A 288,358-nucleotide genomic window follows, 5' to 3' on the forward strand; every position below is an offset into this window, starting at 1 on the left:
ATTTTAATTTTTTAACTTATTTTTAATTTATATTCCTAATAAATATTTTTATTTTTAAATATACTATTTGACTAAGATACACACAAGGACAAAGAGTGCTTAAAGGGACAGTCTACTCCAGAATTGTTGTTGTTTAAAAAAAATAGATAATCCCTTTATTACCTATTACCCAGGTTTGCATAACCAACACTGTTATATTAATACACGTTTTTCCTCTGTGATTACCTTGTATGTAAGCCTATGCAGACTGCCCTCTTATTTCAGTTCTTTTGACAGACATGCATTTTAGCCAATCAATGCTCATTCCCGTTGAGTTATTTATCTATACGACACACATTAACTAGCAGTCTCTGTCAAAATACACTGAGATAAGAGGCAGTTAAACGGTATAGAAATTAGCATATGAGCCTACCTAAGTTTAGGATTTGCACAAAGAATACAAAGAGACCAAAGCAAATTTGATGATAAAAGTAAATTGGAAAGTTGTGTAAAATTGCATGCCCTATCTGAATCATGAAAGTTTAATTTTAACTAGACTGTCCCTTTAACAAGGGTATCCTGCTCCAGTTTCTCTAACTGGAAATTGTATATAGTTTGGCTGTTTTGATACTCAGCACCTATTTTCTCTCATAATATTAACAATAATATATAGTGGTAGTTTTGGAAATTACTACCCAAAATGACATAGAGCTGGTCCTTTTTTGGATAATTAAAGTAGTACCTGTGATCCCTTTTGGAGTACAGAAAAATAGAGATGCATCATTCATCACTAGGATAAAAGAAGAAACAGAGGCACCAATGTGGCCTAGTAAAGGCTGCACAATTGAAGAACAATGATGTGATATAAATACTCACAAAGGTGGGGCACCCAAAGGTGCAAATAGCACAGGCTGGATCAATTAGCAGTGGTCCAGCTCACTGTGTGCCCACAGCGGAGACACTGAAACGATAATCAGCAGACATCAACCAGGTTCCTATTCCTGCTGATAACATAAAACGAAGTCCTTAGCCCAGTACAGTTTTGATACAGGAAATGGGTAATTACTGGTCAAACTTACACAAAGCATCGCTCCTCCAGGTGCAGTCAAAGCAGGCTGGGACCCCTCAGTCACCCAACAGACCGTACTGGATATAGACAATAACCGCTCACCGGCCAAACGGTATATGTCCAAGAGGAGAGAATTAGGAATAGTCCAAAATAAAAGCAGCAAGTGTATTAAAAAGCTTAAATTTGATGAAAACAGAGCGGCGCATTTCTCAGCCTCCAAAAGGGCTGTTTCCTCAGGCTATACCCTTATTCATCACTAAAGTGCTACAAGAAAAAAATGTCAACTTTAGATGGAGCTTTCCATTTAGGTTGCTTGTCTCTCATGAAGGATCTACTTGCATGTATAAAGGTCTTCAAGAGTTACACTCCATGGCTAAAAACCTAAATATCACTTTCAAAGCACCTAATAACTCTGCCGTAGGTTACAATCAGCTTGCAATAATACCTTTGCAGTCACCGAGAGAACAAAGGTAGAGATGGCACAAAGTTCCATCTAGAAAACAGAAAAGCTCATCTGACCGCTACTCCAGAAGGACTGTCTTGAATCATCTGGCTGAATATGCAAATAGGTGAGACCTGACCTATGTACTTAGCCAAACGGTTGTGTTTTTCCTTACTCTGCATTAGTCTGTAGAGACGCATTGAAAAGCAAAAACAGCAAATTATATGTCTCTCCAAAAGAAGAATATAACAGATCTATCCTCATGAAGATCTAAAAATGTTTTATGGCTCAATAGAATCTCCACCTTTTAAATGAATGCTCTCCGAAGAATGGGTTACCTTCTACAGGCATTGGCAATTCCATTACCTTCTACATTTTTGTTGAATTTAAAAAATCAGTTATTTGAGGGGGGTTTTGGGACAGATGTCAGGCCAGAATTAAAAAAAAAAAAAAAAAAAAAAAAAAACTTGTGTATACCATTCAAATCGAGAGGCCTGGGTGTCCCTAATTTGTTAAAATATAGGCAGGCTATGTTTATACAGAGGGTGTATAAGGCCATAAAGTATGGGGCAAACTAAGTGAGGCCACACATATGGGTGCATGTTGTTGACAAGCGCCTAATAAGATCTTGCACTTCCATATTTCTAATGCTATTATAGAGGAAACTTATGCAGTATGGGAAAAGGTCCTGGTAGTGTATCCACACGTCTACTCTATGTTTTCTACTTTTACTCCATTAACAAATAATTGGGAGTTTGTACCAGGTTTGGGACATATTGGAAGAATTATTAAAAAGGAATAATAGAATTCTGATGATATATCAGTTGGAAAATGAAAATAAATGTTTTCCCCTGAGAAATTCGAAAGATAGAGGTCTAGACATATTCAAACAATGGTTTATTCTGTATCAATGTTATTCGTACATAAGGAGACACCCAGAAAATAGGAAAATCTTTTGGGTATTAAAAACTTAGGAGAAGTTATGCAGCTCTCCGACTCTTATAAGACATTCCCTCTCCTTAATATATTCAATATTACCCACAGGTGGAGTGTGGAGCTTGATATATTGATAACTCCAGCAGATGCCAACCACATATTTTCTAATATTTTTAGGTTCTTTGTATCTAGTCAACTTTTGGAATTAAACTCGAAGGTCCTGATCACATATGCGGCGTCCGGCGCAAAATCCAGCATCGGCAATTATTAGTCGAATCGAGCAATCACATATATGGCGTAGCATACATGTTCCGCGCATATATTTTACTCCCATAAACTAACATAGAACTGACGTCACAAGTCAGTATCACATATTCAGCGCAAGGACTTGCGCGCAGAATTGAGAAATTTTACTTCAATTCCACCTCGCCACATATAGGCAGGCGCAACAAGCCTTGTGCTGACTATGAAAGTACCGTAACCCCTGGAAGCCGTAACAAACACCTAACGCATGCTTGAGCTCAACCTCTAAACCGCCATCCCCCCACATCGCAATAACTAATAAAAGTATTAACCCCTAAACCGCCAACGCTCCACAATGTAAAGTACCTAATAAACATATTAACCCCTAATCTGACTTCCCCCCACAGCATAAACTACCTAATAAATGTATTAACCCCTAATCTGCCATCCCCACACATCGCATAGTACCTAATTTACCTATTAACCCCTAAACCACCAACCACCATAAAGTATGTAATAAAACTATTAACCCCTAAACCGCCAACCCCCCAGATCGCAAAGTATTAACCTAATAACTAAGCCCCCTAACCTAACACCCCCTAACTTAACCCCAATTAAAATACACTAACATAAAAAAACAAAATACCTTAAAAATTAATTTGAAATTATCAAAAATAAAAAACATAAATTACTTAAAAAATACCTAACATTAACCAAAATAAAAAAACTAACATTACATTTAAATAAAAAAAAGCTAAAATTACAAAAATAAAAAAGCTAAGATCACAGAAAATAATCAACTAAATTATCAAAAATAAAAAGTTATTCCTAATCTAATACCCCCTTAAAAACAAAAAAAGCCACCCCAAAATAAAAAACTCTAATCTAACAATAAACTACCAATAGCCCTTAAAATGGCCTTTTGTAGGGCATTGCTCTAAATTTAACAGCTCTTTCTTTCATGTAATTGGCAAGAGTCCATGAACTAGTGACGTATGAGATATACAATCCTAGGAGGGGCAAAGTTTCCCAAACCTCAAAATGCCTATAAATACACCCCTCACCACACCCACAATTCAGTTTTACAAACGTTGCCTCCTATGGAGGTGGTGAAGTAAGTTTGTGCTAAGATTTCTACGTTGATATGCGCTTCTCAGCATTTTGAAGCCCGATTCCTATTGAATGCAATGTTTTTCCTCGCTGGAAATCTATTTCATAGGTTCTCTGTTATCGGTCGTAGAGATTCATCTCCTACCTCCCTTTTCAGATCGACGATATACTCTCATATTCCATTACCTCTACTGATAACTGTTTCAGTACTGGTTTGGCTATATGTGGATGGGTGTCTTTCGGTAAGTATGTTTTTCATTACTTAAGACACTCTCAGCTATGGTCTGGCACTTTATGTATTAATATTAGACATGTGCATGGCGAAAAAATTTGGTTCGGTTCGGATCGATTCGGAATTTTTCGAAGTTCGGTTCGGATCGATTCGAATTCGGAAAATTCTGAATCGATTCGTTTCGGATTCATTTCGGATTCATTCGGATTCGAAGAAATTCGGTTCGATTCGGTTCGATTCGGTTCGTAAATTCGGCATTTCGGTAAGTGTTAGGTGGGATTAGACTAGTATTATACTGTATATTAGGTGTTAACCTAACATACTGTACAATACTAGTGTAATCCCAATGGCCATCCGAATTTACGAATCGATTTTAATTTGGAAATTCGGTTTGATCCGAATCGCCGAATTTGCCGAATTTTCCAAATTTCCGAATCGAAACGAAACGAATCGCACATGTCTAATTAATATAAAGTTCTAAATATATGTATTGTACTTATATTTGCCATGAGTCAGGTTTATGTATATTTCCTTTTGCAGACTGTCAGTTTCAGTTTGGTAAGTTATTTGTCTTACCTAGGGTATAGTCCTTTTTTCAAATTGACTGTTTTTTCTTTTAATTTTGCGGGCAGAATTAGGCTTGCGAGGGCGCAAAATACAGTTATTTATTGCTTCATTCTTGGCGCGAGAATTTTTTTGGCGCAAAGGTACTTCTTTGATGACGCAAGTTTGTAATTTCCGGCATCTTAGTTGACACCAGGATTTCTTGAACAAGGTTGCGTCTGTTATGACGCTTGTTGCATCATTTCCGGATGCTGTTGGCGCCAAAAAAAATTAAACTTCCTTTTGCATCATGCGTCATACTTGGCGCCAAAAAATGTAGTTTATTTTTCACCCCACTTCCTATATGCCTCTTGCCTTCTATATGCTCAGAAGGCTATGCTGTTTGCATTTTTTCCCATGCCTGAAACTCCCATATAAGGAAATTGTAAATTTTGCTTTAATGTTGTTTTTTTGCAAGATGTCTCAATTTCATCCTGTTTCAGAAGCAACTGTTGGAACCTTGCTGCCTGATCACAATTCTACCAAAGCTAAGTGTATCTGTTGTAAGTTAGCTGAGATTATATCTCCAGCTGTAGTATGCAACAGTTGTCATGATAAGCTTTTGCACGCAGAAAATGTTTCCATCAGTACTAGTACAGTTTCTGTTGTTCCTTCAACATCTAATGTACATGATATCCCTGTTGATATGAAAAATTATATTTCTGATGCAATACAGAAGGCTTTGTCTGCTATCCCGCCTTCTAATAAACGTAAAAGGTCTTTTAAAACTTCTCATAAAATTGATGAAATTTCTAATGACCAACAACATACTGAAATATCCTCCTCTGATGAGGATCTCTCTGATTCAGAAGATCCTACCTCAGACATTGACACTGACAAATCTACTTATCTTTTCAAGATTGAGTATATTAATTTCTTGTTGAAAGAAGTGTTGCTTACTTTGGATATTGAGGAGTTTAGTCTTCTTGATATCAAAACTAGTAAACGTTTAAATTCTGTATAAACCTTCTGGGGTTATGCCTGAGGTTTTTCCAGTTCCTGATGCTATTTCTGATGTGATTGCTAAGGAATGGATGAAACCTGGTGGTACTTTCATTCCTTCTTCTAGGTTTAAAAGGTTGTACTGTAAGAAAATACACTTAAACAAAGAAGGATCTTATGTTAAAAGTTATTCACTTTGCAAAATGAATATATATATATATATATATATATATATATATATATATATATATATATATCAAAAATGGGCCCTGTGCAAACAAATCTATATATAATCTCCTGTATATCTATCATGACCCTCCAGGAACAGACAACAATACTTCCTTCATAATAATTAATCACACATTTATTAAAGAAAGATAAATAACAAGATTACTTGTTATTGTTAACAAGGTTAAAACACTGAAAAACAATTTAACAGTGAAATAGTAAATAAAATGATATTACCCCGTTTGCTTCAACTGTGGGAGGCCTTAAATCATGGAGTGTAACTTGATGTTTTCCCTTCAGAGAGGCACTCTAGCTACTGTCATCTCTTATGCCTCTTAAATACCCTTTAAGATCGCTGACAATATACTTTTGGCCATGTTCCAAATAAGGTAGTCTGAACTATAGTAGGCTATTGCAACTCTCATCATTCCTTTCTATCCATATATGATCTCATCCCTTAGCATGTATAACTGACCACCTCAGCATTACATCATGCCTAATGTTAAAATAGTCAGAAGAATACACAACCTCTCTGTAACAATAAGGACACAATTTTTATACTCATTAAAATCTTACAGTCCACCCCTTTGCTAGGCCTTATAGTGTAATGGCAAGGTTTAGCACATTACTTTATAAACTATTCTCTTAATACAAAAATTAACATAAACAGAACAATTATACATTTAAAAACAATTAACATATTAAAAGTAAAATCGTACAATCCGATAGTGTAAAGTTCATTTGTTCCCAAAATAATGTCATTGTCCTTGACTTTCATATTTTGCAAAAACAAACTTAATAATAGATGTTTCTTCGTCACATTTAACCCATTTTGTATAACTTTGTAACATTAGACTGGCCTTTGTCTAATGCCATGTTAATACGTGCAGGATCATAATATTTATTTCGATGTTGTTGATTGTCCTCATCATTTTCCAAAATATAGTTCAGTTACATACATTGACTTTGATACCACAATCATCTTTAAGTTGTCTTAGTCAAACCCAAAGTACCCATGCGGTCCTCTGAAAATGCAAAAATAATTTCGTCCAGCAAAACCCTCCATAATCAGTCATAACAACAATAGGATATGGATTTTCCCAACTTGAAGATAGGTTGTCGTCTTTCTGGTATTTCTTCAGATTCTTTCTAAGAAAAATCAAATGCACTATCTGTTAATTCACATATTTTTAAAATCATTTAATATAATACCATTTAAATAGTTTTTGTTTTCTTATTCGTTATTTCAAACAAATAAAACAACAAGATTATCTTTATCCATAATACAAAAAGAACAAGCCATTTTAGGAACAAATGAGCGACTTTTTTAGACATAAAATCTCTTTATCATTACTAAAACTATTACATTCAAAAGGTCTAACATTTTGTCAAAATATGTTTTTATTTGAGCTTTACTCCTTACAATATTTTGAGCTACCAACATATTTACATTAATAGGCTGTGATACTCGTTTTCTTCACAAATGGAAAGAAAGTGATCAGATAGGCATAATTTATGTTTTTATCCAAATTTCTTTTATTGCCCCTTGTAAATTTGGAGTATCAATTGGAAGTAAAGTCCTTCCAGGTCTTCTCATTAGTCTACCAGTCATTACTTTATATGGCGTGACACCTCCTTTCTACTGCTCCTGATGATTGCGGTCTATAAACAATATCACCTAGATTTACAGTTTTGCGTTAGAAGGGGTGCGTTAGCTACGCGTGTTTTATTCCCCCCGCACCTTTTAAACAACGCTGGTATTTAGAGTTCTCTGAAGGGCTTATATATCCGCTCTCCTCTTTCTGCGCCTCTAGTCTGGAGTCTGACTGGCCCGCCCTTGCCCCCTGGGAATCATCTTGATGAGTGAAGTGTGAGTATGTATATATATATATATATATATATATATATGTACTGTATATATATTCACAGATGATAGATCACAGTGACACAGACAGACAGTTTAACACTTATGCCACCCGCTGAGCCTGACAGTCAGAGGGGAATATTCAGAGACAGTGTTTCACACTTATCCTGCTGAGACTGACAGAGGGGGAAGGCAGACAGGAGCGGCAGTCAGCAGAGGTAAAATAATAATAATAATAGTCACTGACTGAACTGCCGCCCCCTGTCAAGTGCCGCCTGGGTCCGTGGGACCCTGTTGGTCCCATTGATAAGCCGGCCCTGCGCATAGATCAAGGTAAGTTTTCAGTTTCTTGCTTAAAGGGACACTGAACCCAATTTTTTATATTGTGATTCAGATAAGGCATGCAATTTTAAGCAACTTTCTAATTTACTCCTATTAGCAAATGTTCTTTATTCTCCTGGTATCTTTATTTGAAAATCAAAAATGTAAGTTTAAATGCTGGCCCATTTTTGTGAACAACCTGGGTTGTTCTTGCTGATTGGTGGATAAATTCATCCACCAATAAACAAGTGCTGTCCAAGGTCTGGACTTTCTTTTTCAAATAAAGATAGCAAGAGAAAGAAGTAAATTAGATAATAGGAGTAAATTAGAAAGTTGCTTATAATTTCATGCTCTATCTGAATCACGAAAGAAAAAATTTGGGTTCAGTGTCCCTTTAAGTGAAGTGTTCCCAAGTATGGCCGCCAGTTATCAATCAATCACCAGTCTAAGCAAGTCACACAAAAACTGTCCCTTGTTTGCATTTAGCCATTCCTTATATCTAATCATTGATGATTAGATATAATTGTCCCTTCCCATTGGATACTTTGGGGAACGCTCCCCCATTGGCTTTGTATGTATTGTCACTATGGAAACGCATCTTTTAACAGTTACATTTTTTTTTGACTGTTATACTGGATTCTGGCCATCGGGGGGCAGCGGACAAACACACAGATTCATTTAACCATTTCTAACATTTATCCCATACAATGATTATTTTAAATAAACTCTAATTTGTTGCATTAATAAATTACAATATCAATTATAGATGGGGTAGTATCATATCATTTTCTGATTATTTTGATATGAAACATCATATGTCTTTAACATTATATTATATTAAAGTAATTTATATTGCTAACTATTCAAAATTAATAGCATTTAAAATCCTGATATATTTATTCATACAAATACAGCATGTTTCACATTCAGTGCACTTCTTCCTGAATATACAAATTGATGCCCATGATCAATTGTTGTCTGCAACACAAATAAATAATTGTTAGAAATGTTTAAGCATTCATATGTCTATTTGCAATATTATCAATGTAGTTATTATTCAATACAGCAATTATTTATTTAATATAATATGTCCCAGCTCAATGTATATATACATATATGGGTTATTTGAATTATTTCCAACACACATGAAAAACTGGCATCATTCCTTTTGCAAGATGTATTTATTTTTATGTTGTCTTTTAACAATGGTTCTAAGAGTACAATTTAAAACATGTGTCTCTGCCAGTCAATTTTTTACTGCCTCAATATACAAGCAGAAACTAATTAACAAGTCTATGCTAATCACTATGTAGTCATAATTTAACTTGTTTATCTGGTTTTAGGCCAAGAATGTTGTCTCCATGCAGAGCAGTTACATAGTAGGGGTCATTTTACAAGCCTGTGCTAATTACCAGTTCCTTGGGATTTTAAATTCACACCTCAGTGGGACATCTTTTGGAAACAGTCCTTTGTTTTCAGATGTGGAATACATAGAATATACAGATGATTTATAGTGAAATAGCATTGTTGTAAATAGCCTCATATATAATTAATTCTGTATATATATATATATATATATATATATATATATATATATATATATATATATATATATATATATATATATATATATAATTTTCATTTATAATATTCATATACCCTGACAACGGCAATTTACATTTATTTAGCACATTCCAAATATACTTCAACAGATTTGTATGTACCAATGGTTTTCCATCACATGACTTAAAACCATTATAAACATACAAAGGAAGCATTGTAAGTATGTTAACCACCTATGTACTATCACTATAAATGTTAATAGCCATATCTGCTTAGTGTTCCAATGTACAACAAACAGCAGCCAATTCAGCATATTGAGAAGAATGTATCTCACATGAATGCATATCTATTTTATCAGGTAAAATTATTGAAAAACCTGTATACACTTTACCATCATCATGATAAAATGAACCATCACAGTAAACATCTGCACTTTGCACCAAAACATTTAAACTTGGATTGAGAGGAAAAGGAGAACACAAAGAAGTGACTATTTATGTGGTTCACCTTCATATAGCAAACATGCTGGCAACAAAGTTGTTTCCTTTAAATATAATGTCGACATTTCTTTACATCAACATCAGCACCCATGTTGATAATCTTCTAGATAAAATAATATTGTTTCCTGGTTTCACAAGTAAGTTCAAAGGAGAATGGGAACTGTGCAATAACACCTTTTGAAACCATGCTATGTAAATGTTGTTATGTCCAGAATACTGACAACAGATGCTTCTCACACATGGAATACTTTTCTTCAGATATTTCCAAAGGTCGTGATGCATAGGTCACTGGTCTCAGTTTTCCAAACTTCTCTTGAAACAGCACTGCAGATAATGTTTTTTCTGTAGCAACAACTTACAAGTGAAATAATTTTCCAGGGTCTGGTGGAAGTAACACTGTAGTATTAATTACAGCCTTTTATAAGTTCTCAAAAGTTTTTGTATGACACTCTGTTCATTGTGTTTTTATATTATCTTCTGGAACTTCTTTCTTTTCTTTCTCTTTTTTATTGAAGAATTTCCCAAATTATCTTAAAACAGTCTTTGACACAGGTATACTCAGTCTTTTTATGACATCCACTTTTGTTGACCTGGAGTCCTTCTTTCAGATGATATTGTCACTTCCAGAAAGTTCACTGTTGTCTGTAAAAACTGGCATTTCTTTGGATTCACTTTTAGTCCAGCATTTGCCAATCGGTTCAACAATTCTGTAAACAATTGCAAATGTTCTTCTGTTTCTGTAGCAAGTAACAAATCATCAACATATTGCGGAAGTGCTAATAGTCTTGAAAATCTTGATAGAATAGCAGTCATCCTTTCATGGAAAATTGTTGCTGAATTGTTCAGGACCATAGGAAGACAGATAAACAGATTTGTACTGTGACTTTGGGTGCAGAGGTACAAACCAATAACTGTTTGCTATATCAAGGCTTAAATAAAACTTTGCATTGGGAGGGATAAAAGAAATAACTGTAGGAAACCTCTCTGACAATTGGTGCATAGGCAGGTGTTACTGGATGTAATTTACCTTAATCAGTTAAACGCCAATTTCCATCAGGTTTCTGTACAAACTAAATAGTAAAATTAGTAACAGATTTACATTTTCTTAATACACCTTGTTCAAGTAAACAATATATTGTTTGCTGTACATATGGCTCATAATAATAATACAGCAGTACCACAATAACGAAAAATAAGCAATCATAGACCGAGCTAAATCGATGCTGTGTATTTATTGTCACATCAAAAAAAACAAAGGAAAACACCACTCCACACACACCAGCTACATCCAACGCATTTCCTGCTGCTAAACAGCACTTCGTCAGGGATACTCACAGCTGTCAAATTACCCCTTTTATTAGACTCACTACTCGCACCCAGATTTAAAGGTATAATACCACATACAAGTTTCATGGTATATTACCAACATTTAAGCCGTTCCATATAAAAGGAGCATAAATATCACATTCCATTTTGTAAAATAACAATTATAGATTTGCAGATTTGAGTACATTATGCACAAAAGTATAAATAATAACTCGCTATAGTGGGAATTACAAATTATACTAAGAGAATAAGATAGATTTTATGTTACAGAGGAATGGTTAGAGTACAGATAATATTAGTATATTGATGTTTACATTTCTAACTTACAGCGCTACACTTTGCTCAACAGTTAGACTTTAAAAACATTGATACAATATATATAACTTAATGTACTCTAACAATTCAGAACTCAATATTATATATAACCAATGTACAATACAATATTTAATAAGGGGTTACAATTCATAAGTTAAACATATTTCATACCACTTTTTCCCATTGATATTCATAGTGTCATCCTAATAAGGAAGTTAAAGATAAATTACAACTATTCTACTAGTTACATATTAGTTACCTATATATAACTTAACATCTGAATTTTCATTTATACCCTGTGGACCCCCTGTTTTCAGGGTATAGATTCAATAGACTTCTCTCCTATTTAGTGTCTGTGATCTATTACCACCTGTATTTAACTTGGGTATATGATCAATGCCTTGAAATGAAAATAAAGTGTTGATATATTTCAATTCACATTTATCAAAATTGGCACTTCTTCTATGCTGAGCAAAGTGTTTTGCTACTGGTGTCCTAGGTATATCACTTTCAAGAGACAGTAAGTGTTCTCTCACTCTGTCTTTGAGCATACGTGTTGTTCTACCAGTATACTGAAAAAAACATAATTTGCAAGTGATGAGATACACTATATACAGTATTTAGAATTACAGTTCAGGTGTACTAAAATCTGCAAATCTATAATTGTTATTTTACAAAATGGAATGTGATATTTATGCTCCTTTTATATGGAACGGCTTAAATGTTGGTAATATACCGTGAAACTTGTATGTGGTAATTTACCTTTAAATCTGGGTGTGAGTAGTGAGCCTAATAAAAGGGGTAATTTGACAGCTGTGAGTATCCCTGACGAAGTGCTGTTTAGCAGCAGGAAACGCGTTGAATATAGCTGGTGTGTGTGGAGTGGTGTTTTCTTTTTTTTTTTTTTTTTTTTTATGTGACAATAAATACACAGCATCGATTTAGCTCGGTCTATGATTGCTTATTTTTCGCCATTGTTGTACTGCTGGATTCTTTTTTGGTGTGTGAGATACACCGCAGAGATTTCTAAGCTAACAGGTTCTGTACTGAACAGACGCTATCTGGTGAGGAGGAGGAGGAGTGTCAAGAGACTTTCTATTATCCCGCAGAATGGGGCCGGATAACTGTGAGTAACCTGGGTTGTTTTTGTTCTAACACACAGAGTTAGCTCGACACCATTAATATTTCTTCAAGTTGATTACTTGCAATACATTATATTATACTGAGGTACCGGAGGATTATGGTATCTATGTGAGCATATAACCTACATGGGAGAAATACACAATACTGCAGTGTGTCTAAGAAATTCACCCGGCTGAATAATTATACATTTAACACTACATGTATACTTGGAAACATGAGTGTTATCAGTAAGAACTTTACAACAATTTGAATTCCTGCAATATACCTGTTTGTGGTAACAATATACGAGAGACTATAAGCTCATTTAATATAAGCAAGTTTGCTTTTTTGTTACACACAGCCAAAAGGTAAAGGTTGATACATTTTTTTATGGCTTATATACACAGTTTTGCAACAGTGTGTCTTTATTAATAATAATAATACTAATATGGATATTGCTTTTTAGCTAAATGTACATTTCCTGTGATAAACTCTTCCCTTTGCAATTTTCCACAGTCATGTTTATGTTTACCAAATGCATGTCCAAACTGCTGCAAAATTTTTGCAACCTTACCATTTTATTTATCATCTGTATTAAACTATATTTTCTCATTAATCATAATCAAGTGCAACATATTTTGTGAGAAAATTATAACCCAAATTGACATTTCATGAGGCAAATTCACTAAATATTCTTCTAATTCAAAATACCATTATCAAATAAAAGTATACTCTTTTTAGCTTTATAACATCAGTATATGAGCCTTGAAAAACCTACAAAACAATTTGTTTTCTCTATGGACAATCGATTAGATTGAGGCTTTGTGAGGTATAAATAATGAATACAGGCACACCAGTATTTATTAAAAATACATTCTATCGTGAGCCCCCATTCACGACTTCTTTTCAAACTGGGCAACTATATACTGTACTTTACGTCTGAACCTCACTCCAGACAAGATTGTAGGCGATGATCTCTTTTTACCTATTTTCAGAACTGGTAATTTTATTTGTAATTTGAATCAATTTAACTCTTTCCAGTTCCTTTTTTAGATTTTCCAATGTGTATCTAGTTTCAAATTGTTCAACAGATGTTGCTACAACAGTATTGTGTCTTTGTACAAATTGGGCATTAATAAATCTCCATTTTTTACAAAGATAATACTTAATCAATTTTACAAATCTTTTCTTGTTAGACATGGTATTCGTACATTGTCTATCTGGGAATGGCTCTTCAACTGCAGACATTGGCCTCTATTTATCAAGCCGTCAACTTACTTGCATTCAACGGCACCAATACGCTCGCCTAAGATCGCCTAACTTCGCTGCCGCAGACCTGAATACGTTCTCCAAAGTTATCAAAAAAGCTGTCAAAAAGCCACGCACCAAGTACAGTGCGATGAGCAGCGGACTGTTGTTAACTAACAGTCATCGATCTCGCTGCTCTTTGGCTTTTTTTACAGCTTTCTTGGTACCCTGTCACTAAACACCCACAATATACTATACTGTTTACCCCCTAAACCACCGCTCCCATCCCCGCCCCACATAAATAAAGTTATTCACCCCTAAACCGCCATTCCCGGAGCCCACCGCCACCTACATTATATTTATTAACCCCTAATCTGCCCCCCCACACACACCGCTGCCACCTACATTATATTTATTAACCCCTAATCTGCCCCCCCCACACCGCCGCCACTATATTAAATGTATTAACCCCTAAACCTAAGTCTAACCCTAACACCCCCTAACTTAAATATAATTTAAATAAATCGAAATAAATTATTCCTAGAATGCGAGCTCAATCCTATTGGCTGATTGGATCAGCCAATAGGATTGAACTTCAATCCTATTGGCTGATTGCATCAACCAATAGGATTTTTCCTACCTTAATTCCGATTGACTGATAGAATTCTATCAGCCAATCAGAATTGAAGGGACGCCATCTTGGATGACGTCATTTAAAGGAACCTTCATTCTTCAGTTGGACGTTGATGGAAGAGGATGCTCCGCGTCGGATGTCTTGAAGATGGAGCCGCTCTGCGCTGGATGGATGAAGATAGAAGATGCCGCCTGGATGAAGACTTCTGCCCATCTGGAGGACCTCTTCGGCCCGGCTTGGATGAAGACTTCTGCCCGTCTGGAGGACCACTTCTGCCCGGCTTCATTGAGGACTTCGGCCCGGTTGGGTGAAGATGTCTCAAGGTAGGGTGATCTTCAAGGGGTTAGTGTTAGTTTTTTTTAAGGAGGGATTGGTGGGTTTTAGAGTAGGGTTGGGTGTGTGGGTGGTGGGTTTTAATGTTGGGGGGGTATTGTACTTTTTTTCAGGTAAAAGAGCTGATTACTTTGGGGCAATGCCCCGCAAAAAGCCCTTTTAAGGGCTATTTGTAATTTAGTGTAGGGTAGGGCTTTTTTATTTTGGGGTGCTTTTTTATTTTGTTAGGGGGATTAGATTAGGTGTAATTAGTTTAAAAATATTGTAATTATTTTATTATTTTCTGTAATTTAGTGTTTGTTTTTGTACTTTAGATAATTTTATTTAATTTTATTTAATTGTAGTTAATTGTAGTTAATGTAGGTAATTAATATAATTATAGTGTAGTGTTAGGTGTAATTGTAACTTAGGTTAGGTTTTATTTTACAGGTATATTTGTATTTATTTTAACTAGGTAGTTATTAAATAGTTAATAACTATGTAATAACTATTCTACCTAGTTAAAATAAATACAAAGTTGCCTGTAAAATAAAAATAAATCCTAAGCTAGATACAATGTAACTATTAGTTATATTGTAGCTATCTTAGGGTTTATTTTATAGGTAAGTATTTAGTTTTAAATAAGAATAATTTATTTCGATTTATTTAAATTATATTTAAGTTAGGGGGTGTTAGGGTTAGGGTTAAACTTAGGTTTAGGGGTTAATACATTTAATATAGTGGCAGTGGTGTAGGGGGGGCAGATTTGGGGTTAATAAATATATTGTAAGTGGCGGCGGTGTAGGGGGGGCAGATAAGGGGTTAATAAATATAATGTAGGTGGCGGTGGGCTCCGGGAGCGGCAGTTTAGGGGTTAAACACTTTATTTAGTTGCGGTGGGCTCCGGGAGCAGCGGTTTAGGGGTTAATAAGTATAAAGTAGGTGGCGGCAGTGTAGGGGGGGCAGATTAAGGTTGTTTAGTCTCTGGGTACATGTTAGGGTGTTAGGTGTAGACATTCCCATAGGAATCACTGGGATATCGTGCAGCAGCGAACATAAGCTCTCGCTGCTTTCCGACTCCCATTGATTCCTATGGCATCCGCCACCTCCAGGGCGGCGGATTGAAAACCAGGTACGCTGGGCCGGAGAAGTGCCGAGCGTACCTGCTAGTTATTTGATAACTAGCAAAAGTAGTCAGATTGTGCCGAACTTGAGTTCGGAACATCTGGAGTGATGTAAGCATCGATCTGTGTCGGACTGAGTCCGGCGGATCGTATGTTACATTACTAAATTCTACTTTTGCCAGTCTGTAAGGTTTAATAACTAAGGCGAATCAGGCTCGCCACAAATACGCTGCGGAATTCCAGCGTATTTGTGGTTGACGGCTTGATAAATAGATGCCATTCTCTGTTTTACTCCCCTGCTAGTTTCATTACACAACTCTGCTCTTTTTAGACATTATCAATTATTTTGGAAAACACAGTCAAACCAATCAATTTTCTAATTTCTGGATTACTGCAGTTTATTATCTCATTCTTATATATTTTATTCTTATGATCCACTTCAGTATTTTCAGGCAAAGTTAATTTATACATTTCAAATAGTTTATCAGCAAACCCTTGCACTGATTCATTCTTTTCCTGCATGCAATTCCCATATGATGAATGAACATCCATTTCATCAATACCCAATGTTTTTAGTAACTCATGCACTAATTGTTTAACTCTTGGGCTAAGAATTGCATCTGAAGGCATGCTTGTTTTTAATCCATCATACATGTGTACTACAATTATGTCAACTAATTTACTTAACATAGTAATTTCCATGCTAGACAAAAGCTGGTTAAATTTAGTATGAAATCAACACTCCTGCTTTATCCAATGCTTCTTCTAAAACCAAAATGCAATCTTTATAATTTCCATATTCATGTCAAATATATTTTCAACACACTGGTATTCTACATGGTATTCTACATGTGGCGATTCATGCATTAACCTCTCCCAGTTTTATTTGCAATTCATTCATATTTTGACACAAAATTATCCTCAGAGACACATATTTGTCCTGACTTTAAACTCTGATTGCATGACAAGCAGTCAGTCAGTCACTTTTTGTAAAGACACACTCGCCACATTTTTTCAACAAAACATCGCTCGTTTCATTGACTTGACAGAAGCATCTGTTGCATTTGTTAGACTCAAAAGAAATTCAACAGCTCTATTGCATATGTTCTCTAATTCTCCAATTACCTTAGTAATATATATTTCTATGTTATATGCACTAAAACATTAATGCTTTATTTATTTTTTCTTCAGATTGAGAAAATATCTTAAATAGATTTATTAACATAATCTTGTACACTAAACTATGGATTATAAACATCCTTTATGTAATTTAAATTTTCAGTTTGTTTTCAACTTAAACGATCTTTCCTAAAAACAGCTCCATATTCTTTTAACCTTTTGAATGTTATAAACAACTACTCATCTAAAGAATGCTAGCTAATTCTTTAGCATAAGTAATCTATCTCTCTTTAACAAAATCTATAAATAAAGCTATCTGTTGTGAACACAAATTCTTGATAAAGGTCTAATACGGGCCGAAACGCGTTGAACGGAGTAGTGGTAAGCCTACTTTAATTTTACTTTACATGTGAAAACGATCTACACTATTATCCATTTCTTTTACAGGAGGATTCATTTGGAAATACTCTATATCATCAGCAGTAGCCTTAAAGCTTTAAAGGACACTTGAAAACTACATGTGAACACACATCATTTTTCCTATTAGGATATCCACTAACCCCACATAAGGAGAAGATCTAAGGAGTACATTATTGAACATTCTGAATTAGATTTTAAAATTATATTCCACTGTTTTTAATTTTTTTTTGCATCAATCACTTTTTTACTTTTACTTTTTTTCACAATTTTCTGCATCCATGACTTTTATAATCACTGATTGGAACTTGAAGTTTGTTTTTTGGAGTTTAAAGTACGCATACTGTATTTTTTTTTTTTAACCATCACTGGTTTTCCAAGGATTATAGAGGATCTTTATTGTTGAAATTCTACATCAGCATACACATATCTGTCACCACCGAGGGATCTTTACACTATATTGGATATATTATTTGGAAGCATTGGTCTAACTTCACTCAAATATGAACTCATATCTCATCAAGTGAAGAATCATAAGTTGAAACTTTTTTATTGAATATCATTTTTGATATTTTCTATTGCATATTTATATAGAATATTGTTTTTAAGTATTTTATTTTGGATTTAGTAGATCATTGAATCATTGTTTGTTTTTATTCTAATTTATCCACTGTAACCAGTGTTTAATTTATAATACATGGATCCATGAATGTTATTGTATATGTACTGAATAAATTTATAAGGGATTTTAGAATTTTCGAGTACCCTAGCCTCCATCAGGTCAGGCGCTTTGGTAATATACATCATTTATCTTCCACATTTTTTGACAGCTAGGTGTCATTATATCAAAGCCACGAGGTACATCTAACAGGCGCTATAGCAATTACCTCTTTCTGTGACACAAATTCTAACATTCTCCTACCTGCCATCGCCAAAATATGTAAGAAATTACACTTAAACAAAGAAAGATCTTATGTTAAAAGCTATTCATATCGCAAAATTAATATATACATATATCAACAATGGGCCCTGTGCAAACAAATCTATATACAATCTCCTGTATATCTATCATGACCCTCCAGGAATAGACAACAATACTTCCTTCATAATAATCACACATTTATTAAAGAAAGATAAATAACAAGATTACTTGTTATTGTTTACAAGGTTAAAACACAGAAAAACAATTTAACAGCGAAATAGTAAATATGATATTACCCCGTTTGCTTCAACTGTGGGAGGCCTTAAATCATGGAGTGTAACTTGATGTTTTCCCTTTAGAGAGGCACTCTGACTACTGTTATCTTTTATGCCTCTTAAATACCCTTTAAGATCGCTGACAATATACTTTTGGCCATGTTCCAAATAAGGTAGTTTGAACTATAGTAAGCTTTTGCAACTCTCATCATCCCTTTCTATCCAGATATGATCTCAGCCCTTAGCATGCATAACTGACCACCTCAGCATTACATCATGCCTAATGTTAAAATAGTCAGAAGAATACACTAACCTCTCCGTAACAATAAGGACACAATTTTTACTTATTAAAATCTTAAAGTACCCTTTGCCAGCGGCTAGATGATTAGAGTTTTGGGAAAAAGTCTCCAAAGTTGATGGGGCTATTTCTATCTTGCCAAACGTACTACTATTCCTATGGAAGACAGTACTTCTTTTAAAGATCCTTTAGATAGGAAACTTGAATCTTATCTATGGAAAGCTTATTTATATTCTGGCTATCTTCTCAGGCCTGCTATTGCTATGGCTGATGTTGCGGCAGCATCAACCTTATTTTAGTTGGATAACTAAGCGCAACAGGAAAGAGATCCTGATGTGTCTAGCATTGTTCGTTTGCTTCAACATGCTAATCATTTTATCTGTGATGCTATTTTTTATATCATCAAAATTGATGTTAAATCTATGTCTAGCTATTTTAGCTAGAAGAGCTTTATGTCTCAAATCTTGGAATGCCGACATGGTATCTAAATCTAGATCACTATTTATTTGGTTCTCAGTTTGATTCAATTATTTAATCTATCACTGGAGGGAAGGGAGTTTTTTTGCCTCAGGATAAAAGATCTAAGGGTAAATCTAAAGCTTCTAATCGTTTTTGTTCTTTTCGACAGAACAAGGAACAGAAAACCAATCCTTTACCTAAAGACTCTGGTTCCAATTGGAAACCTTCCTCAAGCTGGAATAAATCCAAGCCTTTTAAGAAACCAAAGCCAGCACCCAAGTCTGCATGAAGGTGTGGCCCTTGATCCAATTCAGCTGGTGGGGGGCAGATTGAAATTATTCCAAGACATTTGGGAAGATTCTGTTCAAAATCAGTGGATTCAGAGTATTGTCTCTCAAGGGTATCGAATAGGATTCAGAGTAAGACCTCCTGTCAGAAGATTCTTTCTCTCTCACGTTCCAGCAAATCCAGTGAAGGCTCAGATTTTTCTGAAGTGTGTTTCAGATCTAGAGTTTTCAGGGGTAATAATACCAGTTCTGTTTCAGGAACATGGTCTGGGGTTTTATTCAAATCTATTCATTGTCCCAAAGAAAGAAAATTCATTCAGGCCAGTTCTGGATCTGAAGTTTTTGAATAGTTTTATAGTCAAGATGGTGACTATAAGGACTATTTTGCCTTTTGTTCAGCAAGGTCATTATATGTCCACGATAGACTTACAGGATGCATATCTTCACATTCTGATTCATCCAGACCACTATCGGTTTCTGAGATTCTCTTTTCTAGACAAGCATTACCAATTTGTCGCTCTTCCATTTGGCCTAGCAACAGCTCCAAGGATCTTTTTGAAGGTTCTCTGTGCCCTTCTATCTGTAATCAGAGAACAGGGTATGTTGTGTTTCCTTATTTGGATGATATCTTGGTTTTAGCTCAGTCTTTACATTTAGTGTTGTTTCTTCAAAGACATGGTTGGAGGATCAATTTACGAAAGTTTCTTGATTCCTCAGACAAGGGTCACCTTTTTAGGTTTCCAGATAGATTCAGTGTCCATGACTCTGTCCTTAACAGACAAGAGACAAATGAAATTGGTTTCAGCTTGTCATAACCTTCAGTCTCAATCATTCCCTTTAGTGGCTATGTGCATGGAAGTTTTAGCTTTGTATGCTGAATCAATGGTGCATGGATTATACTCAGCTATCACTATTGATATACTTAAATCCCAACATTCAACTCTCTCTGACTTGGTGGTTAGACCATCATCGTTTAATTCAGGGGGCCTCTTTTGTTTGTCCTACCTGGACTGTGATCACAACAGTCTTTCAGGTTGGGGAGCTTTCTGGGGATCTCTGACAGCACAAGGGGTTTGGAAACCTCAAGAGGCGAGGTTACCAATCAATATTTTAGAACTCTGTGCTATTTTCAGGGCTCTTCAGGTTTGGCCTCTGTTAAAGAGAGAACCATTCATTTGTTTTCAGACAGACAATATCACAACCGTGGCATATGTCAATCATCAGAGTGGGACTCGCAGTCCCCTAGCTATGAAAGAAGTATCTCAGATACTTTCTTGGGCAGAATCTAGCTCTTAGCTAATTTCTTAGAATTAGAATTATCTCAGATGTCAGACCTTACATCCGGGGGAGGGGTCTCTCCATCCAGATGCATTTTGTCAGATTGTACAGATCTGGGGTCTTCCAGAAATAGATCGGATGGCTTCTCATCTAAACAAGAAACTTCCCTGGTACCTGTCCAGGTCCAGGGATCCTGAGGCGGAGATGGTGGATGCTTTAGCAGTTCCTTGGTTTTACCAACCTTATATCTTTCCGCCTCTAATTCTTCTTCCAAGATTGATCTCCAAGATCATTATGGAACAATCGTATGTGTTTCTGATAGCACCAGTGTGGCCTCACATGTTTTGGTATGCGGATCTTGTTCGGATGTCCAGTTTCCAGTCTTGGCCACTTCCTCTAAGACCAGACCTTCTGTCTCAAGGGCCGTTTTTTCCATCAGGATCTCAAATCTTTAAATTTGAAGGTATGGAAATTGAACACTTAGTGCTTAGTCATAGCGGTTTCTCTGACTCAGTGATTAATACTATGCTACGATGATTTTTCATCAGGATAAGGCTGTCTTGCGGACTTTGTTTAAATTTCTTCCTAAGGTTGTGAATTCTAACAACATTAGTAAGGAAATTGTTGTTCCTTCCTTGTGTCCTAATCCCAAGAATGCTCTTGAAAGATCTTTGCATTCTTTGGATGTTGTAAGAGCTTTGATATATATATATATATATATATATATATATATATATATATATATATATATATATTGAAGCTACTAAAGAATTCAGGAAGCCTTCTAATCTATTTGTTGTCTTCTCTGATTCTAGGAAAGTTCAGAAAGCTTCTGCCTTTTCTTTGGCATCTTGGTTAAAGCCTTTGATTCATAAAGATTATTTGGACGCAAGACAGTCCCCACCTCAGAGAATCACAGCTCATTCTACTAGATCAGTCTCCTCTTGTTGGGCTTTTAAGAATGAAGCTTCAGTTGATCAGATTTGCAAAGCAGCAACTTGGTCTTCTTTGCATACATTTACTAAATTTTTGCTTCTTCTGAAGCAGTCTTTGGTAAAAAAAAGTTCTTCAGGCAGCTGTTTCTGTTTGATTCTTCTGCTAATGTTTTAAGTTTTTTTCTTTCAATTTATGAGAAAAACTTATTTTTGTAGATTTAATTTTTTCAGCGGAAAATGGCTGTCTTTATTTTATCCCTCCCTTTCTAGTGACTCTTCTGTGGACTTCCACATCTTGGGTATTTCTATCCCATATGTCACTAGCTCATGGACTCTTGCCAATTACATGGAAAAAAATATAATTTATGTAAGAACTTACCTGATAAATTAATTTCTTTCATATTGGCAAGAGTCCATGAGACCCACCCTTTTTCTGGTGGTTATGATTTTTTGTATAAAAGCACAATTATATTTCCAGTTCCTCAGTTTTGTATGCTTTTTTTATTCTTTTTTCTATCACCCCACTACTTGGCTATTCATTAAACTGAATTGTTGGTGTGGTGAGGGGTGTGTTTATAGGCATTTTGAGGTTTGGGAAAAGTTGCCCCTCCTGGTAGGATTGTATATCCCATACGTCACTAGCTCATGGACTCTTGCCAATATGAAAGAAATTAATTTTCAGGTAAGTTCTTACATAAATTATGTTTTTACTTACAAAAATACAAAGTACCCTCTAAAAATACAACCCCGAAACCCCCATAAATAAAAAACACCTAACTAAAAAAAAATCCTAATCTATCCATTGCCCCTAAAGGGGCATTTGTATGGGCAATCAGCTATTTTACTGCCCAAAAAAATAAAAAAGAGTTAATTAAAAAAAAAACAACCCTGAAATAGGTACTCACAATTTTCCGGAGATCCATTTTCTTTCCACCGGCGAAAGTTCTTCTTCCACACTGCTCCATCTTCACCTATCACGGGCCTATCTTCTTTCTTCTTTTCGGAGATGCAGAGCGATCATCTGCAGTGACAGTCCTCAGTAACGTGGAGATCCTCTTTATGTGAGCGTCCGCCACACACTGAAGATTAAATGCAAGGTACCCCTTTTATAAAAAAATTAGCCAATAGGATGAGAGCTGCTTACATCCTATTGGCTGATTTGCACAGATGTATTTATTCTTGTTTTTAAACCCTACTGTCTCATTTTTAGAGTTATTTTGGTAGGGTATTAGTCCTTTTAAAAATGTTTTTTCTGTGTATATTTAATTCTAATTATTATTAGGAATTATCAAAAAATCAGAAAGGCTAGAAGTCACTACAGTAATGTACAATTAGTATTTTTTATTTATAAGATCTGCAAATAAAGTCCATGGTAGTGTGCAAATTGATGTTTGTCACCCCAGCAGCCAAAACCACAAAATACTTAGCAGAGCTTTTAGAGCCACATCTTTGTTCAGCCCTGAGCATCCATTAGGAGCACAGACAAGTGACCGATCTAAGCCATAATTTTAGGTTCTCTGTAATTAGGATGACAGTAGCTCTCTTATGCTCCTAAGGAATATATAGTGTGCTGCTTAACAAACAGCTGATTGGCTGATGCTTGTCTGTTCTGTGTTTCCTTTTCTGCAGCTGTCTATGGCCTTGTGTTCATGGTCCTCAACCATTAAGCATCCTGTATCCTGGTCCCATCAGCAAAAGCCTATGCCATCTAGGTAGTGGTGGATTGTTAGAAGAATTCAAATCTATTTTTACTTTTAGGGAGCTACGCTGTTAGAAGTGGAGTATTAACTGCTGAATAAATTAGGATTATAACTTTCACTTTCTTGATTTATATCCCCCTAAGCAACTCCAGGGGGATTACTTTCTGATGCTCATTTATTAAATGCTCCCACCACACATAAATTAATCTTTTCCTTCAGTAACTTAATTTCTGAGGGTTGGATGTTGATGTTGAGCTCTTCAAAGTCTCCCTGTTTACCATTAATTCGCATAGCAGCTGCTGGGCCAATAACAGTATGGCTATTTGTTTAACAGCATACAAGCTAAAGGGCGCATCATATTATTATTATTTTTCCTGGTTGGCCAGAAAACTACCAGATGTTTGCCAGCTCCTGTTCTACATAATTAGTCATTGGCATTGCCTCCTGGGGAGCTTCTTCTTTGTCAGACCTTTCCTGTTGAGTCATCTCTGTGATGAGAAGTAAGAACGCATTTGTTACATGCTGAGTTTTACAAATAGATATCACATGTTGCCTGTCTAGTCCCAGCTTCTGTAAACCATTTCACTTTTTAGTGTCCTTTCAGTGTCCTACTCCTGCCCTGTGCACACACAGCATTCTTCATCTTATTCCATTATTGTAATCTTACCTGTGGAGATATAATGTCATCCTCCAGCTCATCTACCCTCTTGGCATAAGCTTTAATTCAGGGCTTTTTCACCTTCAAAGAACTTTCCTGTACTGTTCCAAAATTTCTGAATATTTGGACACTGCCAAAAACAGTGGATTATATTAGCTTTAGGTAAGATGCATTTTTTAAAAGACAGTCTACACCAGAATATTTATTATTTTAAAATATAGATAATCCCTTTATTACCCATTCCCTAGTTTTGCATAACCAACACAGTTATATAAATATACTTTTTACCTCTGTGATTACCTTGTATCTAAGCCTCTGAAAACTGCCCCTTATTTCAGTTCTTTTGACAGACTTGCATTTTAGCCAATCAGCGCTGGCTCCTAGGAACTCCACGTGCGTGAGCATAGTGTTATCTATATGAAACACATGAACTAACACCCTCTAGTGGTGAAAAACTGTCAAAATGCCCTGAGATGAGAGGTGGCCTTCAAGGGCTTAGAAATTAGCATATGAACCTCCTAGGTTTAGCTTTCAACTAAGAATACCAAGGGAATAAAGCAAAATTGGTGATGTAAAAACTGATCATAGGAGTAAATTAGAGCATGCAATGTTAAGCAACTCTATCTGAATCATGAAAGAAAACATTTGGGTTTAATATCCCTTTAATTATGCATAATAAAATATGTGCAATATACTAAATTCTGTGCTGTTTTATTCATATGTATTTTACTGTATTTAGTTATTTAAATGTAATCTAGGTAAGAAATGTTTAATGTGAAATATTACTTTTGAAAGTAGAAACTAACTCCACGTACATGTATTCATTTTTATGACAGTTATCGTATTTGCAAATATACATAAACATGTTTGTTATTGTGAATGTTTTAACAGTCTCCTTTTCTTTAGCAATCAGCTATTAACTTCTCAGATTGTGAAATCCAGATTGCTACTGATAGAAAGGGATATACAGAAAATATTTTTCGTTAAAAAAAAAAAAAGATCACAAATTTTATGCCATGCTATAATTGGATCTTTTAATCACGATAGAATCAAATCTACTGCAACCTTCCCTAATATTATAAAATTTACAATTCATGGTTATGTAACACTTATCTTAAATTCCTTCTGGACATACTAATATTTCCTAAAGGACAATGAAACACTTTTATGCCATTGTAAAATTAAAAATGTGCACGACAATAGGAAACATAAAACACTAAATACATTTTCTAAGCATAGTATTGACTATTTTCCCTCTAGTTATGGGCGCCGCAATGTTGAAATTTAACTTCCATATCATTCAAGTTCTGATGTGTTTGCACATGCGCAGCAACTCTCCAGATACCTGCAGTGAAATCTAAGTTCTAAAATGGTGGCACCTATAATTTGAGGTAGGTGCATGAAAAGTAATTAGTGTTTAGTGTCCCTTTAATAGTTAAAAGGGAACGGCGCAGCAGTGTCTTGAGTGAAGCTAAGATAAACAATCTAATATTCATTTGTAGATGGCAGTAAGTTAAAATCGAGTGCTACTATTGCATGTTTGCGATAATGCTTGAATCTCACTATGTAAGAATTGTTTCATTGTTTTTACTTTTGTTAATCTATAATATTTCTATTGCATTGCATCAAATACACACATCTAGGAAACAATATATTTGTAAAAATTACTATGCCAACAAGAGATATTGGTAAAGTGTTCTTTATTTTTTTATTCTACCAGTCTGTCAGGATAATGAGATTTCTATACCTAAATGAATCATTAAAGGGATATGAAACCCAAAATTTGTCTTTCATGATTCAGATAGAGAATACAATTTTAAACAACTTTCTAATTTACTTCTATGTTCACTAATTTATTCTCTGTATATCTCTTCTCTTTAACTCTCATTCTTGCAATAAAACTTGAAACTTCTTTTAATGCTTTCTGAGCAATGAATTTCCCTGAATGGCAAAACTATAGAAATTGCTATTTTTCTCCATATTTGTTTGTATCTCTAAATGCATTAAAATTTATTTAGTACATTTTTTTGACTCCACCATTTTATTATTTGTTTTTTAAATATATTATTTTGTTTATTTATTAGCTGGTAACTGGACTTTACAAGCTATTACTTTTCTTAACTCCCCATATATAAAATATATTATTATGAGCATATTCATTCAATTCTCTGTAACAAAATGTAAAGATTTCAGATTATTAATTAAATATCTTTAGAAGAAAAAAATATTTAGCTGTAAGTGTCCAGTTTGGGATTTCAGTTATATCTGTACCTCCAATCCTAAAGTTAGGAACAGCTTGTAAAGTCCAATTAACCAGCTAATAAATAAACATAATAATATATTAAAAAAACAAGTAATTTTGAAAACTAAATTAAAAATCCCGCAAATAATTATATCCCTCTGAAAATCTATTAACTTGTTCTGTAGCTGATTTAAAAGGTCAAACCAAGAATTATTATATACAGACTATATAAAATAGAATTTTGAGATTGAAACAGAGTATATCTTTTTAACCCCTTAATGACCACAGCACTTTTCCATTTTTTGTCCGTTTCGGACCAAGGCTATTTTTACATTTCTGCTGTGTTTGTGTTTAGCTGTAATTTTCCTCTTACTCATTTACTGTACCCACACATATTATATACCGTTTTTCTCGCCATTAAATGGACTTTCTAAAAATACCATTATTTTCATCATATCTTATAATTTACTATAAAAAAATTATAAAATATGAGGAAAAAATGGAAAAAAAACACACTTTTTCTAACTTTGACCCCCAAAATCTGTTACACATCTACAACCAAAAAACACCCATGCTAAATAGTTTCTACATTTTGTCCTGAGTTTAGACATACCCAATGTTTACATGTTCTTTGCTTTTTTTGTAAGTTATAGGGCCATAAATACAAGTAGCACTTTGCTATTTCTAAACCATTATTTTTCAAAATTAGCGCTAGTTACATTAGAACACTAATATATTTCAGGAATCTCTGAATATCCATTGACATGTATATATATTTTTTTAGTAGACATCCCAAAGTATTGATCTAGGCCCATTTTGGTACATTTCATGGCACCATTTCACCGCCAAATGCGATTAAATACAAAAAATTGTTCACTTTTTCACTAATTTTTTCACAAACTTTTGGTTTCTCACTGAAATTATTTACAAACAGCTTGTGCAATTATGTCTTAAATTATTGTAAATTCTTCTCTGGGATCCCCTTTGTTCAGAAATAGCAGACAAATATGGCTTTGGCGTTGCTTTTTGGCAATTAGAAGGCTGCTAACTGCCACTGCGCACTACACGTGTATTATGCCCAGCAGTGAAGGGGTTAATTAGGGAGCATGTAGGGAGCTTTTAGGGGTAATTTTAGCTTTAGTGTAGTAGACAACCCCAAGTATTGATCTAAGCCAATTTTGGTATATTTCATGCCACCATTTCACTGCCAAATGCGATCAAATTAAAAAAAAACGTTAAATTTTTCATAATTTTAGGTTTCTCACTGAAATCATTTACAAACAGCTTGTGCAATTATGGCACAAATGGTTGTAAATGCTTCTCTGGGATCCCCTTTGTTCAGAAATAGCAGACATATATGGCTTTGGCGTTGCTTTGTGGTAATTAGAAGGCCGCCAAATGCTGCTGCGCATCACACGTGTATTATGGCTAGCAGTGATGCGGTTAATCATGTAGCTTGTAGGGAGCTTGCAGGGTTAATTTTAGCTTTAGTGTAGAGCTCAGCCTCCCACCTAAAACATCAGAACCCCTTATCCCTCCCAAACAGCTCTCTTCCCTCCCCCACCCCACAATTGTCCCCACCATCTTAAGTACTGGCAGAAACTCTGCCAGTACTAAAATAAAAGCTATATTTGGGCTTTTTTTGTTTTTTTTGGGCATATTTACATATGCTGCTGTGTAGGATCCCTCCTTAGCCCCCAACCTCACTGATCCCCCACCAAACAGCTTTCTAATCCTCCCCCTCTGCCTTAATGGGCGCAGCTGCCAGTACCCAGTTTGGTAACCAAAATTATGTCTTTTGGTTTTTTTATTGCTCATTTCTGTAGTGTAGCTTCCCCCCCCCCCCAAGACCAACCCCCCACCCCTTCCAGAACCCTTAGATGATCATTTATTTTGTTAAATATTTTTTTTTTTTAACGTTTCTTAACTTTTTTTCTGCAGTGTAGCGTTTCCCTCCCGCCCCCGCCCCGTGCACGCGCCCGCCTGCCGCCCCCCGTGCACGTGCGCGCTCCCGTGCGCACCCCGTCTGTCCCGCCCCCGATCCCGCCCCACTCCACTCGGCACATCGATGGCCGCCCACCCGCCTCCCAGACTTGCTCCCACCCACCAACGATACCGGCCACCGATGTCCGGTGCAGAGAGGGCCACAGAGTGGCTCTCTCTGCATCGGATGGCCAAGGGGGGTTATTGCAGGATGCCTCGATATCGAGGCATCACTGCAATAACCGGAAAGCAGCTGGAAGCGAGCAGGATCACTTCCAGCTGCTTTCCAGACCAAGGACGTACGCCACACGTCCTCGGTCATTAACTGTACTTTTTTGAGGACGTGTGGCGTACGTCCTTGGTCGTTAAGGGGTTAAACAAGTTTCCAATTTGCATCTATTATCAAATTTGCTTTGTTCTCATGGTATTCTTTGTTAAAGAAATACGTAGGTAGTTGTCTGAAGCACTACATGGCAGGAAATAGTGCTGCATCTAGCAAATGGAGAACACTCTTGCAAAACTGCTACAGACACGTGCACGCTTCTAAACTTTTTAACAAAAGACACCAAGGGAATAAATAAAATGTAATAATAGAAGTAAATTAGAAAGTTGTTAAAAATTGCCATTTCTGTCTGAATCATGAAACTTTTTTTGGGGTATCATGTCCCTTTAATATATTTAAAATAAACAGACCTTCTGCATCCACACTCAAATATGATAGATATCTGGTAAATGCTCAGCATTTTAAAAAAAAATAGTAAAGAAAATAAATTCAGAGCAAAATAATAATATAGTATATGCCTAATTTACCTATAAGGGAGAGAATGTACTTATATATATATATATATATATATATATATATATATATATATATATATATATATAAATATTAGATTTAGTATTGAAAGGGACAGTATACTATAAAATAGTTTTTCCCTTAATGTGTTTCCAATTACATTTTTTACCAGCTGCAGAGTATAAAATGTATGAGATTTGCTTTTTAAGGCTTATTTGTGTATATGAATTAGCTGATTTTGTGTTTTAAAGCCACAACCTAATAAAATGGGTTGAGCTTGTAGGTGTAATCAGATCTCATTACTTTATCACATTGTGTACATATACCTTCTTCTTTATCTTATATCTGTCCATAAAACAATCATTAATACTTGGAGAGAACAATGGAAAATTAACATTTTATTACCTTATCTCTTCTATAACCCACAGGGAGTGTAATTTCTTCTACTGGCCGTGTTAACACAGCTTGGCCTCGAGGCCAAAAACTTTCAGGATGGGTGGGGATACCATAGGCTAAATAAACTATTTCAAATGCCAATATAAGGGTAATGGAAATAAAGGTGGCCCTCGTTTTACAACGGTTCAATTTACACCGTTTCAGAATAACAACCTTTTTTTCCAGTCATGTGACTGCTATTGAAAAGCATTGAGAACCAGTGGATTTATTAAAATAGCCAGTAGGTGGAGCTGTCTGCTTATGTTGTGGCAAAGCCAAGCAAGCTGAAATTAATCAGTTTAACCAGACCTGAGCTATAGAGCAGATTTCAAAGGAACAAGAGCTTCCTGTCTATAAATCAGTCCAGATTGGAATGCATAGAAAGAACTGTTTGCAGAAAAATGCAAGTGAAGTCTGTGTTGTGTGATTATTTTATTAGGTTTATAATGCTGTTTAGCAAATGTTTTTGTTCATTTAACTTAGTTTAATTATTTATTCTGTGTTGTGTGATTATTTTATTAGGTTTATAATGCTGTTTAGCATTTAAAGTCTTCCTTTCAAAGTTTTAAAAATAATGAATTAGGTGTTACAATTTTGAGAGGGGCCTGGAACCTAACTCCCTCACTTCCCATTGACTTACATTATAAAATGGGTTTCAATTTACAATGGTTTCGATTTACAACCATTCCTTCTGGAACCTAACCCCGGCGTAAACTGAGGGCTACCTGTACTTCTAAACAATTAAATACACTCCAGCAGGTAAAGTGGATCATTAGGAACAAAGTAAAGGGGATACATTTTTTTAGTAAACTGTCCCTTGAAGTTTGAGTCACCTTTCTCAGAAAGTTAGGACATTTTATCATGTAGAACCAATCCTGACATGCAATTTGATTGTTTATAGGGCAAAGGATATAAAATTGCCTTATTTATCTATTTCTTCTTTTTTTTTTCTTTTTTTCTTTTTTTTTAATAGTCACAAGTACTAATCTCTGGTCATACAGTTAAAACAGTGTTCAGTATAACAAAAAGATCTTTTCACCAATTAAATGAATGTGATTTCTTAAATAAAGCTCATATTTTGCACAGCCTGAAGAAGCCAAACTCCCATTGTGACTGTGTCACACTAACACAATGTAGCCATAATTCCAAAGACGTTTTCTCACTACAAGTTGAGGGAGAAAGACTTTTGTGAGTGAGGGGTCACATTTCAGTGGTTTGGGTTGCTTGTTTGTTTGTTTGTTTGTTTGTTTTTTATTTTGTTTGGTTTTTAAACTTCCATCATAGTATTTCAAATATGTGATACAGTTGATAATTTAAATGTTCTTTTATCAAATCTATTATTTACACTGTGCAATCCGTGTTATTAAAACAGTTCTAGTACATTTTTGTTTCTTTGTTAATGGTCTGAATTTAGTAATTGAAAACAGAGTTTGTGATGTAAGCAGGAAATTGATGTTTTCCTTTTGCTAACATTTCCAACCCTTCCTGAGAAGCTCTTCCTTGTAAGACAAATATCCACTTCAAAGAAACAGAAGTCAGGAAGCTGAACTGTGAACTGCTGCGTACAAGTGATATTTAAGTTGCTGTGAGAATTACTTTCTATATAACTTACACAAACACCATAAGAGGAATTCTGAAACGTCTGATTTCAACTTGCTGTAAGTAGATATCATTACTCTTCTGAAATTTTTAAGTACAATTTTATTTTATTAAAATAAGAGAATTTAAAAGAATTAATAATTAATGTTATATACTTCTACAAAATATATTTTGTATGCATTCTCAAATAATAAAGGAAAGCTGCAAAATTATGAAAACAATATTGCATGTTTTCAAGCTTTTACTTACATTTAAACTTTACCATGAATACACACACATACACACATACACACACATACACACACACACACACACACACACACACATACACACACACATACATACACACACACACACATACATACACACACACATACATACATACACACACACATACATACATACACACACACACATACACACATACACACAAACACACATACATACACACACATACATACATACACACACACACACATACACACACATACACACAAACACACACACACACACACATATATATATATATACATATATATATATATACACATACACACACACATATATATATATATATACACACACACATATATATTGTTTGATTTATGGTTTTCTACACAAGATTCATAATTAATGGGGTATTGCAGAGTATAGTATTCTTTTTTAATTAGGCCTACTTCTTTCATTTTTTTCATTTGTTTTTGAGTATTAGTTGATCTAACAATATGTTTTATTAACAATGAGTCAGTTTCAATTGTTAAGGAGCAATATATATATATATATATATATATATATATATATATATATATATATATATATATATATATATACTGTATATATATGATTTATAATAAATTAGAGGCAATGCTTTTAACTATATTTAAAGGGACAGTCAACCATAGAATTGTTATTGTTTTAAAAGATAGATAATCCCTTTATTACTCATTCCCCAGTTTTGCATAAACAACACAGTTATATTAATATACTTTTTACCTCTGTGATTACCTTATATCTAGGAACCTTCTTCCAGCCCCCTGATCACATGACTGTGACTGTTTATTATCTATTGTCTTAAATTTAGCATTGTATTGTGCTAGATCTTAAATAACTTTCTGTGCCTGAACACAGTGTTATCTATATAGCCCACGTGTACTTTCTGTCTCTTTGTGTTGAAAAGAGATTTAAAAAGAATGTGATAAGAGGCAGCCCTCAAAGGCTTAGAAATTAGCATATGAGCCTACCTATGTTTAGTTTAAACTAAGAATACCAAGAGATAAGCGCAAATTTGATGATAAAAGTAAATTGGAAAGTTGATTAAAATTAAAAGTCCTATCTGAATAATGAAAGTTTAATTTATACTTGACTGTCCCTTTAACATTGAAAAGCCACAAGTTACTTTTGTTGGGTATACTGAGAGAACTTGTAACTTTTTCTCCCTGATTAGTGCCTGTCTGCATGTCTACTATCTTCTTGTAAGAAGGATAATGTATATGAATATGCATATATACTTACATATGTGTATGTATTTATGTATGTGTGTATATATATATATTTATAGTCTAATCTGCACCACCTAAACTCATTGTCCCTTAAATAAGTCTCTGGTCAGTTTTTCATTTGCCCTTTCCCTCCTATAGCACATATAATATCCTCCTCACCCCCACACAGCATGCTTCTTTACTTGTCTCTCCATCTATCGCATCTTCTCAACAACCTCTTCCTCACACCCTGCTCACCCTTCTCAATCCAACTAACTGTCAAACATCAGCTTTTGTTAAACATTTAAAGCACTCTGCATTGGGTAAGACAGGGATGAGTTTCACATTTAGTGCAACTCAAAATAAACAAATTGCAGAAGTTAGAGGCAACCTGGGACCTCACACACAATGTCAAGTCCTCTACTGATGCCCATATAGGCTGCAGATGTACACAGGGTTAGCTGTACAAATCTTTGTTCAGATGAGAATTGCCTGGTACTTTGGGGCTGGAATATCCTTTTGGTTGGGGTCAGACTGATGTACTGCAGGAAAGTTCTCTTGCGTTTAAAGCACAAATTGGGCAGCAAGAGGCGGCACCCTGGGTGGGTTCCATCCTATTGGGTGGGCTATTAAGTACTATCTATCCCCAATTGAGCACTTCTCTTTTGTATTTTAGTCTCCCTAAGGGTAATGGAGGCAACCAGACATGGACCCCTTGCTCAGAGGGATATAACTGCACCTCCACTGATGAGGCCCATATAGGCCAACATGTATGTCTGGGGTTAGCTGTACAAAGCCTTTGTTCATATGAGAATTGCCTTGTATTTTGGGTTTAGACTATCATTTTGGATGGGGTCAGACTGGTATATTACAGGAAAGTTCTCTTCTGTGGAAAGCACAGATTGGGCAGAAAGAAACTGCACCCCTGGTGAGTGTCCCATAGGGTAGGCTGTTAACCCCTTCAGAATCAGGACTTTTAGAGAAAAACATTTTAGCATTTTTGCTATCACTCCATTTAAACAGAAATATATTCTTGTTTTCTTTCATGTAATTGGCAAGAGTCCATGAGCTAGTGACGTATGGGATACACAATCCTACCAGGAGATACAATCCTACCAGGAGGGGCAAAGTTTCCCAAACCTCAAAATGCCTATAAATACACCCCCACCACACCCACAATTCAGTTTTACTAACTTTGCCTTCCTAACTTTGACTTCCTCTCAGAGTACAGCGAATGTCAGAGGGAGGTGAAAGGAGTATCACCTATTGAATGCAATGGTTTTCCTCACGGGAGATCTATTTCATAGGTTCTCTGTTATCAGTTGTAGAGATTCATCTCCTACCTCCCTTTTCAGATCGACGATATACTCTCATATATTCCATTACCTCTACTGATAACTGTTTCAGTACTGGTTTGGCTATCTGCTATATGTGGATGGGTGTCTTTTGGTAAGTATGTTTTCATTACTTAAGACACTCTTAGCTATGGTTTGGTACTTTATGGATTTATATAAAGTTTTAAATATATGTATTGTACTTATATTTGCCATGATTCAGGTTTCAGTATATTTCCTTTTGCATACTGTCCGTTTCATATCTGGGAAATGCATTTTTTAGAAATTTTATTTCTTACCTGGGGTGTAGTCTTTTTTCAATTGACTGTCATTTTTCTAAATCGCAGGCAGAATTAGGCTCGCGAGGGCGCAAAATGCTAAAGTTTATTGCGTCATTCTTGGCGCGAGATTTTTTTTGGTGAGAAGTTACGTTCGTTGACACAAATTCGTCCTTTCACAAGGTTGCGTCATCTATAACGCGAGTGTGTCATTTCCGGATGTTTTTGACGCCAAAAAATATTTTTCTGTCTGTTGTGCGTCATATTTGGCGCCAAATATTTTCATTATTTTAGACCCCATTCCTATTTGCCTCTTGCCTTTTTCTATGTCAGAGGGCTATTCTGTTTGCATTTTTTCCCATTCCTGAAACTGCCATATAAGGAAATTGATAATTTTGCTTTATATGTTGTTTTTTTTCTCTTACATTTGCAAGATTTCTCAATCTGTTCCTGTCTCAGAATTCACTGCTGGATCCCTGCTGCATGATAACAGTTCTACCAAAGCTAAATGCATTTGTTGTAAACTTGTGGAGATTATATCTCCAGCTGTGGTTTGTAATAGTTGTCATGATAAACTTTTACATGCAGATAATGTTTCCATCAGTAATAGTACATTGCCTGTTGCTGTTCCCTCAACATCTAATGCACAAGATATACCTGTAAATTTAAAATAATTTATTTCTGATTCTATTCAGAAGGCTTTGTCTGCCATTCTGCCTTCTAATAAGCGTAAACGGTCTTTTAAAACTTCTCATAAGGTTGATGAAATTTCAAATGACCAGCAACATACTGAATTATCCTTCTCTGATGAGGATCTATCTGATTCAGAAGATCCTGCCTCAGATATTGACACTGATATATCCTCTTATTTATTTAAATTGGAGTATATTCGTTCTTTGTTAAAAGAAGTATTGATTATATTGGATATGGAGGAAACTAGTCCTCTTCATATTAAAACTAGTAAATGTTTAAATTCTGTTTATAAACCTCCTGTGGTTATTCCAGAGGTTTTTCCAGTTCCTGATGTTATTTCTGATATGATTTCTAAGGAATGGCATAAGCCTGATACTTCTTTTATTCCTTCTTCAAGGTTTAAAGGTTTAAAAAATTGTATCCTTTGCCAGAAGTTAGATTAGAGTTTTGGGAAAAGATCCCCAAAGTTGATGGGGCTATCTCTACTCTTGCTAAATGTACTACTATTCCTACGGAAGATAGTACTTCTTTTAAAGATCCTTTATATAGGAAACTTGAATCTTATCTAAGGAAAGCTTATTTATATTCAGGTCATCTTCTACAGCCTGCAATTTCTTTGGCTGATGTTGCAGCTGCTTCAACTTTTTGGATGGATACTTTAGCGCAACAGGTATCGGATCATGATTTGTCTAGCATTGTTAAGTTGATTCAACATGCTAATAATTTCATTTGTGATGCCATTTTTGATATTATCAAAATTGATGTTAAATCTATGTCTTTAGCTATTTTAGCTAGAAGAGCTTTGTGGCTCAAATCTTGGAATGCTGATATGACTTCTAAATCCAGATTGCTATCTCTCGTCTAGATTACAAGTTTTGCGTTAACAGGGGTGCGGTGCTAACGAGCAGTTTATGCTCACCGCTCACTTACAGACAGCGCTGGTATTACGGATTTTTACAAACCCGGCATTAACCACAAAAAACTGAGAGAAGAGCAAAATTTTGCTCCACATCTCGCTTCAATACCAGCGCTGCTTACGTTAGTGGTGAGCTGGCTAAACGTGCTCGTGCACGATTTCCCCATAGGAATCAATGGGGGAGAGCCGGCTGAAAAAAAACCTAACACCTGCAAAAAAGCAGCGTAAAGCTCATAACGCAGCCCCATTGATTCCTATGGGGAAATAAAAGTTATGTCTACACCTAACACCCTAACATGAACCCCGAGTCTAAACACCCCTAATGTTACACTTATTAACCCCTAATCTGCCATCCCCGACATCACCGACACCTACATTATATTAGTAACCCCTAATCTGCCGCTCCGGACACCGCCGCCACCTACATTATAGTTATGAACCCCTAATCTGCTGCCCCCAACATTGCCGAACCCTACATTAGATTTATTAACCCCTAATCTGCTGCCCCAAATGTTGCCGCAACCTAACTACATTTATTAACCCCTAATCTGCCGCCCACAACGTCACCACCACTATAATAAAGTTATTAACCCCTAAACCTAAGTCTAACCCTAACCCCCCCTAACTTAAATATAATTTAAATAAATCTAAATAAAATTACTACAATTAACTAAATAATTCCTATTTAAAACTAAATACTTACCTATAAAATAAACTCTAAGATAGCTACAATATAACTAATAGTTACATTGTAGCTAGCTTAGGGTTTATTTTTATTTTAAAGGCAAGTTTGTATTTATTTTAACTAAGGACAATAGTTATTAAATAGTTATTAACTATTTAATAACTACCTAGCTAAAATAAATACAAAAGTACATGTAAAATAAAAGTTACAATTACACCTAACACTACACTATAATTAAATTAATTACCTAAATTAAATACAATTAATTACAATTAAATAAAATGATCTAAAGTACAAAAAAACCCCACTAAATTACAGAAAATAATAAACAAATTACAAGATTTTTAAACTAATTACACCTAATCTAATCCCCCTAACAAAATAAAAAAGCCCCCCCAAAATAAAAAAAATCCCTACTCTACACTAAATTACAAATAGCCCTTAAAAGGGTCTTTTGCAGGGCATTGCCCCAAAGTAATCAGCTCTTTTACCTGAAAAAAATTACACTCCCCCCCAACATTAAAACCCACACAACCAACCCTACTCTAAAACCCACCCAATCCCCCCTTAAAAAAACCTAACACTAACCCCTTGAAGATCACCTTACCGGGAGACGTCTTCACCCAATGGGCAGAAGTGGTCCTCCAGACGGGCAGAAGTCTTCATCCAGACGGCATCTTCTATCTTCATCCATCCGGCACGGAGCGGGTCCATCTTCAAGACATCCGACGCGGAGCATCCTCTTCTTTCCACACGGCCGACGACTGAATGAAGGTTCCTTTAAATGACGTCATCCAAGATGGCGTCCATTCAATTCCGATTGGCTGATAGAATATATTTATCAGTTAAGTTCTTACATAAATTATGTTTTTTTTATTTACCTCCCAAACTATATATTTTCTTTTGTAGACAACCCAAGGTATTAATCTAGGCACATTTTGGTAAATTTCATGATACTGTGTTGCCGCCAAATGGGATCAGATTAAAAAAAATCATTAACTTTCTCACTGAAATTATATACATACCGCTTATGCATAACACAAATGGTTGTAAAAGGTTCTCTGGGATCCCCTTTTTGAGAAATAAAAGATATGCATGGCAGGTAGCTTGCAAGGTTCATTTTAGCTGTATAAATAAAAAACATAATTTAAGTAAGAACTTACCTGATAAATTCATTTCTTTCATATTGGCAAGAGTCCATGAGCTAGTGACGTATGGGATAGCAATACCCAAGATGTGGAACTCCACGCAAGAGTCACTAGAGAGGGAGGGATAAAAATAAAAACAGCCATTTCGCTAAAAAAAATAATCCACAACCCAAATATAAGTTTATTCTCAAAAAAGAAAAAGAAAAACTTAAATCATAAGCAGAAGAATCAAACTGAAACCGCTGCCTTAAGAACTTTCCTACCAAAAACTGCTTTTGAAGAAGCAAATACATCAAAATGGTAGAATTTAGTAAATGTATGCAAAGAAGACCAAGTTGCTGCTTTGCAAATCTGATCAACTGAAGCTTCATTCTTAAAAGCCCAAGAAGTGGAAACTGATCTAGTAGAATGAGCTGTAATGCTCTGAGGCGGGGCTTTACCCGAATCCAAATAAGCTTGATGAAACAAAAGCTTTAACCACGATGCCAAAGAAACGGCAGAAGCCTTCTGACCTTTCCTGGAACCAGAAAAGATAACAAATAGACTAGAAGTCTTCCTGAAATCTTTAGTGGCTTCAACATAATATTTCAGAGCTCTGACCACATCCAAAGAATGTAAAGATCTCTCCAAAGAATTCTTAGGATTAGGACACAAAGAAGGGACAACAATTTCTCTATTAATGTTGTTAGAATTCACAACCTTAGGTAAGAATTTAAATGAAGTCCGCAAAACCGCCTTATCCTGATGAAAAATCAGAAAGAGCAGATAATTGAGAAACTTTTCTAGCAGAAGAGATGGCCAAAAGAAACAACACTTTCCAAGAAAGTATCTTAATGTCCAAAGAATGCATAGGCTCAAATGGAGGAGCCTGTAAAGCCTTCAAAACCAAATTAAGACTCCAAGGAGAAGAGATTGATTTAATGACAGGCTTGATACGAACCAAAGCCTGCACAAAACAGTGAATATCAGGAAGTTTAGCAATTTTTCTGTGGAATAAAACAGAAAGAGCAGAGATTTGTCCTTTCAAGGAACTTGCAGACAAACCTTTATCCAAACCATCCTGAAGAAACTAAAATTCTAGGAATTCTAAAAGAATGCCAAGAGAATTTATGAGAAGAACACCATGAAATGTAAGTCTTCCAAACTCGATAATAAATCTTTCTAGAAACAGATTTACGAGCCTGCAACATAATATTAATCACTGAGTCAGAAAAACCTCTATGACTAAGCACTAAGTGTTCAATTTCCATACCTTCAAATTTAATGATTTGAGATCCTAATGGAAAAACGGACCTTGAGATAGAAGGTCCGGCCTTAATGGAAGTGGCCAAGGTTGGCAACTGGACATCCAAACAAGATCCGCATAACAAAACCTGTGAGACCATGCTGGAGCCACCAACAGCACAAACAATTGCTCCATGATGATCTTGGAGATCACTCTTGGAAGAAGAACTAGAGGTGGTAAAATATAAGCAGGTTGATAACACCACGGAAGTGTCAATGCTTCCACTGCTTCCGCCTGAGGATCCCTGGACCTGGACAGGTACCTGGGAAGTTTTTTGTCTAGATGAGATGCCATCAGATCTATTTCTGGAAGCCCCTACATCTGAACAATTTGAGAAAACACATCTGGGTGGAGTGACCATTCTCCCGGATGTAAAGTCTGACAACTGAAATAATCTGCTTCCCAATTGTCTATACCTGGGATATGAACTGCAGAAATTAGACAGGAGCTGGATTCTGCCCAAACAAGTATCCGAGATTCAAAATATTGATTGGTAATCTCGCCTCTTGAGATTTCCAAACCCCTTGTGCTGTCAGAGATCGCCAAACAGCTCCCCAACCTGAAAGACTTGCATCTGTTGTGATTACAGTCCAGGTTGGACGAACGAAAGAGGCCCCTAGAATTATACAATGGTGATCTAACCACCAAGTCAGAGAAAGTCGAACATTGGGATCTAAGAATATTAGTTGTGATATCTTTGTATAATCCCTGCATAATTGGTTCAGCATACAAAGCTGGAGAGGTCTCATATGAAAACGAGCAAAGGGGATCGCGTCCGATGCTGCAGTCATGAGACCTAAAACTTCCATGCACATAGCTACTGAAGGGAATGACTGAGACTAAAGGTTCGGACAGGCTGCAATCAATTTCAAACATCTCTTGTCTGTTAGAGGCATAGTCATGGACACTGAATCTATCTGGAAACCTAAAAAGGTTACCTTTGTCTGAGGAATCAAATAACTTTTTGGTAAATTGATCCTCCAACCATGTCTTTGAAGAAACAACACTAGTTGATTCGTGTGAGATTCTGCAGAACGTAAAGACTGAGCGAGTACCAAGATATCGTCCAAATAAGGAAACATCGCAATACCCTGCTCTCTGATTACAGAGAGTAGGGCACCAAGAACCTTTGAAATGATTCTTGGAGCTGTCGCTAGGCCAAAAGGAAGAGCAACAAATTTGTAATGCTTGTCTAGAAAAGAGAATCTAAGGAACTGATAGTGATCCAGATGAATTGGAATATGAAGATATGCATCCTGTAAGTCTATTGTGGACATATAATGCCCTTGCGGAACAAAAGGCTTAATAGTCCTTATAGTCACCATCTTGAAAGTTGGTAATCTTACATATTGATTTAAAATCTTTAGATCCAAATGAATCTGAATGAATTTTCTTTCTTTGGGACAATGAATAGATTTTAATAAAACCCCAGAACACACTTCAGTAAAGCCTGAGCCTTTACTGGGTTTGCTGGAATGCATGAGCGAAAAAAACTTCTCACAGGCGGTCTTACTCTGAATCCTATTCTGTACCCCTGAGAGACAATACTCTGAATCCAATGATTTTGGACCGAATTGATCCAAATATCTTTGAAAATTTTTAATCTGCCCCTACCAGCTGAGCTGAAATGAGGGCTGCACCTTCATGCAGACTTGGGGGCTGGCTTTGATCTATTAAATGGCTTGGATTTATTTCAATTTGAGGAAGGCTTCCAATTGGAAACAGATTCCTTTGGGAAAGAATTAGATTTCTGTTCCTTATTGTTCATGCAGGGACCAGCAGACACAGGGGCTTCCTTGGTAATATTATCTTAGGCCCTAATACTCTAAAGTTCTCTGATAAATAAATTATCTAAAATTATTTTCTAGCAATCTTGAGATTCATCACAAGATTCTAGAAAGGGAAATTATTCTATATCTCTCCAAGGAGCGCTACCTGCATTTCTGGATGTGATGAGAGACAAGCCTAGTACAATTACAGTACTGTGTGACATGACAGTCTTGTTGCAATTACACGTATTGCTTTGTATTATAATTCATATTTAACTTAGTTTCTTGTCCTTAAAGTTTTATTGCACTTAAAATTTGCACTTTGTATTTTTTATTTTTGTAATATTTGTATTAATATCTTTTCCCAAAAATAACAAACCAAAAAGTAACCGTATTACAGAATACAAATGAGTTATACAGAAAATATGAATATCAGTCATATTCTGATTATATGGTTTAAAGGCATGCTACTAAATATAATAGTATGAATATACCTGGGGGGAATATGAGTCAGTGAAGAGATGTAAGGGATAAACTGGGGGGGGGAGTAGGAGGGGGTTTGGTCAGGTCCTTGAGCTGGTTTGCTCTATACATACATTTCGGGTTATTCTATTGTTTCCTGTTCCCATATAATTATGATGTCTAAGATAAAATCTAATTTACCCTAAAAGCTATAAGGGAGTTTTTCCAAAGAGAGAACATGGTCTACTTCCCGCAACCACATTTGTGGAGTGGGTATTGTCTTTTTTCCCAAAATCTGGGTATCAGTCGTTTGGCACAATTTATCATACATTAAAACAATTTCCTGCAGTATAGACAAGAGATATTTGGAAGGTCATTGAGGAGGATTGTTGAGGGGCGAAGTTCGAATGTTGAACCTAATATAGAGTAAATGTGTCTTAATTATTTCCCTGAATGGTTTTATCTGGGTACTGTGCCACAAAATATGAGAGAGAGTGCCTATTGCACCACGGTGTCTCCAGCAGTGTGAAGAGGCACCTGTAAAAATGCTATGGAGTCATTGCAGGGTGAGGTACCATCTTGAGAGGATCTTATAGTTTAATGCTACAATGATCAGTGATATAGAAGCATTCTTAGTCATTTTGAAGAATCTGTCCATTGTTTTAGTATAAATGATTACTGTAATTATTTTTCCCATTTAACTATGTATGTAGGTTTTTCTGTAGGGAAAGAGTCTCTAAGCATGCCATAGATTATTGAGATTTAGGATTTGTTTAATAGTGGGTTTATGCATAGGGATTCAAACGGTGTGTTGGGACTGGTGAATTTTGGTTTACGTGGATTTGTAAGAGCTGCGTGACGGATTTGAAAATAGGCAAACCATTTGTGAAAGGGTGGACCTATATGTTCTAGATCAGTTTGGGTCCTGAATTGCCCATCTTTAAATAGTGAAGAGATTGGCAGTTTCTGTAGTTGATTAGTTCTAGCTACTGTTTGTATCAGTTCAGGCTGAAGGAATCGTGAGTGACTGAATAGGGGGGTTAGTGTAGAAATTTGGTTTGATATTGTACTATGTAGTTGGATAGTTTTGTCCCATGTTTTGAGGGTGCTTGCTACATAATAATTGGTATTACACGTTGTTGATCTGTGTCTTTTGGGACCCAACAGATCTTGTCTATAGTGGGTATTTTGATGAGTGAGGCTTTTAATTGGACCCATGGCTTAGAGGGGTTAGAGTGCTTCCATGCCACAATGTGTGCCAAGTGAGCAGCTCTAAAGTAGTTAAACAGATTGGGTATCCCCAAGCCCCTATCTTCTTTGTTTAGGTATAATGTCGCCTTAGCTACTCTTGGTCATTGATAATAATGAATACATTTTTCTATCTGTTTCTGTTGTGTTATTATATAATGAGAGGGTATGTCTAGAGGAGTGCCTAAAAGAGATATAGATATTTCGGGAGGATTGTCATTTTTACAGCATGTACACGGCCTATCCATGACATGTGGCCCTGCTTGTACCAGGATTGTAGGAGTTTGCCGTAGAGTCAGCTTGTAATGGAAGATAGTTAAGATTGAATAGCTCTGTTATGTTGGGTGTGATATTAATGCCTAGATAGTGTATGGAATTTGATACTGAGAAGAGGGTGTTTAGGGTTATTTATGTGGTTTCATCTGCGGTCAAGTTTATGGGCAGGAGGACCGATTTGTCCATGTTAATGATGAAGTTAGAGATTGCTTTATATGTAATTTAGAGAAGGGATAGATGTATGTGGTGAGCGTATAGTGAAGATAATGTCGTCTGCATATATTAGGCATTTTTGTTCTATGGGGCCAAATTTTATTCCTTCGATGTTTGGGTTATTTCTAATGTGCGCAGCGAATTTCTCAACTGCAAGGGCAAATAGGGGCGATAAGGGACAGCCTTGCCGGGTGCTGTTTTTTATAGGAAATGTATCCGAATATTAGTCGTTGGCACGGACCGTAGCAGTTGGGTTTCTACATTAAATAACTTAAAAACACTTGATCAATGTAATTAAAATGTGGCAGCTTTGTTGTCACTAGTAACAGCTTCAAAGCTTTTGCAGGGTCCTGGTCTGTACAGTGAGAAATTACAGCTTTGGAAAATTAAGTATCTCATTAGTATCAATCGAAGAATTGGCATCATTTTACAAAAAACACTTTACAGTGGGAGAAATTTATAAAAGCCCACTATAGTAAATGGGAAAAACTGCAGCCATTTTTATGTAAGATAAAAATGTCCTGTACTGTTAATCTTGTTTTTAGACCAAAACCTTGTCAAATTAAAAAGAAGAAAAAGAGTATAATGAATCATTTTACAGTATAATTCATATAAATAATACATCATACACACATGTACTGTGTACTTATAATGCCCCAGCTCAAACATTATGAATCATTTATTTTTAAGTTTTGTTGTTCTTTTGGAAGTGAAAAGGTTAATTTCCCACATGTAAATTGCTATTGTCATTTCACACTGTAGAACGGTATTGATGTAAACACTTGTATTGTAAAGGGTAGACTTGCTGAATGGGGATTGTATTAGTATAACGTGAAACTGGTAGGTTTCTGGGTTAATTTTACAGTGTTAATCACTATTTACTTTTGGCTCTGATAACTTTCACTTGGAGAGAGAGCTTTACTTTCAACTTGGAATACATTTGGGGAACTCGCAGTATGAATTTCTCTTGAGCGCAATTTATACTAGAAATCTTGAGAAAAATACTCCTCCATCTGTAATCTACACTTAAATAAGCTAAATATAATAGACAGTAAATCCATAGTTTCACTTACAAATTCATCCTTAGGTGTAATCTTCTACATTTATAAAGGTACAGCACAGCTTTCTATAAAACATATTAAACCGCCAGTAATCACTACTATATAAAGGCACTAAATACACAAAATGTATTGAGACAAAAAAACAGCAGCTCTCAGCTACTAATTCCATTTTACATTATGATAGTGGTTATTATGCTACCAAAAGGAAAAAATTACAATTAGTGATTTTCTCAGAATAAGGAGAAATTGTTCTGATTTAGACAAATTTAAAACAGTGCTATATAATTTCGCCACAGATTAAAGTAAAGGTTAATTCTCTAACAGCTAGATTACAAGTTGTGCGTTCGTGTTTTAACGCTGGAAAAAATGGTAATTTCAGCGTTAAAACCAGCCATTACAAGTCTTGTCGGTATAGCTGTACCACAAGCCTTTGATCCTGTAACGCAACGTCAGTCCTGCACACGTAACTTTGTTCATGGGACTTCCATAGCGCAGCCATTACGAGTTTTGCGGTGAGGCTAAAAAGCTTGCATTACACCCTATACCGACAAGATCTACAAAACTGTAACATAAAACTCATAACTAAAGTGTCACAAAGTGCACTAAACACCCATAAACTACCTATTAACCCCTAAACCGAGGCCCTCCCGCATTGCAAACACTATATTAAATTTATTAACCCCTAATCTGCCGGTCCCTAGATCGCCGCCACTATAATAAACCTATTAACCTCTAAACCGCAAGCCCCCCACAACAAAATATACTAAATTAAACTAGTAACTCCCCCTAAAATTACAATTTCCTTATCTTAAATTAAAACTTACCTGTCAAATTAAAAAGTTTAAACTAACAATTAAACTAATATAACTGTTTCACTAATATTAAAATAACTACCAATTAAATTAAACTAAAATAAACATTAAAAAATCCTAACACTACTCTAAAAATTACAAAATAATAATACTAAATTACAAAAAAATTACAAAAAAATAACAAATGAATTTATCAAAAATAAAAAAGAATTACACCTAATCTAATCTAGCCCTATCAAAATAAAAAAGCCCACCCAAAATAAAAAAAAACCTAGCCTACAATAAACAACCAATAGCCCTTAAAAGGGCCTTTTGTAGGGCATTGCCCTAAGTTAAACAGCTCTTTTACCTGTAAAAAAAATACAAAGACCCCCCCAACAGTAAAACCCACCACCCAACCAACCCCCCAAAATAAAAAACCTAACTCTAAAAAAAACCTAAGCTACCCATTGCCCTGAAAAGGACATTTGTATGGGCATTGCCCTTAAAGGGACACTGAACCCAATTTTTTTTCTTTTGTGATTCAGATAGAGCATGCAATTTTAAGCAACTTTCTAATTTACTCCTATTATCAATTTTTCTTCGTTCTCTTGCTATCTTTAAAAAAAAAAGAATGCATCTAAACTTTTTTTGGGTTCAGAACTCTGGATAGCACTTTTTTATTGGCGGATGAATTTATCCACCAATCAGCTAGGACAACCCAGGTTGTTCACCAAAAATGGGCCGGCATCTAAACTTACATTTTTGCATTTCAAATAAAGATACCAAGAGAATGAAGAAAATTTAATAATAGGAGTAAATTCGAAAGTTGCTTAAAATGTCATGCTTTATCTGAATCACAAAAGAAAAAAATTGGGTTCAGTGTCCCTTTAAAAGGGCATTTAGCTCTTTTACAAGCCCAAACCCTTAACCAAAAAAAAAAACACCCCAAAAAAACATTAAAAAACCACTAACCCCCGAAGTTCCACTTACGGTTTTTGAAGTCCCGCTTGAACGATCTTCATCCAGACGGCCTCTTCTATCTTCATCCAGGTGGCGAAATCCTCATCCAGGCAGCGAGAAGTCTTCATCCAGGCGGCCTCTTCTACTATCTTCATTCAGGCGACATCTTCTATCTTCATCCCGGCGGCACGGAGCGGGTCCGTCCTTAAAACATCTGGCGGGAGCATCCTCTTCATACGTTCGCCGCCGTACACTGAATCTTCAATGCAAGGTACGCGGTTCAAGATGGCGTCCCTTGCATTTCTATTGGCTGATTTGATTTTGGAAATTCAAATCAGCCAATAGGATGAGAGCTACTGAAATCCTATTGGCTGTTTAAAACAGCCAATAGGATGAGAGCTTCTGAAATTCTATTGGCTGTTCAAATCAGCCAATAGAATTTCTTTTTATTTTAGCAGTAGATACCTTCACTAAAAAATTACTTTTTAACCAGTTTACGTATGAGAGTTGGGGTTTGACACCAACTCATTTGTGTCACTTAAAGTTTGTGACAATTCCTAATCCACCTTTAAAATATAAGTACATTTATTTACAATTAGACATCTAGACTCATTGTGGATATAATTTACTTTTTTTCATTTTATATTATTTTAATTTATTTTATTTTTTGTGCTTTGTCTTATCTTTTTAAATATAGTTCAATTTTTCTAGCGCCCCCTTCAGTTTGGTATATTTATTCACAATAAAACTAACCTCTCAATGGTGAGTATTAGGAGTACTTACAAGTACTTTTTTTTATGTGTATATGAGGATATAATCCTTTGGAATATGTGAAACCCTTAGCCCTTATTTACTTACAGCTAGATTACAAGTTATGCGCGCTATAGGGAAATTAACGAACGCAACAAAAGTTGTGTTATTTAACCCCCTATAGCTCAGCCATTACAAGTTTTCAAACAGAAGATGTTCTAATCCATGTATATCATGCAGTTTTTGTCCCTGCATGTTAAAAGGGTTACAAAAATAAATGTGCAGTGCACTAAGCAGATGAGAGTATAATTAGGGGAATATTTAAGTAACATAGGGAATAGTCCTGCAGAAAAACAGTAAGAAACTCACTTTGGTTATCACACATGATCTTATCATAATGATTTGAGATGTTATATTTTACAAAAGTGTAAGTACAGGATTGGGGGGTTAGGAAGTTGCTCTTTACAGGCTAGGAATCCCTGGAGTTTTTATATTAATACATTAATCTCACAGTTACTAAATGTGCAGAATACTATGGAGAATTTGGGTTATTATTAAGTTAATATTATAGGTTTTTATGGAATAAGAAAATAATCATTTACAAAGGAACGCAGATGTATTGACGCTGTGACTTTTCTCACAGCATTAGGTAACAAGTATGAACAAAACATGTTCAGTCTGGTTAATATAGGGAATAAATGTTATTGTAGTTTTATTAGATGATGATAGACCTGTTTCCTATACAGTATATGTGATTATGAATGACCCTTTAATATGTTTTATAGATGAAGGTTGAGGGGCACGCTGGCGCTATTGGTGCAGTGCACATCAGATGTTAACACACTGGAGCTCTACAAGCTGATAATAATATGACTGTATATAAACCGGAAAATCTGTACTAATAATAACACAGATCACCTATAGGAGGCGCTATACAACAGTGGTAAAAATTACCCAGGTGTTAGACGTGCATTTTATAACACCAAATACATATTAAAAATTGTAAAAAATGTAAATAAGCAAGAATAAAAAATATATATATAAAAAATGTATACAAATAGATATATATACACACGTGACACTAAGTAGTGGCCTATGTGCGAGGTATATGGAGAAAGTCCCACAAAAGTCTGTATAAGGAAAAGGCAGCTCTCGGTCTTCACTCCAAATTGATGTGTCTTTTAAGATGGATAACTGTAATCAAAACATAAACAGAGGCGCCACATGTGTAGGTCAATAAAAACCACTGAATCCAAACTAGACAAGATACAGGGTACTCACAAACGTGAAGGCACTCTCTTGTGCCTATTAGGAGCAGGCTGGTATTTAATCAGCAAACCAGCTGGCTGTGCAAAGGAGTCGTGGTGTCCTGTAACAGTGGATCTCCGGAACGGCAAACCTTGCCTGGATAGCTTCCTACGAATTGGAGAAGGGGAGAAAGGCTAAACAGCCCTTGGGTTACTTGGGAGGAGATTGATACACACACACCAGTCTTTGTAAATAGTAAAACTGATATTTATTATTGTACAAAATAAAAATACCAGCAATGTAACAAATTACAGCTGGGTGTGTTAAAATCAAATCTCCTATACCATACAGAGATAGAAAGCGACGCGTTTCTTGGGGGTAACCCCGTTTCCTCAGGCTTGTGTACTCTGACTGTGTCTTAGTTCCCCTTAAATAGGGCTCAGTAACCACATGTTTTCAATAAACACTCCCCTTCCTTCACATAAACCAATAGAACCCTTCCTTTCCCCATACACACACTTGTTGCAATGATTAAACTAGTGTTATTAATTAAGTGCCCAATTGTAATTGTTCTCCTATTTCCCTAAGAATAATATTCTACAAGTAGGTGGTCGTGCAATTTTCTAAATTTTATCTTTAGCCGATCATGTACAAATGTTCGGATGTACCTATATAAACAAGCTACGTCAGTGTAGTCTTGTTAGCCAATCGTAACCATATGACTGTCATCATATGCCCTATCAGACACTGAAACAAGGTTCTTGAACTATGGTTTGGGCTTTATTCCCACAAGGTCATTTAACCTTTTTTAGACTGTTTAAGATATAAATAAAATTATCAGGAACCTTACCTTGAAGAAAAATTTTGGTTCACAGTCGCCCACCCCCCCCCCACACACACACACACACACATCTTCACAGATCTGCAATTCATATCTCCCTACTACTCTCAATGATCAATTGTCCTTTCAGATATTTGCAGACCTTGGAAGACTTGGGTGCTGAGTTCACTATTATACACACAAATATGAGTTTTCCAAAAGTGAAGTTGTCTTCCTCATTTTACCCAATACATACCAGAGGGAAAACACGATCTTTTCCATAAAAAAAAGTGGTGGAAGAACTTACTGAGGCCTATGTATCAAAGGCCTTGCAGACCTGATCCGACAGTGTGGATCAGGTCTGCAAGACCTCGCTGAATGCGGATTCGCGGCCAATCGTGTCAATCAACCCGCTCGTACTCGATAGGGTTGAATTGTAGCGATTCCTGTCTGCCTGCTCAGAGCAGCCAGACAGAGTTATGGAGCAGCGGTCTTTAGAGTCTGAAGACTCGCCAGAAACACGGGCCCAAAAGCTTCATTCGGAGCTTGATAAATGGGCCTCATTGGATCAATCTAGAACTACTATACAAACAAATCTGTCTATAAGAGAGAAAAAAAAGTTTTAATTTTTCTATGTGATAATAAGTCCAATGTAATTAGACAATCTAACAAAGGTGGGAGTATAGTGGTTCTGGACAAACAACAATACATTGATGAAGCACTGTGTCAGCTTAGCGTAGGGTTGCCACCTTGGCCATGTTTTCCTGGACACTTATGAGTTACACATGCTGCAGGGTGTGCAGGGAGGAACATGTATTGTGTTTCTGGACAGCACTATTCATATTCCTTCCTGCACACTCTGCAGCATGTGTAACTTATAAGTGTTCTGTATTTTAAGGGACAGGTGGCAACCCTAGCTTAGCGACACCACTACATACTTGATTCTTAACAGAACTCCAGTAAGGAAATACTAACATGATTTAAAACAGATAATAGATGATGGAATATATTTGGGAGCTATAGATAAAGATACTGCAAAGTATCTATAAGTTGATAATCATTTAACCCCAATATTCCATCACTTGCCAAAGGTACATAAAGGTAGAGACATTGTCAAGGGTCATCCGATTGTGTCTGGTATTGGATCCCTCTTAGTGCCCTTATCAGAATGGTTGGACACCATCTTACAACCTATTATTTTGAGCTTACCAAGCTATATCAAAGATACCACATCCTCACATTGTAAAAGATATAAAATGGTCAGAGGGACAAAGCTGGCGTACTGTGGATGTAACTTACCTTTTTTTTGAATATACAAAATGATAAAGGCTTAGAAGCTTTAAGATATTTTATGCAATTGAATGGTAATATGGATAAGCAAACTATACTCTTTATTTTAAGAGTTACACATTTGTATAAGAACACAACTACTTTTTCTTCAAAGGTGTTTATTGTCTTCAACAACAGGGTACAGCTATGGGGGCTTAGTTTGCCCCATCATATGCAAACATTTTTACGGGCTGGCTTGAACGCCAGTATATTTACACAGATAATAACCCCTTAATTGATTCCATTCTTTTCTATAAACAATTTATAGATGTCCTAATTTTTGTACGGACATCGAACAGTCTAGTACAAGCCAAGAAATTTGTACAATACCTTAATTATAGTGACAATGGAATAATATTTACTTATGAATGGCAGCCAGATAATATAAATTTTCTAGACATAACTTTAGTAGGAGACAAAACTGAACAATGTGTATATTATAAACTTTTTCCTAAATCTATCTCAGGTAATACACTCTTGCACGCTAAGAGTGCACATCTCAGACATGTTTTTAAAGGGATAGCTAAAGGCTAGTTTACTAGAGCAAAAAGAATCTGCTCCCGAGAATCAGACTATATAGCTGAAAGCATTAAAGTGAAAGTAAATCCTAGCATTTTACAAATGCTAGGATTTACTATTGAAACAAATAATGGGCACTTTCATTCATGAAGTATAAGATACTTCATGTAGAAAGCTCCTTTATTTGATTAAATTGATCGCTGCTCTTAGCTCCTACAGCAGCGCATGGCTAAAACATTTTTTAGCTAAGATACGTTTTCACCTGAGGTAAGTCCGGCTCTCATGGGCACCATGCCGGATTTACCGCACGGCTGTTGGCTAAGAGGTGAAAACGTCACCTCTTAGCCAAAAAATTTTTTAGTCGTGGGCTGCTGTAGGAGCTAAGAGCGGCGATCAATTGAATCGGATAAAGGAGCTTTCTACATGAAGTATCTTATACTTCATGAATGAAAGTGCCCTTAATTTGTTTCAATAGTAAATCCTAGCATTTGTAAAATGCTAGGATTTACTTTCACTTTAAGATGAAAAAGAGACTCACCAACAGAGGCTATTCTCCTGGGTTGGTAAATAGCATTGAAAAATAAGTCAAATCCACAGGAAGGGATGATACATTTATAATGAAAGTAAATAAGACTGATAGGGATTTACCTCTATTTATTGCACAATATTACTCGGAATACCATTCTATTTGCAAGATAATCAAAAAATATTTTCCCTTGCTATATGGAGATAGTACACTCAAACCCAAGGTTTTAGATGTGTATACTCAAAAAATGTAACACTTGGTAAAATTCTCTCTCTCCCAGCCAATTACCATCCCTGCAGACTAGTGGGTCTTGGCTTAGTACAAATGGCACATTTAGATGCGATAGTTCCAGGTGTAAGACTTGTGACTACATATCTGTAAGTAGAGATTTTTACACCAGTGTTATAGGACATTTTCAAACAAAAGGCTCTATAAATTGTGCAACCACTTATGTCATCTATGTAACATCTCGCATCCGCGAACATATAGGTTACATAAAAAATGATAAATATTGTTCAGCACTATCAACACACATTTTATATTTGATTTAGATTTGATTTAGATGGATTTGATTTTGATTTAGATGGAGAGCTATAGAAACCATTTTCAAACTGTCTATGCAGATCCCCAAGGGTTTCAACTCAGAATTCGATGCGATTAACCACTGGAGATAAATTGAATTATACCTATCTGCTCTTATTAACTTGCTCCTTTCAATTTTGTCTGTTTCCATTTGTTTGCTTCACATAAATAGCTCAAATATCTTTACTAATATAAAGTTTGAATTCTGTAAATTGCCATAAAGAATTTGACCTTTGTTAGACTCTTGTAATTATGTACTTTTGTGTTTTTTGTACTACTTTTTTCATACTACTTTCTTACCATATGTATTAGAGATCTCTCTTATATCTTTGTTTTCAACCGTTATACTTTAAAGAAAGTGAAAGAAATGTATTTTTCCTTTTTTCCGCCCTTCCCTTTATTCTTTCCTCCTAAAGTGGCTATAAGGAGTAACAAGAACGTCATTTTTTTAAAAAGATTGTAATTACGGTTAACTAGGACAATGTCCTTTTGTACATTTATATATGCCATTTAGATCAAACATGCCTTCCTTATTAACTTGTTTGAAATGTGTGGTAAACAGGGTTAAGGTTGAAGGGTGTGTTACCCATCAACCAATGATGTTTAAGTGCTCCCTTTTTAAGTATGAAAAGTGTCTATGATTACGGCTTCTTAGCCAAAACGCGTAAGACCTGTCTGTTAGCCCATTCTTTTCAACTTGATATATATTTATGTGCGTTTTTAACTTTTTGAAATAAAGCTCACTATTTTACATTACCGGATTCAGGATCTGCTCCTTTCTTTCTTTAATAATATAACTGAATAATTTAAATTTGCAATTGTATTGGACTAGTTTTTCTCAGCAGATCAGTGGTACTCTTGTACAGCTACTGCTGCTTAATAATTTATAGCTTAAGAGATAATATTAAGCTCCGCTAACTATCCTTTAAAGGGAGTTTACATGAAATCTTGTAGTTACAAGGTTTTCATGTTATCTTTCTACAAAATAACATTTTTCTAATACATTAACATCTTGTTTGCTTGGGGAGGAACCAATTAGGGTTTGAGTCTGCAGACAAGACGACTGGCCATGGTAATAATGTCAGTATAAGTTGCATTGTTTTGCAGCTGTTATCAGCTTAAAGGGACACTGAACACAAATTTTTCTTTCGTGATTCAGATAGAGCATGCAATTTTAAACAACTTTCTAATTTACTCCTTTTATCAATTTTTCTTCGTTCTCTTGCTTTCTTTATTTGGAAAAAGAAGGCATCTAAGCTATTTTTGATTCAGCACCATGGAAAGCACTTGTTTATTGGTAGGTGAATTTACCCACCAATCAGCAAGAACAACACAGTGTGTTCACCAAAAATGGGCCGGCATCTAAACTTACATTGTTGCATTTCAAATAAAGATACCAAGAGAATGAAAACAATTTGATAATAGGAGTAAATTAGAAAGCTGCTTAAAATTGCATGCTCTATCTGAATCACAATAGAAAAAATTTGGGTTCAGTGTCCTTTTAAGCCAATTAGGGAAATGCATGTAGCATGGTTAGCCTTGCTAAGTCTATATTCTCCAATTTTAGTAATCAGAATTAAAAAATCCACAACTGTCAGAGCTAAATTACATCAAAAATATATTGCAAAGTTTTATTACTTTGCATGGCTAAACATTTTATATTAAAATCTGAATGTGTTTAAGTTCTTCAAGTTAAATTCTTTAAACCATAATGTAATTTATTAGGGATTCTTTGGATTTGAGGTGTGTGCTATAGGGGTTGAAACCTCTTTATTAGCGTATATGACCTTAATTTTGAGATCATTTGATCATATTACATTTGCAGCACTCATGTTTGTTGTTCGTTTTCCGGTACTGAGAATTAAACAATTAATATTTTTAATCTCTGTTCTTTTATATATATATATATATATATATATATATATATATATATATATATATATATATATATATATATATATATATATATATATATATATGTATATATATATATATATATATATATATATATTTCTGCTCGGTTAAAAGTTATGTTTTAATTGGAAGTGATCCTTTAGTCGTGTCGTATAGCACCTTTACAATGAGTATAGTAACTGATGGTAAGATATGAAGATGCTTTTCTTTCTTGTTAAATCTAGTGGGGGTCACAGTAGAATGTTTTGGAAACAATAGCAGAAAATCCAAATAGCAAAAGCACACTTTAAAATTAATTATATTTGTAGTGCATCAAACTTCAAAAACATAGCAACATTTCTGGCTCAATGCCTTTAATCATGCTTATACATACATTGTATCACATTCCCTATATAAACTATATATAGCCACATCTTTCTAAATACAAACTTCACCCCTTTCTTACCAAACTCACATAAATTATAATAGGCAAAAACTATATTATAAAAACAACTAATTTCCATAAAGGAGTATCCATATTTAACATTGAAAGCCTAGATCGCAATCATAATAGAAATACAGTTAAATCATAATCTTTGTGCATGCCTACTGGTATTAATTAATCTAATTGGAATATCCAAAAATCTTCTCTTTGTTTTACAAAAAGATCTCTATTGCCCACACTCCTGAATAACAAAACCTGTTTAATAATTAGGAATCTCAACTGACTGATGCTGTGTCCAGCCTGTATAAAGTGTGATGCCACCAGGGACTTCAAATTCCTTCTCCTAATGCTAGATATGTGTTCTGTTATTCTCTCACGTACACTACGGGTAGTCTCACCCATATAAATAGAACCACATAGGCACTTTACTAAACAGACAGCAAAATTGGTATTACATGTATAATGTCCAATATTTTATGTTTATGTTTGAAAATAATGGCAGAAATTTGCTTGGAGGATATGACATGATGATGAATTGTCATTCTTTGGAGGACATGCAAATCTATAAAAAAAGGATGAAAGAAAAACAAATCAGCAAAGACAATAAGTGAAATTTGAAGATTGTATTGGAGATTTCAGATTGTATGATTATCCTTTAAGTAGTGATTGGGTGTATATATACAGCTGAACAAAATGCTAGGACAATTTTCTGCATTAATTAGTGACAAACTAACTGTTGCAAGGGTTTATGTGCACATCAGAAAAGCGTGTGTATTAAGTAAAGTGATCACAAGAGCACAATCGCATTTTACATTTGTCTTGTTAGTGAAACTAAAACTCTCACATAAAGCATAGTGCATTAAAACATAACATAAACTAATTGTAAATTACAGTTACACCCATATAAACACTATGTGATAAAAATGATTCATATAAAAAAAAAGTTATAAATGTTCAAAGGATATGACGAGGTGTTTCACTGCAAAGGGCTTTATTGTATACATACATACATGTCTAAATATGTGTGTGTGTGTGTGTGTATATATATATATATATATATATATATATATATATATATATATATATATATATATATATATATATATTATTTAGACAGTTTAAAGCAAGATTTATAAAAAGATGGGGTTTAGCCCTCTTTTCATATAGAAAGGGAATATAGCACTCTTTTACTTATTTAATAGCATATTTATTTATTCATCCAATTATTACCTCATATGACCACACCAGATTCACTGTGAAAAAGTCAAATAACCCCAACATCATTATCTATAACATTGCTAAAATATAAATCATGATTGCATAGCTGAAAAACAAGCAAATTATCTAGAGTCTAATATACAAATAAAACATGAAAACCTTGCTGGTATATGAAACGATTATATAAATTATGTTGCATACGACCCCTGCTCGAGACTTATTAGGAACGTTTTTCCAAACTGGTAACTTAATATATATATTATATATATATATCAATGGATATGAGCCAGTCTTGAATTGAAATTCACAAAGTCTTAGGCCTCCATTAGATTTGTTGTTTTAGCAATGGTATAATGACCAGCCAGAGTGGCCTGAGTGGCCTGAGAGTAAGTTTGTGTGGGTTGGCTCTTTAATGGGAAGTAACAGTGAGTGACTATTTGTGCGCTATTACAGAGCGCTCTGAGCGCACGGTGGGCATGTATTAGCTGCAGCAGCTGTCAAAATGACAGATTGTACAGTCAGAGGGCAATATTTCATAATAAATACCATAGGTATGAATATTATTGCTAAAATGCAAAATGCCAGGGCTGTTGCACAGGATAAACACACTAAAAGAAACTGGGCCAAAGTTTCTAAATGAAGCACCTGTCTAGACAACCTGCACTTTTCTTGTGTAATTTTTTATTTTATTTTTTAATTCTGGAATCTCATCATACTTGGCAAATACTGTCTGGAGTGTTTTGTTATAGATCATGGACTGCCTTTGATGTGGCAAAATTAGCAGCTTCTGTAAAAAAAACCCATAATTCTATAAAGTTTTAGGCTGTATCTATAGGTTTATACATGTGAACCGGGAGCATGTGGGGGGCGCTTAAGATTTTGGTGCCTACAGGCACCTGGGCTGTAAATCTGGCCCTGGGTACATCTTTAGAATAAACATCTTATGGATGCACAACAAAAAACAGTCACTGCATTTAGCCGATGCCAGACCTATACAGCCAAGCACGCTCAAATGAATACAAATGTAATTTAAAGTTATCATTTTGCCTTGAATCGTGTTGGGGTTCTATCGCCAAGACTGCTCCCATGTCAGTAAGGGGTTTTTATTTTTCCCATCCATCTATTGCCTGTATTTGTGCTGTTAAGTCAGGGAGATATGTGAATCAGTAACATAAGTAAGACGTCATTTTGTTCCAGATTTCCTTTCTTTTTCTTACATTATGTAAATCTTATATGCATGAAAACATGTTGGTATTTCCTATCTGTTTGTTATAAATATGTGTAGATGTATACTGCTTGACATTTGCAGACATAGCAACCCTTCTGCAAAATAAAATGGTATATATGTATAGCGTGATTTATTCACAGACAGAGCTTTTATCATTAGGTTGGTCAAATTATTCTAATAGTTAAGTTTCTATTTTGTTTCAGAAAATGAAGTTCAACTGCTTACTGGTATCGGTTGTCATATTATGGCAATTTGTTACATGTGAAGATGAGGAAGAAAATATTTCTGGTAAGTATAAATACAAATTAAGTTTTTAGAACATTTTTTTTAACTTGCTATTAAATGCAACAAAAGTAAAGGGCAAATGCTCTAATTTGTTAGAGCATGTCATTTTCTTTCATGTAATTGGCAAGAGTCCATGAGCTAGTGACGTATGGGATATACAATCCTACCAGGAGGGGCAAAGTTTCCCAAACCTCAAAATACCTATAAATACACCCCTCACCACACCCACAATTCAGTTTTACAAACACTGCCTCCTATGGAGGTGGTGAAGTAAGTTTGTGCTAAGATTTCTACGTTGATATGCGCTTCTCAGCATTTTTTTGAAGCCCGATTCCTCTCAGAGTACAGTGAATGTCAGAGGGATGTGAAGGGAGTGTCACCTATTGAATGCAATGGTTTTCCTCGCGGGATATCTATTTCATAGGTTCTCTGTTATCGGTCGTAGAGATTCATCTCCTACCTCCCTTTTCAGATCGACGATATACTCTCATATTCCATTACCTCTACTGATAACTGTTTCAGTACTGGTTTGGCTATCTGCTATATGTGGATGGGTGTCTTTTGGTAAGTATGTTTTCATTACTTAAGACACTCTCAGCTATGGTTTGGCACTTTATGTATTTATATAAAGTTCTAAATATATGTATTGTACTTATATTTGCCATGATTCAGGTTTTCAGTATATTTCCTTTTTTTGCAGACTGTCGGTTTCATATCTGGGAAATGCTTTTTTTATGAAAAATTATTTCTTACCTGGGGTATAGTCTCTTTTTCAAAAAGGCTTGCAAGGGCGTAAAATGCAAAAATGTATTGTGTCATTTTTGGCGCAGGATTTTTTGGCGCAAAGTTACGTTCGTTGACGAAAATTTGTAATTTTCGCCGTCTTAGTTGACGCCAAGTCCTTCACAAGGTTGCATCATCTATGACGCAAGTGTTTCGTTTCCGGATGTTTTTGGCCTCCAGCTATGGTTTGTAATAGTTGTCATTATAAATTTTTACATGCAGAAAATGTTTCCATCAGTAGTAGTTCATTACCTGTTGCTGTTCCCTCAACATCTAATGCACAAGATATACCTGTAAATTTAAAAGAATTTATTTCTGATTCTATTCAGAAGGCTTTGTCTGCCATTCTGCCTTCTAATAAACGTAAAAGGTCTTTTTAAACTTCTCATAAAGTTGATGAAATTTCAAATGACCGGCAACATACTGATTTATCTTTCTCTGATGAGGATCTATCTGATTCAGAAGATCCTGCCTCAGATATTGACACTGACAAATACTCTTATTTATTTAAAATGGAGTATATTCGTTCTTTGTTAAAAGAAGTGTTGATTACATTAGATATGGAGGAAACTAGTCCTCTTGATATTAAAACTAGTAAAAGGGGGGGCGGAGCTAGCAGTTCATGGAGCAAGACGTGTTTAGATGTGGCTCCTGCTATGGCATCCTTTATAACGGTTGTTAATCTGGAAAATCAGCACTAAACTTATATGACTCAACTCAGATGGAATGACAGCAAGTGTTGAGCTATTGAAGGGCTGAAAGAACAGAAGCTTAAAGGAGAACTTATACATTTGACGGCGAACGGCCATGCGACAACGCCTAATATGGAACAAACAGTTAATAGTGTGTTTTTGTTGTGGCAGTGTATTGGCTGACAAGCATTAACAGAGTTGGATTCGATAACATTTTCCGACACTCTATCCTGCAGAGACAATTACGCTACAGATACCTCAAATGGTACTAGAGAACTTTTATCAAGATGGCGTCTGTTGCTTTTCTGTTGCGACAGTTAGAATTAAAGCTTGATTTCTATGCTCTCCAATTGCAAGAAGCTCTCTCTACAGATCATCATGCGAGATGTACAGCTATCCTGCAGACTGCAGCCAGCTCATCCACCGCACAATCCTGCCTAGCTAACAGCCCACTAGGTACTTTGTGGCCCGGGCAATCACAGCAGAGAGAACGTAGACGCACTGAGGCCTCGACGACAAGTCTATGGTCAGGAGTTGATGCATACTCTACTACATATGCAGGGCACACCCGGACAGAGCCGCCAATGTACTGGGAGAATGCAGGGACGCAGACATCATTGAAGGAGAGGGGTGCATATGGGAACATGGCACCGCTAGGCAATGTACATATTTTTCCTGCTGTGAAACCGAGGGGATACAGAATGGATATTTCTGAGACAATGCGATTAAGATTGCGGCTGAGAACTGTGTTGCCGATTCACACGGAACTTGCTAGATGGCTGAGAAGCCCTTTTGACCCGGGTGGTTGGTTTTTTCTCGGCTCCCTTTGTCTGTTTGCATGGAGAGTACAGGAGACACTAACATAATGTTACCGGCTGGTGTCTCATATGTTCTAATGGATTGAGCTATAATATTATGGCGTTCAAGATAGTTCGTAATAAGTTTGCATTATGTTGGTTTTCTACAGTTTTATGCTATAGGCTATATTGCAAACTATTATTTATTACATGTCTATATATAATGTCCCTGAAGAGTTTCTATGGTAAATGCAGTCAGTTTATTAAGTGAGGCAAGATCAGCTATGTAAACTACTGTCTTACAGCTATGTGACAAACACCAATGCACCTTCTTTCATTTAGAGCTATGTTGCAGCAGTAACCTGAGTAGACACAGCAGCAAGTATTTTAACATCTTATAGCTAATATAAGTTTATAACTCCTGTGCAGTTAAATCCAGGGAGTAACCCTGTCAGGACAGATTGCTCCCCTTCACATATTTGTATATAGTTAAGATGTATATTATAGCCCTGACTAAGTTATGTTTAAGGATAGATTTAACTTCTCCTCATAGCATAGGCTATTTATTCCTATCCTTACATCTATTTGATTAAGTGAAGTACAACAGAGCTATATAACCTCATTTTCTATACACAGTTTTATGCTACAGGCTATATTGCATACTATTCTTTCTTGCATGACTATATATACTGTCCCAGAAGGGTCTCTATGGTAAATGCAGTTAGTTTATTAAGAGAAGTTAGTTCAACTATGTAAACTCCTGTTTTATAGTTATGTATCAAACACTAATGTACCTTCTTTCATTTAGAGCTATGTTACAGCAGTAGCCTGAGTAGACTCAGCAGCAATTATTCCAACACCTTATAGCTACTATGAGTTCATAACTCCTGCGCAGTTAAATCCAGGGAATAACCCTGTCAGGATAGATTGCTCCCCTTCACATGCTCTTATATAGTTAAGTTGCATTTTATAGCTCTGTCTAAGTTATGTTTAAGGACAGATATATCTTACCCTCACAGCATAGGCTATTTATTCCTATTTTTACATTTACTTGATTAAGTGAAGCACAACAGAGCTATATAACCTTATGTTCTCTTGCTAGGTTATGTGAGATATAATTTTTGAGCCCAGCCTTTGCTCAATATTAGTTCCTTTTTTATATAATACTGGTTATTGTTATTAATGGTTTACAGATTAAGATGCCTTATAGGGCCCCGAATAAGGGTATACTTTTTTAAACATCCTAAGTAGGAAAGTTCACTTTAGACACCCTAATTATGAGTCGGGATTTTGCAGTGTTCATGGATACTGTTTGTTTACTTAGAAGGGTTCAATATACTAATCTAAGCTTGTTCTGCTGGTCGCGGCCGGACCAGTGGAATTGGCATTTCTACCTATTGTCACACTAGGAGAATTTTGATAACTGTCCTGCACAGTATATATTGGTACCGCTCTCGTTGTATACTTTTAGGTGATGCATACTAGCTAATATCATACCAGTTAGGGCCTTAAAGAGTCAGCCTATACTATTCCCTGGTTGTGATGTCACTCCTCACTAAGGATATATATGAGAGTTACACTGTAAGCCTTATTATCGTTTTTTCTCAAGAAAATGATATTCTCTGCGGTGACTTTATAGCTTGTACAATTTATCTGTTACTGCTGGGCCCCTCTCCTCCCTTTCCCGCCGGTACTGGTTGCCTGCGGGTCATACCCCTTCTCCTTTTTCCTGCATCGTCTATTGCTGACATTTCCCCAGGAGAGGGGCTCACCCAATATAACTTATGGCTCCTCCCCCATCCTCAAAAGTATTTATAGCTCCGTCCCCCGCCCTTATAGCTATAATCCACTCTTATATTAGGTGGATAAATAAGCGGTATTAACCCGCTACAAACATCACTTTGTCATAAGTTGCTCTTAGTCTTTTGTTCATCATGAAAATGAGGCTCTTTGCCCCCTGTTCACGTGTATCTAATAGGAGCAACTTGTTATGATTCCCTATAATTTGTCAATCCTTCAAAAATAAATACACCTCTATTATAATTAATGTACCATTCTATAGGAAGTATAATCTATCAGGGTTGTTTAAATTCTATCATTTTATTATTTTATTATGTATCTACATAGGAAACAAAACAAAATAGAAAAGAGGGAATGCCAGAACGTGATTATTTTATATTTTATATTATACTGGAGACTTTAGGAATGTACAAGCCTTTGATGTATAATGTATTTACTCTTTGTATAATGTTTATTGTGCTTTAATTTTGTACTCCTGGTATCCCTCAATAAAAAACTTTGATTCTAAAAAAAAAAAAAAAAAACTAGTAAAAGTTTAAATTCTGTTTATTAATCTCCTGTGGTTATTCCAGAGGTTTTTACAGTTCCTGATGCTATTTCAGACAGGATTTCTAAGGAATGGAATAGGCCTGGTACTTCTTTTATTCCTTCTTCAAGGTTTAAAAAATTGTATCCTTTGCCAACTATTAGATTGGAGTCTTGGGAGAAGATCCCCAAAGTTGATGGGGCTATCTCTACTCTTGCTAAAGTACTACTATTCCTACGGAAGATAGTACTTCTTTTAAAGATCCTTTAGATAGGAAACTTGAATCTTATCTAAGAAAGGCTTATTTATATTCAGGTCATCTTCTTAGGCCTGCAATTTCTTTGGCTGATGTTGCAGCTGCTTCAACTTTTTGGTTGGAAACTTTAGCGCAACAAGTATCGGATCATGATTTGCCTAGCATTGTTAAATTAATTCAACATACTAATAATTTCATTTGTGATGCCATTTTTGATATCATCAAAATTGATGTTAGATATATGTCTTTAGCTATTTTAGCTAGAAGAGCTTTGTGGCTCAAATCTTGGAATGCTGATATGACTTCTAAGTCCAGATTGCTATCTCTTTCTTTCCAAGGTAATAAATTATTTGGTTCTCAGTTGGATTCAATCATTTCAACTGTCACTGGGGGGAAGGGAGTCTTTTTGCCTCAGGATAAAAACCTAAGGGTAAATCTAAAGCTTCTAACCGTTTTCATTCCTTTCGACATAATAAGGAACAGAAATCTAATCCTACCCTAAAGGCATCTGTTTCCAATTGGAAGCCTTCCTCAAATTGGAATAAATCGAAGCCATTTAAGAGATCAAAGCCAGCCCCCAAGTCCGCATGAGGGTGCGGCCCTCATTCCAGCTCAGCTGGTAGGGGCAGATTACATTTTTTCAAAGATGTTTGGATCAATTCAGTCCAAAATCATTGGATTCAGAGTATTGTCTCTCAGGGGTACAGAATAGGATTCAGAGTAAGACCGCCTGTGAGAAGATTTTTTCTCTCACGCATTCCAGCGAACCCATTAAAGGCTCAGGCTTTCCTGAAGTGTGTTTCAGACCTGGAGTTATCAGGGGTAATCATGTCAGTTCCGTTTCAGGAACAGGGTCTGGGGTTTTATTCAAATCTAGTCATTGTCCCAAAGAAAGAAAATTCATTCAGACCAGTTCTGGATCTAAAGATTTTGAATCGATATGTAAGAGTACCAACTTTCAAAATGGTGACTATAAGGACTATTCTGCCTTTTGTTCAGCAAGGGCATTATATGTCCACAATAGACTTACAGGATGCATATCTTCATATTCCGATTCATCCGGATCACTATCAGTTCCTGACATTCTCTTTTCTAGACAAGCATTACCAATTTGTTGCTCTTCCTTTTGGCCTAACGACAGCTCCAATAATTTTTTCTAAGGTTCTCGGTGCCCTACTCTGTAATCAGAGAGCAGGGTATTGTGGTGTTTCCTTATTTGGACGATATCTTGGTACTTGCTCAGTCTTTACGTTCTGCAGAATCTCACACAAATCAACTAGTGTTGTTTCTTCAAAGACATGGTTGGAGGATCAATTTACCAAAAAGTTCTTTGATTCCTCAGACACGGGTAACCATTTAGGTTTCCAGATAGATTCAGTGTCCATGACTTTGTCTCTAACAGACAAGAGACATTTAAAATTGGTTGCAGCCTGTCGGAACCTTCAGACTCAGTCATTCCCTTCAGTAGCTTTGTGCGTGGAAGTTTTAGGTCTTATGACTGCGATCCCCTTTGCTCGTTTTCATATGAGACCTCTCCAGCTTTGTATGCTAAACCAATGGTGCAGGGATTATACAAGGATATCACAATTGATATTCTTAAATCCCAATGTTCGACTTTCTCTGACTTGGTGGTTAGATCACCATCGTATAATTCTAGGGGCCTCTTTTGTTCGTCCAACCTGGACTGTGATCACAACAGATGTGAGTCTTTCAGGTTGGGGAGCTGTTTGGGGATCTCTGACAGTACAATGAGTTTGGAAATCTGAAGAGGCGAGATTACCAATCAATATTTTGGAACTCAGTGCGATTCTCAGTGCTCTTCAGTTTTGGCCTTTGTTGAAGAGAGAACCGTTCATTTGTTTTCAGACAGACAATGTCACAACTGTGGCATATGTCAATCATCAGGGTGGGGCTCACAGTCCTCAAGCTATGCAAGAAGTATCCTGGATACTTGTTTGGGTGGAATCCAGCTCTTGTCTAATTTCTGCGGTTCATATCCCAGGTATAGACAATTGGGAAGCGGATTATCTCAGTCATCAGACTTTACATCCGGTAGAATGGTCTCTCCACCCAGGTGTGTTTTCTCAAATTGTTCAGATGTGGGGGCTTCCAGAAATAGATCTGATGGCATCTCATCTAAACATGAAACTTCCCAGGTACCTGGCAAGGTCCAGGGATCCTCAGGCGGAAGCAGTGGATGCATTGACACTTCCTTGGTGTTATCAACCTGCTTATATTTTTCTGCCTCTAGTTCTTCTTCCTAGAGTGATCTCGAAAATCATAATGGAGCAATCGTTTGTGCTGCTGGTGGCTCCAGCATGGCCTTACAGGTTTGGTATGCGGATCTTGTTCGGATGTCCAGTTGCCAACCTTGGCCACTTCCCTTAAGGCCAGACCTATCTCAAGGCCCGTTTTTCCATCAGGATCTCAAATCATTAAATTTGAAGGTATGGAAATTGAACGCTTAGTCCATAGTCATAGAGGTTTCTCGGACTCAGTGATTAATACTATGTTACAGGCTCGTAAATCTGTTTCTAGAAAGATTTATTATCGAGTTTGGAAGACTTGTATTTCATGGTGTTCTTCTCATAAATTTTCTTGGCATCCTTTTAGGATTCCTAGAATTTTACAGTTTCTTCAGGATGGTTTGGATAAAGGTTTGTCTGCAAGTTCCTTGAAAGGACAAATCTCTGTTCTTTCTGTTTTATTCCACAGAAAAATTGCTAAACTTTCTGATATTCAGTGTTTTGTACAGGCTTTGGTTCATATCAAGCCTGTCATTAAATCAGTCTCTCCTCCTTGGAGTCTTAATTTGGTTTTGAAGGCTTTACAGGCTCCTCCATTTGAGCCTATGCATTCTTTGGACATTAAACACTTTCTTGGAAAGTGTTGTTCCTTTTGGCCATCTCTTCTGCTAGAAGAGTTTCTGAATTATCTGCTCTCTTGTGAATCTCCTTTTCTAATTTTTCATCAGGATGAGGCAGTTTTGCGGACTTCATTTAAATTCTTACCTAAGGTTGTGAATTCTAACAACATTAATAGAGAAATTGTTGTCCCTTCTTTGTGTCCTAATCCTAAGAATTCTTTGGAGAAATCTTTACATTCTTTGGATGTGATGAGAGCTCTGAAATATTATGTTGAAGCTACTAAAGATTTCAGGAAGACTTCTAGTCTATTTGTTATCTTTTCTGGTTCCAGGAAAGGCCAGAAGGCTTCTGCCGTTTCTTTGTCATCATGGTTAAAGCTTTTGATTCATCAAGCTTATTTGGAGTTGGGTAAGACCCCGCCTCAGAGAATTACAGCTCATTCTACTAGATCAGTTTCCACTTCTTGGGCTTTTAAGAATGAAGCTTCAGTTGATCAGATTTGCAAAGCAGCAACTTGGTCTTCTTTGCATACTTTTACTAAATTCTAACATTTTGATGTATTTGCTTCTTCGGAAGCAGTTTTTGGTAGAAAAGTTCTTCAGGCAGCTGTTTCAGTTTGATTCTTCTGCTTCTAATTTAAGTTTTTTCTTTTTATTTATGAGACTAAATTTATGATTTGGGTTGTGGATTAATTTTTTTCAGCGGAATTTTTTTTATCCCTCCCTCTCTAGTGACTCTTGCGTGGAGTTCCACATTTTGGGTATTGTTATCCCATACATCACTAGCTCATGGACATAATTTATGTAAGAACTTACCTGATAAATTCATTTCTTTCATATTGGCAAGAGTCCATGAGGCCCACCCTTTTTATGGTAGTTATGATTTTTTTGTATAAAGCACAATTATTTCCAAATTCCTTTGTTGATGCTTTTTACTCTATTCTTTATCACCCCACTTCTTGGCTATTCGTTAAACTGAATTGTGGGTGTGGTGAGGGGTGTATTTATAGGCATTTTGAGGTTTGGGAAACTTTGCCCCTCCTAGTAGGATTGTATATCCCATACGTCACTAGCTCATGGAAGAAATTAATTTATCAGGTAAGTTCTTACATAAATTATGTTTTATTACTAGCAATGCAGCAAACCTTTGTGTTTAACCCCTGCAAAGGAGCACTGCTGGTCCTGAATGGAAACTGACACTGATCCAATCAACAGTGCTCGTCGCATGACCCAACTGTGTAACTAGGGCTGCTGATTGGATCAGCAACAGTTTCTGCTCTTGACCTGCAGTGCTCTGCGGGTCCCAAGCGTTACTTCAAAAATGTATTTAACCATAGTTTTGCTGTGTTGCTAGTTGTAAAATGACATGCTCTAACAAAATATATATTGAATTGCTATAATAGCCCTTTAAGGATTGTAACTACTATATTTTTTTTAGAATATCCAATTAAGAATATTCACTTAAGATTTTGCTATCCACTCATGTAATGGGAAGATCTTATGCTTAATTCATTCTTAACATATTTGTGAAAACTAGAAAAACAAATAGTGTTTTTATGTAATAATTTTCTATGAGTACCAGATGTTACACTAGCAAATGTGCTCCACATGCAACTGAAGAAGATGCAAGACAATGCTATATTAGCTGAACAGAGCTAAGGTTGCCACTGCCAGAGTTTGATGTCCAAAACTTTGTCTTGTTAAACATGGTATTGTTTCTGGGTACTATATTATTTAACCAAATATCATATTTCAAGGGTTTTTGTCTCCGGTGTAGAAGCAGCAAATGTTTGTTGGCTTTGTTTTGTCTTTGAATAAAATAAAAATAATAAGTGTATAACAATGTGGTCCCAAAGGATATCAGATTCTAAGCAATCTTTACAAAATAGGGTATCCTCCAACTTGTCCTACGGAAAAAAAAGAAAAAATGAGGCACAAAATAGTGTGATTCTGTTTTATATATAACAGGATGGTGACTTGAATGGAGCCAAATGGGTACTCACTTGTAATAGAGCACTTTATTGCTCTAAGTCATAGGCATGCCGTATGATTAAATTCTCATTCGTAGTTATTCCAGGTTAGATCGAAACTTGTAGCCCAACTGAGGATAAAACATATTTATTATAAATAAAAACAAACATTAAAGTTATGGGTACACATTATACGCTGGAATGACATATCCAATAATTTGTCCCAACTGCTTAATTACTGTTATTGTGTATATGCCAAATACGGTTACAATTGAGCAATGTTGTCCCAGACCTTATATGTGGTATTTATTGTCCTACAGAAATGGTGATATGTTTTCACCTGATAGACTTCCAACACATGTTGGCCTCCTTTGCGGCTTTTTCAAGAATGTCTAACATCCTCAGTATACCGGGTATTTGAATCCTTTCATCATTTCCGAATCCTTCACAATACGTCACTTCCGGTATCTTTCAATACCTCAATTCCTGTTTTGGGTCCAGTAATTTCCTTTTTACATAGTGGTTTCAAGCTATTTTTCTGCCAGTACTTAGACATCCTAATTGGGACACGTTATATAGATTCATCCCTTTAAATGGATATGAAACTCAAACTTTTTTCTTCCATGATTCAGATAAAGAATACACATTGCAACAACTTTCCAATGTACTTTTATTATCTAATTTATTTCATTCTCTTGGTATCCTTCGTTGAAGAAGCATCAATGCACTACTGGGAGGTAGTTAAAGGGACAGTCTACACCAGAATTTTTATTGTTTTAAAAGATAGATAATCCCTTTATTACCCATTTCCCAGTTTTGCATAACCAACACAGTTATAATAATATACTTTTAACCTCTGTGATTATCTTGTATCTAAGCCTCTGCAAACTGCCCCTTTTTTCAGTTCTTTTGACAGACTTGCAGTTTAGCCAATCAGTGCCTGCTCCCAGATTACTTCTCGTGCATGAGCACAGTGTTATCTATATGAAATACGTGAACTAACACCCTCTATTGGTGAAAAACTGTTAAAATGCAATCTGAAAGAGGTGGGCTTCAAGGTCTAAGAAATTAGCATATGAACCTCCTAGGTTAAGCTTTCAACTAAGAATACCAAGAGAACAAAGCAAAATTGGTGATAAAAGTAAATTGGAAAATTGTTTAAAATTACATGCTCTATCTGAATCATGAAAGTTTATTTTGGCCTAGACTGTCCCTTTAAACACACATCGGGTAAAACAATAACATGCAGAATAGATGTGCAGTCACCAATCAGCAGCTTCCGAGTCTACCTAGGTATAATTTTCAACAAAGGAAACCAAATTAAGAAAAACAAATGATATAATAGAAGTAAATTGGAAAGTTGTTTAAAATCACGTGCTCTATCTGAATCATGAAAGAAAAAAATTGGTTTTCATGTGCCTTTAAGGTGGTATTACACGTATATAGTGGCAATTAAATTCTATACTCATATTCTTTCATATGACTTATGCTGTTTTGTTTTCTTTTTCTTTTCTTTTCTTTACAAATGTACCTTTCACACTACACACAATGCTATAGGTACCCCACTGTCTTGTAACAATGTCCAAGGTGTAATGTAGCCAACCAAGCCTCAAGAGTTTGTCACTAGTTGTCACAGTCCCTTAAAGGAACTTGATTTTCTTCTGTGATAGGCGCTTCTAAGCATTTTGAAGCCAAGTTCCTCTCAAAGTACAGTGTTTGTCTGAGGGATGTGAAGGGAGCATTGCCTGATGATACCATGTTTTCACCTATGGGAAGTCTATTCTAAGGCTTGATGTAATCGGTCGCAGGGATTCATCTGCTGCCTCCCTTTAAAGATCAACAATATACTCCTCTACCATTACCTCTGCTGATATGTTTCAGTACTGGTTTGGTCTGCTATATGTGGATGGGTATCTTCTGGTAAGTATATATCATTTTTAAGACACTCTTAGCTATGTTTGCCACTTTATCTTATAAAGTTTTAAATGTATATTTTATATATTTTCCATGAGTCAGGTCTGTGTATTTCCCTTTGCAGTCTAACAGTTTCAGCGGGGAAATTATGTTTATGGGAGGTTTTTAGACCAACCTGGGGTTACCAATTAGTTGTAACTTGGAGTATGTTCCTTTCAAAATTTTCGTGGGCTTAGGCTCGCGATGACGCATTTTAGTTTTTTTGCAACATTTTTGTCGCAAAAAATTTTTGTCACAAAGTCGCACCTGTCATGACGCGAGTTGCTTCATTTTATGAGACTTTCTTGTCGCAAATTTTTTTGGAGCAAAATCGTGCCTTTTATGACGCGAGTCCATCATTTCGCTTGTAAAAGTTTTGCCGCCAAAAGTTTCTTTCTCCATTTGCGCCATTCTTGGCGCCAAAATTTGTTATATTAAGTGTCTCCCTCTTTTGCTCTCTGCTCTTATTTGTTTCATAGAGAGCTAAGTTGCTTGCTTTTGATTTTTACCTTAATTTTATCAGAAGCATTTTTTCCCATTCCTGAAACTGCTATTTTGAGGAAATTTTATATTTTGTTTAAATGTTATTTTTTCTTTTTTGTTACATTTTGCAAGATGTCTGACTGATCCTGTCTCTGATGTTACTGTAGCAACTAAACTGCCTGAACACAATTCTACCAAAGCTAAGTGTATATGTTGTAAATTAGCTGAGCTTTACTTCAGCTCAAATATGTGGCACTTGTTATGAAAAATTATTACATGCTGATAATATTTCTATAAATACAAATACATCTCATGTTAAACCTTCACAGTCTAATGTGCATGGTATTCCTGTAGATATAAAAGATTATATTGCTGCAGCCATAGAGAAGGCTGTGACTGCTATTCCACCTTCTAATAAACGTAAAAGGTCTCTCCTTAACTTTCATAAATCTGATGAAGTTTGTATTGATCGACAGTATACTGAAGTATCTTCTGCTGATGAGGATTTCTCTGGCTCTGAGGATCCTACTTATGAACTGAAATTGATAAATCAACCTTTCTATTTAAGATTTAATATATTCGTTCATTTCGTAATTTATTTGGTTCTCAATTGGATACTATTATTTCCACTATCACTGGGGGAAAGGGAGTTTTTCTGCCCCAAGATAAGAACTCTAAGGGTAAATTTAAAGCTTCCAATCATTTTCGTTCCTTTCGTCAGAATAGAGAACAAAAGACCTCTCCTTCCCCTAAGGCCTCTGGCTCTAATTGGTGACCATCTCCGAATTGGAATAAATCCTAACCTTATAAAAAACAAATCCAGCCCGTAAGACTGCATGAAGGTGCGGCCCTTAAACCAGTTCTACTGGTGGGGGGCAGATTGAAATTATGTCAACACATTTGGAAAGTTTCTGTTCAAAATCAGTGGATTCAGAATATTGTTTCTCAGGGGTATCAAATAGGTTTCAGAATAAGACCTTCCATGAGAAGATTCTTTCTTTCTCATGTTCCAACAAACCCTGTGACGGCTCAGGCTTTTCAGAAATGCGTTTCAGACCTAGAGCTTTCAGGGGTGATTGTTCCAGTTCCTCTGTAGGAACAGGGTTTGGGTTTTTATTCAAATGTATTCATTGTCCCAAACAAAGATGATTCGTTCAGACCAATTCTGGAATTTTTAAATCGTTTTGTAAGAGTCCCAACTTTCTATAAGGACTATTCTGCCTTTTGTTCAGCAAGGTCATTTCATGTCAGCAATAGACTTACAGGACGCTTATCTTCACATTCTGATTCATCCAGATCACTGTTGTTTTCTGAGATTCTCTTTTCTATACAAGCATTACCAATTTGCTGCTCTTCCATTTGGCCTATCGACAGCTCCGAGAATCTTTTCAAAGGTTCTCGGAGCCCTTCTATCTGTAAGCAGAGAGCAGGGTATTGCAGTGTTTCCTTATTTGGAAAATATCTTGGTACTGGCTCAATCTTTTCATTTAGCAGACTCTCACACGAAACAACTAGTGTGGTTTCTTCAAGAACATGGTTGGAGGATCAATTTGCAAAATAGTTTCTTGATTCATCAGACAAGGGTCACCTTTTTAGGTTTCCAGAAAGATTCAGTGTTCATGACTCTTTCTCTAACAGACAAGAGACGAATGAAGTTAGTTTTAGCTTGTCTAAACCTTCAATCTCTATCATTCCCTTCAGTAGCTAAGTGCATGGAAGGTTTAGGTGTTATGACTGCAGCATCAGATGCGATCCCCTTTGCTCGTTTTTATATGAGACCTCTACAGATTTGCATGTTGCACCAATGGTGCAGGGATTATACTCACAACTGATATACTTAAATCCCAACACTCAACTCTCTCTGACTTGGTGGTTATACCATCACCTTATTGTTCAAGGGGCCTAATTTGTTCATCCTACCTGGACTGTGATCACAAAAGATGCAAGTCTTACAGGTTGGGGAGCTGTCTGGGGGTCTCTGACTGCACAAGTGGTTTGGAAACCTCAAGAGATGAGGTTACCAATCAATATTTTAGAACTTTGTGCTATTTTCAGAGCTCTTCAGGTGTTGCCTCTATTGAAGAGAGAACTTTACATTCATTTTCAAACAGACAATATCACAGCAGTGGCATATGTCAATCATCAAGGAGGGACTCGCAGTCCTTCAGCAATGAAGGAAGTATCTCAGATACTTTCTTGGGCAGAATCCAACTCTTGTCAAATATCTGCGATTCATATCCCAGGTGTAGATAATTTGGAAGCAGATTATCTCAGCCATCAAACTTTACATCCAGGATAGTGGTCTCTCCATCCGGATGTGTTTTTTCATCTTGTACAGATGTAGGTTCTTCCAGAAATAGATTTAATGGCCTCTCACCTAAACAAGAAGCTTCCCAGATACATTTCCAGGTCCAGGGATCCTCAGACGGAGATGGTGGATGCCTTAGCATCTCCTTGGTTTTACCAACCTGCTTATATTTTTCCGCTTCTGTTTCTTCTTACAAGGGTGATCTCCAAGATCATAATGGAACAATCTTATGTGTTTCTGATAGCACCAGCATGGCCTCAGAGGTTTTGGTATGCGGATCTTGTCCGGATATCCAGTTGCCAGCCTTGGCCACTTCCTTTAAGGCCAGACCTTCTGTCTCAAGGGACGTTTTTCCATCAGGATCTTAAATCTCTAAATTTGAAAGCATGTGAATTGAACGTTTAGTGCTTAGTCATAGAGGTTTCTCTGACTCAGCGATTAGCACTATGATACAGGCTTGCAAGTCTGTTTCAAGGAAAATCTATCATCGGGTTTGGAAAACCTATATTTCATGGTGTTCTACTTATAATTATTCTTGGCATTCTTTCAGAATTCCTAGGATTTTAAAGTTTCTTCAGGATGGTTTGTATAAGGGTTTGTCTGCAAATACTTTGAAAGGACAAATTTCTGCTCTTTCTGTCTTATTTCATAGAAAGATTGCTAAACTTTCTGACATTCACTGTTTTGTTCAGGCTTTGATTCGTATCAAACCTGTTATTAAATCTATTTCTCCTCCTTGGAGTGTCAATTTGGTTTTGAAGATTTTACAGGCTCCTCCTTTTGAGCCTATGCATTCTCTGGATATTAAATTTATTTCTTGGAAAGTGTTATTTATTTTGACTATCTCTTCTGCTAGAAGAGTTTCCAAATTGTGTGCTCTCTCTTGTGAGTCTCCTTATCTGATTTTGCAGACTCCATTTAAATTTTTGTTGTGAATTCTAATATAAATAGGGAAATTGTTGTTTTTGTGTCCTAATCCTAAAAATACTCTTGAAAGATCTTTACATTCTTTGGATGTGGTAAGAGCTTTGAAATATAATGTTGAGGCTACTGAAGATGTAAAGAGGACTCCAGTGGCAACCTGTGAAGCTCTGGTGAACGCCATGCCCAAGAGGGTTAAGACAGTGCTGGAAAATAATGGTGGCCACACACAGAGGCGTAACTAGAAACCACAGGGCCCAGGTGCAAGAGTCTAAGGAGGCACCCCCACACCCCCAAAAAAGTGAATTTGATACATATCTTTTTTTTTTTTTCATTTAACACAGAAAAAAAAATGTGAATCAGATTACATGTCTACAAAAGGAGGTACCCTGTGCCCACAGTCTGTGAGATGGTCTGACCCCCCATTACTGTATATAGTGACACTGTTTAACCCACCAGTACTGTATATAGTGAGTCAGTAACACAGTCTGTAATCTGCCGGTGAGATGGCTGGCCTGACCCTACCCGCCCCAGTACTTTATAAAGTGACCATAGTAGAGAAATATATAGCCCTGAACATAGTCCCAAAGGGATTAAGATTAGAGAAAAAATGCACATTTGAACTCAACGATACCCTACAAGAGGAATGGTTCAACTCTTTAGAAAAAGCATCATTTACCCTCATTAATATTATTAAGAAGGCCAGAAATTTAAGCCTAACAGAAATAGATAGAAGAGTAAATGAGATTAAAGAGAGCCTGGAGAGTAGAAAAGACTCTGACACATTTAAAGAAAAACAGACAGAAATAATAAGATCTTTAAAAAAGACTAATACTGAACTACAAATAATAAAAATGAAAAAATTGAAAAGAGATAAAGATGACTATACAATGGGTAATATAGAAAATTAAATAGATAAAGACACACCACTACCCCAACAGAGGAATAGCATCCTGGCACAAAACAGAATGCAAAAACAAACTTATAATGAAATATACACTAATCAAAACACACCAAATAATTATAGAAGACAGGAAAACTATAGACATAGAAATAAATCAATACACAACACACCTAACATACAGAGGAGAGAGAATCACTACGAGGGAGAATACAGGTGGCAGGAGGCACCAGGTAGGAGTTATGATTATGCTACGAGTAATAGACAAAAACAGTCTCACTACCCTGAAAGAGAGTATGCAAATCAAACAATGAATAACCCTAGATTTGACTTAGAGCATCATAATCAATACCAAAGCTATTCAAACCAAAATTGGAGAAATGAAAGGAATAAAGATAGATCACACATTGATAGGCAACATAATTCAATTTATAAGAATGATAAGAATTGGAGAATACCTCTGAGAAACAGATTCCAACCATTATCACATAAACCAAACGAGAATCACCAAATAGAAAGAACTGATGTAGCACAAGGGGCTCATTTTTTAGGGGACAACCCAAGGGCAGAAAATGCCAGGGGTACCATTATAGAAAAAGTCCAATTAGCTCAACTAATGGGTCAAAGAAAAAGAATGCTAAAGGAAAGAGAGGAGGAAGGAGGAGAAATAATAAAGAGGCCCAGAGAGAGAAGGGAGATGTGGTAGAACCAAAGAAACTTGGAATTTTTAATATTAGTAAAACAGAACTAAGTAATGAGGAAAATAAAGTACTTGGACGCGGTCTATCGTTTGCACCCACGTCTCAATTAAATAAATTCGAAACCCTCATAAACGTAACACAATTTGTAAGGAAACTGACACTGAAAAGACGCTTCCTAAAACACCCATTAGAATTTACCCCCAAGCCACCAGCAATAACTATTGCAAAATATACGCACACTGAATTAAAACCGAAATCTAAATTCTACCCCACACAAGACAAGGGTAAGAACATAGAACTATTCGAAACACTTGTCCAGAAAGACCTTGAAAAATATAAAAACAATAAAAAACTGCCACAAAATTTGACAAAATCTGAAAATGCTACTCTACAAAAGTTAAAGAAGAATAAAGATATTATCATTAAACCAGCAGACAAAGGGGGAGGAGTGGTGATAATGGATAGGAGCTACTATATACAAGAGGCAGAAAGATTATTAAAAGATATATCAACCTACAAAGAACTAAAAAGAGATCCTACCAGGGTAGACCAAATTCTTTTAAAAATGCATCTAGACGCCGTGAAAGAGAAAGGCATCCTGAACACGAAAGAATATAACTATATATACCCAGAATTCCCCAAAATACCAATTTTCTACTTTCTACCTAAAATACATAAAGATCTTAAACAACCCCTCGGTCGCCCAATAATCTCAGGCATTCAATCATTAACTTCCAATTTATCACAATACATTGACAGATTTCTCCAAAAATACGTCCAAAAACTACCATCCTTTCTAAAAGACTCAACTCAAGTCTTACAATTACTAGATAACCTCAAAATAGAGGGAGATATACTATTGGCTACGTGTGATGTAACATCACTGTACACCAATATTGCACACAATCTAGGCATTAAAGCTGTCTCCAACTTTTTATCAAGAGATGACACTATTGATAAAGAACAAAGAGAGTTCATCTTAGAAAGTATCAGATTTATCCTGGTGAATAATACATTCTCCTTCAATCAAAAAATGTATGTGCAAATAAAAGGCACTGCAAGGGGCACCAGGTTTGCGCCAAGCTATGCGAACCTATTTATGGGAGACTGGGAATCCGACTTCCTGGGTTCGAATAGCTTGGCGAAAAACCTGGTGTCCTATAAGAGATACATAGATGATATTCTTATATTATGGAAAGGGAATGACACTACACTAACCAAATTTTTTTCAACTATGAATACAAACAATAGAGGATTACATTTCACATATGAAATAAGCAAAGAAAGGATTTCATTTCTTGACCTTGATATAACACTAGAAACAGATACCACAAAAACATTTTTTTAAAAAGTGGATGCTAATAATTTTATACATGCGGATAGCTGCCATTTGTCCGAATGGAAAACCAATATCCCTAGAGCACAGTTCTTAAGAATAAGAAAAAATTGTTCAAGCCTATTAGATTACGAAGAACACGCACAAATTTTGAGCAAAAAATTTGGAGAAAAGGGCTATGAAGATACACTAATAGAGGTAAATTATGAAGAAGTTAAACACATAGATAGAGCAACACTACTTACATATAAAGATAAAAACAATATCGAAATACAACCAATAGATGAAATATCAGTTCCTTTCATCACTAATTTTAACGGAGAACACAAAAAGATGGAAAAAATAATTAAGAAACATTGGCACCATGTCAGAGAGGATCCAATCATAGGGGATAAAATCACCCTAAATCCAAAATTCATATACAGGAAATCCAGAAGCCTAAAAACACTACTAGCGCCAAGTGAGTTTAAGACAAACCCCCCCTGAAAGAACAGGATCTGTTAGGGAACACACTAAAAGGTTTTTACCCCTGCCACTGCTGCAGATCATGTAACTACAGCAATAAAATAAAACAGTATTCCTCCACACAGACGGGTGAAGTATTTCCCATTATGGATACAATACGGTGCACTGATAAGGGGATCATCTATTTAATACAGTGTAGCTGTAAAAAAACAGTACCTAGGTGGGACCTCGAGAACACTAAGGGAAAGAATAAGGGAACACCTGTGCATAATAGAAAAGGGAAAGATGGACACACACCTATATAGTCATTTTAGGAGTGTCCACAATAATAGACTTAAAGATTTCTCTTTCTGGGGAATAATGAAAGTTAAACGTGACTGGAGAGGGGGAAATTATGAGACTAAACTACTCAAAAGAGAGGCTGAGCTAATATACAATATGAAAACTTTATACCCTCTAGGTCTAAACTCAGAACTGGATCTAAGCCCCTTTATGTATGATTAAAAATGCCATTCTGTTCTACATCTATTACACTTCTATACACTATTTCTTTATTTGTTTATCTTCTAATTAAGATATACTGACTCAAACTATATCGGTTTCACCATTACCTTTTTAATGATGTAAGTGTTTATAATTTTTATATATGTATATATGGAGAATGTTGTTTAATACGTTTTTAATACCTTTACTGCTGAAATCTAAAGGATACCACCTTAAATATCCCAAAGACATTGAACTATATACTATTGCTTAGAATGAAAAATTACCACCTTAAAGGTCATTCAACAATTGAAACACACATCCACAGGACATTTGACCAATGAAACACCTATGAGGTGTTTATTAAGGAGCTTTAGAAGATAGGTTAACACTTCTTGAAAAAGCCCCAGGAAGGGGAGAAACGCGTTGAAGTTGTTAACTACCATCCACCTTTGAGACACTTTTGATCTCACCCTCTATTTTCATAATATAAGAGGATTGCTGCCACTTCTCGTATGGAAAAGGTTCGCTCACAGCTGTAAGCCAGGAAGGAGGAATTTTGACACACAGATTCCGAAAAGACCAACCCAGCTTTCACTGAAAGCAGAGAGTACGCGGACACCGGCAAAGACAGCTGATACGGCTACACGATACCTGACAACTGACACAGCGTCACGTGATCTGCCGTGCGGAAACAGAAGACGCCAGCAAAGCCCAAGCTGGTTACTAGTTACACCGCTCCTGTGACTTTGAAGAGGCGGGTATAGGACACAGACTGTGTACTGGACAGAGACCAAAAGGACCGATCAACTACACTACAGACAGCCGCCTTCTCTACTCCGAATTACAAAATACAAGGTACCACTCTCAAATGTGTTCTAGTTTGATCCAATACTCGATGAGCAAGATCAACTACATTTGAGAGCATAAAGCAAAAATATCAAGCTCCAGTAGATATTAATGGTGGTAAACCACACCTACGTTGCATAGAGACAATACTGAGCGCATTTATTATCTGCTCTAAACGGGCCTTTTTTCTATATCCAAATTTTATTACATTTTTAGATATACACTTGTTCTTGTACCCTAACTGTATTACTGGACGTCCAGATTTTATTGTTTGAGTGTTATATTTACACACACCTTTGAGTGTTTTATTTACACGAACTTAGGTTACTTACTTCTCCTCGTTTTTACCATTTGTACTTTTTGCTTATAATTTAGAAATAGGGAATTGCTCTGCTTGACATTGTACCTCTCTACTGTAATCTGCTTTTTTGAGCTAGTCTTTAGAGTTAGGTTCTACTGCCCTGCATACCTTTTCCCACTTATACACTTATTAACCCCTAATCTGCCGAGCGGACCCCACCGCTATTATAATAAAGTTATTAACCCCTAATCCACCTCACTCCCGCCTCAATAACCCTATAATAAATAGTATTAACCCCTAATCTGCCCTCCCTAACATCACCGACACCTAACTTCAATTATTAACCCCTAATCTGCCGACCGAATCTCGCCGCTACTATAATAAATGGATTAACCCCTAAAGCTAAGTCTAACCCTAACACTAACACCCCCCTAAATTAAATATAATTTAAATCTAACGAAATAAATTAACTCTTATTAAATAAATTATTCCTATTTAAAGCTAAATACTTACCTGTAAAATAAACCCTAATATAGCTACAATATAAATAATAATTATATTATAGCTATTTTAGGATTAATATTTATTTTACAGGCAACTTTGTATTTATTTTAACCAGGTACAATAGCTATTAAATAGTTAATAACTATTTAATAGTTACCTAGTTAAAATAATTACAAAATTACCTGTAAAATAAATCCTAACCTAAGTTACAATTAAACCTAACACTACACTATCAATAAATTAATTAAATAAAATACCTACAATTATCTACAATTAAACCTAACACTACACTATCAATAAATTAATTAAATAAAATACCTACAAATAAATACAATTAAATAAACTAACTAAAGTACAAAAAATAAAAAAGAACTAAGTTACAAAAAAAAAAAATATTTACAAACATTAGAAAAATATTACAACAATTTTAAACTAATTACACCTACTCTAAGCCCCCTAATAAAATAACAAAGCCCCCCAAAATAAAAAATGCCCTACCCTATTCTAAATTTAAAAAGTTCAAAGCTCTTTTACCTTACCAGCCCTTAAAAGGGCCCTTTGCGGGGCATGCCCCAAAGAATTCAGCTCTTTTGCCTGAAAAAAAAACACATACAATACCCCCCCCCAACATTACAACCCACCACTCACGTACCCCTAATCTAACCCAAACCCCCCTTAAATAAACCTAACACTAAGCCCCTGAAGATCTTCCTACCTTATCTTCACCTCGCCGGGTATCACCGATCGGTCCTGGCTCCAAAATCTTCATCCAACCCAAGCGGGGGCTGGCGATCCATAATCCTGCGGCTGAAGAGGTCCAGAAGAGTCTCCAAAGTCTTCATCCTATCCGGTAAGAAGAGGCGATCCAGACCGGCAACCATCTTGATCCAAGCGGCATCTTCTATCTTCATCCGATGAGGAACGGCTCCATCTTGAAAACCTCCAGCGCGGATCAATCTTCTTCCGACGACGTCCAACTGAAGAATGGCGGTTCCTTTAAGGGACGTCATCCAAGATGGCGTCCCTCGAATTCCGATTGGCTGATAGGATTCTATCAACCAATCGGAATTAAGGTAGGAAAATTCTATCAGCCAATCAGATTGAGCTCGCATTCTATTGGCTGATCGGAACAGCCAATAGAATGCGAGCTCAATCTGATTGGCTGATCGGATCAGCCAATCGGATTGAACTTGATTCTGATTGGCTGATTCCATCAGCCAATCAGAATTTTCCTACCTTAATTTCCGATTGGCTGATAGAATCCTATCAGCCAATCGGAATTCGAGGGACGCCATCTTGGATGACGTCCCTTAAAGGAACCGTCATTCTTCAGTTGGACGTCGTCGGAAGAAGATTGATCCTCGCTGGAGGTCTTCACGATGGAGCCGTTCCTCATCGGATGAAGATAGAAGATGCCGCTTGGATCAAGATGGTTGCCGGTCTGATAGTGTAGTGTTAGGTTTAATTGTAGGTAATTGTAGGTATTTTATTTAATTTATTTATTGATAGTGTAGTGTTAGGTTTAATTGTAACTTAGGTTAGGATTTATTTTACAGGTAATTTTGTAATTATTTTAACTATTTTAGCTATTAAATAGTTCTTAACTATTTAATAGCTATTGTACCTGGTTAAAATAAATACAAAGTTACCTGTAAAATAAATATAAATCCTAAAATAGCTATAATATAATTATAATTTATATTGTAGCTATATTAGGGTTTATTTTAAATAGGAATAATTTATTTAATAAGAGTTAATTTATTTCGTTAGATTTAAATTATATTTAATTTAGGGGGGTGTTAGGGTTAGGGTTTGACTTAGCTTTAGGGGTTAATCCATTTATTACAGTAGCGGCGAGATTCGGTCGGCAGATTAGGGGTTAATAATTGAAGTTAGGTGTCGGCGATGTTAGGGAGGGCAGATTAGGGGTTAATACTATTTATTATAGGGTTATTGAGGCGGGAGTGAGGCGGATTAGGGGTTAATAACTTTATTATAGTAGCGGCGCGGTCCGCTCGGCAGATTAGGGGTTAAGTGTAGGCAGGTGGAGGCGACGTTGAGGGGGGCAGATTAGGGGTTAATAAATATAATATAGGGGTCGGCGGTGTTAGGGGCAGCAGATTAGGGGTACATAAGTATAACGTAGGTGGCGGTCGGCAGATTAGGGGTTAAAAAAATGTAATCGAGTGGCGGCGATGTGGGGGGACCTCGGTTTAGGGGTACATAGGTAGTTTATGGGTGTTAGTGTACTTTAGAGCACAGTAGTTAAGAGCTTTATAAACCGGCGTTAGCCCAGAAAGCTCTTAACTACTGACTTTTTTCTGGGGCAGGAGTTTTGTCGTTAGATTTCTAACGCTCACTTCAGACACGACTCTAAATACCGGCGTTAGAAAGATCCCATTGAAAAGATAGGATACGCAAATGACGTAAGGGGATCTGCGGTATGGAAAAGTCGCGGCTGGAAAGTGAGCGTTAGACCCTTTAATGACTGACTCTAAATACCGGCGGTAGCCCAAAACCAGCGTTAGGAGCCTCTAACGCTGGTTTTCACGGCTACCGCCCAACTCTAAATCTAGGCCTAAGATACTTAGAGACCCTTAATAGACTTATATCGTTTATTGCACTAATATATATATTTTTTTTTTATCATTTGAATTTACATATAACTTAAGATCTATCCTAGCTGTAAGCGCCAATACTTCCACTTCTCTGTAGCTACAAACCCAAGGGACTTTTTGAGAGGGTCCCTTCTTGTATTTGGCTTTAGGTTATAACTTGCGCTGATTCTTCCTCCACTCCAATACAGTGATATGGTCCAGCCCCCCCGTACTGTATATAGTGGTACTGTATAGACTGACACTGTTTACCCCCCATGCTGTAGTAACAAGGTCTGTAATTTGCTGGCTCCACATACATACATACACACATACATGCATAAATACACACACAGTCACATACATACACACACACACACACATACATGCATAAATACACACACAGTCACATACATACACACATACATGCATAAATACACACAGTCACATACATACACACATACATGCATAAATACACACACAGTCACATACATACACACATACATGCATAAATACACACACATACATACATACAGACATACTGTACATGTATAAATACACACACAGTCACATACATACACACACACACATACATGCATAAATACACACACAGTCACATACATACACACATACATGCATAAATACACACACAGTCACATACATACATACAGACATACTGTACATGTATAAATACACACACACACACACATAAACACCAATGGGTAAAACAGAAACACTGACCCCTGTAGTCAGAGACACTAGTGAAGCATCATGTCACACTCACATGATATCAGTGCAGGCAGTGGCAGGTCAACGTCTTTTATTTAAAATTGTCACAATTGTGATCTCTGCACCCCCTGTAGTTTCACCCCTGGCCACTCAAAATATTGACACTTTGGGCCCAATTTGGACATTTTCACTTAGGGGTGTACTCACTTTTGTTATCAACTGTTTGCTGTGTGTTGAGTTAATTTGAGGGACAACAAATTTACCCCGGTATACAGGCTGTACACTCAATACTTTACATTGTAGCAAAGTGTCATTTCTTCAGCGTTGTCACATGAAAAGATATAATAAAATATTTACAAAAATGTGAGGGGTGTACTCACTTGTGTGAGATACTGTATATATTTGTAAATCACACAAACATATAATTATTTAATGGACAGTAGCATGCCCTTAAATCATTTCCATAGCTTTAAACCGGAAGATTTCTCACAGCGATGTGACCACTCCCCCAATGATTATTATCATTTCTTTGTAGAACAGATTCCGCAGCCAACTCCCTCTTCCAGTAGGAGTCATTTTTCCCCCTCTTATGTAATCTGCATAATCTTCTGTCTCTCTTTATAGTCATCCCCTAAAATGTTGCATTAAATGACTTTATATGTAAATGTTTTTCTATTAACAATTTCCAATACTTTAGGCTAATCTAATATGTCGCTATTTATTTTTAAACATAGGTCCCCCAGTGCCGCCACTCGTACTGAAAAATTCATTTTGTGGGTTGAAACAAGATGAAGGATCATGCAAAGCAACTATTCCCAGGTTTTATTTCAATCTCTTCACCCGAAAATGTGATTATTTTGAATTTGGTGGATGTGGTGGAAATGAAAACAACTTTGAATCTATGGAGGAATGTCAAGAAAAGTGTATAATTAAAGGTTAGTGTTTTAATACATTTTTAGACTGATTTTGTAATAAAAGTCATTTCTGTGAGCTAAATTTGTATCAATAACACACATTCTAATCTGTCATGTAAATTCATTGTATGCTGCATATCTGTTTTTTGGTTTATTTTTTAAGCCACTGCAGTTCGGTAAAAGAGAAACCAAAATAACATATATGATATACCAGGAAGTAGAAATGTCAAGGGTATTTTCATAATGGTTTTTAGAGAGCTTCAGAAAAGCAACAATTGGCTGCCAAAGTGAGAAAAAACATGGCAACTAACTAAAGAGACAGTAAATAATATCAATACACAGAGTGTTTTTATTTTCGCAGCTAAAGGGACAAGTCAAAAATAAACTTAAAGGCACATTAAATACTTTGAGATGGTAATATAAAATAAATAAACTATATATATATATATATATATATATATATAATATATATAAACTCTGCATTATACTTTAATTATTTATTTTGTCCCCTTTCCCTGTAATTCCCTTTTGAAATTGTGAGCTTTTCAGTTCCTGTTAGAAATGAAAGTGCAGAACACTGTTATATTCCACACAGTCATTATCTGCACACTCTATGGACCCATTAATAACTGTCCCTAATTGGCCACAGCAGAGATGGTAATCTAAGTTACAACATGGCAGCTCCCATTGCTTTATAGACACTAAGGGGCCTATCTATCAAGCTCCGAAAGGAGCTTGACTGCCCGTGTTTCTGGCGAGTCTAAAGACCGCTGCTCTATAACCTGTCCGCCTGCTCTGAGCAGGCAGACAGACATTGCCAGAAATCAGCCCGATCGAGTACGATCGGGTTGATTGACACATCCCTGCAGGCGGCCGATTGGCCGCGAGTCTGCAGGGGGCGGCGTTGCACCAACAGCTCTTGTGAGCTGCTGGTGCAGTGCTGAATATGGAGAGCGTATTGATCTCTGTATTCAGCGAGGTCTGGCGGACCTGATCCGCACTGTCGGATCAGGTCTGCCAGACTTTGATAAATTGGGGCCCATAAGTCAATATTTAAACAACTAATGAAACTTTAAAAAAAATACATCTACATGTTATTCTCATGTGAAATGTTTATTTGAATGCATCATTCAATCTAGCATTTATTTAGGGCTAGATTACAAGTGGAGCGCTAAATTATCGCGTGCCCGCAAATGGTCAGATTTGCCTGTTTTCAGGGGCGCGATAAATAATCAGTCATTACAAGTGGTGCTCTGAAAATTAACCAGAGATCAGATCTCTGGTTCATTTTATAAATGTGCCCCAAATGCCACCAATATACTGTGTAGTGTATTTTATTTAAAAAAAATGACAGCATCTTTATTTTTTATTAAAATAACTGCACTAGGCAGTATTCTGGGGCTAAAATTGGTGGGAGTGGGGTGTCCCAGTAAATATATATGTACAGTATATGCTTATATACATATATATGTATGTGTTAATATGTGTATAAAAGCATATACATATATATTTATGTGTTAATATGTGTATAAAAGCATATGCATATATATTTATGTGTTAATATGTGTATAAAAGCATATGCATATATATTTATGTGTTAATATGTGTATAAAAGCATATACATATATATTTATGTGTTAATATGTGTATAAAAGCATTTACATATATATTTATGTGTTAATATGTGTATAAAAGCATATACATATATATTTATGTGTTAATATGTGTATAAAAGCATATACATATATATTTATGTGTTAATATGTGTATAAAAGCATATACATATATATTTGTGTTAATATGTGTATAAAAGCATATACATATATATTTATGTGTTAATATGTGTATAAAAGCGTATACATATATATTTATGTGTTAATATGTGTATAAAAGCGTATACATATATATTTATGTGTTAATATGTGTATAAAATAGCGTATACATATATATTTATGTGTTAATATGTGTATAAAAGCGTATACATATATATTTATGTGTTAATATGTGTATAAAAGCATATACATATATATTTATGTGTTAATATGTGTATAAAAGCATATACATATATATTTATGTGTTAATATGTGTATAAAAGCATATACATATATATGTATGTGTTAATATGTGTATAAAAGTATATACATATATATGTATGTGTTAATATGTGTATAAAAGCATATACATATATATTTATGTGTTAATATGTGTATAAAAGCATATACATATATATGTATGTGTTAATATGTGTATAAAAGCATATACATATATATTTATGTGTTAATATGTGTATAAAAGCATATACATATATATTTATGTGTTAATATGTGTATAAAAGCATATACATATATATTTATGTGTTAATATGTGTATAAAAGCATATACATATATATTTATGTGTTAATATGTGTATAAAAGCATATACATATATATTTATGTGTTAATATGTGTATAAAAGCATATACATATATATTTGTGTTAATATGTGTATAAAAGCATATACATATATATTTATGTGTTAATATGTGTATAAAAGCGTATACATATATATTTATGTGTTAATATGTGTATAAAAGCGTATACATATATATTTATGTGTTAATATGTGTATAAAAGCGTATACATATATATTTATGTGTTAATATGTGTATAAAAGCGTATACATATATATTTATGTGTTAATATGTGTATAAAAGCATATACATATATATTTATGTGTTAATATGTGTATAAAAGCATATACATATATATGTATGTGTTAATATGTGTATAAAAGCATATACATATATATTTATGTGTTAATATGTGTATAAAAGCATATACATATATATGTATGTGTTAATATGTGTATAAAAGCATATACATATATATTTATGTGTTAATATGTGTATAAAAGCATATACATATATATGTATGTGTTAATATGTGTATAAAAGCATATACATATATATTTATGTGTTAATATGTGTATAAAAGCATATACATATATATTTATGTGTTAATATGTGTATAAAAGCATATACATATATATTTATGTGTTAATATGTGTATAAAAGCATATACATATATATTTATGTGTTAATATGTGTATAAAAGCATATACATATATATTTATGTGTTAATATGTGTATAAAAGCATATACATATATATTTATGTGTTAATATGTGTATAAAAGCATATACATATATATTTATGTGTTAATATGTGTATAAAAGCATATACATATATAGATTTAAATTTGCTGCCATCGCTGCGCTACTTACCCTCTTCGCTGCATTGTCTCTGACGGCATCAGAAAGAGGCTCCCATTGGAGCCTATGGAAGTATGCTCTCCTGAGTGCAATGCTTCCCAGCAGTGTGACCGCAAGCTTGTGTTCGCATACGACAACTTGTAATACTAGCGCAGTTACACAGTGGAGTGCAAATGTCGCTTCCATGAAAGCGATTTTTAGATCTCCAGTTGTAATCTGGCCCTTAGTGTTTAATGTCTCTTTAAATGCACTGAAAAGAGTATGGCATTTTAAACAACTTTCCACTTCTATAATAAATGTTGCTTAGTTCTGTTGGTTTAATTTGTGAAAGATTAATCCTAGGTAAGCTCAGGAGAGTGCACGTGTCTATAACCATCTAGCAGCAGTATTTGATACATTGTTTATAGTCAAGTTATACATAGTAGATGTGTGCATTTCGTTCACTGCCAAATGCGGAAGTATGAGGCTATTTTCTGTATTTGTCTCTTTTCTGTGCAAAACCAGATGTTGGTGTGTTTCACTTGCTCAAGATATTCTGCTCTGAAAAGACGCGAATACCAAAAATAGCCTCCTACTTCAACATTTGGCACTGAACGAAACTGCCAAATGCTCACATCTAATAAATAGTTGCAAACACTACTGCCATAGAAAGCTATAAACATGCACACTCCTAAGCTCCTAACAGCCTACCTCAGTTTACTCTTCAACAAAGGATATCAAGAGTACAAGCACATTTTATAATATATATAAGTAAATTGGGAAGTTGTTTAAAGGGACAGTCTACACTTATAACAACCTTAGTCCATCCGTTAGATTATTTTCTGATTTTCATTACTCACCCCTGCAACCATATTGAGTCATCTACACATCCAGAGTTGTTCTCAATGACAAGTTATATTCCGATGGTTAGAAATGGCCGCTCCGCTCCACCTACCCAATACATCATCCACTCTCTTATTTTCAACTGTCCAATAGAAAATTGATCACCGATTAAAATACTGTATTGCGCTTTCAGTGCTTCGCGCATGCGCAACATCACTGGAAACCAACTATCAGGAACCAAACTTGTGTGTTAGAGTCCTATGACGGCGCTAGGTGCTCCGTGCACGAGTGTTATAGGGAAGGACAACCACTTGATAAGGTAGGAGGAGAAGCTATTGGGAGGAGTTTGGCGGCCATACTTGAATCATGAAATATAAACTTCTTTTGAGAAAATGTGGGTGAGTGAATAAGCGAAAATATGGATGCAGGGGTTCAATACAATTGCCAGCAAAAGATCCTAGGCATTCTCTATCTGAATCATGAAAGTTTGTTTAGTTGATTTTATCTGTCTATGTTCTGTTTTTTTACTATATAAACTTACACATAAACCAAATATTATTGTGTTAACTTTTATTTACATATATATATATATATATATATATATATTTTATTTCTTTCATGTAATTGGAAAGAGTCCATGAGCTAGTGACGTATGGGATATACAATCCTACCAGGAGGGGCAAAGTTTCCCAAACCTCAAAATGCCTATAAATACAAGTTTGTGCTAAGATTTCTACGTTGATATGTGCTTCTCAGCATTGTTGAAGCCCGATTCCTCTCAGAGTACAGCGAATGTCAGAGGGACGTGAAGGGAGTATCACTTATTGAATACGATGATTTCCCTAATGGGGGTCTATTTCATAGGTTCTCTGTTATCGGTCGTAGAGATTCATCTCCTACCTCCCTAGATCGACAATATACTCTCAATTTACCATTGCCTCTACTGATAACTGTTTCAGTACTGGTTTGGCTATCTGCTATATGTGGATGGGTGTCTTTTGGTAAGTATGTTTTTTATTATTTAAGACACCTCAGCTATGGTTTGGCACTTTATGCATTTATATAAAGTTTTAAATATATGTATTGTACTTATATTTGCCATGAGTCAGGTTCATGTATTTCCTTCTGCAGACTGTCAGTTTCATATTTGGGGAAAATAAAAAAAATTTCTTACCTGGGGTTTAGTCTTTTTTTCAATTGACTACATCTTGCAAATTGCGGGCGGTATTAGGCCTGCGGGTGCGCCAAATGCTAGTCTTTATTGCGTCATTCTTGGAGCGAGAATTTTTTTGGTGTGAAATATACGTCTATGACGCAACTTCGTCATTACACACGGTTGCGTCATTAGTGACGCAAGTGTGTCATTTCCGCCTAAAACGTTTTCAGTTACGTTGTGCATCATACTTGGCGCCAAACTTTTTCATTATTTTAATACCCCATTGATGTTTGCCTCTTGCCTTTTTCTCTATCAGAGGGCTATGCTATTTGTATTTTTTCCCATTCCTGAAACTGTCATATAAGGAAATTGATAATTTTGCTTTATATGTTGTTTTTTCTTTTACATTTTGCAAGATGTCTCAATCTGATCCTGCCTCAGAAGTTTCTGCTGGAACATTGCTGCCTGACATAGGTTCTACCAAAGCTAAGTGCATTTGTTGTAAGATTGTGGAAATTATTTCGCCGAATGTCATTTGTAATAGTTGTCATGATAAACTTTTACATGCAGATAGTGTGTCCATCCGTAATAGTACATTGCCAGTTGCAGTTCCTTCAACTTCTAATGTACATGATATTCCTATGAATTTTAAAGAATTTGTTTCTGATTCTATCCAGAAGGCTTTGTCTGCATTTCCACCTTCTAATAAACGTAAAAGGTCTTTTAAAACTTCTCATTCAGTTGATGAAATTTCAAATGACCAACAATATAATAATTTATCCTCCTCTGATGAGGATCTATCTGATACAGAAGATCCTTCCTCAGACATTAACGCTGACAAATCTACTTATTTATTTAAAATAGAGTATATGCATTCTTTATTAAAAGAAGTGTTAATTACTTTGGATATTGAGGTAACCAGTCCTATTGACGTTAAGTCTAATAAACGTTTAAATGCTGTTTTTAAACCTCCTGTGGTTTCTCCAGGGATTTTTCCTATTCCTGAGGCTATTTCTGATATGATTTCTAAGGAATGGAATAAGCCAGGTACTTCTTTTATTCCTTCTTCAAGGTTTAAAAAATTGTATCCTTTACCAGCAAATTCTATAGAATTTTGGGGAAAAATCCCCAAAGTTGATGGGGCTATTTCTACTCTTGCTAAACGTACCACTATTCCTATGGAAGATAGTGCTTCATTTAAGGATCCTTTAGATAGGAAGCTTGAATCTTATCTAAGGAAAGCCATTTATATTCAGGTCATCTTCTGAGACCTGCAATTTCTTTGGCTGATGTTGCGGCTGCTTCAACTTTCTGGTTGGAGAATTTAGCGCAACAAGAATTGGATTAGCATTACTGCAATATGCTAATCATTTTATTTGTGATGCCATTTTTTATATTATCAAAATTGATGTTAGATCCATGTCTTTAGCTATATTAGCTAGAAGAGCTTTGTGGCTTAAATCTTGGAATGCTGACATCTAAATCTAGATTACTATCTCTTTCTTTCCAAAGTAATAATTTATTTGGTTCTCAGTTGGATTCTATTATTTCAACTGTCACTGGGGGAAAGGGAATTTTTCTGCCTCCGGATAAAAACCTAAGGGTAAATCTAAGGCTTCTAAACGTTTTCATTCCTTTCGTCAAAATAAGGAACAAAAACTCAATCCTTCCCCCAAGGAATCTGTTTCCAATTGGAAGCCTTCCTCAAATTGGAATAAATCCAAGCCATTTAAGAAATCAAAGTCAGCCCCTAAGTCTGCATGAAGGTGCGGCCCTCATTCCAGCTCAGCTGGTAGGGGGCAGATTAAGGTTTTTCAAGGATATTTGGATAAATTCTGTCCAAAATCAATGGATTCAGAGCATTGTCTCTCAAGGGTATCGAATAGGATTCAGAGCAAGACCTCCTGTGAGAAAAACATTTCTGTCACGTATCCCAGCAAATCCAGTAAAAGCTCAGGCTTTCCTGAAGTGTGTTTCAGACCTGGAGTCTTCAGGGGTAATCATGCCAGTTCCTTTTCAGGAACAAGGTTTGGGGTTTTATTCAAATCTATTCATTGTCCCAAAGAAGGAAAATTTATTCAGACCAGTTCTGGATCTGAAAATTTTGAATCGTTATGTAAGAGTACCAACTTTCAAGATGGTGACTATTCTGCTTTTTGTTCAGTGAGGACATTATATGTCCACAATAGACTTGCAGGATACATACCTTCATATTCCGATTCATCCAGAACATTATCAGTTCCTGAGATTTTCTTTTCTAGACAAGCATTACCAATTTTTTGCTCTTCCATTTGGCCTAGCAACAGCTCCAATAATCTTTTCAAAAGTTCTAGGTGCCCTACTCTCTGTAATCAGAGAACAGGGTATTGCGGTGTTTCCTTATTTGGATGATATCTTGGTACTAGCTCAGTCTTTATGTTCTGCAGAATCTCACATGAATCAACTAGTGTTGTTTCTTCGGAAACATGGTTGGAGGATCAATTTACCAAAAAGTTTCTTGATTCCTTGGACAAGGGTCACCTTTTTTAGGCTTCCAGATAGATTCAGTGTCCATGACTCTGTCTCTAACAGACAAGAGATGTTTCAAATTGGTTGCAGCCTGCCGGCACCTTCAGTCTCAGTCATTCCCTTCAGTGGCTATGTGCATGGAAGTTTTAGACCTCATGACTGCAGCATTGGACGTGATCCCCTTTGCTCGTTTTCACATGAGACCTCTACAGCTTTGTATGCTGAACCAATGGTGCAGGGATTATACAAAGATATCACAATTAATATCCTTAAATCCCAATGTACGATACTTTCTGACGTGGTGGATAGATCACCATTGTTTAGTTCAAGGGGCTTCTTTTGTTCGGCCAACCTGGACTGTGATCACAACAGATGCAAGTTTTTCAGGTTGGGGAGCTGTTTGGGGATCTCTGACAGCACAAGGGGTTTGGAAATCTCAAGAGGCGAGATTACCAATAAATATTTTAGAACTCTGTGCAATTCTCAGAGCTCTTCAGTTTTGGCCTCTGTTAAAGAGAGAACTGTTTATTTGTTTTCAGACAGACAATATCACAACAGTGGCATATGTCAATCATCAGGGTGGGACTCACAGTCCCCAAGCTATGAAAGAAGTATCTCAGATACTTGCTTGGGCGGAATCCAGCTCCTGTCTAATCTCTGCAGTGCATATCCCAGGTGTAGACAATTGGGAGGCGGATTATCTCAGCCATCTTTACATCCAGGGGAGTGGTCTCTCCATCCAGATGTGTTTTCTCAGATTGTTCAGATGTGGGGTCTTCCAGAGATAGATCTCATTGCCTCTCATCTAAACAAGAAACTTCCCAGATACCTGTCCAGGTCCAGGGATTTTCAGGCGGAAGCAGTGGATGCGCTGACACTTCATTGGTGTTATCATCCTGCTTACATTTTCCCGCCTCTAGTTCTCCTTCCAAGAGTGATCTCCAAAATCATCATGGAACAATTGTTTGTGTTGCTGGTGGCTCCAGCATGGCCACACAGGTTTTGGTATGTGTATCTGGTTCGGATGTCCAGTTGCCAGCCTTGGCCACTTCCGTTAAGGCCGGACCTACTGTCTCAAGGTCCGTTTTTCCATCAGGATCTCAAATCATTAAATTTGAAGGTATGGAAATTGAACGCTTAGTACTAAGTCATAGAGGTTTCTCTGATTAATACTATGTTACAAGCTTGTAAATCTGTCTCTAGAAAGATTTATTATAGACTTCGGAAGACTTACATTTCATGGTGTTCTCATAAATTCTTTTGGCATTCTTTTAGAATTCCTAGAATTTTACAGTTTCTTCAGGATGGTTTGGATAAGGGTTTGTCTGCAAGTTCCTTGAAGGGACAAATATTTGCCCTTTCTGTTTTATTTCACAGAAAGATTGCTATACTTCCTGATATTCACTGTTTTGTACAGGCTTTAGTTCGTATTAAGCCTGTCATTAAATCAATTTCTCCTCCTTGGAGTCTTAATTTGGTTTTGAAGGCTTTACAGGCTCCTCCATTTGAGCCTATGCATTCTTTGGACATTAAACTACTTTCTTGGAAAGTGTTGTTCCTTTTGGCTATCTCTTCTGCTAGAAGAGTTTCTGTAATAATTGACTAAGTTCTTTGCCTTATCCTTTGTATAGCTGTGTCTTTTCACACTTACATAACTCCTCCCCAACAAGCAGTTTAAATTTCCCTCCTACTCATACCAAATTGCTTGATTGTTGAATCCAGCTTCTCACCCTCTAACCTGCTTGCAACTTTAGAGACAGACGCGGCTCACCTCTCTACCAAACACAGGACCGGAACCGGCAAGCTGTGACGTCACACGCCATCGCACACGCTGCAATTTCCCCAAACTCTGCAGGGGAACTTCGCTCTGTCCGGACAGACCTCACCCTTTACTTTTACTAGTAAGTCTCAAAAGCGCTTCCTTCAAACTCATACCGAAGTAACTTACGATCATTCAGCAATTACTCCTGACTTGTCTCAGAATCTTAGTTAGGTTGCCTTCATATGTAAATGCTCTATTCAACCTATATTCTTAAGAGTTCAGATTCAACACCTAATTGCTGCATAAATCTCATTAACCCTATTTGTTGCCTTAAGTTGTACACTATGTCTGCTGCCACCTATGATTAGATATGGTATGTCTAAAACTTTAACTTGCAATTGCTTGTTGTTTATATGTGGGAACCAGTTTGTCAATACTGAGTGGGGCTATATGCTCTGAGGTCTCAGCCATTGTCACTCTTATCCTTATATTAAAGTGAACTGTATCTAATGATTCTGATCCTTGCTGCCTTCCCTCACTTACACAGAATCACTGATACATTCACAACACTCCTAAACCTGCAGTTGTGGTCCTAAAAATTCCCTCTCTCCTTTACAGGGGTGAGATTACCTTCCACAGGCTGACAATAACAATCAAGCCTTACCATGGACCCAGCAGCCTTATTACCTCATGTAGAGAAATTAACTCAAACTGTAGATAACCTTACAACAGGGTTAAATACACTACAATTAGAAAACTCTGCCTTAAAGCAATACATCAATGAAAAAATTGATACCCTCACAACACATATTAGTTCTAGTGAACCTCAACCTAATCCTCCACAAACATTTAGTGGTATTCGTTCAGAATTTAGGGAATTCAAAAACTCATGTTCCTTATACTTCAAATTAAAACCCAAAACATACTTCAATGATCATTTGAAGGTTCTCACCACAATTTCCTATCTACGTGGTGAACCACGTATATGGGCAAATTTGTTTTTTGAAACCAATGACCCATTGCTGTACTCATATGATCAGTTTTTTAAAGCAATGGGACAGCTATATGATGATCCCTACAAACAGCTGTCTGCTGAGACAGCAATGAGGTCTCTGAGACAACATAAAAGGCCTGTGGAGGACTACATCGCAGAGTTTAAGAAATGGTCCCCTGATACACAGTGGAATGACCTTTCCTTGCGCAATCAATTCCGCCTAGGCCTCTCAGATACTCTCAAGGATGAGCTAGCTAGACAACCCCTCCCAGAGACTTTAGAACTCCTAATAGATGCTAGCATCACATTAGATAGACGCATCAGAGAGAGACGCTCAGAAAAGTCACACTTAGAAACATCCACCAAACAAACAGTTACTACTCTACATCCACCTAAGACAACTACAAAAGCCTCTGAAATCCCTATGGAACTCGGTTTCATCAGAGGTCCATTAACACTACAGGAAAAATTAAGAAGAAAAGCTTTAGATCTCTGTATGTACTGTGGAGGGATCGATCACTCTGTAAAGGACTGCTCTCAATTACAGCGTAGGAAGGGTAAGATGAACACCACAAGTATATGTTTATCCGCTAAACAACCACAATCTAATCATTGCTCCCTTCCTATCTTATTACAGTGGGATCAGCAAAGACTCAACTCACAAGCAATCCTTGACTCTGGTGCCAGCCACAATTATATAGATTACCAATTCACTATTGTAAATAAAATTCCACTAGTTAAGAAAATGGTGCCTAGTATACTTCGTTTTATTGATGGTAAAGAAATTACATCAGGACCCATCTTATACCACACCATACCTTTAAGGCTCACCACACATGACCAACACACAGAATTTCTTACTTTTGATGTTATACCCTCACCTCTATATCCCATTATACTTGGTATCAGTTGGTTTAAACAACACGATCCCACTATACAATGGTCAACTTCACATGTCATCTTTGATTCTCCTTATTGTAAAAATTTGTGTCTCCATCATGAACAAATTTTACTTGATGTTCCTTTACAAATCCCCAAGGAATACATAACATTCGCTGATGTCTTTGACAAAAAAGAATCAGAGAATCTACCCCCTCATAGGGTTTATGACTGCCCTATAGATCTCCTACCAGGTGTTGATATACCTTACGGCCATATATTTCCCCTCTCTGATCCTGAGTTACAACATCTAAAAACTTATTTGGCAGATAATTTGAAGAAAGGCTTTATACGTCCTTCCACCTCCCCAGCTGGGGCTGGTATTTTTTTTGTTAAAAACAAAGATCAATCCCTAAGACCCATTATCGATTACAGAGAGTTAAACAAGCGTACGATAAAAAACCGCTATCCACTACCTTTAATTCCTCAACTCCTTGATAGATTACAAAATGCTACCATATACACTAAATTGGATCTTAGAGGGGCTTACAACTTGGTACGAATAAAGGAGGGTCATGAATGGCTTACAGCATTCCGTACACGTTATGGCCTTTTTGAATATACTGTGATGCCATTTGGCCTCTGTAATGCCCCGGCTACCTTTCAGTATTTCATAAATGATATCTTCAAGGATTTTTTGGATTTATTTATGGTAATATACCTGGATGACATACTCATATTCTCTACCTCACTTACTGAACACATCAAACATGTCACCCTAGTATTAACTCGGTTACGAGAGAACTCTCTTTATGTTAAACTAGAAAAATGCTTATTTCACTCCAAAGAAATTAAATTTCTAGGTTATATTGTATCACCCCAAGGTATCCAGATGGATAATGATAAGATATCGGTAATTCAAAATTGGCCTTCCCCAAAAAGTAAAAAGGATATACAAAGGTTCATGGGTTTCGCCAATTTCTACAGAAAGTTTATTAAAAATTTTGCTGACTTGACTAGACCATTAACTAACTTGACCAAATCTGACACACACTTCAAATGGAACGATGATTTAGAAGGAATATTCAATTTTTTAAAAAAAGCTTTCACTACGGCCCCTATCCTCCAATTCCCTAATTCTGAGTTGCAGTACATCTTGGAAGTAGATGCATCTAATTATGCTTTGGGGGCAATTCTCTCACAGAGGCAGACTCCAAAAGATCCTCTGCATCCTGTTGCCTTCTATTCACGTATTCTTAATTCAGCTGAAATAAACTATCCAATAGGTGATAAAGAACTGTTAGCAATCAAAACATCATTGGAACAATGGAGACACCTTCTAGAAGGGACCCTTCTTCCAATCTTGATTTACACGGATCACAAAAATCTAGAATACCTACAATCTAATAGGACTCTTAGCGCACGACAGGTCCGATGGAACCTATTCTTGGCTAGATTTAATTATCTTATCACCTACCGTCCTGCAAACAAGAACAAGAAGGCTGATGCCCTTTCAAGACACTTGGTGGACCAAGTGTCACATCCAAACCTTTCACCTTTAATTCCTCTTGACAGATTCTTAGCTTTAACTACAGAACAAAACATTCAGTTCAAATCAGCACAACAGGCTGACTCCAATAAACCATTACAGGTCTTGGATTTACACTCGGATGGGTTGTATTATTATCAACAACAAATCTATGTACCCAACAGTCTCAGAACAACAGTCTTAAAAACTTTACATGATTCTCCATCTGCTGGACACATGGGCATAAAGAAAACTCAAGAATTAGTCTCCAGATTCTTTTGGTGGCCTACCTGCCTCTCTGATGTTGAGGATTACGTTAAAACCTGCTTAATCTGCGAAACTACAAAAAAAGGGAGGACTCCCCCTTACGGGAAATTGATCCCATTACCAACTCCTGACCGTCCTTGGAAGGACATAGCAATTGACTACATAGTCGACCTACCTATTTCTGAAGGGAATAACACCATATTAGTAGTCGTAGACCTATTTAGTAAAATGGCACATTTCGTGCCCTACCATAAGCTGCCAACTTCTTCTGAAACCATTTCCTTAATGATACATCATATATTCAAGTATCACGGACTCCCTAATAGTATTACCTCAGATAGGGGAACTCAATTCACCAGCCAATTCTGGAAACAACTTTGTCACTCATTGGGTATTTCTAGACGTCTCAGTACCTCTTTCCATCCCCAAACTAATGGCCAGACTGAAAGGACAAACCAGTGCATAGAACAATATTTAAGATGTTTCATTTCAGCTAAACAAGATACCTGGACACAACTACTACCATACGCAGAATTCGCCTTCAACAATTCCATCCATTCCTCTACAAAGTTCACACCATTCTTCATTAATTATGGTTTCCATCCTTCTTTTGAATGGGATTCTATGGACAGCAACAGTTGTCCTGTTGTGAATGACCTCATCAACACTATTAGTGAATCTTTTTCACTAACTGCTGAAAATATTCGCATCGCCAAGGATCGCTATAAATTCCATTATGATAAAAAAAGGATTTCCTCGCCTAAATATAGTGTAGGTGACTACGTTTGGTTATCAACACGTAATCTACATTTACCCCTTCCTTCCAGGAAATTATCTTCAAACTTCATTGGACCATTTCCCATCATAAAAATTGTGAATATGAACGCTGTTACTCTTGCATTACCAGCAAATCTGAAATCCCATCCTACCTTTCATGTGTCTCTCCTCAAGCCTTATAGACAACTTCGTCACCATGATCCTTCTATTCCTTTACTTCCTCATCTACAGGATACCACCCTGGAGTATGAGGTACAAGATGTCTTGGACTCCCGACGTTTTCGTGGGCAGCTTCAGTATCTGGTCCATTGGAAGGGCTACCCTGATTCGGAGGACTCCTGGGAACCGGCTTCCAATCTCTCTGCCCCCCGGTTGGTGGCCAGGTTCCATGAACGTTATCCTGATCGTCCTGGACTCGATCCCCGGAGTTGATCTTTGGGGGGGGGGTCCTGTAATAATTGACTAAGTTCTTTGCCTTATCCTTTGTATAGCTGTGTCTTTTCACACTTACATAACTCCTCCCCAACAAGCAGTTTAAATTTCCCTCCTACTCATACCAAATTGCTTGATTGTTGAATCCAGCTTCTCACCCTCTAACCTGCTTGCAACTTTAGAGACAGACGCGGCTCACCTCTCTACCAAACACAGGACCGGAACCGGCAAGCTGTGACGTCACACGCCATCGCACACGCTGCAATTTCCCCAAACTCTGCAGGGGAACTTCGCTCTGTCCGGACAGACCTCACCCTTTACTTTTACTAGTAAGTCTCAAAAGCGCTTCCTTCAAACTCATACCGAAGTAACTTACGATCATTCAGCAATTACTCCTGACTTGTCTCAGAATCTTAGTTAGGTTGCCTTCATATGTAAATGCTCTATTCAACCTATATTCTTAAGAGTTCAGATTCAACACCTAATTGCTGCATAAATCTCATTAACCCTATTTGTTGCCTTAAGTTGTACACTATGTCTGCTGCCACCTATGATTAGATATGGTATGTCTAAAACTTTAACTTGCAATTGCTTGTTGTTTATATGTGGGAACCAGTTTGTCAATACTGAGTGGGGCTATATGCTCTGAGGTCTCAGCCATTGTCACTCTTATCCTTATATTAAAGTGAACTGTATCTAATGATTCTGATCCTTGCTGCCTTCCCTCACTTACACAGAATCACTGATACATTCACAACACTCCTAAACCTGCAGTTGTGGTCCTAAAAATTCCCTCTCTCCTTTACAGGGGTGAGATTACCTTCCACAGGCTGACAGTTTCTGAACTATCTGCTCTTTCTTGTGAGTCTCCTTTTCTGATTTTTCATCAGGATAAGGCGGTTTTGCGGACTTCATTTAAATTTTTGCCTAAAGTTGTGAATTCTAATAACATTAGTAGAGAAATTGTTGTCCCTTCCTTGTGTCCTAATCCTAAGAATTCTTTGGAAAGATCCTTACATTCTTTGGATGTGGTAAGAGCTTTGAAATATTATGTGGAAGCTACTAAAGATTTCAGGAAGACTTCCAGTCTATTTATTTTATTTTCTGGTCCTAGGAAAGGTCAGAAGGCTTCTGCTATTTCCTTGGCTTCTTGGTTGAAACTTTTGATTCATCAAGCTTATTTGGAGTCGGGTCAGGCCCCGCCTCAGAGAATTACAGCTCATTCTACTAGATCAGTCTCCACTTCGTGGGCCTTTAAGAATGAAGCTTCAGTTGATCAGATTTGCAAAGTGGCAACTTAGTTCTCTTTGCATACATTTACTAAATTCTACCGTTTTGATGTATTTGCTTCTTCAGAAGCAGTTTTTGGTAGAAAGGTTCTTCAGGCAGCTGTTTCAGTTTGATTCTTCTGCTTTTGATTTAATTTTTTTTCTATCATTTTTGAGAATAAACTTATTTTTTTGGGTTGTGGATTAATTTTTTCAGCGGCTAGTGACTCTTGCTTGGAGTTCCACATCTTGGGTATTGCTATCCCATACGTCACTAGCTCATGGACTCTTGCCAATTTCATGAAAGAAAACATAATTTGTGTAAGAACTTACCTGATAAATTCATTTCTTTCATATTGGCAAGAGTCCATGAGGCCCACCCTTTTTATGGTGGTTATGATTTTTTTGTATAAAGCACAATTATTTCCAAATTTCTTTTGTTGATGCTTTTTACTCCTTTCTTTATCACCCCACTGCTTGGCTATTCGTTAAACTGAATTGTGGGTGTGGTGAGAGGTGTATTTATAGGCATTTTAAGGTTTGGGAAACTTTGCCCCTCCTGGTAGGATTGTATATCCCATACGTCACTAGCTCATGGACTCTTGCCAATATGAAAGAAATGAATTTATCAGGTAAGTTCTTACATAAATTATGTTTTATTTATTTATATTTTATTTTTTCTGTATCATTAGAGCCACGTCCACCAAAGAAAGGAAGAAAAATAAATTCCCAAGGTAAGCTGTTTTATTTTACCACTTATAAACTGAAAGGATATCATAGTGCAAATGATAAACCGTGTCAATGTAATCATTTTATTTATGACTTTTATTTCTAAAATATGTTTATTAAAAAAATATTTATTTTTGCGTTGAAAACATTTGGTTCTAAATATTCCCCTTTGGATGCCACCTTTCTTCATCAGGCTCACCAGATGCCAGATAAGAACATTCTGTAAGCTACATTGCCTCACTGATGCCAGCACACACTAAGAATTTAGATGCTAAAATGATAACATCTTGTTCTATTAACAGGTTTAAATATTGGAAGAGAATGCGCAAATATGTGCCTCATAACAGCGTATGACTCCAGCCACTCAATAGTGGGCATTGTTTTCACAAAAATAGTATCTATGTTAACTTATAATTATATATATATATATATATATATATATATATATATATATATATATATATACCATAATGATCTGTTGTGATGATGCAAAATTAACAAAGATTTTTGCCTTTGTGTTATATCAAAACAAATATATGTTACTTTTGTGGGACAATGACTAAAAAGAGATGATCCTCTAGATCTAGACAAATTATAGTGGCAACATATATATAGACATTAAGTAATCCAAAGATAGGTCTGAAGCAGATTCAACTTTAAATATCAACTGTAAGTGAAATGCATCTGTGTTGTGTTTTATGTCCAGTGCCATCTTGGGTTTAATCATAAGAAAACCATTTTATTCTTACTACTTTTTCTACAAAATTGCAGTGTCTTCTAACTTTTAAATGTTTTAGCAATGGGATTTGTCAAGAGGCAGGGCAGAACATGGAGCCATCAATTAATGCCAGATATAAGACATAACAATAACTTTTCGTGGACATAAACTCTGTACTAAAGAACTCTCATGAAAGCACAACTAGAATGTATGATACCTCAGTTTTGCCAGTAGAAGGGTGCTTGAAGGGCAGTGTTTGAGACTTATATCTGAGGAAGACACATTAAATATGTGGTGGAGACACAGGTGAATTTATCCAATTACTATTATTTTATTCTTTTCCCCATGATTCTCAAAAATGTAAGAAGACAAAAAAGTGTAAGATTTCTCCACTGCTAACTCTTGGTCGATAGTCAGCATTAGGTGGTGGGTCTGCAAACCTTAAGACAAAAATAGAGTAAGGACCCAGGAACCGAGCAGGGAAAGAAATGTAAAAATAAGCCAAGGTCAGAAATCCAGGATTAGTAGACACAGGAGCAGAATTACTAAACAAAAAAATAACTAGGTCACTAGCTGAGGTCAGAAATCCAGATTAGGCTAAGCAGTACCAGGGATCGGGCAGAGAGGGCAATCAAAGGACAGAAAACAGCTCAAAAAACAGATAATTACAGATAGCAAAGCACATCCAGAGCAATATTCATAAGAGAGTAACAAAAACAAGAAACAAATTTAGAAAGCTTTCAGTTAGTCTTCATGTAGCACGCCAGCAAAGCACCAGCCCAGCAAGCTGAAGACAATGGTACAACTCCAGGGCGTGACAAAAAGGCACAAGCAATGGTGATGATTTCTCATTGATCAAGCGCTATTGTTCTCATTTAGAATAGTTCAGTCGATCAAAGACAAGATCCTCTGCCAGAGTAGCTAATTAAGGAGTTTTTACTTGTTTCTTCTAGTTAATTCTAACAATACTAGCTGCAAAATAGTAGCTTTAACATTTTGTCTGATATCTAAGAATGACAAGGAGGCTCAGCTTCCCTGATTTAGTAGAGAAGAATCATTAAGGATTACTGAAAGCATACAAGAATATCAGGAAATGTGCACTTTTTAGCCTCCATTCCCATTCCAGAAATTAAAGGTTAAAGATCTATAGGAAAATGTTCATGATTCCATACACAAATAATTAATCAATAGTCAATGTGGTAGAAAACATATATACACAGTATAGATACAAAAAGTTTTCAATATGCATACATAGAGTCAGTATATCTACATGTTTAGCACATATATCCCTTTAACAGAAATGCCTTTAAGAAAAGTTTTACTTTGCACTGCTTTCATTGTTTTTCTCTGCCGCTTTTCCAGAGAGTGTCTTATCTAGAAAGTGAGGGGGATGAGTACACAATGCAGATGCTTTCTGTGAGAACTGTCTGAGAGATTCATATATTTTGAGAAAGCTTTTTAAGTTTAGTAAAACATTTATACGCAATAGGATTGACATAACACATAGACACGCCTCTAACTAACGGTTTAATTAGTAGAATTGCAGGGGGACAGATTAGATTGAATGAGGAAAGACAGGACTGAAAGACTAGATGAGATTGAAGTGAGATTAGATTAATGTAATGGAGTGATGACTGGTGGGATCCTTGTTACATCTGCAATGTGCTGAAGCTAAGTAACACATTGTAGCTTAACAGCCTTGCTTGATAGGTTGATTGCTGATTGATATGATTTAATATGTTTACAATAAACCCTACTATTATTATTATACTGCATCTTTGTGTTGGTTCCCCCTTTTCTAGTGCTAAACCACAAACTTTGTTTTGGCGCACAAGCCGTGCTGTAAGCCAGACTAAACATCTATCTAATGTGGTTTTGGTTTAATTATGACTTGGGTATATGATGGCTTTATAATCAGTAAATATATGCAAGATAGAAGTGATGGCTGCCTTTTACTACGTTTTATTAAATCAGCTAGATTACAAGTTTGTGCTTTCGTCTTTTAACGCTGAAAATAGTTAAAACAGCACCGCAGCCATTTTAGCCTGTAACGCAACGTCAGTACCGCACTATTAAAAATTATCGCCTAGATTTAGAGTTCTGCGGTAGCCGTCAAAAGCAGCGTTAAGGGCTCCTAACGCTGCTTTTGGCCGCCCGCTGGTATTTAGAGTCAGGCAGGAAAGGGTCTAACACTCACTTTCAAGCCACGACTTTTCCATACCGCAGATCCCCTTACGCCAATTGCGTATCCTATCTTTTCAATGGGATCTTCCTAACGCCGGTATTTAGAGTCTTGGCTGAAGTGAGCAGTAGACCCTCTACCGACAAGACTCCAGCCGCAGAAAAAAGTCAGTAGTTAAGAGTTTTCTGGGCTAACGCCGGTTTATAAAGCTCTTAACTACTGTGCTCTAAAGTACACTAACACCCATAAACTACCTATGTACCCCTAAACCGAGGTCCCCCACATCGCCGCCACTATAATACATTTTTTAACCCCTAATCTGCCGACCGCACACCGCCGCCACCTACATTATCCCTATGAACCCATAATCTGCTGACCCTAACATCGCCGACACCTACATAATATTTATTAACCCCTAATCTGCCCCCCCAACGTCGCCGCTACCTACCTACAATTATTAACCCCTAATTTGCAGACCGGACCTCGCCGCTACTATAATAAATGTATTAACCCCTAAAGCTAAGTCTAACCCTAACTCTAACACCCCCCTAAGTTAAATATAATTTTAATCTAACGAAATAAATTAAATCTTATTAACTAAAGTATTCCTATTTAAAACTAAATACTTACCTGTAAAATAAACCCTAATATAGCTACAATATAATGAATAATTATATTGTATCTATTTTAGGATTTATATTTATTTTACAGGCAACTTTGTATTTATTTTAACTAGGTACAATAGCTATTAAATAGTTATTAACTATTTAATAGCTACCTAGTTAAAATAATTACCAAATTACCTGTAAAATAAATCCTAACCTAAGTTACAATTAAACCTAACACTACACTATCATTAAATTAATTAAATAAATTACCTACAATTAGCTACAATTAAATAAACTAAACTAAATTACAAAAAAAAACACTAAATTACAAAAAATAAAAAAATATTACAAGAATTTTAAGCTAATTACACCTACTCTAAGCCCCCTAATAAAATAACAAAGCCCCCCAAAATAAAAAAATTTCCCTACCCTGATCTAAATTACAAAAGTTAACAGCTCTATTACCAGCCCTTAAAAGGGCTTTTTGCGGGGCTTGCCCCAAAGTATTCAGCTCTTTTGCCTGTAAAAAATAAAAAAAACCACAATACCACCCCCCAACATTACAACCCACCACCCACATACCCCTACTCTAACCCAAACCCCCCTTAAATAAACTTAACACTACCCCCCTGTAGATCTCCCTACCTTGAGCCGTGTTCACCCAGCCGGGTATCGATGGACCAAAAGAGGACATCCAGAGCGGCAGAAGTCTTCATCCTATCCGGGCAGAAGAGGACATCCGGACCGGCAGACATCTTCATCCAAGCGGCATCTTCTATCTTCATCTATCCGACGAGGAGCGGCTCCATCTTCAAGACCTCCGGCGCGGAACATCCTCTTCCTTCCGACGACTACCGACGAATGAAGGTTCCTTTAAGTGACGTCATCCAAGATGGCGTCCCTCAAATTCCGATTGGCTGATAGGATTCTATCAGCCAATCGGAATTAAGGTAGGAAAAATCTGATTGGCTGATTGAATCAAGGTAGGGAGATCTTCAGGGGGGTAGTGTTAGGTTTATTTAAGGGGGTTTGGGTTAGAGTAGGGGTATGTGGGTGGTGGGTTGTAATGTTAGGGGATGGAATTGTGTTTTTTTTTTTTACAGGCAAAAGAGCTGATTTCTTTGGGGCATGCCCCGCAAAAAGCCCTTTTAAGGGCTGGTAATAGAGCTGTTAACTTTTTTCATTTAGATTAAATTAGGGAATTTTTTTTATTTTGGGGGGCTTTGTTATTTTAGCTTAGAGTAGGTGTTTAGGTAGTAGGTGTAATTTAGTTTAGTTTATTTAATTGTAGGTAATTGTAGGTACTTGTAGTTAATTTATTTAATTTATTTATTGATAGTGTAGTGTTAGGTTTAATTGTAACTTAGGTTAGGATTTATTTTACATGTAATTTGGTAATTATTTTAACTAGGTAGCTATTAAATAGTTAATAACTATTTAATAGCTATTGTACCTAGTTAAAATAAACACAAAGTTGCCTGTAAAATAAATATAAATTCTAAAATAGCTACTATATAATTATTCGTTATATTGTAGCTATATTCAGGTTTATTTTACAGGTAAGTATTTAGTTTTAAATAGGAAGACTTAAGTTAATAAGATTTAATTTATTTCGTTAGATTAAAATTATATTTAATTTAGGGGGGTGTTAGGGTTAGACTTAGCTTTAGGGGTTAATACATTTATTATAGTAGCGGCGAGGCAGATTAGGGGTTAATACTTGAAGTTAGGTGGCGGCGATGTTAGGAAGGGCAGATTAGGGGTTAATAATATTTATTATAGTTTGTGTGAGGCGGGAGTGCGGCGGTTTAGGGGTTAATACATTTATTAGAGTAGCGGCGAGGTCCAGTCGGCAAATTAGGGGTTAATAAGTGTAAGGTTAGGGGTGTTTAGACTCGGGGTTCATGTTAGGGTGTTAGGTGCAGACTTAGAAACTGTTTCCCCATAGAAAAGCGTTAGGAGCTGAACGCTGCTTTTTTGCAGGTGTTAGGTTTCTTTTCAGCCCAAACTGCCCCATTGTTTCCTATGGGGGAATCGTGCACGAGCACGTTTTTGCAGCAAGCCGTTACCGTAAGCAACGCTGGTATTGAGGGTTGAAGTGGCGGTAAATTCGGCTCAACGCTTCCTTTTTGGAGCCTAACGCAGCCCCTCAGACAACTCTCAATACCAGCGTTGTTTAGAAGCAGCGCTAGAGAAAAAAGACGCGTAGCTAACGCACTCCTTTGGCCGCAAAACTCTAAATCTAGGTGTAAGTTTTTTTAATGGGATTCCCATAGTGCTGGTATTACGAGTTTTGTGGTCAGGCTATAAAGTGAGCGTTACAGCGCCTTAAAAGACAAGATCCATAACGCCATCTAAAGTCAGTAGTTATGAGTTTTACGCTACAAAGCTGTAACATAAAATGTATAACTAATGTGTTAAAAAGTACACTAACACCCATTACCTCTTAACCCCTAAACCGAATCCATCCCGCATCACAAACACTAAAATAAATGTATTAACCCCTAATCTGCCGCTCCCAAAATCGCCGCCACTAATAAAATTTATTAACCCCTATTCCGCCGCTCCCTGACATCGTCACCACTATACTAAAGATATTAACCCCTAAACTGCCGCCCTCCCGCATCGCAAACACTATTTAAATATTATTTACCCCTAATCTGCCGTCCGCCCACATCGCCCCCACTATACTAAAGTTATTAAGCCCTTCACTGCCGCCACTATAATAAACCTATTAACCCCTAAACCGAAAGTCCCCCACAACAAAATAAAATAAATTAAACTATTAACCCCTAAACCGAAAAGCCCCCCACATCGCAATAAACTAATATAAACTAGTAACCCTTAAACCTAACCCTAACACCCCCTAACTTTAACATAAAATAGAGCTAAATTAAACTTACAATTATTAACTAACGGCTAGATTTAGAGTTTTGTCTGTAACGACCCGCGTAGCAAACGCTGGCTTTTTTTCTCCCGCACCTTTTAAATACCGCTGGTATTGAGAGTTCACAGAAGGGCTGCGTTAGGCTCCAAAAAGGGAGCGTATAGCATATTTACCGCCACTGCAACTCTCAATATCAGCAATGCTTACGGACGCGGCCAGCTTCAAAAACGTGCTCGCGCACGATTCCCCCATAGGAAACAATGGGGCTGTTTGAGCTAATAGAATGCAAGCTCAATTTGATTGGCTGATTGGATCAGCCAATCGGATTGAACTTGAATCTGATTGGCTAATTCCATCAGCCAATCAGATTTTTCCTACCTTAATTCCGATTGGCTGATAGAATCCTATCAGCCAATCGGAATTCGAGGGACACCATCTTGGATGACGTCCTTTAAAGGAACCGGCATTCGTCGGGAAGTCGTCGGTGAAGATGGATGTTCCGCGTCGGCGGGATGAACATGGATCCAGAAGAAAGAAGATTGAAGATGCCGCTTGATAGAAGACTTCAGCTGGATCATGGACCTCTTCAGCTCCCGCTTGGATGAAGACTTCAGTCGGATCATGGACCTCTTCAGCTCCCGCTTGGATGAAGACTTCAGGCGGATCATGGACATCTTCAGCCCCCCGCTTGGGCTTGGATCAAGACATCGGAGCCTGGACCAATCACTGATACCCGGTGTGGTGAAGATAAGGTAGGAAGATCTTCAGGGGCTTAGTGTTAGGTTTATTTAAGGGGGGTTTGGGTTAGATTAGGGGTATGTGGGTGGTGGGTTGTAATGTTGGGGGGGGTATTGTATGTTTTTTTTTACAGGCAAAAGAGCTGAATTCTTTGGGGCATGCCCCGCAAAAGGCCCTTTTCAGGGCTGGTAAGGTAAAAGAGCTTTTCAATTTTAATTTTAGAATAGGGTAGGGCATTTTTTTAATTTGGGGGTCTTTGTTATTTTATTAGGGGGCTTAGAGTAGGTGTAATTAGTTGTAATTAGTTGTAATTGTAATTAGTAAATTGTTGTAATATTTTTCTAATGTTTGTAAATATTTTTTTATTTTTTGTAACTTAGTTCTTTTTTTATTTTTTGTACTTTAGTTAGTTTATTTCATTGTATTTATTTGCAGGTATTGTATTTAATAAATTTATTGATAGTGTAGTGTTAGGTTTAATTGTAGGTAATTGTAGGTATTTTATTTAATTAATTTATTGATAGTGTAGTGTTAGGTTTAATTGTAACTTAGGTTAGGATTTATTTTACAGGTAATTTTGTAATTATTTTAACTAGGTAGCTATTAAATAGTTATTAACTATTTAATAGCTATTGTACCTGGTTAAAATAAATACAAAGTTGCCTGTAAAATAAATATTAATCCTAAAATAGCTACAATATAATTATAATGTATATTGTAGCTATATTAGGGTTTATTTTACAGATAAGTATTTAGCTTTAAATAGGAATAATTTATTTAATAAGAGTTAATTTATTTAGTTAGATTTAAATTATATTTAACTTAGGGGGGTGTTAGGGTTAAGGTTAGACTTAGCTTTAGGGATTAATAAATGTATTAGAGTAGCAGTGAGGTCCAGTCGGCAGATTAGGGGTTAATACTTGAAGTTAGGTGTCGGCGATGTTAGGGAGGGCAGATTAGGGGTTAATACTATTTATTATAGGGTTATTGAGGCTGGAGTGAGGTGGATTAGGGGTTAATACATTTATTATAGTAGCGGTGCGGTCCGGTCGGCAGATTAGGGGTTAATCATTGTAGGTAGGTGGAGGCGACGTTGGGGGCGGCAGATTAGGGGTTAATAAATATAATATAGGGGTCGGCGGTGTTAGGGGCAGCAGATTAGAGGTTCATAGGGATAAAGTAGGTGGCGGCGGTGTACGGAGCGGCAGATTAGGGGTTAAAAATTTTTAATAGAGTGGCGGCGATGTGGGGGGACCTCGGTTTAGGGGTACATAGGTAGTTTATGGGTGTTAGTGTACGTTAGAGCACAGTAGTTAAGAGCTTTATAAACCGGCGTTAGCCCATAAAGCTCTTAACTCCTGACTTTTTTCTGCGGCTGGAGTTTTGTTGTTAGAGTTCTAACGCTCACTTCAGTCAAGACTCTAAATACCGGCGTTAGAAAGATCCCATTGAAAAGATAGGATACGCAATTGGCGTAGGGGAATCTGCGGTATGGAAAAGTCGGGGCTGTAAAGTGAGCGTTAGACCCTTTCCTGACTGACTTTAAATACCAGCGGTAGCCCAAAACCAGCGTTAGGAGCCTCTAATGCTGGTTTTGACGGCTAACGCCAAACTCTAAATCTAGCCGTAAATAAACTTATTAACCCCTAAACCGCCAGCCCCCCAAATCGCAACAACCTAAATTAAACTATTAACCCCTAACACCCCCTAACTTTAACATAATTAAAATAGAGCTAAATTAAACTTACAATTATTAACTAATTAACTCATATTTAAAACTAAATACAAACTTACCTGTGAAATAAAACCTAAGCTAGCTACAATATAACTGATAGTTATATTGTAGCTAGCTTAGGTTTTATTTTTATTTCACAGGTAAGTTTGTATTTATTTTAACTAGGTAGACTAGTTAGTAAATAGTTATTAACTATGTAATAACTACCTAGTTAAAATAAATAAAAAATTACTTGTCAAATAAAACCTAAGCTACCTTACACTAAAACCTAAAATTACAAAAATAAAAAAACTATCATTACAAAAAATAACGAAATTATCCAAAAAATAAAAATTAATTAATACCCTTTAAAAAAAAAACCCCTGCAAAACAAAATAGCCTAATCTAAAATAAACTACCAAGGGCCCTTAAAAGGGCCTTTTGTAGGCCATTGCCCTAAGTTAAACAGCTCTTTTGCTACAAAAAAACAAACAAACACCCCCTAACAGTATACAAACCCCCACCTCCCAAACCACCAAGGGCCTTTTGTAGGGCATTGCCCTAAGTTAAACAGCTCTTTTGCTACAAAAGAAAAACAAACACCCCCTAAAAAAAAAATTACACAAAATAACAAACAAATTATCCAAAATAATAAAAATTATTCCTATTCTAATACCCATTAAAAATAAAAAACACCCCAAAATAAAAAACCTAATCTAGAATAAACTACCAATGGCTCTTGAAAGGGCCTTTTGTAGGGCATTGCCCTAAAGAAATCAGCTCTGTTTATGAAATACAAATACAAATACCCACTAACATTACAAACCCCCACCCCCCCAAAACCCACAAAATAAAAAAACTATCTAAAAAAACCTAAGCTACCCATTGCCCTGAAAAAGGCATTTGAATGGGCATTGCCCTTAAAAGGGCATTTAGCTCTTTTACTGCCCAAACCTTAATCTAAAACTAAAGCCCACCCAAAAAAACCTTAAAAAACCTAACACTAACTCAAGACGATCCACTTACAGTTTTTGAAGTCCTGCTTGAACGATCTTCATCCAGGCGGCGAGAAATCTTCATCCTGGCGGCGAAGTCCTCATCCAAATAGCGAGAAATCTTCATCCAGGCGGCCTCTTCAATCTTCATCCAGGCAGCATCTTCTATCTTGATCCCGGCGGCGCAGAGCGAGTCCATCCTGAAGACATCTGGCGCGGAGCATCCTTTTCATATGATCACCGCCGTACACTGAATCTTCAATGCAAGGTACGCAATCAAAGATGGAGTCCCTTGCATTCCTATTGGCTGAAAAATTTGAATCAGCCAATAGGAATTAGAGCTGCTAAAATCCTATTGGCTGTTCAAATTAGCCAATAGGACTTAAGGAGCTCTAATTCTATTGAATGATGAATCAGCCAAGCTTAAATCCTATTGTTTGTTCAAATCATCCAATAGGATTTAAGCAGCTCTCATTCTATTGGCTGATTCATCAACCAATAGACTTAGAGCTGCTTAAAGGGACACTGAACCCAAATTTTTTCTTTTGTGATTCAGATAGAGCATTAAATTTTAAGCAACTTTCTAATTTACTCATATTATCAAATTTGCTTCATTCTCTTGGTATCTTTATTTGAAATGCAAGAATGTTAGTTTAGATGCCGGCCCATTTTTGGTGAACAACCTGGGTTGTTCTTGCTGATTGGTGGACAAATTCATTCTCCAATAAAAAAGTGCTGTCCAGAGTCTGAACCAAAAAAAAGCTTAGATACCTTCTTTTTCAAATAAAGATAGCACAAGAACGAAGAAAAATTGATAATAGGAGTAATTTAGAAAGTTGCTTAAAATGTCATGCTCTATCTGAATCACGAAAGAAAAAAATTGGGTTCAGTGTACCTTTAACCCCTTAATGACCACAGCACTTTTCCATTTTCTGTCCGTTTGGGACCAAGGCTATTTTTACATTTTTGTGGTGTTTGTGTTTAGCTGTAATTTTCCTGTTACTCATTTACTGTACCCACACATATTATATACCGTTTTTCTCGCCATTAAATGGACTTTCTAAAGATACCATTATTTTCATCATATCTTATAATTTACTATAAAAAAAATTATAAAATATGAGGAAAAAATTGAAAAAAACACACTTTTTCTAACTTTGACCCCCAAAATCTGTTACACATCTACAACCACCAAAAAACACCCATGCTAAATAGTTTCTAAATTTTGTCCTGAGTTTAGAAATACCCAATGTTTACATCTTCTTTGCTTTTTTTGTAAGTTATAGGGCCATAAATACAAGTTGCACTTTGCTATTTCCAAACCATTATTTTTCAAAATTAGCGCTAGTTACATTAGAACACTAATATCTTTCAGGAATCTCTGAATATCCATTGACATGTATATAATTTTTTTTAGTAGACATCCCAAAGTATTGATCTAGGCCCATTTTGGTATATTTCATGCCACCATTTCACCGCCAAATGCGATTAAATACAAAAAATCGTTCACTTTTTTACAAATTTTTTCACAAACTTTTGGTTTCTCACTGAAATTATTTACAAACAGCTTGTGCAATTATGGCTTAAATGGTTGTAAATTCTTCTCTGGGATCCCCTTTGTTCAGAAATAGCAGACATATATGGCTTTGGCGTTGCTTTTTAGTAATTAGAAGGCTGCTAAATGCCACTGCGCACTACACGTATATTATGCCCAGCAGTGAAGGGGTTAATTATGGAGCATGTAGGGAGCTTCTAGGGTTAATTTTAGATTTAGTGTAGTGTAGTAGACAACCCCAAGTATTGATCTAGGCCCATTTTGGTATATTTCATGCCACCATTTCACCGCCAAACGCGATCAAATTAAAAAAAACATTAAATTTTTCACAATTTTAGGTTTCTCACTGAAATCATTTACAAACAGCTTGTGCAATTATGGCACAAATGGTTGTAAATGCTTCTCTGGGATCCCCTTTGTTCAGAAATAGCAGACATATATGGCTTTGGCGTTGCTTTTTGGTAATTAGAAGGCCGCCAAATGCCGCTGCATTTCACACGTGTATTATGGCTAGCAGTGAAGGGGTTAATTATGTAGCTTGTAGGGAGCTTGCAGGGTTAATTTTAGCTTTAGTGTAGAGCTCAGCCTCCCACCTGAAACATGAGACCCCCTGATCTCTCCCAAACAGCTCTCTTCCCTCCCCCACCCCCCAATTGTCCCCGCCATCTTAAGTACTGGCAGAAACTCTGCCAGTACTAAAATAAAAGCTATATTTGGGGGGGGGTTTTTAAAAAAATTAGCATATTTACATATGCTGCTGTGTAGGATCCCCCCTTAGCCCCCAGCCTTACTGATCCCCCACCAAAGAGCTCTCTAACCCTCCCCCTCTGCCTTAATGGGCGCCATCTTGGGTACTGGCAGCTGTCTGCCAGTACCCAGTTTAGTGAATAATGTGCCTTTTTTTTTAAATAAAAACCCTTTTCTGCAGTGTAGCTTCCCCCCCCCCCCAAGATTAACCCCCCACCCCTTCCACATCTTTTAGCTGTTATTTACAGCTTTCAAAAAAGTTAATTCAAGTACTTTTTTCTGTAGTGTAGCGGTTCCCTCCCGCTCCCGCCCCGTGCACGCGCCCGCCCGCCGCCCCCCCGTGCACGTGCGCGCTCCCGTGCGCGCTCCCGCCCCTCCCGCCCCCGATCCCGCCCCCCTCCACTCCACTGGGCACATCGATGGCCGCCCACCCGCCTCCCAGACTTGCTCCCACCCACCAACGATACCGGCCACCGATGTCCGGTGCAGAGAGGGCCACAGAGTGGCTCTCTCTGCATCGGATGGCCAAGGGGGGTTATTGCAGGATGCCTCCATATCGAGGCATCACTGCAATAACCGGAAAGCAGCTGGAAGCGAGCAGGATCGCTTCCAGCTGCTTTCCACACCGAGGACGTGCAGGGTACGTTCTCAGGCATTAACTGCCTTTTTTTTGAGGACGTACCCTGCACGTCCTCGGTCGTTAAGGGGTTAAATCATATTGGCTGATTTGAACAGCTAATAGGATTTTAGCAGCTCTAATTCCTATTGGCTGATTAAAAATTTTCCGCCAATAGGAATGCAAGGGACGCCATCTTGGATCGCGTACCTTGCATTGAAGATTCAGTGTACGGCAGCAACCGTATGAAGTGGCCGCATGGATAAAGACTTCTCGCCGCCGAGATGAAGATCGTTCAAGCGGTTCTTCAAAAACTGTAAGTGGATCGTCTTGGGTCTCGTTTGTAATGTTAGTGGGTGTTTGTAATTTTTATTTCATAAACAGAGCTGATTTATTTAGGGCAATGCCCTACAAAAGGCCCTTTTAAGGATTATTGGTAGTTTATTCTAGATTAGTTTTTTATTTTGGGATGGTTTTTTTTATTAATGGGTATTAGAATAGGAATAATTTTTATTAATTTTGATAATTTGTTTGTCATTTTGTGTAATGTATTTTTTTAGGGGGTGTTTATTTTTTTTGAAGCAAAAGAGCTGTTTAATTTAGGGCAATGCCCTAAAGGCCCTTTTAAGCCCCCCCCCCCCCCCAGCCCTTGGTAGTTCTGGGGGTGGGGGTTTGTATACTGTTAGTTTATTTTAGCTTAGGCTTTTTTTATTTTGGGGTGTTTTTTGGGGGGGTATTAGAATAGGAATATTTTTTTTTTTATATATATAATTTCGATGGTAGGTTTTTTTAATTTTTGTAATAGTAGTATTTTTTAATTTTTGTAATTTTAGATTTTAATGTAAGGTAGCTTAGATTTTATTTGACAGGTAATTTTGTATTTAGTTTTAAATAGGTATTATTTAGTTAATAATTGTAAGTTTAATTTAGCTCTAGTTTAATTATGTTTAAGTTATGGGGCGTTAGGGTGAGGGTTACGTTAGGGTTAGGGGTTAATATAGTTTAATTTAGGTTGTTGCGATGTGGGGGAGTTATTTAGTTAATAATTGTAAGTTTAATTTAGCTCTGTTAAAGTTAGGGCTAGGGGTTAATAGTTTCATTTTGGTTGTTGTGATGTGGGGGGCTGGCGGTTTAGGGGTTAATAGGTTTATTTAGTTAATAATTGTAAGTTTAATTTAGCTCTATTTTAATTATGTTAAAGTTAGGGGGTGTTAGGGTTAGGGTTAGTGTTACGTTAGGGTTAGGGGTTAATAGTTTAATTTAGGTTGTTGCAATGTGGGGGCTGGCGGTTTAGGGGTTAATAGGTTTATTTAGTGGTAATGATGTGGGAGGCCAGAGGTTTAGGGGTTAATAATTTTATTTAGTGGCAGCGATGTCGGGGAGTGGCGGATTAGGGGTTAATATCTTTATTATAGTATGGGCGATGTTGGGGTGCGCTGGAATAGGGGTTAATAACTTTAGTATAGTGGCAGCGATATGATGAGCGGCAGATTAGGGGTTAATACCTTTATTTAGGTAGCAGCAATATCGGGAGCGGCAGATTAGGGGCTAATAACTGTAGGCAGGTGCCGGCGATGTAGGGGGCAGCAGATTAGGGGTGTTTATGTTAGGGTGTTAGGTTTAAACTGTATTTTCTTTTTCCCCATAGACATCAATGGGGCTGCGTTACAGAGCTTTTCTTTCCGCGATCGCAGGTGTTAGGTTTTTGTCTAACCCGTTCTCCCTATTGATGTCTATGGGTGGGGAAAGCGTGCACGAGCATGTCAAATCAGCGCTTGTTTTTGGTGCGGTATGGACCTCAAAAGCACCATATCGCCCGCACAAGCCTGTTTTTTTAAAACTTGTAATGGCAGCGCGATAGGGGATTTAATAACGCCACTTTTGTTGCATTAGTTAATTTCCCTATAGCGCTCAAAGCCCGTAATCTAGCTGTATGTGTGTTATTGCAGACTGCATTTTCTCAGACCTAGGGAAGTAGTAACTTTCTCCTCTCCTTTGCCTTCACATTTATGGCTTTGGTACTAACCCAATAGTTTTGACACCAGAAAAGTATGAACATAGAAAATGTTTAATTATATAACATTTGTAATATACTTAGGGCAAGATTTATCACGAGGAGAATACCCTGATCGAATGGAGACTTGCTCATTTGAGCCTGCAACTGATATTTATGAAGCAGCGGTTTTAAATATGGGGCTCAAAGGCGCCCCACAATCTGCAATCAAATGTAGACGGACATGGACAGGTTTACAAACTAAATTTGCGTTTGTCAGGTTAGCACGACTGAAGTCCTCGCGTTAAGGGTTAGGGCTAAATAATAAGTTGCACCAAATACCACATAAATACATTAAAATAAAGTTTTACACTCATGTATACACTATCTAATACAATTTAAATATAGATATAAATATAAAAATGAAAAATATAAATATTAAAAATTAATTATAAGGGACTTAACATGTATATGGTATAATGGATATATATATATATATATATATATACTTGTCTCAATATACATGTCTATTTATGTTTATATATGTATATTCATACATATACGCACATAAATATATATATATATATATATATACATATGTATATATACTTTGGAGCCTTTCCACTCAAGTACCCAATACCCAAAAACATGAAAAATATTTTTTATTCCATTTTAATATTTAATAATGTGTTTTACTGTGTATGTATTGTAAATATTTTACATTCCAATGTTCTTCACATAGGAGAAAATGTTCTATGTATTTTTAAATAGCTATTTCTATATGTATCTGTATATACCTATACCTATATATATTCAAATAGATATATATTTTACACAAATTACATCAGATATATATAGAAATATATATTTCAAAATAAATGGAACATTTCTTCTATGGGTAGAACATTGGAATGTAAAATATTCATAACTACCTTTGGATTAGTGCAATTGGTCTAACGCAAATCTGTCTTCTCTTGACTATAATTGAATTTTAGTCAGCAGAAAGGGTAAATTTAGAGAAAATGTGTTTTTTGCTGAATAGTAAAATGTGTTTTAACCTACACCAAAAAGGGGCAAAACGACATTTCCATAAAACTGTTACCACACGTTTTTCCCGTGTATAGCAGCAGAAACAGGATGGAGAAGAACCACTTACATAATGGATTGTGTCAGATTGAATGTTTGTGCTTTTAACCTATGGAATTAATAAAGGTTTGAAGTCATTCTTAAATATACCGGGACATTTCTTTTTTTCGTGTCACAAGTTCCAAATGTATTAGTTTAAGCATAAAAACGGATTGCTAAGAAGTATAAATCTGTTTTTGCAAAAATCTAAAATAATATCATAAATATGGTTCAGTTTTAATTTTGATGGATAACTGCACAGAATATCTCTTTGGTAGAGTTAAAGTAATTGTATAGTTTAATGAAATGGTGCCCGGTAACTAAAATTAATCTTAAAAACAGGGGCACTTTCATTAAACTTTACAATGATGCTTATTTTTTAAAACACTTACCTTTGCGTTATGGTAAACAGACTGCCGATCCTCTGCACACAGCTCCTGCTTTCTTTCGCAGATTGATAATGAATCCGTCTTCCTCCAATTGTTGTGTGTCCCCTTCCAGCTCGTGAGACACGCAACGATTGGAGGAAGCCGGATTTGTCATTGATCTGCTAAAGAAAGCAGGAGCTGCCGGCGGAGGATCGGTGTTATGTTTACCATAACGCAAAGGTAAGTATTTTTAAAAATAAGCGTTATTGTAAAGTTTAATGAATGAAAGTGCCCCTGTTTTTAAGATTACTTTTAGTTACCGGGCACTTCATTAAACTTTACAATCACTTTAATAAAAGGTTATGCAGCTGTTTTTTCTATAAGTCTTAAAAACTTAACTGTAAAAATCATAAAATAACTTAAAACAATTCCATAAATAATCTGGTAATGTGAGTTTAAGATTAGTACTGCAAGGTGACAGTGACGTGCAGTGAGGTCAGAGGTTGGTGAGGCACTAGATATGATATGATGGAGAAACACATGTACAGAGGGCCGCAAGTACCCCCCAACAGGGCAGGTTTAAATGATAGCTGAACCAGTGCATAGGTGACATAATCAGGTGATGGGTGAGAGCAAGTTAGTAACCACTGAGTTACTGATCAGCTGATTACTTCACCTGTGCACTGATTCAGCTATAATGAAAACCTGGCCTGTTGGGGGTACTTGAGGACCATTGTTTAGAAACACTGCACTAAAGCACCAGCTCATCGGAAATGTATTGATTACCTGGAGAATAAAGCACACATACTCTGCTCACTGACACCCACACACACTCTGCTCACATACACACTCACACAATTCTGTGGCACAGTGCCAGTTACTAAGCAATTAGAATGATACACAATCTATTCTCTACTCACTACTGTATTGTAAAAATAGAAATAATTTACCATACAAATTTTACACAAAGGACAAGTTATCAATACTGCCAACACACCTGCTGCTGCAATATGGTGTTCAAGAAACGCACGTGCACATCCCACTTAGTTATGCTCTTCAACAAAGGACACCAAATGATACCAAAAGAATGAAGTACATAATAATAAAAGTAAAATAGAAAGTTTATTTATTTATTTTTTGTGTGCAATTTCTATCTGAATTATGGAAATGTAATTATGACTTTCATGTTCCTTCCAAAAACTAATTTGATTTGCTGACATGGGGCCAGTAACAGTTGATGCTAATTCTCAAAATATAAATAACTGGAAAAGTCTATTAAAATAGCATGCTCTACCTCAATCATGAAAGTTTAATGTTAAATGTCTCCCTTTGACTATGTGTTTAACCAGGTACTTTACAGTGGCATTATTTCTAAAAACATTTAACTGCAATAATAACATATATTTTTTAAATGACTCATTATCTCCTTTCATTAATATAAACTTGTATAAAAGCAGCACATATTAAAAACACAATGCAACAGCTTTCAATTGATTTGTGAATTACAAGTTAACAGCAGTCTTTAAATAAATGGAGACACAGAGAAAAATAAAAATAGATACTGCATCCTCTGACTGAACAGACATAACATATATGGGGTTTGTACCTAATTAAATCAAATAACCATGAAAAAGGGAGGCTTAGCAATAGTCAATGTCAAAAACTTTAATTCAAATAATGTGGACACTGCACACTTAACTTCAAACTCAGGGTTTTAAATGATGGATTTAAATTTGAATTGACCCTTTGACTTCCTATCAGTATTGGGTTATGCTCACTTACTGTCCCCCCTATTAAAGGAACATTAAACCCAAAAGTTTTCTTTCATAATTCAGACAGATAATACAATTTTAAACAACATTCCAATTTACTTCTATTATATAATTTGCTTCATTCTTTAGATATCCTTTGTTAAAGAAATAGCAGTGCACATGGGCGAGCCAATCACAAGAGGCATCTATGTACAGCCACCAATCAGAAGCTACTGAGCCTATCTAGATATGCTTTTCAGGAAAGAATATCAAGAGAATGAAGCAAATTAGATAATAGAAGTAAATTAGAAAGTTGTTTAAAATGGTATTCTCTGACATGGCCTCAGAGAGAGGAAGAGGAGGAGCCTGTGCATAGACTGCACCTCTGCACCTGTGCAGGTATCACTCCCCTGCAGCTACACCTTGGCGGGTTGCCGCACCTGGAACCTCCATGGTAGAGGGAACTACTGCAGCTGGTTAAAGCCACCAGTCCAGTTATCCTCCATAGCATAAAAGTTGATCATACGCTTACACAGATTATTCTTGAAGAGATTAACATTTTCCCTGAGCAGCACCTTTGTCCAATTTCATTGGAAACAAGGATAACGCTTAAAACAGTAAAACAGCCGAAAACCCTTCCTCCCTCCTCCACCTGGCTGGAGCGGGGAGGTATAAAGACAGCAAGAACTATTGAAATATAATTGAACAGCTCGAGTCCCCCACTGTGTTGAAGATTGACGCTTACCCCCAGCAAACTCACCAACACCAGTCTGAAGGCTGAGACAGCTGTGGCCGCTTCCACCCACCAATGCTGTGTGTGGAGAGACGGCAGAATCTTGCTTGCAGCTTGCAGCCTGTTGGATAACGGAACCGGCTTCCCACTTCCTGCCAGATCTACGCGGATGAATCCGTCGGCTGGGAGATTGCCAGAGACAGGTGAGCCAGTCGGAAGGTCCATCGCAGAGGGACCGTGAACGGCACCTGGAGGCAAAGAATTTGAGGCCAGAAAGTGGAGCCATGAATCTCCTTGTTCGATCCTTAACAGCGAACCACAGCGCAGACATAGATGGGGGTAAGAAGAAATAAACTGTGACAATGCTCGCATTGTTAGCTCTTGCCTCTTAAAAACTTGACGCTGTCTCTACCAGGGTTACACTATAAACGAGACTTTGCTAAATCAGTCTCTTTCTCCATATTTGTATTTTCTCCTTGACTGTAAGCGCTCAGCCGTTTGACTTGTCTTTTAAAAAATCTATTCCCATCCTATGGCTGTAGCAAGAACTGCTTTTGGTTTATCATTTGAATGAAATGTTCCTGATTGAAATCGGACTGTCTCAATTTTACAGCTACAAAGCGGTGGTGGAACTACTGAAAGTTTTGTAAATAAGGACTTTGGGCTTATGGTTTTTCTGCTCAAATTCTGGCTTAACCACGAACTGGCCTAACATTTCATTTACTGCCTAACATTTAAGTAGATATTATAGCACACTATCTTTGTTAGCAAATAAGTAACTGATTTTCCTTTTTTTTTCAGGGTCTGTTATTTTAAAATGTTTGTATATCAATAGATTTACAATTTTTCCTTGCTACAGAAATTATAATATCCTGAAATTAATCTTTATGACACATTCAGTGTAGGAAATGACGTACCTATTGTCATGAGATGCAGGACATATGCAGGACACAGCAATGATGGTACAACTCTATTTTATTGCAGAGCATAACAATACACATCTAGTCAGGTTATTGTACTAAACTAACTGCGACACAGACACCGGACCTAAGCCCCGCCCACATACTAGTGACATCACATCCTGCTCTCATCACATCTTCCCCTTTTTCAAAGGCAAAGCATATATTTGCATATAATAAATAACAAGGTACACCAACAGGGTATACAACAACATTTTTGTTTTTGAACATTATAAAAACAAATAGGTTAGAAAACATGAACAAATAAATTACATCCTGACTTGGACATCGGGGTAGACTACCCTAGTCCACAGTGACCATGGGATTATTCTGCCCATACTTCCGGTCACTGTTCTAGCTAAAGTCAGTCCCTGTATCGGGCCGGAAGTTTCACCACTCTTCCGCTTGATGTAACTTTGCATGAACTGTCCTCTGATACAGAAGATGGTGAACAAGAGTCTGCTGGAGGCAAAGATATATCCCCGCTGTGATCTTGCTGAGGGGAAGGCACCTCTCTTAGAACAGGGGATCCCACCGGCGGTGGTACTGAGGTATCCGGTTCCAGACTCTCAGGTACAGGCTGAAGAGTCTTCGGTTACGGCGTGTAACCGTCCCTCCCTCTGTAAGGACTGTGTAAGACCTTGGTTCTGGAGAGCGGCCCACTACCGTAGCAGGCGTCTTCCATTTCTTCTCATCATCCAGTTTAATTCTGACACTTTGGCCCGCTTTCAGTTCCTGTAAAGGCCTCACAGAATGTCTCCTGTCGTAGAAGAAACAATAACCCTTTTTGGCCTCTTCATCCCTCCTAAGGACTTCGTCCCGAGGAACAGGGCCAGGCGGCTTGAAGACACCCACTGAGGGTAAAGTGGTGCGAATCTGGCGTCCTAGCATCAGCTGTGCCGGGCTAAACCCGCTGGCTTGAATGGGCGTCGCCCTGTATGACAAGAGGGCTAGGTACGGCTCAGATTGCTTTAGAATGAATTTTGTTGTTTGAACTGCCCTTTCAGCCATTCTGTTGGCCTGCGGATAATGTGGACTTGACGTGGTATGTACAAAATCATATTCCCTGCTGAAAGCACTGAACTCTGTAGAAGCAAACTGCATACCATTATCACTCACCAGCTCCATTGGAATGCCCCAGCGGGCGAACAAGCTCTTCAGGCGAATGATAACGGCCTGACTTGTGATATCATTCAGGGGTGCAATTTCCAAATACCTGGAATAGTAGTCGATCACAACAAGAAACTTTTTCCCGTGCAGTTCACACAAATCAGCAGCTATTTTCTGCCACGGCCCCGCAGGCAGCGGAGTAGACATCAAGGGCTCCCTTCTCTGAGTAGGCCGGCGTTCCCAGCAAAAGGCACATTTAGACACGTGATTTGCAATGTCGGAGCTGATCCCAGGCCACCACACAGCTGTAGCTGCCCTTTCTCTGCACTTTGTAATGCCTAAGTGGCCATCGTGAATCCTGTTTAACATCTCCTTCCTCATGCTGACAGGAATTACAATGCGGTCTTGGAACAGCACCAACCCCTCCAGCTCTGTGAGTTGCGACCTCTCTGGCTGGTAAGCATTTAAAGACATCCAGGCTGCCCGGCTCTCGGGCCAGCCTTCCTTTATGTACCTTATAACTTCTTGCAGATCTGTGTCCAAATATGTCTCTTTCTTTATCTCTTCCAGTTTCCTTGAAGAAATGGACTTAGAGGCCAGAACTGAATCAACATACACTTTCACATCCGATTCCGTGGAGGATTCTTCAGCAGCAGCCAGCGGGAGCCTGGATAGTGTATCTGCCACAACCAGTTGTTTCCCCGGCACATGCACTGCCTGAACATTGAACCTGAGCAGTCTCATTAAAAGTCTCTGGCATCTCAAGGGTGTTTTGTCAATGTCATAAGAGTTGATTAGAGGGACTAGCGGTTTGTGGTCAGTTTCCAGACTAAATTTCTCCAAACCCACTAGATAGCGCTGAAAGCGCTCACAGGCCCAAACTGCAGCCAGGCACTCTTTCTCAATTTGAGCGTATTTTGACTCCGCAGCCATCAGTGTGCGGGAACAGTAAGCGATGGGCTGTAGTTTATTTTCGTTCAGCTGCAGGAGTGCAGCCCCCAACCCATAACTGCTTGCATCGGCACTAATCACAGTCTTTTTTGAAGGGTCGTAGAACCCCAGCACTGGGGCAGACCCAAGCAGGGACTTGGCATGCAGGAAAGCTTTTTCTTGTGAAGGTCCCCAGACCCAGGCAACGTCTTTCTTAAGCAACTCTGTGATAGGGTGTAAAACTGTAGATAAATCTGGAAGAAACTTGCCCACGTAATTTACAAGGCCCAATATCTGTCTCAGCTCATGTACATCAGAAGGGCTTTTCATCTGTTCAATAGCACGAATTTTCTCGGGGTCTGGCTTGATGCCATCCCCGTTGATGATATGCCCAAAGTAGCATAATTCAGTTTTCCTAAAATGACATTTTTCTTTATTCAGCTTCAGCCCAGACTCTTTGATAGCCTGTAGCACACAACTCAAACGCTGATCATGCTCCTCCACTGTAGACCCATACACTAGAATGTCGTCCATGACGACCGCTGTGCCCACGTGGCCACTCAGGAGAGAACTCATTTCCCTTTGAAAGATTTCAGGAGCGGAGGATATCCCAAAGGGGAGTCTGCAGAAGCAGAACCGACCTACCGGTGTGATAAAGGTAGTCAGTTTGCGGCACTTTGGATCCAGGGGAATCTGCCAAAAGCCGCTAGAAGCGTCTAATGTGGAAAAGAACTTCACCCCAGCCAACTTCGGAGCTATATCTTCCAATGTCGGCAGCACAAATCTCTCTCTCTTCACTGCCTCATTCAACCTTTTCAGGTCCACACAGATGCACACCTTTCCGTTTTTCTTTGCAACTGGAACAATGGGGGCACACCAATCAGTCGCTTCAACAACCTCTTCAATAACCCCCATAGACTTCATGCGCATGAGCTCTTTCTCCACTTGAGGCATGAGCGGGAACGGAATTCTACGAGGAGTAGAAATACTGTATGGGACTGCGTCACTTTTAAGTGCTATACGGAATGGTTTGCAATTCAGTAGGCCCAACTCGCCAAACATATCTTCGGAAATCTCATTCACTCTGGCCACGAGGCCCAAGTCACAGGCTGCTTTTCTGCTCAATAAACTGTTAACACACTGACCACGGATCACATGCACCCACATGGTGAACTTCCTTTGCTTGTACTCACAGCTGGCAAGAAATTTCCCCACACAATCAATGCGGCCACCAGGACTATGGACATTTGTAGTAACCTTCGCCAGCTGGGGCTGTCGAGGCAGTTTCATAAATTCAGCAAAAGACATTACAGTGATATCTGCTCCTGTGTCAATCTTAAAATCAACTTTGGCTCCCATTACAGTAAAAGTAACTTTCCAATCTTCCTCTGAGCTTGGCCGTTCCACAACGGACCCCACAAAAGACACTTCCTGACCCTCCAGGTCACCGTCCACCTGCATCTCCTTAATGTATTCAGTTTTACACACCACTTCAAAATGGCCCATTCTGTTACATTTTCTGCATCTTTTATCTCTGGCTGGGCATATAACACTCTGATCATGGGCACGGTAGCACCGCGTGCATCGGCCATGTTGCGCCCATCCACTTCTAGGCCTTTCCATTACTTTAGATCTACCGCTCACACTGTGCCTTTCACTAGCAGTTTTCCTAGACTGTTGCACTTCATCCACAATACTCTCAGACCTCAGATCAGCACTTTGCTTTTTCACCAGTTCACTCTGGCGGGCCATCCTAATAGCCCCATCTAACGTTAAATCAGGCTCTAACTGCAGCTTCAGTGAGACTTCAGCAATTCCAATAACTATTCTGTCTCTGATTTGCTCTTCTTTAGCAACACCAAACTCACAGAATTCAGCTAGTTCATACAGGCTGCGCACAAATGACTCCACAGATTCTCCCACACGCTGATTACGTTTGTGAAAACAAGCTCTCTCATGAATCACATTTCTTTTGGGCACAAAGTGGGCACTGAGTTTATCCATAACTATATCAAAGTTAAATTCTTCCCCTTCTTGGAAAGTAAAAGCATTGAACACTGGCTCCACATCTTTCCCCATAGAGTATAAAAGAGAATTAACTTGTACTTCACCACTCTCCTTGTTCAGTTTGGATGCAATCCTGAAGCGCTGAAATCGCTGACGCCATGTGGGCCAAGCTGCAGGCTGAGAGAAGTCAAAAGGCTCAGGTGGGGTAAACTTTGACATTGCAATCGATCAGGAACAGAAGCGCAGTCCAGAACTTCTGACACCATGTCATGAGATGCAGGACATATGCAGGACACAGCAATGATGGTACAACTCTATTTTATTGCAGAGCATAACAATACACATCTAGCCAGGTTGATTGTACTAAACTAACTGCGACACAGACACCGGACCTAAGCCCCGCCCACATACTAGTGACATCACATCCTGCTCTCATCACACCTATAATCTACCTGCGGTATCCTCGACACTCTTAATACACAACCCTGTGTGCTCCTAATATCTATATTAGTATTAATGGTAGTCACAGTACCCCTAAAAGTCAAACATTGGTAATTTTTAAGATATACTATGTTTTAGTTCTATAATGCACCTGTTTGGAATGTGATATAATCTGAGTTTATACTGGTGCAGTATAGATATCTATAGAGAGTGAACACCAGAGGGCTGAACAGGTAGCTATAGGCCTAGAAACAACCCATATATAAATCAATCAAAAGGGCTCACACCACCCTCACACCACTGAGGTTAGTCATTTAGTGTGTAAAAGCCTTTTTATTCCCTAAGCAGTTATTCCAAATAAGGTTTAAGAGTGTTTTATAAGAGGGTACTTATGTTTCTTTGTTAATTATACCTCTCCTAAAGCGGACACATAACTTTATATTACTGCTGAATATTGGCTCCTCCAAGTTCTGTTTACACAGTGATTTTTTGTAGTAAATCTAGAATAAAAATTTGTTAGATTTTGGATACAATATAAGTAGAGGTTAGCCTCAATTCACCTTGTAGGTGAGTCTTCTATATTGTAAACTCTGACAGAATCTGTGGCTGGTCCGGCGACTCCCCTATATAGGAACACTTATCACCCCATTAAACTGCAAGGTTTTTTTTCTCTTTTTTTTTTTCAGTGCACTTAAATCCAATCCCTCTCTACCCTCACTCTTCTCCACCCCTTTCCTCACAGGATTCACTCCTTCCCTTCCCCCTCTTTTCCTTCCCCCCTTTTTTTCACATGGCACGGGGGGGTTCTTAATTCTAAGTTGGTAAATCAACCACTTTAACTACCACGGTATATGGATAAGTTCCTTCACAGTCACTCCCGGACTCCCTCGCCAGCCATGGCAGCAAAACAAAGAGAAAGAAGAAACAAAAACAATACAGACTTAGCTATTGAGGTACAGCTACCTCCTACAAATACTTTAGGGGTCAATGAAGCTATTAACATGCAAGTTTTAGTAACAAACATTGCAGAAGCTTTAAACCCTAAATTTTATGCCCTGAGGGCGGAGATCAAACAAGATATAACATTACTGTCTCAAGAACTGAGGCACTTTACCAGTAGAATTAATGAAGTGGAGCAGAGGGTATCTGATCTTGAGGATCTAACTATCACTCACAGCACAAGTCTAGAATCTACAGCAGCCACCTTATCTAAAATGCAAATTAAAATTGAAGATCTTGAAAATAGGGCTAGAAGAAATAACATCCGCATTATCGGGGTACCTGAGGGAAAACACCTTGAGAATCTAAATTTATTTATCTCAGAGACCCTAGTGCAGCTACTCAAGATCCCCTCTAGTAACCCTCAAATAGTGGTAGAAAGGACCCATAAAATAGGGAAGCCACAGGTTGATAACAGAAATAACAGCAGACCCAGGCCAGTAATAGCTAAATTGCTCAATTTTAATGATAAAGTAACTCTTCTCCAACACTTTCGTAAGAACCAGCCTATTATTTTTAAAGAGAGTAGAATTCTCCTATTCCAGGATTACTCAGCAGAAACAGCATTTAAAAGGAGAAATCTGGCCCCAATTTGTTCCAAATTTATCCAACAGGGTTATCAGGCCCTAATTAATTATCCTTCTAAACTTAAGGTTTTTGTAAAGGGAGAAGTTTATCTTTTTGAAAATGCACAAGACGCAGAAAAATTACTGAGCCAACTAAATTCTAGTGAGTAAGAACGAGTCCGTATCAAGGACCCGTTGATTTTTTTTCCTGTCATCTTCCTTTAATTAGACGGATGCAGGAACCCTTGTTGGGAACAATAAAGGCTCAAGGAAGGAAGGAAAATGTTAGTATTAGCTGTGTGGGGGTCCCTTCCCCTTTTTCTTTTTTTTTTTTTTTTTCTTCCCCCACCCTCTCTGCATCCTACTCCCCCACTAATTAAAACACATGGTTCATTTTAAAACAGTATCTTGGAATGTTGGAGGTATCACCACCCCCATAAAGAGGAAATCGATTATTACCCAATTAAGAAAAATGAATACAGATATAGCATTCCTCCAGGAAACGCATCTCAACCTAGAGGAAACGCTAAAGTTAAAAACATCATGTGTTAAGGAGGTGTTTGCTTCACCAGGTCAAGGGAGGAAGAGAGGGGTGGTTATTTTAGTAGGGAAAATAATCAATACAGAAGTACTTATACTGGGGTAGATCCAGAGGGGAGATCAGTGATTAAAAATAAAAATTGATAATCGTGTTTTTACATTGTGTAATGTTTATGCACCTAATACCCTTGATCCGGAATTCTGGAACCAGCTGCAAATTGGGATACTTTCTGTATTGGAAGGTAACTTAATTCTTGCAGGAGACTTTAATATGGCTCCACAGTGCCCTCTTGACAGATTGAGACAAAATACAAAACAAAAAAAGCACAAAAAAGATAATCTGGAAACCAAATTACTTACTAGACTCATGCAAAATCTGGGTATTAAGGACATATTGAGGATGCAAAATCCTGATGTTAGGGAGTATACATGCCTATCTAAAGCTCACAAAACATTATCAAGAATTGATCTTTTTCTGATAGACGAAAGACTTCTGTACATTTGAGGTTAAAGCAAAAATACTTCCTATCTCCCTGTCTGATCATGGGCCAATCACTCTAGACTTCCAGGCCAAATAGTTTAAGTCTAAGCCAATCCGGTTCTTTTTTCCCTCTTTTTTAGCTTCAGACATGAAATTCAAGGTCTGGCTTAGAACTAAGTTTAACAATTATGATCTCTGCAATTCAGAATACAGAGACCGTCCTGCCATATTTTGGGAGGCAGCAAAGGCCGTATTAAGAGGCGAAATTATAGCCTATACTGCTATGTTAAACAAAAAAATGCAACAAAGGGAGAAGGAATTAACGAAAGCAATAACAAATGCATATAACCGATTCCTCTTTGATCAAAACTCGGCTAACTGGGTTAAATACAATAAAGCCAAGAGCAATAAAGATGCTTTTCTACTATATAGAGAAACCCAGAAAGAATTAAAACTACAGTCTAAATTATATAAATATGGAAATAAATCCGGGAAATTGCTATCTAAATTGGTTAAAAGCAAAAAAAAGCCTTCGATAATCGAGAAGCTAGTCTCAGGGGGGAAGAAAATACTTAAACATGAGGAAATAGCTGAAGAATTGGTAAAATATTATCAAGAACTATACTCCTCCAGACCCCCAGATCTAGCCCGAGCGGAGGATTTTTGGAGCAAAATATCTGTTCCTAAGGTATCTGTTGATATAGCTGAAAGCCTTAACGCTCAAATAACAGAGGAAAAAATTAAGAAAGCCATTTCTTACCTTGCCCTGAATAAAGCTTCTGGCCCCGATGGGTTACCCAACGAATTTTATAAAATTCTATCTTCAGAGATATCTTCACATCTTTGTAAACTGTATAATTTCATGTATATGAATGGAGAGGAGGTGACAAAATCTTTTTCAGCCTCTTACACAACTTTAATACTCAAAAGCGGGAAGGATCCAACCCTGAAGGAGTCATATAGGCCAATTGCTTTGTTAAACTCTGATTATAAGATATTTACATCAATTTTTGCCCAAAGACTGCAAAAAAATATTAGGTGATATTATTCACAAAGACCAAGCTGGGTTTTTAAACTGTTGAAACTCTTCAGCAAAAATTAGAGAGGTCCTGGTGACATCAGAATATATTTTCTGTTCGGGGTGGGGGGGGAGGGGGAGACCGCCCCGGACTTAGCGGTGATCTCGGTCGATGCCGAGAAAGCATTCAACTCGGTCCAACATGAACATCTTTTTCTTTCCCTAGAAAAGTTTGGTTTCACAGGAGGTTTTCTTGGTTTTATTAAAAATCTTTATAATCAGCCTCACACGAGGCTAATTGTAAATAACCTACTCTCTCCACAAGTCACATTGGGCAGGGGAACTCACCAGGGTTGTCCCCTCTCCCCCCTCCTCTTCGATCTCTGCATCGAACCTTTAGCAATTATGATCAGACAACAACTAGAAGGCATTAAAATAGGTAGTTATGAAATAAAGTTAGCTTTGTATGCGGATTATATTCTCATTAATTTATCAAATAGTAAAACTAATCTTCCTAAACTACTACAAATTATTGGTCAATTTGGCTCTTTTCTCGGGCTACAAAGTAAATACCATGAAATCAGAATTACTTTAGCTCAGGAAAAACAGTACCTCTTCTAGTAACATTCCTTTTCGCTTAGTTAAAGACTCATTTAAGTATCTTGGTATTAACATCCCGAGTGACCCAAAAGACTTATATAAGCTTAACATACTCCCAGTTTTATCAACATTTAAAGAAAAGCTCAGAAATTGGGAGAGTCTGCCATCTCGGGACGGATAGCATTATTTAAGATGGTCCTTCTTCCTAAACTGCTTTATGTTTTACAGAATACAGCAATAATGCTCTTAGAAAGAGATGTACGGATAATAAATAGCATGCTCAGAAGATTCATCTGGCAAAAAGCCAGACCTAGGATCTCATTGAACAAATTATTCTCTTCAAAAGCTGATGGAGGCTTTGCCTTACCAGACATAAGGTTGTATAACCTGGTTTTTTTAGCACGAATAGTAGCTGATTGGATTTTTTCCAGGGACTATGTGTTAAACAATAAACTTGAAGAGAAAATCTGCTATCCATATTTACCAACAGCGTTGATACACTGTGAACCAAAAGAGTGGCCAATCAATATTAGAGCACTTAAAATGTTCCTTAATCCCTTGAGGGCTTGGAAGAAGATAGGAAAGCTTTTAGAAATAGACTGTCATGTGTCACAATACCTACCTTTAATGGGTAATCCCAAATTTCAGGCAGGTTTAGATTCACTGGTGATTAAAAATTGGCATATATTAGGATTGGACAGACTTACATATTTTGTGGATCAAGAGAAAAAATGTATTAAAGCATTTGATGAACTTAAAAATAACTTCAATCTCTCGAACAAGGAGTTCTTTGCGTACTTACAGACAAGGCATTTTGCTTTAGATCTGATGCAGATAGTTAAGTGGCGATGGGACTTAGGCAGCCTAGAGGGACGGCTTACCTTAGTAAGGAACGGGCTGATGTCGATCACCCCATGCTATCAACTGCTGGGAGATAGTAAAGGGAAACATTTTCTTGAAAAAATGGCCCATGATTGGAATTTAGCGCTGGCACAAGATCATATCGATAGTCAATTTATAAAAACTTCTATTTACAAGGTATCTCAGGCTACAATTTCAGCTACATGGAGGGAGGCACACTTAAAACTTCTACATAGATATTATTATACCCCTAAAAAAGGGTATAAGCTTAGGAACCCAAATTTTGATAAATTTCCCAAATGTTCCATGAGGGCTGCAGATTTGAGACATATGTTATGGGACTGTCCATTGATTAGACAGTGCTGGTACAAAATGGAATTCTGGGTGAAGACGTCACTTAAGATCTCCCCTCTGGATTTTTCACTGACACAGGTTATATTCTGTTTAAATAACCAGGAAGAATACCAGCTTAATGAAAAGCTAATTATCTCAATTAATTTAGCGGTGAGATACCTAATTTTTAAGAAGTGGAAGTCAAGAAACTTACCAACGGTATCAGAGATTAAAAACTTTCTCAAAAAACAATGTATTTTAGAGCAGCGAGATACTAACATCGATAAGGAATCTGATATCAAGTCTTTTTTTAAAAAATGGGCACCATTCATTAAATCACTCACAGTGTCAGAAATTGACCAGATAATACTCCCCTTCCAAATCTCGGAATTGGTACTTCTGGGAATATGGTAAAAAGAGATGGATCTTAATCCCCTTCCCTGTGTGTGGTTGTTGGGTTTTTTTTTTTTTTTTTTTTGTTTTTGTTTCTTTTCGTTATCTGTTATTGAGACAAGTGGATGGCTTGGGGCCTCACTATAGCTGAGGAGGGACAAATTAGTAAGTAGGTAGTTGGGGAAAATAGGGACAGAACAGGAAAACGGAATTATCAGCTTAAAATCATAAGACATAATCAAATATTACTATTTTAAGTTAGGAAATTGTAAGTAAGAATATGTCAAGAGGCTGGTTAGGCTATCAGCGGTTAAACTGATAACTATTAATACTAAAGATATTAATTAGACAGAACGGGTCGGACCGTCTTGTAACTAATTCAAATTAATATATTTTTTCTTTTTTTCTTCTCTTTTGTATATTTTCTAAGTTGTAACTCTTATAGGCTTATGATTGTGAAATTAACAATGATTATGTTTAAACCATGTGTCGTAATTCGGAAAAATTGTTAATTGTAATATGTTAAAAAAATTACTAATAAAAAGATTTAAAAAGAATAAAAAATGGTATTCTCTATCTGAATCATGAAAGAGAAAAATTGGGTTTAATGTCCCTTTAATGAGCTGTATCTGAACACAATTTGTGAATCACAAGTGATGTAGAATACTACTTTACTCTTCTGCTTAGTGTCACCTGTTCTTAGGTTACCTCAGCTTCCAGTTGTGTCACATGACCCTGCTCACTGCATCCTCCTTCTGATTAATCTATATATCCTTCACTTGCTAGGAGGCATCAAGAGGGGTGCTCCTATTGGTCCCAATTTTTGCTGCTAATATATTGACAGAACACAGGTGGCGCTGCAGCACAGCTTTTCCTTTGACCCATGTACTGCAATGGAGAGAAGCGTTCCTGTACCTGCCTCTCCATAGCATTACATGGGGGGAAAATATTTTTTTTTTTGACTTTTTTAATTAAAATTTAATTAAGCTTTGGCCACATATGGCAGGGTAGGCACTGCCTCCCCTGCCTCTTATGAGTGCACGTCCCTGCAAGGTGAAAATCTCTCTCCCCACTGTAATAAACCTTTTCAGTTTAAATATAACAGAAATCAAGTGGTTTTGGCATAAGGCTCAAAGGAAAGCAAAGTATTTAACTTCCTTATCTATCATTTTGTTCCATCATTTCTCATTGCTACATTTCTTTATTTACAATTTGTAGGAATGCCAGAGTTTTGCTTGCAGGAGGAAGATCCTGGAATATGCAGAGGATATATAACCAGATATTTATACAATGCAAATTCAAAAAAGTGTGAAAAATTTATATATGGTGGTTGCTTAGGAAACAGAAACAACTTTATCTCTATGGATGAGTGCCGATCTACATGTGAAAACCTAGGTAAGTTTTTTTTTTCTTCTTACTCTCATGCTTTATTTATTTGCTTCTTTACACATAAACTCTGCACCAAAGTGAATTAGTAAATTATGAATTAATTAATAAAACAGATCAAGTGACATGCAGACATTTTGCTACTTAAAGTGGAAGTAAATCCTAGCGTTTTACAAACGCTAGGATTTATTATTGAAACAAATAAAGGGGACTTTCATTCATGAAGTATAAGAGACTCCATGTAGAAAGCTCCTTTATTTGATTCAATCGATCACCGTTTTTAGCTGTTACAACAGCCCATGGCTAAAAAAATTTTTACTAAGAGGTGACTTTTTCACCTTTTAGCCAATAGCCGTGTGGTAAATCCGGCTTGGCGCCCATGGGAGCCGGATTTAGAGCACGGCTATTGGCTAAGAGGTGAAAACGTCACCTCTTAGCAAACAAATGTTTTAGCCGTAGGCTGCTCTAGCAGCTAAGAATGGCGATCAGTTGAAACAAAGGAGCTTTCTACATAAAGGGCTAGATTTATCAAGCCCCTACGGCAGCAAGAACTTGCTCGCCGTGATTTATCAAGCAGCGGTCACAAGACTCTAAACTGGCGAAATTCAATCTCCTCGGTCGAGTCCGACCGAGGAGATTGACAGCTCCTGCCCGCGCGTGATTGGCTGTGCACGGGCAGGGGGCGGGATTGCACGCGAGCGCAAAATTGTGCTCGTGTGCAATGCCAAATACCTGTGGGTAACTTCGCCCCGCCACAGGCGAGCTGAGGCGTACAGGGGTGCGTATACGCACCCCTGTACGCCTCAGCTATAATAAATCTAGCCCAAAGTATCTTATACTTCATGAATGAAAGTCCCCTTTATTTGTTTCAATAGTCAATCCTAGCATTTGTAAAATGCTAGGATTTACTTTCACTTTAAAAGGACATGAAACTCAAAAATGTTCTTTCATGATTTAACCCCTTAAGGACAAGGCCATTTTTCAATTTCTTACCCTTAAAGGGACACTAAACCCACATTTTTTATTTCATGATTCAGATAGAGCAAGCAATTTTAAGCAACTTTCTAATTTACTCCTATTATCAATTTTTCTTCGTTCTCTTGCTATCTTTATTTTAAAAGCAGGAATGTAAATCTTAGCAGCCAGCCCATTTTAGGTTCAGCACCATGGATAGCACTTGCTTATTGGTGGGTAAATGTAAGCCTCCAATAAGCAAGCATAACCCAGGTTCTCAACCAAAAATGGGCCGGCTCCTATGCATCACATTTCTGCTTTTTAAATAAAGATAGCAAGAGAACGAAGAAAAATTGATAATAGGAGTAAATTAGAAAGTTGCTTAAAACTGCATGCTCTATCTGAATCATGAAAGAAAAAAATTGGGTTTAGTGTCCCTTTAAGGACCAGGGCTATTATTACATTTCTGCTGTGTTTTTGTTTAGCTGTAATTTTCCTCTTACTCATTTACTGTACCCAGTATATTATATAACGTTTTTCCTCGCCATTAAATTGACTTTTTTAAATATACCATTATTTTAATCATATCTTATAATTTACTATAAAAAAATTATAAAATATGATGAAAAAATGGAAAAAACACACTTTTTCTAACTTTGACCCCTAAAATCTGTTAAACATCTACAACCACCAAAAAACAACCATGCTAAATAGTTTCAAATTTTTTTCCTGAGTTTAGAAATACCCAATGTTTACATGTTCTTTGCCTTTTTTGCAAGTTATAGGGCAATAAATACAAGTAGCACTTTGCTATTTCCAAACCATTTTTTTTTTCAAAATTAGCGATAGTTACGTTGTATAACTGATATCTGTCAGGAATCCCTGAATATTCAGTCACATGTATATATTTTTTTTAATAGACAACCCAAAGTATTGATCTAGGCCCATTTTGCTATATTTCATGCCACCATTTCACCGCCAAAATGTGATCAAATAATAAAAAATCGCTAACTTTTTCACAAACTTTAGGTTTCTCAATGAAATAATTTACAAACAACTGGTGCAATTATGGCACAAATGGTTGTAAATGCTTCTCTGAGATCCCCTTTCTTCAGAAATAGCAGACATATATAGCTTTGGCAGTGCTTTTTGGTAAATAGAAGGCCGCTAAATGCCGCTGCGCACCACACTTGTATTATGCCCAGCAGTTAAGGGGTTAATTAGGTAGCTTGTAGGGAGCTTGTAGGGTAAATTTTAACTTTAGTGTAGTAGACAACCCAAAGTATTGATCTGGGCCCATTTTGGTATATTTCATGGCACCATTTCACCGGCAAATGCGATCAAATAAAAAATAAATCGCTAACTTTTTCACTAACTTTAGGTTTCTCAATGAAATTATTTACAATTAGCTTGTGCAATTATGGCACAAATGGTTGTGAATGCTTCTCTGGGATCCCCTTTGTTCAGAAATAGCAGACATATATTGCTTTGGCGTTGCTTTTTGATAATTAGAAGGCAGTTAAATGTCGCTGCGCACCACACTTGTATTATGCCCAGCAGTGAAGGGGTTAATTAGGTAGCTTGTCGGGAGCTTGTAGGGTTAATTTTAGCTTTAGCATAGAGATTAGTCTCCCACCTGACAAATCCCACCCCCTGATCCCTTCCTGGCCCCTCACAAATAGCTCTATTCCCTCCCCCATCCCACAATTGTCACCGCTATCTTAAAGGGACACTGAACCCAAATTTTTTTCTTTTGTGATTCAGATAGAGCATGCAATTTTTAACCCTTTGAGTGCTAATGACGGCTCTGAGCCGTCACAGAGTTTCCCACTCTGGTGCTAATGACGGCTCAGAGCCGTCACTAGCACTTTCCCACCTTGAGGGAGATCTGGGGGCTCCCACCCACTCCTACCCCAGCGATCGTGCCTGCAGAGTGACAGGCATCGCCGGTGCTTCCCGTTTTGCGTGGTGACATCACGCGCAATAACGTGATGACGTCACCTAACAACTTTATTTATACTTAATTAATGTTAAGTGTAGGAGCAAGGGGCAGGCTGCTTAGAAGCCTGTATTTTTCCAACCTTTCCAACAGTGTAAGTCTTGGGGGTCTGAAAAAAATATAAAAAAAGTTATTAAAAAAAATTGTTCAAAAAATAAAAAAATAAAAAAAACATTAAAGAATCTTAGCACCCAGGTGGGAAAGTGCATAGCACTCAAAGGGTTAAGCAACTTTCTAATTTACTCCTATTATCAATTTTTTTTCGTTCACTTGCTATCTTTATTTGACAAAGAAGGCATCTAAGCTTCTTTTTTGGTTCAGCACTCTGGACAGCACTTTATTATTGGTGGATGAATTTATCCACCAATCAGCAAGAACAACCCAGGTTGTTCACCAAAAATGGGCTGTCATCTAAACTTACATTCTTGCATTTCAAATAAAGATACCAAGAGAATGAAGAAAATTTGATAATAGGAGTAACATAGAGCATGACATTTTAAGCAACTTTCTATCTGAATCACAAAAGAAATAATTTGGGTTCAGTGTCCCTTTAAGTACTGGCAGAAAAGCTTTCCCCCCTAACCCCCCAACCTCCACGATCCCCCCAAACAGATCTCTTAACCTCCCCCCTCTTCCTATTTGTGGCCATTTTAGGTACTGGCAGCTGCCTGCCAGTACCCAATTTCTTAACAATTTTTTATCCTACCCCCATCCCAGATCCCATTCCCGACAACATTTCCCCTCTTCCTCCTCCCTCTCTCTCTCCCACCGATTGGACGGTTGCATGCGCGCGCACACGCTCCCGCCCCCCTCACGAGCTCCCGCCCACCTTCCCAGAACAGTGGCTGTTGTCACCGGAACTTGTCCAGCGATGGGCCTCCCACCCACCAACGATCGGCACCATCGCTGGCCAATGCAGAGAGGGCCACATCGGTGTGCCAAAAAAGTTATTGCAGTGATGCCTCAATATTGAGGCATCATGGAGAAACCTTGAAAGCGGCTGGAAGCGATCAGGATCGCTTCCAGGTGCTTTAAAACCCTAACGACGTTGTTGGTCTTTAACGACCAGTTTGTGTATGACGTACCCTGTACGACGTGTGTCTTTAGAGGGTTAAGTAAGAATATACAATTTTAAACAACTTTCCAGTTTACTTCTATTATCAAATGTGCTTTATTCTCTTGGTATCATTTGTTAAAGGAGCAGTAATGCACTATTGGTTTCTAACTGAAAACATTTATGAGCCAATGGCAATCAGTATACATATGCAGCTACCAATCAGCAGCTAGAACCTAGGTTCTTTGCTTCTCCAGAGGTACCTAGATAAACCTTTCAGCAAAGGATAACAAGAGAACCAAGCAAATTAAATAATAGAAGTAAATTTGAAAGTTGTTTAAAATTGTATGCTCTGTCTGAATCATGAAATATTTTTGGGGGTTTCATGTCCCTTTGAATCATATATGACTGTGGGTTTATCAAGAAAGAGCTTGATGATACCAATGTAGACAAACAAATATAGAATACATTTATACCTTCCTCATTTGAGAATTGCTTGTCAAATGACAACATGAGGTTTATAGATATTGAAAATATGCAATATGGAGTGGTACTTTAACACAAAATCCAGCATCTCATGAGATATGTAATTGGTATTTTTGTATTGACAGTATGACCATCTAGAGTCACCATCATTTCAAGCAAAGAGATTCTGTTCCTTATGCTATAATTTATCGTCTATGTGCAGGTGTATTGTTGGTAGAGAGTGTGGTGTAGTCTTTGACCAACCCATTTTAATTCTCTGAACGTATTTGTGTGTAGTATTTTTATTATTTACAATTTTTCCATTAACAAACTACCTAGAGGGTAATTTTACCTCTGGTTTTAAATAGCAGTCTCTTTTCTTTTGCATAGAAAAAGGCATCATTTTAATTGGCCTTTTTTACACTTAACATAGTACATGATGGTTAAGAAATTTCAATTCATGCATCAAGCATGAAATATTTATTTCCTACCTGTTCTATGTTAAATTTTGCATATATTATGTATTAATATTGTTTTTGAATTTTATTGTACCCTATTGTATCAATGAAATGTTTTGTGGACCCAGGACATGCTTGAAAATGAGAGAAATATCAATGTATCTACCTCGTAAAATATATTTTCTTTCATGTAATTAGCAAGAGTCCATGAGCTAGTGACGTATGGGATATACATTCCTACCAGGAGGGGCAAAGTTTCCCAAACCTCAAAATGCCTATAAATACACCCCTCACCACACCCACAAATCAGTTTTACAAACTTTGCCTCCTATGGAGGTGGTGAAGTAAGTTTGTGCTAGATTCTACGTTGATATGCGCTCCGCAGCAGGTTGGAGCCCGGTTTTCCTCTCAGCGTGCAGTGAATGTCAGAGGGATGTGAGGAGAGTATTGCCTATTTGAATTCAATGATCTCCTTCTACGGGGTCTATTTCATAGGTTCTCTGATATCGGTCGTAGAGATTCATCTCTTACCTCCCTTTTCAGATCGACGATATACTCTTATATATACCATTACCTCTACTGATTCTCGTTTCAGTACTGGTTTGGCTTTCTACTACATGTAGATGAGTGTCCTGGGGTAAGTAAGTCTTATTTTCTGTGACACTCTAAGCTATGGTTGGGCACTTTTATATAAAGTTCTAAATATATGTATTCAAACATTTATTTGCCTTGACTCAGGATGTTCAACGTTCCTTATTTCAGACAGTCAGTTTCATATTTGGGATAATGCATATGAATCAATCAATTTTTTTCTTACCTTAAAATTTGACTTTTTTTCCCTGTGGGCTGTTAGGCTCGCGGGGGCTGAAAATGCTTCATTTTATTGCGTCATTCTTGGCGCGGACTTTTTTGGCGCAAATTTTTTTTTTCGGTTTCCGGCATCATACGTGTCGCCGGAAGTTGCGTCATTTTTTACGTTTTTTTGCGCCAAAAGTGTCGGCGTTCCGGATATGGGCGTCACTATTGTCTCCACATTATTTAAGTCTCATTATTTATTGCTTCTGGTTGCTAGAAGCTTGTTCACTGGCATTTTTTCCCATTCCTGAAACTGTCATTTAAGGAATTTGATCAATTTTGCTTTATATGTTGTTTTTTCTATTACATATTGCAAGATGTCCCAGATTGACTGAGTCAGAAGATAGTTCTGGAAAAACGCTGCCTGGTGCTGGATCTACCAAAGTTAAGTGTATCTGCTGTAAACTTGTGGTATCTGTTCCTCCAGCTGTTGTTTGTAATGAATGTCATGACAAACTTGTTAATGCAGATAATATTTCCTTTAGTAATGTTACATTACCTGTTGCTGTTCCGTCAACATCTAATACTCAGAGTGTTCCTGTTAACATAAGAGATTTTGTTTCTAAATCCATTAAGAAGGCTATGTCTGTTATTCCTCCTTCTAGTAAACGTAAAAGGTCTTTTAAAACTTCTCATTTTTCAGATGAATTTTTAAATGGACATCATCATTCTGATAATGGTTCCTCTGGTTCAGAGGATTCTGTCTCAGAGGTTGATGCTGATAAATCTTCATATTTATTCAAAATGGAATTTATTCGTTCTTTACTTAAAGAAGTCTTAATTGCATTAGAAATAGAGGATTCTGGTCCTCTTGATACTAAATCTAAACGTTTAAATAAGGTTTTTAAATCTCCTGTAGTTATTCCAGAAGTTTTTCCTGTCCCTGATGCTATTTCTGAAGTAATCTCCAGGGAATGGAATAATTTGGGTAATTCATTTACTCCTTCTAAACGTTTTAAGCAATTATATCCTGTGCCATCTGACAGATTAGAATTTTGGGACAAAATCCCTAAAGTTGATGGGGCTGTCTCTACTCTTGCTAAACGTACTACTATTCCTACGGCAGATAGTACTTCCTTTAAGGATCCTTTAGATAGGAAGATTGAATCCTTTCTAAGGAAAGCTTACTTATGTTCAGGTAATCTTCTTATCTTTAGCGGATGTTGCTGCAGCTTCAACTTTTTGGTTAGAAGCTTTAGCGCAACAAGTAACAGATCATAATTCTCATAGCATTGTTAATCTTCTTCAACATGCTAATAACTTTATTTGTGATGCCATCTTTGATATCATTAGAGTTGATGTCAGGTATATGTCTCTAGCTATTTTAGCTAGAAGAGCTTTATGGCTTAAAACTTGGAATGCTGATATGTCTTCTAAGTCAACTTTGCTTTCCCTTTCTTTCCAGGGTAATAAATTATTTGGTTCTCAGTTGGATTCTATTATCTCAACTGTTACTGGAGGGAAAGGAACTTTTTTACCGCAGGATAAAAAATCTAAAGGTAAATTTAGGTCTAATAATCGTTTTCGTTCCTTTCGTCACAATAAGGAACAAAAGCCTGATCCTTCACCCACAGGAGCGGTATCAGTTTGGAAACCATCTCCAGTCTGGAATAAATCCAAGCCTTTTAGAAAATCAAAGCCAGCTCCCAAGTCCACATGAAGGTGCGGCCCTCATTCCAGCCCAGCTGGTGGGGGGCAGATTACGATTTTTCAAAGAAATTTGGATCAATTCAATTCACAATCTTTGGATTCAAAACATTGTTTCAGAAGGGTACAGAATTGGCTTCAAGATAAGGCCTCCTGCAAAGAGATTTTTTCTTTCCCGTGTCCCAGTAAATCCAGTGAAGGCTCAAGCATTTCTGAAATGTGTTTCAGATCTAGAGTTGGCTGGAGTAATTATGGCAGTTCCAGTTCTGGAACAGGGGCTGGGGTTTTATTCAAATCTCTTCATTGTACCAAAGAAGGAGAATTCCTTCAGACCAGTTCTGGATCTAAAAATATTGAATTGTTATGTAAGGATACCAACATTCAAAATGGTAACTATAAGGACTATCCTGCCTTTTGTTCAGCAAGGGCATTATATGTCCACAATAGATTTACAGGATGCATATCTGCATATTCCGATTCATCCAGATCACTATCAGTTTCTGAGATTCTCTTTCCTAGACAAGCATTACCAGTTTGTGGCTCTGCCGTTTGGCCTAGCAACAGCTCCAAGAATTTTTACAACGGTTCTCGGTGCCCTTCTGTCTGTAATCAGAGAACAGGGTATTGTGGTATTTCCTTATTTGGACGATATCTTGGTACTTGCTCAGTCTTCACATTTAGCAGAATCTCATACAAATCGACTTGTGTTGTTTCTTCAAGATCATGGTTGGAGGATCAATTTACCGAAAAGTTCATTGATTCCTCAAACAAGGGTAACCTTTTTAGGTTTCCAGATAGATTCAGTGTCCATGACTCTGTCCCTGACAGACAAGAGACGTCTAAAATTGATCTCAGCTTGTCGAAACCTTCAATCACAATCATTCCCTTCGGTAGCCTTATGCATGGAAATTCTAGGTCTTATGACTGCTGCATCGGACGCGATCCCCTTTGCTCGTTTTCACATGCGACCTCTTCAGCTCTGTATGCTGAACCAGTGGTGCAGGGATTACACAAAGATATCTCAACTAATATCTTTAAAACCGATTGTACGACACTCTCTGACGTGGTGGACAGATCACCATCGTTTAGTTCAGGGGGCTTCTTTTGTTCTTCCGACCTGGACTGTAATTTCAACAGATGCAAGTCTGACAGGATGGGGAGCTGTTTGGGGGTCTCTGACAGCACAAGGGGTTTGGGAATCTCAGGAGGTGAGATTACCAATCAATATTTTGGAACTCCGTGCAATTTTCAGAGCTCTTCAGTCATGGCCTCTTCTAAAGAGAGAATCGTTCATTTGTTTTCAGACAGACAATGTCACAACTGTGGCATACATCAATCATCAAGGAGGGACTCACAGTCCTCTGGCTATGAAAGAAATATCTCGAATACTGGTATGGGCGGAATCCAGCTCCTGTCTAGTTTCTGCGGTTCATATCCCAGGTATAGTCAATTGGGAAGCGGATTATCTCAGTCGCCAAACGTTACATCCGGGCGAATGGTCTCTTCACCCAGAGGTATTTCTTCAGATTGTTCGAATGTGGGGACTTCCAGAAATAGATCTGATGGCTTCTCATCTAAAAAGAAACCTCCCAGGTATCTGTCCAGATCCAGGGATCCTCAAGCGGAAGCAGTGGATGCATTGTCACTTCCTTGGAAGTATCATCCTGCCTATATCTTTCCGCCTCTAGTTCTTCTTCCAAGAGTAATCTCCAAGATTCTGAAGGAATGCTCGTTGGTTCTGCTGGTGGCTCCAGCATGGCCTCACAGGTTTTGGTATGCGAATCTTGTCCGGATGGCCTCTTGCCAACCGTGGACTCTTCCGTTAAGACCAGACCTTCTGTCGCAAGGTCCTTTTTTCCATCAGGATCTCAAATCCTTAAATTTAAAGGTATGGAGATTGAACGCTTGATTCTTAGTCAAAGAGGTTTCTCTGACTCTGTGATTAATACTATGTTACAGGCTCGTAAATCTGTATCTAGGAAGATATATTATAGAGTCTGGAAGACTTACATTTCTTGGTGTCTTTCTCATAATTTTTCCTGGCATTCTTTTAGAATTCCGAGAATTTTACAGTTTCTTCAGGATGGTTTGGATAAAGGTTTGTCTGCAAGTTCCTTGAAAGGACAAATCTCTGCTCTTTCTGTTCTTTTTCACAGAAAGATTGCTAATCTTCCTGATATTCATTGTTTTGTACAAGCTTTGGTTCGTATAAAACCTGTCTTTAAGTCAATTTCTCCTCCTTGGAGTTTGAATTTGGTTCTGGGGGCTCTTCAAGCTCCTCCGTTTGAACCTAAGCATTCATTGGACATTAAATTACTTTCTTGGAAAGTTTTGTTTCTTTTGGCCATCTCTTCTGCTAGAAGAGTTTCTGAATTATCTGCTCTTTCTTGTGAGTCTCCTTTTCTGATTTTTCATCAGGATAAGGCGGTGTTGCGAACTTCTTTTAAATTTTTACCTAAGGTTGTGAATTCTAACAACATTAGTAGAGAAATTGTGGTTCCTTCATTATGTCCTAATCCTAAGAATTCTAAGGAGAGATCATTGCATTCTTTGGATGTAGTTAGAGCTTTGAAATATTATGTTGAAGCTACTAAGAATTTCCTAAAGTCTATTTGTTATCTTTTCCGGTTCTAGGAAAGGTCAGAAGGCCTCTGCCATTTCTTTGGCATCTTGGTTGAAATATTTAATTCATCATGCTTATGTCGAGTCGGGTAAAACTCCGCCTCAAAGGATTACAGCTCATTCTACTAGGTCAGTTTCTACTTCCTGGGCGTTTAGGAATGAAGCTTCGGTTGATCAGATTTGCAAAGCAGCCACTTGGTCTTCTTTGCATACTTTTACTAAATTCTACCATTTTGATGTGTTTTCTTCTTCTGAAGCAGTTTTTGGTAGAAAAGTACTTCAGGCAGCTGTTTCAGTTTGATTCTTCTGCTTATAATTTCATTTTTTTTCATTATAAGATTTAAACTTTATTTTGGGTGTGGATTATTTTCAGCGGAATTGGCTGTCTTTATTTTATCCCTCCCTCTCTAGTGACTCTTGCGTGGAAGATCCACATCTTGGGTAGTCGTTATCCCATACGTCACTAGCTCATGGACTCTTGCTAATTACATGAAAGAAAACATAAATTATGTAAGAACTTACCTGATAAATTCATTTCTTTCATATTAGCAAGAGTCCATGAGGCCCACCCTTTTTGTGGTGGTTATGATTTTTTTGTATAAAGCACAATTATTCCAATTCCTTATTTTTTATGCTTTCGCACTTTTTTCTTATCACCCCACTTCTTGGCTATGCGTTAAACTGATTTGTGGGTGTGGTGAGGGGTGTATTTATAGGCATTTTGAGGTTTGGGAAACTTTGCCCCTCCTGGTAGGAATGTATATCCCATACGTCACTAGCTCATGGACTCTTGCTAATATGAAAGAAATGAATTTATCAGGTAAGTTCTTACATAAATTATGTTTTATAAATAAATAATATTTAGAGGATCAAGTGATTGCTTGATCTCCTCTTTTTGTTAAATTGTCTCTAGTATGCATTTATTTATTTCTTGTTTCGAGGCACATGTGAACTACTGTCAAAACAATAAATGGTTTCTTTTTTAATTGGTCTCATAGGTGTATGCTATTGTTGGCTAAGATGAAGGCAAGGTTTAAAGTGCCTTCCCAAACTTATCATTCTAAACCTGTTGTATCACCCATAAGAAAACTGCTGTTTTTAATTGTCAAGATCAAATGAAAGAGGAGAGCTTCTTCTTCCCAATGAGGTCATATGATTAGGTCCCAATTTGCATAGGGGCGGCATTCATGCTTTTCTTTTAGGGGTGTTTGCCCTCTTTTCTCCTTTACTCCCCCTTGAGATGCCTATTACTGAGATAACTGGTGATTACTTTCTTTTTGCCTACACCCCCCGAGATAATTGATTAAAAGATTGCAGTACGATGTGTAGCTTAAACATAACAATTATGGGGGTAAATTAACGTTACTGGGTCCAAGGACAGAGGCTGCAATGGTCCTCCTTTTCAACAGCACCCTTTCTTGCTGTTTGCAATTAGCAGAAGCTAATATGGACAAGAGGAACTGCTTCTCTGTGATTATTCTTCCCTCTTGGTTAGTATTCTCCATTACACTTGTGCAGCCTTCCTGTACAAATATGGTGGCAAGTTTTTCTCTATGTCCACACTGTGACATCCATTTTGGAAACCCATATGTATAAAGGCAACCCCATACACTTTCCTTAAACTGTTCTGGGGGGCACAGAGGGGCCAGGCATGATACAGAGGGCGCGTGGGCCTCACCAGGAGCCCAAGCCCAAGCTATACTGATTGCAGGGCCCAAAGGGCTCCCTGGAGGTACAGGCCTACTATAAACAATCTCTTAGACTCAAAGTCTAAAGTCAAATGTCAATGGTTTTTCATGTGCATAAATAATATAGTAAGAGTACCTTAATAGTTCCGGATTTTGATAGTCACTGTAACCACCAAAAAAACTTTGGTCTAACTTCCAATAGTAATGGTGGCATTAACCAGATGTCCGCAAACACTTGCAGTCTTAGCATGTACTTGTGATCCTTATTCCGGATATGTTGCAGCAGTTCCTGTGTTCTGTGTCACACGTATGTGTCGTCACAGCTCTAGTTTTCGCTACTTTTCCTCCTGAAAGCTTGATACTTTGTATCAATCTTTGATCCAAATCATGTGATTGTGATGCAACGGTTACGTAAACTTATCTGGTTCAGCTTGATATTCGACATGCTAAGACTGTAAGTGTTTGCAGACATTTAGTTAATTGCACCAGTACTTTCGGAAGTTATACCAAAGTTTTTTGGGTGGTTACAATGACTACCAAAATCTGGAACTATTAAATTTCTTTTGAGATTCAGACAGCGCATACAATTTTAAAAAAAGTTTCCAATTTACGTCTTTTATCAAAAATAGCTTAGTTTCGGTGATATTTCGTGTTGAAGAGATACCTAGGTAGGCATCTGGAGCACTACATGGCAGGAAATATGCTGCCATCTAGTGTTCTTGCAAATGGATAACATTCTTTCAAAACCATTTAAAGCTCCAAAAATAATATTGGATTTCATATCCCTTTAATCTGATGTTCCTTGTTTTCTTTCTTTTTTTCTTTCTGATCCTGTATTAAACAAAGATACTGTGGTAATCAAGTATTTGGATTGGGTGCACATATATTTTTGCGTTAAAGGGACAGTATACACCAATTTTCATATAACTGCATATAATAGGCACTACTATAAAGAAGAATATGCACAGATACTGATCTAAAAATCCAGTATAAAACCTTTTAAAAATTTACTTAGAAGCTCCCAGTTTAGCACTGTTGATGAGGTTAGGCTGGGACACCCAATGAAAGGGGTTGGGAAAGCAGGAAGAGCAGACCCCCTTCCCTGCATCTGAAAAGCCCAATTACACAAACAAGAGCAGGATAAATCTGTAGACTTCAGTCTACATTTGATACTTTGGGGCTTGGTTATTAGTCTAAAAATCAGCACAATGTTATTAAAAAATAAACAAAACTAAAAACTGTTACACAAACACTCCCAGATGGGCTATATACATGGATCATCTACAAAACATTTATGCAAAGAAAAATCTAGTGTACAATGTCCCTTTAACTATTACATTTTATTATTATCATGCTAAGAGATTTTTGAGCAGCAGAGGTGCTTCTTTATATGCTATCATCTGTAGTTTCCAGTGACATGTCCAATTAAGTCATCAGTGAACTGGCAAAGTTCATCATCAAGGGGCCTATCTATCAAGCTCCGTACGGAGCCTGCAGACTCGCCAAAAACACCAGTTATGAAGCAGCGGTCTAAAGACCGCTGCTCCATAACCCTGTCCGCCTGCTCTGATGAGGTGGACAGGAATCGCCACAATTCAACCCGATCGAGTATAATCGGGTTGATTGACACCCCCTGCTGGAGGCCGATTGGCCGCGAGTCTGCAGGGGGCGGCGTTGCACCAGCAGCTCTTGTGAGCTGCTGGTGCAATGCTGAATACAGAAAGCGTATTGCTCTCCGCATTCAGCGATGTCTGTCAGACCTGATCCGCATTGTCGGATCAGGTCCGACAGACATATGATAAATAGGCCTCCAAATCTTTATGGCAAGGTCACTAGGAGCTGCAGACAACAGTTTCTCAGTAAGCTGAAATTTTCTTCTTTGGAAGAAACAAAATAGTCTAAAAAAAAATATTTATTCAGTTGATAGTTTAGCTCCACACTGTTACATTTAGAGGCTGGCTGGGGTCTGTGCACAACAGAGAATGGAGTTGGTTAGCTGGTCTGTCAGAACCTGGGTCTGTAAACAAAAGGTGTTTGTTGAAAACCACACAAAAGTTGTAACCATCTTGCCATAGATATGTATTATTATGGTACTCTTCACCTAGTACAATATAGGTGTGTGTGCATTTCCAGATAACGTTTAATGTGGTTATTAAATTCAAGTTATGTTAACTCATCTTTTCCTTAAAGGGATAGTCTAGTCCAAAATAAACTTTCATGATTCAGATAGGGTATGTACTTTTATCACTAATTTTGCTTTGTTCGCTTGGTATTCTTAGTTGAAAGCTAAACCTGGGAGGCTCATATGCTAATTTCTTAGACCTTGAAGACCGCCTCTTATCGGAATGCATTTTGGCAGATTTTCACCACTAGAGGGTGTTAGTTCATGGGTGTCATATAGATAACATTGTGCTCACACTGGAGTTACCTAGGAGCCAGCACCGATGCAAGTCTGTCAGAAGAACTGAAATAAGGGGCAGTTTGCAGAGGCTTAGATACAAGGTAATCAACGAGGTAAAAAGTATATTAATATAACTGTGTTGGTTATGCAAAACCAGGGAATAGGTAATAAAGGGATTATCTATCTTTTAAAACAATGACAATTCTGGTGTAGACTGTGCCTTTAAATAGAATGTCTATAAAGTGAATAAACAGAAGTATTTTATACAGATCCACTTTATCTTTATGAATTTTGTACACAACACAATGCTGAATAATATCATTCTAAATTCCGGATATCAAACCCATGTAATGATTATGCACATACATAAAATAAAGTAAAATATTTGAAAGAATATAATACTAAATCATTTACCAGAGATTGTACACTTTGTACTGTTTTAGCTTTTCTAGCAGCAGACGTGAGTCATCCTGTCCAGCCCCATATAAACAGAGAAAGAGAAAACGTAAACTTCTCCTCAAATGCACCCACAGCAATCAGCAAACTGCGTAAGTAAGCTCTGTTTCTAATCTATATTATTATTAGCATGTCTAATGGGTAAAATCATTTTAACACTATACACCTCTCTTTGCTGCGTTCTTACCTCTTACTTCTATCTACATTATCACAACTTCTCATCTAGGGCCTGATGGTCCAAAACTCACTAGCATGGAGAGAAATCTTGCAAAATATGTGGGGCTTTTTTTCAGCATTATTATATTGTAATGTAAGTGCTTCTCCTTCATATCCAGGGCCCTGTATAGCGAGATAAACAGCTCTCATGCTAACATTCCCCTTTTTAATATTATTTTAGGCACCTGACAGTATTGACAAAACATGTTAGATAATCTCATGGTAGCAGCGAACTTTAGATTATAGGGTCCCCGGACTCTTCTCTTTTATTTTTCTAACTTTGGGCCTGATGATCTATACCTCTCTGCTCCGGCAAGATGATAAAAGAATACTCGTCAGTGCATTAAATCGCCATTATCAGAATAAATCACTATAGAGGTACAAATCCCCAAATCCAGAATTCTAAAATCCAAACTTATTCTGAAATCCAAATTTATAAAAAAAAATTTTTAAATAAAATTATTAAAAAATTACTTTTTTCCCCTCTTCTCACAATCTTCTCTGCCTGTGACTTTTGTTTCATTTACCCCTACACTTGGCATTCCATTTTATAAATAAAAAAAAATACACAGACCACAGAAATGGGGAATAAAGGCCTCAGCTTTGTTTATTTAATAACAAATATTAACAAATAAATAACTAGAACCATAAATAACAATTGTAATACAAAACCTCCCATGTGCTTGCCCCCGCAATCCCCATGTGCACTTCCAACACATAAAAAAATCACATCTACATTAAATATATCTCTCCTGTGAAACAAAACAGGAGGTACCAAAAAAACATCCTACTTATTCAAAGCATAGGGCAAGCACCCCGCCAAAGCTGCAACTACAGCTACTAAAAACAGGAAGGCTTCTCCTCACCATTCAGATCATGAAGTGATGCCACTTCCTCCCCGTATCTTATAAACCTAGCCCTCACTTTACCCTATGCCCTAGGTTTGACCTCACCACTGAGGTGAATGCAGGGTCAAAAAACCTTCCTTCCAGTTCCTTATGAAGGGGTTGCATTTCTGTGTTCTAAAATGCAAATAATATTCTATATTTATTTAAAACAACAAAGATTACCTTTCCGATTACAGTACTGTAATATCTTTCTAGGTTCTATGTAAACAAAAGTATTAAAAATATGTTACCATTAGTTTGCTGCTATATTATGATATGTAAATATTGCCTAAATGATATAAGATATAAATGATGTTGTGTAGGCTTGGTTTTCCTCTCCAAGCTGCCCCATTTTCCAATTTACAACTATTCCGAAATCCAAATCATTTCCTGTCCCAAGCAGTTTGGGTAAAGGTTTTTCTACCTGTATTTCTGTTACAAGTATTATATGGTGCATGAAAGGTTAAGGCTCTTGTAAGGCTGGCCTCATCTCATTTAATATCGGGATATCATTATCAGCTCCCGATAATGAGGTTTTGGCCGATATCGGAAGTTTTTTTTTCAAGTGATCATAATCCAAAAAGGGTTTGGCTACTAAAAGCCCACAGACACAAACAAGTTTTCACTAGAAAAGTTTCCAAAACTTTTTTTTTGGTTGTTAAGTACTAGTAGTAGTTTAGTTATCAGGATTGAAACTGGGAATCCAAAAAAAATGGCATATACAATGGCTATTTCACACCTCTTAAAGTTACATTACAGTTTTTTAATTAACCCCTTTGTGCTGGATAATACCCAGGACTAGACTCTCAGGTATATAGCAGAGAGTAAAGGATACTTTAGAACTTGAGCCTGGAACACTCAGCTTAAAAGCAGGTAAACTCAGGACAAGCTGGGAATAGTCAGACAAGCGGAGGCCAACTATTCAGACGGGCAGAAAAGGTACCAATTCAGAAGCCAAAAGATTAGTTGTAGACAGGCATGGGTCAGGAACCAGACAAGCAGCAAAAGGTACCAAATCGTAATCCAAAAGAATTGTCAAGACAGCCCAAAGGTCAGGGCAGGCAGGCAGTAGGCAAGAGAAGTCCATTTAACAAGCAAGAAGATCAGCAACAGAAGCAAAATAGACAGCGCACCCATTAACATAAGGAATCCAATATACAGGCAAGGAACTGAAGCCCAGGTGCACTATTTATAGCTCATAGTGTGGGAGCCAGTAAGGCAAACTAGCCCGACTGGTCGCACCTGAAATAGCACAGCAGACCAACAAGCAGTGCTGTCAAGGACGCGCTGCTGCCGACGAGCAATATAGCCATTCTGAGGTGCGCTAAGAAACAGAGCAGCATTGCTAAGGACACCCGACAGGTAGATGAGCACTACTGAGGATCAGATATGAACGTGTGTGAGATTAACCTAATAGCAAAAAGAGAAATTCTGGTGACAAAGATACAGTTCCATTTGAAATCTCTGTACTGAAATTGACAATCACTTCAATGTGAGATATCTAGATACGGTTTTGATTTCTGTTTTCTAGCTTTTCTGCAGATCTTGTTAGCTGAACAGGATGTCACATATTAAATACATAGACATAGTTAAATGTGTGCCCTGCATACTGCAGATGGAAAATACAATAGCTATGAATAGAGCTTTAGTGAATTTAGACCATGTATACAAATAAACCTCTAAAATGTTGTCTGTAGCCACTTTAGAATATCTTGCACATGTGCAACAAAATAGACTTATTCCATTGTGTTGGAATGCTTGCAATTATGTCAAAAAGGCCGATCGTAATCACCAAGAACATTTTGGCTTCATGTTAAAAATAGGACTTATTTCAGCAAGCCGAAAAAACAGCCTTGGCTCAGAAAAACAGCTAAAAACCCTCAACTGCATAAAAATGAAGAGTTTGTTACAGTGATAAGCCCAGGAACCACTTCAAAGCCTCTTCTTACCTGGGTCCTAACCTACAACCAACACACACTGTCTTCCAACCAAAGACAATGAGAACTCCCAAGGGTGCCACAACTATTTGTAGCCTCCCCTAGACACATACAAAATACAGACGGGGACTGCACTCTCAAACCAAACCACTTGCAGGTACCTGTATTTGTAATCAGTAATTCAGGCAGTTAACCCCAGACCAGCCTAGGTGCAAATCCTAAATAGGAGAAATCACAGTGCAATTCATCTCTGGATTTTTTGTGTGTGTGTGCGTGTATGTATGTATAAATACATATATATATATATATATATATATATATATATATGTGTGTGTATTGCTTCAGACTTGAAAAAGGAAGACAATCTTCCGAAAGCTTGTCATCTTATAAATGTATAGTTAGTCCAATAAAAAAGTATCATTGCTCAATGCAATACTATTGTTATTTTGAGATATATATATATATATATATATATATATATATAATGTATGTATGTATATACACACACACATACTAACAGTATATATACAGTATATAGTTTCTTTTTTCAAATTCATTTGTTACCGTCTATACTAAAATATAGTACAATAACATAAAACTACTGTTTTAATTTGCTAAAACAAAATATTTCACTTTACTTAATAAGTTCTCATTTTCTTTTTCAACAGCTAATATAAGCTACCAAAGCCAATCAAAAGGCTCAGATATACCAACAGCAATGAGTAAGCTGGGTAAGTTAGAATATCTTACATAACATCTATTTACTTGCATCTATTTCATTCTCATCTTATCTGAATCTAGTGCCAAACACAATAAAACAAAGTCACAATATTGTCTTGCATGCCACAAACCTAGATGGACAAATTAAAATGATAGTATATTCTGTTTACATTTATCAATATGAAAAGATGTCCATATAATTATATATGTTGCTGATGTACTGGGGAACTTGATTAAGGTGATAACCTCTCCTGTTGCTAAGCAACATGCTGAATAATCTTTTACTTTATATAACCTTTTCACAGTTTTTTGGTTAAATATTCACACTATTTATCTTAAATATCTGTTCATAGCTTCATGTAAAAACATTCCTCCACTGCTGCATTCAAATCAGCTCCATTGTTTTCTGATTGTGAAATGACTGGTGATCTCCTTGGCCGTCAAATGAGAGGAAAAAAGAAGAATGCTTGCTCTTCATAACACCAGACACCTCTGTTTACTCCTGTCTCCTTATTTGTACATTATTGGAGCACTAATTTAACATGCGCCCGTAAACCGTCAAATTCGCCCATTTACTGGCGGACAATAAATAACCAGCTATTACAAGTGGCTGTTTATTGCTAACGCAGCTCACGGTAGCATTTAGCTCTTATAAAATTAACCAGAGATCAGATCTCTGGTTAATTTTATAAATGTGTCCCAAAATCCCCCAAAATCAAGTGTTTTCTTTTTTTTTCCTATTTAAAAAGAAAACAAACTGCACTTAGCAATTTTGGGGGGCTAAAATCTCTGACTGTGGGGCCTTTACATTGTGGTCTATGTGAATTGTGTGTTTCTAGTGTATCATATTTAGCATTAACTGCAAAGGAGCTTCATCAAAAATACACGCAAGACATTTGTTGCACAGTGGCATATTCATTAAAGAGGCATTAAAAAACGAAATAAATTGCATTCACCGTGACCTCCCTTTAATTATGAGCACTGACATTTTGGAACTAGGATTCACTGTAGGTAACTGAATGATGGTTGCTGCACAAGTGCAAACACATGTCAGCAGTGCACTGGTTTGCAGTGAAAACTAGATTTCAACATGGAGGCACCCAGGCACCCATAACTTGTAGTAGGTGGAGGTTAACCTCAATACTATGCTAATAAAATATATTTAGTGTTTAATGTCCCTTTAAAGCATTCACTACCGATCTGTAACTCAAAATTCTGGTCACATATAATCTGTGGTTTGACTCGTGTTGTCTGATTCACCATGCTGTACTGGTCTTTTTTGTCTTATGGATGAGTCATTCACTTTACCGACATTTCTCTGTTGTTCTAAGGCCTCAGCAGATTTGCTAGTTAATACTCAGCTACTCTTGATATATAACTGTTGGGTCAAACTGAGTGTAAAAAGATGAATTATTTATCTCATTTAATTTCATTACAATGCTAGTTTTATTGTCATAGACAGACCAGGGGTTATACTCATGAAATACTGAGTCACAGAACACGATCAGTGTTATTGAATGGTGCAGCAAATTAAAAACTGTTTTCATAGTTTTGGACAGGATGCTTTATGAAGCTGAAATAAACATGTCATGGCATCTTGTAGTACAGCAATGTGTTGTTGCTTGTTGTCCACATTATTTCTAAAATTCAGATAATGACAAGATGATGTTTTCCTTGTGGAGTGCTCCTTCATCTGTGAACAAGGAGTCCACTTAGATACATGATGGTTCTGGCCCTGGGTGCCTTCATAGACATTTAATAAAAAAACAAGTTTGCCTTAGATTGCCTCAATGTATTTTACAAAATCTGGTTAAGATGGGTTGGATAGCTCTTTCCAAAATATAACTCTACTATGAAGCATTAATACATAGACCTTTGACCTTGGGATCAAACTTAGTGCCAGATTACAAGTGGTGCGCTATTTATCGCTCCCACTCGCACATTAGCTCAGCTAGAAGCATGTTCTTTGCATGCGTCTGGTAGCGCTCGTATTACAAGTCGAAAGTAAAACGTTTTTGTTAACCCAACGCAAAAAAGGCTAAACTTGTAATATTGCGGCCACATTAATATATTACCTAATAGACTTCAATGGAGTGTGAAAAGTGGAAGAAACCAAACACCCTACCCACGCTCAAACCCAATTGCAAATTCAATGATATACAGTAATACAGCTGAACAATCCTACTCACATGTTACAGAGCTTCAATAGCTCTAAGAATTGTGCTTTATAAGGGGAACCCAGGGTAATGCACTGTAGTCTCTGGTGCTGGTTACAAAGTTTTTATTAAAAGATTGCAAAAGAAACATGACAACAAATCACTTAGGCCTAGATTTGGAGTTCGGCGGTAAAAGGGCTGTTAACGCTCCGCAGGCTTTTTTCTGGCCGCACCATAATTTAACTCTGGTATCGAGAGTTTAATCAAATGCTGCGTTAGGCTCCAAAAAAGGAGCGTAGAGCATTTTTACCGCAAATGCAACTCTCGATACCAGAGTTGCTTACGGACGCGGCCGGCCTCAAAAACGTGCTCGTGCACGATTCTCCCATAGGAAACAATGGGGCTGTTTGAGCTGAAAAAAAACCTAACACCTGCAAAAAAGCAGCGTTCAGCTCCTAACGCAGCCCCATTGTTTCCTATGGGGAAACACTTCCTACGTCTGCACCACTTCCTACGTCTTCAATCCGATTGGCTGATCCAATCAGCCAATCAGATTGAGCTCGCATTCTATTGGCTGATCGGAACAGCCAATAGAATGCGAGCTCAATCTGATTGGCTGATTGGATCAGCCAATCGGATTGAACTTGATTCTGATTGGCTGATTCCATCAGCCAATCAGAAAATTCCTACCTTAATTCCGATTGGCTGATAGAATCCTATCAGCCAATCGGAATTCGAGGGACGCCATCTTGGATGACGTCCCTTAAAGGAACCGTCATTCGTCGGGAGACAACGGAAGAAGAGGATGGATCCGCGTCGCCTGCTTCAAGATGGACCCGCTCCGCACCGGATGGAAGAAGATTGAAGATGCTGCTTGGAGAAGATGTTTGCCGGTCCGGATGTCCTCTTCTTGCCGGATAGGAGGAAGACTTTGGAGCCTCTTCTGGACCTCTTCAGCACCGGATGATGGATCGCCAACCCCCGCTTGGGTTGGATGAAGATGTTGGAGCCAGGACGGATCGGTGAACCTGGTATGGTGAAGACAAGGTAGGAAGATCTTCAGGGGCTTAGTGTTAGGTTTATTTAAGGGGGGTTTGGGTTAGATTAGGGGTATGTGGGTGGTGGGTTGTAATGTTGGGGGGGGGTATGGTATGTTTTTTTTTTACAGGCAAAAGAGCTGAAATCCTTGGGGCATGCCCCGCAAAGGGCCCTGTTCAGGGCTGGTAAGGTAAAAGAGCTTGTAACTTTTTTAATTTAGAATAGGGTAGGGCATTTTTTATTTTGGGGGGCTTTGTTATTTTATTAGGGGGCTTAGAGTAGGTGTAATTAGTTTAAAATTGTTGTAATATGTTTCTTATGTTTGTAAATATTTTATTATTTTTTGTAACTTAGTTCTTTTTTATTTTTTGTACTTTAGCTAGTTTATTTAATTGTATTTATTTGTAGCAATTGTGTTTAATTAATTTATTGATAGTGTAGTGTTAGGTTAATTGTAGGTAATTGTAGGTAGTTTATTTAATTATTTTATTGATAGGGTAGTGTTAGGTTTAATTATATCTTAGGTTAGGATTTATTTTACAGGTAAATTTGTTATTATTTTAACTAGGTAACTATTAAATAGTTCTTAACTATTTAATAGCTATTGTACCTGGTTAAAATAATTACAAAGTTGCCTGTAAAATAAATATTAATCCTAAAATAGCTATAATATAATTATAATTTATATTGTAGCTATATTAGGATTTATTTTACAGGTAAGTATTTAGCCTTAAATAGGAATCATTTATTTAATAAGAGTTAATTAATTTCGTTAGATTTAAATTATATTTAACTTAGGGGGGTGTTAGTGTTAGGGTTAGACTTAGCTTTAGGGGTTAATCAATTTATTAGAATAGCGGTGAGCTCCGGTCGTCAGATTAGGGGTTAATAATTGAAGTTAGGTGTTGGCGATGTTAGGGAGGGCAGATTAGGGGTTAATACTATTTATGATAGGGTTAGTGAGGCGGGTTAGGGGTTAATAACTTTATTATAGTAGCGCTCAGGTCCGCTCGGCAGATTAGGGGTTAATAAGTGTAGGCAGGTGTCGGCGACGTTGAGGGGGGCAGATTAGGGGTTAATAAATATAATATAGGGGTCGGCGGTGTTAGGGGTAGCAGATTAGGGGTACATAGGGATAACGTAGGTGGCGGCGCTTTGCGGTCGGAAGATTAGGGGTTAATTATTTTAAGTAGCTGGCGGCGACGTTGTGGGGGGCAGGTTAGGGGTTAATAAATGTAATACAGGGGTCGGCGGGGTTAGGGGCAGCAGATTAGGGGTACATAAGTATAACGTAGGTGGCGGTCGGCAGATTAGGGGTTAAAAATTTTAATCGAGTGGCGGCGGTGTGGGGGGACCTCGGTTTAGGGGTACATAGGTAGTTTATGGGTGTTAGTGTACTTTAGGGTACAGTAGTTAAGAGCTTTATGAACCGGCGTTAGCCAGAAAGCTCTTAACTCCTGCTATTTTCAGGCGGCTGGAATCTTGTCGTTAGAGCTCTAACGCTCACTTCAGAAACGACTCTAAATACCAGCGTTAGAAAGATCCCATTGAAAAGATAGGCTACGCAAATGGCGTAGGGGGATCTGCGGTATGGAAAAGTCGCGGCTGAAAAGTGAGCGTTAGACCCTTTAATCACTGACTCCAAATACCAGCGGGCGGCCAAAACCAGCGTTAGGAGCCTCTAACGCTGGTTTTGACGGCTACCGCCGAACTCCAAATCTAGGCCTTATTTAGGATGTAAGTATACAGGCCAGCAGCAACACAGGTAATGGAGGGACACTGACTAATCACCAAGAAGGGCAAAGTCGTGGTACAGCATTAGCCCAAAAGACATAGTGCTAGATGACTAGTGGAGCGCAAACGTTTGTGCTCAAGCGATAAGGGGTTTATCGTGAGGGTTTGCATTTATCAAGCTTACTGCTGGTATTATGTTAAAAGTAAATGCAATCGCTTGAGTGCAATCACGATTTACGCTAGAATGATTACAGCGACTTCAGAGCTCTTGTTAATTGTTTTGTGAAACATACAGTGTCACAAAAAAACATCAAATTTACATTACAGTATCGTTACACTCATAATATTAGCATCTAATAAAAATTATAACAAAAAATATTGCACACAAATGTTATAAAGTCTCAAAGATAAGAGATCTCAGGTGTTAGGGGAAAAAGGCTTTAACATAGACATAAGCTGAACCAGTGTAGGACAGGTCCCAGTGTCTCTAGATCACGGCAAAAGCCACAAGTTGAAGTGAACCTGCTATAGTAGAGGTCACCCAGAGTGCCGTAATCACACCGCAAATGAGTCAACAGCATAGGGAAAATGCAGGCACTGCAGGATGGTGCTGAATAAAATAGATAAAAGATAAAAAGTTCATAGATAAAGTGCACAGACATGGAGCAAATAGACAGACAGACAAGACGTCTGACATGTTTTGCGCCCTTTAGTGGTGCTTACTCATAGACATATAGATATATACCGACAACCTGAATAAAGTTAACCAATTAAAAACAAAACAAAGGCCACATAGATAAAAACAGGTGAATGGATTCAGGTGATTACATGTACACAAAAGGCACTGGTGTAACAAGCAGATCCTACAGAGATATTTACAAAAGAGAATATGTATAAAAAGAGCACACTTTGAGGGAACCTTAGTGTGTAACAAAAAAACAGTGTGTACTGATCAACCCTACTAGCATAGGAGTGTTACAAAACATTATTATTGATATATATACTGTATATAGATATATTATTATTTAACACCTCAAAATCGGATCACAATTTTAATGGGATTATGTAGGAAAATGACACAAATCACTGACAGTGTATGCCATATACATCTTAAGGGCATCAATTATCAATAAAGTAATTTATGTCACACTCCTTATTCATTCCCATAGGAAGGCGTGTATTCAGCTTTAACATCCAAACTAGTTCTCTCTTTTCAAGGATTTTGTATCTATTTCCTCCTCTCATTGGAACTACAGCAGTATCTATAATTTGAACAGACATATTGGCTATGTTTGTGAAATGATTCACCACAGCAGAGTTTTTGTTGTAATTTTTGACATCTCTAGTGTGTTCACCAAACCTTTTTCTTATTTCCCTGGAGGTCTGACCTACGTATTGACACTGACATAGATTGCATGTAAGGAGGTAGATTACAAAAGCTGTATCACAGTTAGCATAAAAATCAGTGTTAAACTGCTGATGACTAACACTACTAGAAAAATTACAGCCCACTAAATCGTGAGAGCACATATGGACATTTTTCTTACTATATTTAAAGTTGCCTTTCTTATCTAACCAAGTTTGCCTGGATATCCTATTGTTTTTTGCCATGCTAAGAGATAACCTTTGCGCTAAAGTTCTTGGTTTTTGGGGACAAACTTGAGATTATGTATGTATGGTTTTAGAATGTCATCTCCTGAGAGGATGTGCATATGTTTTCTCAAAATCTTTACAATATCATCATATTGTTGGGTATACTCGGTCGTGAATACTATGGCATCTTTAAAGTTACTTTCTCTGTAGTTCTTGGATTTTACATCCTTGTATTGACTCTTTTTGTATGATTTAACTTCATTACAACATTTTTCTAATGGGCCTTCCTTATATCCTCTACTTATTAATCTGTTCTTCAGTTCTATGGATTGTTGTTCATATATTGCATTGGATTTTGTATTTCTTTTAAGTCTGATGAATTGACCTTTAGGGATGGCCTTAATAAGGTGTTTAGGATGTTGGGAGGATGCATGGAAGATAGTGTTCCCAGCAGTGAGTTTTCTATAGGTTTTGGTGATAATTTCATTATTGACTATTTGTAAGGTAAGATCAAGGTAGTTTACTTCCTGTTCGCTATAGATTCCAGTGAATTTTAAATTCATGTTGTTCCTATTGATGTATAGCAGGAATTTAATGTTTTTTTCACAATGACCAAAGGTCATCAATATAGCGAACAAAGAGTTCCCACCAAGTAACATTGAGATTGGCAAATGCGGGGCAAATTTTGCCCCCATGGCTGTGCCACAGATTTGATTGTAATAGATACCATCAAACATAAAAAATTATGAGACCGTAAAAATCTCAAAACATCTCATATGTTAATGCTGTATGGTGGGATTCCAAGAAAAACTCTACAACCTGTATTACAAGATGTTGAGGAATGCAGGTGTAGAGAGATGAAATATAAACTACTACCCAAGAATAATGACGCTGCCATGTAATTGAATCTAAGGACCAGGGCCGGATTGGGCCGCCAGGAGACCGGGAAAAATCCCAGTGGGCCAGGCCATCAGGGCCCACTGATGGGCCGGCAGCTGCAGCAAGCACCGCACCGGGTGAGCAGCAGAGGAGAGCACAGTCAAGCAGAAGATCCCTAACAGAACACATTAGCGGCACTCTGGCATACCGTTTACCCCTGTACATGCAAATTGTTGTCAAGCTGCATCAGGGGCGGACTGGGCCGGGGGGCAATTGCCCCCTCGGTGGCTGGCCACTCCAATTCAATGTAAAATGGGCTGCCACCGCACTGCCTTTATAGGACAGCGCGCCTGTGACTGAGAGACTGAGCAGAGCAGGGGACAGTACTTGCATACAGCGGCCATGAGACTGAGCATCTTACGGTCGCTGTATGTAGTAGTAAGGAGAGATAGGCATGACAAGTGCTGGCTGGCTGCGTCTGCTGCTATTAACTGATTGATCCAGCCGGGCATTAGGAGGTGGGAATCGGATAGATGAATAGGGCAGGGGCAGACCTAATGTGATGCTGCAATCTCCCACTCCGCCACTCGGCGCTCCCTGAGACTCAATTCCTCTTCCTCCCACCCAGAGTCCACTCCCAGCACAGAATCCTGTGCAGCTGTGCATGCACAAGAAGAGAGTGAGTCCGAGATGAGAGGGAAGCATCGAGGCGAAGCAGGGTGTGTGGCAAGAATCTGCAGCGAGCGAGCCAGCGAGGCTAGCTGGTGGTCACGCAGTGTCACACTGTCTGGTGAGCGAAAGCAACACTCACATTCACGTTCACCAGCGATGTAATTTTGATTTTTTTTTTTGCTCAATTTTTGCTTTGGGATGAATGGATCCTTTCCTTTAATGTATGCACCGCAGCCATCATGAGCCATGCATGCACATTGCACACAGTCAGTCACCATCACAGCTGAATTTTATGTGTCTCTCACAGGCATCATCATATAAGTCCTAGTAAATACACATTATAGCCTAGTTGTGTAAATACTATATATTATATTATATTATATATAGATAGATATATATATATATATACATATATATATATATATATTGTATGTATGTGTATATATATATATATATATATATATATATATATATATATATGTGTGTATATGTGTGTCTTTCATGGCTTATAGGGCTGGTGGGCTAGTCTAAAAAATTTCCAGGGCTGCTTTTTATTCCCAGTCTGGCCCTGCTAAGGACTGCAGTAAATGTGCACTATCCTCAAGGTATAACACCTTTTTTCTTGCAATAGGTTGAAGAATACAATCTAACCATGCCCCCAAGGTTTCAAATAAAGACCCGATACAATGGGTCTACCCAGAGGGTTGTTGCAATCTTTGTGCACCTTGGGGACATGGTAGAAGATAGGATTCATAGGGTCAGTAGGAACCAAATTGTCAACATCAGTTTCTTTGAAAACCCCTAAACTAACCCCTTCCAACACTAGCTGCTTCAAATCTTGCCTATATTTTTGCATAGGGCTGGAAGGCAACCTTTGATATACAGTATCATCCAACAATTGTCTGTTGGCTTCTTGAAGATAATATTCTTTATCAAGAATGACAATGCTGCCACCATTATCCGAATTCTTGATAACAATATTGGAATTGTCTTGTAGGGACTTAACATCTAAACGTTCCCTGGAATGGGGTGGCAGTATCAATACCTGTTTTTTCTTCTAATTTAAGGATGTCATCCTGTACCATCCTTTGAAAAGCATTAATAACATAATGTATGTAAGAACTTACCTGATAAATGTATTTATTTCATAATGGCAAGAGTCCATGAGCTAGTGATGTATGGGATATACATTCCTACCAGGAGGAGGCAAAGTTTCCCAAACATCAAAATGCCTATAAACACACCTCCCACCACACTCACACCTTTAACATACAGTATAGCCAAGTAGTGAGGTGTAAAAAAGCATACAAAAAAGAGGAACTGGAAAATAATATTGTGCTTTTATACAAAAAAATATAACCACCAAAAACAGGGTGGGCCTCAAATACATCGAAATTTTTAGTAAATGTATGCAAAGAAGACCAAGTTGCTACTTGTAATTCTCTGAGGTGGAGACTGCCCCGCCACCAAGTAAGCCTTGTGAATCAAAAGCTTTAACCTAGATGCCAAAGAAATGGCAGAGGCTTTCTGACCTTTCCTAGAACCAGAAAAGACAACAAATAGACTAGAAGTCTTCCTGAAATCCTTAGTAGCCTCAACATAGTATTTAAAAGCTCTTACCACATCCAAAGACTAACGATTTCTCAAGAGAATTCTTAGGATTCGGACACAAGGAAGGAACAACAATTTCCCTACTAATGTTGTTAGAATTCACAACCTTAGGAAGAAATTTAAATGAAGTCCACAACAGCCTTATCCTGATGGAAAATCAGAAAAGGAGACTCACAAGAGAGAACAGACAATTCAGAAACTCTTCTAGCAGAAGAGATAGCCAAAAGGAACAATACTTTCCAAGAAAGCAGTTTAATATCCAAAGAATGCATAGGCTCAAAAGGAGGAGCCTGCAAAACCTTCAAAACCAAATTAAGACTCCAAGGAGGAGAAATAGATTTAATAACAGGCTTGATATGGACCAAAGCCTGAACAAAACAGTGAATATCAGGAAGCTTAGCAATCTTTCTATGAAATTAAACAGACAGAGCAGAGATTTGTCCCTTCAAAGTACTTGCAGACAAACCTTTATCCAAACCATCCTGAAGAAACTGTAACATTCTAGGAATTCTAAAAGAATTCCAGGATAATATATGAGAAGAACACCATGAAATATAGGTTTTCCATACCTGATAATAAATCTTCCTTGAAACAGACTTACGAGCCTGCAACATAGTATTTATCACTGAGTCAGAGAAACCTCTATGACTAAGCACTAAGTGTTCAATTTCCATACCTTCAAATTTAGAGATTTGAGATCCTGCTGGAAAAACGGTCCTTGAGACAGAAGGTTTGGCCTTAAAGGAAGTGGGCAAGGTTGATAACTGGACATCCGGACAAGATATGCATACCAAAACCTGTGAGGCCATGCTGGTGCTATCAGAAACACATGCGATTGTTCCATTATGATCTTGGAGATCACCCTTGGAAGAAGAACTAGAGGCAGAAAAATATAAGCAAGTTGGTAATACCAAGGAACTGCTAATGCATCCACCATCTCCGCCTGAGGATCCCTGGACCTGGAAAGGTATCTGGGAAGATTCTTGTTTAGATGGGAAGCCATCAGATCTATTTCTGGAAGACCCCACATATGTGCAATCTGAAAAAACACATCTGGATGGAGAGACCACTCCCCCGGATGTAAAGTCTGACTGCTGAGATAATCCGCTTCCCAATTGTCTACACCTGGGATATGAATTGCAGAAATTAGACAAGAGTTGGATTCCGCCCAAGAAAGTATCTGTGATACTTCTTTCATTGCTAAAGGACTGTGAGTCCCTCCCTGATGAATGACATATGCCACAGTTGTGATATTGTCTGCATGAAAGCAAATGAAAAGTTCTCTCTTTAATAGAGGCCAAGCCTGAAGAGCCCTGAAAATAGCACGGAGTTCTAAGATACTGATTGGTAACCTCACCTCTAGAGGATTCCAAACCTCTTGTGCTGTCAGAGATCCCCAGACAGTTTCCCAACCTGAAAGACTTGCATCTATTGAGACTATAGTCCAGGAAGGACGAACAAAAGAGGCCCCTTGAACAATACGATGAAGGTCTAACCACCAAGTCAAGAGAGAGTGGAATGCTGGAATTTAAGAATATCAATTGTGATATCCGATGTATAATCCCTGCACCATTGATTCAGCATGCAAAGCTGCAGAGGTCTCATATGGAAACGAGCAAAGGGGATTGCGTCCGATGCTGCAGTCATGAGACCTAAAACTTCCATGCACATAGCCACTGAAGGGAATGATCGAGACTGAAGGTTTTGACAGGCTGAAACCAATTTCATTTGTCTCTTGTCTGTCAAAGACAGAGTCATGGACACTGAATCTATCTGGAAACCTAAAAAGGTGACCCTTGTTTGAGGAATCAAGAAACTCTTTGGTAAATTTATCCTCCAACCATGTCTTTGAAGAAACAACACTAGTCGATTCGTGTGAGAGTCTGCTAAATGAAAAGATTGAGCCAGTACCAAGATATCATCCAAATAAGGAAGCACTGCAATACCCTGCTCTCTGATTACAGATAGAAGGGCACCAAGAACCTTCGAAAAGATTCTTGGAGCTGTCGCTAGGCCAAATGGAAGAGCGACAAATTGGTAAAGCTTGTCTAGAAAAGAGAATCTCAGAAACGGATAGTGATCTGGATGAATCGGAATGTGAAGATAAGCGTCCTGTAAGTCTATTGTGGACATGTAATGACCTTGCTGAACAAAAGGCAGAATAGTCCTTATAGTCACCATCTTGAAAGTTGGGACCCTTACAAACTGATTCAAAAACTTCAGATCCAGAACTGGTCTGAATGAATTTTCTTTCTTTGGGACAATGAATAGATTTAAATAAAAACCCAGACTCTGTTCCTGAGGCGGAACTGGTATAATCACCCCTGAAAGCTCCAGATCTGAAACACACTTCAGAAAAGCCTGAACTTTCACAGGATTTGTTGGAACGTGAGAGAGAGAGAGAATCTTCTCACAGGAGGTCTTATTCTGAAACCTATTCAATACCCTTAAGAGACAATGCTCTGAATCCACTGATTCTGAACAGAATCTGCCCAAATGTTTTGCAATAATTTAAATCTGCCCCCCACCAGTTGAACTGGATTGAGGGCCGCACCTTCATGCAGTCTTGGGGGCTGGCTTTGGTTTCTTATAAGGCCTGGATTTATTCCAACTTGAAGATGGCTTCCAATTGGAACCAGAGTCCTTAGGGGAAGGAGTCGTTTTCTGTTCTCTATTCTGACGAAAGGAACGAAAACTATTAGAAGCTTTAGATTTACCCTTATATTTTTTTATCTTGGGGCAAAAAAACTCCCTTCCCCCCCAGTGATAGTGGAAATAGAATCCAACTGAGAACCAAATAAATTATTACCCTGGAAAGATAGAGATAGTAATCTAGATTTAAATACCATGTCGGCATTCCATGATTTAAGCCATAAAGCTCTTCTAGCTAAAATAGCTAAAGACATAGATTTAACATCAATCTTGATGATATTAAAAATAGCATCTTCCTCTCTAAGGGATCCTTAAAAGAAGTACTATCTTTCATAGGAATAGTAGTACGTCTGGCAAGAGTAGAAATAGCCCCATTAACCTTAGGGACTTTTTCCCAAAACTCCAAATTAGCCACTAGTAAAGGATATAACTTCTTAAACCTAGAAGAAGGATTAAAAGAAGCACGAGGTTTAGACCATTCCTTAGCAATCACATCAGAAACCGCATCTGGAACAGGAAAAACCTCAGGAGTAATCACAGGAGGTTTAAAAACAGAATTTAAACGTTTACTGGTTTTGTTATCAAGAGGACCAGACTCCTCAATACCCAAAGTAACCAATACTTCTTTCAACAAAAACTGAATATATTCAATCTTAAAAAGATAAGAAGATTTATCAATTTCAATGTCTCAAGTAGGATCTTCTGAACCAGAGAGATCCTCTTCAGTGGAGGATATTTCAGTATGTTGTCGGTCAATACAAATTTCATCAGTTTTATGAGAAGTTTTAAAAGACCTTTTACATTTATTAGAAGGTGGAATAGCAGACATAGCCTTCTGTATTGCATCAGCAATATAATTTTCATATCAACAGGGATATAATGTACATTAGATGTTGAGGGAACAACAGACGCTGTACTAGTACTAATAGAAACATTATCGGCATGCAAAAGATTATCATGACAACTGTTACATAATATAGCCAGAGATATAATCTCAGCTTGCTTACAACAGATACACTTAGCTTTTAGTAGAACTGTGTTCAGGCAGCATGGTTCCTACAGTAGCTTCTGAGACAGGATCAGACTGTGATATCTTTCAAAATGTAAAAGAAAAAATAACATTTAAACAAAATATCCAGTTTCCTCATATAGCAGTTTCAGGAATGGGAAAAAATGCATATGCTAAATAGGCAGAAAAGCAAACAGCATAGCCCTCTAGAGTATAAAGACAGCAAGGAGCATAAAGAAAGTGGGGTAGTATAATCAAAAAATATTTGGCGCCAAGTATGACACACGATGCAAAGAGAAGTTAAAAACTTTTTGGCGCCAACCAACATCCGGAAATGACGCAACTCGCGTCATAACAAGCACAACTTTGCGCAAAACAACCTAACGTCAATAAAGATGCAGGAACTTACGAACTTGCGACACTGTAGACGCAAATTTGTGCAAAAAATGACGCAATAAAGGAAAAACAAGTCAAATTAGAAAAAAAAAGACTAAACCCTAGGTAAGAAAATATAAAAAAATAACTTCCTAAAACATAATTCCCATACTAAAACTGTTAGACTGCAAAGGGAAATACACATAGACCTGACTCATGGCAAATATAACCAGTACTGAAAACTATCAGCAGAGGTAATGGTATAAGAGTATATAGTCAATTTGAAAAGGGAGGTAGCAGATGAATCCCTACAACCGATAACAGAGATCCCTTGAAAAGATTTCCCATGAGTGAAACCATAAAAATCAACAGGCGATACTCTCCTCACATCCCTCTGACAAACACTGTACTCTGAGAGGAATTGGGCTTCAAAATACTTAGAAGCGCTTATCATAGAAGAAATCAAGCACAAACTTACTTCACCACCTCCATAGGAGGCAAAGTATGTAAAAACTAAGGTGTGAGTGTGGTGGGAAGTGTATTTATAGGCATTTTGAGGTTTGGGAAACTTTGCCCCCTCCTGGTAGGAATGTATATCCCATACGTCACTAGCTCATGGACTCTTGCCATTTACATGAAAGAAAATAGGGCGTCTATAATTGATTGGATAAAAATCTGGTCTGATTTTTTTAGGGCTCTGTAACTCTTGGGGTGTCATCTGTCTTATGACTCCACTGTACAAATCTGTTAATGTGGCTATTGTGCAAGCATCACTAAATGACAAATGTGACATTTTTTCTTTAGTTCCCACAGGGGATAATACTTCATTAACTGTTGATGCTTCTTCATTTGTGTTAGTTAAAGCAAAAAAACGTTTTAAAGCAAGTTTTTGCACAAACTTATTGATGTCTAATAATGTGTTAAAACTTGAAACTTTACTAGTAGGGGCAAAGCCTAAACTTTTGGACAAAACCCTATTTTAATCATTAGAAAGGATGTGTTTAGAAAGATTTATAACACTGAAACCATCACAATTGGCTGTGTTAGTATTCTCCACACTATTGGAATGGTCATTATTTAGGATTGTCATTTCTTTTTGTGTTTTCCTTTGCCTTTTACTTCTCCATCTTCGTCTTTTTCTCTTGCTTGCCATGTGGTTGATTAATATGTAGAGGATATAAGGAAGGCCCATTAGAAAAATGTTGTAATGAAGTTAAATCATACAAAAAGAGTCAATACAAGGATGTAAAATCCAAGAACTACAGAGAAAGTAACTTTAAAGATGCCATAGTATTCACGACCGAATATACCCAACAATATGATGATATTGTAAAGATTTTGAGAAAACATATGCACATCCTCTCAGGAGATGACATTCTAAAACCATACATATATAATCTCAAGTTTGTCCCCAAAAAAACAAGAACTTTAGCGCAAAGGTTATCCCCTAGCATGGCAAAAAACAATAGGGTATCCAAACTTGATTAGATAAGAAAGGCAACTTTAAATGTGGTAAGAAAAATGTCCATATGTGCGCTCACGATTTAGTGGGCTGTAATTTTTCTAGTAGTGTTAGTCATCAGCAGTTTAACACTGATTTTTATGCTTACTGTGATACAACTTTTGTAATCTACCTCCTCACATGCAATCTATGACAGTGACAATACGTAGGTCAGACCTCCAGGGAAATAAGAAAAAGGTTTGGTGAACACACTAGAGATGTCAAAAATTACAACAAAAACTCTGCTGTGGCGAATCATTTCACAAACATAGCCAATATGTCTGTTCAAATTATAGATACTGCTGTAGTTCCAATGAGAGGAGTAAATAGATACAAAATCCTTGAAAAGAGAGAACTATTTTGGATGTTAAAGCTGAATACACGCCTTCCTATGGGAATGAATAAGGAGTATGACATAAATTACTTTATTGATAATTGATGCCCTTAAGATGTATATGGCATACACTGTCAGTGATTTGTGTCATTTTCCTACATAATCCCATTAAATTGAATTCTGATCCGCTGTTGAGGTGTTAAATAATATATATATATATATATATATATATACAGTGTGTATATATATATATATATATATATATATATATATATATATATATAATGTTTTGTAACTATGCTTGTAGGGTTGATCAGTTTGTTTTGTTACACACTAAGGTTCCCTCAAAATGTGTTCTTTTTATACATATTCTCTTTTGTAAATATCTCTGTAGGATCTGCTTGTTACACTAGCGCCTTTGTGTACATGTAATCACCTGAATCCATTCACCTGTTTTTATCTATGTGCCCTTTGGTTTTTAATTGGTTAACTTTATTCAGGTTGTCGGTATATATAGGACACTAAGGGCTCGATGATTGAAAGCTCTCTGGGCTGGCGAGATTATTATGAATGATCTAAAGCCATTTTTTACCCTGAAAACAGAGTGTCTCGCTAAGGGGCGTAAACTGCATTTTTATATGAAATGTGCACAACAAAATTTGTAATTTAAACATTATACAAAACAAATATTTCTTTCATGTAATTAGCAAGAGTCCATGAGTTTCCCAAACCTCAAAATGCCTATAAATACACCCCTCACCACAGCCACAAATCAGTTTTACAAACTTTGCCTCCTATGGAGGTGGTGAAGTAAGTTTGTGCTAGATTCTACGTTGATATGCGCTCCTCAACAGGTTGGAGCCCGGTTTTCCTCTCAGCATGCAGTGAATGTCAGAGGGATGTGAGGAGAGTATTGCCTATTTGAATGCAATGATCTCCTTCTACGGAGTCTATTTCATAGGTTCTCTGTTATCGGTCGTAGAGATTCATCTCTTACCTCCCTTTTCAGATCGACGATATACTCTTATATATATACCATTACCTCTGCTGATTTTCGTTTCAGTACTGGTTTGGCTTTCTACAACATGTAGACGAGTGTCCTGGGGTAAGTAAGTCTTATTTTCTGTGACACTCTAAGCTATGGTTGGGCGCTTTTTTTATAAAGTTCTAAATATATGTATTCAAACATTTATTTGCCTTGACTCAGGATGTTCAACATTCCTTATTTTCAGACAGTCAGTTTCATATTTGGGATAATGCATTTGAATCAATCATTTTTTCTTACCTTAAAAAATTTGACTTTTTCCCTGTGGGCTGTTAGGCTCGCGGGGGCTGAAAATGCTTCATTTTATTGCGTCATTCTTGGAGCAGACTTTTTTGGCGCAAAAAATCTTTTCTGTTTCCAGCGTCATACGTGTCGCCGGAAGTTGCGTCATTTTTTGACCTTCTTTTGTGCCAAAAATGTCGGCATTCCGGATGTGGCGTCATTTTTGGCGCCAAAAGCATTTAGGCGCCAAATAATGTGGGCGTCTTATTTGGCGCTAAAAAAATATGGGCGTCGCTTTTGTCTCCACATTATTTAAGTCTCATTTTTCATTGCTTCTGGTTGCTAGAAGCTTGTTCTTTGGCATTTTTTCCCATTCCTGAAACTGTCATTTAAGGAATTTGATCAATTTTGCTTTATATGTTGTTTTTTCTCTTACATATTGCAAGATGTCTCATGTTGCATCTGAGTCAGAAGATACTTCAGGAAAATCGCTGCCTGGTGCTGGAACTACCAAAGCTATGTGTATCTGCTGTAAACTTTTGGTAGCTGTTCCTCCAGCTGTTGTTTGTATTAAATGTCATGACAAACTTGTTAATGCAGAATATATTTCCTTTAGTAAAATACCATTACCTGTTGCAGTTCCATCAACATCTAATGTTCAGAGTGTTCCTGATAACATAAGAGATTTTGTTTCTGAATCTATTAAGAAGGCTATGTCTGCCTTCTAGTAAACATAAAAAGTCTTTTAAAACTTCTCTTTATCCAGTTTAATTTTTAAATGAACATCATCATTCTGATTCTAATGATTCTTCTGGTTCAGAGGATTCTGTTTCAGAGGTTGATGCTGATAAATCTTCATATTTATTTAAAATGGAATTTATTCGTTCTTTACTTAAAGAAGTCCTAATTGCATTAGAAATTGAGGATTCTGGTCCTCTTGATACTAAATCTAAACGTTTAGACAAGGTCTTTAAATCTCCTGTAGTTATTCCAGAAGTTTTTCCTGTTCCTGGTGCTATTTCTGAAGTAATTTCCAGGGAATGGAATAATTTGGGTAATTCATTTACTCCTTCTAAACGTTTTAAGCAATTATATCCTTTGCCGTCTGACAGATTAGAGTTTTGGGACAAAATCCCTAAAGTTGATGGGGCTATCTCTACCCTTGCTAAACGTACTACTATTCCTACGGCAGATGGTACTTCCTTTAAGGATCCTTTAGATAGGAAAATTGAATCCTTTCTAAGAAAAGCTTATTTGTGTTCAGGTAATCTTCTTAGACCTGCTATATCTTTGGCGGATGTTGCTGCAGCTTCAACTTTTTGGTTGGAAACTTTAGCGCAACAAGTAACAGATCATGATTCTCATAACATTATTATTCTTCTTCAACATGCTAATAATTTTATCTGTGATGCCATTTTTGATATTATCAGAGTTGATGTCAGGTTTATGTCTCTAGCTATTTTAGCTAGAAGAGCTTTATGGCTTAAAACTTGGAATGCTGATATGTCTTCTAAATCGACTCTACTTTCCCTTTCTTTCCAGGGTAATAAATTATTTGGTTCTCAGTTGGATTCTATTATCTCAACTGTTACTGGTGGGAAAGGAACTTTTTTACCACAGGATAAAAAATCTAAGGGTAAAAACAGGGCTAATAATCGTTTTCGTTCCTTTCATTTCAACAAAGAACAAAAGCCTGATCCTTCATCCTCAGGAGCAGTTTCAGTTTGGAAACCATCTCCAGTCTGGAATAAATCCAAGCCTTCTAGAAAAGCAAAGCCAGCTTCTAAGTCCACATGAAGGTGCAGCCCTCATTCCAGCTCAGCTGGTAGGGGGCAGATTACGTTTTTTCAAAGAAATTTGGATCAATTCTGTTCACAATCTTTGGATTCAGAACATTGTTTCAGAAGGGTACAGAATTGGTTTCAAGATAAGACCTCCTGCAAAGAGATTCTTTCTTTCCCGTGTCCCAGTAAACCCAGCGAAAGCTCAAGCATTTCTGAAATGTGTTTCAGATCTAGAGTTGGCTGGAGTAATTATGCCAGTTCCAGTTCTGGAACAGGGGCTGGGGTTTTATTCAAATCTCTTCATTGTACCAAAGAAGGAGAATTCCTTCAGACCAGTTCTGGATCTAAAAATATTGAATCGTTATGTAAGGATACCAACATTCAAAATGGTAACTGTAAGGACTATCCTGCCTTTTGTTCAGCAAGGGCATTATATGTCTACAATAGATTTACAGGATTCATATCTTTATATTCCGATTCATCCAGCTCACTATCAGTTTCTGAGATTCTCTTTCCTAGACAAGCATTACCAGTTTGTGGCTCTGCCGTTTGGCCTAGCAACAGCTCCAAGAATTTTTACAAAGGTTCTCGGTGCCCTTCTATCTGTAATCAGAGAACAGGGTATTGTGGTATTTCCTTATTTAGACGATATCTTGGTACTTGCTCAGTCTTCACATTTAGCAGAATTTCATACGAATCGACTTTTGTTGTTTCTTCAAAATCATGGTTGGAGGATCAATTCACTAAAAAGTTCATTGATTCCTCAGACAAGGGTAGCCTTTTTGGGTTTCCAGATAGATTCAGTGTCCATGACTCTGTCTTTGACAGACAAGAGACGTCTAAAATTGATTTCAGCTTGTCGAAACCTTCAGTCACAATCATTCCCTTCGGTAGCCTTATGCATGGAAATTCTAGGTCTTATGACTGCTGCATCGGACGCGATCCCCTTTGCTCGTTTTCACATGCGACCTCTTCAGCTCTGTATGCTGAACCAATGGTGCAGGGATTACACAAAGATATCTCAATTAATATCTTTAAAACCGATTGTACGACACTCTCTGACGTGGTGGACAGATCACCATCGTTTAGTTCAGGGGGCTTCTTTTGTTCTTCCGACCTGGACTGTAATTTCAACAGATGCAAGTCTTACAGGTTGGGGAGCTGTGTGGGGGTCTCTGACAGCACAAGGGGTTTGGGAATCTCAGGAGGTGAGATTACCGATCAATATTTTGGAACTCCGTGCAATTTTCAGAGCTCTTCAGTCTTGGCCTCTTCTGAAGAGAGAATCGTTCATTTGTTTTCAGACAGACAATGTTACAACTGTGGCATACATCAATCATCAAGGAGGGACTCACAGTCCTCTGGCTATGAAAGAAGTATCTCGAATTCTGGTTTGGGCGGAATCCAGCTCCTGTCTAATCTCTGCGGTTCATATTCCAGGAATAGACAATTGGGAAGCGGATTATCTCAGTCGCCAAACGTTGCATCCGGGCGAATGGTCTCTTCACCCAGAGGTATTTCTTCAGATTGTTCAAATGTGGGAACTCCCAGAAATAGATCTGATGGCTTCTCATCTAAACAAGAAACTTCCCAGGTATCTGTCCAGATCCCGGGATCCTCAGGCGGAGGCAGTGGATGCATTATCACTTCCTTGGAAGTATCATCCTGCCTATATCTTTCCGCCTCTAGTTCTTCTTCCAAGAGTAATCTCCAAGATTCTGAAGGAATGCTCGTTTGTTCTGCTGGTAGCTCCAGCATGGCCTCACAGGTTTTGGTATGCGGATCTTGTCCGGATGGCCTCTTGCCAACCGTGGACTCTTCCGTTAAGACCAGACCTTCTGTCGCAAGGTCCTTTTTTCCATCAGGATCTCAAATCCTTAAATTTAAAGGTATGGAGATTGAACGCTTGATTCTTGGTCAAAGAGGTTTCTCTGACTCTGTGATTAATACTATGTTACAGGCTCGTAAATCTGTATCTAGAGAGATATATTATAGAGTCTGGAAGACTTATATTTCTTGGTGTCTTTCTCATCATTTTTCCTGGCATTCTTTTAGAATTCCGAGAATTTTACAGTTTCTTCAGGATGGTTTAGATAAAGGTTTGTCCGCAAGTTCCTTGAAAGGTCAAATCTCTGCTCTTTCTGTTCTTTTTCACAGAAAGATTGCTAATCTTCCTGATATTCATTGTTTTGTACAAGCCTTGGTTCGTATAAAACCTGTCATTAAGTCAATTTCTCCTCCTTGGAGTTTGAATTTGGTTCTGGGGGCTCTTCAAGCTCCTCCGTTTGAACCTATGCATTCATTGGACATTAAATTACTTTCTTGGAAAGTTTTGTTCCTTTTGGCCATCTCTTCTGCCAGAAGAGTCTCTGAATTGTCTGCTCTTTCTTGTGAGTCTCCTTTTCTGACTTTTCATCAGGATAAGGCAGTGTTGCGAACTTCTTTTGAATTTTTACCTAAGGTTGTGAATTCCAACAACATTAGTAGAGAAATTGTAGTTCCTTCATTATGCCCTAATCCTAAGAATTCTAAGGAGAAATCATTGCATTCTTTGGATGTTGTTAGAGCTTTGAAATATTATGTTGAAGCTACTAAGACTTTCCGAAAGACTTCTAGTCTATTTGTCATCTTTTCCGGTTCTAGAAAAGGCCAGAAAGCTTCTGCCATTTCTTTGGCATCTTGGTTGAAATCTTTAATTCATCATGCCTATGTTGAGTCGGGTAAAACTCCGCCTCAGAGGATTACAGCTCATTCTACTAGGTCAGTTTCTACTTCCTGGGCGTTTAGGAATGAAGCTTCGGTTGATCAGATTTGCAAAGCAGCAACTTGGTCTTCTTTGCATACTTTTACTAAATTCTACCATTTTGATGTGTTTTCTTCTTCTGAAGCAGTTTTTGGTAGAAAAGTACTTCAGGCAGCTGTTTCAGTTTGAATCTTCTGCTTATGTTTTCATTTAAACTTTATTTTGGGTGTGGATTATTTTCAGCAGGAATTGGCTGTCTTTATTTTATCCCTCCCTCTCTAGTGACTCTTGCTTGGAAAGATCCACATCTTGGGTAGTCATTATCCCATACGTCACTAGCTTATGGACTCTTGCTAATTACATGAAAGAAAACATAATTTATGTAAGAACTTACCTGATAAATTAATTTCTTTCATATTAGCAAGAGTCCATGAGGCCCACCCTTTTTTGTGGTGGTTATGATTTTTTTGTATAAAGCACAATTATTCCAATTCCTTATTTTTTATGCTTTCGCACTTTTTTCTTATCACCCCACTTCTTGGCTATTCGTTAAACTGATTTGTGGGTGTGGTGAGGGGTGTATTTATAGGCATTTTGAGGTTTGGGAAACTTTGCCCCTCCTGGTAGGAATGTATATCCCATACGTCACTAGCTCATGGACTCTTGCTAATATGAAAGAAATGAATTTATCAGGTAAGTTCTTACATAAATTATGTTTTGAACACAAAAATAAGCAGGGAAAAATTGTATTGTTAAGGTGCATCCAAAATCGTAACAAAATTCTTCACCAAAAATCGTATGTTAACAAAAAAGTAAAATTAGTATGTAATTTACACAGGAATAAATCAAATTAAATATTCACAGCGTAAATCGTAATTGTAGTGCACTGGATGTGCAAAAATCACACAGAAATTTGAATTTATAAATACAAAATGCAAAGCTTAATTGTTGTTTTTTCGTAAAATGGGCTGAAATTGGGCGTTCCATAGGCGTATATGACAATGACTCACTAATCCCAACGTATTCTCGCCAACTGAAAGGTGGCGAGCTTTTGTCAAAACAATACGAACACTTATAACCCCAATAGAAAAACAAATGCATACTAAAATATAGGCGAATGTAAGATGCTATAAGCAGAAAGCAGCGTAATGTGAGTTATATTGGCTGCAGGATTTTAATTTTAAAGTGCTCCCCCTGCTCCCTGCTAACTTTGCACTAAGGAGCGAAGTTTCCCTATCCAGCGAGCTTCATTTCTTTTAATAGGAGCCATCTCGCAACTCGCAGGGACTGCCCCTTTTTTACGATCATTGCACCGGGGCAGCCCTGCGAGTATCAGCGAGAAAAAGAAGGTTTGAGCTGGCGAAGAATATATCATCGAGCTCTAAGAGTGTAATCTGTATGTCTATGAGTAAGCGCCACTAGGGGGCGCAAAAAACGCGTCAGCCGTCTTGTCTTTCTGTCTATTTGCTCCATGTCTGTGCACTTTATCTATGAACATTTAAAAAAAAAAAATACTTTTTTGATATTTTATTCAGCACCATCCTGCCTGCGTTTTCCCCTATGTGTTTAAAATAGAGATACATACATAAACATGTCTAAAGATGGATATGTCTATATATGTGTACAGATGTATTTGTATATGTATGTGTATATATGTATTTATATAGACATATATATATATATATATATATATATATATATGTATATGTTCATCTGAGCCCTTTGCGGTTAAGTAGAGGAAAACATGTAAAAGCATATGTATGCAATATTCATATTCAAGAAAGGTTTTACCTATATATTTACTGTAAATATTTCAAATTCCACTGTTCTGCACATAACGAAATATGTATTTCTAAATAGATTTTCTGTATATATCTATACCTAATCATGTATATATATGTAGGTATAGAACATATAATAATAATAATAATAATAATAATAATAATAATAATATAACAATAATTAGAACATATTCTTCTATGTGCGGAACATTGGATTGTGAAATGTTCATATTTTCATGTTGGGTTAGCGCAAGAAAAAAAAAGGTTAATAATATGACACATGGTCCCCAAAGTTGACTTAAAATGGTTTTCACACTGTTAGCACATTGCTGGTGAAACTATGGAGCCATTGGTTCAACTTTCCATATTTGGGCCTGTGCTTTTTTAGGCTTCTGTGCTCCTGTTCATAGTATATTTAATCAACAGAAGCTTGTTAGAATATTGGCTTTATCTAATTGTCTATGTCTCGTATTGAAAGTTTTTACATCTACATTACAGTTAATGTCTTTTTATTTTTACTTAAAGTATTGTAAATTAATAAAATAGTTTATGAGCATCAAATGCAACACATTTGTTGTCTATTTGTGACATACACACAACAATTACAATAATCAGTGAACATAGTATTTTTAAATTCAAGTTTACAGTTTCCAAAGAAAGTAGTGTTTTTTATTTCTTTAGATTACAAGGGACCATCCATGTGCCTACCATCTGTAAACAGAGGACATTGCAATGCAAAAGAAAGAAGATTTTATTTTGATCATCAAAGTGGAAAATGTCACCCTTTCTCTTATAGTGGCTGTGGTGGAAATGAAAATAATTTCATGTCTAGGAGATCATGCATGAAAACCTGCAAGAAAGGTATGAAACGAACAAATATTCTACAGTTTAATGGCTACCCACAATTAATTGCAGTGTGTGATTTTATTTTATTTAATGTTACACTAAATATTTTGATTTCCTCACTTCCATAACCTGTAGAGGAGGGCACTGCCTGTATTGTCTTTTAAGACTCTATCTATTTCTGTAAGATAACTGATGCTCAATCACACAAATAATAATGAGGGTACACATTGTATAAGTTCCTGACTGGATCTTACACCATCAATAGCAATCTCTAACTAACTCTTATAAAATGTTTTAACCCCCTGCCACTGTCCTTATTAAGGGCAAGTGGTATTTGGTATCTGATGTAATGTAAAACACTGTTTCTCAAACACTGGGCATCATTGTTATGGATGGAGCCACCTATGTTCAATTCTTTAAATCTGACAAATCTCTTGAGGACTGGAATTCAGAAACACTGGCTTTAAATACTTGATCACCAATAGGGTGACCTAGGCTTGTTCTTAGAGTAGCAGGGCTTAGGGGGCAGATCCTATGCTATCCAAATATTTTAAGTTATTACAGATCAATATTCCTAGGTTGTCTAGTGGGTTGCATGACCCCTCCACATGTCCCTGGCCATTGGTTGTGAGAAATATGTGAGACAAATATGAGCAAAATTTTTTAGGGGGAGCAGATTTCCCAGTACCTAGGGCAACATGAAAAACTACATACACAACTTATCTGTGTGGGTATCAAATAGAAAAGTTGACATAAAAAATAATAATAGTAGAATGTTGCCATTTTAAAGTGACAGTGTCAAAATTAAATTTTCTTCTGTTAAAATGTGCTTTGTTCTCTTTGTATCCTTTGTTGATGAGTAAACCTACTTATGCTGATAGGAGCTTAGGAGCGTGCACATGTCTATGTCAACATTGCAACTATGTATAACATTACTGTAAACATTGCAACAAACACTGGTGCAAGATGACTTAATATATGTGCAGGCTCACCTAAGCCCTGATATTTAAAGGATTCTCCAGCTTGGAGAGAATTTGCATTTCAGACTTCACAGGGGCTGAACTCACTGAATAATCATAAGAAAAAGGGCTGAACTCTAGCACTGCAAGATCTCTCTCATTTATGTATGTGAAGCAGAGACAAGCCCAGTGCAGTAGAGCACTGCATAATGTGAGAGTTTTGTTAAACTTACACATAGTGTAGTAGTATTTTATATTAATTTACATTTCAGTTTTTGGCCTTTAAGTATTATTGCATTTAAGCTTTCTACTTTCTCTTTTATATTTTAATACATTTAGATTTAGCTCTAACAGTAATTTTACAAATTATGATTATGCGTTGAAAGTTTCTGTTTCTGTTACTTTCACAAATTAGAATCATACTTTGTGTACTTCTATGTACTTTTTACAAATTACACTGCACTCTGTATTTGCTGCATTGCAAATTAAATCTGACAGTTTCAGAAAGTGGAATGGAAATGGCAGTTCCCTGGTCTGAAAAGGGAGTTCCCATGGTATATCTGAAGCTATCTCACCAGTCTCACTGATTTATCTTGCCAGCTGTATGCAGGTGAAGTTTGCTAAAACAAAATACACTTATTTTAACTAGCAGAAAAGTAATATATACTAAAATATAGACAAAAGCAAGTAAATAGTAGTGAAACCATTTCGGTTTAATTTGTAATTCATGCAAACTGAGCTTTTATATCAGCCCCCATTGTTCTCCAGTTACCTTCTGTCTCCCATGTGAAATATTGCATCCCAGAGAGCTTCATTACTTTCTATGGCCTAGATTTGGAGTTTGGCGGTAAAAGGGCTGTTAACGCTCCGCGGGCTTTTTTCTGGCCGCACCATAAAATTAACTCTGGTATCGAGAGTTCAAACAAATGCTGCGTTAGGCTCCAAAAAAGGAGCGTAGAGAATTTTTACCGCAAATGCAACTCTCGATACCAGAGTTGCTTACGGACGCGGCCGGCCTCAAAAACGTGCTCGTGCACGATTCTCCCATAGGAAACAATGGGACTGTTTGAGCTGAAAAAAAACCTAACACCTGCAAAAAAGCAGCGTTCAGCTCCTAACGCAGCCCCATTGTTTCCTATGGGGAAACACTTCCTACGTCTGCACCTAACACTCTAACATGTACCCCGAGTCTAAACACCCCTAACCTTACACTTATTAACCCCTAATCTGCCGCCCCCGCTATCGCTGACCCCTGCATATTTTTTTTAACCCCTAATCTGCCGCTCCGTAAACCGCCGCAACCTACGTTCTCCCTATGTACCCCTAATCTGCTACCCCTAACACCGCCGACCCCTATATTATATTTATTAACCCCTAACCTGCCCCCCACAACGTCGCCGACACCTGCCTACACTTATTAACCCCTAATCTGCCGAGCGGACCTGAGCGCTACTATAATAAAGTTATTAACCCCTAATCCGCCTCACTAACCCTATCATAAATAGTATTAACCCCTAATCTGCCCTCCCTAACATCGCCGACACCTACCTTCAATTATTAACCCCTAATCTTCCGATCGGAGCTCACCGCTATTCTAATAAATGGATTAACCCCTAAAGCTAAGTCTAACCCTAACACTAACACCCCCCTAAGTTAAATATAATATTTATCTAACGAAATAAATTAACTCTTATTAAATAACTTATTCCTATTTAAAGCTAAATACTTACCTGTAAAATAAATCCTAATATAGCTACAATATAAATTATAATTATATTATAGCTATTTTAGGATTAATATTTATTTTACAGGCAACTTTGTAATTATTTTAACCAGGTACAATAGCTATTAAATAGTTAAGAACTATTTAATAGTTACCTAGTTAAAATAATAACAAATTTACCTGTAAAATAAATCCTAACCTAAGTTATAATTAAACCTAACACTACCCTATCAATAAAATAATTAAATAAACTACCTACAATTACCTACAATTAACCTAACACTACACTATCAATAAATTAATTAAACACAATTCCTACAAATAAATACAATTAAATAAACTAGCTAAAGTACAAAAAATAAAAAAGAACTATGTTACAGAAAATAAAAAAATATTTACAAACATAAGAAAAATATTACAACAATTTTAAACTAATTACACCTACTCTAAGCCCCCTAATAAAATAACAAAGCCCCCCAAAATAAAAAATTCCCTACCCTATTCTAAATTAAAAAAGTTACAAGCTCTTTTACCTTACCAGCCCTGAACAGGGCCCTTTGCGGGGCATGCCCCAAGAATTTCAGCTCTTTTGCCTGTAAAAAAAAACATACAATACCCCCCCCCCCAACATTACAACCCACCACCCACATACCCCTAATCTAACCCAAACCCCCCTTAAATAAACCTAACACTAAGCCCCTGAAGATCTTCCTACCTTGTCTTCACCATCCAGGTATCACCGATCCGTCCTGGCTCCAAGATCTTCATCCAACCCAAGCGGGGGTTGGCGATCCATAATCCGGTCCAGAAGAGGCTCCAAAGTCTTCCTCCTATCCGGCAAGAAGAGGACATCCGGACCGGCAAACATCTTCTCCAAGCGGCATCTTCGATCTTCTTCCATCCGGATCGAAGCGGCAGGATCCTGAAGACATCCAGCGCGGAACATCCATCCGGACCGACGACTGAACGACGAATGACTGTTCCTTTAAGGGACGTCATCCAAGATGGCGTCCCTCGAATTCCGATTGGCTGATAGGATTCTATCAGCCAATCGGAATTAAGGTAGGAATTTTCTGATTGGCTGATGGAATCAGCCAATCAGAATCAAGTTCAATCCGATTGGCTGATCCAATCAGCCAATCAGATTGAGCTCGCATTCTATTGGCTGTTCCGATCAGCCAATAGAATGCGAGCTCAATCTGATTGGCTGATTGGATCGGCCAATCGGATTGAACTAGATTCTGATTGGCTGATTCCATCAGCCAATCAGAAAATTCCTACCTTAATTCCGATTGGCTGATAGAATCCTATCAGCCAATCGGAATTCGAGGGACGCCATCTTGGATGACATCCCTTAAAGGAACAGTCATTCGTCGTTCAGTCGTCGGTCCGGATGGATGTTCCGCGCTGGATGTCTTCAGGATCCTGCCGCTTCGCTCCGGATGGAAGAAGATCGAAGATGCCGCTTGGAGAAGATGTTTGCCGGTCCGGATGTCCTCTTCTTGCCGGATAGGAGGAAGACTTTGGAGCCTCTTCTGGACCGGATTATGGATCGCCAACCCCCGCTTGGGTTGGATGAAGATCTTGGAGCCAGGACGGATCGGTGATACCTGGATGGTGAAGACAAGGTAGGAAGATCTTCAGGGGCTTAGTGTTAGGTTTATTTAAGGGGGGTTTGGGTTAGATTAGGGGTATGTGGGTGGTGGGTTGTAATGTTGGGGGGGGGGTATTGTATGTTTTTTTTTACAGGCAAAAGAGCTGAAATTCTTGGGGCATGCCCCGCAAAGGGCCCTGTTCAGGGCTGGTAAGGTAAAAGAGCTTGTAACTTTTTTAATTTAGAATAGGGTAGGGAATTTTTTATTTTGGGGGGCTTTGTTATTTTATTAGGGGGCTTAGAGTAGGTGTAATTAGTTTAAAATTGTTGTAATTTTTTTCTAATGTTTGTAAATATTTTTTTATTTTCTGTAACTTAGTTCTTTTTTATTTTTTGTACTTTAGCTAGTTTATTTAATTGTATTTATTTGTAGGAATTGTGTTTAATTTATTTATTGATAGTGTAGTGTTAGGTTAATTGTAGGTAATTGTAGGTAGTTTATTTAATTATTTTATTGATAGGGTAGTGTTAGGTTTAATTATATCTTAGGTTAGGATTTATTTTACAGGTAAATTTGTTATTATTTTAACTAGGTAACTATTAAATTAGAGTTAATTTATTTCGTTAGATGTAAATTATATTTAACTTAGGGGGGTGTTAGTGTTAGGGTTAGACTTAGCTTTAGGGGTTAATACATTTATTAGAATAGCGGTGAGGTCCGCTCGGCAGATTAGGGGTTAATAATTGAAGGTAGCTGTCGGCGATGTTAGGGAGGGCAGATTAGGGGTTAATACTATTTATGATAGGGTTAGTGATGCGGATTAGGGGTTAATAACTTTATTATAGTAGCGCTCAGGTCCGCACGGCAGATTAGGGGTTAATAAGTGTAGGCAGGTGGAGGCGACGTTGAGGGGGACAGATTAGGGGTTAATAAATATAATATAGGGGTCGGCGGTGTTAGGGGTAGCAGATTAGGGGTACATAGGGATAACGTAGGTGGCGGCGATTTGCGGTCGGAAGATTAGGGGTTAATTATTTTAAGTAGCTGGCGGCGACGTTGTGGGGGGCAAGTTAGGGGTTAATAAATGTAATACAGGGGTCGGCGGGGTTAGGGGCAGCAGATTAGGGGTACATAAGTATAACGTAGGTGGCGGTCGGCAGATTAGGGGTTAAAAATTTTAATCGAGTGGCGGCGATGTGGGGGGACCTCGGTTTAGGGGTACATAGGTAGTTTATGGGTGTTAGTGTACTTTAGGGTACAGTAGTTAAGAGCTTTATGAACCGGCGTTAGCCAGAAAGCTCTTAACTCCTGCTATTTTCAGGCGGCTGGAATCTTGTCGTTAGAGCTCTAACGCTCACTTCAGAAACGACTCTAAATACCAGCGTTAGAAAGATCCCATTGAAAAGATAGGCTACGCAAATGGCGTAGGGGGATCTGCGGTATGGAAAAGTCGCGGCTGAAAAGTGAGCGTTAGACCCTTTAATCACTGACTCCAAATACCAGCGGGCGCCCAAAACCAGCGTTAGGAGCCTCTAACGCTGGTTTTGACGGCTACCGCCGAACTCCAAATCTAGGCCTATGGAAGGCATCTCTCATCTCTGAGACTTTCAGGTTCCATCCCATTTTCTTAGAAAATTCAGTAAGTTCAGCCCCTGTGAAGTCTGCTCTACAATCTCTCTCCAAACTAGAGAATTTCTAGGGAATGGAATAGTTTGGGTACTTCATTTACTCCTTCTTTAAGGTTTAAGAGACTGTACCCTTTGCAGGCTGATAGATTGGAGTTTTGGGGAAAAATCCCCAAAGTTGATGGGGCTCTCTCTATTTTTGATAAACGTACTACTATTCCTACGGCAGATAGTACTTCTTTTAAAGATCCTTTAGATAGGAAGCTTGAATCTTTTCTAAGGAAGGCTTATTTATGTTCAGGTAATCTTCTTAGGCCTGCTATTTCTTTGGCTGATGTTGCTGCAGCTTCAACTTTTTGGTTGGAGGCTTTAGCGCAACAAGTACCAGATCATAATGTGTATAGCACTGTTAAGCTTCTTCAACATGCTAATAATTTCATTTGTGATGCCATTTTTTATATCATTAGAATTGATGTCAGGTATATGTCTTCAGCTATTTTAGCTAGAAGAGCTTTATGGCTTAAATCTTGGAATGCAGATGTGACTTCTAAGTCAACGTTGCTATCTCTTTCTTTCCAAGGTAATAAATTATTTGGTTGGATTCTATAATTTCAACTGTCACTGGGGGGAAGGGAGCTTTTTTGCCTCAGGATAAAAAATCTAAGGGTAAATTTAGGGCTGCTAACCGTTTTCGTTCCTTTCGTCAGAATAAGGAACAGAAGCCTGACCCTTCCCCTAAAGGAACGGCTTCCAAATGGAAGCCTTCTCCAGTCTGGAATAAATCCAAGCCTTTTAGAAAATCAAAACCAGCTCTCAAGTCCGCATGAAGATGCGGCCCTCATTCCAGCACAGCTGGTAGGGGGCAGATGCGATTTTTCAAAGATGTTTGGATCAATTCAATTCAAAATCATTGGATTCAGAACATTGTTTCTAAAGGGTACAGAATAGGTTTCAAGGTAAGACCGCCTGTGAGAAGGTTCTTTCTCTCACACATTCCAGTGAACCCAGTAAAGGCTCAGGCTTTCCTGAAATGTGTTTCAGACCTGGAGTCATCTGGGGTAATTGTGCCAGTTCCATATCTGGAACGGGGTCTGGGGTTTTATTCAAATCTGTTCATTGTACCAAAGAAAGAGAATTCTTTCAGACCAGTTCTATATCTAAAAATTTTGAATCGCTATGTAAGAATACCAACATTCAAAATGGTGACTATAAGGACTATTTTGCCTTTTGTTCTGCAAGGGCATTATATGTCCACAATAGACTTACAGGATGCTTATCTTCAAATTCATCCAGATCACTATCAGTTCCTGAGATTCTCTTTTCTAGACAAGCATTTCCAATTTGTTGCTCTTCCTTTTGGCCTAGCAACAGCTCCAAGGATCTTCTCAAAGGTTCTCGGTGCCCTTCTCTCTTAAATCAGAGAGCGGGGTATTGCGGTGTTTCCTTATTTGGACGATATCTTGGTACTTGCTCAGTCTTTACATTCTGCAGAATCTCACACAAATCAACTTGTGTTGTTTCTTCATAAACATGGTTGGAGGATCAATTTACCAAAAAGTTCCTTGATTCCTCAGACAAGGGTAACCTTTTTGGGATTCCAAATAGATTCAGTATCCATGACTTTGTCTCTAACAGACAAAAGACGTCTGAAATTGGTTTCAGCTTGTCGGAACCTTCAGTCTCAATCATTCCCTTCAGTAGCTATGTGCATGGATGTTTTAGGTCTCATGACAGCAGCATTGGACGCAATCCCCTTTGCTCGTTTTCACATGAGACCTCTTCAGCTTTGTATGCTGAACCTTTGGTGCAGGGATTATACAAAGATATCACAATTGATATCCTTAAATCCCAATACTCGACTATCTCTGACTTGATGGTTAAATCACCACCGTTTAGTTCAAGGGGCCTCTTTTCTTCGTCCAACCTGGACTGTGATTTCAACAGATGCGAGTCTTTCAGGTTGGGGAGCTGTCTGGGGATCTCTGACAGCGCAGGGGGTTTGGAAATCTCAAGAGGCGAGATTACCAATCAATATTTTGGAACTCAGTGCGATTTTCAGAGCTCTTCAGTTCTGGCCTCTTCTGAAGAGAGAATCGTTTATTTGTTTTCAGACAGACAATGTCACAACCGTGGCGTATGTCAATCATCAAGGTGGGACTCACAGTGCTCAGGCTATGAAAGAAGTATCTCGGATACTTGCATGGGCGGAATCCAGCTCCTGTCTAATCTCTGCGGTTCATATCCCGGGTATAGACAATTGGGAAGCGGATTATCTCAGTCGCCATACTTTACATCCAGGAGAATGGTCTCTTCACCCAGATGTGTTTCTTCAGATTGTTCAGATATGGGGGCTTCCAGAAATAGATCTGATGGCTTCTCATCTAAACAGGAAACTTCCCAGGTATCTGTCCAGATCCAGGGATCCTCAGGCGGAAGCAGTGGATGCGTTGTCACTTCCTTGGAATTATCAACCTGCTTATATCTTTCCGCCTCTAGTTCTTCTTCCAAGAGTGATTTCCAAAATCATAATGGAACGTTCGTTTGTACTGCTGGTGGCTCCAGCATGGCCACACATGTTTTGGTATGTGGATCTTGTTCGGATATCCAGTTGCCAACCTTGGCCACTTCCGTTAAGGTCAGACCTTCTATCTCAAGGTCCGTTTTTCCATCAGGATCTCAAATCATTAAATTTGAAGGTATGGAGATTGAACGCTTAGTGCTTAGTCATAGAGGTTTCTCTGACTCAGTGATCAATACTGTGTTGCAGGCTCATAAATCTGTGTCTAGAAAGATTTATTACCGGGTTTGGAAGACTTACATTTCATGGTGTTCCTCTTATAAGTTCTCTTGGCATTCTTTTAGAATTCCTAGAATTTTACAGGATGGTTTGGATAAGGGTTTGTCTGCAAGTTCCTTGAAAGGACAAATCTCTGCTCTTTCTGTTCTGTTTCACAGAAAAATTGCTAATCTTCCTGACATTCGTTGTTTTGTACAGGCTTTGGTTCGTATCAAGCCTGTCATTAAGTCAATCTCTCCTCCTTGGAGTCTTAATTTGGTTTTGAGAGCTTTACAGGCTCCTCCGTTTGAGCCTATGCATTCTCTGGATATTAAGTTACTTTCTTGGAAAGTATTGTTTCTTTTGGCTATCTCTTCTGCTAGAAGAGTTTCTGAATTATCTGCTCTTTCTTGTGAGTCTCCTTTTCTGATTTTTCATCAAGATAAGGCGGTTTTGCGAACTTCATTTAAATTTTTACCTAAGGTTGTCAATTCCAACAACATTAGTAGAGAAATTGTTGTCCCTTCGTTGTGTCCTAATCCTAAGAATTCTTTGGAAAAATCTTTGCATTCTTTGGATGTGGTAAGAGCTTTGAAATATTATGTTGAAGCTACTAAAGATTTCAGAAAGACTTCTAGTCTATTTGTTATCTTTTCTGGTCTTAAGAAAGGTCAGAAAGCTTCTGCTATTTCTTTCTTTGGCTTCTTGGTTAAAACGTTTGATTCATCATGCTTATGTGGAGTCGGGTAAATCCCCGCCTCAGAGGATTACGGCTCATTCTACTAGGTCAGTTTCTACTTCCTGGGCTTTTAAGAATGAAGCTTCTGTTGATCAGATTTGCAAAGCAGCAACTTGGTCTTCTTTGCATACTTTTACTAAATTCTACCATTTTTATGTTTTTTTCTTCTTCAGAAGCAGTTTTTGGTAGAAAAGTTCTTCAGGCAGCTGTTTCAGTTTGATTCTTCTGCTTATAATTTCAGGGTTTTTTTCATTATAAGATTAAAACTTTTTGATTTGGGTTGTGGATTCTTTTTTCAGCAGAATTGGCTGTCTTTATTTTTATCCTTCCCTCTCTAGTGACTCTTGCGTGAAGTTCCACATCTTGGGTATTTGCTATCCCATACGTCACTAGCTCATGGACTCTTGCTAATTACATAAAAGAAAACATAATTGATGTAAGAACTTACCTGATAAATTCATTTCTTTCATATTGGCAAGAGTCCATGAGGCCCACCCTTTTTGTGGTGGTTATGATTTTTTTGTATAAAGCACAATTATTCCAATTCCTTGTTGATGCTTTCGCTCCTTTCTTATCACCCCACTTCTTGGCTATTCATTAAACTGAATTGTGGGTGTGGTGGGGGGTGTATTTATAGGCATTTTGAGGTTTGGGAAACTTTGCCCCTCCTGGTAGGAAAGTATATCCCATATGTCACTAGCTCATGGACTCTTGCCAATATGAAAGAAATTAATTTATCAGGTAAGTTCTTACATAAATGATGTTTTTTTACAAATTACATTGCACATTGCATTTATTCTACATAAACTGTTGAGAGAGGGGATTCTATTAACAATCCCTTGTGGGGAGGGAGAGGGGGGATTGCTACACTACAGAAAATATTTTTATTAATAAATAAGAAAAATACTATCAACTAGGTACTGGGAAACAGCTGTCTGTATCTAATATGACTGCTACTAGTTAGAGGGGGGAGGGTTGGATAGCTGTTTGGGAGGCATCAGGGAGGCTAGAAGGTTGAGGGGGGAACCCTTGAATAATTTTTTAAAAAAGCCTTAAAACAGCATACTGGCAAACTGTCTGCCAGTTCCTAAGATGGTAGTGACCAGTGGGGGATGAGGGATGAAAGAGAGCTGTTTGAGAGTGATCAGGTAGGGATCAGGGGGTGGGAGGTGTCAGGTGAAAGGGTAATCTCTACACTACAGCTAAAATTAACCTTACAAACTACCTGATTAACCCCTTCACTGCTGGGAATTAGAGGTGTGATGTGCAGCTGCAATTACCGACCTTCTAATTACCAAAAAGCAATGGCAAAGCCATGCATGTCTGCTATTTCTGAACAAAGGGGATCCCAGACAAACTTTTACAACTATGTGTGTTATGACTGCACAAGCGGTATATAAATAATTTCAGTGAGAAACCTAAAGTTTGTGAAAAAGTTAAAAAACATTTTTTATAAGATCGCATTTGGTGGCAAAAATTATACCAAAATGGGCCTAAATCAATACCTTGGGTTGTCTAATAATATATATATATATATATATATATATATATATATATCATATCATATCATATAGGTGGCAAGAGTCCTTGATGGGACTGATGGGATATACATTCCTACCAGGAGGGGGCAAAGTTTCCCAAACCTCAAATGCCTATAAATACACCTCCCACCTCACTCATACCTCAGTTTTTTTAAAACGTTGCCTCCTTAGGAGGTGGTGAAGCATGATGTGCTTGATTTCTTCAGTGAAAGGCGCTTCTAAGCATATTTAAGCACAGTTCCTCTCTTAAGTGCAGTGTTTGTCTTGAGGGATGTGAAGGGAGTATTGACTGATGATACTATGTTTTCGCCTATGGGAAAACTTTTCATAAGGCTCTCTGTAAATCGGTCGCAGGGATTAATCTGCTGCCTCCCTTTATAGATCGACAATATACTCTTGTAGCAATACCTTTGCTGATATGTTTCAGTACTGGTTTGGCTGACTGCTATATGTTGATGGGTGTCTTAAAGGTAAGTATGAAAATGTATCTTTTTTTAACAAAAATAACTCTCAGCTATGGATTAGGCACTTTTTAAGTAAAGTTGTTTTATATTGTTTATATATACAGTATATATGCCTTGAGTCAGATGTTTAGTGTTCCTTATATATTATTAGGTTTGTTTGAGTTTGAAACATATCTTAGTATGTTTTAGCATGTCTTAAAAAAAAAGGCATGTCTTTACATGTTTGGGGATAAAACTCCAGCCCCAAACCACCCTGTGTTTTTCATTTTTTGTTAGAAAGCTATATGCAGCGCTTGTTATATCATAGCTTATTCAATGCTTCCTTTTTTATGTATAAGCACTGTTTCCCACTCACAATATTTTTTGTTTTTCTGCAACTATGTCTCAAACTGAACCTGCCTTAGAAGTTACCATAGAAACTAAGCTGCTTGAACATATCTCTACAAAAAGAAAAAGTGTGTTTATTGTTAAAGGCTGATCTGATTTTTTCAGCTCAATTATTTGGCTATTGCTTTAATATTTTCTATGAGTATAAATCCTATCACTATTAATAATTTCCAGTCTAAATGCAGAGGACATTTCTGCAGAAATGAAAGATTTTATTGCTACAGCCATAGAGAAGGCTATGTCTGCTATTCCGCCTTCAAATAAATGTTAAAGAGTTTTGCATTATGTTCTTAAATCTAGTGAATTTTGTACTGACCGACAGCATACTGACGTATCTTCTACTGATGGGGGTTCTTCTTACATCAGAGACAGAAATTGACAAATCTTCTTTTTGTTTAAAATTGAATATATTTGTCCTCTTTTTAAGGAAGTATTATTTGCTTTAGGGATTGAGGAGCCTGAAACTCCTGATAATAGACCTAGTAATTGTTTAAATTCTGTATTTAAGACTACTGTTATTACTCCTAAAGTATTTCCTATTCCAGATGCTATCTCTAATTTCATTGTTAAAGAATGGTTTAAGCCTGGTACTACTTTTAACCCTACTTCTAGGTTTAAAAAATTGTATTCTTTACCTATTTATTTGGAACTTTGGGAAACAGTCCCTAAAGTTGATGGGGCTATTTTCGCTCTTGCCAAAAGGTACTACCATTCCTATAGAAGACAGCACTTCTTTTTAAACCCTTTAGATAGAAAACTTGAATCTTATCTTAGAAGGGCAAATTTGCATATTGGCTATATTCGTAGACCAGTTATATCTATCGCTGATGTTTCTGCTGCCTCTATATTTTGTTTGGACAGTTTAGCTCAGCATTTTATTTGCGATGCTATCTTTTGATGTTGTGAAACTTAACATTAAATCTTTGTCTTTAGCTATTCTTACTAGAAGAGCTTTATAGCTTAAATCTTGGAATGCTGACATGGTATCTAAACAAGATTGCTATCTCTTTCTTGTTAAGGTAAAGAATCTTTGGTTCTCAATTGGATTCTATTTTTTCCACTATCACTGGGGGAAGGGAGTTTTTCTGCCTCAAGACAAGAATCTAAGGGTAAATTTAAAGCTCCCAGTCGTTTTCGTTCATTTCGTCAGATTAGAGAACAGACAACCACTCCTTCCCCTAAGGCCTTTGGCTCTAATTGGAGACCATCTCCGAATTGGAATAAATCCAAGCTTTATAAGAAACCAAATCCTGCCCCTAAACCTCCATGAAGTTGTGGGCCTCAAGCCAGTTCATCTGGTAGGGGGCAGACTAAAGCTATTTCAAAGAGTGGACAGACTCTGTCCAAAATCAGTGGATTCAAAATATAATTTCTCAGAGGTATTGAATAGGATTTAGAATAAGACCTTCCTTGGGAAGATTCTTACCCATGTACCAAAAAATAGTAAAAGCTCAAGCCTTTCTGAAATGTGTTTCAGATCTAGAACTGTCAGGGGTAATTGTCCCAGTTCTACAGCAGGAACAAGGATTGGGTTTTCATTCAAATCTATTCATTGTACCAAAGAAGGAAACTTCTTTCGGAATATTTTAGATCTGAAAATTTTAAATCGTTTTGTAAGAGTCACAACTTTCAAGATGGTGACTATAAGGACTATTCTGCATTTTGTTCAGCAAGGTCATTTCATGTCCCCAATAGACTTATAGGACGCTTACCTTTACATTCCGATTCATCCAGATCACTATCGATTTCTGAGATTCTCTTTTCTAAACAAGCATTACCAATTTGTCGCTCTTCAGTTTGGCCTTGCAACAGCACCAAGAATATGCTCAAGAGATCTAGGTGCTCTTCTATCTGTAATCAGAGAGCAGGGTATTGTGGTGTTTCCTTATTTCTTTCATGTAATTGGCAAGAGTCCATGAGCTAGTGACATATGGGATATAAAATCCTACCAGGAGGGGCAAAGTTTCCGAAACCTCAAAATGCCTATAAATACACCCCTCACTACACCTACAATTCAGTTTTACAAACTTTGCCTCCTATGGAGGTGGTGAAGTAAGTTTGTGCTAAGATTTCTACGTTGATATGCGCTTCTCAGCATTGTTGAAGCCCGATTCCTCTCAGAGTACAGCGAATGTCAGAGGGACGTGAAGGGAGTATCACCTATTGAATACGATGATTTCTCTAACGGGGGTCTTTTTCATGGGTTCTCTGTTATCGGTCGTAGAGATTCATCTCTTACCTCCCTTTTCAGATTGACGATATACTCTCAATTTACCATTACCTCTACTAATAACTGTTTTAGTACTGGTTTGGCTATCTGCTATATGTGGATGGATGTCTTTTGGTAAGTATGTTTTCATTACTTAAGACACTCTCAGCTATGGTTTGGCACTTTATGCAAATTATATAAAGTTCTAAATATATGTATTGTACTTATATTTGCCATGAGTCAGGTTCATGTATTTCCTTCTGCAGACTGTCAGTTTCATATTGGGGAATATAAACACTTTAAGAAATTTATTTCTTACCTGGGGTTTAGTCTTTTTTCAATTTTACTACTTTTTTGCAATTGCGGGTGTTAGGCCCGCGGGTACGTCAAATGTTAGACTTTATTGCGTCATTTTTGGCGCAAACTTTTTTTGGCGCGAAAAAATAAGTTTTTGACGCAACTTCGTCATTTCCAGCGTCATACGTGACGCCAAGACCTTTCACACGGCGGTGTCATTAGTGACGCAAGTGTGTCATTTCCGGTCATTTTTGGCACCAAAAAAGTTTACATTACGTTGTGCGTCCTACTTGGCGCCAAATTTTTTTCATTATTTCAATACCCCATTGTTGTTTGCCTCCTGCTTTCTTTTCTATCAAGAGGCCTATGCTTTTGCATTTTTTTTCCCATTCCTGAAACTGTCATTTAAGGAAATAGATAATTTTGCTTTATATGTTGTTTTTTCTCTTACATTGAGCAAGATGTCCCAATCTGATCCTGCCTCTGAAGTTTCTGCTGGAACATTGCTGCCTGACATCGGTTCTACCAAAGCTAAGTGCATTTGTTGTAAAATTGTAGAAATTATTCCACCGAATGTCATTTGTAATAGTTGTCATGATAAACTTTTACATGCAGATAGTGTTTCCATCAGTAATAGTACATTGCCAGTTGCAGTTCCTTCAACTTCTAATGTGCATGATATACCTGTAAATTTTAAAGAATTTGTTTCTGATTCTATTATGAAGGCTTTGTCTACATTTCCACCTTCTAATAAACGTAAAAGGTCTTTTAAAACTTCATCAGATATTTACAGTGACAAATCTACTTATTTATTTAAAATAGAGTATATGCGTTCTTTATTAAAAGAAGTGTTAATTACTTTGGATATTGAGGTAACCAGTCCTATTGACGTTCAGTCTAATAAACGTTTAAATGCTGTTTTTAAACCTCCTGTGGTTTCCCCAGGTGTTTTTCCCATTCCTGAGGCTATTTCTGATATGATTTCTAGGGAATGGAATAAGCCAGGTACTTCCTTTATTCCTTCTTCAAGGTTTAAGAGATTGTATCCTTTACCAGCAAAATCTATAGAGTTTTGGGAAAAGATTCCCAAAGTTGATGGGGCTATTTCTACTCTTGCTAAACGTACCACTATTCCTATGGAAGATAGCACTTCCTTTAAGGATCCTTTAGATAGGAAGCTTGAATCTTATCTAAGGAAGGCCTATTTATATTCAGGTCATCTTCCCAGACCTGCTATTTCTTTGGGTGATGTTGCGGCTGCATCAACTATCTGGTTGGAAAATTTAGCGCAACATGAATTGGATTTTGACATATCTAGCATTGTTCGCTTACTGCAACATGCTAATCATTTTATTTGTGATGCCATTTTTGATATTATCAAAATTGATGTTAGATCCATGTCTTTAGCTGTATTAGCTAGAAGAGCTTTGTGGCTTAAATCTTGGAATGCTGATATGACATCTAAATCTAGATTACTATCTCTTTCTTTCCAAGTTAATAATTTATTTGGTTCTCAGTTGGATTCTATTATTTCAACTATCACTGGAGGAAAAGGAGTTTTTTGCCTCAGGATAAAAAACCTAAGGGTAAATCTAAGGCTTCTAACCGTTTTCGTTCCTTTCGTCAGAATAAGAAACAAAAACTCAATCCTCCTCCCAAGGAATCTGCTTCCAGTTGGAAGCCTTCCTCAAATTGGAATAAATCCAAGCCATTTAAGAAACCAAAGTCTGCCCCTAAGTCTGCATGAAGGTGCAGCCCTCATTCCAGCTCAGCTGGTAGGGGGCAGATTAAGGTTTTTCAAGGATTTTTGGATAAAATCTGTCCAAAATCATTGGATTCAGAGCATTGTCTCTCAAGAGTATCGAATAGGATTCAGAGTAAGACCTCCTGTGAGAAGATTTTTTCTCTCACGCATCCCTGTAAATCCAGTAAAAGCTCAGGCTTTTCTGAAGTGTGTTTCAGACCTGGAGTCTTCAGGGGTAATCATGCCAGTTCCTCCTCAGGAACAAGGTTTGGGGTTTTATTCAAACCTATTCATTGTACTAAAGAAAGAAAATTTGTTCAGACCAGTTCTGGATCTGAAAATTTGGAATAGTTATGTAAGAGTACCAACTTTCAAGATGGTGACTATAAGGACTATTTTGCCTTTTGTTCAGCAAGGACATTATATGTCCACAATAGACTTGCAGGATGCATACCTTCATATTCCGATTCATCCAGAAAACTATCAGTTTCTGAGATTCTCTTTTCTAGACAAGCATTACCAATTTGTTGCTCTTCCATTTGGCCTAGCAACAGCTCCAAGAATCTTTTCAAAGGTTCTAGGTGCCCTACTATCTGTAATCAGAGAACAGGGTATTGCGGTGTTTCCTTATTTGGACGATATCTTGGTACTAGCTCAGTCTTTACATACTGCAGAATCTCACACGAATCAACTAGTGTTGTTTCTTCGGAAACATGGTTGGAGGATCAATTTACCAAAAAAGTTTCTTGATTCCTCAGACAAGGGTCACCTTTTTAGGCTTCCAGAAAGATTCAGTGGCCATGACTCTGTCTCTAACAGACAAGAGACGTTTAAAATTGGTCGCAGCATGCCGGCTCCTTCAGTCTCAGTCATTCCCTTCAGTGGCTATGTGCATGGAAGTTTTAGGTCTCATGACTGCAGCATCGGACGCAATGCCCTTTGCTCGTTTTCACATGAGACCTCTACAGCTTTGTATGCTGAATAATTGGTGCAGGGATTATACAAAGATATCACAATTAATATCCTTGAATCCCAATGTACGACACTCTCTGACATGGTGGATAGATCACCATTGTTTGGTTCAAGGGGATTCTTTTGTTCACCCAACCTGGACTGTGATCACAACAGATGTGAGTCTTTCAGGTTGGGGAGCTGTTTGGGGATCTCTGACAGCACAAGGGGTTTGGAAATCTCAAGAGGCGAGATTACCAATAAATATTTTAGAACTCCGTGCAATTCTCAGGGCTCTTCAGTTCTGGCCTCTGCTAAAGAGAGAACCGTTCATTTGTTTTCAGACAGACAATATCACAACTGTGGCTTATGTCAATCATCAGGGTGGGACTCACAGTCCCCAAGCTATGAAAGAAGTATCTCGGATACTTGCCTGGGCGGAATCCAGCTCCTGTCTAATCTCTGTGGTGCATATCCCAGGTGTAGACAATTGGAAGGCGGATTATCTCAGCCCCCAGACTTTACATCCAGGGGAGTGGTCTCTCCATCCAGATGTGTTTTCTCAGATTGTTCAGATGTGGGGGCTTCCAGAGATAGATCTCATGGCCTCTCATCTAAACAAGAAACTTCCCAGATACCTGTCCAGGTCCAGGGATGTTCAGGCGGAAGCAGTGGATGCGCTGACACTTCCTTGGTGTTATCAACCTGCTTATATCTTCCCGCCTCTAGTTCTCCTTCCAAGAGTGATCTCCAAAATCATCATGGAACAGTCTTTTGTGTTGCTGGTGGCTCCAGCATGGCCACACAGGTTTTGGTATGCGGATCTGGTGCAGATGTCCAGTTGCCTGCCTTGGCCACTTCCGTTACGGCCGGACCTACTATCTCAAGGTCCATTTTTCCATCAGGATCTCAAATCATTAAATTTGAAGGTGTGGAAATTGAACGCTTAGTTCTGAGTCATAGAGGTTTCTCTGGCTCAGTTATTAATACTATGTTACAAGCTCGTAAATCTGTCTCTAGGAAGATTTATTATAGAGTTTGGAAGACTTACATTTCATGGTGTTCTTCTCATAAATTCTCCCAGCATTCTTTTAGAATTCCTAGAATTTTACAGTTCCTTCAGGATGGTTTGGATAAGGGTTTGTCTGCAAGTTCCTTGAAAGGACAAATCTCTGCTCTTTCTGTTTTATTTCACAGAAAGATTGCTATACTTCCTTATATTCACTGTTTTGTACAGGCTTTAGTTTGTATTAAGCCTGTTATTAAATCAATTTCTCCTCCTTGGAGTCTTAATTTGGTTCTGAAGGCGTTACAGGCTCCTCCATTTGAGCCTATGCATTCTTTGGACATTAAACTACTTTCTTGGAAAGTGTTGTTCCTTTTGGCTATCTCTTCTGCTAGAAGAGTTTCTGAGCTATCTGCTCTTTCTTGTGAGTCTCCTTTTCTGATTTTTCATCAGGATAAGGCAGTTTTGAGGACTTCTTTTCAATTTTTACCAAAAGGTTGTGAATTCTAGCAACATTAGTAGAGAAATTGTTGTCCCTTCCTTATGTCCTAATCCTAAGAATTCTTTGGAGAGATCCTTACATTCTTTGGATGTGGTAAGAGCTTTGAAATATTATGTGGAAGCTACTAAAGATTTCAGGAAGACTTCTAGTCTATTTGTTTTATTTTCTGGTCCTAGGAAAGGCCAGGAGGCTTCTGCTAGTTCCTTGGCTTCTTGGTTGAAACTTTTGATTCAACAAGCTTATTTGGAGTCGGGTCAGGCCCCTCCTCAGAGAATTACAGCTCATTCTACTAGATCAATTTCCACTTCGTGGGCTTTTAAGAATGAAGCGTCAGTTGATCAGATTTGCAAAGCGGCGACTTGGTCCTCTTTGCATACATTTACTAAATTCTACCGTTTTGATGTATTTGCTTCTTCGGAAGCAGTTTTTGGTAGAAAAGTTCTTCAGGCAGCTGTTTCAGTTTGATTCTTCTGCTTTTTTATTTAAGTTTTTTTCTTTCAAAAATGAAAATAAACTTATTTTTTTGGGTTGTGGATTAATTTTTTCAGCGAAATATGGCTGTTTTTATTTTTATTCCCTCCCTCTCTAGTGACTCTTGAGTGGAAGACTCCACATCTTGGGTATTGATATCCCATATGTCACTAGCTCATGGACTCTTGCCAATTACATGAGAGAAAACATAATTTATGTAAGAACTTACCTGATAAATTAATTTCTTTCATATTGGCAAGAGTCCATGAGGCCCACCCTTTTATGGTGGTTATGATTTTTTGTATAAAGCACAATTATTTCCAAATTTCCTTTGTTGATGCTTTCTACTCCTTTCTTTATCACCCCACTGCTTGGCTATTCGTTAAACTGAATTGTAGGTGTGGTGAGGGGTGTATTTATAGGCATTTTGAGGTTTGGAAAACGTTGCCCCTCCTGGTAGGATATCATTTATGAAATTATGTTTTTGACGATATCTTGGTACTAGCTTAATTTTTTTATTTAGCAGATTCTCACACAAAATAACTTCTGTTGTTTCTTCAAAGACATGGTTGGAGGATCAATTTACCAAAGAGTTTCTTCATTCCTCAGACAAAAGTCACCTTTTTAGGTTTCCAGATAGATTCAGTATCCATGACTCTATCCCCAATAGAAAAGAGACGTTTGAGATTGGTTTCAGCTTGTCTAAACCTTCAGTATCTATCATTCCCTTCAGTGGCTATGTCCATGGAAGTTTTAGGTAACTTTTCATATGAGACCTCTACAGCTTTGCATGTTGCACCAATGGTGCAGGGATTATACTCAGATATCACAACTGATATACTTATATCCCAACACTCAACACTCTCTGACTTGGTGTTTAAACCATTACCTTATTGTTCAAGGGGCTTCCTTGATCGTCCTACCTAAACTGTGATCACAAAAGACGCAAGTCTCACAGGTTGGGGAGCTGTTTGGGGGTCTCTGACAGCACAAGGAGTTTGGAATCTTCGAGAGGCGATGTTACCAATCAATATTATAGAACTCCATGCTATTTTCAGAGCTCTTCAGGCTTGGTCTCTATTAAAGAGAGAATTGTATATTTGGTTTCAAACAGAAAATGTCACAACAGTGGCATATGTCAATCATCAAGGAGGACTCGCAGTCCCCTAGCAATGAAAGAAGTATCTCTAATACTTCCTTGGGTGGAATCCAACTCTTGTCTAATCACTGCAATTTATATACCAGGTGTAAACAATTGGGAAGCGGATAATCTCATCTGTCAGACTCTACATCAGGGGAAGTGGTCTCTCCATCCAGATGTGTTCTATTAGATTGTGCAGATGTTGGGTCTTCCAGACATAGATCTGATAGCCTCTCATCTAAACAATAATTTTCCCAGATACTTTTTCAGGTCCAGGGATCCTCAGGTGGAATTGATGGATGCTCTAGCAGTTCCATGGTTTTACCAACCTGCTTAAATTTTTCCACCTCTGGATTCTTCTTCCAAGAGTGATCTCAAAGATCATAATGAAACAATCTTATGTGTTTCTGATAGCACCAGCATGGCCTCACAGGTTCTGGTATGCAGACATTGTCCGAATGTCCAGTTGCCAACCTTGGTCACTTCCTCTAAGACCAGACTTTCTGTCTCAAGGCCCTTTTTTCCATCCGGATCTCAAATCTCTAAATTTGAAGACATGGGAATTGAATGCTTGGTCCTTAGTCATAGAGGTTTCTCTGACTCTGTGATTAACACTATGATACAGGCTCATAAGCCTATTTCAAAGAAAATATATCACAAGGTTTAGAAAACCTATATTTCATGGTGTTCCACTCATGATTATTCTTGGCATTCTTTTAGAATTCCTAGGATTCTACAGTTTCTTCAGGGTGGTTTGGATAAAGGTTTGTCTGCCAATACTTTCAAAGGACAAATCTCTTCTTTTTTCTGTTTTATTTCACAGAAAGATTGCTAATCTTCCTGATGTTCACTGTTTTGTACAGGCTTTGACTCGTATCAAATCTGTTATTAAATCTATCTCTCCTTCTTGGAGTCTAAATTTGGTATTACAGACTTTGCAGGCTCCTCCTTTTGAGCATATGCATTATTTGGACATTAAACTACTTTCTTGTAAAGTGTTATTTCTCTTGGCTATATCTTCTGCTAGAAGAGTTTCTGAATTGTCTGCTCTCTCTCTCTTGCGTGTCTCCTTTTCTGATTTTCCATCAAGATAAAGCTGTTTTGCGGACTTCGTTTACATTTTTGCCTAAAGTTGTGAATTCTAACAACATTAACAGGGAAATTATTGTTCCTTACTTGTGTCCTAATCCTAAGAATACTCTTGAAAGGTCTTTACATTCTTTGGATGTTGTAAGAGCTTTGAAATATTATGTTGAGGCTACTAAAGATTTCAGAAAGACTTCTAGTCTATTTGTTATGTGTTCTGGTTCCAGAAAAGGTCAGAAAGCCTCTGCCATTTCTTTGGTATCTTTTTTGAAACTTCTGATTCACAAAGCTCATTTGGAGGTGGGGCAGTCTCCGCCTCAGAGAATAACAGCTCATTCTACAAGATCAGTTGCCACATTTTGAGCTTTCAAGAAAGAAGCTTCAGTTGATCAAATCTGCAAAGCAGCCACTTGGTCTTCTTTGCATACATTTTACCATTTTTATGTGTTTGCTTTTTCTTCAGACAGCTGTCTCAGTTTGAGTCTAGCGCCTATGATTTAAGTTTTTTTAATTTTTAAGAAAACGTAATTATTTTTTTGGATTTAATTTCTCAGTGGAAATAGCTGTTTTTATTCTATCCCTCCCTTTATAGTTACTTGTAGAATTCCATTTTATTATATCCCATCAGTAACTAGCTCATGGACTCTTGCCACCTATATGAAAGAAAACATAATTTATGTAAGAACTTACCTGATAAATTCATTTCTTTCATGGTGGCGAGAGTCCACGCGACCCACTCATTTTTGGGGGGGTTATGATTTTTTTGATAAAGCACGTTATTTATCCTGTTCCCCTTTTTATGCTTTTACTCCTTTTACAGCTCACTAACTTGGCTATACTTTAAACTAAGGTATGAGTGAAGTGGGAGGTGTATTTATAGGCATTTGAGGTTTGGGAAACTTTGCCCCCTTCTGGTAGGAATGTATATCCCATCAGTAACTAACTCATGGACTCTCGCCACCATGAAAGAAATTAATTTATCAGGTAAGTTCTTACATAAATGATGTGTAAACTAGGTCAATACATTTGTGAAAGTAGCACAGCAAATCACAATAACAAATCATATAACTTTAAAGTATCTATATCTACTATATATATCTGCAAATGTAGTATACATGATACATTGCACTGCATGTGAAGGGGGATTTTTATATTGGAAAAACAAGCCAAAAACTGCACCTTCGGATGAACATACACAGAAACTCAATCAAAAATCACTGTGAAATAAAATACTGTACCCCTGTTGGTCACCATTTCACCCAATCTGACCACTCTATCCAAAACCTCAAAATCAAGATTCTCAGAGGCAACTTCCAAAACACCATGGGAAGAAAAACATTTGAAATGAAAATGATAATGTACTTCAACTCTGGACTAAATGTAGACTCTGGATTCCTAACACATTATCAACATTTCTTGTAATGTACTTTCATATAGTCTATTACATTGTATATGCCACACTCTTTATACATAGGTACACAGGTAAGCCTATGTACAGTACATACTTTTGCCATTATTATTATTATTCCTTTTCTTCTTCTTCTTCTTTTATTTCTTCTTTTTTGACTATTTTATTCTCCCTATATACATAATTTCACATCTTTAAACATATTGATTCCATGTTGATATATAACTTCATGTCATTATATGCTCTTTGTAAAACTATATATTTCCCCTGTCTGTTTTCCTACACTGAACACTGTCTGCCTCTGTCCCCTAAGCCCCCCTCATGATTTTTATGACACCCCCTCCTCTCCCTGAACTCAGACCTCTATAACACGTTCTGTCCTTTTAGCCATTCTGTGTTTCAAGATATAAACTAAATTCCATTGAATTGGTTGGTATTGGTTTAGATTTGACAAAGGAAGGAACACTTCCGAAAGCTTGTCAACTTCTAAATGTATAGTTAGTCGAATAAAAAAGGATCATTGCTCAATGCAATACCCTTGTTATTTTGTTCTCTCTCTCTCTCTTTTTCTTTCTCTCTTTCTCTCTCTTTCTCTCTCTCTCTCTCTCTCTCTTTATTTTTTTTTATAGGTAAATAAAAAAAAATCAAGGCTCTATTTCTGTTTAACTTGAGTGATATATATATATATATATATATATATATATATATATATATATATATATATATATATATTAGCAAAAATGCTTCTAGTAAAAACTATGACCGTTTCAGTGAGAGCTTTTACTGTGCACAGCATGTCTATCACAGAGCTGGAAGTGTTGCATATTGCATCTGTGATGATGCAAATTTCTGCAAGAATCAAGGGAAGAGAATGACATAAAAAGATAGCATATTCTATTCATCTTCACATCATAATCACATTTATAGTGATGACATCATATGCACACACTGATTTTCTTTTTTTCTTTTTCTCACAGGCATTAAACGTGGACATTCAGTCAGTAGCCAGCTCAGCAAAAGAAGAAAGAATTAGCAAGAATAAAGCTCTGCTGTATAACTATGTCTATTCTGTAGAAACAAGTAACTGAATGACACAAACTGAAAAGTGATAAATGTACCCAAAGGTATTATTCCCAATGGTTAGATAGAGACCCATTCTGGTATGGGTAAAACATTACTTTATATGACTCATTTCCCTTTGCAATATGTTTTTAAACTGATAACAGAACATCCTTCTTCTATTTATTGGATCATCTGGCAGTGGAAGCTCTGTCCAACCATCCCTTCCTTCTGCATTTATCTGCCATTTATGTCAGAGAACCCTGGAACTGACAACATTCTGACGCTAGTTTCCTTATCCTTACCGCCAGAAAGACTCCGCCCCTGGATCACTCTTTCCCAGACCACTCAAATGCTGCCCAGTCTAAGGTGAATGTTTTTAATGGTTGCTTCAAAAACGTACCTTTTAATCCTTGCAGCCGCTCCAGCGATTCCCCCGGCCGTCGGAAGCCTCTGCGACATCAGAAATGACTAATCCGTCTTTCTCCGGAGGAAGCCAGATTCGTCATTTTGGACCCGCGAAGATGGCTTGTGGCGGGCGGAGGAAGTGCTGGAGCGGCTGCCAGGATTCAAAGGTAAGTTTTTGAAGAGAACGAGTGAAATGCCCTTGTTTCTTTCATGTAATTGGCAAGAATCCATGAGCTAGTGACATATGGGATATACAATCCTACCAGGAGGGGCAAAGTTTCCCAAACCTCAAAATGCCTATAAATACACCCCTCACCACACCCACAATTCAGTTTTACAAACTTTGCCTCCTATGGAGGTGGTGAAGTAAGTTTGTGCTAAGATTTCTACGTTGATATGCGCTTCTCAGCATTGTTGAAGCCCGATTCCTCTCAGAGTACAGCTAATGTCAGAGGGATGTGAAGGGAGTATCACTTATTGAATACGATGATTTCCCTAACGGGGGTCTATTTCATAGGTTCTCTGTTATCGGTCGTAGAGATTCATCTCCTACCTCCCTTTTTCAGATTGACTATATACTCTCAATTTACCATTACCTCTACTGATAACCGTTTCAGTACTGGTTTGGCTATCTGCTATATGTGGATGGGTGTCTTTTGGTAAGTATGTTTTTTATTACTTAAGACACCTCAGCTATGGTTTGCATTTATATAAAGTTCTAAATATATGTATTGTACTTATATTTGCCTTGAGTCAGGTTCATGTATTTCCTTCTGCAGACTGTCAGTTTCATATTTGGGAAATATTAACATCTTTTAAAGAAATCATTTTTCTTACCTGGGGTTTAGTCTTTTTTCAATTGACTACTTCTTGCAAATTGTGGGCAGCATTAGGCCCACGGGTGCATCAAATGCTAAACTTTATTGCGTCATTCTTGGCGCGAAAATATTTTTGGCGCGGAAAAATACATCTATGACGCAACTTCGTCATTTCCGGCGTCATACTTGACGCCGAGACCTTTCACATGGTTGCGTCATTAGTGATGCGAGTGCGTCATTTCCAGTTATTTTTGGCGCCAAAAAAGTTTACGTTACGTTGTACGTCATACTTGGCGCCAAACTTTTCATTATTTCAATACCCCATTGATGTTTGCCTCTTGCTTTTTTCTCTATCAGAGGCCTATGCTATTTGCATTTTTTCCCATTCCTGAAACGGTCATATAAGGAAATAAGATAATTTTGCTTTATATGTTCTTTTTTCTCTTACATTTTGCAAGATGTCTCAATCTGATCCTGCCTCAGAAGATTCTGCTGGAACATTGCTGCCTGACATCGGTTCTACCAAAGCTAAGTGCATTTGTTGTAAAATTGTTGAAATTATTTCGCCGAATGTCATTTGTAATAGTTGTCATGATAAACTTTTACATGCAGATAGTGTATCCATCAGTAATAGTACATTGCCAGTTGCAGTTCCTTCAACTTCTAATGTACATGATATACCTGTAAATTTGAAAGAATTTGTTTCTGATTCTATCCAGAAGGCTTTGTCTGCATTTCCACCTTCTAATAAACGTAAAAGGTCTTTTAAAACTTCTCATTTAGTTGATGAAATTTCAAATGACCAACAACATAATAATTTATTCTCTTCTGATGAGGATCTATCTGATACAGAAGATCCTTCCTCAGACATTGACACTGACAAATCTACTTATTTATTTAAAATAGAGTATATGCGTTCTTTATTAAAAGAAGTGTTAATTACTTTGGATATTGAGGTAACCAGTCCTCTTGATGTTCAGTCTAATAAACGTTTAAATGCTGTTTTTAAACCTCCTGTGGTTTCTCCAGGGGTTTTTCCTATTCCTGCGGCTATTTCTGATATGATTTCTAAGGAATGGAATAAGCCAGGTACTTCTTTTATTCCTTCTTCAAGGTTTAAAAAATTGTATCCTTTACCAGCAAAATCTATAGAGTTTTGGGGAAAAATCCCCAAAGTTGATGGGGCTATTTCTACTCTTGCTAAACGTACCACTATTCCTATGGAAGATAGTAATTCCTTTAAGGATCCTTTAGATAGGAAGCTTGAATCTTATCTAAGGAAGGCCTATTTATATTCAAGTCATCTTCTTAGACCTGCAATTTCCTTGGTTGATGTTGCGGCTGCATCAACTTTCTGGTTGGAGAATTTAGCGCAACAGGATTTGGATTCTGACTTATGTAGCATCATTCGCTTACTGCAATATGCTAATCATTTTGATATTATCAAAATTCATGTTAGATCCATGTCTTTAGCTATTTTAGCTAGAAGAGCTTTGTGGCTTAAATCTTGGAATGCTGATATGACATCTAAATCTAGATTACTATCTCTTTCTTTCCAAGGTAATAATTTTATTTGGTTCTCAGTTGGATTCTATTATTTCAACTGTCACTGGGGGAAAGGGAGTTTTTGTGCCTCAGGATAAAAAACCTAAGGGTAAATCTAAGGCTTCTAACCGTTTTCGTTCCTTTCGTCAAAATAAGGAACAAAAACTTAATCCTCCCCCCAAAGAATCTGCTTTCAATTGGAAGCCTTCCTCAACCTGGAATAAATCCAAGCCTTTTAGGAAACCAAAGTCAGCCCCTAAGTCCGCATGAAGGTGCGGCCCTCATTCCAGCTCAGCTGGTAGGGGGCAGATTAAGGTTTTCAAGGATATTTGGATAAAATCTGTCCAAAATCAATGGATTCAGAGCATTGTCTCTCAAGGTTATCGAATAGGATTCAGAGTAAGGTTTGAGGTTTTATTCAAATCTATTCCCCAAAGAAGGAAAATTTATTCAGACTAGTTCTGGATCTAAAAAATTTTGAATTGTTATGTAAGAGTACCAACTTTCAAGATGGTGACTAAGGAATATTCTGCCTTTTGTTCAGCGAGGACATTATATGTCCACAATAGACTTGCAGGATGCATACCTTCATATTCCGATTCATCCAGAACATTATCAGTTTCTGAGATTGTCTTTTCTAAACAAGCATTACCAATCTGTTGCTCTTCCATTTGGCCTAGCAACAGCTCCAAGAATCTTTTCAAAGGTTCTGGGTGCCCTACTCTCTGTAATCAGAGAACAGGGTATTGAAGTGTTTCCTTATTTGGACGATATCTTGGTACTAGCTCAGTCTTTACGTACTGCAGAATCTCACACGAATCAACTAGTGTTGTTTCTTCGGAAACATGGTTGGAGGATCAATTTACCAAAAAAGTTTCTTGATTCCTCAGACAAGGGTCACCTTTTTAGGTTTCCAGATAGATTCAGTGTCCATGACTCTGTCTCTAACAGACAAGAGACGTTTAAAATTGGTTTCAGCCTGCCAACACCTTCAGTCTCAGTCATTCCCTTCAGTGGCTATGTACATGGAAGTTTTAGGTCTCATGACTGCAGCAATCCCCTTTGCTCGTTTTCACATGAGACCTCTACAGCTTTGTATGCTGAATCAATGGTGCAGGGATACAAAGATATCACAATTAATATCCTTAAATCCCAATGTACGACACTCTCTGACATGGTGGATACTAGATCACCATCGTTTAGTTCAAGGGGCTTCTTTTGTTCGGCCAACCTGGACTGTGATCACAACAGATGCGAGTCTTTCAGGTTGGGGAGCTGTTTGGGGATCTCTGAGAGCGCAAGGGGTTTGGAAACCTCAAGAGGCGAGATTACCAAAAAATATTTTAGAACTCCGTGCAATTCTCAGAGCTCTTCAGTTTTGGCCTCTGTTAAAGAGAGAACCGTTCATTTGTTTTCAGACAGACAATATCACAACAGTGGCATATGTCAATCATCAGGGTGGGACTCACAGTACCCAAGCTATGAAAGAAGTATCTCGTATACTTGCTTGGGCGGAATCCAGCTCCTGTCTAATCTCTGCTGTACATATCCCAGGTGTAGACAATTGGGAGGTGGATTATCTAAACCGCCAGACTTTACATCCAGGGGAGTGGTCTCTCCATCCAGATGTGTTTTCTCAGATTGTTCAGATGTGGGGGCTTCCAGAGATAGATCTCATGGCCTCTCATCTAAACAAGAAACTTCCCAGATACCTATCCAGGTCCAGGGATGTTCAGGCGGAAGCAGTGGATGCGCTGACACTTCCTTGGTGTTATCATCCTGCTTACATTTTCCCGCCTCTAGTTCTCCTTCCAAGAGTGATCTCCAAAATCATCATGGAACAATCATTTGTGTTGCTGGTGGCTCCAGCATGGCCACACATGTTTTGGTATGCGGAACTGGTTCAGATGTCCAGTTGCCCGTCTTGGCCACTTCCGTTACAGCCAGACCTACTATCTCAAGGTCCGTTTTTCCATCAGGATCTCAAATAATTAAATTTGAAGGTATGGAAATTGAACGCTTAGTACTAAGTCATAGAGGTTTCTCTGACTCAGTAATTAATACTATGTTACAAGCTCGTAAATCTGTCTCTAGAAAGATTTATTATAGAGTTTGGAAGACTTACATTTCATGGTGTTCTTCTCATAAATTTTCCTGGCATTCTTTTAGAATTCCTAGAATTTTACAGTTTCTTCGGGATGGTTTGGATAAGGGTTTGTCTGCAAGTTCCTTGAAAGGACAAATCTCCGCTCTTTCTGTTTTATTTCACAAAAAGATTGCTATACTTCCTGATATACACTGTTTTGTACAGGCTTTAGTTCGTATTAAGCCTGTCATTAAATCAATTTCTCCTCCTTGGAGTCTTAATTTGGTTCTGAAGGCTTTACAGGCTCCTCCATTTGAACCTATGCATTCTTTGGACATTAAACTACTTTCTTGGAAAGTGTTGTTCCTTTTGGCCATCTCTTCTGCTAGAAGAGTTTCTGAGTTATCTGCTCTTTCTTGTAAGTCTCCTTTTCTGATTTTTCATCAGGATAAGGCGGTTTTGCGGACTTCTTTTCAATTTTTACCTAAGGTTGTGAATTCTAACAACATTAGTAGAGAAATTGTTGTCCCTTCCTTGTGTCCTAATCCTAAGAATTCTTTGGAAAAATCCTTACATTCTTTGGATGTAGTAAGAGCTTTGAAATATTATGTGGAAGCTACTAAAGATTTCAGGAAGACTTCCAGTCTATTTGTTTTATTTTCTGGTCCTAGGAAAGGTCAGAAGGCTTCTGCTATTTCCTTGGCTTCTTGGTTGAAACTTTTGATTCATCAAGCTTATTTGGAGTCGGGTCAGGCCCCTCCTCAGAGAATTACAGCTCATTCTACTAGATCAGTCTCCACTTCGTGGGCTTTTAAGAATGAAGCTTCAGTTGATCAGATTTGCAAAGCGGCAACTTGGTCCTCTTTGCATACATTTACTAAATTCTACCGTTTTGATGTATTTGTTTCTTCGGAAGCAGTTTTTGGTAGAAAAGTTCTTCAGGCAGCTGTTTCAGTTTGATTCTTCTGCTTTTGATTTAAGTTTTTTTCTTTCAAAAATGAAAATAAACTTATTTTTTTGGGTTGTGGATTAATTTTTTCAGCGGAATATGGCTGTTTTTATTTTTATTCCCTCCCTGTCTAGTGACTCTTGAGTGGAGATCCACATCATATGTCACTAGCTCATGGACTCTTGCCAATTACATGAAAGAAAACATAATTTATGTAAGAACTTACCTGATAAATTAATTTCTTTCATATTGGCAAGAGTCCATGAGGCCCACCCTTTTTATGGTGGTTATGATTTTTTGTATAAAGCACAATTATTTCCAAATTTCCTTTGTTGATGCTTTCTACTCCTTTCTTTATCACCCCACTGCTTGGCTATTCGTTAAACTGAATTGTGGGTGTGGTGAGGGGTGTATTTATAGGCATTTTGAGGTTTGGGAAACTTTGCCCCTCCTGGTAGGATTGTATATCCCATATGTCACTAGCTCATGGACTCTTGCCAATATGAAAGAAATTAATTTATCAGGTAAGTTCTTACATAAATTATGTTTTTTAATAGGTTTCTTAAAAACCGGGCACTAATTCATCAAAATTGACATTCACTTTAAAAAAAACATTTAAAACTGGCATTATGTTGGCAAGATTTACAGTGTATTACAGTTCAGGGACACACCTTTAGAAAAGCCTATTGAAAGTTGTTTTCCTTACCTGCTTTGCTGTGGCTGATGTCCTCTAACTGCTCTGAGGTTGGCAGACAAACTACAGTTTTTAGATTAAAATTTTAAGAAAAGCTAACAAAATTAATAATAAATGTACATTGCAGGGATGTTTCTTTAATTAAACATCATATGGGGATTTGTAAAAACAAGGCTAAGTTTTGATATACAAAGTTCCATAGCATAGAGAAACTATTAGCCAAGGGACATTAAACCCAATTTTTTCTTTATTATTATGTTATTCTTTGTTGAAGAGATATCTAGATAGGTAGCGTGCACATGCCTAGAGCAGTGCATGACAGGAAATAGTGCTGCCATCTAGTGTTCCTGCTAATGTATAACATTATATGGCGACAGCCTCCTGAACTTACTTTCTTGCTTTTCAACAAAGTATAACAAGAAAACAAAGAACATTCGATAGAAAATAGAAGTAGATTGAAAGGTTGATTAAAAATGTATCATGAAAGAAAAAATGTTGGTTTTATGTCACACCATACTAAAATACTTGTACATGAGTTAATACAAAATAATAATAATAATAAAAAAATAAAAATATTTGTGAATGTCATAATGTTTTAATGTGGAGAAATAAGAAAAGTACTTATCTTTATGTACAAGTCATGTAAGTATTATGGATATACAGTATATGTGTTTCTCAGCATTAAGCTATTTTTTTAGAACCAGATACATTTAAAATTATATTGATCTATCCAACATATAATTCAAGAACTTACATTTTACATTTGATTGTTGCATTTTATATTGATCAATGCATCATATTAAACAAACAATGTTTTAAATATATACAGAGACATTTATGAAATCTTCAAGTTTAATGCATTTAGCACAATAAACTATCGGCTAGATTACGAGTTTTGCGTTATGAGGCGTGCGGTGCTAACTTGCACGTTATTCTCAACGCTCACTTCCCTACAGCGCTGGTATTACGGGTTTTTACAAACCCGGCGTTAAAAGGCAAGAAGTAAGCATAGAGCAAAACTGTGCTCCACACCGCACTCCAATACCGGCGCTGCTTAAGTCAGCGGTGAGCTGGTTGTTCGTGCTCGTGCACGATTTCCCCATAGACATCAATGGGGAGAGCCAGCTGAGAAAAAATCTAACACCTGCAATAAAGCAGCGTAATGCTCAGTAACACAGCCCCATTGATTCCTATGGGGAAACACATTTTATGTTTACATCTAACACCCTAACATGAACCCCGAGTCTAAACACCCCTAATCTTACACTTATTAATCCCTAATCTGTCGCCCCCGACATCGCCGACACCTACATTATATTTATTAACCCCTAATCTGCCGCCCGACATCGCCGACACCTACATTATATTTATTAACCCCTAACCCCCTAACTTAAATATAATTAAAATAAATCTAAAGAAAACCTTCAATTAATAACTAAATAATTCCTATTTAAAACTAAATACTTACCTGTAAAATAAACCCTAAGATAGCTACACTATAACTAATAGTTACATTGTATCTATCTTAGGATTTATTTTTATTTTACAGGCAAGTTTGTATTTATTTTAACTAGGTAGAATAGTTACTAAATAGTTATTAACTATTTAATAACTACCTAGCTAAAATAAATACAAATTGACCTGTAAAATAAAACCTAACCTAAGTTACACTAACACCTAACCTAACCCTACAATTAAATAAATTCCCTAAATTAAATATAATTCCCTAAATTAAATACAATTCCCTAAATTAAATACAATTAGCTAAATTACAAAAACAAACACTAAATTACAGAAAATAAAAAACAAATTGCAAGATCTTTAAACTAATTACACCTAATCTAATAGCCCTATCAAAATAAAAAAGCCCACCCAAAATAAAAAAAAACCCTAGCCTAAACAACCACCCCAACAGTAAAACCCACCACCCACACAACCAACCCCCCAAATAAAACCCTAACTAAAAAAACCTAAGCTCCCCATTGCCCTGAAAAGGGCATATGGATGGGCATTTCCCTTAAAAGGGCATTTAGCTCTATTGCGGCCCAAAGCCCTAACCTAAAAATAAAACCCACCCAATACACCCTTAAAAAACCCTAACACTAACCCCCAAAGATCCACTTACAGTTTTGAAGATCGGACATCCATCCTCAACGAAGCCTGGAGAAGTCTTCATCCAAGCGACAAGAAGTCCTCAACGAAGCTGGGAGAAGTCTTCATCCAAGCCGGTAGAAGTGGTCCTCCAGACGGGCAGAAGTCTTCACCCAGACGGCATTTCTATCTTCATCCTTCCAACGGGGAGCGGCTCCATCTTCAAAACATCCGGCGCGGAGCATCCTCTCCAATCGATGGCTTCTTCTACAATGAAGGTTCCTTTAAATGACATCATCCAAGATGGTGTCCCTTAGCTTCCGATTGGCTGATAGAATACTATCAGCCAATCGGAATAAAGGTTGAATAAATCCAACAGCCAATAGAATTGCATCAGCCAATAGGATTTTTTCAACCTTAATTCTGATTGGCTGATAGTATTCTATCAGTTAATCGGAATCTAAGGGATGCCATCTTGGATGACGTCAATTAAAGGAATTTTAATTGTAGAAGAAGTCGTTGTTTGAAGAGGATGCTCCGCGCCAGATGTCTTGGAGATGGAGCCGCTCTGCGTCAGAAGGATGAAAATAGAAGATGCCGTCTGGGTGAAGACTTCTGCCCGTCTGGAGGACCACTTCTGCTGGCTTAAATGAAACTTCTCCCGGCTTCGTTGAGGACTTCTAGCCGCTTAGACGAAGACTTCTCCCGGTAAGTGGATCTTCGGGGGTTAGTGTTAGGATTCTTTAAGGGTGTATTGGGTGGGTTTTATTTTTAGGTTAGGGCTTTGGGCTGCAATAGAGCTAAAAGCCCTTTTAAGGGCAATGTCCATCCAAATGCCCTTTTCAGGGCAATGGGGAGCTTAGGTTTTTTTTAGTTAGTATTTTATTTGGGGGGTTGGTTGTGTGGGTGGTGGGTTTTACTGTTGGGGTGGTTGTTTGTATTTTCTTTTACAGGTAAAAGAGCTGATTTATTTGGGGCAATGTCCTGCAAAATGCTCTTTTAAGGGCTATTGGTAGTTTAGGCTAGGTTTTTTTTTCTTTTGGGTGGGCTTTTTTTATTTTGATAGGGCTATTAGATTAGGTGTAATTAGTTTAAAGATCTTGTCATTTGTTTTTTATTTTCTGTAATTAAGTGTTTGTTTTTTTTGTAATTTAGCTAATTGTATTTAATTTAGGGAATTGTATTTAATTTAGGTAATTGATTTAATTGTAGGGTTAGGTGTTAGTGTAAGACAGGTTAGGTTTTACTTTACAGGTCAATTTGTATTTATTTTAGTTAGGTAGTTATTAAATAGTTAATAACTATTTAGTAACTATTCTACCTAGTTAAAATAAATACAAACTTGCCTGTAAAATAAAAATAAATCCTAAGATAGATACAATGTAACTATTAGTTATATTGTAGCTAGCTTAGGGTTTATTTTACAGGTAAGTATTTAGTTATTAATTGTAGGTTTTCTTTAGAATTATTTTAATTATATTTAAGTTAGGGGGTTAGGGTTAGACTTAGGTTTAGGGGTAATACATTTAGTATAGTGGCGGCGACGTTGGGGGCGGCAGATTAGGGGTTAATAAATTAAGGTAGGTAGCGGCGAGGTTAATAATATTTAACTAGTGTTTGTGAGGCGGGAGTGCAGCAGTTTAGGGGTTAATATGTTTATTTTAGTGGCGGCGATGTCCGGAGCGGCAGATTAGGGGTTAATATTTTTATTATAGTATTTGCAATGCGGGTGGGCCTCGGTTTAGGGGTTAATAGGTAGTTTATGGGTGTTAAAACAAGTATATATGGAAAGAGAAGAAATGGCGCAAAAGGCAGGACTCAAGAGAAAGCGTTTAATGACACAGTATATTACACAAATATATATGCACTTACAAGATTAAAATAAGTGTACTGCAATTAGGAGGATCATGGGTGGTACAGTTCTTGTTGCTTCCCACAGCCGGCTTGTTGTGATTGCCGAGCGCTGCTGCACTGGATATGACTGGCAGGTAAATCCGGATACCTTGTCAGCAAGTCCTGTGGCTGTTGTGAGTGCAGGATACCAGGACCCTTTTTCCAGCCTAGATTGTCAGTTCAAAACCCTGACGCGTTTCCCCCGGTCAGCGGCCGGGCTTCTTCAAGAGGGATTTAAAAGTGAATGTGTTGGAATGAGCGCTCTTCCTTTTTGAGTCCGATTCATCCAATTAGAGCTCAGAGATGTGTGCAGGAGCTCCTATCATATTGCTCAAAACATCAAGCGGAATTTGTCCAATCAGGGCTCGGAGGTGTGAGCCGGAGCTCCCGTAAGATTGCTCCTTAGATAGATTCAGGCAAATATTGATGCCCGTATGTTTCTAAAATAGCGATACTCAAAGGCTAAAACATTGTGGTTGCCTTATTTATGCGGTCATGTTAATAATGTTACAACAAGATAAAAACAATAAAAAAACTTACATTTCTATACTATAACAACTGATAAAACATATGGGATAAATTTCATTTCTATATTTAACAATGAGTGATCTTCAAAATTTATAAAAACCTTTCAATGAACGTTGCCAATGAAAGCAAAGGTTCATTTGCAAGATACGAGTTTTTTCAGACATAATTAAACCTGTCATATATAATATGAATGTTCAAGGTAACTGAGCATATTGCTCCTACATATCTTTTATTAAAATCATTTATTTATTTATAAACGAAATGTTAATAATCTGGTAAAGAATGTTAATGGTTTTATGGGGTAATATGCTATAGAATATTTTTTTATTTTATTATCGATATTTTTGATATTTATTGTTGCAGATATTGATTATTGGTAAATGCTTGTTACAAAAAATAATACTAATAAGTTGAAATACTGGTAACAACAAGATCCATAACCTAGTGTAATGAGGACCTATAATAACTAAATAATAAAAACTATTTGATTTAAAATTTAAAAGTTATATAAAAATATTAATATATATATATATCCTTTAAAATTCTAAAAACATTATGTAGAATTTAAAATGAATTGATGTATGTTCTAGGAAAAAGGATCTAGAAATAGATTGTTTGATTGGTACTATTTTAAATTATTTTAACTACTAAAAATACAATTTAGATAAAAGCTGCTACATCAATATCTATATTCATACCGAGTGGTTGGAGTGTTTTAAGTTTATAAATCCACTTGGTTTCAAGTCTCCTTAGTTCGAGTAGCCTATTTGGTTTTGAAGGGGGTACCCAATCTATAACTTGTATTTTGAGTGAACTTGGGTTACTATCGTGGCACTCAGAAAAATGCCTGGGTACACTGTGTTTGAGCAGTTTTTCTTTTTATATTATAGATGTGTTCGTTAGTTCTTCTTCTTATTTTACGTTTCGTGCGGCCTACATATAATAGGCCGCACCCACATTCTAGCAGATATACCACATATGTTGAATCGCAGTTACTTCTAAATGTGATGTTATATGTATTAGTCAGTTCACTGTTCGAGAAAGTTGGTGTTTTATTAATATGTTTGCACATATTACATCTTGGTTTGTTGCATCTCATAGTTCCTTTCCATTCGATCAGCCAATAGAATGCGAGCTCAATCTGATTGGCTGATTGGATCGGCCAATCGGATTGAACTAGATTCTGATTGGCTGATTCCATCAGCCAATCAGAAAATTCCTACCTTAATTCCGATTGGCTGATAGAATCCTATCAGCCAATCGGAATTCGAGGGACGCCATCTTGGATGATGTCCCTTAAAGGAACAGTCATTCGTCGTTCAGTCGTCGGTCCGGATGGATGTTCCGCGCTGGATGTCTTCAGGATCCTGCCGCTTCGCTCCGGATGGAAGAAGATCGAAGATGCCGCTTGGAGAAGATGTTTGCCGGTCCGGATGTCCTCTTCTTGCCGGATAGGAGGAAGACTTTGGAGCCTCTTCTGGACCGGATTATGGATCGCCAACCCCCGCTTGGGTTGGATGAAGATCTTGGAGCCAGGACGGATCGGTGAACCTGGTATGGTGAAGATAAGGTAGGAAGATCTTCAGGGGCTTAGTGTTAGGTTTATTTAAGGGGGGTTTGGGTTAGATTAGGGGTATGTGGGTGGTGGGTTGTAATGTTGGGGGGGGGGTATTGTATGTTTTTTTTTACAGGCAAAAGAGCTGAAATCCTTGGGGCATGCCCCGCAAAGGGCCCTGTTCAGGGCTGGTAAGGTAAAAGAGCTTGTAACTTTTTTAATTTAGAATAGGGTAGGGAATTTTTTATTTTGGGGGGCTTTGTTATTTTATTAGGGGGCTTAGAGTAGGTGTAATTAGTTTAAAATTGTTGTAATATTTTTCTTATGTTTGTAAATATTTTTTTATTTTCTGTAACTTAGTTCTTTTTTATTTTTTGTACTTTAGCTAGTTTATTTAATTGTATTTATTTGTAGGAATTGTGTTTAATTAATTTATTGATAGTGTAGTGTTAGGTTAATTGTAGGTAATTGTAGGTAGTTTATTTAATTATTTTATTGATAGGGTAGTGTTAGGTTTAATTATATCTTAGGTTAGGATTTATTTTACAGGTAAATTTGTTATTATTTTAACTAGGTAACTATTAAATAGTTCTTAACTATTTAATAGCTATTGTACCTGGTTAAAATAAATACAAAGTTACCTGTAAAATAAATATTAATCCTAAAATAGCTATAATATAATTATAATTTATATTGTAGCTATATTAGGATTTATTTTACAGGTAAGTATTTAGCTTTAAATAGAAATAAGTTATTTAATAAGAGTTAATTTATTTCGTTAGATAAATATTATATTTAACTTAGGGGGGTGTTAGTGTTAGGGTTAGACTTAGCTTTAGGGGTTAATCCATTTATTAGAATAGCGGTGAGCTCCGATCGGAAGATTAGGGGTTAATAATTGAAGTTAGGTGTCGGCGATGTTAGGGAGGGCAGATTAGGGGTTAATACTATTTATGATAGGGTTAGTGAGGCGGATTAGGGGTTAATAACTTTATTATAGTAGCGCTCAGGTCCGCTCGGCAGATTAGGGGTTAATAAGTGTAGGCAGGTGGCGGCGACGTTGTGGGGGGCAGGTTAGGGGTTAATAAATATAATATAGGGGTCGGCGGTGTTAGGGGTAGCAGATTAGGGGTACATAGGGATAACGTAGGTGGCGGCGGTTTACGGAGCGGCAGATTAGGGGTTTAAAAAAATATGCAGGGGTCAGCGATAGCGGGGGCGGCAGATTAGGGGTTAATAAGTGTAAGGCTAGGGGTGTTTAGACTCGGGGTACATGTTAGAGTGTTAGGTGCAGACGTAGGAAGTGTTTCCCCATAGGAAACAATGGGGCTGCGTTAGGAGCTGAACGCTGCTTTTTTGCAGGTGTTAGGTTTTTTTTCAGCTCAAACAGCCCCATTGTTTCCTATGGGGGAATCGTGCACGAGCACGTTTTTGAGGCTGGCCGCGTCCGTAAGCACCGCTGGTATCGAGAGTTGCATTTGCGGTAAAAATGCTCTACGCTCCTTTTTTGGAGCCTAACGCAGCATTTGTTTGAACTCTCGATACGAGTTAATTTTATGGTGCGGCCAGAAAAAAGCCCGCGGAGCGTTAACAGCCCTTTTACCGCCGAACTCCAAATCTAGGCCTAAGTGTGGCCCAAGGATAGGATCTGACTTTAATAATGGCCAATGCTTCTTGAAAATATTTTCCATTTTCCTGGTGCCCTCATTGTAGGTTGTAATGAATCTAGGTTGGTTCATTGTACCTGCTTGTGATTTAATAACTGTATTATGTATTTTGGTCCCCAGCTTTTCAGTGAATTACTCATTACTGGTTTTGTTACCGATAATTGATACTCTATCCTTATTTGATGCTTTATCCTTAGCTTGCTGTATGATTTCATGATTATACCCTTTCTCTAAGAATTTATTCTCCAATATAAGGGCTTCTGATTCGAAATCAGCTGGATGTGTACAGTTTCTTTTAATGCGTAGAAATTGGCTGTATGGGACATTATTAATCCAGCTTTTCTTATGGGCACTCTTTGCTTGTATAAAGCTGTTACGATCAGTTGTCTTACGATAATTTTGCACTGCAATCTTACCTACACTATCTTTAAACAATACTAGGTCCAAGAATTCTATTTGGATTTTTGAGTATGACTTGGTGAATATTAGATTATAATTGTTTTGATTAATAAAGCTCATAAAATGTTCTATTTGATCTACCTCTCCCTTCCAAAGGATGATAATATCATCTATATACCTTCCATAACATAATATTTTATTGATGAAGGGGTTGTTTTCCCAGATAAATTCATTTTCAAATGCATTGACGTATAGGTTAGCATATGATGGGGCAAATGTGGTCTTCATCGCTGTGCCCCTAGTTTGAAGATAAAATTATTTTTCAAAAATAAAATAATTATGATATAAAATGAAATTGATACTATCTACAAGGAAATCTATATGTTTATGTGGAATCTGCCATTTCATCAATTCTTCCTGGACTTTCTGAACCCCTAATTTGTGTGGGATACATGTGTAGAGGGCTGATATATCACATGTTAGCCATACCATGTTATCTTCCCACGGGATGCCCTCAAATCTTTTAATTACCTCCGTCGTATCTTTTAAATAAGCTCTTGTATTTTTTACTACTGGTTGTAAGTAAACATCGACATATTTAGATAAACTATCACAGATAGATCCGATACCGGATACTATCGGCTAAATTAAAGATGTCTTTTTTAGCTTGACTCATTCTTTTCTTATTCTTCCTGTTTGTCTGAAGCTGTTTTCCTGCTCTATTTCCTCTTGTTCTCTTTCTAGGGATCTTTTTCTCTGTCTTGTCCTGTCTTGCTGGGGTTCTGGTGGTTCCTGGTTCCGATTGGTCCCTATCCCTAAAAAATTATTCTCAGAATTATCTTTTGGTCTTGCACCTTTTTTCTCCCAGGAAGATGTATGAAGATTTTTATTTTGAGCTGATTGTCCATGACTATTATAAGCATAATTATTATGAATATTCATGGGATCGTTACCCCTATAGCCATCATTACCCCTATAGCTATCTCTCCTCCTCCATTGTAAATTTTGATTGGGATTTCTCTGATAGCCATTATAATCATTGTTAGCATATGTATTTGTATTATAATTGTTATGATAAATCCTTCTCTGACTATTATGACCAGTGTGCATACCAGAACTATGATTGTCCTGATATGATCTCCCTTGATATGTCCCTTGTTGAACCATTGGTGATTGATTGCCAAAATGATAAGATTTATTATCTTTAATGGAATTTTGTCCTTGTTTGCCAGTTTTATAATTAGCAGATCTGTAGTTGTTACCAGTTTCATTATTAGCTTTAGATTATCTATATTATTAATGGGGGTATTGATTCTTTATTTGATTTTTTATAAGAATATACCTTGTTTTCTTTGTAATCCTCTAGGCCTCTTCTAAGTTTTTTCTGTTTTGTTTGTTGTAACTCCCTGTCTAATTGACTAACCCTGAATTGTATGCTCTTATTGCGATTGATCCATTTTTCTATGTTTTTATAAGGTTGAATTCTTGTAACTATTTCATCTAGTTCTGTTTTAAGTTTGTTTAGTCTAGATTCCCTATATTTGATGAGGATCTTAATATATTTATTAGAGCATTCCTGTGATGCAGCTTCCCATTCGGTGATATATTCTATCTCATCTAGATCAAAAGCCGGTTGTTTAAATATTCTAAGCCCTCTCGGTACTACTTTGTGTGTTAAATAATTTTCGAATAAAATCAGGTCCTGCCAATCTTTAGCATCTTGAATTAAAAGTTTTTCAAGGGATTTAGAAAGATCATCTGGATCAGTTTCAGGTATATTATAACCCTCTATATTGGTATCTAATAAATTTAAAGCTCTAGTTCTCTTAACCCTATGGGGGTTGTGGCCAAATTCTTTAAGTGTAATGTTAGACAAGTTTTCTGGCATATTTTCTAACATTCTGTCATTTTCAAAAACAGGTTCAGACATTTGTTCAATACAAACCTACAATGAGGGCACCAGGAAAATGGAAAATATTTTCAAGAAGCATTGGCCATTATTAAAGTCAGATCCTATCCTTGGGTTACACTTAGAAAATAAACCTACTTTTACATATAAAAAAGGAAAGAGCCTGAAAAACATTTTGGCACCAAGTAAACTTAAACCTGTAAAAAATCCAAATTTAGAAAAGGCAGAAACAAAATCAGCGGCAGTAAATTGGCTGAAAGAATGGAAAGGAACTATGAGATGCAACAAACCAAGATGTAATATGTGCAAACATATTAATAAAACACCAACTTTCTCGAACAGTGAACTGACTAATACATATAACATCACATTTAGAAGTAACTGTGATTCAACATATGTGGTATATCTGCTAGAATGTGGGTGCAGCCTATTATATGTAGGCCGCACGAAACGTAAAATAAGAAGAAGAACTAACAAACACATCTATAATATAAAAGTTCACTCAAAATACAAGTTATAGATTGGGTACCCCCTTCAAAACCAAATAGGCTACTCGAACTAAGGAGACTTGAAACCAAGTGGATTTATAAACTTAACGCTCCAACCACTCGGTATGAATATAGATATTGATGTAGCAGCTATATATGACAGGTTTAATTATGTCTGAAAAAACTTGTATACTGCAAATGAACCTTTGCTTTCATTGGCAACGTTCATTGAAAGGTTTTTATAAATTTTGAAGATCACTCATTGTTAAATATAGAAATGAAATTTATCCCATATGTTTTATCAGTTGTTATAGTATAGAAATGTAAGTTTTTTTATTGTTTTTATCTTGTTGTAACATTATTAACATGACCGCATAAATAAGGCAACCACGATGTTTTAGCCTTTGAGTATCGCTATTTTAGAAACATACGGGCATCAATATTTGCCTGAATCTATCTAAGGAGCAATCTTACGGGAGCTCCGGCTCACACCTCCAAGCCCTGATTGGACAAATTCCGCTTGATGTTTTGAGCAATATGATAGGAGCTCCTGCACACACCTCTGAGCTCTAATTGGATGAATCGGACTCAAAAAGGAAGAGCGCTCATTCCAACACATTCACTTTTAAATCCCTCTTGAAGAAGCCCGGCCGCTGACCTGGGGAAACGCGTCAGGGTTTTGAACTGACAATCTAGTCTGGAAAAAGGGTCCTGGTATCCTGCACTCACAACAGCCACAGGACTTGCTGACAAGGTATCCGGATTTACCTGCCAGTCATATCCAGTGCAGCAGCGCTCGGCAATCACAACAAGCCGGCTGTGGGAAGCAACAAGAACTGTACCACCCATGATCCTCCTAATTGCAGTACACTTATTTTAATCTTGTAAGTGCATATATATTTGTGTAATATACTGTGTCATTAAACGCTTTCACTTGAGTCCTGCCTTTTGCGCCATTTCTTCTCTTTCCATATATACTTGTTTCTGCATACGAAGCCCTGGTTTGGGAATACCAGGCTGGATCAAAGGCAGCAAGGCTTGGGCACAGTGACTTCCCTGGAACTAAAGGGATCCTAGAAACCAATTATTTGGAACTATTTTGGAAAACACTGATAAACACCCTTGAGCACAGGAAGTCTTATTGGACTTAGTTTCTTCCATTAAAGGTACTGTTCCTTTCTATCATTCGATCAAACTGCAGTATTGCAACTGTTATATCAACAAAAAGGACATATTTGCAAACATATATCTAATTCAACATTTTTTCTAGGTATAGCGCATTTTATCATTATTGTTGTTTCTTATAGTGTATAATTCTGTTTCCATAATATTGCTGCTCTTACCATTGAACAAATGTCTGAACCTGTTTTTGAAAATGACAGAATGTTAGAAAATATGCCAGAAAACTTGTCTAACATTACACTTAAAGAATTTGGCCACAACCCCCATAGGGTTAAGAGAACTAGAGCTTTAAATTTATTAGATACCAATATAGAGGGTTATAATATACCTGAAACTGATCCAGATGATCTTTCTAAATCCCTTGAAAAACTTTTAATTCAAGATGCTAAAGATTGGCAGGACCTGATTTTATTCGAAAATTATTTAACACACAAAGTAGTACCGAGAGGGCTTAGAATATTTAAACAACCGGCTTTTGATCTAGATGAGATAGAATACATCACCGAATGGGAAGCTGCATCACAGGAATGCTCTAATAAATATATTAAGATCCTCATCAAATATAGGGAATCTAGACTAAACAAACTTAAAACAGAACTAGATGAAATAGTTACAAGAATTCAACCTTATAAAAACATAGAAAAATGGATCAATCGCAATAAGAGCATACAATTCAGGGTTAGTCAATTAGACAGGGAGTTACAACAAACAAAACAGAAAAAACTTAGAAGAGACCTAGAGGATTACAAAGAAAACAAGGTATATTCTTATAAAAAAATCAAATAAAGAATCAATACCCCCATTAATAATATAGATAATCTAAAGCTAATAATGAAACTGGTAACAACTACAGATCTGCTAATTATAAAACTGGCAAACAAGGACAAAATTCCATTAAAGATAATAAATCTTATCATTTTGGCAATCAATCACCAATGGTTCAACAAGGGACCTATCAAGGGAGATCATATCAGGACAATCATAGTTCTGGTATGCACACTGGTCATAATAGTCAGAGAAGGATTTATCATAACAATTATAATACAAATACATATGCTAACAATGATTATAATGGCTATCAGAGAAATCCCAATCAAAATTTACAATGGAGGAGGAGAGATAGCTATAGGGGTAAGGATGGCTATAGGGGTAACGATCCCATGAATATTCATAATAATTATGCTTATAATAGTCATGGACAATCGGCTCAAAATAAAAATCTTCATACATCTTCCTGGGAGAAAAAAGGTGCAAGACCAAAAGATAATTCTGAGAATAATTTTTTAGGGATAGGGACCAATCGGAACCAGGAACCACCAGAACCCCAGCAAGACAGGACAAGACAGAGAAAAAGATCCCTAGAAAGAGAACAAGAGGAAATAGAGCAGGAAAACAGCTTCAGACAAACAGGAAGAATAAGAAAAGAATGAGTCAAGCTAAAAAAGACATCTTTAATTTAGCTAACATTGATCTAGATCATAATGACATAAAGCTCTTACAGAAGGGTCTTAATTTTGCACCTAAATCAAGACCCAATAAATTTGAAATGTATGTGGATCTACACAAATATTTTAGAAAGCTCACACTTCAAAGATACTTTCTGAAAAATCCTCTAAATAGGGATGTACCAAATTACAATCACATCGAATCAGGTGATCTAGGTACTTTGAATATTTTAAAAGACTTAGAAAATATGAACAATACTATATATCTCAATACAACTGACTCTATTTCCATTCAGGCAGATATCTCACAAATTGGTACACATGAACTCTCAAATGATTATATAGATACATTAAACTTGTCCTTACATGAAACTGAGCCTGAAATACACCATTCCACATTTAAGGCCAAATCATCTTTTAACCCAGTAGGGTCCCAAGGTGAACAGTTATCCATGTTCACCAAACTAGTTCAGCAAGATCTCGAGGAACAATTTAAGAAGGAAGCTAGTTTTGTTAACAAGTACAATGACAATTTAACAATACAAGAAAGGAAGTCCCTTAAGAAGTTAGCAGACAACGATGAGATAATAATACGCCCCGCCGACAAGGGCGGGGGTATTGTTATCCAGAAAAGGGAGGTATATATACACAGGAGGCATATAACCTTCTGAATGATACAGAAACATATAAAGTTCTCTCCAGTGACCCGACAGAAATATAAAAAAAAGAACTTAATAAAATGCTAAATAAAGCTAAATCAGATGGTATATTGAATAGTGAAGAATACAAATTTATCTTCACGCCTCAACCTAATGTATCTATCATATACCATCTACCCAAAGTTCACAAAGACCCTCTAAATCCACCGGGAAGGCCGATAGTATCCGGTATCGGATCTATCTGTGATAGTTTATCTAAATATGTCGATGTTTACTTACAACCAGTAGTAAAAAATACAAGAGCTTATTTAAAAGATACGACGGAGGTAATTAAAAGATTTGAGGGCATCCCGTGGGAAGATAACATGGTATGGCTAACATGTGATATATCAGCCCTCTACACATGTATCCCACACAAATTAGGGGTTCAGAAAGTCCAGGAAGAATTGATGAAATGGCAGATTCCACATAAACATATAGATTACCTTGTAGATAGTATCAATTTCATTTTATATCATAATTATTTTATTTTTGAAAAACAATTTTATCTTCAAACTAGGGGCACAGCGATGGGGACCACATTTGCCCCATCATATGCTAACCTATACGTCAATGCATTTGAAAATGAATTTATCTGGGAAAACAACCCCTTCATCAATAACATATTATGTTATGGAAGGTATATAGATGATATTATCATCCTTTGGAAGGGAGAGGTAGATCAAATAGAACATTTTATGAGCTTTATTAATCAAAACAATTATAATCTAATATTCACCAAGTCATACTCAAAAATCCAAATAGAATTCTTGGACCTAGTATTGTTTAAAGATAGTGTAGGTAAGATTGCAGTGCAAAATTATCGTAAGACAACTGATCGTAACAGCTTTATACAAGCAAAGAGTGCCCATAAGAAAAGCTGGATTAATAATGTCCCATACAGCCAATTTCTACGCATTAAAAGAAACTGTACACATCCAGCTGATTTCGAATCAGAAGCCCTTATAATGGAGAATAAATTCTTAGAGAAAGGGTATAATCATGAAATCATACAGCAAGTTAAGGATAAAGCATCAAATAAGGATAGAGTATCAATTATCGGTAACAAAACCAGTAATGAGGAATTCACTGAAAAGCTGGGGACCAAAATACATAATACAGTTATTAAATCACAAGCAGGTACAATGAACCAACCTAGATTCATTACAACCTACAATGAGGGCACCAGGAAAATGGAAAATATTTTCAAGAAGCATTGGCCATTATTAAAGTCAGATCCTATCCTTGGGCCACACTTAGAAAATAAACCTACTTTTACATATAAAAAAGGAAAGAGCCTGAAAAACATTTTGGAACCAAGTAAACTTAAACCTGTAAAAAATCCAAATTTAGAAAAGGCAGAAACAAAATCAGCGTCAGGAAATTGGCTGAAAGAATGGAAAGGAACTATGAGATGCAACAAACCAAGATGTAATATGTGCAAACATATTAATAAAACACCAACTTTCTCGAACAGTGAACTGACTAATACATATAACATCACATTTAGAAGTAACTGCGATTCAACATATGTGGTATATCTGCTAGAATGTGGGTGCGGCCTATTATATGTAGGCCGCACGAAATGTAAAATAAGAAGAAGAACTAACGAACACATCTATAATATAAAAGAAAAACTGCTCAAACACAGTGTACCTAGGCATTTTTCTGAGTGCCACGATAGTAACCCAAGTTCACTCAAAATACAAGTTATAGATTGGGTACCCCCTTCAAAACCAAATAGGCTACTCGAACTAAGGAGACTTGAAACCAAGTGGATTTATAAACTTAAAACACTCCAACCACTCGGTATGAATATAGATATTGATGTAGCAGCTTTTATCTAAATTGTATTTTTAGTAGTTAAAATAATTTAAAATAGTACCAATCAAACAATCTATTTCTAGATCCTTTTTCCTAGAACATACATCAATTCATTTTAAATTCTACATAATGTTTTTAGAATTTTAAAGGATATATATATATTAATATTTTTATATAACTTTTAAAATTTTAAATCAAATAGTTTTTATTATTTAGTTATTATAGGTCCTCATTACACTAGGTTATGGATCTTGTTGTTACCAGTATTTCAACTTATTAGTATTATTTTTTGTAACAAGCATTTACCAATAATCAATATCTGCAACAATAAATATCAAAAATATCAATAATAAAATAAAAAAATATTCTATAGCATATTACCCCATAAAACCATTAACATTCTTTACCAGATTATTAACATTTCGTTTATAAATAAATAAATGATTTTAATAAAAGATATGTAGGAGCAATATGCTCAGTTACCTTGAACATTCATATTATATATATATGACAGGTTTAATTATGTCTGAAAAAACTTGTATACTGCAAATGAACCTTTGCTTTCATTGGCAACGTTCATTGAAAGGTTTTTATAAATTTTGAAGATCACTCATTGTTAAAAATAGAAATGAAATTTATCCCATATGTTTTATCAGTTGTTATAGTATAGAAATGTAAGTTTTTTTATTGTTTTTATCTTGTTGTAACATTATTAACATGACCGCATAAATAAGGCAACCACAATGTTTTAGCCTTTGAGTATCGCTATTTTAGAAACATACGGGCATCAATATTTGCCTGAATCTATCTAAGGAGCAATCTTACGGGAGCTCCGGCTCACACCTCCGAGCCCTGATTGGACAAATTCCGCTTGATGTTTTGAGCAATATGATAGGAGCTCCTGCACACATCTCTGAGCTCTAATTGGATGAATCGGACTCAAAAAGGAAGAGCGCTCATTCCAACACATTCACTTTTAAATCCCTCTTGAAGAAGCCCGGCCGCTGACCGGGGGAAACGCGTCAGGGTTTTGAACTGACAATCTAGGCTGGAAAAAGGGTCCTGGTATCCTGCACTCACAACAGCCACAGGACTTGCTGACAAGGTATCCGGATTTACCTGCCAGTCATATCCAGTGCAGCAGCGCTCGGCAATCACAACAAGCCGGCTGTGGGAAGCAACAAGAACTGTACCACCCATGATCCTCCTAATTGCAGTACACTTATTTTAATCTTGTAAGTGCATATATATTTGTGTAATATACTGTGTCATTAAATGCTTTCACTTGAGTCCTGCCTTTTGCGCCATTTCTTCTCTTTCCATATATACTTATTTCTGCATACGAAGCCCTGGTTTGGGAATACCAGGCTGGATCATAGGCAGCAAGGCTTTGGCACAGTGACTTCCCTGGAACTAAAGGGATCCTAGAAACCAATTATTTGGAACTATTTTGGAAAACACTGATAAACACCCTTGAGCACAGGAAGTCTTATTGGACTTAGTTTCTTCCATTAAAGGTACTGTTCCTTTCCATCAAACTGCAGTATTGCAACTGTTATATCAACAAAAAGGACATATTTGCAAACATATATCTAATTCAACATTTTTTCTAGGTATAGCGCATTTTATCATTATTGTTGTTTCTTATAGTTTATGGGTGTTAGTGTACTTTTTAGCACTTCAGTTATGAGTTTTATGCTAGAGCGTTGTAGTGTAAAACTCATAACTACTGACTTTAAAATGCGTTACGAATCTTGACGGGATAGGGTGTACCGCTCACTTTTTGGCCTCCCAGGACAAGCTTGTAATACAGGCGCTATGGAAGTCCCATTGAAAATAGACTATACGCAAATTGCGTAAGTTGATTTGCGGTAAGGCCAAAAAAGTGTGTGGTGCCCCTAAATCTGCAAGACTCGTAATAGCAGCGGTAGTAAAAATGCAGAGTTATGAGCCTTAATGCTGCTTTTTTACTCATAAAGCAAGACTCGTAATCTAGCCGTATATTTTTAATAGATAAACATATTCATTAGCCCAATGTCTGTAGCTGGTGAGGTGAAATCCTTTAAATTATTGTAAATATGTCTGATATTGTGAGATATAATATCACAGAAGTTACCCCCACCCAGTTTTAAGACTCTCTGCTTATGCTTAGAGACAGTTAATTAGAATTCATACTTAAACATTTATGATTCAAAGAGATATTTAATAAAGAATAAACTTTCCAATTGACCTCTGTTACCATAATTAGTTTCTCTTGGTATAATCTTTTAAAACATACAGTTGCAAAAAAAAAGTTGAAAAAGTATGTGAACCCTTTGGAATGATATGGATTTCTGCACAAATTGGTCATAAAATGTGATCTGATCATCATCTAAGTCACAACAATAGACAATCACAGTCTGCTTAAACTAATAACACACAAAAAATGAAATGTTGCCATGTTTTTATTGAACACACCATGTAAACATTCACAGTGCAGATGGAAAAAGTATGTGAAGCCTTGGATTTAATAACTGGTTGAACCTCCTTTGGCAGCAATAACTTCAACCAAATGTTTCCTGTAGTTGCAGATCAGACGTGCACAACGGTCAGGAGTAATTCTTGACCATTCCTCTTTACAGAACTGTTTCAGTTCAGCAATATTCTTGGGATGTCTGGTGTGAATTACTTTCTTGAGGTCATGCCACAGCATCTCAATCGGGTTGAGGTCAGGACTCTGACTGGGCCACTTCAGAAAGCGTATTTTCTTCTATTTAAGCCATTCTGTTGTTGATTTACTTCTATGCTTTGGGTCATTGTCCTGTTGCAACATCCATCTTCTGTTGAGCTTCAGCTGGTAGACAGATGGCCTTAAGTTCTCCTGCAAAATGTCTTGATAAACTTGGGTATTCATTTTTCCTTCGATGATAGCAATCCGTCCAGGCCCTGATGCAGCAAAGCAGCCCCAAACCATGATGCCCCCACCACCATACTTCACAGTTGGGATGAGGTTTTGATGTTGGTGTGCTGTGCCTCTTTTTCGCCACACATAGTGTTGTGTGTTTCTTCCAAACAACTCAACTTTGGTTTCATCTATCCACAGAATATTTTGCCAGTACTGCTGTGGAACATCCAGGTGCTCTTGTGCAAACTGTAAACGTGCAGCAATGTTTTGTTTGGACAGCAGTGGCTTCCTCTGTGGTACCCTCCCATGAAATCCATTCTTGTTTAGTGTTTTACGTATTGTAGATTCGCTAACAGGGATGTTAGCATTTGCCAGTGACTTTTGTAAGTCTTTAGCTGACACTCTAGGATTCTTCTTCACCTCATTGAGCAGTCTGCGCTGTGCTCTTGCAGTCATCTTTACAGGACGGCCACTTCTAGGGAGAGTAGCAGCAGTGCTGAACTTTCTCCATTTATAGACAATTTGTTTTACCGTGGACTGATGAACAGCAAGGCTTTTGGAGATACTTTTATAACATTTTCCAGCTTTATGCAAGTCAACAATTCTTAATCGTACGTCTTCTGAGAGCTCTTTTGTGCGAGGCATCATTCACATCAGGCAATGCTTCTTGTGAAAAGCAAACCCAGAACTGGTGTGTGTTTTTTATAGAGCAGGGCAGCTGTAACCAACACCTCCAATCTCATCTCATTGATTGGACTCCAGTTGGCTGACATCTCACTCCAATTAGCTCTTGGAGATGTCATTAGTCTAGGGGTTCACATACTTTTTCCACCTGCACTGTGAATGTTGACATGGTGTGTTCAATAAAAACATGGCAACATTTCATTCTTTGTGTGTTATTAGTTTAAGCAGACTGTGATTGTCTATTGTTGTGACTTAGATGATGATCAGATCACATTTTATGACCAATTTGTGCAGAAATCCATATCATTCCAAAGGGTTCACATACTTTTTCTTGCAACTGTAGCTATGAGAGATGTGCAGCCAAGAAATTTTCGTTCTGAATAATCAGGAAAATTTGTTTCCCCGAATATTCAGTGGCTGCATTATTCTGTATTTGTTTAGTTTAAAACTAATACTGAATTTTAGTTAAACATCAAAATGTGTTTTCATTAAAATGAATGTAAATGTTTCAAAGCTACAGGTGAAAAGTTCAGCTGTAGCTACAATACTTACCTTAATGTACTCTGGTAAGCGTTCCATGTTGGTTATGCAAAACTCCGGAATCGGTAATAAAGGGATTATTTATCTTTTTAAATAATAAAACTGTTGGTGTAGACTGTCCCTTTAAGCAATCCAAATTGATCACAAAGTCTCTGATTCAAATAGAGCTGGGATTTTTAACTCACACAAGATTTGATCTCCATTTTCCCACAACAGCACTCAGAACTGCTGATAATAGATGCTAATCATTAAAATAACAAATGGGTTAGATTAATGGAGTCTGTGTTTTGCAATTGGATATAGTTTATGATAAATGTTAAACACTAACGGCTAGATTATGAGTTGTGCGTTAGGGTAAAAAAAACTAAGTCTAACCCTTACCCTAACACCCCCTAATTTAAATATAATTTAAATAAGTCTAAATAAAATTCCTATCATTAACTAAATTATTCCTATTTAAAACTAAATACTTACCTATAAAATAAACCCTAAGATAGCTACAATATAACTAATAGTTACATTGTAGCTAGCCTAGGTTTTATATTTATTTTGCAGGCAAGTTTGTATTTATTTTAACTTGGTAGAATAGTTATTAAATAGCTATTAACTATTTAATAACTACCTAGCTAAAATAAATACAAAAGTACCTGTAAAATAAAACCTAACCTTAGTGAAACTAACACTACATTATAATTAAATAAATTAACTAAATTAACAACAATTAAATCAATTAAAATAAATTAGCTAAAGTACAAAAAAAAAACCCCACTAAATTACAGAAAATAATAAACAAATTACAAGATATTTAAAGAAATTACACCTAATCTAATAGCCCTATCAAAATAAAAAAGCCCCCCCCCCCCACAAATAAAAAAAACCCTAGCCTAAACTAAATTACCAATAGCCCTTAAAAGGGCCTTTTGCGGGGCATTGTCCCAAAGTAATCAGCTCTTTTACCTGAAAAAAAAAATACAAAAAACCCCCCAACAGTAAAACCCACCACCCACACAACCAAACCCCCAAATAAAATACTAACTAAAAAAAAAACTAAGCTCCCCATTGCCCTGAAAAGGGCATTTGGATGGGCATTGCAAGCCCAAAGTTCAGAACCAAAAATAAAACCCACCCAATAAACCCTTAAAAAAAACCTAACACTAACCCCCTGAAGATCGACTTCCCGGGAGAAGTCTTCATCCAAGCCAGGCCGAAGTCCTCAACGAAGCCGGGAGAAGTCTTCATCCAAGCCGGGTGAAGTGGTCCTCCAGACTGGCAGAAGTCTTCATCCAGACGGCATCTTCTATCTTCATCCATCCGGTGCGGAGTGGGTCCATCTTCAACACATCCGGCGAGGAGCATCCTCTTCCAACAAAGTCTTCTTACTAAATGACGGTTCCTTTAAGTGACGTCATCCAAGATGGCATCCCTTAGATTCCGATTGGCTGATAGAATTCTATCCGCCAATCGGAATTAAGGTAGAAGAAATCATATTGGCTGATGCAATCAGGATTAGGATTGAGCTCGCATTCTATTGGCTGTTGACTTCTGCCCGTCTGGAGGACCACTTTGCCTGGCTTGGATGAAGACTTCTCATGGCTTCATTGAGGACTTTGGCCTGGCTTGGAGGAAGACTTCTTCCGGTAAGTCGATCTTCAGGGGGTTAGTGTTAGGTTTTTTTAAGGGGGTATTGGGTGGGTTTTATGTTTAGGTTAGGGACTTTGGGCTTGCAAAAGAGCTAACTGCCCTTTTAAGGGCAATGCCCATCCAAATGCCTTTTTCAGGGCAATGGGGAGCTTAGATTTTTTTAGTTAGTATTTTATTTGGGGGGTTGGTTGTGTGGGTGGTGGGTTTTACTGTTGGGGGGGTTGTTTGTATTTTTTTTTTTCAGGTAAAAGAGCTGATTACTTTGGGGCAATGCCCTGCAAAAGGCCCTTTTAAGGACTATTGGTAGTTTAGTTTAGGCTAGGGTTTTCTTTTATTTTGGGGGGGGGGTTATTTTGATAGGGCTATTAGATTAGGTGTAATTAGTTTAAATATCTTGTCATTTGTTTATTATTTTCTGTAATTTAGTGGGGGGGGGGGTTTGTATTGTATCTAATTTATTTTAATTGATTTAATTGTTGTTAATTAGTTAATTTATTTAATTATAGTGTAGTGTTAGTGTAACTTAGGATAGGTTTTATTTTACAGGTACTTTTGTATTTATTTTAGCTAGGTAGTTATTAAATAGTTAATAACTATTTAATAACTATTCTACCTAGTAAAAAATAAATACAAACTTGTCTGTAAAATAAAAATAACTATTAGTTATATTGTAGCTAGCTTAGGGTTTATTTTACAGGTAAGTATTTAGTTTTAAATAGGAATTATTTTGTTATTAATTGTAGGTTTTCTTTAGATTTATTTTAATTATATTTAAGTATCTAAATACTTACCTACATTAAACTTATTAACCCCTAACCCCCCCCCCCCCCCCCTTGGGTTAGGGGTTAATAAGTATAATGAAGGTAAGTATTTAGTTTTAAATAGGAATAATTTAGTTAATGATAGGAATTTTATTTAGACTTATGATAGTGGCGGTGACGTTGGGGGCGGCAGATTAGGGGTTAATAAGGGTAGGTTGGTGGCTGCGACATTGGGGGCAGCAGATTAGAGGTTAATAAATATAATGTAGGGGTCGGCGATGTTGGGGTCAGCAGATTAGGGGTTAATAAGTGTAAGATTAAGGGTGTTTAGACTCTGGTTCATGTTAGAGTGTTAGGTGTAGACATAACTTTTGTTTTACGCTGCTTTTTTGCTGGTGTTAGACTTTTTCTCAGCCGGCTCTCCCCGTTGTTTCCTATGGTGAAATTGTGCACGAGCATGTACGACCAGCTCACCGCTGACTTAAGCAGCGCTGGTATTGGAGTGCGGTAATGAGCAAAATTTTGCTCAACGCTCACTTCTTGTCTTTTAACAACGGGTTTCTGAAAACTCGTAATACCAGCGCTGTAGGTAAGTGAGCGGTGAGGGAAAACTGCTTGTTAGCACTGCACAAAATGAAAAACTCATAATCTAGCCGTAAGAATGCCATTTGTATATGGGCATCGTGGGTATAAGCATGATCAATTTTTCAAACTTTTTTTTTTTTTTTAAAGACACAACAGAAATTATTACACTGTGGTAACAAAATACACAGGAAGTTCATTTTCATGACATATTTTCTGAGATATCTGAAGAATAATATACTCGAGAAAAAAAAATATATAACTTTAGTAAGTATGCTGATAGAACCTCATTTTGTTTAAACTATAACTTCCTCCATATCTACATAGAGCACCCAGGGTAGGAAAGGTGATGATATAAGTGGTCACTCTTGGACCTTTGGAAAAAGGAAATGTAAACACTTGGTAAAGCTAAAACTGCAATTCTAACAGTACATAGTACGTGTTATAGACAGCATATATTGCCTAATACTATCGTTGTCAAATGTTTAATTAAGGTACTAGGGATATACACCACACAATTCCATGAAAACCTACACCTAGAAAATTTGTACAACGATAAATATTAGCTGGGAATCTCAATTGAACGATCACGTACTATCTATATAAGCAAACATAAGCATAAAATATGTCAAAACAAATTAACAAGAGAATGGTGGCTAGTGTATTTGTTATATATGAGTGCTCTACTTTACATCCTGCCAGGGACCTCGCATTAATCCCATGCCAATTCTCACTGTGGCTATTGTGGCACCAGTATAATCATCAGTTTGCTTTCACTCTACAACTAGGAGGTGTGATCACTGCAGACTAGATTTGCAGAAATTGAATAATCCTATACACATGTCAAGCCTAATTGAGCTAGTAGAGTGTTAGCAAAAAATTTGTCTGTATTGAAAAAGTTAAAATCTATGAAAATAGCTAAATTGACATGAATGAGCCTCACTATATCTAAAGTAAAAGTATAGTTAGTAGATGATGAACAGCAGCCTCTATAGACACATGATGTTCCTGCCACTAATCAATTGTCAGTTCTAAGACTCTTTTATGTGTTTTGAACAATATTACATTTATGGATTAACAGGGATATGACCAGCCTGACAAACTGCCAACAAACAACATTTTCAAAGTAATATAGAACTTGAGTAAACAGGGGGGACTATATAATTTCAGACATTGTCTTCATATCAAAAGTTACTATGAGAACAGATAGGTGATGAGGGCTTTATGACCATTATAGGGATGTCCTTCAAATACAAAGTTCAGTTCACTCTGCGGTATATGTGCCCCAATAGAAAACCTTGTGTGAAACACCATTAAACAGGAGGTCAAGCTGTCCACTTTAGAGACTGCATTTTGGTGTCAGTATCCAAGTCTCAAAACAATCGACCACCTCTGCATGAGTGAAATTTAACCCACTCCAGTCCTATCTCTCGTTTTAAACTGTGATCCGTTCCTGAACATGAGTGAAAAGTGTGCATCACTTGAGAGAGTACCGTAGTAAGGTTGGTAGAGGCAAAGTCCCAGACCAACAGGGGATCGCAACTTCAGAGGCTGAGGCTGCAGGCTGTATTCATCATGGTAATTCCCATGTGATGTGTCACTCTGCGCGGCAACCTGTGTCCATTGCTGAGCAGACCTCTGAGCACTGAGAGTTAAGGGCCCTGTAGACGGCCATAATATCTTGGGGGAATAAACAGCATCCGCCTGTTCCGTTATGCAATCCATATCCCCAGATTGGATAGACTCTGCATGGTAGTCACCAGGGTTTTCCACAGACCCGCTCATTAGGTACATTGTGAATGGTGTCCGCAACTCAGACGTCATGTTGGTTGGAACTGTGAGTGTCTCAGCTCCCAAATGCGTCTCCCCACCAGACCTCAGCTCAATTATTTGCTCTCCTCTGGAAGAGCACCCAGAGACAACTATAGAATCATCTGCAACTCATGGCGTGTTAGAAGCCGCTACCTGCAAGCTGAATTGTATGTTTTCAGTAGTTGACACTGGGTTTTCAAGGCTTTTTACCAACCACTGAGCGGACCCTGTCAGGAGCGGGTCTCTCTCGGGTGATGTTACTTCTGACTGGCAACCCCCTGGTAGCTCCGAAAACAGTTCTAGCTTGTCTGCAGCATTCTGCATGTGGAGGATCGCCTCAAGACCGGGGAAAATTACAAGCTTTCCGACAAGGTTTTACTCACCAGCTCCCCGTGATCGGCCACTTCACGGAGGAGCCCAGTGACATCGTTCTCAGTCCTGGTAACTTGTCAGGGCAGATGCTTACAGCAAAAGAGGTAATCCCCGGTTTACTGGTCTGACGATTCAGCGATGTCTCGGGAGGGGCCTGTACTTGGGATGAGGGTTATGTGGTGTCCGGGGTGCTCACTTGTGTTAAAAGCCTCTTCCTTCGGGGCGTGTCCAAGCAGCGGCTCGGTGCAGTCGCACTTTTTCAAGCTCTGGGAGAGTTGCATAGAATCCGCCGATTTTTTGCTTATAAACCACAGCTTTCTACTAATACTTTACCGTAGGATTATCTCTACAATAGTTTTCACCTGATAAGAGGCTGTTTTCATGACCCTGGAGTAGAAAACGGACATAAAAGACCTGGTGCGGCGGCTACAATACAGGTAGCGTTTCCCCCCCTAGGAAGATCCTAGGGTTACTTGCTGGACTTGGTCAATCTGAACACACTTTTGTCCGGAGTTTCAGAATAAAAACTACCATTTGACTGAGTAGGTACATTACTCTAGGTGACACGTTCGGGCAGTGTGTACCGTTATATAGCTTAACTACAGCAATGCAGGTCAAAGTACCCCCTGATAACTGGGACTATCGCTGGGCTAAAGTGGAAGCTTTGTTTCAGGCCCTAATAAATAAGGTACCATCGGAGAAGGATATTCAACAGCTAATGGAGCGGACCGCATCAGCATCCAAGACCAATTCAGCTACATTGGAGCAGCCTTTGGATGAGGAGTCTGAGCCCATATTACAGGCAAGGGCGAGCACGCTATTATTGGAGCAGGACGCAGATACAACCTCCCAGCAACCAAGTAATATGGTGGCTTCGTCGCTGCCAAACTTACCGGCTCAGCATATAGCAGCTCAGAGTATTTGTGGGCCTATCTCCCAGATCAATCTCCTACGCACGGAACAGATCTCCTTGATTGGGAGATACGCCACTACATCTTTCAATATGGCGTCTGGCGCCTTGCCGATCAGAAAGGAAGAGAAGACGCTGGGCACAGGTTTAGCATATGGCAGCAATGGCAAACTAAGATTAACTCCCAGCCCGCATCTGAGACGCCCGGAGCATACATCAATGAAGCGGAGACTGAGTGAGAACTTTATAGAAATAAGTGGTACACTTTCTGCAGCCTGTCCAAAGGACAATATAACTACCGCCCGAAGGGATGAAGCCCTCTATTTGCAGCAGCATACCAAAGGCGCATTGAACACTGGTATATTACCCTATATAACGACCCTGCATATACCCACTAGCTTAGTGTTTGGAACTGTCTGGCAAACAAATGCAAGCGGGGGTTAATACCTTAGTAAAGACCATCCACATATAGACACTTAGCTAAAAAGTCATTTTGCAGTTCAGTTTAATGTTGCTCGTTTGTGGCTCTCAGTTTTTCTTCATATCGGGGTTGCTTGTGATTACTGTTTATAAAGCTTTGGCACTATACCACGATATCTATAAATTACCCCAATGGTGTATTTACATGTATTGAAAAAGTTACCCTGCAGCACTGTTTATCGCTGTTTGTTTGTGCATCTGTTATAAATTTATTTTATGGGACTAACGGTTATTCATGTCTGCTATGGCCAGATAGGGATGAGGATGGGGTCACTGACCAGTAAGCTTTAGCGCTATACCGCTGTAGACATAATTTACCCCTATGGCGCATATATATTTCACTCACGCAGGTATGCCTCCCTCACGGCTGACGGCCGCAGCGGCGGGGATCGAGGTAACACATAGACGATACTTCAAAGACGCCATACATAATTATTAAATATAGAAGTGACCTCACGCCTGATCTCTGACAAAAACACCTATAATATTATACCATGGCAGATATATAGTAAGGCTTTCGGATGCGAATACATATAGAACACAGGGTCCCGTCATAGTAGTTAATCCTACCTCTATTGGCCCATGTATTTTCCATTACAATTATTAACTTTTATAATGCTAATGTAAGGGTCTGAAAGGGTTGACGCAAGATTTATTCATCTTGAGTATATTTAACTAATCTACCCCGGCTTTGGGGACCCACTTTTACTATTGGAAGAGCCAGCACATGACCCCTGCTTACGAATATAATCTCTCACCGGCCCATCTATACATTATAATCCCACAATCTGGACGGGGCAGATGTCAGTTTTTAGATGCCTAGAATGTGTATAATTGTTTTATTTGATCTACTCTGTGTATGTTTGCTGATTGGAACTCTGTGGACAGTAATGACGATTTGACCTTTTCCAGTTACATACATTTCCACCATACCTAAAGCTATTATCATGTTTTATTTTTCCAGTTTATGGAGATGTAGTTTTTCTTTGTTTTTCCCTTTATACTTCTTAAATAAGCCTAAGTATTATCTCCTATTATATAACCCCTAGCATGGAACAGTATGCTAACTATAGGTCCAAAAGTGACCGGTAATAATTGAGGGGATAAAATATGAGGACTGAATATTTTACTTCTCTAGCATAAGAAATGTAATTCATTTAATAACTGTTTTGACTATGTTTTATTATGTAATTTGCATATACTGTAATGTCCTCCAAAATAAAATATATAAAAAAAAAAAAAAAAAAAAAAAGCCTCTTCCTTCACTTTCCCGGGTGATTCTCTAGGTTTGACATGCGCCTGTTTTGCTAGCTTGCGTAGGCTGTCCCATTTAGTGGACCAAATTTGTAGTAGTCGCTGGTGATGGTCATCCAGTAAGCGGATCACTTCTTCTAGTATCAAATTGGAATTGGGCTCCATCAGTTCTGTTGGTCTGGATATAGCTAGAGAATTGATTGATCATCCCTTTTCTTTGTCACAAAATACATGTTTGGCACTATATAGCTCCAGCTGATGCAAATTGTAGATATAGGAGTATCATCTGGCAGTCCAACTGTGACTGCTTTACCCGGATAACCGGGGGGAGGGTGCCGAGGCCTTGTGTTTAGCCCGCCACCCTAGGCCTTGACGGTCCAGATCAGAGCTTCAGGTTCATAGAATCCACAAATCTGGTTTCATTCGGTTCAGCAGCATATAATACACAAATAGGTATTCTAATTTTCCAGAGATGCAGCATATATCTGGGTATAATCGGCGGATTATCCAGATCTCATCCAGAGCTTCTGATATTGCATCCTATCATGGAGGCTGCCCAGACACGCCCCTTTCAAACTTTTAATATGCTAAAAAATAAAATTCATTGTTCATTAAGAAAAACCTTGTTTTCCATTGTGGCAAGATTTTACTCTATGTATCAGTGTATTATATACATATGTAAATCTATGTTCCACCCACTACTGAGGGACTATACCCCAGTTTTGAATGTAAGTTTAAATTATCTAGACAATATATTCACTATAAATCTAAAATGGCGTATGCGACCATTTCCAAGTGTATCGCACATGTGCAACTTAATTATTCCACATTATTTTGGAATACTGTTAAACATGCTGAAAAGAGTTGGTTTTGCACTTGAATTTAATGTGTCCATTTTGTTGCCGAAAAAAAGTTCAAAACCTGTGTATTGTGATCATCAAGTCATTGCTGCCCATGCATTGAATGGGTGTGGTTCCCAGTACCTGCTCAGATCTGATCTGAAGTTTTCATAATATGGAAATGGTGTTGTTGCTTGTATGGTTTTTAATAGGAACTTGAAAAACATGGATTGGGAGCTGGAAAACCGCAGATAAATGGGTTTGGAAAGATTGGAATCAACATCATTGTATATATATATACACATATACACACACCTATAACTTTGCCTGGCAGTGTTCACACAGTTACTTATTCATAGGGATTTATTTATTAAGCTGCGGAGGACAAGGGCACACATACGCACCCCTGTCCACCAAAGCTCACCTCTGGCGGGTAGAATTCTGCTGCCGGAATTCAAAATTGCACACAAGCGCTATTTTGCGCTTGCGTGCAATTCCGCCCCCTGCCCACGCACAGCCAATCACGCACGGGTAGGTGCTGTCAATCTCCCCAGTCGAACGAGACTGGTAGATCGAAATTTGCCACCTAAGAGGTGGTAAAAGGTTAGGGAAGCAGCAGTCTGATAACCATTGCTGGTTAAATCCGGACTGCAGGTTCCCTAGTGAGAACCTGCAGTCATAGGGGGGCAAAGCCTGCCGAAGGCTTTGATAAATCAACCCCATAATATCAATGCCTGCAGACAGTATAATCTCTGTGATACTGAAGCTCACTATTTTGATCAACCCTCTATGGACTGTGTTCATCCACAGGAGGCCTCCAGCAGTGTGATCTTCATAGAGCTTGCTGAGAGGGTGATGGAAGATTTGGCAGTTCATTATTTGAGGGCTTTCCATGGAGGGTCCTCTGCCTTTCTACAGATGTCTATGATGACACCTGTTATAGATTTCCAACTGTCTGTGATCAATATGTCTGAATTTGAGGGAGCACCAGTTATTGTCCATTTGTTCTACCTCAGTACTATGCAGTTAAGGGTCCATATTTCCAGGGCTATCATTATCTATATGGATAAGGACTTGGAAATTTGTAATGGCGACAGACTTTTCTCACTTACCTCCCTTGCATTAATACAGTTACATTGGATTCAGTGAGAGTGTAAAACTTGTGTGGCATGAGTGATTTCTCCTTTGTTTCTGTTTGAATGCTGCTGATAACTTCAATAAAAAGTCTAGTAACCTATATGGTAAATACAGTAACCTATATGGTAAATACAGTAACCTATATGGTAAATACAGTAGATTTGCTTCATAAAAAGACAATGCAATAGCACTTCAAATGAGTAGTTGATTTTTTTTCTGACAAATTTCAAAGTGATGTCAATTTCCACTCCTCCTGTATCTTGTGACAGCCAAAAGCCAATCACAAATGCATATACGTATATTCTGTGAATTCTTGCACATGCTCAGTAGGAGCTGGTGACTCAAAAAGTGTAAATATAAAAAGACTGTGGCACATTTTGTTAATGGAAGTAAATTGGGAAGTTGTTTAAAATTGCATGCTCTACCTGAATCATGAAAGTTTAATTTTGACCTGAGTGCCATTTGGTCCAATGAACATGTTTTGATTGTTGTATGCACATTTTATTTAATTTATCTTATGTTGATCAGGTTTTAGAAATAACTGCTTTAAAATGATGACATTCAGTCTGATATTTCACAGGCAGTCACAATGTTGGCTTTGATAATCTTCCTGCACTTTCATTATGTCTATAATTGGTAAATATATAGAGGTCTTGCTGCTTGCTTTATCCCCAGATATAAAATTATGTGAGTTTTACTTATATTTAAAGGGATAGCGTACCCTAAATTTGTCTCCCCTTTAATTTGTTACCATTGATCCATTTTACCTGCTAGGGTTATTAAATTGTTTACAAATAGTGAATTTATATTTATTTTGATATTTAAAATAGCTGATTTTGCCTGTGTTATACCTATACTGAAACATTCTTTACTTAAAGAGACATGAAACCCCATCATTTTCTTCCATGATTCAGATAGAGAATACAATTTTAAACAACTTTTCAATTTACTTCTATTATTTAATTTGCTTCTTTCTCTTGTTATCCTTTGCTGAAAGTTTTTTCTAAGCAAGCTCAGTAGCAGCAGAGAACCTAGGTTCTAGCTGTTGGTTGGTGGCTGCATATATATATTGATTGTGATTGACTCAGCCATATGTTCAGTTAGAAACTATTAGTGCATTGCTGCTCCTTCAACAAATGATACCAAGAGAATGAAACAAATTAGAAAATAGAACGGCTAGATTACGAGTTTTTGTCGGTAATGGTGTGCGGTGCTAACAAGCCTTTTTTTCTCACCGCTCACTTAAGACAACGCTGGTATTACAATTTTTCTGCAAGCCGGCGTTAGCCTCAGAAAAGTGAGCGTTGAGCAAAATTTAGCTCCACATCTCACTTCAATACCAGCGTTGCTTAAGTCAGCGGTGAGCTGGCTGAACGTGCTCGTGCACGATTTCCCCATAGGAAACAATGGGGCTGAGCTAGCTGAAAAAAAACCTAACACCTGCAAAAAAGCAGCGTTCAGCTCCTAACGCAGCCCCATTGTTTCCTATGGGGAAAGGAATTTTAAGTCTACACCTAACACCCTAACATGAACCCCGAGTCTAAATAAACACCCCTAATATTACACTTATTAACCCCTAATCTGCCGCCCCCGACATCATCGCCACCTACATTATATTATTAACCCCTAATCTGCCGCTCCGGACACCGCCGCCACCTACATTATACTTATGAACCCCTAATCTGATGCCCCCAACATCATGAAAGGATTGAGCTTGCATTCTATTGGCTTGTAATGATAGTTAATTCTGATGGATCTGTTTTTGCAGAAAAATACAAAGAAACATTATTGAGAGAAATCTATTCATGAAATAAGTAGTAGTTTGTAGCTTAAATCAATCTCTGAAATATTAAAGAATAATTCAGTTCTAGAATCAAGCAGTTAATATATAAACAGTGTTGGTAAGAGTTAGAAGTATTTGTGAAACTTAAACACTTAAGGCCACACACTAGTTAATTGCAACAATTGTTACAGATGGTACTAAAAGTAGTTTCTAAGAACTAACAGGCTAAGCAAAAGAATACATGTGATATTATAGGAAACCACATATGCATATATATTAATCTCCTTAGAATAACACACAGAGCACAAATTAAAATCCTTAGGAGTATTTCAATACTTGATAGGGAAACTGATTCTGTAAGACCGGTACTTACGTTTTGATTAAGATTTATTTAGCAAAGAAACTTGTCCGGATCCAGGAGGTAAGACACAGACTGAAAGCTGTGAGACAGCACAGCTGATTGTTGCAGCAATTAGCTGTGTGAGTGCTGGAAAGCAAGCTGTTAGCAGAGAGGTATAGGTCAGAAATGAGCAATGCTGAAACTAATACAGGAATTTCCTACAAACTGCTAGTAATTAGAATGTTGCAAACACAGCTTAGTTGTTCAATTTTAAAACAGAGAGAAGTCTTGATTCAGATTCAGGTTGTCAATAACTTACACAAAACTTCAGAGTATTAACCTTAAAAGTTGAATAAACTTGAAATAAACAAAGTTAGAACCAGCTGGGCACAAGATCAGCTAGGATTTCCTAGACAGGATTCAAATTACCAAGCAATTTGTTAGAGGTCAGGTGAGGCTTTATAGGCTGGAGATGAAACAGATGATTGTTCCTCCTTAAAGGGGTATGCATGACAGTACCCCCACACAAAAGGAAACCCACCGGGTTTCAAGGAGACGGTCTCTCCGGGTGTCGGTTATGAAAAAGGGAAACAAGACGGTCAGCAGAAAGATTTGTAGAGGGTTCCCATGAATACTCTTCATGAGAGTAGCCCTTCCAATGAATCAAATATTCAAGTATGTTCCCACGTTTCCTAGAATCCAATATGTCAGCAACTTCATATTCAGGTTGATCGGAAAGAAGTGAGTGTTTGATAGGTAAAGGAGAACCTCTAACTTGAGTATAAGGTTTCAATAGGGATACGTGGAATGTCGGATGAATCCTAAGTTCCTGAGGTAGATTCAGAGTAACTGCATTTTTGTTTATGATCTTAACGATTTGATAAGGTCCTATAAATAAAGAAGTTAGTTTTTTACTGGGAGCATTCAAACGCAGATTTTTAGTTGAAAGCAATACATTATCACCAATCTTGTACTCAGGCGGTTTACGATGTCTAAGATCGTAATAATGTTTCTGTATGCCTTGAGCTTCAGAGATATTGGCATTGAGGTTAGTGTGAATTTGTGAAAGGTTATTAGCGAGTTCTTGTACAGAGGATGAGTTGGTTAAATGATCAGAAAATGGATGAAATGCAGGATTTAATCCATAGTTTGCAAAGAAAGGGGTGTATTTAGTAGATGAATTGATTGTATTATTGTATGCAAATTCAGCATAAGGTAAATAATCAAACCAGGAGTTTTGTTGGTGAGAACAATATGCTCTCAAATATTGCTCAAGAATTTGATTAACTCTTTCTGTCTGGCCGTTAGATTGGGGGTGGTATGCAGTGGATAAGTTTCTAGTGATGCCTAGAGTAGAACATAATTCCTTCCAGAACCTGGAAGTAAATTGGCTTCCTCGGTCAGTGGTAATTGATTTGGGGAGTCCATGTAACTTCACTACATTGGAGAGAAATAAATGAGCAGTTAGAGAGGCTGATGGCAACTTCTGTGTAGGTATGAAATGAGCCATCTTTGTGAAATGATCCACAACAACGAGTATTGTAGTGTGATTTGAAGATTTAGGTAGTTCAACGATAAAGTCCATAGCAATTTCAGACCATGGTGTAGAAGGAATAGGCAGTGAAAGAAGAAATCCATATGGTTTATATTTTTGTGGTTTAGTTTGAATACAAGTGGGACAGGATCCGATATAGGTAGTAATTTTGTCAATCTTTGGCCACCAAAAATTGCGTTGAAGAAGTTCTACAGTCTTTTTTATGCCTGGATGTCCAGCAAGAACTGAGTCATGTACTAAACGAATTACATTATCCTGTTCAGATGGAGGTACATAGAGTAGGTTATCATGATAATATAATTCATCTGTATGCTTTCTTAATGGTAGATTAAGAAGGGTGGTATCATTTTGTTGTGCAGTCTGAATCTGTTCCTGAATAGTGCTGTTCAAGGCAACAATATGTTCTGGTGGTATTATAGTAGTGGGATTAGAAGACAATGTTGGGGGTTCAGGAAGACGAGATAGGGCATCAGCTTTCCCATTACGTGAACCAGGCCGATGCACAATGATATAGTGAAATCTAGCGAAGTACAAACTCCAACGAACTTGTCTTGCGGAAAGTGTTCGATTTGTTTGCAAATATTCCAGATTTTTATGATCTGTATAAATAATAAAAGGTTTTTCTGTACCTTCCAAAAGGTGCCTCCAATGTTCAAATGAGGTTTTAATGGCAAGGAGTTCTTTTTCCCCTATGGGGTAATTGAGTTCTGATGTGGACATAGCCCTAGAGTAATAAGCTATGGGATGTAGGGGTGTCTCTAAGGACTGTCTCTGTGATAAGACAGCTCCAACCGCATATTCACTAGCATCAACTTCCAGAATGTATTGTAATTCATGGTCTGGAAAATGTAATATAGGTGCAGAAGTAAATTTGTTTTTCAATAACTGAAAAGCTTCTTGTGCTTCAGAGGTCCAAACAAATCTTGTGTTTTTTCCAGTTAAACGTGTGAGTGGTTTGACTATTGAAGAAAAGCCACTGATAAATTTTCTATAAAAATTAGAAAATCCAAGGAATTTTTGGACCTGTTTTTTTAGTGGTGGGTGTTGGCCAGTTAGTGATGGTGGAAACCTTATCATCTTGCATTTTAATCCCTTGGGGACTAATTCTATATCCTAAGAATGATAATTCTGTAATATGAAACAAACACTTCTCAGGCTTTGCGAATAATTGATGCCTTCTTAACCTCTCCAATACTGTCCTGACATGTATTATATGTTGATCTAAAGTTGTTGAATAGATCAAAATATCATCTAAATAGATGATCATATATACATCTAGGAGATCATGAAAAATGTCATTTACAAAGTATTGAAAAGTCGCGGGGGCGTTACAAAGGCCAAAGGGCATGACCCTGTACTCAAATAATCCGTAGCGGGTACGGAAGGCAGTCAGCCATTCATCACCACTGCGTATTCTAACCAAATTATATGCACCTCTGAGATCGAGCTTTGTATAAATTTTAGCAGAGGAGAGTCTTTCCAATAATTCAGGGATAAGTGCGAGGGGGTACCTGTTTTTTCTGGTAACCTTATTTAGAGCTCTGTAATCTATGATGGGTCTCAGGGTATTATCTTTGTTTCTGACAAAAAACATCCCAGCACCTGCTGGAGATGTTGAGGGAGTGATGAAACCTTTTCTGAGATTTTCATCCTGATATTGTTTTAGGTCTTTTAATTCTGGCTGTGAAAGTGGATAGATATGTCCTACAGGAATTGGGGAACCAGGAATGAGCTCTATAGGACAGTCATAACTCCTATGAGGAGGGAGTGTCTCTGCTTCTTTTTTGTCAAATACATCTAGGTAGTCATGGTATATTTTAGGAACTGTTTCAGTATTGTTTTGTATTAGATTACAGTGTGAGAAACAATGCTGTGTACAATATTGTGAGTCAAATGTGATAGATAAATCGGTCCATTGTATACTAGGTTGATGTAAACGTAACCAATTCAGCCCTAAAACAATAGGGAAAAGAGGTGAAGTGGTAACATCAAAAGATAAATACTCATTATGTCCCTCTTGTGTTGAAACTAAAAGAGGTATAGTGTGTGTGGTAATCGGTCCATGTGATGAGGAAGTACCATCAAAAACCCGCAAAACCACAGGAGAAGGTTTTTTAACAGTGGGTATTTTATTTTTGTTAACAATAGAACAATCAATGAAAGCACCGGATGCCCCAGAATCAATTATGGCATGGACTTTAGTCTGCTGATGTTCCCACTGTAAAATAACAGAAAGACAACAATAATGAGAGGTAGCAATGTGTGTATTGAATATTGAATAATTCTGTTGTACTTTACCTCTTTTGTTTTTCAAGAGATTTGAGCAGTCTTTCAGTCCATGTGCTTTTGAACCACAATACAGACATAAGTTATGCAGCTTTCTTCTGGCCTTTTCTTCTGGTGAGAGAGGTCCTCTAATGACACCAACCTCCATTGGTTCATCTGAAGACTTATGTGTGGGTGTATAATAATGTTTATATTTGGGTACCTCTACATTTCCCCTCTCCTTTTTCCTCTCTCTTAGTCTCCTGTCAATCGATATTGAGAGTGACATAAGATTTTCTAGGGTTTCTGGGATGTCTGTTCTTGCTAGCTCGTCTTTAATAGCTTCAGACAAGCCTAACCTGAACTGATTTTTCAAACTTATATTGTTCCATTTGCTATCCATTGCCCATCTTTTAAAATCGGCAATGTAATCCTCAACCGGCCTTTTTAGTTGTTTTAGTGAACGTAAATTATTCTCAGCGGTTAGTTGTTTTTGAGGATCATCATACAAATGTGCCATGGCTGCAAAAAATGAGTCTAAAGAATTTAAAATGGGGTCATTTGTCTCATAGAAACTATTTGCCCAGGCTCTTGGTTCAGCACGCAGAAATGAAATGACAGTGAGAACCTTTTGTCTATCATTTATATAAGACCTGGGTTTTAAATCAAAAAGTAAATAACAAGAGTTTGTAAAACTCCGGAATTGAGATCTATCCCCATAAAACTTGTCAGGAGGACTAACAATTGGTTCAGAATGAGATTCTGGAAAACTAACTTTAGATTTAGCTGTATCTTTAATTACAGCTCTCAGTGTTTCATTTTGTATCTGCAACTCTCTAAGGCCTTGTCCTAATTGATCAACTCTCTGAGAGAGATTTTGCATGTGTGATGTTATATCTGCAGGATCCATAACTGGCTTGGTAATATGTAATGATAGTTAATTCTGATGGATCTGTTTTTGCAGAAAAATACAAAGAAACATTATTGAGAGAAATCTATTCATGAAATAAGTAGTAGTTTGTAGCTTAAATCAATCTCTGAAATATTACAGAATAATTCAGTTCTAGAATCAAGCAGTTAATATATAAACAGTGTTGATAAGAGTTAGAAGTATTTGTGAAACTTAAACACTTAAGGCCACACACTAGTTAATTGCAACAATTGTTACAGATGGTATTAAAAGTAGTTTCTAAGAACTAACAGGCTAAGCAACAGAATACATGTGATATTATAGGAAACCACATATGCATATATATTAATCTCCTTAGAATAACACACAGAGCACTAATTAAAATCCTTAGGAGTATTTCAATACTTGATAGGGAAAATGATTCTGTAAGACCGGTACTTACGTTTTGATTAAGATTTATTTAGCAAAGAAACTTGTCCGGATCCAGGAGGTAAGACACAGACTGAAAGCTGTGAGACAGCACAGCTCATTGTTGCAGCAATTAGCTGTGCGAGTGCTGGAAAGCAAGCTGTTAGCAGAGAGGTATAGGTCAGAAATGAGCAATGCTGAAACTAATACAGGAATTTCCTACAAACTGCTAGTAATTAGAATGTTGCAAACACAGCTTAGTTGTTCAATTTTAAAACAGAGAGAAGTCTTGATTCAGGTTGTCAATAACTTACACGAAACTTCAGAGTATTAACCTTAAAAGTTGAATAAACTTGAAATAAACAAAGTTAGAACCGGCTGGGCACAAGATCAGCTAGGATTTCCTAGACAGGATTCAAATTACCAAGCAATTTGTTAGAGGTCAGGTGAGGCTTTATAGGCTGGAGATGAAACAGATGAGTGTTCCTCCTTAAAGGGGTATGCATGACATGGCTGTTCCAATCAGCCAATAGAATGCAAGCTTAATTCTATTGGCTGATTGCATCAGCCAATAGGATTTTTCCTACCTTAATTCCGATTGGCTGATAGGATTCTATCAGCCAATTGGAATTGAAGGGACACCATCTTGGATGACGTCACTTAAAGGAACCTTCATTCTTCAGTCGCCGTCAGATGGAAGAGGATGCTCCGCGTCGGATGTCTTCAAGATGGACCCGCTCCGCTTCCGGATGGAAGAAGATAGAAGATGCCGCCTGGATGAAGACTTCTGCCGATCTGGATGTCTTCTTCTGGCCGGATCGGATGAAGACTTCTGCCCCTCTGGCGGTCCACTTGTGCCCGGCTGGGTGAAGACGTCTCAAGGTAGGGTGATCTTCAAGGGGGTAGTGTTAGGTTTTATTAAGGGGGATTGGGTGGGTTTTAGAGTAGGGTTGGGTGTGTGGGTGGTGGGTTTTAATGTTGGGGGGGTATTGTATTTTTTTTTTACAGGTAAAAGGGCTGATTACTTTGGGGCAATGCGCCGCAAAAAGCCCTTTTTAGGGTATGGAATTTTTTTATTTTGGGGGGCTTTTTCATTTTATTAGGGGGGTTAGATTAGGTGTAATTAGTTTAAAAAATTGTAATTTCTTTTTTATTTTCTGTAATTTAGTGTGTTTTTTTCGTAATTTAGTTTATTTAATTTAATTGTAATTAATTGTAGTTAGTTTAGGTAATTAATTTAATTATAGTGTAGTGTTAGGTGTAATTGTAAGTTAGGTTAGGGTTTATTTTACAGGTAAATTTGTACTTATTTTAACTAGGTAGTTATTAAATAGTTAATAAAATAAATACAAAGTTGCCTGTAAAATAAAAATAAACCCTAAGCTAGCTACAATGTAACTATTAGTTATATTGTAGCTATCCTAGGCCTAGATTTGGAGTTTTGTCGGTAAAGACCCGCGTAGCTAACGCCGGCTTTTTTCTGGCCGCACCATAAAAATAACTCTGGTATTGAGAGTCCACATAAAGGCTGCGTTAGGCTCCAAAAAAGGAGCGTAGAGCATTTTTAACGCAGCTTCAACTCTCGATACCAGAGTTGCTTACGCAAGCGGCCAGCCTCAAAAACGTGCTCGTGCACGATTCTCCCATAGGAAACAATGGGGCTGTTTGAGCTGAAAAAAAACCTAACACCTGCAAAAAAGCCGCGTTCAGCTCCTAACGCAGCCCCATTGTTTGCTATGCGGAAACACTTCCTACGTCTGCACCTAACACTCTAACATGTACCCCGAGTCTAAAAACTCCTAACCTTACACTTATTAACCCCTATTCTGCCGCCCCCGCTATCGCTGACCCCTGCATATTATTATTAACCCCTAATCTGCCGCTCCGTAAACCGCCGCTACTTACATTATCCCTATGTACCCCTAATCTGCTGCCCCTAACATCGCCGACCCCTATATTATATTTATTAACCCCTAATCTGCCCCCCACAACGTCGCCTCCACCTGCCTACACTTATTAACCCCTAATCTGCCGACCGGACCTGAGCGCTACTATAATAAAGTTATTAACCCCTAATCCGCCTCACTAACCCTATAATAAATAGTATTAACCCCTAATCTGCCCTCCCTAACATCGCCGACACCTAACTTCAATTATTAACCCCTAATCTGCCGACTGGAGCTCACCGCTATTTTAATAAATGTATTAACCCCTAAAGCTAAGTCTAACCCTAACACTAACACCCCCCTAAGTAAAATATAATTTACATCTAACGAAATTAATTATCTCTTATTAAATAAATTATTCCTATTTAAAGATAAATACTTACCTGTAAAATAAATCCTAATATAGCTACAATATAAATTATAATTATATTATAGCTATTTTAGGATTAATATTTATTTGACAGGCAACTTTGTAATTATTTTAACCAGGTACAATAGTTATTAAATAATTAAGAACTATTTAATAGCTACCTAGTTAAAATAATTACAAAATTACCTGTAAAATAAATCCTAACCTAAGTTACAATTAAACCTAACACTATACTATCATTAAATTAATCAAATAAACTACCTACAATTACCTACAATTAACCTAACACTACTCTATCAATAAATTAATTAAATACAATTCCTACAAATAAATACAATTAAATAAACTAGCTAAAGTACAAAAAATAAAAAAGAACTAAGTTACAAAAAATAAAAAATTTTTTACAAACATAAGAAAAATATTACAACAATTTTAAACTAATTACACCTACTCTAAGCCCCCTAATAAAAACATAATTTATGTAAGAACTTACCTGATAAATTCATTTCTTTCATATTAGCAAGAGTCCATGAGCTAGTGACGTATGGGATATACATTCCTACCAGGAGGGGCAAAGTTTCCCAAACCTCAAAATGCCTATAAATACACCCCTCACCACACCCACAATTCAGTTTAACGAATAGCCAAGAAGTGGGGTGATAAAAAAGTGCGAAAGCATATAAAATAAGGAATTGGAATAATTGTGCTTTATACAAAATCATAACCACCACAAAAAAAGGGCGGGCCTCATGGACTCTTGCTAATATGAAAGAAATGAATTTATCAGGTAAGTTCTTACATAAATTATGTTTTCTTTCATGTAATTAGCAAGAGTCCATGAGCTAGTGACGTATGGGATAATGACTACCCAAGATGTGGATCTTTCCACACAAGAGTCACTAGAGAGGGAGGGATAAAATAAAGACAGCCAATTCCTGCTGAAAATAATCCACACCCAAAATAAAGTTTAACGAAAAACATAAGCAGAAGATTCAAACTGAAACCGCTGCCTGAAGTACTTTTCTACCAAAAACTGCTTCAGAAGAAGAAAATACATCAAAATGGTAGAATTTAGTAAAAGTATGCAAAGAGGACCAAGTTGCTGCTTTGCAGATCTGGTCAACCGAAGCTTCATTCCTAAACGCCCAGGAAGTAGATACTGACCTAGTAGAATGAGCTGTAATTCTCTGAGGCGGAATTTTACCCGACTCAACATAGGCAAGATGAATTAAAGATTTCAACCAAGATGCCAAAGAAATGGCAGAAGCTTTCTGGCCTTTCCTAGAACCGGAAAAGATAACAAATAGACTAGAAGTCTTACGGAAAGATTTCGTAGCTTCAACATAATATTTCAAAGCTCTAACAACATCCAAAGAATGCAACGATTTCTCCTTAGAATTCTTAGGATTAGGACATAATGAAGGAACCACAATTTCTCTACTAATGTTGTTGGAATTCACAACTTTAGGTAAAAATTCAAAAGAAGTTCGCAACACCGCCTTATCCTGATGAAAAATCAGAAAAGGAGACTCACAAGAAAGAGCAGATAATTCAGAAACTCTTCTAGCAGAAGAGATGGCCAAAAGGAACAAAACTTTCCAAGAAAGTAATTTAATGTCCAATGAATGCATAGGTTCAAACGGAGGAGCTTGAAGAGCTCCCAGAACCAAATTCAAACTCCAAGGAGGAGAAATTGACTTAATGACAGGTTTTATACGAACCAAAGCTTGTACAAAACAATGAATATCAGGAAGAATAGCAATCTTTCTGTGAAAAAGAACAGAAAGAGCAGAGATTTGTCCTTTCAAAGAACTTGCGGACAAACCCTTATCTAAACCATCCTGAAGAAACTGTAAAATTCTCGGTATTCTAAAAGAATGCCAAGAAAAATGATGAGAAAGACACCAAGAAATATAAGTCTTCCAGACTCTATAATATATCTCTCGAGATACAGATTTACGAGCCTGTAACATAGTATTAATCACGGAGTCAGAGAAACCTCTTTGACCAAGAATCAAGCGTTCAATCTCCATACCTTTAAATTTAAGGATTTCAGATCCTGATGGAAAAAAGGGCCTTGTGACAGAAGGTCTGGTCTTAACGGAAGAGTCCACGGTTGGCAAGAGGCCATCCGGACAAGATCCGCATACCAAAACCTGTGAGGCCATGCCGGAGCTACCAGCAGAACAAACGAGCATTCCTTCAGAATCTTGGAGATTACTCTTGGAAGAAGAACTAGAGGCGGAAAGATATAGGCAGGATGATACTTCCAAGGAAGTGATAATGCATCCACTGCCTCCGCCTGAGGATCCCGGGATCTGGACAGATACCTGGGAAGTTTCTTGTTTAGATGGGACGCCATCAGATCTATTTCTGGAAGTTCCCACATTTGAACAATCTGAAGAAATACCTCTGGGTGAAGAGACCATTCGCCCGGATGCAACGTTTGGCGACTGAGATAATCCGCTTCCCAATTGTCTACACCTGGGATATGAACCGCAGAGATTAGACAGGAGCTGGATTCCGCCCAAACCAAGATTCGAGATACTTCTTTCATAGCCAGAGGACTGTGAGTCCCTCCTTGATGATTGATGTATGCCACAGTTGTGACATTGTCTGTCTGAAAACAAATGAACGATTCTCTCTTCAGAAGAGGCCAAAACTGAAGAGCTCTGAAAATTGCACGGAGTTCCAAAATATTGATCGGTAATCTCACCTCCTGAGATTCCCAAACTCCTTGTGCCGTCAGAGATCCCCACACAGCTCCCCAACCTGTGAGACTTGCATCTGTTGAAATTACAGTCCAGGTCGGAAGCACAAAAGAAGCCCCCTGAATTAAACGATGGTGATCTGTCCACCATGTTAGAGAGTGTCGAACAATCGGTTTTAAAGATATTAATTGAGATATCTTCGTGTAATCCTTGCACCATTGCTTCAGCATACAGAGCTGAAGAGGTCGCATGTGAAAACGAGCAAAGGGGATCGCGTCCGATGCAGCAGTCATAAGACCTAGAATTTCCATGCATAAGGCTACCGAAGGGAATGATTGTGACTGAAGGTTTCGACAAGCTGTAATCAACTTTAGACGTCTCTTGTCTGTTAAAGACAGAGTCATGGACACTGAATCCATCTGGAAACCCAGAAAGGTTACCCTTGTCTGAGGAATCAAAGAACTTTTTGGTAAATTGATCCTCCAACCATGATCTTGAAGAAACAACACAAGTCGATTCGTATGAGATTCTGCTAAATGTAAAGACTGAGCAAGTACCAAGATATCGTCCAAATAAGGAAATACCACAATACCCTGTTCTCTGATTACAGACAGCAGGGCACCGAGAACCTTTGTAAAAATTCTTGGAGCTGTAGCTAGGCCAAACGGCAGAGCCACAAATTGGTAATGCTTGTCCAGAAACGAGAATCTCAGGAACTGATAATGATCTGGATGAATCGGAATATGCAGATATGCATCCTGTAAATCTATCGTGGACATATAATTCCCTTGCTGAACAAAAGGTAAGATAGTCCTTACAGTTACCATCTTGAACGTTGGTATCCTTACATAGCGATTCAATATTTTTAGATCCAGAACTGGTCTGAAAGAATTCTCCTTCTTTGGTACAATGAAGAGATTTGAATAAAACCCCATCCCCTGTTCCGGAACTGGAACTGGCATAATTACTCCAGTCAACTCTAGATCTGAAACACATTTCAGAAATGCTTGAGCTTTTACTGGATTTACTGGGACACGGGAAAGAAAAAATCTCTTTGCAGGAGGTCTCAACTTGAAACCAATTCTGTACCCTCCTGAAACAATGCTCTGAATCCAAAGATTGTGAACAGAATTGATCCAAATTTCCTTGAAAAAACGTAACCTGCCCCCTACCAGCTGAGCTGGAATGAGGGCCGCACCTTCATGTGGACTTAGAAGCAGGCTTTGCCTTTCTAGCTGGCTTGGATTTATTCCAGACTGGAGATGGTCTCCAAACTGAAACTGCTCCTGAGGATGAAGGATCAGGCTTTTGTTCTTTGTTGAAACGAAAGGAACGAAAACGATTATTAGCCCTGTTTTTACCTTTAGATTTTTTATCCTGTGGTAAAAAAGTTCCTTTCCCACCAGTAACAGTTGAAATAATGGAATCCAACTGAGAACCAAATAATTTGTTACCCTGGAAAGAAATGGAAAGTAAAGTTGATTTAGAAGCCATATCAGCATTCCAAGTTTTAAGCCATAAAGCTCTTCTAGCTAAAATAGCTAGAGACATAAACCTGACATCAACTCTGATAATATCAAAAATGGCATCACAGATAAAATTATTAGCATGCTGAAGAAGAATAATAATATCATGAGAATCACGATGTGTTACTTGTTGCGCTAAAGTTTCCAACCAAAAAGTTGAAGCTGTAGCAACATCAGCCAAAGATATAGCAGGTCTAAGAAGATTACCTGAACACAGATAAGCTTTTCTTAGAAAGGACTCAATTTTCCTATCTAGAGGATCCTTAAACGAAGTACCATCTGACGTAGGAATAGTAGTACGTTTAGCAAGGGTAGAAATAGCCCCATCAACTTTAGGGATCTTGTCCCAAAATTCTAATCTGTCAGACGGCACAGGATATAATTGCTTAAAACGTTTAGAAGGAGTAAATGAATTACCCAAATTATCCCATTCTTTGGAAATTACTGCAGAAATAGCATTAGGAACAGGAAAAACTTCTGGAATAACCACAGGAGCTTTAAATACCTTATCTAAACGTTTAGAATTAGTATCAAGAGGACCAGAATCCTCTATTTCTAAAGCAATTAGAACTTCTTTAAGTAAAGAACGAATAAATTCCATTTTAAATAAATATGAAGATTTATCAGCATCAACCTCAGAGACAGAATCCTCTGAACCAGAGGAGTCATCAGAATCAGAATGATGATGTTCATTTAAAAATTCATCTGTAGGGAGAGAAGTTTTAAAAGATTTTTTACGTTTACTAGAAGGAGAAATAACAGACATAGCCTTCTTTATGGATTCAGAAACAAAATCTCTTATATTATCAGGAACATTCTGCACCTTAGATGTTGAGGGAACTGCAACAGGCAATGGTACTTTACTAAAGGAAATATTATCTGCTTTAACAAGTTTGTCATGACAATCAATACAAACAACAGCTGGAGAAATAGCTACCAAAAGTTTACAGCAGATACACTTAGCTTTGGTAGATTCAGCACTTGACAGCGATTTTCCTGTAGTATCTTCTGGCTCAGATGCAACGTGAGACATCTTGCAATATGTAAGAGAAAAAACAACATATAAAGCAAAATTGATCAAATTCCTTAAATGACAGTTTCAGGAATGGGAAAGAATGCCAAAGAACAAGCTTCTAGCAACCAGAAGCAATAAAAAATGAGACTTAAATAATGTGGAGACAAAAGTGACGCCCATATTTTTTCGCGCCAAATAAGACGCCCACATTATTTGGCGCCTAAATGCTTTTTGGCGCCAAAAATGACGCCACATCCGGAACGCCGACATTTTTGGCGCGAAATAACGTCAAAGAATGACGCAACTTCCGGCGACACGTATGACGCCGGAAACGGAAATAGAATTTTTGCGCCAAAAAAGTCCGCGCCAAGAATGACGCAATAAAATGAAGCATTTTCAGCCCCCGCGAGCCTAACAGCCCACAGGGAAAAAGTCAAATTTTAAGGTAAGAAAAAATGGTCAAATCAAAATGCATTATCCCAAATATGAAACTGACTGTCTGAAAATAAGGAAAGTTGAACATTCTGAGTCAAGGCAAATAAATGTTTGAATACATATATTTAGAACTTTATAAACAAAGTGCCCAACCATAGCTTGGAGTGTCACAGAAAATAAGACTTACTTACCCCAGGACACTCATCTACATATAGCAGATAGCCAAACCAGTACTGAAACGAGAATCAGCAGAGGTAATGGTATATATAAGAGTATATCGTCGATCTGCAAAGGGAGGTAAGAGATGAATCTCTACGACCGATAACAGAGAACCTATGAAATAGACCCCTTAGAAGGAGATCACTGCATTCAAATAGGCAATACTCTCCTCACATCCCTCTGACATTCACTGCACGCTGAGAGGAAAACCGGGCTCCAACTTGCTGCGGAGCGCATATCAACGTAGAATCTAGCACAAACTTACTTCACCACCTCCATCGGAGGCAAAGTTTGTAAAAAACTGAATTGTGGGTGTGGTGAGGGGTGTATTTATAGGCATTTTGAGGTTTGGGAAACTTTGCCCCTCCTGGTAGGAATGTATATCCCATACGTCACTAGCTCATGGACTCTTGCTAATTACATGAAAGAAATAACAAAGACCCCCAAAATAAAAAATGCCCTACCCTATTCTAAATAACTAAAGTTCAAAGCTCTTTTACCTTACCAGCCCTGAACAGGGCCCTTTGCGGGGCATGCCCCAAGAAGTTCAGCTCTTTTGCCTGTAAAAAAAAAAAACATACAATACCCCCCCCAACATTACAACCCACCACCCACATACCCCAAATCTAACCCAAACCCACCTTAAATAAACCTAACACTAAGCCCCTGAAGATCATCCTACCTTGTCTTCACCATACCAGGTTCACTGATCCGTCCTGAAGAGCTCCTCCGATGTCCTGATCCAAGCCCAAGCGGGGGGCTGAAGAGGTCCATGATCCGGCTGAAGTCTTCATCCAAGCGGGAGCTGAAGAGGTCCATGATCCGGATGAAGTCTTCATCCAATCGGGAGCTGAAGAGGTCCATGATCCGGATGAAGTCTTCTATCAACGGCATCTTCAATCTTCTTTCTTCCGGATCCATCTTGCAGACCTCCGACGCGGAACATCCTCTTCTCCCGACGCCTACTAGCCGAATGACGGTTCCTTTAAGGGACGTCATCCAAGATGGCGTCCCTCGAATTCCGATTGGCTGATAGGATTCTATCAGCCAATCGGAATTAAGGTAGGAATATTCTGATTGGCTGATGGAATCAGCCAATCAGAATCAAGTTCAATCCGATTGGCTGATCCAATCAGCCAATCAGATTGAGCTCGCATTCTATTGGCTGTTAGGGTTAGATCTAGATTTAGGGGTTAATATATTTAATATAGTGGCGGTGACGTTGGGGGCGGCAAATTAGGGGTTAATAAATGTAGGTAGGTGTCAGCGATGTTAGGGCCGGCAGATTAGGGGTTAATAAAATTTAACTAGTGCTTGTGAGGTGGGAGTATATTAGGGGTATATATATTTATTAAAGTAGCGGTGATGTCCGGTCGGCAGATTAGGGGTTAAAAACTTTATTTAAGTGTTTGCGATGTGGGGGGGGGGCCTCGGTTTAGGGGTTTATAGGTAGTTTATGGGTGTTAGTGTACTTTTAGCACTTTAGTTAAGAGTTTTATGTTACGGCGTTAGCCCATAAAACTCTTAACTACTGACTTTTAAATGTGGTAGGAGTCTGGACAGGAGAGGGTCTACAGCTCACTTCTTCCAAGACTCGTAATACCGGCGTTAGGAAAATCCGATTAAAAAGATAGGATACGCAATTTACGTAAGGGGATTTGCGGTATGAGAAAATCGTGGAAAAAAAGTGAGCGGTACACCTGTACCTGCCAGACTAATACCAGTGGGCGTTAAAAAGCAGCGTTGGGACCCCTCAACGCTGCTTTTTAAGGCTAACGCAAGACTCGTAATCTAAGCGCATGTAAATTAGAAAGTTGTTTACAATTGTATCCTCTGGGGGGCGGAGCCTAGCCGCACAGGAATATGGCTGCTTAATTCAGTCGCTCTGTAGCCCTAAGACTGCAAGCCGCTCATCAAAGGGCTAATAACTTGATATACCAGAGCAAAGCCGATGTAGCAGCTAAGGCAGGGGTGTCCAAACTTTTTTGGAAGAGTGCCAGATTTCATGAAGTGAACATGTGCGAGGGCCGACAATTTTGCCTGACATTCTTTGAACAGACGTCATCAGACGGCTGATGACGTCTGTAATGTTATATAACACTTACCGTAAATATAAATCTGAATGTAGATTAGTATAACCTCACAGTTCTTATTTTAAACTCAAAGTGAATTAAATACTGGAACACAATATATGTGTTTGTTACACCCTTTATAAGTTAACACTATAAGGAAGTATTAACAACATCCGTTAGGTGTTTTTTATATGAAGTGTCCCAGCAGTTAAAGACAGTTCTTATTCACTTCACAAGGTTACGATAATGGCAGTAATTGTAGTGCAGCAAAAGTTATTTAAGAGGTTACCTTGTAGGAATCACTGTTCGACAGGATTTAACAAAAAAAAAACTCTGCAGAGATCAGCAAGATGGTGGAAGAATACTCCTGTGGCTCAGTATGGCTGAGCTTCCTGTGGCGTGTGACGTCAGAGGACGGATAACGGCCGATTGCCGTGCACTCAGACAGAAATAACAGCTGAAAGATTGTCTGATGACTTCTACTAACTGATCGGCGCTCTGGGACTTAACTGAGCGGCGGTCGGGGACTCACTGGGGGGCCGTATAATGTATATTTGTAAAATTATCTGTGGGGCCATATTGGTCCGGTACTCGTGCCGCAATTGGCCCGCGGGCCGGACTTTGGACATGCCTGAGCTAAGGGAATACTCCCTGTACATGGATCTCAAAGCTAATTGCACAGGGAGGCACCTTAACCGCAGTACAGGACGAACATACCATCGACGCCATAGGGCCTACTCCTAAAGGAACCAACGTCATCCTGGGACACACGAGAATATGTTAGCATGAACGGAGAGATGCGACTTCTGGGGCTATTGGAGACTGGCAGACCTCACGGGGGACCGCAAACACAAACCCTCACGCTACCAAGAAGAAAGCCACAAGCTGAAGATGGGCCAACAGGCCCTACAGTGAGTACTAGTTACACCAACACCCATCTTCACAGGCTAGCCCCGCACATTTCACTTGGTACGCTGGGGACACAGATAAAATACTGCCAGGGGGGCCTCATGATCAATGAACATAGATAACAAACAATCTATGCAGAAGACAACGAAGGGATAAAACACTAGGGTCCCACAAAAGTTTATAAAAGCCCAAGGAAAAACAGAGAAGGGAGAGAGGGAGAAAATAACTAGCGGGACAGCATAATAGTAACCCCACAGTGGAGAGCTTTGTGAGTCAAGAAGGTACCATCAGTCAGAAGGCTGGGGAGGCTAATTTACTCAGACATCCTATAACCTATCTGTATGGAGGCCCCTCAAACCCACACTGGCACAACCAGGAGATACAGAGCTAGTGATAACAGGCATTTAAGGCAGACTTTGCAGCGCTACACAAAGGCCTGCGATCACGGCGCTCATGCTAGCACAAGTATAAGCCCCCACCATCTCCACTCCAGTGGTTCGCAATTTCTCCTACGACTACACCCTCACCCAATCTAAATTCACTCTAGGAGGGGGCAAATTAATTACACACATGGAGGGCTCCCCTTGCTATAAGCACGTAGATTTGATACTGCCAGCAGCGCATAGCCCTATGCACGAGGAACCTAAAAATAAATAAACAAAAAAAGAGGGGGAAAGTAAAGAAACCTTCTTGAGACATCAAGATAGCCAGCTACATCACAGAAACAACACTTTCACTACCTCACATGCATAGCGCGTACCACAACCAAGCAGGCAATAAATACTGTAATGCCGAATAGAAGGTCCTGTAAGCTTACTAAGGACTACAAAGTCTCCACAATGTGCAACTATTTGAGACCAGTGGACCCCTTTCAGGCTCCAGTCACTGAAGCCCACCATAAAAGTATCGATTCGGAAATTCAGCAAAATTCGTAAAATTCGGGATTCGGATCGATCCGAATTTCCGAATTAAAATAGTGCCGAATCTACCGAATTAGTCCGAATTAGTTCGCATTTATTTGGATTTATTCGGATTTATTCGGTAGATTCAGATGGCCATGGATTACACTAGTATTTTACAGTATATCAGGTTATATCACTCTGCTATGGGTTACACCTAATATACAGTACATAATACTAGTCTAATCCCACCAAACACTTACCGAAATTCCGAATTTCCGAACCAAATCGAACCGAATCCAGCCGAATTTATTCAAATCCGAATCAAATCCGAACCGAATTGATTCAAATTTCTCTTGTAAAGGTGTATCCAGTCCACAGGTTCATCCATTACTTGTGGGATATTCTCCTTCCCAACAGGAAGTTGCAAGAGGACACCCACAGCAGAGCTGTCTATATAGCTCCTCCCCTAACTGCCACCCCCAGTCATTCTCTTGCAACTCTCGACAAGAAAGGAAGTATCAAGAGATATGTGGTGACTTAGTGTAGTTTTTACCTTCAATCAAGAGTTTGTTATTTTTAAACGGTACCGGCTTTGTACTGTTTTACTCTCAGGCAGAAATTGGAAGAAGAATCTGCCTGGAGGTTGATGATCTTAGCGGTTTGTAACTAAGGTCCATTGCTGTTCTCACACATAACTGAAGAGTATGGAAAGAAAACTTCAGTTGGGGGGACGGTTTGCAGATAACCTGCTTTGAGGTATGTTCAGTATATTTTTTCTAGAGAGATGATAACGTCTAGAAAATGCTGACAGTGCCTGGTATATTTGAGGTAAGCCTGATACAGTGATTTAACAACGACTGGGATCATGCTTACAAGATAAGGGTAATATTCATGTTAATTCTCATATTACTTAGTGTAAAAACATTTGCATAACTTACAGAAAAAACGTTTTTTCTCTGAGGGTGATAAATCTTTATTTGGGGCCTAGTTTTCCACATGGCTTGTTAGATTAATCCTAGGAGTACTTTTTTAAGGCCCTCTGACATTGAGTGCATGGTGGGAGGGGCCTATTTCTGCGCACTTTATGCGCAGTTGATATTCAGACTGAGACATCCAGCTTCCCTAAAGGAGTCCTCTGGCATCTAGGACCACTATAGAGGGTTTTTTTCCTGCAAAAATCATGTTTAAGGGTAGGTAGGAGCCACAGCAGAGCGGTGGCAGTGTGTTTGACTGTTTTTTAACGGTTTTACCGTTTTTCTAATCTGGTTTGGGGCCTAAGGGGTTTATCATCTATTTGCAAGTGGGTGCAATGCTGCTTTGGTCTCTTATACACACTGTAAAAATTTCATAGAGTTTACTACTTTTTAACACTGTTTTGCAGTTTATGTGGTAGTTTTTTTCTCTTAAAGGCACAGTACCGTTTTTGTTTAATTGCTTTTTCACATTTATTAAAGTGTTTTCCAAGCTTGCTGGTCTCATTACTAGTCTGTTAAACATGTTTGACATAGAGGAAACTCCTTGTTCATTATGTTTAGAAGCCATTGTGGAACCCCCTCTTAGAATGTGTACCAAATACACTGACCTTTCTATAAGTTATAAAGACCATATTATGGCTTTTAAAGATTTATCACCAGAGGTTTCTCAGACTGACAAATGGGAGGTTAAACCACCTAGCTCTCCCAATGTGTCAGAACTTATATCTCCCGCGCAAGTGACGCCAAGTACATCTGGCGCGTCCAATGCGTTTACCTTATAAGACATGGCGGCAGTTATGAATCATACCCTCACAGAGGTATTGTCCAAACTGCCAGGGTTACAAGGAAAGTGAGACAGCTCTGGGGCTAGAACAAATACAGAGCTTTCTGACGCTTTAGTAGCTATGTCTGATATACCCTCACAATGTACAGAAGCCGAAGCAGGAGAGCTTCTATCTGTGGGTGACATTTCTGATTCAGGGAAGGCGTTACTTCAGTCTGACTCTGAAATGAGCACATTTAAATTTAAGCTTGAACACCTCCGCTTGTTGCTCAGGGAGGTTTTAGCGACTGTGACTGTGACTGTGACACCATTGTAGTCCCAGAGAAATTGTGTAAAATGGACAAATACTTTGCAGTGCCTGTTTACACTGATGTTTTTCCAATCCCTAAGAGGTTTTCAGAAATTATTACGAAGGAATGGGATAGACCAGGTGTACCGTTCTCTCCCCCTCCTACTTTTAAAAAGATGTTTCCCATAGATGCCGCTACACGGGACTCGTGGCAGACGGTCCCTAAGGTGGAGGGAGCAGTCTCTACCCTAGCTAAGCGTACAACTATCCCCGTCGAGGACAGTTGTGCTTTCCTAGATCCAATGGATAAAAAATAAGAGGGTTTCCTTAAGAAAATCTTTATACAACAAGGTTTTATTCTCCAGCCTCTTGCATGCATTGCCCCAGTCACTGCTGCAGTGGCTTTCTGGTTCGAGTCTCTTGAGGAGGCTCTACAGGTGGAGACCCCGTTGGATGATATCCTAGACAGGCTTAAAGCTCTTAAGTTAGCCAATTCATTTATTTCTGAAGCCGTTTTTCATTTAACAAAGCTAACGGCTAAGTATTCAGGTTTTGCCATTCAGGCGCGTAGGGCACTATGGCTTAAGTCCTGGTCAGCTGACGTTACTTCAAAGTCTAAGCTTCTCAACATCCCCTTCAAAGGGCAGACCCTATTCGGGCCTGGACTGAAGGAGATCATTTCTGATATTACTGGAGGAAAAGGCCACGCCCTTCCCCAGGATAGGTCCAACAAATTAAGGACCAAACAGACTAATTTTCGTTCCTTTCGAAACTTCAAGAGTGGCGCAGTTTCAACTTCCTCTACTGCAAAACAAGAGGGAACGTTTGCCCAGTCCAAGCCAGTCTGGAGACCTAACCAGGCTTGGAACAAGGGAAAGCAGGCCAAAAAACCTGCTGCTGCCTCTAAGACAGCATGAAGGCGTAGCCCCCAATCCGGGACCGGATCTATTTGGGGGCAGACTTTCTCTCTTTGCCCAGGCTTGGGCAAGAGACGTCCAGGATCCCTGGGCTCTGGAGATTGTTTCCCAGGGATATCTTCTGGATTTCAAAGCCTCATCTCCAAAGGGGAGATTTCATCTCTCACAATTATCTGCAAACCAGATAAAGAGAGAGGCATTCTTACGTTGCGTTCAAGACCTTCTGGTTATGGGAGTGATCCACCCAGTTATAAGGGAGGAACAGGGGCAGGGATTCTATTCAAATCTGCTTATATTTCCCAAAAAGAGGGAACTTTCAGACCAATCTTGGATCTCAAGATCCTAAACAAATTTCTCAGGGTCCCATCCTTCAAGATGGAGACTATTCAAACCATCCTACCTATGATCCAGGAGGGTCAATATATGACTACCGTGGATTTAAAGGATGCTTATCTCCACATTCCGATACACAGAGATCATCATCGGTTTCTCAGGTTTGCCTTCCTAGACAGGCACTACCAGTTTGTGGCTCTTCCCTTTGGGTTAGCCACGGCACCAAGAATCTTTATGAAGGTTCTAGGGTCCCTACTGGCGGTTCTAAGGCCATGAGGCATAGCGGTGGCTCCTTACCTAGACAACATTCTGATACAGGCGTCAACTTTTCAAATCGCCAAGTCCCATAGGGACATTGTTCTGGCATTCCTGAGGTATCACGGGTGGAAGGTGAACGAAGAAAAGAATTCTCTCTCCCCTGTCACAAGAGTTTCCTTCCTAGGAACTCTGATAGATTCAGTAGAAATGAAGATTTTTCTGACAGAGGTCAGGTTGTCAGAGCTTCTAACTTTGCCATGCTCTTTATTCCACTTCTCAGCCGTCAGTGGCTCAGTGTATGTAAGTAATCGGCTTAATGGTAGCGGCAATGGACATAGTTCCCTTTGCCCGCCTACATCTCAGACCACTGCAACTTTGCATGCTCAATCAGTGGAATGGGGATTACACAGATTTGTCCCCTCTGCTAAATCTGGATCAGGAGACCAGGGATTCTCTTCTCTGGTGGCTATCTCGGGTCCATCTGTCCAGGGGAATGAGTTTCCGCAGGCCAGAATGGACTATAGTGACGACAGATGCAAGCCTTCTGGGCTGGGGCGCAGTCTGGAACTCCCTGAAGGCTCAGGGTTCATGGACTCAGGAGGAAACCCTCCTTCCGATAAACATTCTGGAACTAAGAGCGATATTCAATGCTCTTCAGGCTTGGCCTCAGCTAGCTGCGGTCAGGTTCATCAGATTTCAGTCGGACAACATCACGACTGTAGCCTACATCAACCATCAGGGGGGAACAAGGAGCTCCCTGGCAATGTTGGAGGTTTCAAAGATAATTCTATGGGCAGAGGTTCACTCTTGCCATCTCTCAGCTATCCATATCCCAGGAGTAGAGAACTGGGAGGCGGATTTCCTAAGTCGGCAGACTTTTCATCCGGGGCAGTGGGAGCTCCATCCGGAGGTATTTGCCCAGTTGATTCAACTATGGGGCAAACCAGAACTGGATCTCATGGCGTCTCGTCAGAATGCCAAGCTTCCCCATTACGGGTCCAGGTCCAGGGATCCCAAGGCAGCGCTGATAGATGCTCTAGCAGCGCCCTGGTCCTTCAGCCTGGCTTATGTGTTTCCACCGTTTCCTCTGCTCCCTCGTCTGATTGCCAAGATCAAGCAGGAGAGAGCTTCAGTGATTTTGATAGCTCCTGCATGGCCACGTAGGACTTGGTATGCAGATCTGGTGGAGATGTCATCCTTTCCACCATGGACTCTGCCGCTAAGGCAGGACCTTCTACTTCAAGGTCCTTTCAAACATCCAAATCTAATTTCTCTGCGTCTGACTGCTTGGAGATTGAACGCTTGATTCTATCAAAGCGTGGTTTTTCTGAATCAGTCATTGATACCTTAATTCAGGCTCGAAAGCCTGTCACCAGGAAAATCTATCATAAGATATGGTGTAAATATCTTCATTGGTGTGAATCCAAGGGTTACTCATGGAGTAAAGTCAGGATTCCTAGAATCTTATCCTTTCTCCAAGAAGGATTGGAGAAGGCATTGTCAGCTAGTTCCTAAAAAGGACAGATTTCTGCTCTGTCTATTCTTTTGCATAAACGTCTGGCTGAGGTTCCAGACGTTCAGGCGTTTTGCCAGGCTTTAGTTAGAATCAAGCCTGTGTTTAAACCTGTTGCTCTGCCATGGAGTTTAAATGTGGTTCTTAAAGTTCTTCAAGGGGTTCCGTTTGAACCTTTGCATTCCATAGATATTAAACTTTTATCTTGGAAAGTTCTGTTTTTAGTAGCTATCTCCTCGGTTCGAAGAGTTTCAGAGTTATCTGCTTTACAGTGTGATTCACCTTATCTGATTTTCCATGCAGATACGGTAGTTTTGCGTTCTAAACCTGGGTTTCTTCCTAAAGTAGTATCTAATAAGAATATCAATCAGGAGATTTTTGTTCCTTCATTATGTCCTAATCCTTCCTCAAAGAAGGAACATTTTTTACACAATCTTGATGTGGTTCGTGCTTTAAAGTTTTATTTACAAGCTACGAAGGATTTTCGTCAAACAACTGCTTTGTTTGTTGTCTACTCTGGACAGAGGAGAGGCCAAAAGGCTTCGGCAACTTCTCTTTCTTTTTGGCTGAGAAGCATAATCCGCTTAGCTTATGAGACTGCTGGCCAGCAGCCTCCTGAAAGAATTACAGCTCATTCCACTAGAGCGGTGGCTTCCACATGGGCTTTTAAAAATGAGGCCTCTGTTGAACAGATTTGTAAGGCAGCGACTTGGTCTTCACTTCATACTTTTGCTAAATTCTACAAATTCGATACTTTTGCTTCTTCGGAGGCTATTTTTGGGAGAAAGGTCTTACAGGCAGTGGTGCCTTCCGTTTAAGTTCCTGCCTTGTCCCTCCTTTCATCCGTGTGCTAAAGATTTGGTATTGGTATCCCACAAGTAATGAATGAACCGTGGACTGGATACACCTTTACAAGAGAAAACAAAATTTATGCTTACCTGATAAATGTATTTCTCTTGTCGTGTATCCAGTCCACGGCCCGCCCTGTCATTTTAAGGCAGGTGTTTTTTTAAACTACAGTCACCACTGCACACTATAGTTTCTCCTTTTTTCTTGTTTGTCTTTGGTCGAATGACTGGGGGTGGCAGTTAGGGGAGGAGCTATATAGACAGGTCTGCTGTTGGTGTCCTCTTGCAACTTCCTGTTGGGAAGGAGAATATCCCACAAGTAATGGATGAACCCGTGGACTGGATACACCACAAGAGAAATTAATTTATCAGGTAAGCATAAAAGGAACAGCTATACAAGAGGTCAAGGACTTATTTGGTCAACTCAAACAAGATATCAAGGGGGTTGAAAACAGAGTTTTAAAGCTTGAAGGAAAACATGAGTCCCACCGAATGGAATTACACCAACAGGCGGAACATACCCAACTGCATTCAGATATGATAAACAGCCTCATGGACCACATGGAGGATTTGGAGAATAGGAGTCGAAGAAACAACCTCAGGATCAGGGGAGTCCCTGAGTCTGTGTCCCCCACAGCCCTTATGGGATACCTACAGAGCCTATTCCGCACTATAAAAAACTCCCCCTCAGCTCCTGAAGTCCCAATAGAAAAGTCAAGCGTGCACTGGAGTGCCCAAAAGCACAAAGTGTGCAATACTCAGAGACATGGCCAAGGTAAAAAAGGCTGAAAGACGACCACCACTGAACAAGACACACAAGCTGAAACGTCAAGACTGGGCCAAGAAATATCTCAAGACTAATTTTTCTAAGGTTTTATGGACTGATGAAATGAGAGTGAGTCTTGATGGGCCAGATGGATGGGCCCATGGCTGGATTGGTAAAGGGCAGAGAGCTCCAGTCCGACTCAGACGCCAGCAAGGTGGAGGTGGAGTACTGGTTTGGGCTGGTATTATCAAAGATGAGCTTGTGGGGCCTTTTCGGGTTGAGGATGGAGTCAAGCTCAACTCCCAGTCCTTCTGCCAGTTTCTGGAAGACACCTTCTTCAAGCAGTGGTACAGGAAGAAGTCTGCATCCTTCAAGAAAAACATGATTTTCATGCAGGACAATGCTCCATCACACACGTCCAAGTACTCCACAGCGTGGCTGGCAAGAAAGGGTATAAAAGAAGAAAATCTAATGACATGGCCTACTTGTTCACTTGATCTGAACCCCATTGAGAACCTGTGGTCCATCATCAAATGTGAGATTTACAAGGAGGGAAAACAGTACACCTCTCTGAACAGTGTCTGGGAGGCTGTGGTTGCTGCTGCATGCAATGTTGATGGTGAACAGATCAAAACACTGACATAATCCATGGATGGCAGGCTTTTGAGTGTCTTTGCAAAGAAAGGTGGCTATTTTGGTCAGTGATTTGTTTTTGTTTTGTTTTTGAATGTCAGAAATGTATATTTGTGAATGCTGAGATGTTATATTGGTTTCACTGTTAAAAATAAATAATTGAAATGGGTATATATTTGTTTTTTGTTAAGTTGCCTAATAATTATGCACAGTAATAGTCACCTGCACACACAGATATCCCCCTAAAATAGCTATAACTAAAAACAAACTAAAAACTACTTCCAAAACTAGTCAGCTTTGATATTAATGAGTTTTTTGGGTTCATTGAGAACATGGTTGTTGTTCAATAATAAAATTAATCCTTAAAAATACAACTTGCCTAATAATTCTGCACTCCCTGTAGAGGTGGCGGAAGAAAAGGAAAAATAGCCAACGCCACACAAAAACAACAGAGCGGACTTGTGGACTCTCCCTGCCAAGAAAGAAAATAATTTATCAGGTAAGCATACATTTAGTTCTTTCTAATGGCAGGGAGAGTCCACAAAGTCATTACTGCTACTGTTGGGAAGCCAATACCCAAGCCGAAGAGGACACAGAATTAACAGGGAGGGATAAAACAAGGCAGGCAGAATTAAACTGAAGGGACCACCGCTTGCAGCACTTTACTCCTAAAGGAAGCCTCAGCAGAAACAAAAACATAAAACTTGTAAAATTTTGAAATGGTATGTAAAGAAGACCAAATGGCCGCCTTACAGATCTGTTCCATAAAAGCATTGTTCTTAAAGGCCCAAGAAGATACTGCCTGAGTAGAATGAGCTATAATCCTCACAGGAGGCTGTTATCCCACCTCTAAATCCGTCAAATGGATGATACTGTGTAACCAAAAAGAAAGAGAAGTCGCAGTGGCCTTCTGCCCCCCTGTGCTTTCCAGCATACAAAACGAACAGAGACGAAGAGCTTAAACAACGTCCAAATTGTGCAACAAATGTTCCTCAGGAGACAAAGGATTTGGACAAAAAGAAAGGAACCACAATCTCCTAGTTGATTTTGCCCGAAAAGACAACCTTAGGCAAAATAACTAAGGCCCGGATTACGAGTTTTGCGTTAGAGGCTATGCGGTGCTAACGAGCAGTTTTCCCTCACCGCTCACTTACCTACAGCCCTGGTACTACGGGTTTTTACAAACCCGGCGTTAAAAGACAAGAAGTGAGTGTTGAGCAAAATTTTGCTCATTACCGCACTCCAATACCAGCGCTGCTTAAGTCAGCGGTGAGCTGGTCGTACGTGCTCGTGCATGATTTCCCCATACCAATCAACGGGGGAGAGCCGGCTGAGAAAAAGTCTAGCACCTGCAAAAAAACAGCATAAAACTCACTAACGCAGCCCCATTGATTCCTATGGGGAAATAAAATTTATGTATTTATGTATTAATTGTATTTATTAATACAATTACCTAAATTAAATTAGCTAAAGTACAAAAACAAAGAAACACTAAATTACAGAAAATAATAAATAAATTGCAGATATTTAAACTAATTACGCATAATCTAATAGCCCTATTAAAATAAAAAAGCCCCCCTAAAATAAAATAAAAACCTAGCGTAAACTAAACTACCAATAGCCCTTAAAAGGGCCTTTTGCGGGGCATTGCCCCAAAGTAATCAGCTTCTTACCTGTAAAAAAAATACAAACAAACCCCCCAACAGTAAAACCCACCACCCACACAACCAACCCCCCAAATAAAATACTATCTAAAAAACCTAAGCACCCCATTGCCCTGAAAAGGGCATTTGGATGGGTATTGCCCTTAAAAGGGCATTTAGCTCTATTGCGGCCCAAAGCCCTAACCTAAAAATAAAACCCACCCAATACACCCTTAAAAAAAACTAACACTAACCCCCTAAAGATCGACTTACCGGGAGAAGTCTTCATCTAAGCCGGGCGTAGTGGTCCTCCAGACGGGCAGAAGTCTTCATCCAGATGGCATTTGTTTATTATTTTCTGTAATTTAGTGTGGTTTTTTTTGTACTTTAGCTAATTTAATTTAATTTAGGTAATTGTATTTAATTTAGTTAATTTATTTAATTATAGTGTAGTGTTAGGTGTTAGTGTAACTTAGGTTAGGTTTTATTTTACAGGTACTTTTGTATTTATTTTAGCTAGGTAGTTATTAAATAGTTAATAACTATTTAGTAACTATTCTACATAGTTAAAATAAATAAAAAACTTGCCTGTAAAATAAAAATAAACCTTAAGCTAGATACAATCGGCTAGATTACAAGTTTTTGTCGGTAATGGTGTGCGGGGCTAACGAGCCTTTTTTTATCACCGCTCACTTAAGACAACGCTGGTATTACAGGTTTTCTTCAAGCCGGCGTTAGCCTCAGAAAAGTGAGCGTTGAGCAAAATTTAGCTCCACATCTCACTGTAATACCAGCGCTGCTTACGGTAGCGGTGAGCTGGCAAAACGTGCTTTTGCACGATTTCCCCATAGGAAACAATGAGGCTGAGCTGGCTGAAAAAAACAGCTGCAAAAAAGCAGCGTTCAGCTCCTAACGCAGCCCCATAGTTTCCTATGGGGAAAGGAATTTTAAGTCTACACCTAACACCCTAACATGAACCCCGAGTCTAAACACCCCTAATATTACACTTATTAAGCCCTAATCTGCCGCCCCCGATGTCTAACCCTAACACCCCCCTAACTTAAATATAATTTAAATACATCTAAATAAATTTACTATAATTAACTAAATTATTCCTATTTAAAACTAAATACTTACCTGTAAAATAAACCCGAAGCTAGCTACAAAATAACTAATAGTTACATTGTAGCTAGCTTAGGATTTATATTTATTTTACAGGCAACTTTGTATTTATTTTAACTAGGTACAATAGTTATTAAATAGTTATTAACTATTTAATAGCTACCTAGTTAAAATAAGTACAAATTTACCTGTAAAATAAAACCTAACCTAAATTACAATTACACCTAACACTACACTATCATTAAATTAATTACATAAACTACCTACAATTAACTACAATTAAATAAAATAAACTAAAGTACAAAAAAACAAAATTTATGCTTACCTGATAAATTTATTTCTCTTGTGGTGTAGCCAGTCCACGGGTTCATCCATTACTTGTGGGATATTCTCCTTCCCAACAGGAAGTTGCAAGAGGACACCCACAGCAGAGCTGTCTATATAGCTCCTCCCCTAACTGCCACCCCCAGTCATTCGACCGAAGACAAGCAAGAAAAAAGGAGAAACTATAGGGTGCAGTGGTGACTGTAGTTTAAAAATAAAAAAACACCTGCCTTAAAATGACAGGGCGGGCCGTGGACTGGATACACCACAAGAGAAATAAATTTATCAGGTAAGCATAAATTTTGTTTTCTCTTGTAAAGGTGTATCCAGTCCACGGGTTCATCCATTACTTGTGGGATATCAATACCAAAGCTTTAGGACACGGATGAAGGGAGGGACAAGGCAGGAACTTAAACGGAAGGCACCACTGCCTGTAAGACCTTTCTCACAAAAATAGCCTCCGAAGAAGCAAAAGTATTGAATTTGTAGAATTTAGAAAAAGTATGAAGCGAAGACCAAGTCGCCGCCTTACAAATCTGTTCAACAGAGGCCTCATTTTTAAAAGCCCATGTGGAAGCCACCGCTCTAGTGGAATGAGCTGTAATTCTTTCAGGAGGCTGCTGGCCAGCAGTCTCATAAGCTAAGCGGATTATCCTTCTCAGCCAAAAAGAAAGAGAAGTTGCCGAAGCCTTTTGACCTCTCCTCTGTCCAGAGTAGACAACAAACAAAGCAGATGTTTGACGAAAATCCTTCGTAGCTTGTAAATAAAACTTTAAAGCATGAACCACATCAAGATTGTGTAAAAGACGTTCCTTCTTTGAGGAAGGATTAGAACATAATGAAGGAACAACAATCTCCTGATTGATATTCTTATTAGATACTACTTTAGGAAAAAACCCAGGTTTAGTACGCAAAACTACCATATCTGCATGGAAAATCAGATAAGGTGAATCTCACTGTAAAGCAGATAACTCTGAAACTCTTTGAGCCGAGGAAATAGCTACTAAAAACAGAACTTTCCAAGATAAAAGTTTAATATCTATGGAATGCAAAGGTTCAAGCGAAACCCCTTGAAGAACTTTAAGAACTAAATTTAAACTCCATGGCGGAGCAACAGGTTTAAACACAGGCTTGATTCTAACTAAAGCCTGGCAAAACACCTGAATGTCTGGAACCTCAGCCAGACGTTTGTGCAAAAGAATAGACAGAGCAGAAATCTGTCCTTTTAGGGAACTAGCTGACAATCCCTTCTCTAGTCCTTCTTGGAGGAAGGATAAGATTCTAGGAATCCTGACTTTACTCCATGAGTAACCCTTGGATTCACACCAGTGAAGATATTTACACCATATCTTATGATAGATTTTCCTGGTGACAGGCTTTCGAGCCTGAATTAAGGTATCAATGACTGATTCAGAAAAACCACGCTTTGATAGAATCAAGCGTTCAATCTCCAAGCAGTCAGACGCAGAGAAATAAGATTTGGATGTTTGAAAGGACCTTGAAGAAGAAGGTCCTGCCTTAGCGGCAGAGTCCATGGTGGAAAGGATGACATGTCCACCAGATCGGCATACCAAGTCCTGCGTGGCCACGCAGGAGCTATCAAAATCACTGAAGCTCTCTCCTGCTTGATCTTGGCAATCAGACGAGGGAGCAGAGGAAACGGTGGAAACACATAAGCCAGGCTGAAGGACCAGGGCACTGCTAGAGCATCTATCAGCGCTGCCTTGGGATCCCTGGACCTGGACCCGTAACGAGGAAGCTTGGCGTTCTGACGAGACGCCATGAGATCCAATTCTGGTTTGCCCCATAGTTGAATCAACTGGGCAAATACCTCCGGATGGAGCTCCCACTCCCCCGGATGAAAAGTCTGCTGACTTAGGAAATCCGCCTCCCAGTTCTCTACTCCTGGGATATAGATAGCTGAGAGAAGGCAAGAGTGAACCTCTGCCCATAGAATTATCTTTGAAGCCTCCAACATTGCCAGGGGGCTCCTTGTTCCCCCCTGATGGTTGATGTAGGCTACAGTCGTGATGTTGTCCGACTGAAATCTGATGAACCTGACTGCAGCTAGCTGAGGCCAAGCCTGAAGAGCATTGAATATCGCTCTTAGTTCCAGAATGTTTATCGGAAGGAGGGTTTCCTCCTGAGTCCACGAACCCTGAGCCTTCAGGGAGTTCCAGACTGCGCCCCAGCCCAGAAGGCTGGCATCTGTCGTCACTATAGTCCATTCTGGCCTGCGGAAACTCATTCCCCTGGACAGATGGACCCGAGATAGCCACCAGAGAAGAGAATCCCTGGTCTCCTGATCCAGATTTAGCAGAGGGGACAAATCTGTGTAATCCCCATTCCACTGATTGAGCATGCAAAGTTGCAGTGGTCTGAGATGTAGGCGGGCAAATGGAACTATGTCCATTGCCGCTACCATTAAGCCGATTACTTCCATACACTGAGCCACTGATGGCTGAGAAGTGCAATAAAGAGCACGGCAGGAATATAGAAGCTTTGACAACCTGACCTCTGTCAGAAAAATCTTCATTTCTACTGAATCTATCAGAGTTCCTAGGAAGGAAACTCTTGTGAGAGGGGAGAGAGAACTCCTTTCTTCGTTCACCTTCCACCCGTGAGACCTCAGGAATGCCAGAACAATGTCCGTATGGGACTTGACGATTTGAAAAGTCGACGCCTGTATCAGAATGTCGTCTAGGTAAGGAGCCACCGCTATGCCTCGTGGCCTTAGAACCGCCAGTACGGACCCTAGAACCTTTGTAAAGATTCTTGGTGCCGTGGCTAACCCGAAGGGAAGAGCCACAAACTGGTAGTGCCTGTCTAGGAAGGCAAACCTGAGAAACCGATGATGATCTCTGTGTATCAGAATGTGGAGATAAGCATCCTTTAAATCCACGGTAGTCATATATTGACCCTCCTGGATCATAGGTAGGATGGTTCGAATAGTCTCCATCTTGAAGGATGGGACCCTGAGAAATTTGTTTAGGATCTTGAGATCCAAGATTGGTCTGAAAGTTCCCTCTTTTTTGGGAACTATAAACAGATTTGAATAGAATCCCTGCCCCTGTTCCTCCCTTGGAACTGGGTGGATCACTCCCATAACCAGAAGGTCTTGAACGCAACGTAAGAATGCCTCTCTCTTTATCTGGTTTGCAGATAATTGTGAGAGATGGAATCTCCCCTTTGGAGATGAGGCTTTGAAATCCAGAAGATATCCCTGGGAAACAATCTCCAGAGCCCAGGGATCCTGGACGTCTCTTGCCCAAGCCTGGGCGAAGAGAGAAAGTCTGCCCCCAACTAGAACCGGTCCCGGATCGGGGGCTACTCCTTCATGCTGTCTTAGAGGCAGCAGCAGGTTTTTTGGCCTGCTTTCCCTTGTTCCAAGCCTGGTTAGGTCTCCAGACTGGCTTGGACTGTTCCTTCTTGTTTTGCAGTAGAGGAAGTTGAAGCTACCCCACACTTGAAGTTTCAAAAGGAACGAAAATTTGTCTGTTTGGTCCTTAATTTGTTGGACCTATCCTGGGGAAGGGCGTGGCCTTTTCCTCCAGTAATATCAGAAATGATCTCCTTCAGTCCAGGCCCGAATAGGGTCTGCCCTTTGAAGGGGATGTTGAGAAGCTTAGACTTTGAAGTAACGTCAGCTGACCAGGACTTAAGCCATAGTGCCCTACGCGCCTGAATGGCAAAACCTGAATTCTTAGCCGTTAGCTTTGTTAAATGAAAAACGGCTTCAGAAATAAATGAATTGGCTAACTTAAGAGCTTTAAGCCTGTCTAGGATATCATCCAACGGGATCTCCATCTGTAGAGCCTCCTCAAGAGACTCGAACCAGAAAGCCGCTGCAGCAGTGACTGGGGCAATGCATGCAAGAGGCTGGAGAATAAAACCTTGTTGTATAAAGATTTTCTTAAGGAAACCCTCTAATTTTTTATCCATTGGATCTAGGAAAGCACAACTGTCCTCGACGGGGATAGTTGTACGCTTAGCTAGGGTAGAGACTGCTCCCTCCACCTTAGGGACCGTCTGCCATGAGTCCTGTGTAGCGGCATCTATGGGAAACATCTTTTTAAAAGCAGGAGGGGGAGAGAACGGTACACCTGGTCTATCCCATTCCTTCATAATAATTTCTGAAAACCTCTTAGGGATTGGAAAAACATCAGTGTAAACAGGCACTGCAAAGTATCTGTCCATTTTACACAATTTCTCTGGGACTACAATGGTGTCACAGTCATCCAGAGTCGCTAAAACCTCACTGAGCCCATTTTACCTCCATTTTTTAAACACCCCTGCTCTTCCCCAAAAGTTGGGGGTTGCGGGCGTCTCCCCTCCCCTGTGTGGTGCAGGCGACAGGTGGCCTAACTAACATATGGTAAAATCTGTTCAAAAAAGTTGAATTTAGTCATACCTACACTTGAATATGTGGATATGATACATGTCAGATAAATCGCATTGAATGTTAAGCTATGTTTCTAAGCTAAACCGTTTGAGTTAATATTGTTGTCCTGTAGTTCACACTCCCCCGTAGATAGTCAATCTACTTATACCAGTTGGTATATTTATAACACCCCCCCCCCCCCCCCATATACGCAAAGTATATTTTTGACATCCCCTTTTAAGGGGACTGGAGAAGTCAGTCTATCTTTTCGGCTACGCTTCTCCTTTTGGTGATCCGGTGGATCACCAGATTTGTTTAGACATTTAAGTTGTAAGCAGTTAAAACTTGAATAGATTTGATACAAACTTGTTCCCATAAGTTATCTTCTCCCTTCTTTCTCCTTTTTGTTTACTTATTTGACACCTGTTCCTGAGTACGTGTATCTCCACCTAACCTTATTCATACTCAGTGATAGGTGCAGACCCTTTGGAAACTGATTCCTTGCACTCTCTTTGAACATTGGCCTGATCATACGGACCTGAAATTCCGGAGACCGTGTCTAAGTGTGCAGATCCAGGCGGGGTGAGTTTTCTACCCAAACATCACTTTTCCCTCAGCTCTCTTTCCCCCTCCCACCCTCCCTTGTAACTAGACCTGCCATGTCGACAATTTCCAGTAACATCTCTTTTGCAACACTAAATGCTAAGGGGCTTAATTCCCAAGACAAAAGAAGTATGCTTACAAACACCATGAAAACTCTCAAAATACAAATTATTTTTTTACAAGAAACCCACTGATTAGCATCTTCTCAAGCTCCATATAGGACCCCAGAGTATCCCACAGTGATTCTGGCCTCTCATATAGAAAAATCTAGAGGGGTAGCGATTGCCATACATAGAACTGTATACTTTGAGACCATTTATGTAGAGGCAGATACCCAAGGGAGATATCTACTACTTACCTGTAAACTTAACGGTATTTTGTTCACCTTGGTAAACATATACGCCCCTAACCAAACACAACACAAGTTCCTGAAGGGGATTTTGTCCAAAATTGAGAAATATAAGGTTGGAACCCTAGTCCTGGGAGGAGATTTCAATATGATATGGGACCCCCTAATGGACAAAAGGCTTCATAAGGGGAAAAGCATTGATGCGTACACTATAAATACAGCCAACAAATTCCGCCAACACATAATCCAACATAACCTATATGATATCTGGAGGGCACAACACCACAGTGACAGAGATTACACTTACTTTTCTAGACCTCATCACTCCTACTCGAGACTAGACCACTTCTTCTCTGATTCATGGACTCTAGACAGAGTGCTAGAGTCACATATTAGGGTTTGTGCATGGTCCGACCATGATATCCTCACTTTTACCTTATCTACTGACCTAGCCAGAACAACTAGGCCTAGTTGGAAATTCCCGAAGCAAGCACTTCATGATAAAATCTTTAAGACATCCCTCAAGAACTCCATTGTCGAATTCTTGAGACTTAATGAGACCCCAGGCATGCCATCTCAAACAATATGGGCTGCTTTGAAGGCATACGTGAGAGGGATTTGCATTAGGAGACAGGCGACACTGTGACGCCAGGCAGGTGCACCCTTGGGCCTTCTTATGTCTGAATTACAACAGGCAGAGCAGGACAATAAAAATTCCCAGTCGGTCTCCCTATCTGATAAAATTAAACAGCTCAGAGCGCAATTGGCAGACAGAGAGCTGGAGAGAGTTAAGAAGTCTTACATTCGATTTAAGAAGTTACTATACTGTCAGGGCAATAAAGCCTCAACGTTACTAGCTCACAAATTGAGTGGGAGGACCGCTGCAGCCAGAATTTTGGCACTCCAACGGGGGACCACAATGGTCACATCCCCTAAGGAAGTCGGAGAAACTTTTGCGACCTATTACTCAGATCTATATCATCTCCAACCTTCAATGATTGGGAAAGAGTTCTCTGTACAAAAGGTGGTTGACTTCCTGCAAAGCCTCAACTTGCCTAGTTTATCGGAAGACGATAAAGAAACACTCAAGGCTCCTTTTTCTATATCGGAAATTAACCTTGCCATCAAGCATACCCAAATCAATAAAGCCCCGGGCCCTGACGGGTACCCGGCATCCTTCTATAAACTCTTCAGGGTGGAATTAAGCAAAATCCTCCTTGGGGTCTTCTCAGAAGCCCGAGAGTCGGGGTTGTTTACTAAGGAATATTTGCAAGCAACGATACTACCGATTCCCAAACCAAATAAAGATCCCTCACAATGTAGCAGCTATAGACCAATATCATTGATTAACGGGGATGTAAAGCTCTATGCTAAACTTTGGGCTAATCGTCTGAACACCATACTCCCAAGGGTGGTACACCCTGATCAAGTCGGGTTCACCTTTGGCAGAGAGGGACCTGACAATACCAGGAAAACACTGGACATCCTCATGGAGGCGTCCCGATTAAAGTTACCCATGCTGGCCCTGTCTTTAGACGCAGAAAAAGCGTTTGACAGGGTCAGATGGGACTACTTATGATGTACGCTTGCCCAATTCGGTATACCAGACGAAGTGATAACAGCAATTTGAGCCCTGTATTCCTGCCCAACTGCGGTGGTTAAAGGCCTGGGATTTGCTTCCCTGGAAATACATATTACCAATGGCACCAGGCAAGGATGTCCTTTGTCACCCCTAATCTTTACACTGGCCATTGAACCTCTGGCTCAAGCCATTAGGAACTCAAGTACGATACATGGGGTAAAATTTGCCGGAGTCACTGCAAAGGTAGCATTGTTTGCCGATGACGTTACTCTATTCCTCACAAACCCGTTGGGCTCCTTGCCGATGCTACTAGACCTTCTTTCCAAATTTGGGACATATAGCTATTACAAGGTTAACGTCTCTAAGACAGAGGCTTTACCGCTCGGTATTCCTGCATTTGAATTAGATGTTCTACGAACGTCATACTCTTTCCAATGGTGACACACTACCATCCGGCACCTTGGAGTACAATTGGGTCCCGACCCGAAATCTGTACTTGCCATAAACTACTCAAATATAGTTAAAGAGGTGACTGAGCTCACCACTTCCTGGAGCCTTAAAGAGCTATCATGGCTAGGCCGTATAGCATCTTTTAAAATGTCGATTCTACCTAAAATTCTCTATTATTTCCGGTGTATCCCAATTAATGTGCCCAGTGCCCTGATAGATACACTCCAATCTATTGACCAAAAATACATATGGGGAAAGTCTAAGCCTCGGATTGCTGCGAAAATACTCCAGAAAAAATACGAACAGGGAGGAGTAGCTATGCCTAGCATACGCGGATATTATGAGGCAGCCAGATTATCGCACATTACAGCGTGGGCAGACAAAGGGGAACCTCAAGGATGGAAGAGCATAGAAAATTTTGACCTGCCCAGGGGGCTGGGCTTGGCAGATTTGCCCTGGATCCCTGACTATCAACTAGACATGCTGAGAATTAAAAATGTCATTGTCAGGGATAACCTAAAAATGTGGCGTACTCTTAAAAACCTGCCTGAGGTTGCCCCTCATCCATCCCCTATACACTCACTACCCGCTTTGCTTGCATCCTTACCTGACACGCATGTCCAACACTGGAGAGATTGGGATCTGAAACTGGTCTCCCAGTTATACCCCTCGGGCACTTTGATCACTCCAGACAATATAAGATCGGTTATACAGGATACTCCCGTGTGGGCTATATTTGAATACTCCAGACTATATGCTTTTTTGATGTCTTGGGGGTTTCCTAGGGTCCACATTAGACCCCTGACCAACTGTGAGAAATTGTGGCAGCTACAGGTTAAGACCCCTAGAATCATCTCATTCCATTACAACCTACTGCAGTCATCCACAAACAGAGACAGATCCTGGCAACTTAGAGCCTGGGAAGGAGACCTCTCCAGACCAATCTCTGACAAAAACCTTCATCTTGCTATGACACTAACTAAAAAGACTCTGCACTGTGCGAACACTCTTGAGTCATATATGAAACTATTTTTGAGATGGTACTACACCCCCTCCAGACTATAGCAGATGTTCCCTACAGCATCCTCTTTATGTTGGAGAGGATGCGAGCTAAGAGGTTCAGACATACACATATGGTGGGATTGCCCTAACCTGAAACCCACATGGCTCCAAGTATCTACCCTTTGCCTCAATCTCGGAATGAAAATGCAACTAACCCCTGAAATGGCCCTACTACACATATTCCCGCGTAGTATCCCGACCCCTTTGATTAAGTTATTAATTTTCATACTCGCGGCCACGAAGTTGGCAATAGCGAGAGCCTGGAAACAGATACAGCCCCCAGACATTGCAGCTATCACATCCATAATACAAGTCTATGCTACGATGGAACAGGGTTATTACTTAAATGCTGATAGGGAGGAACTTTACTGGCAAATTTGGGAACCCTGGTTCCACTATCAGGAAGATTGCAGGCAGGATGCTTCGAGAGATGGGGCCCCCAATCATTCGAACTAACTGAATCTAGCCCCACAGTATGATAGACCCCTGGCCCTGGATTAAGGTTCTACATCTGCTTCCACTGATCTGTGCCTGTTGGCCACCATTCTTTCTCCCTGCTTCTTCTGCCCTTTTCCCACGCCCCCTCTCCCCTCCCCCATAACATGAGACCCTCTGCCCTTTCCCCATCCCCTAACCTCCCTCCCCCTCAGTCCTTTTTTTTTTTTTTTTTTCTTGGGGTTGTTTGCCCCGCCTGGAGATGCACACTACGAATGGCCCGCTGGGCTGTGGAGTCGAACATGGAAATAACTTTTACCTAGGGTTAATGGTCGAAATTCCTCTAAGGTTGAGTCCATATCTAAATTCATTGTACTACATCAAATATAGCAAATAGGTCCAGCCTATGCATATTCATCGTGACCCCTGATGAGTGGTTTATATCTGTTTCCTCTGGTCTGTACTTTCTGACCTGCGTTCTCTCCCTCTCCTTCTCTGCTTTATCCTTCCCTTCCCCATTCTCTTCCCCCCCCCCCTATAATACACAATCTCCTTTTTTCCTTCCTACCCTTTATCCCCCTCCCCCCTATTTTTACTCCTCCTTCTTAGAGGTTCTTTACCCCACTTGGGGACATGTATCACGAATGGCCCTCTGGGTCGCTAAGACAAGCATGGTAAAGGTTCTCATTCAGTCGACTAGTCGGCATTATTGTACTACTGTGTTCACATTTGGATTATAGTACTACACCAATCATAGCATTCAGGTGTGGCTAAAGCATTATGTCCATTCTGTATCCTTTTGTATCCTGGAGAAATATGTTATGTACCTGATATTACCTACAACTGTTCATGGAGATACTTTTATTATGACTTCTGTTAAATCTGTATGTACAAAGTGAGTTAATTACTCTGTAATTGTCGTTATCAAGCTTACTTTATAATGAAAAGTTATTTAAAAAAAAAAAAAAGAGAATGATGAACATTTGATAATCAAAGTAAATTGGAATGTTGTTTAAAATTGAATGTTCTATCTGATCATAAAATATTTTTTGTGTTTACTATCCGTTTAATAATTTTTCCTGAGCACAATAAACATCAAGTAAAAAAAAAAAAAAAAAACTCCCTGAGCAACAAGCGGAGGTGTTCAAGCTTAAATTTAAATGCTGTCATTTCAGAGTCAGACTGAAGTAACGCCTTCCCTGAATCAGAAATGTCACCCACAGATAGAAGCTCTCCTGCTTCGGCTTCTGTACATTGTGAGGGTATATCAGACATAGCTACTAAAGCGTCAGAAAGCTCTGTATTTGTTCTAGCCCCAGAGCTGTCTCACTTTCCTTGTAACCCTGGCAGTTTGGACAATACCTCTGTGAGGGTATGATTCATAACTGCCGCCATGTCTTGTAAGGTAAACGCATTGGACGCGCCAGATGTACTTGGCGTCACTTGCGCGGGAGATATAGGTTCTGACACATTGGGAGAGCTAGGTGGTTTAACCTCCCTTTTGTCAGTCTGAGAAACCTCTGGTGATAAATCTTTAAAAGCCATAATATGTTCTTTATAACTTATAGAAAGGTCAGTGCATTTGGTACACATTCTAAGAGGGGGTTCCACAATGGCTTCTAAACATAATGAACAAGGAGTTTCCTCTATGTCAGACATGTTTAACAGACTAGTAATGAGACCAGCAAGCTTGGAAAACACTTTAATAAATGTGAAAAAGCAATTAAACAAAAACGGTACTGTGCCTTTAAGAGAAAAAAACTACCACATAAACTGCAAAACAGTGTTAAAAAGTAGTAAACTCTACAAAATTTTTACAGTGTGTATAAGAGACCAAAACAGCATTGCACCCACCTGCAAATAGATGATTAACCCCTTAGGCCCAAAACCGGATTAGAAAAACGATAAAACCATTAAAAACAGTCAAACACACTGCCACAGCTCTGCTGTGGCTCCTACCTGCCCTTAAACACGATTTTTGCAGGAAAAAAAACCCTCTATAGTGGTCCTAGATGCCAGAGGACTCCTTTAGGGAAGCTGGATGTCTCAGTCTGAATATCAACTGCGCATAAAGTGCGCGAAAATAGGCCCCTCCCACCATGCACTCAATGTCAGAGGGCCTTAAAAAAGTACTCCTAGGAGTAATCTAACAAGCCATGTGGAAAACTAGGCCCCAAATAAAGATTTATCACCCTCAGAGAAAAAACGTTTTTTCTGTAAGTTATGCAAACGTTTTTACACTAAGTAACATGAGAATTAACATGAATATTACCCTTATCTTGTAAGCATGATCCCAGTCATTGTTAAATCACTGTATCAGGCTTACCTCAAATATACCAGGCACTGTCAGCATTTTCTAGACCTTATCATCTCTCTAGAAAAAATATACTGAACATACCTCAAAGCAGGTGATCTGCAAACTGTCCCCCCAACTGAAGTTTTCTTTCCATACTCTTCAGTTATGTGTGAGAACAGCAATGGACCTTAGTTACAAACCACTAAGATCATCAACCTCCAGGCAGATTCTTCTTCCAATTTCGGCCTGAGAGTAAAACAGTACAACGCCGGTACCGTTTAAAAATAACAAACTCTTGATTGAAGGTAAAAACTACACTAAGTCACCACATATCTCTTGATGCTTCCTTTCTTGTCGAGAGTTGCAAGAGAATGACTGGGGGTGGCAGTTAGGGGAGGAGCTATATAGACAGCTCTGCTGTGGGTGTCCTCTTGCAACTTCCTGTTGGGAAGGAGAATATCCCACAAGTAATGGATTAACCCGTGGACTGGATACACCTTTACAAGAGAAAAAGCCACTAAATTACAGAAAATAAAAAAAGAATTACAATTTTTTAAACCAATTACACCTAATCTAATCCCCCTAATAAAATAAAAAAGCCCCCCAAAATAATAAAATTCCCTACCCTATACTAAATTACAAATAGCCCTTAAAAGGGCCTTTTGCGGGGCATTGCCCCAAAGTAATCAGCTCTTTTACCTGTAAAAAAAATACAATACCCCCCAACAGTAAAACCCACCACCCACACACCCAACCCTACTCTAAAACTCACCCAATCCCCCCTTAAAAAAAACTAACACTACCCCCTTGAAGATCACCCTACCTTGAGCCGTCTTCACCCAGCCGGGCACAAGTGGACCTCCAGAGGGGCAGAAGTCTTCATCCGATCCGGCCAGAAGAGGACATCCAGACCGAAAGAAGTCTTCATCCAGGCCGCATCTTCTATCTTCTTCCATCCGGAGCGGAGCGGGTTAATCTTGAAGACATCCGACGCGGAGCATCCTCGAGCATCCTCTTACATCCGACGGTGAATGAGGGCTCCTTTAAGTGATGTTATCCAAGATGGCGTCTCTTCAATTCCGATTGGCTGATAGAATCCTATCAGCCAATCGGAATTAAGGTAGGAAAAATCCTATTGGCTAATGCAATCAGCCAATAGAATTGAAGTTCAATCATATTGGCTGATCCAATCAGCCAATAGGATTGAGCTTGCATTCTATTGGCTGTTCCAATCAGCCAATAAAATGCAAGCTCAATTCTATTGGCTTATTGCATCAGCCAATAGGATTTTTCCTACCTTAATTCCGATTGGCTGATAGGATTCTATCAGCCAATCGGAATTGAAGGGACGCCATCTTGGATGACGTCACTTAAAGGAACCTTCATTCTTCAGTCGCCATCAGATGGAAGAGGATGCTCTGCGTCGGATGTCTTTAAGATGGAGCCGCTCCGCTCCGGATGGAAGAAGATAGAAGATGCCGTCTGGAAGAAGACTTCTGCCGGTCTGGATGTCCTCTTCTGGCCGGCTGGGATGAAGACTTCTGCCCCTCTGGAGGCCACTTGTGCCTGCTGGGTGAAGATGGCTCAAGGTAGGGTGATCTTCAAGGGGGTAGTGTTAGGTTTTTTTAAGAGGGGATTGGGTGGGTTTTAGAGTAGGGTTGGGTGTGTGGGTGGTGGGTTTTAATGTTGGGGGGGTATTGTATTTTTTTTTTACAGGTAAAAGAGCTGATTACTTTGGGGCAATGCCCCGCAAAAGGCCCTTTTAAGGGCTATTTGTAATTTAGTATAGGGTAGGAAATGTTATTATTTTGGGGAGCTTTTTTATTTTATTAGGGGGATTAGATTAGGTGTAATTAGTTTAAAAAAATTGTAATTCTTTTTTTATTTTCTGTAATTTAGTGTTTGTTTTTTTTGTACTTTAGTTTATTTAATTTAATTGTAGGTAGTTTATGTAATGAATTTAATGATAGTGTAGTGTTAGGTGTAATTGTAATTTAGGTTAGGATTTATTTTACAGGTAAATTTGTACTTATTTTAACTAGATAGCTATTAAATAGTTAATAACTATTTAATAACTATTCTACCTAGTTAAAATAAATACAAAGTTGCCTGTAAAATAAATATAAATCCTAAACTAGCTACAATGTAACTATTAGTTATATTGTAGCTAGCTTAGGGTTTATTTTATCAGTAAGTATTTAGTTTTAAATAGGATTAATTTATTTAATAGTAGTAATTTAATTTTGTTTTATTTAAATTATATTTAAGTTAGGGGGGGGTTAGACTTAGGTTTAGGGGTTAATAAATTTAATATAGTAGCGGCGACGTTGGGGACGGCAGATTAGGGGTTAATAAATGTAGGTAGGTGTCGGCGATGTTAGGGACAGCAGATTAGGGGTTATTGTCGCGGGTACGGATTCAATGTTCCAACCATTAGCAGTATTCGTAGATCAACTCATCAGACCTTTATTAGGTTATTTAAGTTCGTATTTACAGGACACGACTGACTTTCTGTGCAAGATATCTCCATTGGTGGTTCCTATGAATAGCCAACTGGTCACAATGGACATAGCCAGTCTCTATACCTCGATTCCTCATGAATTAGGAATAGAGGGAGTATTCTATTTCTTAGAAAAGGATAATTTGTATTCACCGAATGAAAGGAGACTTATCAAAGATCTCTTAAAGATCATTTTATATGAAAAAAAATTTCTATTTGAAGATACATTCTATGTCCAAAAACAAGGAACAGCCATGGGCTCAAACGTAGCACCTACATATGCGAACTTATTTGTAGGGAAGTTTGAGGAGGATGTGGTCTATAAAGATGAAGACTATAAAAAATCTGTCTTAGGCTGGTACCGTTACATAGATGACGTCTTCTTTGTTTGGACTGGTAGTGATGATGGCTTGATACAATTTGTATCAAAACTTAATTCGGCACATGAATCTCTTAAGTTTACTATGGAAGCAAGTAAGTCCAAAGTGAGCTTTTTAGACACCATGATATCGATCACAGATCAGAAACTCAGAAGTGATTTATTCTCTAAAGAAACGGATCGGAATAATACCTTACGGTATGAAAGTTTCATTCCTCCTTCTCTGATTAAGAACCTCCCATTAGGCCAATTACTGCGGACTAAAAGGATTGTGGATGATCCAGGAATTTGCCTACAGAGACTGGATGAAATGTCTAAAAAATTTTTAGACAGAGGATATCCAGTGCATATTCTGGAAGATAACATGAATAAAGTACTGAACATTGACAGGGCTAGTTTATTGAGTAAGACTACTCGTGAAGTTAAAAAATTTTCAGTGCCCTTTGTGAGTCATTTTGGTTCACATAGCAAGGTCTTCAAAAGGATAATCTTACAACATTGGCACCTGTTAAGGGAGGATACACAGGTGGGCAAGATCTTTAAAGAGACTCCACTATTCTCTTTTCGGAGAAATAAAAACCTGAAAGATGAATTAATACGGGCTGATTGGGGTTCCATGAGAAAACCAACTACAATTAATAAGAAAGGCTCCTTTTCTTGCATGAACTGTGCCCTCTGCCATTCTATGTTACAAGGGGATCATATTACCCCACCCCTTATCAGGTAAAAGGATTCCGATCAATGGCAGGTTCTCCTGCAATTCTAAATATGTTATATATGTTATTAAGTGCCCATGTGGCCTAGCATATGTAGGAGAGACCACACAGACTGTCCGTGATAGGATACGCCAGCATAAAGCAGCCATAGGCAAGGATGACGAGGATGCACCTGTGGCCCATCATTTCACCCGATTGGCACACAACAAGAGCCAATTAAGGTTTCAAGTGATTGATGGGGTCTCCCCCTTACGGAGGGGAGGTGACAGACAGAAAATACTATTCCGCAAGGAGGCATTATGGATTAAAAAATTGGATACCATGGTCCCTAGAGGTCTTAATAGAGACATTTCCTGGGGAAATTTTATCTGAGCTTTTCAATAGTTCTTAATTGGCGAATTTCCTTCTCTGAATATGTCCTCTCTAAAAGATGAAAAACTGAAGAGAGGTAGGAAAGGGTATGAAGAATTGTGATGCTTTGGACTTGAAAATCCAACAATACACATGGTATAGAGCCATGATAAAGGTTCAAACAAATTATAACTTGTGGACACTTAGATCCAATAACGGTAGTCCTGCGATATCTACGTAGGATGTATGGGATCTAGTTTCCTTTGGATAGAATTAACCATCTATCCTATAAATACGTTGAAGCAGAATCGATGACATAAGGGCAGTTCCTTCTGTAGGACTCATTTGTTATAGAAATTAGAACTGCGAGAAACAACATTGAATAGGGTAGGAGAGGGTCCTTTGAGACCCTTGGGATGTGCTTTGTCTGAGCCGATTAATTGATTCTTTGGACAGAGAGATGCAATAATGTACATGGTCCGGATATACACTAACTCTAGTAGTTTCTTTTATATGATTCATTTGTTAGAAATATCATATTTGTGAGAATCAGCATAGAATAGGGTCAGAAAGAGGGCCTTTGAGACATGCGTTGCCTTAATCGACTGCATATAGTCTCCCTAATTTTTTACACAAATAGGATATTCCGTAGCGGGACCCCCGGTATTGAACAAATTACACTCAATATGAAATATTAACTTACACTGATTAAACACGCTGTGCGCGGAATATTGATGAGAGGGAATGTTTCGTTTAAGGTACGTTGATTGATGGCAGATACAGAGCTATAATTGAAATTTGCCGCGGATGCCTATATATATACATTTATAATTCCCTGAACAGAGAAAGTACAGCGGTTGGATCTCGAAGGTGTCATATATTGACATATTCTCACTGGGGAGTTATGTGGAGCCTATTTAGTACCTGCTCGGCAGCGATCACCAGCTATTCGTGAGTCTTAGATTCATTCGTTTTCTATCTCAGCAATGCTTTCACAAACACGAGTGTAGAATGTGACGTTAGAGTGGGGGTGTGTATGCGAGTAGCCAATGAGATTACTATTGATTCTATTTAAGTCACACCTCCACCCCATTACCTGTAAATTCCTTGAGAAAGGGGCGGAGTCCCGAAACGCGCGTCGGAACGAGGAGACGCCACCACAGCTACCTGGATATCGTGCTATCTAAGCCACAGAAATTGTGAGGTGAGACTAGATACCCATACGGGGGGCCCATAGAAACCACACTGAAGACAGAGAGTCTCACGGCACTATCGACATATGCACATATACGCTGAAGGAGGTAACACCACTGTTCAAGCATTTGCTTTGTTTACAACACATTCACAACACATTAATGGTCACGAACTGCCACGAGGGTATGAGATACTCGCAGTTTTGGTGAAAAGGAAAATGTGGAGTGTGATATATTCTCTGCTATAAAGGGACAGTGCACAATACCGTGAGTGAAGTGTGAAAAGGGTGTGTGTTTGGGCCGTTAGTACGTTCACAGCTCCCCGCAACATAATGTATGGCCAGTAGCACGTCAGGTTAAAGGGACATCTGAACCAAAAGATTTCAACAATTACAAGATTTGTCACTATAGCCGTTACCAGCATTCACTATGATGGATTACAAATACCATAATATATCATGTCTCCTGTGACCACCTTTATACAGTGGCAAGTAGACAAATTGCTGATGGTTTCAAACAGATACATATTGTTACAGCTGGAGGCTTTATAACGAATGAGACATTCTTGTTTTGGGAGTTGCCACAATTAATACGAGACACTCTTGGTTAATACAATACTACAGAGTTGAAGATTGAGTGGACACTCGCAATGGTTCTTGATCCTTTGAGGTCCTGAGTGGGTGGTGTCGTAATATTCACTCTCTGGGGACGCCCTGGGAGTGACATTGCATTTATTTTTCTGATGATTGTTTTTGCTTTGATGTTTTTTTTATTTTGCTGAGGGTTAGATACGAATGTGTTTGGTGGATGGGGTATGTGTGGATTTGAGTGAACTTACACCTGATGTTTCCTTGATACTCATGATTGCTTTTTGTGAAAGATCAACTTTGATCATATCTTTTGTTGAAGAATAAAACTTTTTGACTCTAAGACTCAGTGGCTGGGATTTTTGAAATTTTGGAAAATTTAACTAATGTTTGCGAGGCGGGAGTGCGGCGGTTTAGGGGTTAATATATTTATTACAGTGGCGGCGATGTCCGGTCGGCAGATTAGGGGTTAAACATTTTAGTTAAGTGTTTGCGATGTGGGGGGGGGGCTCGGTTTAGGGGTTAATAGGTAGTTTATGGGTGTTAGTGTACTTTGTAGCACTTTAGTTAAGATTTCTATGTTATGGCATTAGCCCATAAAACTCTTAACTACTGACTTTTAAATGCGGTAGGAGTCTGGACAGGAGAGGGTCTACCGTTCACTTTTTCAAGCAATCGTAATACCGGCGTTAGGAAAATCCCATTGAAAAGATAGGATACGCAATTGACGTAAGGGGATTTGCAGTATGCAAAAATTGCGGAAAAAAAGTGAGCGGTACACCTGTACCTGCCTGACTCGTAATACCAGCGGGCGTTAAAAAGCCATGTTGGGACCCCTCAACGCTGCTTTTTAAGGCTAACGCAAGACTCGTAATCTAGCCGAATGTAACTATTAGTTATATTGTAGCTATCTTAGGGTTTATTTTACAGGTAAGTATTTCGTTTTAAATAGGAATAATTTAGTTAATGATAGGAATATTTATTTATATTTATTCTAATTATATTTAAGTTAGGGGGTGTTAGGGTTAGACTTAGGTTTAGGGGTTAATAACTTTAATATAGTGGCGGCGACGTTGGGGGCGGCAGATTAGGGGTTAATAAATAGTATGTAGGTGTTGGCGATGTTGGGGGCAGCAGATTAGGGGTTAATAAATAGTATGTAGGTGTCGGCGACGTTGGGGACAGCAGATTAGGGGTTAATAAATGTAGATAGGTGGTGGCAATGTCCGGAGCAGCAAATTAGGGGTTAAAAATGTTATTATAGTGTTTGTGATGTGGGAGGGCCTCGGTTTAGGGGTTAATAGGTAGTTTATGGGTGTTAGTGTACTTTTTAGCACTTTAGTTATGAGTTTTATGTTACGGCGTTGTACCATAAAACTTATAACTACTGACTTTTAAATGCGTTAGGACTAGGGTAGGGTGTACCACTCACTTTTTGGGCTCCCAGGACAGACTCGTAATATCAGCACTATGGAAGTCCCATAGAAAAAAGACTTTACAAAGTTTACGTAAGTCGTTTTGCGGTAAGGCCAAAGAAGTGTGCGGTGACCCTAAACCTTCAAGACTCGTTATACTAGCGGGCGTAAAAAAGCAGCGTTAGGACCTCTTAACACTGCTTTTTTTACCCTAACGCACAACTGGTAATCTAGCCGTAACTTAGTACGTAAAACCACCTTATCCGCATGAAAAATCAGATAAGGAGGATCACACTGTAAAGCAGATAATTCAGAAACTCCGTGAGCCGAAGAAATAGCCATCACATCAGTGTAAGTGTTTGTCCATTTTCCACAATTTCTCTGGTGGTACCATAATAGGGTCACAGTCATCCAGAGTCGCTAATACCTCCCGAAATAACAGGCGGAGGTGTTCTAGCTTAAATTAAGGACATGACGTCCGAATCTGTCTGAGGTAACATACTTCCTGGGTCTGAAAGGTCTCCCTCAGACAAAATTTCCCTGACCCCCCAACTCAGAGCCCTGTGAGGGTACATCGGAAATAGCCAACAAGGTGTCAGAGGACTCAGTATTCACATTATTTCCTGTCCTACTGCGTTTACCCTGTAACACTGGTAACTTAGATAATACCTCTGTAAGGGTAGTTGACATAACTGCAGCCATATCCTGCAGAGTAAAGGAATTAGACGCATTTGAGGAACTCGGCGTTGCTTGTGTGGGCGTTAATGGTTGTGACACTTGGGGAGAATTAGACAGCACATCCTGATTCTCTTAAGACTGAGAATCATCCTTAGGCACACTTTCTTTACATAAAATATGCTTTTTACATTGTAAGGCACTTTCAGTACAAGAGGTACACAAAGTAAGCGGGGGTTCCACAATGACTTCTAAACACATAGAACAAGGAGTTTCTTCAAGTTCAGACATGTTAAACAGACTAGCAATAGCCACAATAGTCGTAAATCACCTCATATAATGATTCAAAAAACTTTTAGAAAAAAAACTACTGCACCTTTAAGAAATAAAAGCGCAACAATTTTTCCCAAACTGCACTAAAAAAGTTTAAAAACGCTAAACGATTATATAGAACACTTTCATTTGTCCAAAAATTATTGCACCCTATAAGCACAGGAGAAATTACCCTTTAAGAGACATTTTAATGCAAATATATATTTTTTAACAATGAAAATGACCCCTGCACCTCGCCACAGCTCTGCTGTGGCGCCTACCTGCCCTCAGGGTACTGAAAACTGACTCGACAACGATCCGGTGACTGTAAAACAACTTTAGGCCCCACCGGAGCTAATGCCTGCTGCCTTCTTAGAGAGAGAAAACTGCACGTCTGAGCGTGTGAAATAGGCCCCGCCCATCAAGGACGTTGCATCAACAATCAGCCTAACCGCATGGGAAGCGGTTTGAAAAGGAAAAGCCATGTGGTCCCCTGTATAAAAAATATTCAAATAAATAACTGCAGCCCTACTGACCTTAATATAAAACATATACATGTCAAGCTGCCTCTCCCAGTGTCAAGCCCAATATAAATATGCAATATGTTTAAACACAGGAATTTCAGTAACACCCTCAGTCAAACATGTCTAAATGTCAGCCAGTTCTGATATAACAAGTCTCCTCAGAAATGAAAGACTGAACATACCTGAAAACTGCTTGTAGCATGACACCGTTCTCCACACTGAAGATTTCTCTTGCACTACCTTCAGAAGCTCTGTGGGAACCATAATGGATCTTAGTAACGTCTGCTAAGATCATCAACCTCAGGGCAGAAAAATTTCTTCATTCCTTAACCATTTCTCCCTGAGGAAAATAGTACACACCGGTACCATTTTAAAATAAAAAACTTCTTGATTGAAGAATCTAAAACTAACACCTCACTTTACCTCTTCCTATTACTAACACAGGCAAAGAGAATGACTGGGGGTGGAGAGGAGGGAGGAGCTATATATGCAGCTCTGCTGTGGTGCTCTTTGCCACTTCCTGTTAGCAGGAGAATAAATCCCACAAGTAAGGATGAAATCCGTGGACTCGTCATATCTTGTAGAAGAAATATGTATTTCTTTCTAATAGTGGTAAGAGTCCACAAAATTCCTTACTGTTGGAATTCATCACCTGGCCACCAGGAGGAGGAGACAAAGACACCTTACTTCCCTGGCCCTCCCAGTATTTTCTTTGCTAAGTCAAGGAGCAGGCAAAGATAGAGGTGTTCTGCATTTTCTTGAAGATTGTAGGAATATTAATCCCAGAGTTTCCCTCAATGGATAGTTCCAGGAAGAGAGGGACATTGGAGAGTACTGGCTTTTCAATGCAATTTTTTTCTATGGAGTTGTGGTTACAAACTGCCATGGGTGTCGCTGGGACAGTTCCTTTAGCCTTATCCTGTTGGGCCATTTAGATGTACTCCCTCAGTATATCCTCTACTGTAGGTTACAGTACTAGATGTACAATCTACTGGATCTTTAGGCTGAGATCAGGGTAAGATCAGAAGAGTGGGCAGCTACTAGGTATGTACCTGCATTCTCACACAGCCATCAGGCTATTAGCAAGCATACTATGTAGTGTACATCATAGCCACAATTGTACAAGCTTGTTCATATTTGGACTTACAGTTCACAGACTGATAAGTATAGTATTAGTTATGGGTATGTTAGGCAAATTTTTAATTGAGCATTCTAATGTGAGGTGTAGTGTTGTAAACTAATTTTACAGAGTTGCCGTTTTAAGAGCTTTGCCCTCTTAAGCTGTCCCACACTTGCTATTTCATTTGCTGGTTGCAGTTTTTATGCAGTTTAATAGCAAAGAGGCCAGCTCACATACAGAGGGGAGCGCTTAGCCGGCACAGTGGGCCTTTAGTATGCACTAGTTTAAAGCAGAAGGTCAGAGTGAAACTCAGGAGCAGGTTCCTCTGAAACTGAGAGGGTTAAGGCATTTCCCGCTCTTACATGCATGCTAATTGCATAACATAGTGATGCTATTGTAAACACTGAGTCATAGATACTGTTAGGATTCAATGTTTTACTTGGAAGAAAGCCAGTTACTGTTACGTCAGTAAAAAATTAGAGCATGCACTTTCTACACGGGAGCGCATATCGAGTGATGTTTGTAACTGTGCTGTCAGCTTACTACCGCTCAAATATATGACGTATCAATAGATCAACCAACCATGAACGTCACAGAATAGAATAATGAAGATTCTAAGTGGGAGGAGGGAAAGCTGCTGACGGACAGGTAATAAAATTCATTATATTGAATAAAACAAAGATTTTTTTCACAAATAAATGATGCAATTAACATCTAATATGAAAGTGAATGAAAACATATAATATAGATTAGTGATTGCTTACCATCAGTTTAAGTATCCCTCCCACTTTCCCCTACTTCCCCAGTAATTCAGCCAAGGAAAAGTAAGAGAAACACAATGAGTATAGAGGTGGCGGAAGAAAAGGAAAAATAGCCACCGCCGCACAAAAACAACAGATCGGGCTTGTGGACTCTCCCTGCCAAGAAAGAAAATAATTTATCAGGTAAGCATACATTTAGTTCTTTCTAATGGCAGGGAGAGTCCACAAAGTCATTACTGCTACTGTTGGGAAGCCAATACCCAAGCCGAAGAGGACACAGAATTAACAGGGAGGGATAAAACAAGGCAGGCAGACTTAAACTGAAGGTACCACCGCTTGCATCACTTTACTCCTAAAGGAAGCCTCAGCAGAAACAAAAACATCAAACTTATAAAATTTTGATAAAGTATGTAAAGAAGACCAAATGGCCGCCTTACAGATCAGTTCCATAAAAGCATTGTTCTTAAAGGCCCAAGAAGAAGATATTGCCTGAGTAGAATGAGCCATAATCCTCACAGGAGGCTGTTATCCCACCTCTAAATCCGCCAAATGGATGATACTGCGTACCTAAAAAGAAAGAGAAGCCGCAGTGGCCTTCTGGCCCTTGTGCTTTCCAGCATACAAAATGAACAGAGACGAAGAGTTTGAACGACGTCCAAATTGTGCAACAAATGTTCCTCAGGAGACAAAGGATTTGGACATAAAGGAAGGAACCACAATCTCCTAGTTGATTTTGCACAAAAAGACAACCTTTGGCAAAAAAACTAACTTAGTACGTAAAACCGCCTTATCAGCATGAAAAATCAGATAAGGAGGATCACACTGTAAAGCAGATAATTCAGAAACTCTGTGAGCCGAAGAAATAGCCAACGAAAACAAAACTTTCAATGACAAAAGCTTAATGTCAACAGAATGCAGAGGCTCAAACGGAGCCTGTAGAAGAACACAAAGAACAAGATTAAGGTTCCAAGGGGGAGCAACAGGTTTAAACACACACCAAATTCTAACAAGGGCCTGAACAAAAGACTGAACATCAGGGATATAAGCAAACTTCTTATGAAGTAACACTGAAAGAGCAGAAATCTGCCCCTTAAGAGAACTGGCCGATAAGACAAAAAAAAAAAGAAGAAAACTGTCCGACAAGCCGACAAAAGGATCCTAGGATGCTTTACCTTGTGGTAGGGAAAGCCTTGTTCCTCACACCAAGACAGATAAGTAAGCCACACCTTTTGGTAAATATGTCTAGTAACTGGCTTGCAAGCCTGAATCAACGTATAAATAACCCTGTCAGAAAAACCTCTTTTGGACAGCACTAGGCGTTAAATCTCCATACAGTCAGCCTCAGAGAATCTAGATTTTTTTTTTTTTATTATTGAGGTATAGTTTTGGCAGATAAACATAGTATTACAACGTTATATAGGTATATTCCACATAAAAGTTACATATCAAAATTGCCTATGCAGTAAACAATGTCTGCTACTTCCATGTCATGGAGCCAATAATATTTACAATTGCTTTAAGAAGAAACGTACATATTAAAGCTAGGCTCATGGGTATACCCATTAGATAGTTAAGTTTTGGCGGACAAGCATAGTATTACAGTATTAAATAGGTACATTCCGAGTTAACATGGTTAATCATAAGAGTGACAGATTAGAACCGCACATGCAATAAACAATGTCTGCTATTTCCATGACATGGAGCCAATAAGATTTACAATTGCTTCAACAGTATGCCAATACAAATTTTAAACCTTCTTAACTATTTGAAAAGGTCACTCTTGGGCCCTACACTGTATGTAATAATTAATATTTACAGAAGGTTACCTTAACTAGAAGAGACCACTTGTGGATCTCATTACCTGAACCTCCTATTTTAATTTTATTTTGCTATATGTTTATATATATATATATATATATATATATATATATATATATATATATATATATATATATATATATATATATATATATATATATATATATATATGTTGGACTGCAGGTTGTTTGTATAAAAAGAATAAATAGGGTGTGGTATAGACTAGAGAAACCTCTTATTTAACCCTCCTAGAATAGGAGGTATATTATGTGGGGGGGGGGGAGGTGGCAACTTAAGTATGTTAAGAATAGTCTCAGGATTATATCCATGTATGAAGTCTTACAGGCTTATGGGTAGCTAGGAGAAGAGTAGAGATAGGTTGACTGCACACTGGGTTAATGGTACATTTAGGACGTTGGAGGGTAGTAGATCCTAAAGAAAAGTAATATAAATGTAGGACCAGCCTACATCAGAAGCGTATCAAGGGCCTTGAGATGAGGATATGTATCACAGTATAGCTATGGCCACCGCAGTAAGTTATACATTTTGCACACTAAACACTAAAATAACACTAAAACTTAACCCTTAAAACAGACAACATATCAAAAGGGAACAGATGTAGTTATTGAGGAAAGCACAGCTAATTGCATCTCCTACAGTCTCGCTAGCCATGCGCTCATACATGGCGATGAGAGGCAGGCTGAATTATTGTAGGGGTTAGTAAAGTTTGTCAATATACAGCATAACCACATTAAGATCATGTCACCCAAGAGTTTGGGGCAATATAATATAGAGTCCCCACACATAGAAATGTAAAGTTAACTTATTGTATAATCTTGTGTGACTACTTCGGCCGCAAGTAGTCAGTTATAATGTGGAGGAGAATAGTGGAGTAAAAAAGAAAAAACCCCATCTCAGGTAACGGCAACAAACAAGCATATATAAAAATTGAGAGATAGTTAGGTCAGGAGAAGTACTACAACACCAATTCTATATTAGGTTGTGCAATTTTAGCTGCAGTAAGCCTACACCCAAACTTTGGGAGATACATTCTACTGATTAGCATGTGTCAAATTAGAACACTTATAGACCAAGTCTAAGATAACGCAATGACCGTATAGCTGTGGGAAAAATAAATGTACTACAATCTGTGCAACATAGTGTACTAACTAATAGATCTCTTAATAAAATACTTATAAACTCAACTATGAAGTAACATAAGGTCTATATAACATTGCAGAAAAAAGGAAAGTGCACCCCAGTTTGTTTTAACCTATGCCAGATCTAATCAATTTCTGTATAGGCTCTAGTGGCAACAGAGCTTTTTTGGCATTACATAATGGAAGACAGTGTGATTGTCTTACTGTCTTTTGGACAGGCTTATTGTTAGAGTACGAGGTACCCTCAGGCAGAATCTGTCCAGACTTTATAGGACTGTTAAGATGCGATGTCAACATCATACAAACATGGGAAATCAGAGGTAAAAGAGGTAAAACGCTGCCCATTCCTACTGGGATCAACCCCCTTAGCTCCTGTGGGTGCTCAGAAGTATAGTTCTCCGTTCCAACATCAAGGTTTTGTGGTAGAACTAAGGGTGAAGCATGCACAGACCGGGTTAAATAGCCATCTGTCTCTGGCGACCTGGATGGATAGTAGTAGTCAGGGTTCGTTGTAGAGGGCCGGTCCGAATTCAACTCACAGGAAGTTGTAGGAGGCATCAGAGTTAAATGTAATGCAGACCTGAGATCACCTATTGACTGGAGAAACTGCTGCTTGGTAAGCTTTAGAATAGCTGATTCCCAGAATGTGGTTGCTGCCATGCTGTTTGTCTATAGTATGCTGTTTCACTAGTGATTCTGCACGGAAATATCCCCGTGTCATCAGAGAAGGCAGTGTAAGTTTTTTGCCATCCACAATCCCCACACTCAAGTTCCTTTCAGGGTGGAATATTGTAGTGTATTGAGTCCCTCATAGATAATCTGCCGCTAAGCCGTTTCAGGGTGTCTAAGCTGGTTATTGAGCCCTTAGCAGTGATGAAAGAGTGATAATCAGTTGAACCAAGATGGCTGCCGGCTTCTCCCAGCCGCAGCTCAGCTACCACAGGTCCCAAACTCCTCAAAAAACGTGAAGTACTCCACCATCTCCAGGGTCAGACATCAAGGTGAAGCTTAGTAGGCAACTTTAGGAAACTTAGACTATCCTGTATGGGAGGTTAGCGGTGTTAGATAAAGATTTGGTCAGAGCTCACAGAATGTGCGACCGCTCACCTACCCAGCTGGCTCCGCCCCCCAGAATCTAGATTTTAATAAAGAAGACTTTGATGCAGAAGGTCCACCTGCTTAGGTAACCTCCAAGGAGGAGAAGATGACATCTTCACAAGGTCTGCAAACCAAGTCCTGCGTGGCCACGCTGAAGCAATGAGAATCATGGAGGCACCCTCCTGCTTGATAAGAGCGATCATCTGAGGAAGGAGAGCAATCGGTGGAAAGCTTGAAATTCCATGGAACCACCAGCACGTCCACCAATACCGCTTGAGGATCCCTCGATCTCGACCCCTATCTGGGTAGTTTGGCATTGAGATGAGAGGCCATTAGATCTATCTCTGGAACTCCCCACCTGAGCATTATCTCGGAGAACACCTCCTGATGAAGAGACCACTCCCCAGGATGAAAGGTCTTTCTGCTTAAAAAGTCAGCTTCCCAATTGTCCACTCCTGGAATATAAATGGCAGAGATGTGGTAATTTTAAGACTCCACCCATTGGAGAATGTGTAACATCTCTTTCATGGCCAGGGAACTCCTTGTTCCCCCCTGATGATTGATATAAGCTACAGAAGTAATGTTGTCCAACTGGAATCTGATGCTATCAGAGCATTGAAGATGGCCCTCAGTTCAAGAATGTTTATGGGCAGGATCGACTCCTCCAGCGACCAGTCCCCTGTGCCTTCAGGAGCCCCAGACTGCACCCCAACCAATCAAACTTGCATCCATGGTCAAAATATTTTAAGAAAGTCTCAAAAAGTACATGCTTTGAGACAGGTGGTCCTGAGAGAGCCACCAGGAGAGAGAATATCTCTTTGCCTGGTTTAGGACGATCAATTGAGACGGATCGGAAAAATCGGCGTTCCACTGTCTGAGCATACATAGTTATAGAGGTCTCAGATGGAAGCAT

At 38.1% G+C, this 288,358-nt stretch overlaps 1 protein-coding gene across 2 annotated transcripts; it reads left to right on the forward strand.

Annotated features, from left to right (window-relative positions):
* Nucleotides 1-31,444: 31,444 nt before the first annotated feature.
* TFPI (tissue factor pathway inhibitor) lies at nt 31,445-196,483 on the forward strand. 2 transcript variants are annotated; one of them, XM_053698530.1, is made up of 9 exons: nt 31,445-31,575; nt 56,878-56,962; nt 81,912-82,112; nt 98,426-98,467; nt 129,649-129,825; nt 144,403-144,507; nt 148,124-148,186; nt 171,986-172,165; nt 195,752-196,483. In XM_053698530.1, exons 2-9 carry the CDS (start codon nt 56,881-56,883, stop codon nt 195,805-195,807), a joined length of 906 nt encoding a protein of 301 aa, XP_053554505.1. In that variant the 5' UTR covers nt 31,445-31,575; nt 56,878-56,880; the 3' UTR covers nt 195,808-196,483. The 2 variants fall into 2 exon arrangements, with proteins under 2 accessions (XP_053554505.1, XP_053554506.1); XM_053698531.1 differs by lacking the exons at nt 171,986-172,165; nt 195,752-196,483 and adding an exon at nt 148,529-148,656.
* The last annotated feature ends 91,875 nt before the right edge of the window (nt 196,484-288,358 follow it).

This window comes from Bombina bombina, chromosome 1, assembly GCF_027579735.1.
Source record: "Bombina bombina isolate aBomBom1 chromosome 1, aBomBom1.pri, whole genome shotgun sequence".
Classification (NCBI taxonomy): Eukaryota; Metazoa; Chordata; class Amphibia; order Anura; family Bombinatoridae; genus Bombina; species Bombina bombina.

Bases quoted from the DNA above. Each gene is read 5' to 3' on its own strand.
- TFPI (XM_053698530.1), top strand. From the start codon at position 56,881: ATGAAGTTCAACTGCTTACTGGTATCGGTTGTCATATTATGGCAATTT. The intron at 129,826-144,402 runs GTAAGTTTTTTT...GTACTGTTTTAG, and splicing joins ATCTACATGTGAAAACCTAG to CTTTTCTAGCAGCAGACGTG. The intron at 172,166-195,751 runs GTATGAAACGAA...TTTTTCTCACAG, and splicing joins CATGAAAACCTGCAAGAAAG to GCATTAAACGTGGACATTCA.